General features: G+C 37.8%; 1 protein-coding gene across 16 annotated transcripts; it reads right to left on the reverse strand.

Moving 5' to 3' along the window:
• Positions 1-11,694: 11,694 nt before the first annotated feature.
• Positions 11,695-189,243, reverse strand: ELAVL2 (ELAV like RNA binding protein 2). 16 transcript variants are annotated; one of them, XM_056117051.1, is made up of 9 exons: positions 189,169-189,243; positions 188,673-189,015; positions 188,290-188,387; positions 94,707-94,950; positions 56,232-56,335; positions 27,128-27,281; positions 23,608-23,833; positions 14,975-15,013; positions 11,695-14,456 (listed from the first exon to the last, which is right to left on the reverse strand). In XM_056117051.1, exons 3-9 carry the CDS (start codon positions 188,314-188,316, stop codon positions 14,126-14,128), a joined length of 1,125 nt encoding a protein of 374 aa, XP_055973026.1. In that variant the 5' UTR covers positions 188,317-188,387; positions 188,673-189,015; positions 189,169-189,243; the 3' UTR covers positions 11,695-14,125. The 16 variants fall into 16 exon arrangements, with proteins under 16 accessions (XP_055973026.1, XP_055973024.1, XP_055973025.1 ...); XM_056117049.1 differs by lacking the exons at positions 188,673-189,015; positions 189,169-189,243 and adding an exon at positions 97,692-97,782 and having other exon boundaries at positions 188,290-188,310; XM_056117050.1 differs by lacking the exons at positions 188,290-188,387; positions 188,673-189,015; positions 189,169-189,243 and adding exons at positions 97,692-97,782; positions 162,207-162,857 and having other exon boundaries at positions 94,707-94,947.
• Between the last annotated feature and the right edge of the window lie 99,115 nt (positions 189,244-288,358).

Below are 288,358 nucleotides of genomic sequence, written 5' to 3' on the forward strand. Positions count from 1 at the left end.
TGAAAGTACAGACGATCATTTTTGTCTTCCTTCGTTGTGGCAGCCTAGGTCGGCCTTGAGATTTTGTCGGCCTCTCCTTTCTCATCCTTCTCAGTGCAGCCATGTCGGTGAAGCCTTCAGGGTCAGGTGAATGAGACCAGTTGTAGTTACTGGTTTTGGCATATCGAATACACAGCGGATAGCTTGCCAGGCTCTTCCGGACCACCGTCTCCTTCGTGCAAAATTCTACTTCACAGAGCGGGGAGAAAGGGCTGCAAAGTTCAAAAAGAGAACTCCCAGAACGACCACCAACTGGGAACTCTTTGGTACTATTGCGGCAACATGGGAAGATGCCATTGTTGACAACATTGACGAGGAATACGATCGACTGGTTCAGCACCTCCATGAATGTGCGAGGAACGCCAAGAGAGAGATAGCCACAAAAAGTCGCCTATCTTCGAAAACTCTTGAGCTAATTCGCCAGCGTGGTTTGGCGCATGCCTCAGGCAACCGCAAGCTAATGTCCGAGCTCGCAAAGCAGTGCAGAGATGCGATCAAGGAAGACCTCAAAGAGAGAAGAGCAGAAGTACTGGTAGATGCGGCAGAAGCCGGGAAAAGTATTCGTAACGCCCGCCTGTCCTTCGCCAACTATAAGACCAAGATGACTGCCCTCCGACGTCCTGATGGATCCATCACATCCTCCAGAACGGCAATGGAGAAGATTATCCATGACTTCTACTCAAATCTCTTCGATAGCCATGTCCACTTGCCGACATACCAAATTCCACAGGATGGGTATGTCGTTCCCAACGTTCTCCCTTCCGAAATCCGACACGCCATTTCATCAGTAAAGAAGCAAACAGCACCCGGCCCAGACAAGGTCAGACCTGAACACCTGAAGAACCTGCCGTCAGTACTCATCAATACACTGGCTCGGCTCTTCACTCGCTACCTGTCTGAATGCAAGGTTCCATCTCAATGGAAAACCAGCAGGACCGTACTACTGTTCAAGAAGGGAGACATCCATGACATTGGCAACTATCGCCCGATCTGCCTATTGTCTGTCATCTACAAGTTGTTCACTCGAGTCATCCTGAATAGGATTGGCAGAACACTAGATGAAGGACAACCATGTGAGCAAGCAGGGTTCCGCAAAGGATTCAGCACCATCGACCATATCCACACGATAACCAAACTCATTGAGGTTTCTCGGGAGTTCAAGATGCCGCTCTGCTTAACGTTCATTGATTTAAAGAAGGCCTTTGATTCTGTTGAGACGGAAGCGGTCATTGAAGCCCTAGCCAATCAGGGCATTCAAGCCCAATACATCAGGATCCTCCGTGAGCTGTATTGCGGATTCACTACCAGGATCTCACCATTCTACAAAGAAGTGATCGTTGATGTCAAGAGAGGGGTGCGGCAGGGTGATACCATTTCACCAAAACTCTTCAGTGCCACCCTCGAGAACATCATGCGACGACTGGAATGGGAAGGAATGGGAGTGAAGATAGATGGTCGGCAACTACACCACCTCCGCTTTGCTGATGACATTGTTTTAATAACACCAAACATCAGCCAAGCGGCACAAATGCTGGCCGACTTTGACCGTGAGTGTGGAAAGGTAGGACTACAGCTGAATCTTACGAAGACAATGTTTATGAGAAACAGCCTTGTTCCTGACGCCCCATTCGCTCTCAATGGAACGACCGTCTCCGAATGCAACAGCTATGTGTACCTAGGTCGAGAGGTCAACATGACAAATGACCTGGCACCCGAGCTGCGCAGGAGGAAGAGAGCGGCTTGGAACGCCTTCAAGAACGTCGAAGAAATAGCTAAGAGGACGAAGAACCTCCGGCTCCGGGCACATCTCTTTGATTCCACTGTTCTTCCTGCATTAACATATGCCTCAGAGACCTGGGCCCTACGCAAACAAGATGAGAACGCCATTCAGGTCTCCCAAAGAAGAATAGAAAGAGCTATGCTTGGAATATCACGTTTCACTCAAATGAGAGAACGAATCCGGAGTTCTGACATCCGTCGACAATCAAGGATCAGGGACGCTGTCTCATATGCCAAGGTGTCGAAAATCAGATGGGCTGGTCACGTAATGAGATTTAAAGACGACCGTTGGACTAGAGCTGTTACTGATTGGATTCCACGGGATGTCAAGAGACCGCGTGGCCGCCCACCTACCAGATGGTCAGACTTCTTTGTCAAGATCATGAACGATCGGTTTGAGGCCCTCCATGTTCCCGGAGCAAAGAGATGCCATTGGGCTACACTAGCACGCGACAGGGACAAATGGAGACGTTACTGGCGCCCGCTCGAGCAAATCGACGACTAACGGGAAGTTAAGTGACTACTATAGAAGGGCTGGGAGATGGCTCAAAGGGTTGGAGCACATGCCTTGCACAGAGAGGGTCCTTTGCTGAACCCTTGTATCACTTGACCTCCCAAAGCACTGAGGGTTCCTGGTACTCCTGGCACTGCCAGGAAGAGTTTCCCGAGAAAGGAAATTTATCAATATCAGGCTGGGGAGATGGCTCAGAGGATCAGAGTACATGTTCTACAAATACAAAGCTGAGTCTGCTTATGGACATTACCCTGCCAAACAACCACCTCTATCCCCACCCCAGCACCGAGCTGGGAGTAGCCACTGAATACCACACAAGAAGAGTCACTCCAGTGAAGAACACTTCACATTCAAACCTACAATGAAATAAAGGAAGCCCATTGACCTACTCAGCTCAAGATGCAAATCCACAAAAGAAATGTATTTTTATGTTCGCATTAAAAAGCTGCATTCCAGAGAAGGAAGCGGATGGGCTGAGATTCATCAACTCTGAGACTCCTCTGTAAAATAAGGACAATACAGAATTCCCTGGCTTTTAGATTTAATGATATATGAAATATGTAAATGAAACAGCCTATTATAAACCTGGGACTGGAGTGATTGCACAGCGGATAGGGTGTTTGCCTTGCACACGGCTGACCTGGGTTTGATTTCTCTGTCCCTCTTAGGGAGCCCGGCAAGCTACTGGGAGTATCCTGCCCACACAGCAGAGCCTGGCAAGCTCCCCATGGTGTATTCAATATGCCAAAAACAGTAACATCAAATCTCACTTCATGTTCCTGGAGAGAGCAGATGCCATTGGGCTACACTAGCATGCAACAGGGACGGATGAAGACATTATTGGTGACCACTCGAGCAAATCGATGAACAATGGGACAACAGTGTTACAGTGCTACATTATAAACACTATAGTTTGAGCACTAAAAATGTGTGGTCTGTGTGTGCATATATATGTATATATATATATATATACATGTAGTGCATATACTCTATCAAAGACTAAGATCCAGATACTATAAAACTAGGGCAATAAACTCATGTTGGGAGCTGTTGCTTAGAGTCAGGACACAAGTCCCTTTAAGAAGCCAGTCTTTCCTAGAGAAAAAATTCAACCAGCACCAAGTAGGACCTTTATATATTTTTCTCACATTTACAGATGCAGTCTTGTCCCTTTTGATTTGTCACTCAAAAGCCCAGTAAATCAAGAAGAAATAAGGAGTAAACATAGAAGAGCCAATTTCTGAGAATACAATGTAGTGTACTGAGATGAGCCCCATTTTGGAGTGCACGGGGTGGACTGAGAGGGAAAGGAACGGTGCAGGTTTTGGGGGCACACAGCAGTATCATGGTTTCTACAATGTAAGGTATTTAAGTGACTGTGATCAACACAGCATGCTGATAGTCCCACTGTACATTTGATTTGGCTCAGGATCACCCAATCGAATTTGCTCACAGAGTAGACTTCAGAAGAATTACCCATTAAAAACAATCCAAATACAGACTCTAAATGTGCATAAGGCCTTTGTGATCTCCACTGGAGCTTATAGTAGCTAACAGCTGCAACTGTGACTGTTCTAGCTAATTGCTCTCAGCAACAAAAATAAACAATCACTCCAGGAAGAAAACTATATCCACCAAATATTAATGAATTTTTTAACAGTCAGTCTTACTACTCATAAAAAAAAACTTGAAAAATAAGAAAAACAAAAAACAAGACCAAAAAAACTAGGGTTGAGGAGGCCCTTAAAGAAAGTCCTTTTTTAAAATTTAATTATTCCCCACCCCCTTCTACTCCCTCCAACAAAAAGTGAAAAAGGAAAGTGCCTTGTGTCTGGAAGAATTAAAGCAATCGGAGATATTTTAACTCATGTATAACTTTTTAACATATGGGGGAAAAGAGTAGCACTGATTGGAGCTATTTTTAAAGTGCAGCTCCACCGTAAAAATAGACATTTACTCATAAGGATGCTTGAATAGAGAACAAGTCCAATCTACGTCTCATTGTTAAGAAAGGGATGGGAAAAAAAGGCTGTCGTGCTTTCTGGAGAGCCGTTTATGGTCCGCCTGAGAAGTCATGGCAGGATCCAGGTGCATTCTAACAAGCATCTTTCAGCCTCCTCAATCCTTCTAAAAGTGCTCTTCTACCATCAGTTGCTTCTCTGAGCACATGCAATAAGGAGACAGTATTTACCTGGACCCTTGCCGAAGAGGATTACTGCAATCAGACCCAAAGAAGGAGGAGAAAAAATTACTCACCCACAATTGGGTTCATCCTCATCCTCTCCTCCTCGCCCTTATCAGAGAAGGGAGCATTTTCTTTTGCTAAAGAAAAAAAAAGAATAAAAGCGGTTGATTTATCAGTATTCTGACACATATAGGTGTCCTCTATCCCTAAGGAGAAAAAGTTGTTTCAATCTTCTCCCCATTGAGGCTCTTGCTACTCAGGTGATGCTTGTAACTAAATGACTCCCTCACCATCCCCCAACACACTCCTGCCCCCCACCCCCACTACACACACACAAACACACACACACACACACACACACACACACACACACACACACACACACACACACACACACACACACACACACACACACACACACACACACACACACACACACACACACACACACACACACACACACACACACACACACACACCCCCCCCCCCCCCCCCCCCCCAACAGCAGAGAATGAGCTCTCAGACAACTCCCCAACCTGAGGTTTAACACATTCACACTCCAGTTTCTGGACTTCAATGGATAAATTGAAAATCTTTTTTTCTTAATCAAGTCTAGGTTTTACAACAGTTTTAATAAACAGTTATAACGAAGAACCAAAGAGAATTCCTGAATTTCACATCTCTTTGACTCAATAACAGGAAGAATCAATACAACAAAAGCCAGACCAGATATCTCATGTATCATGTCTTAATACCAGAGAGGCATTATTTTAGGTCTATTAAAAAATTCCTCCTCATAAGCTCATGGAACAAAAAAAAACCGGGAAGTAAATCTAAAGGGAAAAATGGGGCCAGAGAGATAGCTGAACCAGCTGAGTATATGATTCGCATAAGGGAGGTTTGATCTCTGACACCCCATGGTCCCGGAGTATCCTGGGAGTAACTTCCAGGCACTGAGCTGGGAAAAGCTCCAGAACACAGCCAGGTGTGATTCCAAAACAACAAGAGAAGTATACTGAAGTTAAAAATGTTTATGAAAAAAATATGCATATAATCACAACTTGAAAAAAAAGTAAGAGGAGAAAAAAAGAATGCTCAATTACCTTTCTAGGAGGAGGGCATTTTTAGACCACACTCATTTTCTGTAGGGTCTACCTTGTTATTGATGAAAATTACCTATGAGGATAATAACCCATACTGTCTACATCATAATTAAAAGAGTACATACACTTCTCTTAAGTTCAAATTCTAGACCCCTTACATGTCCTATAGAATTTAAGAAATCTGATCCCAGAAAATAAAGCCAGTTTATAAAAAAAAAAAGTTAATTCAGCATGTGTTTTAGTAAAGGGAACAGTTCTCAGGTTTATAAGAGCTGGGTTCAAGTGCACATTCTCAGGCTAGGTAAAGAATCTTGGGGAACCTAAACTTATCTGGGCCTGCCTTACATTTCAGCAAAATTAGACACTGAACAATATTCCTGAAGTGACTTCCAGTTCAAAACTAGAGTGAAAATAGAAATAAAATAAATCTTCAACCCCAAAACATAGCACAGCAACTGGTTAGAGCAGGTGTACAATGCACATTTAATAAAAGAATTACCAGAAGGGAAGTTTCAAAATATACTTAAACCAGAGTCTCCTGGCCTGTGTGCAAGAGTAACAGCATTCTGCAACACCATAAAGGAGTTACAAAGCATCTATAAAAGGTGATGAGACATTTATCTCCTCAGGACTGAAGTCCAGGAAATGAACAAAATAAAGCTTGGCACAGTTTTTTAAGTATACCTACTATCTTCACACCAAAAGTAAATCTTATTCAGAAAAGTTTCAGATAATAAATATAAAAAGACCACACTACGGTTCTACATAGGGGGGGAAAAACAGAATATCTGTTTATCATCTTATACCAGACCATTTAGTATTAAAACAAAATACAGGGACAGGGTGATGATTCCAGGGGCAGGAGTATGCTTTGCATGAAGAACAGGTTCAACCCCTGACACTCCATGGTCCCCCAAGCACTGCTGAGAGTAGAGCCTGAACACTACAGAACGGGGGTACTCAACACTCTCTCTCCCTTCCCTCCCACAAAAATTTGAGTGAGAATTTAAAGAGCCAAAACAGATGCTTTTCACACATAAGTGGATGTTAAATAGCTATTTTTTGGGTGGGGGAGGGTGGGAAGTAACTCCTGAAAGCCAGAACATACACAGAGAACATAGAGCAGCAACCATTATCAAAAGATGAAATTCTGATTAAGAATACTAAGAAAAACCCGAGAAAACAAACTGGCAAAGCGTAACAAAAATAACCCCAATTTTGAAAACTAAGGTGATTACCAGAGGAAAAGCACAAAGGGGACTGGGGACGAATGGGGAGAAGAGGAGGGCAAGTCATCATTTTAGAAGTGTGATGACAGGGAAGTTGGTGCTGGTGGTGCCATAAGGTGCAAACAAATAGAGGTGTGAAGCTGTACTCCAGAATTTTTTATAGTATTGTAAATCAATGCTAAGTAACATTTAAAAATGAAATATATTTATTAAAATAATATTTAAGAAGAGCTCAAAAGGGAATATTTAAATAAAATAGATCTATCATTCTGAAGCAACATTTATAGCCACAGCTACTTACCCTTTTTGATAGTAACCTCAAGACTTTAGTGCAAACATGAACTTTTTTGAAATTATTACACTGAACTTCACAAAAACACTTTTTTGAGGGAAACGAGACATACCATGCCTGTAAATATTTAGTAGCTTACTCTTAACATGGTGCTACTTACTTCCCAATAGTATGCATTTTTTTTCAGGGTTCAAGAAATAAAAACTACCTTTTGGATGCCTGACAAGCCATATTTAGGTACTGAAGCATCCTACATCCATTCTCACTGCAATTCTTGTATCTTTTGCCACAACTGCAGAGCATTCCCGGTAACAAAGGTACCTCACCAATTGGGCTTCGTTCCAAAGGCTGGGTCCCTAAAGATGGTTGTTGCTTTCGGCACATCTATGAGCAGGTCCACAGAGAGCCTGGTTTCTTCTGAAACTGTGCAAGGGAGGATTCTTGGAAGAAGGGCACAACGAAACCAGAATTAGAGACAGTAAATGACTACCAACAACCTTTGGAATAAAAAGAGTCCTTTCTACTGAAGGCTATTCAAAGAGTCTGCTTTCTTCCCTGGAGCTCTTCATTAAAAGACAAACCGTGGCTATTAGCTACACTCCAAATTAGCAAAAAGAAGTTATCCAACTAAAATGTTATTTTGGAAGTACCTGAGGAACATTTGGATTTTATAATTTTCCTTCTCTTTTGCAATGAAGGTGCTACTTGAGTAGTCTGGAAAAGAAAAATATAGATACCCGATGTAAGACTGGACTAGAAATGACATAAATGCCAAAGAACTTTATTAACTAAAAAAATCAGTCCATGCAAAGGGTATGTGAGCAACAAATCGGGCCAGTAATATTAGTGGGTAGATTTTGCCTTGCCTTTTTGTATACACTCAACAACATACTCCAAATATGTTGTTTATATTACAAATAACAAACATATATATTTTCCAAATAAATACCTCTTTTATTTTTTAATTTGGAGGTAAGGACGGAGGGTGAACATACTCAGGGGTGCTCAGGGATTACTCCTACGTAGGTTTGTAGGACACCCCCTGGGGTGTCATAGGTCAATCTCAAGGCATTTTTGTGCAAGTCAAGTGCCTTACCTACTGCACTATCTTTTCAGATGTAAAAGTCTCTTTTGTTTTGGGGCCATACCTGGTGGTACTCAGAGCTTATTTCTGGTTCTGCACTCACAGGTCACTCCTGGTGGGGCTCAGGACCATACGGGGTGTTGGGGACTGAATCTGCACTATCACTTCAGGCCCACTACAGCTCTTTTCAAAGAAGGGATCATCCATACTAGCATGTCCTATAGGATTCTTAAAATTGTGTATATATATCATAGCAAATATTTTCTGTACTGGCAAGCTACCCATGGCATATTCGATAAGCCAAAAACAACAGTAACAAGTCTCACAATGGAGACATAATTGGTGCCTGCTCCAGCAAATCGCTGAACAACGGGATGACAGTGCTACAGTGCTACTATAAAAACCAACAAGGGAGCAAGAACAAAGTTCTTTCATTTCTTTAAACCCAAATTTCTGACTAATCTGAAATTTACCTCGTTTGTCACACAAACTTGTTTATTGACCTGTTAGTCCATGTTGACCTTAACTGCAGAGAAAATATTACAAGTGGACAGGAGCTTACCGACTTGTCCTTGACCAGTGTTTTCTTCTTCAATTTTCTCTCTTCAACATGTTTTAAGTGGTGGTGCTTGAGGCTTACTCCTGGCTCTAAGCTCAGATATTGCTATTGGAGGTCCTCTAGGGGCTATGTGTGGTGCTGGGATAGAAATGGGATTGGCCACGTGTAAAACAAGTACCTTACCTACGGTACTACCTCTCCTGCACCTGGATCCCATCTACTCTTACTCAGCTAAATTGCTACTACTTCTTTATGGCCTCCCATGACCATTAAGTCTCCTCCAAACACACCTGCACACAGACATATATACACTCAAAGGTGACTTCCTTACTCCATTTCCTCTTAAACTCTGTGCTCAGCTATCGACGTTTTCAGTTACTTGAGGATTTGGAAAAAATCTTTTGGGTGCAAGGCAGACTTACAAGAGAGAGCCTCAAGTCTTTCATGCAATTGTGTGTGCTCCTCTGAAATACTATACCCAGTAGGGGTTCATGCTTGGTTATTACAGGTATTTTAAAAAATAACACCCATGAGTATTTCTGGGAATTAGTAAACATCCACTACTTCTAAATTATTAAAACTAAAAATAAAGCTTGAGGCCCCAAGTGATATGTTTTATTTTAAAGTAGAAGAAAGCCAGTCAGCATATTGTTAATATTCAGGTTATTTTGAACATATTGGTGCTTAGCAAATTGTCACCTCATATATTATGTTTAGAGCACAAGAATATCCAGGCAAATACTTTCTTCAACTATTCAGATAGTGTCATATTGTGAATAACAATTTTTACACTGCTTTAGAAAAAATATTAACAGCTTAATGAGTATTGAGAGCATCTGAAGCTTTACCTAATTAAATGATATTGATGTCAGATTGAATTTTACATAAATGAGTTCATAATCAAAAAAAGCAAAAAAAAATCTATTTGAAGAGCAGAGCAGGTTCACTTTTGCGAACTGTAATGTGGCTGATAAAAGTGGCCCAAGTTAGGTTGGTGTCTGCTTCTGGACACTTGCCAATGTTGGGACATTATAGGGTCTGGTACATAGCTCTCCTTTTTAGTTGACAGTTTTCCACAAAGTAAAAGTCATTTCTTGCTATTCTGACAGACTCTGGATATAATATATACATAACCAATACATCTGTATTAAACTACCAAATAAATTAATAAATTACAAAACAGAATCCTGGAAAGGTTAATTTTAATATCCCAATATGAAAAGGCTATCTGTATAAAAATACAGTTATCTAAAACTACCAATTTGAAGAAACTTGAGCCTACTTTTAGAATTTTTACAAGAGTGCAAAGCATACTCTGAGAGAAAAAGGAGCCGATCACTATAACAACTAAGGCTCTAAGTGCTCTTCAAATAATAATTTTGCATTATTTTTGTTTTTTCCCCTATTTATTCCAGTGTGGTAACAGAGGCACACAGGACAAAACTGTACATTTTGGAGGGTAAAGCATAGGATATTGCTTATGCAGTTAAAGTATGCATTCTTCTGAAAGCGTGTTAACATGTCAATGCATTTATTGTTAAAATATGTGCATTTTCATACTCCCCGTAAATCTTGGAGCAGGGAAGTCATAAGTTTCTAGTACAATTCATTTTGGATGCTCTTAATAAGGAATCTGGCAATGTTCACTTTTAAAAATGAAAGTTACAGTACTTCTCCTGTGGTTAAAATAACATTAAGTGATTTTATGCTTACATTTTTAGGTTGGTCACTCTCACACTCAATTGTGATATGGTTTAGATTATTTGCAAGCATAAAGTGAGAAAATATCAGAAGGAAAAAAGCTGAGCAGCAGTTTCACATCTCTTTTTCTGAAATTTTTCCCACCAAGTGCTCAAATATAAAAGAACTGCTGACAAGCAAGCCAGTCAAAATACTGATAAGCATGCAAGAGGAGAGAGGTAGTGGGGAGGATGTTCCAACACCAGAAATTAGAGTATTAAATTCATATAATAAAGAAGGGAGCATGGAGATCTGAGATTAATTGCATGTTGGAAGAAAGGAATTGTCTTTCACTCAGTTAAGCTCTTGACTACTAAGCTGTGAATTCAGGAAAATTGCTTTTGAAATGGCTTTTTAGCAAAAAAATAAAAAAGTTGACAGATAAAATCAAATTAAAAGAAGCCACTTAGTATACTTTGTTTAAAAAGAAAAAAGTAACTTCATCATTATATCAAATTTTCTTAAGTTCATAGAAATAGAAAAAGATTAGCAAGAAATATTTTTCTCCCACCACAGAGCTGTCTTATGTTATACAAGAATTGAACAAGTATGTGAAAGGAACTCCACAGGAAAGTAAAACATAAGACTGGTACAATGTATGATTTATACATATGTACTACTACTATATGTATAACTCGAACCAAAGAAAAAAAATGTACTTTCCAGTTTTAAAGAAGAGTTCTGATACGTGGCAGCTGGGCAAAAAAAAAAAAAAAATCAGTCTCACATACAAACAATCCAGTAAGTGAATTAAATCGTGCAAAAACGGGAAGCAGATAAGTTATCTTCCATTTTTTCTTCAGCTCAAATAAATGTGTAAGAAAAATTCGTGCTTGAAAAAAGGGTCAAAGCTTATTAAATCAAGACTAAAGAATGATTTCAATATCCAATTATGCAAATACCAAAAGTGCAGATAAAAGCAAGTATTCCTATAAAATTTACTCATCAAAAAAGAGTAATATTTGAAAGCTAACTAATCAAAGTTGTCATCCAAAAATTTTCTGTGCACATTCTACTTGAATTAACACTGCTTTTGGGTAATTTTTACTTAAGATAACATGGCTTTCAACTGAAAGCTCTGAGGGAACTTCTTAGCTCAAGAAATCAAGTTTTTACTAGACTTGGTACAGGAGCCCCCAAAAGGTGTATAAAGACCTACTCACCACACTGTTCTTTCCCTTCAACTTTGTTTATTGATGTACTGAACATGAAAAAGTACAAAGAATCCAAACACAAAAGAAAACATGTACAGCCTCTTAAATACTCAACAGAATATATTTTCTATTCCAACAGATGTGAATTAAGTCTTACTGTACAACTTCAAATAAATACCAGCCTTACATTTTATTAAGTGCTCTGATAAACACTGTAAAGTGAAGCACAATTTGCATGCCCTCTCATCAATGCCTTGGTTTGCTACAGTAGTATAGGAAAGAAGCATGTAGCTGCTGTTTTCCCATGAGGGAAACCTTATTTTTTTTAAGTATATACATGTATTTTGTTTTTTAGCTTTTTTTTTAAACGCAGAAGGTTAACTGACAATCTAAATGCACCTAAGGATATGAGAAAGTGCTAAGCCAATTGATTTCTGAATAGCATTGAGTGGGTCAGCATGAAAACTCGCTTATTCACTTTAGCACGCGCCTCACAGTATATGTACTGTACTATACTGAAAATTTTTATAACTACAATTTTAAATAATAAAAAATAAACTCAACGCAACCGCAAAGATAATGTACAACTATGTTATGCATAGCACATTGCCTGTTCTAAGGGGAAGCATGTGAGCATCTCAGTTTATACAAAAAGCAGGACGTAACTATATAGTTCTCAGTGCATCCTGATGAAGGTATTCTTACCTTCAGCTTTTTTGAAAATTTAATATAAGCTAGATGCTAATCAGAAAATATTTTGTATTTTTTAAAATTTCTTTCATACATGGTAAAGACTTATTTTATTATTTCCCCAAATAGTGGTTTAAGCATCATACAAAGTTAAATTTCAATAGCATACAGATATTTATGATTTTTGTATGAAAAATGTAAGGAAATTTGTTCAAAACCTATGGTTATACTCATTTTTTTACCACAAACATATTTATAAATGAAAATGTAGCATCACCATAAACAGCTGAAGCTAGACTATCTACAGACAAAATTAGCAACAAATCTGATGCACTGTAAATTCAAGTCCTCAGGACAACGAAAGTGATTAAGCAAGACCTCAAGTAACAATGTTAATGCCATTTACAAAGGAAAAAACTGATACAAAAACATTCAAAACCTGAACATCACTTGGCATGTAAGGGAAAAAAAATCAAATTAGCTGAAAGGTTCATAAACACAAGGTCTTATTTACATTACACAAAGCTCAGGTGTTAGCCTTGAACATAACTTTCAAAAAACCTTCAAATATATCCAACTCAGATCATTTTTTGCCGATTTGCTGCAGTACAAATCATGTGCAACATCTTTTTATCCTTAAGACAAAACAATTCTTCAAACAATACTGCAAGTACATCACTAAACACCATGAGCTCTATCTGAAGGGATTTCTTTAGGAAGAACAGATTTTTTCCCCCATCTCTTGGTAATTTAAATTTCTTGCCTGCTCTTATATATTCTTTTGTAAATTTTTTTTGTTTCAAAATCACAAATCAATGTGAGCCGCCTATCACATAATAACCAGGATGATCAGACACTCCACTGGTGATTACAAAAATGAAACCAGCAGTGTTTCCCCATTGATTCTATTCCTTTCATACAAAGATCTCAAAAGCATTTCTACATCATAAATCTTTCTAAATTTTCCAACCGCTGCAAATTTCCTGGTAAATTTTAAAAGCTCACTAGGTGTCATATGAAGAGATTTCTCAAAGTATTCAAGTCAAAATATTTGTTCCAGGACCAGTAAAAAGTTTCTCCAAATTTTCTTTTTTATAAAAATAGATGCTTTTTTTAAACCCACATCAAAGAGGCTCTTATCTCTTTGGCAAGGTACTGCTTTACGAAAAGTTCTCCAGTATTCTTACAATAAGCGTTTATAATGTAGCCCCCCCTGCCCCAAACCCAAATCATAATTACAAAATAAATATTGTTTTTAACTTCATAAATAAAAATGTAAACTTCAAAATACTTTTCTTATACATAACAACAATGTTTAAATGTAAACCAAACACAAAGCTAATCAGAAAAAGAAAAAAAGGGGGTGGGGGGGAAAGACACAACCAACTGAAGAATTACAACACAAAGCCTCAATATTTACTCACAGGTTCAAGGCAGTTATGTAAAAAGAAAAGAAATGTCTTCCCTTAGCTGAAACACTTTAAAAGGTCCACCTTCTTCAAAGAAGGCAATAGAATGCAATGTGACAGGTAAAAACCCTGTACCTCTTGTCCATATTCAAACATAAAAGATATTTAAGAAGTTTTAATTCAAATACTAGCAATAAAAAATCTCACATATTTCTTAGGATGCTAAGTAGTCGTTTTATCCCCATCTCAACACTGACTTACAAAGACATTTACTAATGTATAAAGTTTCTCTTAACTTGCCTTTGTTGTATAGTTTTCATATAGAAATGGACTGAGGACAAGAGCTCATTAGGCTTTGTGCGTTTTGTTTGTCTTAAAGGAGACCTGCAGTACTCTGTCCCCCAGACGGTATCCATTGAGGCTAGCTATCGCCATAGCTGCCTCATCATAGTTTGTCATAGTCACAAATCCAAAACCTTTGCATTTATTGGTGTTAAAGTCACGGATGACCTTCACGTTGGTGACAGCTCCAAAAGGCCCAAACATTTGCCACAGGATACTCTCATCTGCATCAGGCGCCAGGTTGTACACAAAAATACACCACCCTGTTCCAGGGTGTCCGGGGATATTAATTCCAGCCAAACTGGTCATTCCATCAATGGTCATTGGAGAAAACCTACTAAACAAAATAGGAAAAACATAGACACACACACACAACAGAAATAGAGGCTGGTTATAGCAATGGATTATCTCTTTTTCTCATCCCTAGGATTTTATCAACTGTTCCACCCACCACTGATAATCTATTTAATGTTTCAACCCGTCTGTGTTTTGCAGTCACATGCTATGCTATCATAGTATTAATGTTATGAAATGATCATACTGTGCTATATCAGAACTATATTGAGGGCTGGCTTCATAAATTAAGCAGAATTTGGGGTGGGGAGACCAACACATACATAAACATGCTATAAATGTCTCAATATGATATAAAACAAAAATAAAGCTTTTTAAGACCAGGTGGCATCCAGTGGTATAAAATACTTCTCAAATAAATCGTGCTTCAAAAAGCAGTTTTCCATTAGGTCTGTACATGCAAAAGAAAACCCAACAAAAACTTAAGAGGGATGTACTCCCCCAAATCAAAGAAACTAATTATGGGAAGGGATTATGAGTATTATGAACCTCTATCATTACCTCTTTACTCCATAAGCCATATTGAGCAGATTGTCCAACCTGCAAAACACACATTTAGCAAACTTCAGTTCTTAATTTTCCCCTTTATGTTCAAGAAAGTTGGGCTTGTTATTGCCATCTTCCAAGGGGATATCTGTATATTCATTGTAGAGAAAGTCTCAAAACATCAAGTCTTTTCTCATATTACTGCGAGAGTCGGTATCCATCATAAGAAGGCACTAACTCTTTGATGGTACCATGGAGCTCTCTAAGACTTGGTGTCAATGCAGGTGAAACACTGGTGGCTATCAGAGAAAAAATGTTCAGAGATGCCATCAGAGAGTCTTTGGAATATTTGTACAAATCCTGGGTCCTATGTACGAGTCCTGGGTCCTTACCTTCTGCCAGGCTGATTTCTAAGTGTGCCTGTATCTACATGTATTTCATTACAACTTTGAACTTTCTTAACTCTACTGGTTCCGAAATATACTTTAATTTAGCACACGGATTACATTTACTAAATTGTGACAGCAATAGTCAAACTATGCAAAAGTTTTCATCTATTTTCATTTAACCTTCCTGACTTTTCGAACTTTCATTTCTTAAAATCATGATGATCTATTACAGATAGAAATTTGCAGACTACCTATTTCAGCTAAACCTCTCAACATACTTGAGGAAGGGCCACAGACATCCTCACTGCTATGCAGTGCAACAAAGTGAGGTCAGATCCCCAAACAGCTGATGTATTTGGGTAATACTATAAGAAGCGTATCCCTGCTCAAAGTGGACAAAAACTGATAGTAGTTGAGCTTCTCTTTTAAAGTTTTGAAAGGAAAAAATAGTTTTCAAAGTCCTAAGGGGCTAGAGACACAGATTAACTGGCTGAGCACCTGTTTTGCATATGAGAGGCCTGAATTCAATTCTGTTATATGGTCCCCCAGCATGACTCAGAACAACTCTTGAGGTCAAAACTGGTAGCAGCTTCTAAGCATTGGAAAGTGTGTCTCCCAAACAAAATAACAATAATAAAGTAATTGGAGCCAGGAGCATCGGTCATGGTCCTCCCATTGTTCATCGATTTGCTTGAGCGGGCCCAGTAACGTCTCTATCATGAGACTTACTGTGTTACTGTGTTTGGCATATCGAATACGTCACGGGTAGCTTGCCAGGCTCTGCCGTGCAGGCGTGATACTCTCGGTAGCTTGCCGGGCTCTCCGAGAGGGGCAGAGGAATCGAACTTCGGTCGGCCATGTTGGCCGCTTGTAAGGCAGATGCCCTACCGCTGTGCTATATCCCTTAAAATTCTCCACCCCTTTCTTTCAAAAGCTTAAATGATTTGATGACAGCCTATTCTTCCTGCTCTATGTGTCTCACAGAGGTTACTCAGAAGTCATACACAGTGCATACCAATTACATTTGTTTAGAGGAGGGGCACAATTTAATACAACTGCCTCATAACTATATACACATCAATCTCTGAGCCAGAGAGGAACCATTTTTTCTTTTCACCAGGCACCTCTGAAAAGTATGTTTGAAAACTAACTCAACCAGGTGGTCTCATCTGTGGCAACATGTAAGACTCTTGAGTACACAGGAAAAAGCAACACCTGGTTTTATACAAGCTAAGAACCAACTCTTCCTGGTCTTCTTGGAATCTGAATAACAATCTCCCTGCTTCCAACCATTTCTGGGCTTACTGTATGTTTTTTGAAAAAATTTTGAAATAAAATGAAGAACTGAGCTAATAGCATGCAAAATGTAAGGAAAATAAGAAATCAGAATGACAAAAATTTCTCAAACTTCCACTGCGCTGTCAGGATGGCAACTCTGAAAGCACATGGGTGAAAAGAGGACGGGGGAGGATTTTCTTTTCTGCAGAGATGAGAAGTATAGCCATAGATGATGTGATGGTTAAAAAATAAAGGCTATAACGTAAACCTTTACACTATCAGTATCACTAACCATTATATAATGTGATAGAGAATATTTCATACAATTTCTGGAAAGATCAATACAGAAAGTATATGGGAAGACCCATAGTACTCTCACACTCCAACACCAGCAGTGTAGGAAAACTAAAAAATTTTCCACAGAAAGAATCACATTTTTTGCACCATTTTCAAGGTAAGATGGAAAACCACCCCTGTTCCAGAAGTGAATTGCACTCTTCATTAGAGCATTATGGGAGACACATCTCATTCCTCTCTTTCATCCTAGAATAGCCATAGAACTTGCACTTTTATACTATATTTGAGGACCTTCCAATGGGCTTTATGTCTGTTGTACTTGTGAAATCCCTTATGAGTCCATGGATTTCTCACCAATTTCACCATCAATTTCTTATTTTAGTGAAAATCAAAACATTTGGAAATTAAGCCAAATGATCCCTCCTTCAACTGTAAAGAGAGGAAGGAGAAGAATTAGACTCAAGAAACAGGGTCCAGGAAATGCTAAAAACCCTTAGCTTGCAGGCAGGTGATCTGAGAAGATTGCCCTGCTTTCAGGGCCACATAACCATGTGTTCCACTCAAGAACCAGGGCTAGGCAGAAGGTGCTAATGGAAACTATGTGCTTCAAGTGTCTATTTGTTTTTTGGGCCACACCAGAAGTGCACAGGGCTTACTTCTGGCTCTTTACTGAGATAACTCCTAATGGTGCTTGGGGGATGATTTGGAGTACTTGGGGGACTAACTCGGGTTAGCTATGTATGTGGAAGGCAAGAGTTTTAACCTGCTGTACTATCTCTCTGGTCCCCATGCACCTTATAGCAGTTGAAAACTATGAACTAGGGGAAAGTTATAAAAGAAAACTGAAGTATTTTGCTTTAGCTGACATTAGTGGTTAGTCTGTGAGCTCAGGCCGGAGGACCATTACTTTCCAGAATGACACATCCTTACTAGGTCGACCCAGAGTTAAAGACAGTCATCTTTTACGTGTAGTCATATAAAAATGCATGCCAATTTTTACAGGTGACCAAGTTAATAACCTTCAGAATGACTCAGGAGCAAGGGTACATAAGGATGTACTACAGTACAGCAAATCTCAAATATATTTTAAAATTAAAGAACTTTACTGAAGGCCTGGTCTGGAGTGATAGCAAAGCAGGTAGGGCATTTGTATTGCACGTGGCCGACCTGGGTTTGATTCCTCCGTCCCTCAGAGCCCGGCAAGCTACCGAGAATATCCCGCCCATACAGCAGAGCCTGGCAAGCTCCCCATGGCATATTCAATATGCCAAACACAGTAACAAGTCTCACAATGGAGAAGTTACTGATGACCACTCAAGCAGATCGATGAACAATGGGAGGACAGTGCTAAATTGCTACAGTGCTACTGAAGGCTTGCTCTTCAAGCTGACGTTCTCTCTTGAATATATATCTTGCTTGCATGTCGCTGTTTCTTTGCTTATTTCCACTCTAGAGAGGCCTGTGTTCTCTCTGGAACATGTACCTCCCCCTCTCTCCCCTCATATCTTCCTAAATGAGTTTCAATAAAACACAAAACAACAAAAATCATTTACTATGATTTAATCTATGCATCACACCCATTTCTTCATCACTCAGTGTCTTTGCATCGTATACTCTGTTGAAGAAAGACTGAGCAGTTCTCTTTTGGGGATGAGGATGCTTTCCTCAAGGAAAATTTTATTTAATATAAAAATAAAATGGATGGGTCCTTGAAGCACACAGGAACCACCTGTACTTTTCCATGAGCACTTGGCAGTTTATGAGACAGCAGCATTCACTGCTATACAGGTACAGGTAGCCACATTGGCAGCTTGTTAGGCATGCACCCATAACCCCTGGACTACCTCTCTGCTCCCAAAACTGAGCAGTTCTCAAAAGAATAGTGCCTCTGTCACCTCTGCTTTAGGTTAGAAAAGATCCATTTTCATAAGAGACACAGGAAGCGGATTTGGAGAATTAAATTGGGAAATCTAGATTTTATTAAAATGATCTTCAAAGAAGTGCTAGTTTCAAAATGATTCCTGCAAAAATGATGAGTTCATCACAAATACTATTATCTTCATCAAAGTGAAGCTAGCACTAGTAAAAGACCAGGTAAAGGAAGGAGAGGGAATTATTAGTATAAGACACAAAACAATCCATAGGTCTCACATGAATCAGACAAATTAAAACTATCAAAATACATTTCTAAATCTTGACTTAGAGGGACATACTAAGAGGGGGTGTGTCTAGGCCACACCCTGCGGTGCTCACTGCTCAAGGGTCATTCCTGGAAGTGATGAGGGAACTATGCAATGATGGGGATAGAACTGGGGTGGGCTGTAGGCAAAGCAAGTGCCTTAACTCTTGTACTATGTCTCTGGCCCTTTTAAGGTATATGAGCTCTTAAGAATCTTTCTGGCTAAATAAAATATCAAGCCAATCAGCATCATAATTAACAGGATGATTAACATGCTGATTTCAACTTAGATGTTAACATTTATTTTATCTTTATTCATTTTTTAAATTTTCTACATTTGATTATGGTTTTTTAGTATAATAATACAACTCTAATGCATAAAATTTATTAAAATACATGTGCAATATTTTACTATTATGAGAAATACAACTCATACTATTAACTTTGATATCTGGAGTAGGAGCATATATTAAATAAAATTTTCTCATTTTATTCTCATAGCTGTTTATGAGAATAAAAAGAAGAAACTTGTCTGATTTCCACAAAATCTAGCTGACAATAATATAGAAATGCCCATATATAGATATGTGAGGTAAATTAAGTTTTAAAAAGGATTAATTGATATCAAAATAAAGTTCTGAAGGCTAAAAATAACTATCCTCAAAACACCTGAAGCACTATTCAAAATATGCTTTGAAGTTAAACCATAATATACATACTCCCCAACTTATCCAATTAGATTTTATCATCTACCCTCTGAGAGAAAAAGTACTTACTATCCAGGAGTAATTATTACTAGTTTCTTCCAGAAGGAATTGTGAACGTGAAACCAGTATCAGTTTAAATGCAATAAACAAGTGCTGACTTAAAAATCTCCTTTAAAAATGAATAAAAACTTACAGAAGCAGACATGCAAGACATTAGACTTGATCACAGTAAAATTAAAGCTGCTTCCCCGAAAGAAAATACACCAAAAAATCTGGTTGTAATGTAATCCAGATACTACATCCCAAGAATATACATAAAGGGTTTCAAGTACACTATCCATCCAAATAAATAAAATTGACCTCCTTTTTTGAAAACTGTAGTCTATTAAATAAGTATTTTAAGATCAGCAGCACTTATATTTAAATAACTCTAATTATTCACATGGTTTGACTGAGTCATAAGCCTCAAGCCTACTTTTGAATTTAACCCTTATAATACGTTACTTTTTAAATCCTGAAAGGTTTGGTGGATGTCATGATTATTAAAAGTATCCTTCACTAGCATTATATTCTTCGATATCTGTCAAATCCTAAGATACTAATATAAAAATGTAGAGTTAAAAGTTTTAGCGCTGGAAAGTAATCACCTCAAAGTTGAAAGCATTAGAACAAAATCATTAGACAAAATATTTGTGTAGCACTTTAGACCTAAAATAATGGTCTAAAAAAATAATGAAAGCCCAGGTTTTGTTTGTTTGATTTAGGGTCTCACCCAGGAATGCTCAGAGGTCACTCTGGCCAACTCATAGGTTCACTCCCAGAGGTGCTCTGAGATCTATGCAGTGCTGGGGACCGATCCCAGGCTGCCCACATGCCGAGCATGGACACAAGGCCTTTGATTTCCCCTCTACCCCCACCACTACCCTGGGCTTACTAAAGTCAACATTTTCAAGATATTAAAGAAAATCAATCAAATAGACATCAAATTTTACTTAATAAGGCTAGAGAACCTTAAGCATTAAGGTTCTCAATTTCTTCTAAAATTCAAATCTAGATCAACTACCCTCTTCACAAAGTTCAATACTTCTGTAGTATTGAACTGTAGGTGGGTGGTGAGGTGCTAAGACCAGTTATGAATCTGAAGGAAAAACAAATTAAAATCTTCCCCCAGTTTCTGAAACCAGAATTTTCTTATAAAATACAACTCACTTCTTTCTGGTTGTTTATTTGGGGGGGCCACACCCAGTGGTGCTCAGGGCTTACTCCTGGCTCTAGACTCAGTGATCACTCCTGGTAGGATGACTGCGGGGTTCAGGGGATGAGACTGTGTGGAAGACAAGCACCTTATCCACTGAACTATCACTGGCCCAGACAATTTATTTCTTTTATCCAGAATTTCTTTCTGGAGCAGTGAAGGAGGAATTCTGAAGTTAATGATAAGATGAAGGCAGTAGATATTTTTAAATTACATTTGACCATGACATTCTATAAATCTGTACACACCACCACCACCAATAAAAAGAGCTAGAAGGAATTTAAAGACAATACAAGTTATCAAAGACTCTAATATTTGAGTCACCTACATTCCTTGCCATTTCAATAATAGGGTATTCTGAAGATCCCTCCAGTTTAGTCCTCTTGCCCAATCTTCCTTTGAATTCAATCTTGATTCTAAGAATAGAAGTTTCCTTAATAACTACCATAAAAGACAGAGCTTACATCAGAAAACAAAAAAAGTCTAACAGCTAGCTACCTACTAACTTTAAAATATTTTAATAGTTTTACACTGTTTAAATTGGTACTCCTTAGCTTCCTTCTATCTAAGCTCAATCTCTTTCCTATTTCAAAAAGCCCTAAAGTTATTAGTATATACATTTAAATAAATTAATATATTTTTGCTAGGCTTCAAAAGGTTCTAAAGTTACTAAGTGTGTGTGCATGCAAGTGTGTTTATGTAATTTACTTAAGAATATGCCATACAGGAAACCTGACATATAGGTGTACTAAGTATAGAGTTGCAAGCCCTATTTTTTACTCCACCAGGGCCAGTAAACAAGCAGACTGAAGCATTTCTCCCCTCCAGTTCAAACACCATAACCACTCAACAGAGTGAAAAGTGATGGGGTTTCTTTTCTGCCAATACTTTTCCTGGCTAAGATAAAGCAGTGGTGAAGTAGACACAAGATCCATCAGCTAGGTACCTAGACAAGTACTTCCAAATTTAGTTTCAAGGCCAGAGAAACCGTGCAGGGATTAGGGTGCTTTGCCTTGCATGCAACCAACCCTGGCTCATCACTCTGCACTGCACAGTGCCCCAAGCACCACTTCGAGTGACCGCTGAATACTTCTGGGGGCAGTCCCCAAACAAAACAAAATATCTAACTTCAAATGGCGTCTACTGACAGTGCCATGTTTTCTTTTTCTAGGACTAAGTCCTTCTAAATAAGAAATGAATGTTGTGTCAGTAGTAGAAATGTTTTTCTCATACCTCAAGTAATGTAATTAATATTTTTAAAGTAAGTATTTGGCTATTCCTACCTATACTCTTTTCAGAACTCTAACTTCCTGATTTAAAAAAATGCATGTGGCTTAAGGTAGAAAGCATTTCACTCCTTACTAATTTTTCCCCTGTGATTATATTTCTGGTATTGAACTAGCTGCTCTAGCAAAAGAATAAAACTAATAAGCATACATTTGTTAAAAAAAAAGTAAAGGAGTTAGACAGCATTATGACTGCTGCATATACCATATGGCAAGAAAAGAATACAAAAGTGCTCTGGAAAATAAAAACTGAGTGACTGCTTATAAAACCAAAAGCTCTACTGTACTTTAACAAAGTCACTATTCTCACATGAAAATTGGGATCATTTTTTAAATCATTCTTGGTCTGGTTACTAACTCAGGATTAGAATGAAATTTCAAAAATTGGGATTCACTTCTCTATGAGATAGAATGCTTCTGAGCTAAAGATATAAGGCTACTCTTTGGAACTATACAGAAATCAGAAAATACCACCCACAGCCAAATCTAAACTATCTGAATAGCCAGAAGCTAAGAATGGTTTTGCCATTTTTAAGATCTTTCATTAATTTTAAAGGCATCTCTATGCAACAGACTGTGTCATACGAAGCCTAAAGTTGTTACTATCTGGCTTTTTCTTCTCTACTCTAAATTATAAAGAAAAAGAATTTTTTCTTCAGGGAAAAGGACCCATTTACAGAAACAATGTTATTGCTGAGATTATATATGCCCTTAATGGTCCACATATTATAAAAATAAAGTAACCAAAGATATTTGACCCCAAAAGTGGGGGGAAAAATCCTATCATGAAAAAAAAAAAACAGGAAGGGGAAATCAGAAGCACTGGAGACATGTAAGATCTTGAGTCTATCCGAGTTTCTCAATGTCAGGGCTTTTATGCCTGAGGCTGGCTGCTGCTGGGAGCTATGTTGTATACTTCAGGATATTTAGTGGTATTGCTGAACTCTAGCCACTGAAAGCTAGTAGTACCTTCCACCCAAGTAATACCTTCATAAATGCCTGCAGACAAAGTGACCTAATGTCCCCAGGGGCAAAATGACCCCAGTTGGACACCTAGTGCTGCAGGGCTTTATCCTTTTGGTCCCACTTTCAATAGCAGCAAAAGACATCATTCCCCAAGTGGTTTTTCTCTGCTCATATGAAAAAATAACAGTAATGATAAACAGCAAACCGAAGAGTCTTTCAATAAGAGTGCTGGATAGGGAAACTAACAATTCTGAAGTCAGTAGCTGGGCATAAGAATCAGATCAGACTTACCTAAAACGCTGTGCCTGCTGAGCTAGAGGTCCTGGATACCTTCTGTTTGGAGACTGGTACAGCTGGGAAAGGATGGCCTGATTTGTTTTTTGGCTTGGATTATTAGCAAACTTTACAGTGATTGGCTCGGTGGCACCAGGAGGTTTCTGGCCATTTAGGCCTTTGATAGCTTCTTCTGCCTCAATCCGCTTGTCAAATCGAATAAACCCTACACCCCTTGATATGCCTGGAGTAGGATTGGGAAAGAGGAAGTGAAAAGGAAGAGAAGAAAAGAAAATAATTTTTTCCCTTTGCAGGAACACATTTTCATCCATATAAAACATCTGCTGCAAATTTATACAGAAAGATTCATCTTAACTTAGCATCATTTAGGTTAGAATTTCAATTTTTAATCTTTTTAATGTATTAAGTCAGCTATACAAAGTTAAATGCTTATTATCACATGCTAACCAGGAAGTTAAGAAGAGAAAGTACATAAGAACGTCCATATTTTCTCTCTTGCTTTTATTTCTTCCTACCATACACTCTCTTTAGTAACGTCTACATCTGAGTTCTATTTTTCAAATTAGGCGGTTGAACAAGAAATAGAAATGAAGGGTACTTTTTTTGTAAAAAGGAGAACTGAGTTAGGAATTTGATAAAAGGCTATATTAAAATACATGAAACAATGGTAGAAAGATATATTTCAGCTAAGTTTTAAAATGGTCAGACTTCTTCGTGAAGATCATGAACGATCGGTTTGAGGCTCTTCATGTTCCCAGAGTCAACAGATGCCATTGGGCTACACTAGCACGCGACAGGGACAAATGGAGACGTTACTGGCGCCCGCTCGAGCAAATCGATGACTAACGGGAAGTTAAGTGATTAAGTGATAAGTTTTTAAATAATAAATTCAACTTAAAAATATGCAGTAAACTATTCCTTATTCAAGTTTAAAATATTACGCAAAATAGTAGCCCTTTTAAGAATATGTCCTTTCTCTCAGAATATTCAGGGAACCAGAAAAAGAGGCCTTCTGGTTCCGAATATTCTTTACTACATCTCATTGCCTATACTTTAATACAGAAATAACATTATATGGGAGGGAAATGAGGTAAAAAAGAACCCATGTTTAAAACAATCAACAAAACGAGAGTAAATCCTCAAAGCTTTTCAGCTTAAGCAGCGCTGCTCCTGACTATGGAATGCCACTCTTTTTCTCAAGCCTTATACTCTGAGGGACAAGAATGGGAAAACATGAAGATGGCCAAATAACTGTGCAACTTTTGAAAAAAAGGAGAGGGTAACCCAACTAGTAATTGCATGTAAATGTTCTCTTGCAAACTGGTACTTGAAGTAGCAGCTTAGAGCTAGTAGCTAGAAAAGTCTAGGTGATTCCAAGAATGTAATTTGGAAATAAAGAATGAGAGATTACTGAGAAAGATATGCTGAGGAAATACACCAACCCATAATGATTTTTATGAATCTTCAAAGAAAGGATGGACTACTTGAATACTGGTGTAAATTCTGTGAACCTTATCATACCAAATGAACCATATCATCTGTAATGGTCATCTTGAAACACACCCATCTCTGTATCTTTCTATTTAAATATATCTGTTGCACATTATTACCACCTGATGGATGAATAACAGAATTACAGGGCCTTGATTTTCATTTAAGGAAAGTTTATGACTTTTATCTGGATATCCCTAAGTATACATGTGCAATGGTGATATAATAGCAAACATAGCCTTTTAGTTATCTACTAACTCCAATAAAGAATAACTACTGGGATTTTAATTGTTCCATGAGAAAGCATTACCAAAACTAGTGGTCTTCAAACTTGAGCATGCATTAGAACAACTGGAAACACTTAACAAAATGTTCACCCTCAGCATTTTTATTCATTAGGTTTTGGATGGAATCTAAGAATTAGCATATTTAGCCAGATTCCGGAATGATGCTGACGCGCAGGTATAGGAACACACTGAGATCACTGATTAAACCAGGAGTAGGTAAGACGTACAAATTAGAGATGGATTTTTCAGGGCAGGAGAAAGAACTCTACAAGGAAAAAACAAAACAAAAAGAGAGCCAGGGAGATGACTTAAAGGGCTGGAGAACATGCTGAAGGCCTCAGCACTGCATGGCCCCTAAGTACCCACCAGGAGGAACTTCCATTCCCTTAAGGAACCAGGAATAGATATTACCAAGTATGGACCCAACACAATTTAAAAAAAAACACCTGCCCTCCTTAAGAATGACTCCGTTAATAAAAAGCATGAATGTTATAAATAAAATATATGTTCTGATCGCAACAAAAATACCTATTCCATCTGACTGCTAGCCCTAGCCCTAGATTTCTATTTAATCCCATGAAAGTGTAATGTGAAACTACACATACATAGAGAATGTATAGGGAACATTATGAATGCTGCTAAGTGAAAAACCTTATTTTTGTCTATGTATTTTCTCCACAGAGCAGAATCTGCAGGCCATTATCACAAGCATGGATATAATAGCAGATCTCTCTTCTCTGGAACTCAAAGGCTAGAGCTTCCTAGAAAGCCAATTATCATTTGAAAAATTAAAAACCAAAATTCAGCCCGAGTTCATTCCATGTTTAATACACCACATTCCTGGTGGGAGAGGGGAATGATACACAATGTATCTGTGAGGTATTAGGTATTACCATTATACATGGGGGGGGGGGGCTTGCAGGATGGGAGGAAACACAAGAACAGGAATAAGGGAAAGAGAAGAAAGAATTAAAAACAATAGCCTATTTTAATCAGAAGAATCCTAATTAGACTACCCGAATATATGTCACTGACGTGAATTTCCCTTCTTGCCATGTTTCTCTTTTGTTCAGTAATTTAAAAAAAACGTATTGCTTTCATAATAGAAATGTATGCCTTTTAAAAAAATCCATAATTAAATCAATATTAGCCTTTCTTCATAGTGTTTGGCAAAAGAGTTACCTTACACAAAAAGTTTTAATAATGATCATAGTGGTCTTTATTTCAGTTCTGTTAAAAGTTATATTAGGCAGAAAATGCATCTTTAACATTTAAAATCTCAAAATCCTTTCTTATACAACACAGCATGGAACTGGAAAACAGCCTTAACAGCAATTATCAGCGTCTATGTAATGTAATTCTTCCTGGGAAGATGAGCTGCATACTACTGCATTAAACTATGCTTTTACAAAAATAAGATTGTTTATTAATACTTTATAAGCAGGATGGTTTTTTTTAATCACACAGCAGCTTGGAAATGAAGATTATAGCATCTGTAAATTTATTATAAGCCATGAAACAGGCTTCGAACCTGCACCTTCAGGGTAGAAATGACGCAAATTTGCTCTCTACACTCCAAAATCTATTTTTATCCATGCATATTTATGAACAATTCCAGCAGAAAATTGCATTTTCTGGCCCACATATACCTTAGCTGTGTTCTAGAATTGAAGGGAGAATCATTTCACAATCTGCCAGTCAGAAAGCATAAAGACTGTCCAGGGCAGTTGTCTACTTACCAGTGACCTGGTCAACAAGAATACGAGAAGTAATGATGCGTCCATACTGTGAAAAAAGCTGCTCCAATTCCTTCTGGGTCATTGTTTTAGGAAGCCCACTCACATACAAATTTGCATCTCTGATAGAAGCTGAACTTGGGCGAGCATAGGAAACCTGTGTGGGGTAGGGTTGAGGGGAGGGGAGGGGAGGAAGAAACATATTTACAGACTTAGTTACCTCCCTTTAGAAATGCAAAGATAGCCTAAAGTGATTGAGTAGCTTTTCTATAAGGAACATAGAACACTGGTGTTGATGCAAGCCCAGTTTTAGCTGTTTTATACCTGTAAAAATTCTGAACAATTACGAATTACTGTATCTCTGGGATGAGAGTGTTTAACCATAGGAGGTCAGTCACTTTTTAAAACAAGATGCTTCAAAAGTCTTGAGCTTGATCGTATGTTTTGCGTACTGGTGTCAAGAGTCTAGTCCGTTCCTTAAGTAACATGAGCACTGGGTGGGGGATTACCCACCAAGTACTACCATGTGTGGCACAAAAACTAGTTTTCAAGGCAGAGCAGTGATCTACTACTACTCTCAATAATAAACTGTTCTCATAAGTCAAACCCCATATAGGCTCAACCTAATGACTATAAACTTGGTGACTTGAAATTCATCTCACACACTTCTGTGACCTTTTTCAGACCACAACTATCTCTAGGGATGATGATACGTTTTTTTAAAATATCCTATCATCCATCAATATGAGCTGCTTTGATTTGTTCCAAAATAATTTTCTCCCATCCCCGAATTCTAAACATTTAAATGTAAACAAACTATTAAGTGCTGTAATTTCTTGTGACTTTTTCACAAATCTTTTTTTTTTATGTAAAGAAAAAATTTTTACTGAAAGAAATTTAGAGATAGGTCGGGAGGAGGGAGATAGAGGGGGCGAAATGTGTTCAAGAGAGAATCTGGGTTGGGAAGAAACAGCAGAGGAAAGAGAGAATGTTCAAGAAAGAACATGGGCTTAAAAATAAGCAAGCTTCCCGAATCTTCTTAACTTTAGTTTTCCAAGGCTTTAAGTCCTTTTATTGACTTTACCTATATCTTTGAGACACAGTATTCAAAATTCTGTAAAAATGATGGACAACATAGGTCTGAGTGAATTTTTTATCAACAGCCTTCACATACACTTCATGAAGAACAGAATTTCTGTTCTCTTTTGTCACGATATCCTCAATATTTTGGCAAGATTTAGATGCCAGAATACTACTGAATAAAACCAACCTAACACTATGTCTTGTTGCTCTTCTTCATATTCCCAACAGTTTCGCAGACCACAGGATTTAAAGGATGGTTCATCAAGTCGTTTGCATCAGCAGTTTTCAACCTGGTCCATAGACCAGTAATATTTTCAAGTGTGAAAAAAAGTTGAAAACCAAAGATCCAAATATTTTTCAAGTCACGATAGATCTTTGTCAATAATCTAATTTACAGCTGGTTATAATTTTCAGATTATCTGAGATTCACACACTAGTTCTCACCACATTCCTTCTGGCTAAATTCTAAGTTCTTTTGAGCTAACTCAGCGTATGAAAACATCACAATATATCCCTTTCTCTGAGGTAATCATAAAAAAACTGAAAATTTTATTCATTAGCACCCATCTTTAATCAAGTTCACCTCAATTGCAAAAAAACAGGTTTTACAAGAACATCAAATTCTCCCCATGGTTGAATTATGCTCTCTTATCACAAGTTTAATGGCCGAGCTTTATACTACTTTATAAAGGTCATTCACTCCTGCCCTAGTAGCATTAGCACTTAATACTAACATACTTTAATATACAAATTTGCTCATTAGCAAGTAAACTCTGCCTGCTTTTCCAAAGGCTATTATTTGGAAGTCACATTTCCATTGTACTGTCTACAGATATAGAGATTTGGAATATTGATGGGGGAAAGAGAGATTATGCCTACATCTTTAAGACTGAGACTGGTGAGTTGAAATATAAGTGAAAATTAAGGAATAAAGGGAAATTTGAAGGCAAAGTAGTTGAAACAGAACCTTGTTGGGCTGGAGAGCTAGCTGAAAGAAATGGAATCCTGTGCCTGGTATGCAGAGGGCCCAGGGTTGAATCCCTGACACTGCATTAGCTTCCAAGTACTCTTAAGTATAAACCTTTGTGGCCCCAGCAATGCTGGGAAAGCACCAAACAAACAAAACATTACACAGCACCTATTTTGGGGACAGCTCTCAACTGAAAAAGCAGTCACTTGCTCTCTCTCTCTCTCTCTCTCTCTACACACACACATATATATATATATATATATATATATATATATATGCATTCAGTAATACAAACAAATGAAGGTGCAATTTCTTTTCTCTAGTACAATACTCAATTATCTGGGCAAGCTATAAATCCCATCACTTGGATTCCCTTGGTATCTAGGACTCCAGGGCTTTATTTCTGTGACAGGAAGCTCTGAGCCAGTCAGTTGTTTAGTCTGCTCCAAAATGTGTGACTGAAGAGTTTCCTTTATTAAGTATCACTGCCCATGGGCAATAGACTAAGTATCTATACATTCTCAAGGTTAACTACCAGTGACTGATAGAGTAGGCAGCAAGTGCAGGGAGCTTCTCCATGAGATCAAGCAAGGTGTAAGGCAAGCCAACAGTGGCTAAAAGGTGGGTTCAAAATTAGATTCAGTTCATTAAAGTCTCTTTGAAGTTGGATAGATTCTTTAAGTCTATTGCCACATAATTGCACCTTGTTTTATACGGTTATTAGGAATAATTAATCCCTATTCCAACCAAAATGCTTAATTAGCAGTCTAGGCAACTATGTAATAAACACTATTTACTTCTATGTGCATCTGACAATGTAGGTAAAAACACAAACCATTAAAGTTAAGAGTAACCCCAGTCCATTGCTGTGATCCAGAATAATTTACTCATGCAGTGACATTCAATGCTTTGTGCATTTCAGAGGAGTGTGGGTGGAGTGTTTTAGAAGTCATCCTAAAATATATTTAGGAAAATGGGTTTATATTTAGTGCTTATATAAAAGGTTTGAAAACATACTTAGGTCAGTTATGTTATGTGCCTCTACGTCACCCCCACCCCTGCACGCCCCCACAATGCCCCACCCACCCACCACTTTTCTTCAATGTCTATTCATCAGTGTTAGGTCATAGTCTGTAAAGGCTACATGTCCTTATTTTCTGGATTCTTGAATGTTCTCCAACATTTAGGACCTTGATCCAGAAAAGACTCTCTCTCCCAGAGGTAATTCCTAGAAGCAGTAAATGACTTCTTTAAAAGCTTGCATTTGATATTCAAGCCAATCAAAGCAGAGCACACTCCCTACCAATAACACTCACACACCAAACCTGTATTCCCCTTACCCTAAATAACCAGGAGCAGATCATCAGGGACCATTCCTACAGCCCACAGCTCACAAAAATTATTCGTACTATTCAGCAGACTTACATACTTTCACCCTTTCCTTGCTACTAGGACCCCAATATTAACCCTGAGGCATGTCCTACCCTCTCCCATTGGCTTAATGACTACCGCTGAGGGTTCTCCATGTGGGCCTACATGACAGGTTTGCCCAGATTTCTACCTATGACTATCAACGCCTTTGTCTGTAAAAGTTATTTCCATGTCATAATATCATATCCTACCTGATTAAAACAAATTCTGGAATGTCTTATGAATAAAGCCCTGTACTGTAACCATGATACCTAAAATTAAAAAAAAAAATTCAATGGTATTTTCCAGAGTTGGGCAGAGAGCTCAATGGGCTGAGCACATTTCACGTATGGGACATTCATAGTCAACACCTACACTGCCAGGAGCTGCATATTACCCCATTCACCCACTCCCACTACTCACCCCGACAGCACCAACAGAACCAGATGTGCCAGTCCCTCCAAAAAAAATCAGTATTAAAAAAAAAAACTTTTTTTTTAAGGGAATAAAAGAGAACTAAAAAAAAGTCTTTTTTAAAAAGAAATTTGAGAAAATATTACATCTATAAAGTGAGAAAAGTGAGCTTTTTTTAAATTTAATTATATTTTATTTTTAATTTTTATTAGTGAGACACCAAAGAACTGGTTCACATCACCACAGGCAGAAAGAGGTGACTAGGTGGAATATGGAATATGAACTCATGTTGAAAACAAAACAGTATTTCCTAAATTTACATTCAGGAATTTATATCACCATTTTCTAAGCACTTTCTAATACAGTATTTTGTTTGTACTTCACAGCAACCCTGAAAGTAGACAGTATATTGATATTTTTTATAAATAGGTAAAGAGAGAGAATGTGCTTAGACTCATGCACAATAAGTGTGAATTCTGGATCTTCTGACCCCATTTCTTTGTATTCATGCCCACTTTTTCGTTCTAAGCACTACAGTGCAGTAACTGCTCACTGGTTCACTGGCTCTAAAGATTTGGAAAAGTTATTCTTGGTTGTTTCTTAGACATACTAATTTTTGAGCACAGAGAGCAGAAAGAATAATGCCATTAGAAATCATCATTAAGTGAAAAATTATTTAATTTTATTTTCCATATTTTGTTTTTTTATAGTAACTCTATCTCACCTCTCCGTAAATAAAAAAGATGAGTGTTCTCTAGTTCAGATTAACTGTAGAAACTGTACATTGTCACATGTATGCACCAATAAATGACTTTACTTTCTAATTCTTAGAATATAATTAAGAGATACAAGTAGCACCCTACCACCAACTTCTGGAAAACACAGCTACAAGGGCAACTGACCTACTCCCATACTAGTAAAAATAATTTTGTATCACCTTAATCCATTATTGTCATGGAACTGGAGTAGTCCTTCTCACCTCCCCCCATTCCCTTACTCTGTTAGTAATACAATTGTCAATAAGCTATTTGCAGGAAAAAGAAAACATTACTTCTTTTTTCAATCTCAAAATACTATAAACAACAAAATGCACATTCAGACAAAATGAGGAAGAAAACTAGTAGTGTGTAACAATTTATACTTTGGAGGTTCAAATTCATTTCCACTGCCCAATTTTGTATCTAGTGATCAGTGACCTTCTCCATTCTGATATTTTAATGCTTCTAAAGTTTGTGTAAATACTATGTTTAAACTCCCATGAGAGAACCACTCAAAAATTTCCTAAACACCAAAGTGTAAGTCTTTGTAGTTTTTCAAGACTAAAATCCCTTGGAGGAGCCCTAAGAAACAGTCGTATTTTATAAAACACTCTGTATTAGGAATACTTTATTTTACAAAAAACCTTTAGCATATGCCCTCTGTAGCACTGTCGCACTGTCCTCCCGTTGTTCATTGATTTGCTCGAGCAGGCCCAGTAACATCTCCACCAGGCCAGCGGCTGGGCAGGCATGCAAGGCAAGTTGCCCTACCACTGTGCTATCGCTCCAGCCCTTTGAGGTCAAAATAGCTTCTTAACCAAGCCAAAGCTGTTCTCCAATATATATTCACTGAAATAATATATAGATTCAGATTTTGAATTTTTACTGCCATTTAAACAGGTGAATATTTAATGCCTCAAAAGCAAGGTTATGCCATGTCAAAACTACTAAGTGAAGGTTCTAATTTAAGAGGCAGCCAGAGAGTCTGCAATTTAAATATTTAAAGATGATACAAGGGAGTACAACACTGAACACCAATCTGCTCCAAAGATAGCAATTTAAAACTCAGGTTTATTCTGGAACTTCTCACAACCCTGAAAATGATATAATAAACAAAGACAAGCAATACTTAGATTACTTTATGGAAAAAGAAAAGAGGCGGTAAGAATTATCAGTCAAATAAATGCTCTAGTCAATAGTTTCTCAAAATGTTCTAAAACTAGAATTAAAAAATAGAATTATCAATGTAATTAGGTCTCAAAAACAGAATAGTTTGAAAGACAGTATATTCTTCATAATTAAAAACTCATTTCTTCATCAGTAACTAAAACTAATTAAACATTAAATATTCAATAACAAGTAATAATAAACTAAAAACAGGCTATTAAAACTTAATCAAAATAAAAGGGCTTAAAAATATCTGTGTGTAAGAATTTATTACACACAATGAAGTTTTGATTACCAATACTGTATTTTCAATACTATTCTATGCTCTTAAAAAATTCAACTGTTCTCATTTCTGATACATCAGTGACAGGAAACATTAAATAACAACAGGTTAAAGTTTTAAGTTATATAAATGAACATAGATATTCCTTCTTCACATAACAATGGACATTTGAAAAATCTCGCATTGGAAAAATCACCCATGAACAACTTTTATCCCTTGTCAATTACTGATTTAGAAGTTAAAACATTAAACTTAAAAAATTAGGCACTAAAAACTTCATAGTTTTTAAAAGCTCCATTCAATCTTCCTGTCTGAAAGGATTGGACAAGGTCATAGTTCTGTCTATTCAAACTGAGCATTACTGTTCATATTTTAAAAATGAGTTTTGATGGGATTAACTGAAAATGACACTCTTACAAAATGAAAGTGCTAACTGTGGAAGCAGTTGTGAAGGTCTTATGGCAGCACCTATCTTTACAAACTTGTGGCAACAATGACCCTCCAAAAGAGCTCAGAAGACCATAGAAGGTCATGATCTCTAAATATATTTCAGGAGCAAATCTCAAAATTCACTGGAAAAGAAAAAATGTATTTTGATTCAATTGTAAATGCAAAACTGGAGCCAGGAAAAGGTCACAAACAGGCATTTACATACATATCACAGTCCAAGATTAAGTCTTGTGTAGGGACAAAGGCATTTCACAAATATGTAAACTGGAGAGAACAAAGCTGACAGAAATAAATCTTTTATTAAAAATTAAAGATTAGCTTGAGCAAGATTAGTGCTTGCGAAGGTGTTAAAGCTAAAGGAATAATCACACCTAACCAGGAGGGTTAGAAAAGGTATTAGAGATTAGTGCAGTTGTCTTTAATAGGTATTCCCAAGCCCAAGAATTTAGATTACTTCATCAATGGAAAATACATGAAGAACCTCAAATTTTACTGACACCAGATTTGCTGAATGTTTTGTCCATATAAACACCGTTCTAATAAGAGAGAAGTTGAATCATGCCATGGGAAACATTGATGGTACTATTCTCTGCTTAAAATTCTCCAGGGCTCTCTAGTCTTTTAAGATTGATTTTAAATGTCTTAGTCTCATGTCTGGCACTTGTCTGCCTTTGCTACATAAGCACATGGGTCCAGAGAAATCAAAGAGCTGGTAATGTGCATGCTTTGCAAGCAGCCATCCCCTAGGTTCTATTACCTAGATTACATATGGTCCCCCTCCCGCCCCTACACCCCACCCCCACCACCCTGACAGTGATCCCTCCAGCACAGTCTGGTGTGGCTCCCAAACCAAAAAAAAACACAAATATACACAACTTCCAGTAGTTCTGAAAGCTTTCTGCCCTCCTAATTCCTTTGCTACTCTAAGTGTTTCCTTCTGTCCATCTATACTTCAGTCACTTCAAACTGCATGGTAACCTAGTCCAGTGGTTTTTTTCAACTGTGAGTTCCTGGACTGGTGTTCTTATTCTCTTAAATGCCAAGATATACTCACTTTATACACTGTCCTGTTACTGGTTTAACCCCTAAGAATTAGAACTTTATCTTCATCCTACTTTGTAAATCAAGGTGCCTACCATATATTTTCTATAATGAAGATGATTTGGAGTGTGTGTGTGTGTGTGTGTGTGTGTGTGTGTGTGTGTGTGTGTGTTCTTAGTGGGGGTTGGGGTGAAGAGAGGGAGAGAATTACAGGTCATAGGAGTCAGGGTTGACCCCTACAGGCCCAAGTGCTAAGGCCTGTATTAGCATTTCAAATTTAAGAATAAAAAAACTCAAATATAGTTTTTCTACTTTTGTGTCTGCTCTATATTTTATATTCACATTTATTTTTGAAGAAGAGGAGATTGTACAGAGGTTGAGGCACACTCCTGCTATGTACCTGACTTGTGTTACCTGAACACTGCCGGATGTGGCCTTTGGCTCGACCCACCAATACCATCAAGTGGCCCAAGTATCGACATCACTGCAGGCTCCAAGCAGCATCTCATTCTTGGGCGCTTGCACAGAACCTCTGCCTGTTTGGTCAACAAGTACTGATGTGGCCCCTGGACACTTCTTCAGAGCTCTCCTACCTCCAAATATTTTGGTTTTGGATCACATATGGTGATGATGATGAGGGGAACCAGGAGGCATATGGGGATCGCTGTTCTTTCCAAAACCCAAGCATCTTTAACTTAGTTGACACAAAATGTATCCTATAATCAAACACATTGAATCCTCCCATTACCTCAATTCTCTTTTGCTCTACTATGAGACTAAAATGATGTGCACAATAAATAGCACAAGATATTTCTTTTGTAAGGCAGTGATAGAATGATAAATGAACTTCATGAAATTACATCTAATTTTAGATTAGGGACACATGTATGTTTATGAATATGGGGTGGGTGCGAATCATGCATGAAAGGAGCACTTAAGAATCCAATGTGATTTCCCAGCATTTAAAGAAAAAAAAAACTAAGGAAGCTCCACTAACAGAGAGCACTAAGTTTTTAGTTTTATACAGTGTTATAGAGGGACTGATATAAAGCTCCATGGAGAGCACATGGCTTACATGCATTAAGTCCTGGGTTCAATTAAATACATTCAAGAAGATATTCAAACCTGAATACTATCATTATGTATACTAGGAGGATGCTATAGTAAGAGAGATTCCAGGATTTAGTACTCAATACTCAAGATGTCTGGGCTTCTTCAATACTGTCAAAGTAGAAGAATGCTTCAAAGCCTTCTTAAAGGGCAACAGTACTCGAATTTGCCTACAGTCTTCTATATTATTAGGCTACAAGCTCCTAGAGGGTTGAAGTGTGTGTTTCTGTGTATGTGCATGCACATATGTACACACACACATCTCTACAATAGAGTTGCAACTGCCAAGGAGATACTTCAATATGTACTGAGTGAGTATATTCAATGGCCTCCACAGGGAAATACATCTCAGGCAAGAGGATTAGGAGGTGTGCTGCATGCTCCAACAACCTGTTGTTTTTTCATGCTTCACTGGAAACGTTACAAAGTAAATTGGCATACAGATGTACTACTCATCCATTTCTGAGAAAGCCATTTTCCCTTGAAATGACTCTCTAAGGTTTGCTTTCAAGATTTTGGAACTTTATTAGATAACATCAACAGACGTCATATGATCAAAATATATGCCCTAACTTTATGTTCAAAAAATATATGTGGGACCAGAAAGACAGCAGAGGAGTTAAGGTCCTTGTCTTGCACATGGCCAACTTCAGTATGCTCACCAGCACTGCATGGTTCCAGTTCTGAGCCCCTGGGAGCAGCCCCCACAGTACAGTACAGGAAGTAGCTCCCAAACAGCCATGGGTATGCCCAACCCTGCCCCTCCCCCATTCCCCAACACACACACACAAACACACATACACACAATTCATCTGATGACCTAGTAAGATTTAATGTTGTGTTAAAAGGTTAAATCTGGTGTAAGTAAATCAGGGTTGTTAAGGAACTAACGCCAACTACCACTCATTAACAATATATGGGAAAATGAAGACTCTCATAAAGCTAATACTGATGGCTTATATTTTCTGGGGATTTCATATTCTCCAAAGGGGGGAAGAGAAAGAGAGAGAGAGAGATTATCAAAAGATAACCATACAAAAAAAACACAGGCTAATGGATATTAGAGAGAAAATTTTACATAAAAAGCTAACAATAGTTACAGTTTCATTTTTTTAGGAAAGAAACAGAAGCAAGTAAATCATTTACACATCATTTAACTGTATCTTTAATGAAAGTATCACCTGCTGGGAAGTCACAACTAAAATTGCTGATTTTCAATTTTCAGAACAAAGAAAAGGCTTTTTATTACTTCTCATAAGCAAGACATATCAATCTCTTCATTCAGAAATAAAATAACAAGTACTCGTTCAGGTGCTCTATAGAAAAATATCACTACCTTCATAAAGCAGAACACCTAATAGAATAGGAATGTAATATGCAGTGACAAATAAGTGTCTTAGTAGCTCAAGTTTCTGAAATGCAGCCTATAAAGCAACATAAACTTAAAATGAATTATACTTGAATATCCAAGACAAGATATAAGTATTATTTGCATATTCTAGAATGAAGAACCCAGCTGAACCAAAATAAAGATTTCTTTTGGACACTAAAAACACTAGATGCAGAGGATTCTAGTGTCCAGAGTGTAGTTTTTATAAGCAAGGAGCAGAGATTTGCAGAAATGTGTTTGTGCTGGTCACAAACATATGCTTTCCTATAAGCTAGGTGAAGAAAACAGTTAAAATCAGTGTGCAGCAATTAAAAAGCTAATTTAAATATGATCTGTAAGTTTTCTTCTGTTCTATAAAAGACAAGACTCTTTTCCAAAAGTTTAGGTCAAATATTTCAGTTGTCTTTAACTTATACATAAAAAAATAAAAATATAATGATTCCATCTGTGTATACACTATACATACCACAGAAATTTAAACTTGCTAGTACTTGTAAATATGTCAAATTAGACTTAGGGATCACCTTTGATCTTTGTGTAGTAAGACGAATAGTGTGTCCATGAACAAATGAATTAATCTTTCTAGAATTCAGCCATATGGTATCTTTTATAACTTAAATCTTCATTTAAAAGAGTATAAATGTAAAACATAGAACAAGATTTTAAGAAAAGTTACCGAAAAAAACACTATTTTTATTGTTGTATGTATAAGTAAGTCAAAGACAACTGCAATATATGACCTAAACTTTTGGAAAAGCGTCTGTCTTTTATAGAATAGAAGAAAACTTACAAGATCATATTTAAATTAGCTTTTTAAAATGTACCAACCATTTCTATAGAAGGTTATTATTTGATAAAACAAATATATTTTCTAGTCTTCAACTACAAGTTTCTTCCCCCAAACTACATTGTGCATAAAGACCTAGGTGACTTTGGATGATACTCCTTCACATATAATAATCTTTATATCTGATAAAACACTATTTTGTGATAATCTATCATCACTGAAAATCATTCCAGAGGCTTCTCCACAGCCAACGACATATCCAATTCCATGGTACTTTGCAGTCACATTTCAAATAACAACTCTCTGAAATAAATGTCACCTCTCATACTAGACAGTGACATTAAGAACAAGACTAACTTTTGTCATATTTTAACATTTTTCAATATACAATATTCAGTACACACTTTTCCATAAAATGTAGACAATGCAAAATGTTTACAGAATTAAATACTGATTTAATTATAAATATTTCCTATTTGATATTGTTTTAAGAGTGATAACATTATTTTTTAATATTACATCTAATGGTACTGTTAAGCATTTTGCTGTTGTTGGAAGAAGAGAATGGATGAAATAAAGCACATCTGTGAATAGACATAAGTCACCTTTTTAGCAAGTCTTGGTGTGTGTTTTTTAAATTATTTCATTAAATCACCAGGAGATCAACAGTTACAATGTTGTCCATGATTGGGTTTCAGTCACACAATTTTCCAATACCTGACCCTTTACCAGTGTAACCAAGGACCCTGCCAACAAGCTTGGGGAAAAGACCACAGGTCTCTTATCATTTAATTCCAATTGTATAATGTAATAAAGCCCTAAGAGAATAAAAAGATGAGATGAAATAATGACAGAGAGTGGGTGAGAGAGAGTGAGAGAGCGAGAGAGAATGGAAAATGTGAATCCTGCAGTGCTTGGGGGCCCATGCAAAGGCCTAACACATGCAAGGCAAGTGTTCTATACCACTGAGCCACATTCTGAACTAAGATAAAATAATCACTACCTAAACTCTGAATTTACTCTTAAAACATGATATTCCAACTTCTAAAGAAAGATATCTAACACAAAAATTTCTCCTTTAAAAAAATATTTTAGTTCAACAATCCACTTGCAAACACCCATTTTGACTGTGAAATAGTCTGCAACGTATTTCTATTAAAAAAAATAAACAACAATAGCCAATATTTCATGTTTTTGGGTCTGATTGGATCCAAGCATGAAACCCTAATTAGAATCTAGTACATGTATGTGCACATACAAATATTAAATAATTTAGGAAACCACCTCTCAAGGCACTCTTTGGCAAATCTTAATCCATACAAACTATGTATTAGTTTTGTCACTACTTTGTTTTCTACGGTAGTAATGGGAAACACTTTGGATTGTCTATAGCATTTATCTTTCAAACAGGCCTAGATGAAAATTTGTGTGTGAAAACATATATAGAGATACACACACAGGATAAAGAAAAAAATAAAAATAAAAAGGATAATACAAATGCTATAATTCTCATCAGAGCCTAAGAGTCTGTGCCATCTCTATATCATTCATAATTGATAGTTTTAAGGGGCTATCCCCTGAAATACTATTGAATATTTCAGAATTTGAAACCTATCAAGATATTTTCTCTGAACACGATTAGTCATTACAGAATAATCACCAGGAAAGGTTTTTGAAGTCAACTGATTTGCAGGACTTACAGTCTCATTCAAAGCAATCCCTCATTCTCCAAATATCTATTAAACACCTGAGCTATATATTCACCCAAACAGCATTAACAAAAAGTAATTAATGTGTTCTTAAAGTCTTTGGCATGACAGTTGTGACAATTTTATAAGAATGCTTATAAAAAGAAAAACACTGACAAATTAACTATATACAATTAAGAGAAAATATTATTGTCTCTTACATCACTCTTCCAGGAATTTAAAGAAAGACAGTAAGAAGGGGATAGATAACCCCTTTATCTTTGTTGCAAGATGAAGCGTTCTGCTTCAGATGTTCAGAAGTACCTCACTTTACACACACCTTAAGAACCTAGTCCTACAGCATTTAATTACACTGTCGGGAGCATGGAATGATCTGGCACTGTGCCCTTTCCCTCAGTCTAGCTGATTGATAGCATCAATAACATTCACTGGCTGTAATTAAACCATCAAACAGTATCCTTTGCCACTTGGCAGATCAATGTTCTTTAATACTCAAAGAACGAAGTACAAAGGTGAGATGGTGTTTTTAGCCTTCACCTTCACAGTTCATTTGACTTTGTAAGCCAGAATAGTCTGCAGACAATGCATTATTTCACAGTTCCCTCAAGACACCGGTTAATAAAGAACACCATAATTCGCAAACTCCTGCAAGTTGGTGATTACTTATTAATCCATTTTTGCAAATCTGGGCAAGATAGAAACCTTCCAAACTCTTTGGTTTGGATTATGCACAGAGTTTTGTGTCGAAAAATGATGTATAGGTATCAAAACAGTATAGAGTTTTGGGGGTAAGTCACATGTGGCAGTGATTGGGGATGGCTTCTGGTGATACGGAATTATGCAGTGCCAGGCATTAGACCAGGATGGACCACATGACCAACAAGGCAAACGCCTAAACTCCTGTAAACTCCTAAACTCCTGTAAATGTCTAAACCTCTCAACCCCCAGATATCATCTATTTTAAAAAGTAACTGAACAAGCTATATGAAAGAGTTCTTATACTGAGGTGCAAAATTCCTATTTATTCAGGCTCTAAAACATCCTGATACTGGGAAGGTGGAAGCAAGGTGTGGTTAAGAACCTATAAACGAGACATTTTTTTATTGCATTGTAAAAATAATGCAATTTTTGCAACCATCTTAATTCGCATAACACCCAATTTCAGAAGTATTTTAAATACCCATTTAAAATTAAGGGGCCCCAAAAGTCCATGGCTTTCCTATATGCAAATAGTGAAAGAGAAGTAAAGGACCTGTACAAAGAAAACCACAAAACTCTACTTCAGGAAATAAAAGAGGATACGAGGAAATGGAAAAATATCCCCTGTTCATGGATCGGGAGAACTAAACTTGTCAAAATGGCAATACTTCCCAAAGCACTTTATAAATTCAACGCAATCCCTATTAGGATACCCATGACATTCTTCAAAGAATTGGAGCAAATACTCCTGAAATTCATATGGAACAATAAGCCCCCACGAATAGCTAAAGCAATTCTTGGGAAAAAGAAAATGGGAGGAATCAACGTCCCTAATTTCAAATTCTACTACAAGGCAGTAATAATTAAAACAGCATGGTACTGGAACAAAGGCAGAGCTGTAGACCAATGGAACAGGGTTGAATATACTGACGTTCCCCCCCCCCCCCAAGCATACGAGCATCTAATCTTTGATAAGGGGGCAAGAAAAGTGAAATGGAGTAGGGAAAGCCTCTTTAACAAATTATGCTGGCAAAACTGGATGGCTATATGCAAAAAAATGGGCTCAGATCTCTGCCTAACTCCATGTACAAAAGTAAGATCTAAGTGGATTAAAGACCTAAACATCAGACTGGAATCTATAAGATACACTGAGGAAAATGTTGGCAAAACCCTTCATGACATAGAAGCTAATAGTCTCTTCAAAGATGTCACACCGCTGGCCAAGCAAGTGAAAACAGAGATAGATAAATGGGACTATCTTAAACTAAGAAGCTTCTGCACCTCAAAAGAAACAGTGACCAAAATACAAAGACAGTCTACAGAATGGGAAAGGATATTCACCAACTACACATCTGAAAAGGGGTTAATTTCAAGGATATACAAAATACTGGTTCAACTCCACAAAAAAAAAAACGTTCAACCCCATCAAAAAATGGAGAGATGAAATGAATAGAAACTTTGACAAAGAAGAAATCCGAATGGCTAAAAGACACACGAGAAAATGTTCCACATCATTAATCATCAGGGAGATGCAGATCAAAACCACAATGAGGTATCACCTCACACCACAGAGACTGGCCCATATCCACAAAAACAAAAGCAACCGGTGCTGGCGCGGATGTGGTGAGAAAGGGACACTCCTTCACTGTTGGTGGGAATGCCAACTGGTTCAGCCCTTCTAGAAAACAGTATGGATGATTCTCAAAAAACTAGAAATTGAGCTCCCATTTGACCCAGCAATAATCACTCCTGGGAATATATCCCAGAGAGGCAAAAAAGTATAGCCGAAGTGACATCTGCAATTGTCTGTTTATTGCAGCACTCTTTACAATAGCTAGAATCTGGAAAAAACCTGAGTGCCCAAGAACAGATGACTGGTTGAAGAAACTATGGCACATTTACACAATGGAGTACTATGTAGTTGTTAGAAAAGACGAAGTCATGAAGTTTACATACAAGTGGTACTACATGGAAAGTATCATGTTAAGCGAAATGACTCAGAAAGAAAGGGATAGACATAGAAAGATTGCATTCATCTGGGGAACATAAAGTAACAAAATAGGAAACTAACACCCAAGTATGGCAGAGATTAGTACCAGGAATTTTACTCAATGACCCGGAGGACAACCACACATGTTAGGGGAAGGGGGAGCTCAGAAAGAGAAGGGAACACCAAATAAATGGTGTTGGGAGGATCCGCCCACGATGGGAGAGCATGCTGAGGGTAGACTGTCGACCAAGCATGATTGCCACTCAATGCCTCTTTTGCAGACCATGGTACTCAAAAGGAGAGAGAGGGAAATGCCCTGCCACAGAGGCAGGGTGGGATGGGGGCTGGGGGGGGGGGGGAGGAGATGCTGGGATCCGTCGTGGTGGGAAATGCGCATTGGTGGAGGAATGGGTGTTTGATCATTGTATAATTGAAACCCAAGAACAAAAATGTGTAAGTCTACAAGTGTACCTCATGGTGCCTCACTATTAAAAAATAAATATAAAAAAATAAAAATAAATAAAATTAAGGGGCCCAAGAAAAATCTGACCAAAAATACACTATCCTCAGAAACTAATGTATCCATAATACTAAAAGCATGTAAAAATATTCAAATGTTCTGAAATAAGTAGCAGGTATCAGAAAGTCCAGCATTATAATTATTAAATTAAAAATTACATTATTAAAATTCAAAACACTGAGTTTTAAACAAAAACATGGATGTTTCTTGAGCATAGAAAGAAAGCGTATATACTGATCACAAGTATTCCAGATAGGTGAGGAAATAACACACATATGAAAATATTATTTGCATGCAGCTTTGTTTTGGAAACAAGCACCACAGACCTACTTGAATGCAAATCAGTAAATGCCAATAAATAATTGCTCTGCAGTCAAATAACCACCTATTAAAAATCACCTGTGGTAGCCCTGAGAGTAAAATTCCTTGATTTTCTACAAATAGCCAGATTCAACAAGAGTTGACTGAGATACAAAATGATTTTGATAAACTTCAGGGTCTTGAAATCTCATCTATAATGGGGTCTTTTAATAGGTAGTCCTCAATCTACAGGACAGTGTTTATCCAAGTGGCTGAGAATCTTGGAGGAAGGGAGAAACTTGGATGACTTGGGGCCAATAGGAGCTGAGCTCAGGTGCCACTGGTGGTTGCTAGCTTTCTTTCTGTTTGATCAACTAAGAAGAGAGTCAGTGGGTGCTCAGTGGGTTTTTTTGTGTTTTCTGAAAAGAGGGTATTACACACACACACACACAGGTCTGAGAACCTTTACTATAGGATATAATGAGTCTCTTGGAGAACATACAAAAATGTGAGATGTCAATCTCTCCTCTCTACCATTTATCAGTGTTTTCTTTTTGGTTTGGGGGCCATACTCAAAGGTGCTCAAGGGGCCATCAGAGTGCTGGGGATCTAAGCCAGGTTGTCTGAGTGCAAGGATAGTGCTTTGACTGCTGTACTCTCTCCAGCCTCCACCATTCATCTTACTTATGTTTCTAAAAAAGATGAATTCCTAGGTAGCAACAAAGACAAAAATTTGAAAAAAAGCAAAGTCCATAAAATTCATTTCAAAGGTACTAAGAGCTGAATAGTCAGATAAGGTTAGTATCAGTGAAAGGACGACATGCTTCAGTCTGTAAAATCAGAGCTTCTCTAAGTGAGACAAGAATCTTTGAAGAATTATAAACAGCGTTTTTGAGCTTGAAAATGAAAAATCAAGATCTGGGTAAGTAACTCAAAGAGCACCCAAGGTGTGCTCTCCAGAGGCATGGGTTCCATTGGTTCCATCTCTTGGCACTGAATAGTCTCCCAGTAAATCTGGGAGACCCTGAGTACTGAGTTGGGAATAGCCCCTGAGAACTTTGGGGTGTGACCCAAGCACACCTTGGGTGTGCTCTCGAGGCATGGGTTCCATCTCTGGCACTGAATGGTTTCACAGTAAATCTGGGAGAAACCCTTGAGTACTGAGTTAGGAATGGCCCCTGAGCACTTAGGGGTGTGGACCAAAAAACAAGTGAGTGAATGGCGAAGTAATCAAATTTATCCCCCCCTTTTTTTTCTCCTCCTTTTTGGGCCACACCTGATGATACTAAGGGGTTGCTATTAGCTTTGTACTGGCGGTGCTCAGGGGACCATATGGGATGCCAGGAATTGGGATCAAAATGGGTCAGCTGCATGCAAGACCAAGGCCCAACCCACTGTACTATCATTCCAACCCAGAAATAACCAAATTTCTAAGCATAAAAAAAAAAACAACTTGCAGATAGCTTTTCTTGAATGATCTGTTTCTAAAGCGATGCTAGTACTCTGGTTTTCTTTGCCAGTCCTGCCTAACAGAGGTCCCGGGGTCCTTGTTAAGAATCATTAACAGGAAGAATTAAGCTTCTCTTTCCTAGGGGAAGAAGTAACCTTATACTAATGGCAGAAAAAAAAAAAGGTTTATTAACAGGATTCATTTGTTTTCTGGCCACACCAGGCTGTGCTCAGGCTTACTTTCACAGGGCTCAGGAGACCATATGAGGTACCCAGGATAAACCCTGGCTCAGCCACATGCAAATCACGTGCATTACCCACTACCTCTCTGACCCTGATTTATTAATCTCCCCCAAAGTCCACTACTCCATAACAATGTAACTGCATTTAGGGAGTGGGTGGAGAAGTGACAAGGTCTTCCAGGCAAGTGCTCAGGAGACTCAGGGACCCTCCTGAGGATTCTCTGCTAACTGAGCCAGGAGGGCCCAGAAGCAGTGCTACTTGGGAAGTACTGGTGAATACTCGAGACATTCTGACAGTGCTTAGGAGACCCTGTGATGCTGGTGACTAAACTAGACTGCAGCATAGCTGGCATATATCTTAACCCCTGTACTATTTTTCTGGCCCTAATTTTATTTTTTTATATCCAACAAAACTGATTTTTAAAAATCTGAGCACTGTGACTTTTACCTTTAAAATGAAAGTAACTTTTGAAACTCCACAACACTGGGACTTCTTAAAAATAAAATTATCACAGAATATTGGAAAATTGAACATTCCTGATGCTTTCACTACATGCTTTCCCTAAGTAACACACTAGCCAAAATGGTATCTACCTTAGAAATTAAGCAAAAAACTTTCAAAAATCTATTGTTCACTATCTTCTTCACCATTTTAAAAATTAGAAAACTAGAGTAAGATAGCAGGAAAAGAAGAAAAAAAACAGGACTATGACTTAAAATCCTACTACGACCTTCAGCTGAGTGCTTGATCATAGGGGTTTAGGGAGAAAAAGTAGATTTCCCATAGCAGGGGTTCCTGTTGTTTTTGTTGTTGTTGTTGTTGCTGGAGGGACAGTAGGGTGGTTCTCCCAAGCAATAAGCAAGAGTTTCCGGAGCCCCAACCAGTCAAGGGGTTCAATGCAAGAATCGGAGGATGCAATTCTGTTTAGACCCTATGATACGGAAAGTATACCACTGTACTCTCCACTGCCCCTCCCATAAAATTTTCAAAATAAGCCCTTGCTACACTTTTCCATATATAGGGTTTTCAAGAAACTTCCAGAAGCAAAACCTACACAAACAGTTCTGATAGAGTGCTTGAGGAAAAAGCAAATTAAAATAACAGTATAACCAATATAAAAGGTTACACTTCTAATTCCAATAGCACTATCAGTGGTATAGTTTTTGAACAAGACCTTTAACCTGAGGTTCGTTTCATTCAACAAAAGTAATATTTGCTTATTAGACATTACTGTCCAGAAAAAAAAATCAGGAAAATCCCATGAGAATACTGTAAACAGCAGATACTACAAGAAATTAAGAGCGTCTTCAGAAGTAATATGCATACCCACCTTGCCTCTCAAATTAGTTTGATGCAACAGCCTGAAACCAAATGACCGTGGCACTACTTTCCCCCTGAAGAACCCAGCCCTACTCTACTCCCAAATGCTTCCTAAACAGTGTGTCCTAACCGTACAAAAGATCTTGAATAAATTTACAATTTGCAGTCAATAAATGTTGGCTTTTTATGTCTTTTCATGTGTTAGAAGCCACAAACAAGTTTCTTGTGAGAAAGAGGTGATGAGCATAAAAGTTTAACAAGCACTGTTCTAATCTACCCTTAAATTTCCAAGATTAAGAATTCTAAGCTAATAATGACTATAGTCTTGAAGAGATGCCTCTGGTTTATGAAACAGATATGAGAAGTGCAAGTGCGGCAGTGAGATGTTTAGTTAAAGGTCTCTTCTCATTCAGATCAATTACAATTTATTTCATCTGACTGTTAGTTTACAAACTAAGCATGTCATAAATATAGCTTCACTTAATCACTTAATCCCCGTTATTCATCGATTTACTCGAGTGGGTGCCAGTAACGTCTCCATTCATCCCAGTTGCGTGCTAGCGTAGCCCAATGGTATCTGTTTGTTCTAGGAATATGCAGAGCCTCAAACCGATCATTCAGGGTCTTGACGAAGAAGTCTGACCATCTTGTAGGTGGGCGTCCACGTGATCTTTTGATGTCCCGTGGAATCCAATCAGTAATGGCTCTAGTCCAGCGCTTGTCTGTAAACCTCATTATGTATCCAGCCCATTTGATTTTTGATGTCTTGGCAAATGAGACAGCGTCCCTGATTCTTGAGCGTTGACGAAGATCAGAACTCTGGATTCTATCTCTCATTTGAGTGAATCGTGATATTCCAAGCATAGCTCTTTCGATTCCTCTTTGAGAGACCCGAATAGCAGATTAATATATATATTATTGTATAATATATATTATATATTATATTATATAATAAAATATAGCAGAATAATAAAAATAGCAGAAAACATGATTCTGCTATTTTTATTATCTCCTATGCCAAGATACAATTCACTGGCTCTAATCTTTTCCTTAGCCTCATTACTATTAAAAACTAATTTTATACTTAATACTCTAGACCTGCAAAGATTTTCTCTAATCAAGCTATTATAAGGGTCCAGGATGAAGGATTCAAGGTTCTGGTTAATAGTAAATGATTACCTTGCAAATAAAAAACCTCTAACAAAAACCAAACAAACAAAAACTGCAACCATTTCCTAAATACATACAAGTACAATTTTCATGATCTTCCAGTTTTCACACAAGTACACTCCCAACAAAGGAATTATTTTTCTAAGAACAATCCAGTTGCGTATGAAACTTAAAATTCTGGTTGTAGAAATCAAACACAGTCTCTCATACAGATCTCTCTTCATATAATGTAGACGTCTGCATGGCCATGAACCCCTTCCCATGCAGCATGACTGGATAACACAATGGTGCATAAATTACCTCCTACGGAAGCTGGGTTGAGTCAACTGATGTCTCCTGCTGCTACAACCACTGCCACCGTAACGACCATAGTGGTCCAGAGGGTAGAACCAAAATGGCAGGAAGGATGCTGGGTCCCTGTGACCCAAAGCCTTTCTACCCTTCTCAGCCCTTCTCTCTGTGCTCCAACAACCGTGGAAAATGTCTAGAGAAAAGATGCTCACAGAAACTTGTATGAAACCATAAATTCCCCCCAACATCTAAACAATTGTAAGAAAAAGAAAAATAAGAGGCACTGCATTTTCAAACTATACTATAAAGCTATAGTTATCAAAACAGTAAGAAGCTGGACTAAATGAAAAAAGGAGAGCACAGAAGTACCAAGTCAAGTGCAAGGACAATTAATTAATGACAAAGGCGCTAAATGCATTATGTAGAAAAAAGGAGGTGGGAAGACTGGATAGTCAATTTAAAAAAAAAAATCTGGATTCGTATCTCAGACCATCCAGAAAAGTTAATTTAAAATGGATTAAAGGGTATCTTTAGATCAGTATCATAAAAAGGTAAAGGCCCTCCCGTTGATCGTCGATTTGCTCGAGCAGGCCCAGTAACATCTCCATTGGAGACTTTGTTGTTACTGTGTCTGGCATATCGAATACTCTCGGTAGCTTGCCGGGCTCTCCGAGAGGGGTGGAGGAATCAAACTCGGGTCGGCCATGTTGGCCGCTTGTAAGGCAAACGCCCTACCCGCTGTGCTATCGCTCCAGCCAGTATCATAAAATACAGATCAAATCCATAGGATACAGACCTCAGAGGTGTCTTCAATGATCCCACTCCACTGACACAGAGATCAAAGACAAAATTAGGAATGTATGAAACGAACAAGTTTTGAAGAGAAAAAGAAACCAGGGCTAAAATTAACAGACATCCGAGGAAGAAAGCACTCATGCTATATACACCCAATAAAGGGCTAGTATTAAAAAATACATATATAAAGCACTAACAAAGCTCAACAACAAAATAAACAACTCCTCCAAAAACAAGGAGGGAAGATGAACAGACTATCCCTCACAGATGACATATGGATGACCAATTGAAATATTTAAAGGTGCTATTCATCCCTTAGGAGAAAAATACAAATAAAAAATAAAATATCAGGGGCTTTAGCGACAGCACAGCTGGTAGGGAATTTGCCTTGCATGTGGCCAACCCAGGTTCGATTCCCAGCATCCCATATGGCCCCCGAAGCACTGTCAGGAGTAATTCCTAAGTGGAGAACCAGGAGTAACCCCTGCATCGCCTGGTGTGACAAAAAGCAAAAAATAAAATAAAATAAAATATCAGCCCACACAAGTGAGAATGGTCTTTATCAATAAAGACCAGAAATAGTGTTGCAGAGATGTGTGAAAAAGGAACTCTCATTCACTTTTAGTGGGAATGTAAACAGATCCAGACCCTATGGATCATAATATGGATATATCTCCAAGAACTTAAAATGAAACTTCTTTATAACCCAATTTTAATCCTTAATATTTTTCCTAAGACATAAAAACATTTTTCACTTGAACAAAAACTACTATAAGCATGTTATTACAACTACAATATATAACTTATTTTTTGAAGTGCACTTTACTAATTTGTGTTCAAAATGGGGTCAGAGAGTGCAGAAGTAAACTGCCTTCAATCCTGCTAACTCGGATATGAATTCCTGGTACCACATAAGGTCCCCTGAGCATGCCAATTGTCACCTGTGAACACAGAATAAGAAGACTCCCTGATCACCACTAAATATGGCAAAAAACACCACCACCACCACCACCCCACAAGAAAAGTTTGTCCCAAAAGTAAACAAAAGAACAACAAAAATAGCATGCATACAATCTAATTGAGAAAATTACTAACTTACTAATTGAGGGCGTTCGCCTTACAAGCGGCCAACATGGCCGACCCGAGTTCGATTCCTGCGCCCCTCTCGGAGAGCCCAGCAAGCTACTGAGAGTATTCGATATGCCAAACACAGTAACAACAAAGTCTCCAATGGAGACGTTACTGGGCCCACTCGAGCAAATCGACGATCAACGGGAGGGCCTTTACCTTTACCTTTACTAATTGAGAAAAGGATCCTCAGGTTATAAGGTATTCATTGATAAAAAATTAAAAGCAGTACAGAGTTAAAGGTTTATTAGATTTAATTGTTCTCTAACAAACTGGATAGAGCGATAGCACAGCGGTAGGGCATTTGCCTTGCACGCAGCCAGCCTGACTGAGCCGGGTTCAATTCCTCTACCCCTCTCGGAGAGCCCGGCAAGCTACTGAGAGTATTCAATATGCCAAACACAGTAACAACAAGTCTCAAAATGGAGATGTTACTGGGTCCGCTCGAGCAAATCGATGAACAACGGGAGGACAGTGTTCATGTAGCAAACTGAACACTTTATGGAACAGATATTACTATTTATAATTACATTAAAATTTTTATTATAAAACTTCTCCAAATGTGCTTAAGTGATGGCTTAATTCTCTTAATGTAAGAAATTTCAAATTAATGTATATCTATAATTTTTAAATAAAGGTAAATTATACTGGTCTTTGGAAGATTGATGAATAAATTCAACTTAGGGGGTCAGCTACATTTACAGACAGCTGAACAGGGTGGAGCACATGCTTTGCTTGAAGAGGCTTGAGTTTGATCCTGACAATCCATGATTGTCACATGAACAACCACGGAACAACCTAGCTTAGAGAAGTCCCTGAAAACTGCAGGGTTTCATCCACCTCCAAAATTTAAAAAAAAAAACCTTAGAAAAAAAAGTTCAATATTATCAAAATCAAACTTAGAAATTTGTGGGGGATGCTGTTTTCCCAGATATATTATTTTCCTCTTAGAAAGTGGGGAAGACAAATTTCTGGGAGTTGAAACTTATCAGTGAAAATTTAAAGTTTTATAGTTTGAGATGATGGTGCCTACCTTTAAGATAAAACAAGCCTATCTTTAAGAATAATGAAACTTAGAGAGAGAACACAGGGGATTGCCCTGCCATAGAGACAGGGGGGATGGGAGGATAGGGGTGGGAGGGATATTATTCATGGTGGTGGAAAATGGGCACTGGTGGAGGGATGGGTATCTGATCATTGTATAATTGAAACCAAAGCACAAAAAATTGTAAATCTACAACTGTAAAAAAAAATAAAATAAAATAAAGGGAAAGAAAAAGAATAATGAAACTTCTATTATGATGCCAGAATCATAATATGAGATGCCAGGCATCAAATCATTCTGTAGATGTAATAATCACTATAATAGTCGTTGTAGATGTAATATTCTACTCATCATATTTGAAAGAGCAAAGTCTTCTCTGTGTTTAAAGATGAGTAAAAAGATGAGTAGGATTTCAGAGGTCAGAGAGATAGTACAGTGGGTAAACTGCTTGCCTTGCACACTGCTGACCCTAGTTGGTGCTTCAATTCCCTGCACCCTGTATGGTCCCCCAAGAATAACCAGAAAAGACCCCTGAGCACAAAGATAGGAGTAAGCCCTGAGCACAACCAGTGTGGCCCCAAAAGCAAAACAAAAATTAAATCAATGTACTCATTTCATGAATTTACATATGTATCGTTAATCTAGACATTTAAAAAATTCCCTTAAAGAACGTTTGGTATTAGCTTAACGTCATGTAGCATTGCACTGTAGCACTGTGCTCCCCTTGCACTGAACTGCTCGAACGGGCACCAGTAATGTCTCCATTGTGAGACTTATTGTTACTGTTTTTGGCATACCGAATATGCCACAGGGAGCTTGCCAGGCTCTGACGTGCGGGCAGTATACTCTCAGTAGCTTGAGGGACTCTCTGAGTGGGACAGAGGAATCAAACCCAGGTCGGCCATGTGCAAGGCAGTAGTGTGTGCAAGGCAGCTGCGCGCAAGGCAACACGCTAAAAGCTGTGCCATTGCTCCAGTCCAATGCCATGTAAATTTTCTTAACGTGATTTTTTTTCTCTTATGAATCTGTTGTTGTCAATATATTTCTGTCAGAAAAAGAATCTGAAAAAAATCCAAAGGAGTAGGAAAATGTCCCCTGGTTGCAATCAATGAAAACCCTCACCACCGGTGTATACTTGACACTGCCGTAAGGCGTCTCTCCTCAGGATTCCTGATTCATACAAATACTACCTTTTAAATTCTCTAATATCAGAAGTTCTTAAAAATCTTATAAAAGTTACACTTCATTTACCATCTCAATATTAGAAATAATGTCATCACAACTCTCAGCTCTTTGATCCCTTCCCTGCTCCTACCTCTATATCTGGGGAATCACCAGCTGCTAGGAACTCACCCTCATTACAGCAAAAAGTGATTCTTAAAAGAATAACCACCTCAAGTCTATTAATTTATATATGTTACTAGTTTTTAAAATATAGAACATAAAATGAATTATGTTTTTTCTAATTTATAACACTTCTAAAAGTGAATATTGGATGACTCTTTATTTGAGTCATCATTTGTTAGACTCAAGAAAAAGCATGATTAATCTTTTGATGAACAGAATTATTCGTAAGAAGAGAAATCTACAGGTCAGAGATGAAATGACTTAACATTGCACACCAAAATGTCTAGTATTTAGAGAGCCAACGTACTCAAAAACGACCTGTTTTGGTGATCACTAAGTACTATGTCCTATATTACTTTCACAAGTTGACTATGAAGAGTTTTAGTTAAAACACACATCCTCAAGTTGCACATTTGAATTCTAATCAAACGGTTCTGAAATAGTCCCCAAAATCTTTATTTATTAACTTTTGTCCTATCTATTTTTGGTCTCGGGATCACACACTAAAGTGCTAAGGGCTTACTCCTGGCTCTCTGCTCAGCAATCACTCCTGGAGGTGCTAGGGGCACCAGAGACCAAACCAGGGTCTGACCCATGCAAATAAGTGCATTAGCCCTCTTACTATATCTCTGGCCTCAGAACTTTTTTGTTTTAAGCCACTCTTCTACGGATTCCTATGCAAACAGTTTGGAGATAATTGCTCCTGTTTCTCAGAGTCTGAAAGACTTTGCTTTATTTACTTCAAAAAACACTGTATATCTGCCATTTATTCAGCAAACCATTCATCTATTGCACAAAACCTTAATAATAAAGTACCAAGCCTCAGGAAAAAAGTGTTAAATAAACTACCTTTCACAGCACTAAATTCATTGCTTCAATTTTTCAATAAATAGGAATTCCATTAAACCTATCCTACGTGGCTTGGATAACATAATAGAAACTTAGTGCATACATTTTTACAATATATTTATTCATCTACTGCAGTGTTCTAAAGTAAAACACATCGTCATGGTAATTTTAGCACAGGTATCAGACTTAAAAATACTGACATCACAGCACTGTCTTTAATGGCTTGACCTTAGCTAAGCTATGTAACCACTAAAGTCTCAACTCTTTGGGATCTGAGGACAGTTTTGAGGCCTAACTTACATATACATCTGTGGTTCCTTGTGTTAAGGTATTCCTGAAACTCTTTCATGAACAACTTTTTTAATTAAAGGGGCTTAATTTAAAATCTGTTTTAAGGAAAGAATGTATTTCAAGAATGGGAAAACCAACCCAATGTGGAACAATCCAGAAAGCCAGTGGCTGAAGAAAGGGCCTCAGATGGGCTGACCACTATTTAACTAAGAGAGAAAGGGTACATCATATGCTCATGGAGCATATGTATAGTGCCTAGGACTAAACATTGACTTTCAAGTTCAAGGCTAGTTTGACTACTATGTAGAATACTAATACTCTGTAGCACTGTCCTCCTGTTGTTCATTGATTTGCTCGAGCGGGTACCAGTAATGTCTCTATTGTGAGATTTGTTGTCACTCTTTTTGGCATATTGAATACACCAAGGGGAGCTTACCAGACTCTGCCATGTGGGCGGGATACTCTTGGTAGCTTGCCAGGCTCTCCAAGAGGGATGGAGGAATCAAACCTGGATCGGCCGTGTGCAAGGGAAACGCCCTACCCACTGTGCTATAGCTCCAGCCCACTTATACCACTAATACTGCCACTAATACTCTCCAGTTCTAAATTAAGCCCAGCAACATACAGAAAGACAAGGAAGGTACAAGAGAATTGTGAATGAGAATTAATGCAAGAGGAAATGTTTTTTGAAAGATCAGTCCAACAGTCTCCATCACAGGTTGAACTAAAGGATGGACAAAAGCAAAGAATGTATGGAATAATATCCCAGGGAGCAGAAAAGTTTACATGTAGCTTCCAAAAGTCTCGTGATGCAGTGAACTCTAAAAAAATTCCAGGTCAAGATCTGTATATGAACATAAATATGCCTAACTGAAATATAGTTAGCAAGCATACATATACAGGACAGATAGACAAAAATGGTGCTATGTGATTTTTTGGGTGTTGTTCAGAGAAATCTGGGGCAAAATAAGGGTACCGGCTGGTATCTGCTACCTTTACAGTAACAAAGAGGGAGAGAGAAGAGGAGTAATCTGCTGTTTACCTATTCCCCTTTCTCCCATTTCAGAAAATCAGCTGAGAAGTAGCATACGCCACAGTATAAAAGTCATGAGGCTTTACCCTTTCTTCCATGTATTCTGTTGACATCTGGTCCCCAAAGAGAAGACCAAGCAATGGACAGTGAGCAAGCACTTGCCATCAACACGCCATAAGCCACTAGTTCTATGGTTTCCCCGGCATTTCTTGTGTACCTAACTGAAAGAAAGGACTTAAAAAAAGAACTGATTCAAAACAAAGAGAATAGTTCTTTCAGGAATGAAGAAAAACAGCACATTCTGGAACAAACCTTCATAACCATCTATTCCATTTTCTGAAATTTAACTTGGGACATAAAAAATTAGAGATGTTAGCAGCAGTCCTGAGAATCCCACAAAAATCTGTGGTGGGATCCAGAGAACACAAAATTTAAATGTCTTTTAAAGAGCACTTGATTACTACTTAATAGCTTAATAGTCCTATTAACAGCTTAAAACTCTGTGACACCAAGCCATGTATACAGAGAAATATGGATTGTTTGAAAAATTCTGTCGAAAAGCCAATGTCAAAGCAAACTTTTGTCTTTGTGATCTTATCATGGACTAGTAAGTTAACATTTTCCCTTAAATTTTTTTTCAACATTTTCTGATTCAGAGGTGATTCTTTTACAGGACATTTTCTTGATCAGGAAACAAGTCTAATCTTATAACTAAGTACATTTGGGAATTACTGAGTACAGTTTCCTTTAGATGAGCCATAAGAATCATTTTTCCTGTGGGCCAATAAAAATAAAGAATGAGATGTCAAAACTATCCAGAGCTAACAAATTACCTTATCTGACAATTCTAAGAGAAGTAAGTTTTAAGCACAGAGATGACACTGCATTACCAGATACTTGGAAAAATGAGCTGAAATCTTATAGACAAGTCTCTAAGCAAGATGGATGCAACAGTCAGCTTGACTAACTTCCCCTCACCTCTTCAGGCTACATTCTCAGCTGACTTCTTAAATCAAGGGTAGAAAAGTAGTTCCAACTTGAGTCGATTGATAGAGGTTGTCTGGAGCACTATTTTGAAAAATATTTGGGAACTACATCTAGACTCAGTAAGAATGACGGGTATGATTGACTGGCAATGTTTGCACTGGGCAGGAGAGAAAATTGATGACACACGTGCTAAGAGTTTGCCAGAAGCAACATCTCTTTTATTTTCTACAGGAAAAGAAGCCTAGACAGCAAATTGGGTTAACTTCATGTTCAGGGAAAATAAAAATAATTTTAAAATTTCACCAAAGTGAAAAAATATGCACAAAATCATTTAGTACTTGTCCTGAAAGTACATATAATAGTGAAAAATAATTTGTGGCTTGTACATTCTCATCAGTACTTCCAAGTAAACTGAATAATCTAGCCAAGCCTGCCACTTAGTTTTGTATAATCTATTAGGTAATAATGAGTTTTTTTATATTTTCAAACTGAGACAAATATTAAAGTTTTTTTGTGACACACAAATATAAAAATCCAAGTCTCAGTGTCCATAAATGAAGTTGTATTGGATTATAGTCACTCTTGTTCCAGGAGTGATAATGGCTATTTTCAAGATACCAGGAGAGAGGAAAAAATATTGATAAAATCCAACATCTTTATTCACGGTATCACAGTCCTCCCATTGTTCATCGATTTGCTCGAGCGGGCCCAGTAATGTCTCCATCATGAGACTTGTTGTTACTGTGTTTGGCATATCGAATACGTCATGGGTTTATTATCTGGCCCTTTATAGGCCCATACATCTGTGCTAGAAATAATAGTCAAACAATTCCTCAACTTACTGGGCAAGTAATTCTACAAAGGAAGTAGTTTTAATTAAGCTGGTTTCATAAAGCATTTAAGGAATGTTGCTGATGTCCCTTTGTTAATACAGAAGTGTTATATAAAGTACTCACAAATTAAGCTTATGCCATCTCGGAAAGTATCACTCCGAGCATCATATGCATAAGATAATTCTCAGTAGATCATATTATTTTTAAATTCTGTTGAAGAAGACAAAAAAAATGTGTGAACATACTTTTATTGTTTTGGTTTGAAGTCTCAATCCATTCAGAGTGTTGATAGCTTTCTCTGCGTCCTTAGGGTCAATGTAGTTCACAAAGCCATATCCCAAGCTCTGCCCTAATGAAAGGGAAGGGGAAAAAAGGCAGAAATTAGTTCTACTCTGGTGACAACAGATCCACTTTCACTTTGGCATATATGGTCTTATTAACTCCAGCATATTTTCAATAATAACAAGAATCCTACATTTATTCTTCTACAAATCACATGTAATCTTTTTTCATCTCCTGTTCATTACATTTGAAAGTGTAAACATGAGAACTCAGCAAGATATTAAGAAAACAATACATATCCAAAATGTTCCATCATATATGTCCTGCCTGAGCCAGAGCACTCAGCAGCAAGGCAGCAATCGTCTTCAGAAACTGTGGGTGCAAGTCTCTGCCGAGCAGCTGAGTGGGTTTTATGACACGACTTTGTCAGCTTTTGTTTCCTTATCCACGAAATGGAAAGGCGTTAAGCATCAACCAAGAATCTGTCAGTGTTTTGTACCTTATACAGAGAAATTTACAGTCTTTCCCAATACAATTGTTAAGATTCTTAAAGTGAAGAATCAAGTGATATATATATACATATAATATATGCAGGTATATGAATTTATGCATTTATTTTGGAGGAGAGCCTTTTCAAACTGAACCTAATTTCAAAGTGGGTCCTGATAAAACAGGTAAGAGATGCTGGAAAATATAAACACAATACTTTATGGTAAAGTTGTCTATGTCAGTGGGAATACAAGAAAAACAAATAGAATTCTGGAGTAAGAACTGCTTCGAAATTAATCTTGTGTTATTATTCCTTATCTGAGTCCTCTCGTTTCTAGTTCAATGATGCCTTGACTTGCAAAGAAAGGATGTATCAAGGTGTTATAATCAATGGAATGTATGAACTAAGTAAAACCAATACTAAAGGTCTCAATTTTTAAATCCAGAGACAGCTCAGTTTAAAAAGTTGAGGAACAATATAGACTAGATGATAAATGGATACAAGACAGTTACTCATAAAAATCAAACCAAACTAACTGAAGTTTTCCTACAACATTTCCTATAGAAGTTCAAATTCTTTTTCCTAAATGATAGATTTTTAAATCTATTTCATATAAAAATGAAGAATTTTTTGGATGGGACAGTATACATTAGGTTCAAATGATTATACATGAATTTTGTACAACTACTGTTTATCGTGAGGTTCTAATGTAGTTCCTTATATCTATAAACCACTTACAATTTTTTATGAGAAAAAGCAGTAAGGTGGCTAAATATTGTCCCTTCTAACTATGTTAACATTCTGCCTATATTTGGGAGCAGTATCATATTTGAGCTTATCAGTGCTAACATATGCTCTCATATTATATTTTTATCTCTTTCTACTCAAAAGGAAGCAAAAACAATCATTTTTTCTTACACCTGTCAAAAAGGATAGTTTTATGTCCCTATGTTATAAAACTGCATATGAAACCACTGTTGTTGGTTTTTTTTTTAAACATTTAGCGTTTTCCTAATTAAACATTTATCCTGTGTGTACTACATATACATTGTGCCCTCTCACTGGGCAAATGAGTTACAGTTCTATGTTACAGAGTAATATTAAAACTGGCTAGACATTCTGCTTGAGCAGAAAGCAATTTAAGAAGAAAAGGATATGGGATTTGGGCAAAGACATATTTAAGTCTCAACCTTGCCTCTGCTATTTATCGACAATGTGACTCAGAAGACACTATTTAACCTGACTCTTAACTTCCTTATTTCTAAAGTGAGGGTAATAATTCCTACCTAACAAATTTGCTGGGGAAGTCATGAGAACATTCACTACCAAGAAAAGCACATCATTCTGGTAAAAAGATACAGTCAAGAAAAAATACTATAAATCTACTACATGTTAAGCATTTATGTATTTATGTGTATTCATTTAAAATTATGTCAGAATTATGCTAAAATATATAATAGGAAAAGAAAAGGCAAGCTGAATAATGTTTTGTCAAACTGCTATTTTATGACAAAATCAAATTATCAATGGTACTACCAATTTAGAAATACTTCTCCTATCTACTGGCAATACCTTACATTTTTGTAGTTTTTAATCAAAGTGTTTCTCAAACTCAACTCTACATTCATTCTTTAAAATCACCTAAAGCTAATTTTTACAAAGTAGAACTAATTCAAGGACTTTTATTTAGTAGTCATTATAAAACACTGCTCTATTTTTTCCCCTGGTGATTATAATAATATGCAAGTCAAGGTTTGAGAGTCAAATTTATAGTAAGACAATCCAGTAAACCACTGAGGCTTCTGGAAGCTGTGAGAAGGCCCAAGGGCTGACAGTCTAGGCTCTTTAAAGTGCACCTGCAGGAAAGAGTGCCTTTACAAATACATTTCTGAGATTATCAGTGGGTTATCTATCACTTCAGAGCAAAGTTTATTAGCTTCATGAGGTCACATACCAGGCAAAGCAGTGCCTGGTGGAACTGATTTAGAAAGACAAAGTGAACAGATATCCTACACCAATTTCTTCTTTTGGCTTGTGCCTAACACAACGTAGGGACATAAAAGTGTGCTGAAGAAATGATAAGCATGGGGCTAGAGCAACAGTACAGCAGGTAAGGCACTTGCCTTGCACAAGGCCGATCTGGATTCAATTCCGGACATCCCACATGATCGCCCAAGCCCACAATGAGTGATACCCGAGTACAGAGCCAGAAGTAACCCCTGAGCACTGCCAGATGCATCCCAAAAATAATAACGTAAAAGAGAGGGAGAGAGAACAAGGGAGAAGCATAATAGTGTACTAGTATTATGTGTTTAAATTATAAACATTCTCAGAGAGCTTGCCCTCCAGTGATCAGGACTTTGACATGACCCTCTTCAATCATGGTTAATTAGAATATTGAGGAGTCAGCCAAATTTCTACTACCTGTAAGCAGAGTGTACTTGGACAATGTTTATCCCCAAATGACCTCTCCTCCCAAAACTAAGTTTCTAATCTGCTTATTGGCATTATCAGAAGCAGCATCACCCATAATTAGAATGTGTATGAGATAGGCACATTTTCTATCTTGCTTAGCAAAATGATATGAAAATATATATCTCCTGAAAGACTGCATTCCAAATCCTGTTACAGATGTACTAAAATGTTGGTACTAGAATATAAACAAGAAATTCACAGATTTTCATTTTAAAATGAGTCAAGTCAGCAAATATTTAAGCATTTGTGATCTTAAGCTTTCAATAGATGACAGATTATAAAAGACATTATGTGAGCTGTCAAGAGCATCATGATCATTCATAACTCAAGGTTTGTTGTATGGTGTTTTAATATTTAATTGTAGCCTCCTATTAATGATGTGAGACACAGATATTTTCCTGTAAGGTAGAAACAATATCTATTGTTGCGAAAGATACAATTTTATAGCTTTTTCAAATTAGAAAAACAAGATGGAAGTATTAATCGGGACTTAAATCCTGAACTGGTAAAAGGGATGCTTTTTCTTCAACGAATACAAAACTAAGTTATAAAACTTAAGTCTAAACCTAAATCATAGTCAATATACTTTAGTGTAAAGTAACCAGGTACTTTCTAAAACAACTTTACCGTATTTTGAGACAGTTACTCATCTTATAAAAATGCAGATTAATTCTTGCTTATGTAATACCTTGTTTCTTTTTTTTTAAAAAAAGGTTATAATAAATGAGAGCTAAGCATTAGGAAAAAATATTTTGACTAGTTCCACACTTTTCCACTCTTACATTAACCAGTCACTGTCACTGTCCTCCCATTGTTCATCAATTTGCTCGAGTGGGTCCAGTAACATTGTGAGACTTGTTACTGTGTTTGGCATATCGAATACGTCACAGGGAGCTTGTCAGGCTTCACCGTGCGGGCGAGATACTCTCGGTAGCTTGCCGGGCTCTCTGAGAGGGGCAGAGGAATCGAACTCCAGTTGGTTGTGTTGACTGCATACAAGGCAAACGCCCTACCCACTGTGCTATCGCTCCAGCCCACATTAATCAGTAACAGTCATAAAACATCAGGGAAGGCTTCAAAACAACACACCCTTTATCTATATTATCCAGATCTATTTTTTTAAACATTCTGAATTTAGAATGTGCATAATGACAATCTCAAAGCCAAGAACCACTTCTTCAATAAACATATAAAGCTCTAGAGATTTAAATTTAACGTATAATAACCATTATGGAAATCAACATGATTAAAAGAAAATTCATAACGAAATGAGAGTATTAGGATTTCTCCAGGAAGCATTCAAGATAAATTCTTTAGAAGCCAAAACACCCATGGTAAATGAATATTAGAAACAAATCACACCAATTGTCCAAACTCTTCTTACAAGCTACCCATGGCTCCTTGCTCTGAAGGATTTGAGAACATTTTTAAGCTATTAATCTAAGTCTTGGACCTAATAGCCACACAGGGGATTCTAGAACTTCACTATGAGGGAAGCTACCTGAACAGTAACTTATGACCAAAGACCTTCATGCAGGAACTGAAAACTCCAAACTAATACTACAGTTCTGTATACCATGTATGTGAATGTCTTTGGTTTTGCTCTTTCTTTATTATTTTGTTTTTACTGACTGAGATTCTGTGATTTCCAATACTGCTAATGATGGTTTCCCATACACATAATTACAAAACCACACAACTCATCTGTGTACATCTCTCCCTCCACCAAAGACCCCAAAACTCTCCTTTCAGTCCCTTCCCCCACCAACTCACTTTGGTAAATCAGATCTCTTTGTGCCTTTGGGCCTTTGTTGCTATCTTGTTGTATATCTCTAATTCTACATATGAAAGAGATCATTCTGTATCTACCCCTTTCTTTCTGATTTACTTCACTAACCATCATGTTCTATTCCATCCATGCTTTTGCAATTGCATGGCTTTGTTCTTAGAGCTGCATAGCATTCCACGGAGTATATTTAACAAACTTCTTGATCCATTCATCATAGTTGGGCATTTAGGCAGTTTCCTGCATCTTGGCTATTGAACTAAGTGCGACAATGGATATGTGTGTGTGTGCATATATATCCTTTTGAATTAGTGTGTTTGTGTTTTGGGGATAGATACCAAGAACTGATATTGCTAGGTCATATTGTAGCTTTATTCCTATTTTATTAATAGGTCTCCACAGAGGCTGAACAGTGGATGAGGGTTCCTTTCTCACTACAACCCTGACAAAACTGGCTATTTCCAGACTTTTTGATATGGCAATTTTCACTGGCATAAGATGATAATGCATTGTTGTTTTTGTCTGTTTCCCTAATCATGAGTAACAATAATCACTTTTTCATACACCTGCTGGCCATATGCATGTCTTTTTCAGCAAAGTGTCTGTTCATCTCCTCATCCCACTTGTAGATGAAGTTGTTGAATTTTTTGTTGTTGAGTTTTGTGAGGGATTTATAGATCCTGTATATCAGCCACTTATCTGATATACTGTGCACACTCCTTTTTAATTTACTGTGTACACAGAGAAAAGAATCTCTTCTTCACATTAAATAGAAAAAAAAACCACCACAAACTGCTTCTGGCATAAGAACAGGCTGCTTAGAATTATGGTAAGGTGACATAAAGCACAGAACTGAAACACTCCATAAGCTGCTAAATGGGAACAAGCAGCACAGGAAGGAGAGAGGGAGAGAAAGAAACAGGAAGAAGAAAACAGGAAGAGAATCTCTTCAGTGACAAAGAGCTAGTGGGAAACACAGTAAACTCCAATTAAACCCAAACTGTGAGTAATTCAAAGCAGCAGTCATACCCTTGCCACCTACTTTGCTTTTAATAGCATACTTTAATTAAAATTTTAATTGCATATTTTAATTAAAAATACACAATCTTCTGGACCCATTTAATTCAAAGGTCACTTTATTTAGTCTTTTCTATTTCAAATTACTACCAATGTTCAGAATATCAAATTACCCCCTCAGGTTTAGAGGTAAAGGCAATAGACAATCATAATTCTTTATTATAAACCAAGTACATTAATCTAATTTTATCCTTACCAACATTAAGTGAAACCCTCAACATGGAATGGTGCAAAGTAAAACCTTTGAAAAATAAGTTATGCTACAGATTTTTCACCAACATTTAGCCTGCATTTCTCAACAAGTCGACTTTTTTTTTTTGCTAAACCCTGAGGATACAGCAAAAGACAAAGTTCTTCTCCCCAAACTCCAGGTAGAAGCAAATAAATAAGTTCTACATGTATAAAAAGAAAAGTACAGATAAAAAGTAAATGATAAATGAGCATACATTTTGAAGAATAAAGGCTGCTGAATTAATACTGTGGTCAGAGTGAGTCTTCCCCTAAGACGGTATTTTATATAGAACTAGGAGGAAACAACTCACAATTTAATAAAGAAGCTTTAAAAGTAGCCTTATTTCTGGGCTGGAGCAATAGTGCAGCAGGTAGGGTTATTGCCTTGTACGCGGTCAATCCAGAGTTGGTCCCCTGCTCCCACTTGGTCCCCCAAGTACCACCAGAAGGAATTTCTGAGTGCAGGGCCGGGAGTAAGCCCTGAGCATCACTGGGTATGGCCCAACATTCCCCACCCAATTTTTAAAACTAAATAAATAAAAGCAGTCTTATATCAGTACAAATACATCCTGCCAGTTCTACCAGCTAAATATACCAACTAAATCTGTTCTTCTTTTCTGCTCCCTCTCTGAATAATGACAGATCTTCATGAACTCTTATTTGAATTACTCCAATATTCCAAATAATTCAACTTCTTCCTAGTCTTCTGTGAAATCCAAAATGAGTCATCCCTCATCATAATATTCGCCAAATAATCTACCTGAAAGACAAATCTGACAAAACGCTGTTTTCCAAGGTCATCATCAGTTTCTTTCTTCCATTCCATACTCCTACCAAATATACCTAAAATGTACATTATTCCCCATGCCAGAAATATATCTATTCAAGTGGTCATCCCCAAAGGCTCAAACTTTCTCTGGGATCATTTTCTACCACAATGTGTCCTACTCCCATTGCACATAAGGACATTGTACACTGATGTCATACCTTTCAGATGTAACATTATACCTAATATCATACCTTTATTAAATACCTAATATTATACCTTTCATAACTAGAGTATTGAGTCAATTTACACTGTCACCTTTAGACTGCTAAGCAAGGACAAGTTGAGTATACTTCCTAACAAAGAAGAACCCCTGACAGAGATTATTAATTACACATTTATTTACTAAATAAACAAATGAGCTAATGAACAAACTGAACAAATAAAAAAATAGCCATTTGTTTTCAAGAGCTTATGGTTTTGAAGGGAGATGTCCTTATAACCATACTTTCCATGTCCCTACAATGTAACAGATGGATTACAGAACAAATGGAGACAAAGATGCTCAAATGTTACAATAATCTGGCTGTATAAGGAAGTGCTAGAAGATATATTTTAAATAGTTTTGAGTAAAATTTTTCCTAAAAATTTTCTACAAATATCATTTAAGTGAAATCTCAATTTTAAAAATAATGTCATCTAGAGTAATTTGATAGATTTACATAAATCTGTTTTACAAATCTCTAAGTATAAATTATGGGATGTCAGCATATAATTTTGTTGAAAGTGCTTTTTTCACTAATATAATTAAGTCTGCCGAGACTATTCATGTGCAAGTCAAATAAAATGCAGAATGAATTCTGTAAAAACCTGGTAGTTGAATCAACAATAAAAGGTGACTACGCTGATTGATGTGTATCTATTATTTCATTTACAGCAGTAGAAATATTTTATGAAATAAAAAAGATAAAGTGGCATGAATCGTTTTTGAATCCCAGTTAGCAGAAACAGGTCACTATGGTCCTCCATGACAGGACTACTTGAAATCTGAGGTCTAATAATTTACTGATGTGGGTGAGTTCGGGAGTTGGTTAAGGCGAACTGTCAGGATTTAGTCTCCAAACATACCCCTATATAAAATTGTGTCTCAACAATAAAAGTAAAAAATTCAAAATTATAAATGAGGGCGGGTGAGTAATTTTTATTTCTAAGACCGATCCAACAATTTCCCTCACTTCAACAACCTCTTGCCTCCTCCCCAAATATGAGTTGCCAGTGTGCTTTATTTTTCAAGATGGACTTTCTGTTCTTGGGTATTCATTATGTGTCTGTTCAGACAGGCTGTGTACTACAACCCTGGCACCAAACAACATGCACCAGACTTTACAAAGGAGCTTAACATCACAGATCTGATATGTAACAAAACCATGCAAACAACACACATATGGGAAAAGGTTTAAGAAAATCTTATAACAGAAGTATACTATATCCCATTTATCTCCAAATATCGATTTCATTTTTAGCTTCAGTCTCCTGATAGACAGCAAATCAGATATAACAGATTCTTTCATTTAAAATGCTCAACTCATTCAGGTCGAATTAAACCTGATCTCATCACCACCTTCTAATGAGTTAAGACCAAATTATGAGGCAGATACACTGGTAAACATACTACTACAGACCAATTCAGTTTCTCTGAAAGCTGGAGTATTTTTACTGGCTTCCCAAAGGACATTACTAGGGGTTATCACAAGGATGAGGAATTCAACCTAGACACTCACATAATACAGATAACAGATGGCTCACGCAAGGACTCATCTTCCACCCGAATGTTAATAAAGCTGGCCCCAAACTAACATGTCCTAATACTTTAAAATGATTTTCAAGATTTCAAAGAGTTTGAACTGTAATACTTCTGTCAAAAGCAAAGTCGCAAATATTGATCATTTAGTAAAGATTACCTAAGCAGCCTAATTCTAGAGAGAACAGTTAATGTTCTCAGCAGTAGGGCATTTTCTTTTCAAGTTAATTTTAATGGCCATATCTATCTCTGATTATGCAACTGGTAGAGCTCTATTTTCCTATAGTTTCAATCCCAGCAATTCTGAATCTGCTGGCAATGCAGCGTGACCTTGCTTAAGTTGGCGAAACTGTGGGTTCTTAATACATCACATTTTCAGACAACATTAAGAACTCCCACACAATTCAGTCTTAGGCAATCGAGAACAGCAACAGCATATTAAATCCTCTAAATTCTCAAGTACTGTCCAAGAGTAAGAACATTAGGAAAAATGACCTTTATCTACGGCGGGAAAATAAACCAATTCATCTAGTATAGACATCGCAGGATAAGACATTAACATCAAGCAGGTTCTCCAGCTTCAGATAAGCATGTGGCATTTCAGCATCTCAAAACCAGTTTAACCAAAAGCCTTACTCATTACTTATTTAGTTAGTTGTTTTAAAAGAGAAATCAGCAATTCTGCCTTCTAACACTGGAGATGCCCTAGTAATATGAGCAGAAGTCTTAATGGCCCAAACTCTCAGTTGGCCAGAAAATTAAATAAAGCACCTTCTGGGGTGCTTTGTTTGGTGTTAGAAAACCAGAGAGAGAGTGCAACGGAGCACTTGTCTTGTATGTGCTCGATCTGGGTTGGATCCTGGGCACCCCAAATTGCCCCCTGAACACAGTAGGAGTCACCCCTAAGCACAGAGTCAGGAGTATGCCCTGATTACAGTTGGGCCCTGATTACAGTTGAGCAATATACACAAACCTGATTACAGTGTGTGTATATTGTAGTGAAAAAAGGAACTGATAACAATTGTAGTAGTAAAAAGTGCAACTGCTGTTGCTTGTGCTACCAGCTGGTGTCCATCTACACACACAGTAAGATGTCCAGTTAAAAAACTGATGTTGGGACTAGAATGATAGTACAGCAAGTAAGGCGTTTGCCTTGCATGCAGCCGACCTGGGTTTGATCCCCAGCATCCCATATGGTCCCCCAAGCACTGCTAGGAGTAATTCCTGAGCGCATAGCCAAGAGTAACCCCTGAGCACAACCGGATGTGACACCCCCCTAAAAAAAAAGCAAAGACAAAAACAACTGATGTCAACGCACACACACAGAAGTCCTGTTACAAAGCTGTAGAGCTTATGGACAAGAGAGATGGAATAGTGGTAAGGTGGTTTCCCTGCATGCAGCTGATCCCAGTTCCATCCAGGGTACCTTATATCCTGCCAGGAGTAATCTCTGAGCAGAGAGCCAGGAATAAGCCCTGAGCACTGCCAGGTTTGCCCCAAATACCAAAAGGAAAAAAAAAAAGACAAAGAGGAAAAAGCATTACAGCATTTAGTGAGTTTTTTTCCTCTTCATAATAACAAACTTTTTACTCGTATTTTTTTTAAAAAAATAAAACTTCAAGCACCACAATTAGCACCATGCCCTTTTTGTTAGTTGTATCAGAGAATCTTGCAATCACTGTACAGAGATCCTTGTTTTGTCCAAAAGAATGCAAAGCATTAGTCAGATTATGATTATCTCACCAATTCACCCAATTCAAAGAAAAAAAGTTAAACTATCTTATTAAATACACAGTGGAATTTTAAGAAAAATCTCTTCAACAGTTAAAAGTTCACTAGCCCAAACTTTCTAATATGAAAATTCTGTTAAATCTATGTGAAAAATCTGTCCCCACAGCCCCATAAATGCTGATTTCTAGGTTTCTAGAAGCAAACATTACCACTCCCTAATCATGAACACTGAATATAACAATTCTATGAGTCTTATATAACACACAGCCATCAAACTTAATTCTTACAAGGAAACCATGCGGATATATCTGTACCATTTTACAGATCCAAATTTGAAGGTCCAGAGATGCTAATTAACTTCCTTAAAGACATACAACCAAGGAATTAAATAATACACTTTCAAAGCCAAAATTTAATTTTCTAACTTGTATTTCACTGCTCCTGGTCAAGTTTGGAAATTATTTTGAAGCAAAGGCCTAACATTACATGGCAATGCTTAAATCCCTGGCTCAGTGCTCAAGGATGGGTGGGTTCAGGGGACCACAGAAAGTGCCAGGGACTGAACCCGGTGTGCTGGGTACAAGGCAAGCACGTTACCAGCTGTATTAGCTCTCTGACCCTGGACATCTCTTTAAAAGGGTCATCATTTCCAAACACACCCCATTATTTTTCTTTTTCATTGTCTTGCAGTCAAGTGAGTTTCTTCACTTTTTTTCAGAGCCATGAAGATACTAGTAAGCAAGCAAACAAACAAAGAAAACCACAGAAAACCAAAGAGAAGAAACAGATTCCTGTAGGGGAATAAACCACTTAAAACTTCAAAACAAATCTATCAATATGAAACATAAAGATTAAAGATACCCAGAAAAGATTCTTTAAAACAGAACATGATTTGCATACTCCTTTCCCAAAAACTCAGCAATTCTATGGCCAAAGTCAAACATCTTTGCTATTGCCAAAATTGTCTCCCACTAAAGACACTTCTCTTGTCAGCAGATCTCATTAAATGCTTTCATACTCAAGGCATGATTTCCTAACTTTAGAAATGCAGGTGGGATCAATACTTCATAGTACCTCACAAATTAAAAGTTTAATGATAAACAAAGAGATGCAGGCACTTCATGAAAAGAGAAGGCCTATAATCACTCACTGGGGTGTCATGCTTAACTGGTGAAAACTGAAAAAAAAAAGTCTTCTGTTGGTTGATATAGTGATAAAATCTAGGAGTTTCCTGACAGATAAATTAAGGAAACAGACACATGGGAAATAGTTCATTTGTAGAGAAGTATAGAGGTGAAATATCGGAGGTATGCTGAACAACAAATGATCTCCATAGGTATAAGGATAGGGACATCCCTCATGAAGATTAGGAGAAGCCACACTGCACCAAGTAGTGAGGAAAAGTGAAGACAAAAAACTGAAAGAGGTTAACTGTGGTAAACTGAGGACATGAAAATTTTGAACATAGGTAGTAAAGCTATGATAGCCCAAGAAGGGAATCTAACCTAAATCCATTTGAATAAAGCTAGATTGCCTTTTAAAAATTAAAAACAAAACCCCACAATCTCTTTTAAGTTTAAGTTTTAAAGAGTTCTCTACTAAATTCCCCAATCATAAATGGCTAAATTCTCATCTCAACAAACCTGTGCATAAATATTCTATTCCTTAGTCTTTAATCTCCAGTTCCACAAAACCTTTCTGGCACTTTTGGCTTAGAAGGAGTTAGATTAATTCAGTCCTGACGCCTTTTTCCCACAAAACTAAACGTGCAGATCAGGTCCTCTTTTCCTTTGATGGGCCTTGAAGGTAAAGGTCAAATTGGAATCAAAGACAGCCCCACTAAAAGAATCAAAGAAATCTGTATTTCGTTTGCATGATAACTTTTCACCTTTATGAGTAACAAAAGGCAGGGAACCTTCTGAACACAGAGATGACAACCTCAACTTAACTTGTACATCCATTCACCAATGGTTATGGATAATCTCAGTCATTATGAAATAATACAGGGCTGGAATAATAGTGTAGTGGGTAAAGCACTTTTTCTGCATGTGTCTCACATGGGTTCAATCTCGGAGAATTCCTATGGTCCCCCAAACCCTGCCAGAAGTGATCGCTGTGTACAGAGCAAGGCAAAAGCAGTATGTACTATATCTGGTATCTTTTATTTAAAATTAAGCTGCTATTGAGTGGAAAATGTATTTTTTATTAAAAAGCACTACTGTAAGTGGGCATATCAACAAAGTCTCCAATGGAGACATTACTGGGCCCGCTCGAGCAAATCGACAATCAACGGGAGGGCCTTTACCTTTACCTTTACTGTAAGTGGGCACAAATTGTTAACAAAACTTATTTTAACATTTTGTGCAGGAGTCACAAGGCCATACATGACTTCTGAATGAGCACACATACTTTAGTCTTATGTGTATAATGTGTATAATAGCTAACTCTAAAGAAGAGGCAAGGATTAAGGGTGGGCAATGGCTCCTTCATGAAAGTGACAGCGGAATGCTGTCAAATCAGGAAAAAAATTCAAGTAAAAATACACATATCAATTAATCTTTTAATTTATTTGGGGGCAGTACCCCAGCAGTGCTCAGGGACCCAGGGGTCATAATCAGAGAAACTCAGTCTGCCTATGTCAGTCTGAAGATCCAGAGCTTGAGCACGGAGAGGCAATGCTGCTGTTCAGGCTCTGTGATTGTGGGGTCCACTAGGGATATCTTGATGGTGCTAGCATTCCTGCAGGCCAAAATGGGGAAGGGAATCAAACTGAGCACATACTCCATCACTTTGTGTTCTCTCTCTAACCTCTTGTTTCATCTATAATCATTTATAAACTATAAACTATAAACCAAATATATATTTCTTCCACCAATGTGACAAAAACCCAAAATTAGTGTTTTAAGCAAAGATAAAGTGAAGAACACTTGAAGAACATTTATTATTCCCAAATGATACCAAAATTTAGGTATAAATAACATGTGACTTTTCTCCTCTTAGTACAGTACAATTTCTCTAGTTTATATTAAAGAAAGGTCGTTACATTTTCCAAAGAATGCATGAAAGTTGTTTTACCCCTCTCCTAAAATTTAAAATAGTTGTACAAAAGCACTGATTAAACTTAAGAGAAATACCCACATGGACCAATTGTGTTCAGGCAGGTTAGAGCACAAATGCTGACTATGAAAGAAATCTATTTAAATACTGCAGACACAGCTTCAAGGACATAAAGAAAGCCTCTGAAGAAATAGAGAAAGAATCCCAATGGAACACAATCTACAAAAGAAGTCAAGGTATATACATGCTAAAATTTAAAAACTATGGGTCAAATGGGAACCCTGGCTACAAATTACATCAAAGTGGCAGCCAGACAGAATAAATAACCATTGTTTTTGCTAAGGGAAAGCTACGTTATAGCAAATCACTCTGAACCACAAGACTGTATTTGCCCACTAATTAACAGATGTCTTATAACAAAAAATACAGAATTGTCTAGCTCCAGCATTATCACATTCATATCACATTTGAGCTTTTCTTCCAAAATAATCCAGTTGAAAAGTTGAAGATATGAGCCACTGTAATTATCCAAATCTAAAATTCACATATAAACCTTGATTAAGAGACAAATCCTCAAGATTCTGACTAGACAATATTTCATTAGAGTACACCAGTTGTCTACAGAAGCATTGAATGAATGCAGAATCAGAATTTACCAGAAAAGCACTGAGGCTTATCTTACTACAGACTAGAAAGTACCTCAAAAAATAAATATTCAAATCATATACTCCACAAGGGAGTATATCTTGGCTACTATTGCTAACTCTGGGCGCTTTTCCCCAAGAGTTAAGAACAGAAAAAGAAATACACAAGAATCTTTTATATTTATCATTTTACCATCTCAAATACCTAATGATCATACAGCATGATGAAAATAAAATAATGTTATTCAAGAAAAGCATCCTAAACTTTATTTCATTTTTAAAACTTTTTAAATGACTTTTTTATCTGCAGCTCCAGAAGCAACTTGATAATTTATATATCCAACTATCACTCACCAAATACAATTAAAGAACATCATCTGACTTCGGGAACTAAATTCTATTGATGAGTCTCTATCGAATGAAAACCATGTTACAACTTTGACAACACTTCAAGATTAGGGAAAGGACAAATGAAGTAGATCTCTCATTCAGAAAAAATTCATCTTTTTACCACAGTGTTGCCTACAGAAAAGGAGATTAGGAGCTTAAGGCTTCCTGTGAAGCAGCCTTATGACTCTAAGACCTAGATCTGTTCAAAGACAACTCATGTGTGAAAAAAGCTGGGGGAAAGACACTCTATAATACTTGGCCCTATGACTCCACCATCTATCCACTTTGCCCTTGTCATTTTCACAAATAAATGCAGACCTGTGCACTAGAATAAATCATATTAAAGAGCCTCCTAAAATGTGGGGTGTTATATAAAATGCTACTGAATTTTAAACACACCATATAAAGGAAGATTTCACTAAACAATAGTCTTTCTTCTTATTCCTATAGCCTTTAGGGTCATAAAATTATATATTTTGTTGCTAGCAATTTCTTGCCACATATAAAGTAGCAGGGGAATAAACAGCTATATATTACAAATAAATATCCTTCATTTTGGAGAAAACTACCTTAAGGAGACTTAGGAATACTTCCAGATCACCTACTGGTCAAACCCTATTCCCACAAATATGAAACAATCTATAAATCAGCTGCTTCTCTGGTTTTCCTAATAAATAACAGCATGGTATTCCACTTATACCTAGATCACCCATCTTATTTTCCTCTAGCAAGAGTATTTCACAGCAAGGAAACAATTATATACAGAAATGCATCTTCTTAACCCAGGAGCCTAATCTTCTATATTTGGACTCTTGAATTCCCTGTGGGAATAATTAGACCTAAGACTAAAGGAAGTAGAACCTTTCATATGTATAAAAAACTTAAAATCAATTTCATTGGTTAAATATTAGTTGGAAATACCATATAAATTTCAGGAAAATAGTCTCGCACTTCACTAAACCTACCATCAAAGTATGACTGCCACTCTAAACTTTCAGAAAATACAGAGATTTTCTAAAGAAAGTGTTATTTTTATTTTGATCTATTTGCTTAATTTATATTTTACTTGAGGAACTGTATTCTCACTTTTTAACAATATTACTTCACTCAGCAAAATCAGATATATGAACTTATTTAACTATATGAACTGATATCTAATTCTATTCATTTAAGATTTTATATGTATAGACAGGTACACACACAAACATAGGTACAAATTTTAAAACTCTTTTTCTTCTCCACAAAACAAATTTAGCTATGATTCTATCTGTGATTTGGTTAGGAATAAAAGTACTATAAAGATAGAACTGAATTTTTCTCTTTTCAAAGATAAAATGAAGACTGATAAAATGAAGAATACAAGGGGCTGGAGCGATAGCACATGGTCCCCTGAGCACAGCCAACACCGCCAAGAGTAATTCCTGAGTACATGAGCCAGGAGTAACCCTGTAGTAGCCAGGTGTGACCCAAAGAGTGAGAAAAAAGAAAGAAGAACACAAACAAAATAAGTCACTGAAATATACTGTATATAAGTATACCTATGGTTCCCACAGAGCTGGACACCAAAAGATTTTAATTAAATGATGATGACTAAGCAGGGAGAGAGTATAAAGTTCATTCACAAGCAAGTCCTTTTCTACAACATTTAAGGCTCTTATCAACTGCTGTAAGCATCAGAGTGATTTGATTTATTGACCTCTGAGAATTAAAAACTAGAAATGAAAATATCTAGAAAAGACAAAAAGAGTCGCTGCTAGAGCACAGACCATGCCACATTTGCTGATCATCTCAACCTTTCTTCCAGTTGTTTTTGGATTGAGAAGAAAAAACAAAACTTACTCAGAGAGAAAAGCAGTGTCAGGAAAACAGAGAAATGGGGAATATTTTCTAAGATGTTACTCTCAGAAAGGAATACTGAAATCTTCATAGCATCTGTATTTGCATAACTGCATCCAATTGTTGATCCCTCCCAAATACACTGACAATGAGAATCAAATATGAGTCTGTTATTTAGAAGAAACAAATGACTATCACACACTGGCACATACATAAAGGAGACAAACTCTTTTACCACTAGCTCAGTTTTTCTCAAAGCTAAAATTCTCAGGGCAAGTGAGTAACCTGCTCAGACAGTTATTCTATTACAGCTATGACAAACATAGCAGGTTCGAAAGAGAGAAGTCTATGACCCTAAAGACTCTGGGAAAATGGCCATAATTATTCCCATCTTGGAGACTTGAACTGAAAAGTACAATAGAGATGAGAGTTTTGTGAGAAATGTTGGATCCTTAAACACCCTCAGATTACATCGGTAGAGGTTAAAGACTATTCCAAACAAAAAGCACACCTTTCCTTAACATGCAGTTATGCATCTAATAATCTGATGATTTGAGATTGCACTTTACCTTCTTTCATAAGATAGATACTGTAGAGCAGTGAATTTCAACCTTCCTACAATTGCTGACTTGACCAGCACTGAAAACCACTGTTAGTTAAGTGGTAAAAACTTTTTTGAGAAATAGGAGGCAATTTCTGCAGACTAATACCAATTTGTGGACCACTGGCTGAAAACCATTGTTTTAATCTGTATTAGTGGGAATGTGGTGAAAAAAGGAACTCTCGTCAACTGCCAGTGGGAATGTTGTCTGGTGCAGCCCCTGCAGAAAATATTATCAGTAAATTTAAAACTGAACTGCCATAGGAACCAGCAGTTCCACTTTGGTGTAACTATCCGCAGGACATAAAAAAAAAAAGCACCTCTCTCAAAAGGCCATATGCACATCAGTTTTCATTGCTGAACTCAGTACAACAGCTAAGATATGAAATCAATCTAGGTGTCCAATAACAGATGAATGGATTATGAAGATGTGATATATATACATATGTGTGTGTATATATATACACATATATATATATATATACACACACACACAATAGAATACTATGCAGCTGCAAGAAACAATGAAATCATCCAATCTGCAGCAACACTGGTTGTAATTGGAAGATATCCTGTTGAGTAAGATAAGTCAGAAGAAGAATAACAATCATAGGATGATCTCAATTGTCTGTGGAATATATAAAACTGGATGAAGAAATGTCTTCTCCTAAAATACACACAAAGGGGATGCCTGGATCACCCTTGACCCCAGTGTTTAGAAATGAGATGGACAAAAAGAAATCAATGTGAAGTAATGGGTGACCAGGCATGAGGACTTCAATTTTACCAGTGATATGAGTAAGGGGTATTGCCCATATATCCAAAACACAGATTCAATAGAGCTGAAAAATGAGACCTAAGCAGCAACTCCTGGAACTGTGATGTGGTTGACAGGCAGGGGTAGAGTCTGGGCTGGGTGGAGAGGGAATCTGGGTACACTGGTGTTAGGAAATTGACACTGGTTGGAGGGATTGGTGTGGGATTATTGTATGCCTAAAACTATCTATGTAAATCATTGTAAAACATGGATATCTTTGTAAATCATGGCTCTTTAATAAACATTTAAAGAAAAAGAAAACCACTGTTATAGAGAATCCAGTTAAGTATACAAAATAAATTTTAAGCATCTAGAAGTTGAGATTAGAAAGATAAATATGTGGAAGAAAAAGAGTATCCACAAAGCAATAAATAAAACTGATGTGCATATGGCCTTTTGACAGAGGGTTTTTTTTTTTAATGTCCTGTGGATAGATGCCCCAAAGTGGAACTGCTGGTTCCTATGGCAGTTCAGTTTTAAATTTACTGATAACATTTTCTGCAGGGGTTGCACCAGACAACATTCCACTGGCAGTTGATAAGAGTTCCTTTTTCACCACATCTCCACTAATACAGATTAAAACAATGGTTTTCAGCCAGTGGTCCACAAATTGGCGCTAGTCTGCAGAAATTGTCTGCTATTTCTCAAAAAATATCCTGATTCAAGTAACCATCCTAATGGAAAACTCTAAACCAGAGGTTGACAACTCTAGTCTTGATATTTCAAAGGTATCCAGTTAATTCTTAAAACTGAAACTTTTTTGACAACTCTTGCTAGAAAAAAGGCAATCTAAGAACACTTCTAAACAATTACAAAAGTCACTCTTTTCTAGATCAAAATATTGTTCTAAAATCAGTAGGTTTATTTTTGAGTATAGTAAAAGTTTCGACACAAAGAGAAAAATGTGACTCCTACAGGAACTGTTTCACTGTAATTCCAAACTATAACTCATACAAATTGACTCTGCAGGTCCAAAGTAATAGTATAGCAGGTAGGGTGCTTTCTTTCCACATGTGGCTCTTGCAGATTTGATCCCGGCACTCCATGTGATCGCTCAAATCTGCCAGGTGTGATCACTGAGTGCAGAGATAGGAGTAAGACTGGAGCATGGCTGGATGTGACCCAAACAAACAAATCTCCAGACGACTCTATGAAGGGAATTTGATGACAGTGGCAAAAAAATTATAAAAAAAATCAATAAACTGAGCTAGGAACCTGGGTTCAATGGCCGAGAAAGTAGGAAGAACTGCCGCCATCATAGAACCAGCAGATAGAGCTAGATGAAATGGGCTACCATCTCACGTTTCCATCATGTTTTGAAAATGAAAGAGACAATTTTCTCTTGGATTCCTGAAGGGCCTTGTAATTTCTCATACAAACTGAAAAATACCTCTCGCATTTTTGTTCAAATGAAACATGGCATAAAAGATTAACTATCAAATGGAATTAATGGGCCTATATTTTTTTTAAATTTTTATTAGTGAAACACCATGAGGTACAGTTGTAGACTTACAACTTTTGTGCTTGGGTATCAATTATACAATGATCAAATACCCATCCCTCCACCAGTGCCCATTTTCCACCACCATGGATCCCAGTATCCCTCCCATCCCACCCTGCCTCTGTGGCAAGGCATTCCCTTTTGTTCTCTCTCTCCTTTTGGGTGTTGTTGTCTGCAAAAGAGGCACTGAGTGGCAATCGTGTTCGGTCTATAGTCTACTTTCAACATGCATCTCCCATCCTGGGAGGATCCTCCAAACACCCTTTATTTGGTGCTCCCTTCTCTATCTTAGCTGCCCTTTCCCCTAGCATGCTAATGGGCATATCTTAATAGGCTAAACCGATCCTACATATGTCAAACATTGCTTCTTCATCCTCGACCAATGAAAGGTCTTCTGCTTAGATAAATCTGCATCCTTCACCCCTCCAAAATATGACCACTCTCTTCCACCTCTACTCCCCTCAACAAAAAAATGCCACTATAGGAAGTCAACATTATTAGAGTACTTCAAGACTTAGGATCTCTTTTAAGAGATGTTTATCACCTTGAAATCAAGTTTCAGCATCTGGGTGATGATGTTATCCAGCATATCTAAAACTGAAAAACAACTGGTTTGAGCTTATGTCACATCCACTTTACCACCAAAGAAAACTACGACTTCTGAGAGAAATCTTCCTTACCCCAATAAGAAGCCTTCTGAAGGTCTTCACAAAGAAAAGTGCAAAGTAGGAAGAAGAGAGCAAGAAAAACTATTATAGAAGGCTTGAATTAATATCTTAAATCATTAGCAGCATGTTTTTATTTCCACAATCTGGGAGAGACTTTTATACTAAGTCTCAACTCACAGAATTGCTCTTCACATGTTAATAGGCATTTGAGAATAAATAAAGTCACTACATTTGAAATGATGCTCCTGCAGCCAGCAGACATTCAGCTGATGCCAAAAAAGAAAGAACCAAGATATAAGACCTAACATTTAAAAGTCCTCTGGACTAACACAGAGTCTGAAATAACATAAAGGCAGAAATAAGTCAGAGACCACCTCCCTTTAAATTCAACCTACATGAGCATCAGAATCCCAATGCATGATTTTAGTTTCCCTTTGTCTCCTGCTTCCACAACACTCCTTCCACCTTCCACCACAAGTAACTAGCCAGCTAATGACAAAACCCACTGGCGAAAAAGCAATTTATTTTTCACACCACAAAAATAATTGTAGTGAAGGATATACAAACTTATTGAGAGTTAAGTTTTAGGCACAGAATAATTCCACACTAACCCCTCCACCAGTGTCAACTCCCTTCCATCACTATTCCCAGATTCCCTCTCCATTCTCAGCCCCCACTTGACCCCAGCCTGTCAAGGTCTCCCAAAGCACCTTTACTGCAAACCCATAATGCTCAGAAGCAAGGCAGGAGGGAGGTGGGACAGGAGTGGGGGAGAGAGGGAGGAAAGAGAGGGAAAGGGAGGAGTAGGGAGGGGGAGGGGGAGAGAGAGAGGGAGGGAAAAGGAAGGGAAAGAGGTGCCTGCCAAAGAATCTGGTGGGGCAGGGGTGTGGTGGGAGGGAAATGGGCACATTGGTGGTAGGAAATTATACTGGTGAAGGGAATAGTGTTAGAACAGTGCATGACTGAAACCCAAACATGAACAACTTTGTAACCCTCAAAATGACTGAATGAAAATAAATTCTAGAAGTCAATAGAGAGCACAGGTATTAAGGCAATTGCCTTGCAAGCAAGCAACCTCAGTTCAATCCCTGGCACCATCTACAGTTCCCTAAAGTATCACCAAGAGTGACCCCTGAAGCACAGAACAAGTGCTCATAGACAGATCTAAGCAGCATGCATATTAACTGGTTCTCATTGTCCATCACTGTCACTATCCTCCCGTTGTTCATCGATTTGCTCGAGCAGGGCCAGTACCATTTCTGTTGTGACACTTGTTACTGTGTTTGGCATATCATCAGGAGTAGCTTGCCAGGCTTTGCTGTGTGGGCAAGATACTCTCAGTAGCTTGCCGGGCTCTCAGAGAGGGGTGGAGGAACGAACTCAGGTCAGTCATGTCAGCCTCATGCAAGGCAAATGCCCGCTGTACTATTGCTCCAGCCCACAGAGCAAGTGGTAAGCCCTAAACAACACCTGGTGTGGCTAAGAAAACTTTAAGAAAAAATTGACAAAATTCCTAAATATGAAATGGTCTTAGATTCCAAGCATTGATATATACATATTTTTTTTAACAAGATGCCGAGGGTATAGATTTCCGGCCTCTAGAATGCTGTGAGCTTCATGTGAACCTTTCACATCAGGAATGTTTGAAGCTTTATACAAAGAGTATCGTTAGGATTCACTTTGGACCTACTTCTAAATGTACAAATACACAATATAGTCTTGAAAAGCAGCTAACAATTGTAAGAAACTAAACACGCGGAAGGTTGTGTGTTCACGGGTTCTCTGGACGGCTCTGTCTCACCGGCCAAGTTCTGTGCTCTTGAGCTGCTGTGTGTGGCCTGGATCTGGACGGCTGTTGGCCGAGGGCAGACGAAAGAAGAGACGAGGGCCAGGCTGGTTGGTCTTAGTAGCAGTTTATTACAAGGAAGTTTATCCCATAGAAGAAATTTATGTTATGGAAGGCCCAGGTTCTCTCAAGCACATGTTCCCCTTGCTAGTCTCTCCATGGTCCATCTTACAGCCCTGTTCTCTCTCTCTAGCTCCCTTGTCTCTCCAACTCCCTTGTAGTCTAGGGCTGACATTCCACCCAGTCAAAGAAAGCCCTTCCAGAGGATCCAACCTAAAAGGTATTCTAAAGCCCTTCCTGACTGCCAAAGGGCAAAATGCCTCCTAAGGTGTTTTTCTCTTTTCCTCAGTCGTATCAATAAACTATCAACTATCAACTATTCCTGAGGCTATGCAGGAAGGACAGAACAGTGTTATCTTATAAACTATCGCTCCTCCCTCTTTAGTGTCTACTCTCATCTATTCAAAATTATCTTAGGAACAATATGTTCTAAATATATATCTATATATCTAAATATATATCTATATATCTATATTTAGTACATAGTATCTATGTACTAAAATATATACATATACCATTTGCAGTAGCTCATATTACAACAAACAGGGGATGGGGGGATAGTACAGTGAATAAGCAGTGACTTAGACTCGGCTGACCCAGGTACAACATATCATCATCCAAACCTGCCAGGAGTAACACACACACACACACACACACACACACACACACACACACACACACACACACACCCCACCACCACCATCCCCCTCTAGAAACCAGCAAAGAGTACACACACACCCCACAACTACCACCCACCTCCCACAGAAACCGGGAAAGAGTATTAGTTTTCACACATTGATGATAACCTCTGTGTTTTTTCTTATACACTCTGATATGAAATTTCCAATAACACAGAGAAGGTGATGATACAATGCACAAGAAATTATCCTATGCCCCTTAGACTCTTGAATGTCTGGAGATATAATCCAACAAGCATCAGGTATATTGTTAAGACACAAAAAGTAAAAAGAATATTAATATCATGCATACATAAAAGAGACCCATGAAAGCTGAGTGTCTCACCTCTTGACTATCTTTAAATAAGTTCAGCTAGAATAGGGGTTACTAAAAAAGAAAAAAAAAAGGAAGATCAGTTCAAAGGGTTGTCAGGGTAGGGCTGGGAAATATAAAAATAAAAATTTTAACGCAATCTTCTCCACTAAAAAGTCTTTCCCATAAGAGAGATGTCCTTAAATACAGACAGTTCGCAAATAACTTTCTCATTAACAACTTTCATCCTGCTCTCAGAATCCCCTCCATGAAATTATTTTTTTTGCCAAAGACTATTTTGGGGTGGCAGATCTTTGCTCCCCTAAATTTGCAAAGAGCAATTCCAGATTTTTGCTTTTAGATAACACAGCATTTAAAGTGTCACATGGGTCTTATTTTTAAAGCTTTAAATTTTGAAACTTGGAGATATCATACCTCAATTTTTGCAAAGATTTCTGATTTCTGGCACTTAAAATGAAATCAAATGATAAAAGACAGAGTAACAAATCATTGCCATGTGTAGATTAGACCCATGCCATGGTTCTATTTTCCTAAGTTTGATTACCAGCAGACAGCCACAGTCCAAAAATACAGTGTAGGGTGTAGAGTGATAGCTCAATGCGCTGAGCACCAGGTTTGACTCCAAGTGCCACATGGTCCACAAGAACTGCCAAGGCAACTCTTTATGCTTCTCAGCACTGACTTAAGTACCCCATACCCAGCACCACCTGGAGTAGCCCCAAAACAAGTATTACATATGATACTAAGAGGCTATATTCATATAATTTGTGTTATTTTTGCTCATTTCTTAATTTATAAATTAAAATTTAACTTTAGGAATTAGCAGTATATAAAGGGTTTGGCATTATCTGTGATTTGAAGCATCCACTCGGGATGTTGGAACATAGCTCGTCTGGATCAAGCAGGACTACTGCATTTTAATCCAATTGGAGCATGATTTTAATCCAATTGGAGCATGGATGGAAGGATTTACCCCTGAAATAAGGGGTCCAAGAATTGATGAGAAAAATACAGTCCTGGTTTAATATTTGCAGTAAAAGGAAGATTTCAAATAATTCTTCTTGAGAAATTAATGTTCTGTATACATCATTAAACTAGAATCTCCCGGCACATTATGAAGTGATAACTTAGCAGTGAGGTTCACAAAAGAAAGGAATTGCAGAATTCTAGAGGTAAATAAGTCTTTGGCGATTACTTAGGAAATCATCTTTTAGAAAGAGAGATATCAAATGATTTGCTATCCCATTACCAGTCTATTGAGACACACTGTAAAGTGGGCAAGGAATAAACTATACTTCATTTCAGTGATATGATGAAAGCTCTCAGCATGAGGCTTGGTCATACCCTGAAGACAGTCCCTGACAGGCCACTGTGCATTAATGATCCCTTGACTCCTGAAGCCTGGATTTAAAGCATCAAACTGAAATCACAGAACTGTTTTTTCAGATTCCAATGACTAGGAATACAATGAAGTAATTCTGATTTACCTGAAGACATGAAGTCTTTCTTTAAAGGGAGAATTTGACTTTCTCAGAATAAAGTCCGAAGGTCAAACAGGTTTTGATGAGTCAAGGACATCACCACATCTACTCTGCAAGCTGATCCAATATATCACCTCAGAAAGAAAGAAAGAAAGAAAGAAAGAAAGAAAGAAAGAAAGAAAGAAAGAAAGAAGAAAACTAAACTAATTTTCAGGGAGCTAGAGATGTAGGGGAAAGGAGAGTACAGCAATACAATGATTTGTGAGCCTTATACACTCCCCCTTCAAACTCAAAGCATTATGTAGAAAACAAAATTCCAACAAGAAGTACAATGATTAGAAAAGAACTCATTACAAGATAAAAATAAATTCCAATTCACAATATGTGTGCGGATTTCACAAAATAAAAGGAAAACAAGATGTAAAACTGCATCTGCTAAGTTAACCATACCCTTATGGAAATTGCCAACCCCCCCTACACAAACTGAAATCTGTAAAGTCTGTGATGACTGAACAAAGCAGTGCTTTAAATGTTTTCAATGAATATTTCAACAGAGAGAAAACAAAAGGATAGCACTTTTTCCACCCCTAAATCCTCTGATCTGCTAACACTGCAGGAATATTGGATTTCTTAGCAACCAAACACAAAGATTTTGTATTTCTCAACTTGAAACTTTTGTATGATGAAATCAAAATATTTAGTAATAGTATTTACGATTTGTAAAAGTGCTATTAATCTTACAGAAGATGGCAATAAAGGGGAAAATAAGTCTCAGATACTTTTTATCTTAACCTATGCCTATGGTTCAATTTAACAACTCTCAGACATTCCAGCCCAATTGTCTATTGAGGAAGCACAGCTTCAGAGTCCTTTTATCTTTTAAATCAAGCTAATTCACTCTGGATAGCTTTCATACAATACCACAAAGCAGTAGCTCCACACACCAAATGCTCTAGTTCACAGAGACTTGAGACTTGTAGTATTATTAAACATTTTTCTGGGATTCTGAGTCCTGCCTTGTATTTCCACTTTGTCCCTCACTCCTAGAAAATCAATTATGTTGATCTATCACCTTAGAGTAAAGGAAAATAGATTTAAAGGCCAGAGTGATAGTAGTGGGGCTAAGAAGATTGACTTGCATACAGCCTTGCTTCTGTTCCTGGCACTGCATATGCCAAACACAGCCAGTAGTTGGTGATCCCTGAACACAGAGCCAAAAGGAAACTCTGAGCACTGCTGGAACAAAGGAGTTTTCCTTCTTCCAACATCATGAGATATTACAAGAAATCTAAGGTAACAGGTCTATGTAAACTTTTTTTTTTTTCAAAAGTTGGCTTGCCTATGGGGAATAAGACATCTGCAACTGTTTCTGAAAATGTACATGTACTTAGGTGGTAAGAAGTAAACAGAAGAGGAACTTTATTGAAGAAACTGAAGTTTGGAGTCAAATATCTCATGTAATATATTGCACATAAGTGGCTCAGTCGAGATTTTTATTGAAGTATAATGTTTTCTAGGCTTTGACTCTCTATTACTTGTATTCATTAGGTTACCTCCCTGGTAGGGAGTAGAAGGTAGCAGATACTGTGTTTCAGTGATAATCCAAATACTTGATTCCAAGGTAAGCAAATTACTCTTATCAATTTTGGGGTTTTACAATTCTATTTCAACTGTATATTTAACATGCAGAGTTGTGAAGAAATGCTCAAACACGATTTCAATTAAATATCGCCATCTTGCATTTTCTGTTCATAGAAGGAGGCAGAGTGAGAAGCTTTAATCTACTTTAGAACTGTGTGAAACAATCACCCTTCAAAGAGCTAAAGGTGATGTGTGATGTTTGAAATTACAAAGCTTTTTGATCTCAAAAAGATACTTTCAACTGAGGATCCGTTTCTTCACAATAAATGGAAGAACTGCCAATGCTGCTTTACAGCTTAAAGTCCCTCAAAAAATATTTGAGGACTGATACCATCACCAATAAAACGGACACCCGCTGGTGTCAAAATATTGACATTCTGAAACTTTAAAAAGTGAAACCAAATACATTTAAGGAGCTAAATGTGCAAAATAAGCTACCGAAGATAGGTCTGACAAATAAAATGACACTCACACGTGAAATGCCAGAAAATATTTTTAAAAGTTGACCTTTTATAGTTGGAAAGGCATGCTCTGAGGATTTCTACAACTCTCAAACTTCAGCAGCACCAGCAGTACTTACTACACTGAAAGTCAATTAACTTAGAAGAAGCTCAAAAGAAAATGGTAAATTCTGAAGCACAGCTTTAGCTTCAATGATCAATTCTGTTCAAAAGAATCTAAAAGAAAATGTTCCAAGGGTGTAAGGTAAACCGGTTTTCTCTATTTATTCGTTTTGAAAGAACATTTAAATACAAAAGTAAGGACTGTGAAGGTGGCTTGAGTGCCAGTTTTGTATGCAGGAGACCTTTCTCAATCCCTTACACTATATGGAAATTTGAGAAATACCTGAAACAAATCCCAAGTAACAAGTTAGGAGTAGGTCCTGAGCACTGTCGAGTGTAGCCCCCAAAGCAAACAAAATACAGACTGATCAAAGGTGATGAAATAGAATTAAAAACTACGAAAGAAAATCAGGTTGTGCCAGAGACAGACAGCATAAGCAGGAAGGGCCATGCACTGCACTCTAATTCAATCCATATGAACTAGGGTAAAACATATGCCCCCCAAGCACCATCAGGAGTAATCCCTAAGCACAGAGCCAGCAGTAAGCCTTGAGCACCATTGGGTTAGCTAGTTTGTACTACTTCATGAAAAGGGAGAATTTTCATACTGAGGACATCAAGTTCACACTTAAGAAAAACTAGGAATTAACATTTATTAATCATAAAATAATCAGATCTTAATTGTTCAATATGTTTCCCACTCAGTTTATCACTTTTTTCAATCTACATATTTCATTATTACATGACAACCACTAGATAATTTTTCCATAATCACATGACAACAACTAGATAATAAATGACTTACTTTCTAAAGTATTTTAGAAACCATTTCTATAAATCTTCTGATACGAGATACAGAAAAGTCTGGAATGGCCCAAAGGTCTGGAATAACAAAAGCAGTCAAGAACTCGTATCTTACTATCTAGATTTTAAGGGAAGAAATCTTTCAGTAGAATATTAATGTATCTTAATATGAATTTGAATGTAGTAACAAAATTTATTGGTGATAAACTTTGATACAAAATTTAACATTTTTTGTATCAAACTAATAGTAAACACTTTTAAAAGCACTAAACAGTATGTTCCTAATTGAGTCAAAAGTTATGGCCCCTGGGGTCCGCAGCATGGCTGGGCCTGAGCACCACATAGTACATCCCACGCATTAGCACTGAACTGCCAGTTCAGTTGGTTGAAACTCATGCTGGACCCAAAAATCCCCAGGACTTGAGTACCACTTGCACAAAAGAGAATACCTGAACAAACCAATTACTATAGAAGATATCAAAATGGTAATTAAAAGTCTCCCCCAAAACAGAAGCCGAGGTCCAGATGGATTCAACAGTGAGTTCTTCCAAATCTTTATTAAAGAAAACATGGTCAATTCTTTTTGGTATCTTTGGGAAAGTTGTAGAAACAGAAATACTCCCGTATAGTTTCTATAAGGCAAACATCCTGACACCAAAATCAGAGAGGATATCCTCAAATGGAAAACTATAGACCTATATTCCTGACAAACACAGATGCAAAATTCCTCAACCAAATACTGGTGAACTGAATCCAACAACATATTAAAAAGGATCATACTTATAATCTCACACTGGTGAGAATAGCACATACCAAAATGTCTGGAAATAGCCAGTGTGGGCAGGGTTGTGGTGAGAAACAAACACTCATCCACTGTTTGCGGGAATGTCACCTGGTCTAGTCTTTATGTAAAGCAATCTGGATCTATCCAAATTTCGGGAATGTAACTACCATCCAACCTGCCCATACCACTTCTAGGCATCTAACCCGAATGCAACCCTGTGTTCATTACCACACTTAGAACAATAGCTAAGATATAGAAACAACCCAAGCACCCAACTATAGATGAATGGATCAAGATGTTGTATTATATACACGCAATGGAATACTAGGCAGCTCTAAGAATAAAACTCATGCAATACGCAGCAACATATATGAAACCAGGGGATATCATGTGAGCGAAGTCAGTCAGAAGGAAATAGATAGCAAATGATCTCTCTCCTATGTGGGACATAAAGGTACATAGCAAAGGAGCAACAAAAGTCCAAAGACAATATAATGAAAGCGCTGATCCACACAAAAACAGCAGAAACATCACCTGCACTTCTATGTTCATTGCAGGACTATTTACAATAGGCAGAATCTGGAAACAACTGAGTGCCCAAGAACAAGACAGACAGACAAGTACATCTACACAATGGAATACTCTGTAGCCACCAGGAAAAACAAAGTAATGAAATTTGCTTATAAATGGATGAACATGGAGAGTATCATGTTGAGTGAAATGAGTCAAAGGAGAGATAGAAATAGAATGATTGCACCGTTTGTGGAATAGAAGAAAGCAGAAGAGACTATGAGACTAATACCCACAAATAGTAAAAAAAAAAAAAAAAAAAAAAAAAAAAGGTCAGGAGGACTGGCCCATGGATGGGCAGGGAGAAGGCAGTAAGGATATAGAAGGGACCAGTAAGACAATGAGAGTTGGAAATTATCTGGAGAAGAATTGAGTGTGGAAAGTCAGTAAATAGATACACATAATAATAATCTCTCAGTACCCATATTGCAAACCATAATACCCAGTAGGAAAGAGAGAGAGAAAGAGAAGAGAGTGAGAAGAGAGAGAGAGACAGAGACAGAGAGAGAGAGAGGGAGAGAGAGAGAGAGAGAAGTGCCTGCCAGAGAGGCAGGCTGGGAGGAGGATGGAGCTGTAGGGCAAGAAGTGGGAAGGATGGCAGGATGGAAACTGTGACACTTGGTGGTGGGATATGTGCACTGGTGAAGGGATGGGTATTAGAACACTGTATGAAATCTTTTAACTATGTATCCCATGGAAATTCAATTCTAAAAATAATTTTTAAAATGTTACTACCCCTTCCAAATGCTCACAATAAGAGCAAGCTAAAATTAAACATCTAGGTGAAGGGGTTACATTTAGAAGTCTTTAATCCAGAGGGAATTGCCCATGGGAGTAAGGGGAGTTCTAAAGACAAAAAACTGGAAGATACACAGATGTTTCTGTTTCTAAAACTGATAGCTATATGTTTGGGCAAAAATTTTTAATGAACAAATAAATTTCTGCCAGAAGTTTTTTATTAAAAAAAAAAGAAAAGATGGGAAGCATTGCTTTCCCCAACTTCAAACTGTACTATAAAGCTGTACAGAATAAAAGAGCATGGAACTGGAGGAAGGGCAGACTCTCAGACCAATAAAATAGAATTGAGAATCTAGAGAAGTATCCTTAGGTATACAGACAGCTAACACTATCCGCCAAACTCTCAATGACACTGAAGCTAGAGGCATCATTAAGGGATCGACACTGCTGGCAAAGCAAGTAAAAATAAAGACAAATAAATGGACTACATTAAATTAAGAAGCATCTGCACTCCAAAGTAAATGATGCCCAGAATATAGTAGTAACACCTCACAAACTGGGAGAAAATATTTTCAAACCACTTATCTGATAAATGGTTAATATCCAAGATACATAACGCACAGGTAAAAATTTATAAGAAAAAAAATCCAACCCCATCAAAAAATGGGGAGAAGAAATGAACAGAATTTTCCTCAAATAAGACATACAAATGATCAAGAGTCATGTAAAAAATGCTCTGCATTACTAAGCCATCAGGGAAATGCAATTCAAAACAATAGGATATCATCTCACACCAGACAGACTAGCACATATCAAAAAGAAAAAAAGTGTTAGTGTGGATGTGGGGGCTAAGAGGTATGGCGGGGGGGGGGGGGGGGGCTCACTTTCACTGCTGGTGAAAATATCAACGAGTCCAGCCTTTGGAAAAACAATGTAATCATTTCTCAAAAAACTAGTACTTCACTTTCCTTTGATCCAGTAATTCAATAACAGTCCTGTCCAAAACTGAGGAGAGATGACAAACATGCACTTCCCAGAAGAGGCTAGTCCGCATATAAAACTATTTATCATCATTTATTATTAAGCAAAAGCAAGTCAAAATAATGAGAAATCATACAATGAGAATGACATATCAAAAATAACTGGAAATAACCAGTGTAGACAAGCATGTAGTGAAAAAGGAACCTTCTTTTACCCCTAATGGGAATGTTTACCAATTCAGCCTCTTATGGAAAAATATTGGAGACTACATTGAAAAACTTAAGAGGTTCCATAGGATCCAGGAATCCCAATTCTCCACTTCTCAGAACAAAGCCCAAGAATACAAAAATATTAATTCAAAAACAGAACACACCTATGTTCATGCAGTACAAAGCACAATAACCATGATATGGAAACAACCCAAATGTCCAATGTAATGAATATAGAATTGTGTGTGTATACACATAAATCATAAGTGAATATTGCATAGCCATAAGAGAAGATTAAATCTTGCAGTTTGCTGGAAATTATACAAAACCAGAGGTCACCTGTTAAATGAAGTCAGAGGGAGAACACTATTTAGATGATGTCACTCATCTTTGCTACAAAGAGAAACAAAACCACAAAACAAGGGAATAGACTAAATAAAATGATGACAAACCCAAATGATGACAAAACCAAGTTTACCAAGGGACGGGAGTGTTTGGGGAGAGGGATGAAATAGAGTAGAGTGACAGAAAGTAATGGAGGGCCTTGGGTACGTCAGTGGTGGTAGAGGTGCAGTAACTCTGTACATCAAACCATAAAGGTTAATATTATTGCAATCATGTTATCCAAAGTACAAAAGGAGAGACTACTATACTATTGAAATTGCTTGGTAAGCATTATATTTTTTAATTTGATTTAAATATCATGATTTGCATGGCTGTTGACGAAAGGTATTCAGGCAAATATTTTCCTCACTTTCAATCCCACAACCCTGGGTCCCTATTCTTCCAATGTTTACTCCAGATTCCACCCCCACCCCCACACAACCCACAACTTGACTCCTTTACTGTTACTCTCTGAAGTCTAACTCTTACGGTCTTGGTCTTATAAATGCAGTAGTAAGTTGTGTATAATAGTTTAGATATTTCACCTCTATTCCATAAAGGATTCATGTATTGCCTGACCTTTGCTTCAAATATGTTACTTCCAAAAGTCTTGCTTTCCTCTTACCTTCCATTTCTCTTTCCTTTGCACTATTTCTGAGATCTACAGTGTTCTGTCCACCTTCGTGACCTACCATTTCCCTAGACATGTCATTTTACACACCACAGATTAATAAAAACAGAACTGTATTCTAATAAAATATATCAGTATCAAAATTGACTTCAAAATTCAGGAAACAACAGGCTTAAGTGAAATCTAAAATTTTCATATAAAATGATTTTACCGTATACATTGTGTTTTTAGAGAGAGGTAGGAGGTTATGTTGTCATCCAAGGTACTACCCGTGTACAACTAATCAACATTTACAAAGTCCATCCACCAGTCTCCTGTAATTTGTGTATTTTCTTTTGGTCTGCAAGTGTCTAGTTGCAGCTGATGGTATGAGCATAGGAAACACCTCAAAAAAATTCCTAGAAATAGGGAAACTGACACACAGCATAAAAGAGTAATAAACTACCTGTGATCTTTAAGTATAATTCTCTGGTCCTTTTAAAAGAAAGAGTATCACTATCAGAACAAGCGATTCTAGAGTTCAAAAAGCTAATTACACAGTTACACATACACACATTTTTCAGAGACAGGCAGGGCCCTTAATAAATAGAAACAATCTCGTGAACTTTTTAACCTGTTATCTCTAGCCCTGAAACCCAAGGATTAACTCATCAGAGACCAATGCCAGGAGATAAACACTTTGAAGTAAAGAATTAGACACTCAGTTTGCCACAGAATGAGGTACTATATAGTTATTGATACCTCTTTCTCCCCTTTCCAGACATAATTCAGGCCAAGGTGTAAATGCCAGGGTCTTTTTCCTGCAAAATGTGCAGGAAAAGAATGGACAATTCATATATACTAGGAAATTCTGGGTTCTATCTGCAGAAACTGTGATTCAATGTTCTGTTCAAGAAGCTTAGAAACCTGCACTTCTGGCAGTTACCCCAAGTGGTCCAACATAGGTACCTTAGCACTGTAGCACTGTCCTCCCTTTATTCATCGATTTGCTCGAGCAGGCACCAGTAACATCTCACAACAAACTGCGAGACTTCTTGTTACTGTTTTTGGCATACTGAATATGCCACGGGGAGCTTACCAGGCTATGCTGTGTGGGCGGGATACTCTTGGTAGCTTCCCTGGCTCTCCGAGAGGGGCAGAGGAATCGAACCTGGGTTGGCCTCATGCAAGGCAAATGCCCTACCCACTGTGCTATGGCTCCAGCCCTTGTAGGTATCTTACTGATCACATTTCAAAATATAATGAATCCAAAATTGCTTGCTATGGTTTAAGATAACATTGGTTTGACCTTCCTGCCTTGAGGCAGGGAGCTTAGATTTATTGGGTTGCTCCCATCACAGTGCTCCCATTCCTCTGTGCTTATTTGTAACTTTTACCTTTGTGCTCTGTTGACTTGTAAATATTGTTTTTGTCTTCTCCTTAAGCCTTCTGCATAGCTAATTCAGAGCAATGTCCTTTTTGTATGGACACAAGAAGACGGTAAATGCTATGCTTTGGTACCATGAGAGTTAATTGACTCTGAATGATATTTACCTCCTTGGATATCTGTTCTTTCGACCTATGCCTCAGTTGCCCTTACCTCCTAGCTCAGCAAAAGCAGGGTCCTACTGAGGGACTGGATGGACCCAGGGCAAGCAGTGAGCTACGTGCTACCCTGGCATCAAAATGGGCCTGGGGGCCTGGCCAAAGTGCCATAATGCTTAACTATAAGAGCTCGGTCATGGACAAACGCTGTCATGATCCAAAAAGCAAGGACTAGATTCAGACCCTGCTAGGATTAGGAATGATTAATCTGGCTTGAGCACTGTAGTCTGAGTCTGTGGCAAGATGTTCCCAGGAGAGCTGCCCTACAAGCCTCAATGTATCTCTTACTGTGTCCATACAAAAATAACTAATATTGAGATGTTAATTAAGTTACAGGACTAAGGAGAAGAGGACTACTCCTAGGTGGTGTTCCCCTCCCCCCGAGCCTCAAGTGCAGTCAGGAAAGGCTTTCTTATATTGATTTTGCTACCAGACTGGGTGTAGCCCTGAGTATGGGGAATAGAGAGAGATGAGAGAGTTGGAGGAGTTGGGAGAAAGAGCAGGGCAGCGAGATGGAGCACTGAGAGATGAACTTGAGAGACTAGAGGAGACGGGAATGAGTGGCAGTGTGAGATTAGAATGGGGAGCTTAGTGAGACTGGAACAAGCGTATGGGGAGAACGAAATAAATGGCAACTGAACAATCAACCAGCTTAGCCCTCATTTTCTCCTCCATCCGCCACATGGCACAGGCTGTCCTGGCTGGGCGAGCAGCCCGAGCCCACCAAACATGGGCAGCAAGAGGGCGAGCCACCGGGGCTCTCCCTAACAACCCCGGAGGTAATACTATGGCTTCAAAATCACCTCACAAATAGCCTAACAACATACTAATAAGGACTTCAGACTAAATTTTGTAAAAGTTCTTTGGAAAGGATATGCAAATACGGGTACAAGAAGAATAGACTAGCCATAACTGTAAACATAAACTGTAAAGTGTCTAGAGAAGCATAGATGTTCTGATACATATTAAGAATAGCTCAATGACCCTAAATTATTTGTCTCATAAATGTATCACTTGGTCCTGTTCTATTATTTATTCCTTGCATTATAAAATTCATTTCTCTCCTCTTAAGATATGGCATCAGCATGTGTCAAGGATTCCGAAGTCCATATAAGAATTTCAAGGTATTAATTTATGTTGGGCTGGAGTGATAGCACAGCGGTAGGGCGTTTGCCTTGCAAGCAGCCAACATGGCCGACCCAAGTTCGATTCCTCCGCCCCTCTCGGAGAGCCCAGCAAGCTACCGAGAGTATCTTGCCCACACGGCAGAGCCTGGCAAGCTGCCCGGGACGTATTCGATACGCCAAACACAGTAACAACCAAGTCTCCAATGGAGACGTTACTGGGCCCGCTCGAGCAAATCAATGAACAAGGGGAGGACAGTGAAAGTGAATTTATGTTAGTTAAATTGTACAGGCAGCAACAGCTTCTTACATTGAATGGGTTTAGATAGAAAACAGGGTGAAGCACAAAGAACCCTTTGCATGGTCACCAGTTCAAAAACGGGCCTGACAAATGTAAACAGATTTCTGGCTAGAGAGATTATCATGTTTGTTACCTGAAGAAATTTACTGATGCATTTCCCTAGTCATCATTCAAACAAAATCATGGCAACTATTCACTAATGCTGATACAACCAGAAATTCCTATCTCTTAGAATTTTAAAAGAAGCACTTTGCTAACTGGATCATCTATCTAGTACCTGAAATCTGATTTCCTATTCAACATTATTTAAGGTGTTTGATGTTTGAAGCTAAAAGATTAAAAGCATTTTGAACGTCATTTTCACCCATACTAAGATTGCAGAAGATCAAATCAGAACAGAGCTATGCAGAACAGTCCTTAGTATTAAAATTTATTCAGATTTTAATGTATAGGTCACTATCATGTATTTTCATTTTATAAAATTTCAAGTATTTTATTGATATGAACAATTTACAGAAGAATATCAGATCACCCAGTAATCTGTATGACTTCAGAAGTATTTACAGCAACATGTTCAGTAGTGCTGAGGAAATATCTCATAAGACCTGTAATCAAAGAAAGCTAGGGAATTATAACTCAACTGGTTTCTTTACAAAGACTTTTATTAGAGGTTTTTTAGATCTTAAACAGAAACTATGGGATGCAACATTCCTTAATTTTTTTTAATCAGGGCCATAGCAATAGTGCTTGCCTTACAAGTAGGCTTGATCACCAGCACCCAATATCGTTGCCCAAGTCCTGTCAGGAATGTCCCCTGAGCAGAGACAGGAATAAGCAATAAGCACAGCAAAGGTATGGCACCCAAACAAACAAAAATTAATATCAACAGAAGAGCTGTTTTGAGGAATAGTTGAGACTGTATCACAGGAAACAAAGATTAGAAAACGTCTTATAACCCCCATACTCACCATGGATTTTCTTGGTTACTTTACTTGCTTATTTCTCCTCACTGAAAAGACAATGGCATGGGGCTAGTAACTAGGGGCATATATTATTATTAATGTTTGCTAGTATCTAGCCATGTATTTCAGATTACTCAGTCCCTGAGGTTCTCTGACCATTGTGCACACTAAAGCCAGTAGCGCTATTACTGCGAATATATAAACAAACCAAGCTCAATAGTTTAATCTCTCCCAGAAAAACTTAATTTTTCATGCTTCATTCACATTATTTTCTTTTCGAATGGTAGGAATAGCTTTAATTAAACAAGACACATATTACCACAGTAATTTATAATGAAGAGGCTACAAACTTCACATATAAAAGATTCTGTTTAATTAATAATTCAAAATCAAGACAGATACATTTAGGAGATATCTGCACACTTCTTTCCATCTTTTCAAAAACTCTTTCTTTATAAATTTCACAAATGCTTATGACACTGAGTTTAGGGGAAAAAATGGAAAATTCTCATCATTTGTAGGCTGTGGAGATGTTACAGTGGGTAGGACACTTGCCTTGCATGCAACCAACATGCAGCTTCAATGCAGTTCAATCCCTGGCACCCCATATGGTCTCCCAGAGAACACCAGGACTGATTTCTGAACACAGAGCTAGTAGCAAGTTCCGAGCATTGCCAGCTGTGGCTCAAAAACCAAAAAACAAACCAAAACTCATCCTTTCACCATTATTCCAAAACAACAGAAAAATCTCCCTGATCTCATTATGAACATATAGCACTGTAGCACTGTCCTCCCGTTGTTCATCAATTTGCTCAAGTGGGCACCAGTAACGTCTCCATTGTGAGACTTGTTGTTACTGTGTTTGGCATATCAAATATGTCACAAGTAGTTTGCCAGGCTTTGCTGTGTAGGCAAGATACTCTCGGTAGCTTGCTGGGCTCTCCAAGAGGGGCGGAGCAATCAATCCCGGGTCAGCAGGGTCGGCCATGTGCAAGGCAAATGCCCTACCTGCTGTGCTATTTATGAACATATATGTAACAAAATTAAAATGCAAATATTCACTATGGATTGGTAACCATTGGTAATCAAACCAGGTTTTGTTTCTAGGTCTATAAACCTCAATCCATAGCTAAAGAGGCCAGTGATGTCAGGGACCACACCAAGTAATAGCTCAAAACACTCATCTTAAAGATAAGAGTCCTGTTTTCTTGAGAAAAGGACAGGTACAGGTCAGGAAAAGAAAAAAAAGTGATTTAGTGTGACCTCTTCCCCCTGGCATGCTACTTCATTTCACCAAGGAAAATCTGGAACAAAGAATTTACTTGGCCAAGGCCACATGACTACTACTGGTCCTGGTTCTGCACAGTACCTCACTGCAGCTTTAACCCACAGTATCTTTAAACCACATTCACCATGTAGTTTTGTATTTCTCATTATGACCATTTAATAAAGCCACTTTTAATAAATGCCATCACTCAACTTGAATGCTAACATAAAAACACAACAGAGTTTTGTCTACACTTTATAAATTTTAGTACCTGAGAACAATTCCTGCAGGAAGCATTACCCTTTCTGTAAATCCCAAATTAGGTTTGACTTGCTGTAAAAATTTACTTAACTCTAACAAACTCATGAGAGTTTTCCACTATCTAGTATGCAAAACATATCATCATTAAAGCCCAAATTACCATTCTTCTATTCTTATCTTTCTTATAGAGAATACACTTGCAGGAGTTGGAGGGGATATATATGTTATCAGCTATAAATCACGGACTCCCACATATCCGATATGTAGTATACCAACTAACTCAAATACCTGTCCTTTTTTAAGTAGTGAAAACAACTCATACTCAAAATTCGGTTGTATGTTCTTTGAACAAAAACATCACAAACCCAAACCACTCTTCCCTTTCCTTGTTAACAAAACTTAAGATTTTGCAATGCTTAAATTATATTATAGATATATTTAGACACTAACAATGTGACTATAACCATTTACCCTGTCACATGTACTGTGTGCACAGAGGACTATATAGATATAGGAAAAGGGCATTGTAAGTTTTTTCCCCCTCTTCCAAACTCAAAATATTTCTGATATTTCATTGTTTAAATAAAAGTCATGTAATAAGCTCAGGCAACTAAAAACTAAGTTTAACATGACACTTATGTCCCTGAAATAAACACACACTTAAAACATTTTCAAACACTTTATCATGGGCTGGAGCAATAGCACAGAGGCAGGGCGTTTGCCTTGCATGCAGCCAGGCTGGCAGAGCCAGGTTCGATTCCTCCACCCCTCTTGGAGAGCCTGGCAAGCTACCGAGAGTATCTCGCCCGCGCAGCAAAGCCTGGCAAGCTACCCGTGATGTATTCAATATGCCAAACACAGTAACAACAAGTCTCAAAAATGGAGATGTTACTGGGCCCACTCAAGCAAATCGATGAATGAGAGGACAGTGTTTGTTTTTATCACACAGTTCAGAGTATCTAAGGTAAAGGTAAAGGCCCTCCCGTTGATCGGCGATTTGCTCGAGCGGGCCCAGTAACGTCTCCATTGGAGACTTTGCTGTTACTGTGTCTGGCATATCGAATACTCTCGGTAGCTTGCCGGGCTCTCCGAGAGGGGCGGAGGAATCAAACTCGGGTCGGCCATGTTGGCCGCTTGTAAGGCAAACGCCCTACCGCTGTGATAACATATATATATACACACATATATATAGTCCATAAAATATTTTATATATCAAAACAAAAAAATTACCTTCATACTACTTAGGTAGTAGGAAATATGTATGTGAAAAGCTAGCAGATTAAATAATTTACTAGCGACAAACTAATTTTCTCACAATTTGAACATAACCACTGAAATATCAGCAACCTATATAAAACTGCATACCTGTGATTTTGTCTCTTACAAGCTTACAGGACTCTATCTCACCAATGCTTCCAAAAAGACTCTTTAGTTCTTCCTGTGTCATGTTCTGAGGAAGGTAATTGACTATTAAGTTGGTCTTGCTATCTTCTGTGTTTCCAGAGTCAACTGGTGATGAGCAGTTGTTGTTTATGGTGGTTGGACCATTGGCTGTGTTATTGCAAGTTGGCCCATTAGACAGTTGTGTTTCCATGGCAGCAATTACCTGCTAAAAACAGAGAAAATAAGAAATGTCAGAATTCATATTTCATAAACTATTATATCTATCCAAGAATTTAAACACTTGTCACTAAATACAAGTCTAGTGAAATTTCTGCTGAAATTACAATAAAGCTTCAATAAGAAGTACAATGCCAACACTATTTTTTTTTACTTCACTTTAAATTCTCCAGTTTAAGATAATAATTACACTTTCATAGACATTTTCCATACATGCATGTATATACAATTTAAATTTTAAACACTGTATTTTGGGTCTGCTCACACCCTACTCACCTGCAATGTCCACAACTGAGCAAATTTAGTACCAAAAGGCACAGAATTAAACCCCAACTGAAAATTTAACTAAAAAATAAAAGTGCTTAACATGCTACCAAAAGCAAACAAACAAACAAACAAAAAGACCTAACTCTAAAGAGATTTTCAGGTAATCTAACATGTTCAATATTCTAAAACTGACAAACATCCATTAATTTAAAATCAAGGAGCAAGAGTACTTTTAAAAATATAAATTTGTCAACATGTACTGTTTTGGTTACATATTGAAAATGGTTTTGATTGACAGTATCTTATACTTCGACCATTGAAAAGAAGAAAATTATCAGATTGTATGTTAGGGAGTAAAAAGATTTTATAGATAACTTGGAAAAGGAAGCTAGTAGTACCTTGTAAATTCTAATAAGCCATTCTTGTCAACCTTGGCAAATGAAAATCACCAACAAAGCAACTGATCTACACCATCAAAATAAAATTCCCAAATAATTCAATATGATATTTGATCCTGATTCAAATTTTAAGGAAAAAATACTCTATCCAGTTCATCAAAGCAAAAAATATAAATATAAGAACTTTTGCAAACAGACCAGAGCAAGATTTCATTTGAGCACATAAGCCTGCATATCTAAATTCAGAATAAATAGTTGGGGGAAAGAGTCTCAAACTGTTAGACTACCCTAAAAATCATGTTGTTTAAGCAAATTTGGGTCTAGTTTCCTAAAAATTAATACTATAACTCTCTGTGATCAAGAAAGTCACAAACCACAGCCCCAAATTTTCTAATACCATCTTATAATAGTCGTTATTTTGAACAGCAAATATTGTGGAAAAGCCCAAAAATCAAAGCACCACTAAAGGATTATCCTTCCGATTTCATCCAATACATCTCTCATATTCACAAAGAACCAAATCTCAAAACTGACAAATCTGAATTGATGGGATGCTAGACTTAGGGAAGTTTTAACATATAAAAAGTAAAGAACTGAGGTAAAATAAAGATTTTTAAAAACAAAGCAGATGGAAAGAATGTTGCAAGAGGGAAAAAAGTCTTTTATACAGCATCCTGTCTAAGAAAAATAAAAGGGCACACAGTGGATAAGTGTACTGAAAGAAATTTCTGCTGCCAAGAGATATTCATAAAGGTGGCAGCACAGGACAGTCTGTGATTGATCTATTAGCCAGATTGAGAGTGGTCAGCCTGAAGAATCCACGCTAACATGATAAAAAAAAATAGGAGACAAAACCCAGACTCCTATGAAATGTTGACTTGTAACCCCCTCCAAGACTCCACTTCCTTTAAAACAAGTCAGTATTTATTCTACAAACTACCTCTCTTAGGTAAATGTTCTCAGGATATACTCAAGGGGATTAAGAAGAAGAAAAAAAAAACCTTTCAAAAATTATGAAAAAATCTGAAACTCAAGATATGCATTTAATATCACAATTAACAAATTTATCTGGAACTGAGAAAGGTGGTTTCAGATTTCTAATAAGGCATAACCGTTCCAGTTTGCAGAACATTAGCTGTTGGTCACTCTGTCCACAGCAAGATTCTTGTCAGATTAACCTTTGCCCAGAAGTTAGGAAGATAATGAGCAACAAGAAGATAATAGTCAAAGGCAATTAAACCAAACTGCTGCTCAAAAGTTAGGGTATGTGGTGAAGTTTTATAGGCCCCAAATATAAAAGATTTGGACTAAGGCTCATTGGGACGGCATTTGAAATATAAAATGTTCACTGACTGAAATTAGCAGAATTTAGCAAGGACAACAAACACTCCTCACTTAATTGCACATTTATTTTCATGTTCAGGTGGCAAGAATGAGTTCCTAAGCCAACATTCAAGTGAACAGCTGCAGTAGGCTGTGTGTGCTGAAAATTACAGCATCTCTCAGCTATAGGACCATCTGCTCAGAATAAAATGATACTAATGTGCTATATTTTACAAATAATGCATATTTCATTGATAGGCTCAACACAACTGTTCACAGAATGCAAACTCTTTCAACAGTTACTGGGCAAATAATTTTCAGCCAGATTTAAAATTTCAACAATTTTTTGGAGTATCAAGAAATGTAAATAACATCAAAATTTAGTAACCAAAAAAATACATAGTAAACAGAATGTAAAGAATTATGGAAACTTAATATTCAGACCATACCAAAACTTTTGTTTTTTCAAAAAAAAAGTGTGTCACTCTTTTCTTTGAGACTGCACTAAATCCTAATTTAGGTTATAAAAAATTACAAACAAAAGCATGGTTCTGATGCTAATATACCACTATCGTTAAAATTGCAATGTGCTTTATGTCCTAATGATGGCCATACCTCATGAGGCTAAATGAAAGAATAATTAGTTTGCCAAATTAAAAGTTCAAGTGTTTGGTATGGCCTCAGCACTCCTGCAACATGCTAAAAAAGGTAGCCTACAGAATTTAATAAAAATCCCACAGACCCCAGTCCAAGGCTCTGCTGCCCACGAACCACTTCTAAGCAGAGAAGCCACATCACACAGTCTGACTGCCATGTTAGTTTGGAGTTGCCGTCTGCAATATGGACACAAAAAGTATCGTATGTTAGATGAGCAAGATAATGCAACAAATCAGTTTGTACAAAATTTACAGTGATTGTATTGATATTCCCAGCACGTCCATGCAGTGTGGCTTAATTGAATTTGAGGCAATTCCAATCTAATCTTTCCAAATTCATTTTAACATGTAGTTTTCTTGCACAAATTAAGCATTTTTAATTAAGAGTCTGATTTTAAAACAGTATAAGCTAGTTACCTTCGCATCTATCCTAAAGAACTACTTTAAATCACATCTAAAAAAAAAGTAATAATAAAATAAAGCAAAACTGCATGCTGTCCTGTCTATTAAGAATGTGGGAGAAGGGAGGAAATGTGAATGAAACAATAGTGAGAGAAGGCAATCAAGTAATTCATAAGTTAATACTTTGCATAAAAGTATACTTTCCCCAAAATATCAGAGGACATTAAGAGAAGTTGTATTTGCCCACTCTGTTAACTGATACTAGAATGTTCCTTAATTCTGGGACTTAAAATTAAAAGTGAATTGAAACCCTATGAGGCTATTCTGCCACTATAGTCAAACTGATCTCTAACAGTTTCACTGAGAATTGTTCACATATACTAAGAGGCAGTAAACCAGCATCTTTCAATTGAAATAATTGGACCAATAAATAGGATTGTTTGGAGGATTGCTTATATAGAATGTCAGCTTTGTCCCTGAACAAGTCAAGTGAACATTTTTTAATATGTAAATTGTAAACCCAGCACGATTTGAAATTAGTGCTGCTATGAGGCCTCCAATACAGTTAAATGGCCCATTTACCACTTATTACCACTGCCTGAATAATAAACAGAGCTGATATTGGCAAAAGCCAAAGTTTACTCCCAGCCATATATATGCAGATGCCTTAAATGGTCAACAACTTTTTTTAATCTGAAAATAATTATTAACAAAAGATGGCTGTAAGCATCTTTTGTGTACTTATGAAAGTCTTTCCTTTTGATTTAAACTTTAGATGTGAGTGATGGCATTAACACATGGATTTCATTTTCTGGCATCTATCAAAAATGTTTAACATACTCTTTACAGGATGCCATGAACATGCTTAATTCTTCTTCCCTTCTCCCACTATAACCAGATAATTCCATCTGAGTATATGTTCTTCATTTAAACAAGAAACCTGATAGTTGATCTGAATCTGTAAAAAAGTAAAATGATTTTAATACCCAAAAGTTATCTAGACAAAAATCTAATTGTGATTAGACTAAATGGGAACAATAGTAAGAAGAACACACCCAACAGGATAAACCCAGTTTAAATCTGTGTCCTAAAAACCCTCAGAAGTTCAATTATTTTCACTACATGATTTGATAGATTAAATTTAATGGACTCAGTTCCATATATAGGAGGCAGGCAATAATGAACTAATCTATTGACACCCCTCTTCAAAAAGCCCCCAGGGATTCAAATAATCATTTTATTGCACCAACTAACTAGGAAAGACTCTATACAGAAAATGATTCCAGTGCACTTTTACATTTTAAGCACCCCAGACAGTTTCTCTGCTTGAAGCAGACACATACCTTTATGGAAGTTAAAAATAAGTTGCTCACAAGGCCCTTACCTTTATGCTGGCCAACAATTCAGTTACTAAAAATGTAGAGCTACTTCCCCTTCACTTAAGGACAGGAGATTCTGCTCTACTCAATCTACCAGACAACAGGACTGTGAACTATTTATAGATTCCACTGGCTCTAAAACTCTTTGGAAGGAAAAAGGACCACATTTCAACTATTCAGAACCATACATTTTAAGGCCTAAAAACTGTTTAAATGTATATCCATCTCAATTACAGATCAACTGCCTTTTCTCACGTTACTCTGCATATGAATAATTTATAAAAAGGAACCTTTACATAGAGCTGTAATATTCCAAACTTTCGCTGGGCTTCAAGAGATAAGATGATCTTTTGAAGAACATATGGAGATTCCTGAGGATAGGATGGGCCTCTACATTTCCTCAGTGTATTTCCAGACTTGTCTTCCCTTATCATTTACATGGTCCTCTATACTTAATAAAGTTGTTAATTAAGAATGTATCTTAGGAAATCATTGCTACTACCTGATTTGTCACGACTGGGACAAGCAGTTTTTTGGTGACATGTAAAAGGAAAAAGTCCATATTTTCCAAACGTCCTAAAAATAAAATTCTAAAAACAAAGATCATCTTCCCAATTTTCAAATTCTTGCAGACAGCCACCACACAAGATGGACTACTAAACCAGTTTAAGTATATTCGGAAAGTGTTCATTATGTACAATACCTAAAAAGTTCAGGGGAACCCATTTCTAAGACTTAAAAACCCACCTGGCATGGATACCATACCTCTGTAAGGTTAACGTCATAGCAAGACTTAACCCTTGATGAAATTCACCTGACTGCACCAGCCTTTTCACTGCAACAGCCACCATCCAGGCCTGGGTTTTCACTGTTCATCTAGATCACTAGATTACAACCTCCCAAAAAGTTCCTCCTCACTCTGATCCACATTAACACTAACTCCAGACAAACTTCTCAGTACTCAGTATGCCCCTGCTTCCTATAAAATTAAGTACAAACAACTCAGTATAAACACTAACAAATTGTTTCACCACCCTACTTATTCAAACACCTAAAAATTTGTACCATATTTTCTAATTCAGTCACAGTACAGTCAAAGCTATATAATCTTCTGGTATTTTACATGCGATTTCATCTGCCTGAAAGATTCCCTGTTGAATCTACCCCATACTTCCATTTTAGGACCATTAATAAGTATCTAAAAATGAAAGCAAGCACAAGAAAAGTTCCTTTTTTAAACTGCAACAAGAAAGGGCAATCATTTCTGTTTAAAGCATGCAGAATTTGGTAGCTTGTTTTTCCTATCCCACTTTATATATTTCAAACCAGAATTTAAAAAAAACAAATTCTCAATTTTGTGTATTGCTATTCTCACTTATATTCAAAAATTATTTTGTATGATCAGTTGTGTATTTTTATTTTAAGAGCCTAAGATGCCAGCCTGACACTACAAAAAAAAGCTCGAAGACATGGTACAGATGAATTCAACAACATGGTACAGATGCATTCCAAATCTCTGACAAGGTTATAAAGAGGCGGAATTTGTAATCTGGGTCTAACCTTCAGGGGGTAAAAAAAGGCAGAAGCAAAGGTAAACTGTGCTCATATGCAGGTGGGACTGGGAAGAAGATGTGCGGGAACAGACTTCTCATTTGATAACCTGAAGATTTAGCAAGCATTAAAAGGTATAATTTCTAAAAAGAAATTGTGGCTAGGGGAAGACAGTATTTATCAAAAGATAGTGACAAAACTACCTTCTGAATAAAAAGGAATTTAGTCTGGACACTACACTTGAAGTTAGAGGGTTCTCAAATACCTGAAGTAGCACAATGTCAGAAGAATAATGTAAGTGTAAACCTGTCCTCTGCCCACATCAAGCCTAGTCTCTAAGTACTGAGTTACAGAGGTGAACAGAAGCCACTTGCCACTAAAGCCTACAAGCACGACCTACCAAAATAAAGACTGCAATCTTGGCCAAAGCATCTTACACCTCGCTGGAACACTGGTCAAAAAGCTAAAACACTCAATATAATCTGTGAAGGGAGTAGTCAGATCTTACATAGATAAAATCTGGGCAAGCAAATAAAGGGTCATCTGTCCAGCAGACACCATTCATAAAGAATGTTTCATGGGCCCCATTCAAATCACTAAAATGGCAGTTCCAGGATACTTTGCAGCATTACTAAATGTAGCAATAACTGTTATCGGAGTACTAAAATGACGGGCTAATGTGTAAGCTACAAAGAGCCGTTATTTTTTTAAAACCTCTTTTCTCTGCATTGTTGCTTCTAAAATAATGCTTTTCAACTTCATGCAATTTCCTCAATCCAAAAATCCAATCTCTGTCAACCCTCACTCCACAGCACTGCAGCTACTTCATTCTAAAGACTCTATAGCCTAGCCCAGCTCTGGGATAGCCTTGAGACTAACAAAGGTCCAAATGCTGCCACAGACAGGTCATGCAACAACAGAAGACACAATGAGACATATTTTTGACAACAGAAACAAATATTTCTGTGACTCTTCGCCCTTCAATGGCTCCTACAAAAAACAGTGCTTCCTTCTCCATTCTTCCTGAGATTTTGCAGTTGTAAAACTGGTAGAATTAAAAACTTGTGAGGTCATGAAGTTAGTGAGCTTAAGAGTTCTAAATTCTTCTCTACACTCTAGGTCTATTTCTGGCATCCATGTGGGCAAGAAGACAGTAAAAAGCTGGTGATAAAGATATGCTTTAGTTAACATACACTGTTCATTCATCCATTCATTCATAAATATTTCCAACTAACATGAGCTAAACTGTTCTAGGTGCCTGAGATAATAGCAACAAAGAAATATCCTTAGCGTAAACTTCCCATGGGTGGGACATACAGCAGACCAAGGATGAATATAGAAAATAAGTAAAATCTAACTTTGGAAATAAAAGGTGCCATAGAATTAAAAAAAAAATCAGGGCACAATTAAAAAGTTAGGAATATGCAAATGGATAGTTTCCATTATTCAACAGTAAGCTTCATTAACAGGTGAGCCAAGGAGAAATGAGTTAGCTACTAAGTAGAATAATAGCCTACTGCCTTACATAGCCATATCATAATCCTGACATCTGAACATGATATTACATACAAAGGCAATTTAAAATTATAGATGGGATTATAAATTGCCAATAAACTGTTGAGACTAAATGATTCTGGATTACCCAGGTGAGCCTATGAATTTTATTGTTAAAAGAGTGAGACTACTTTGGTACATTTACACAATGGAGTACTATGTAGCTGTTAGAAAAGATGAAGTCATGAAATTTACATACAAGTGGTACTACATGGAAAGGCCCTCCCGTTGATCACTGATTTGCTCAAGCGGGCCCAGTAACATCTCCATTGGAGACTTTGTTGTTACTGTGTCTGGCATATCGAATACGTCACGGGGAGCTTGCCAGGCTCTGTTGTGCGGGCGAGATACTCTCGGTAGCTTGCCAGGCTCTCCGAGAGGGGCAGAGGAATCGAACTCGGGTCGGCCATGTTGGCTGCACACAAGGCAAACGCCCTACCACTGTGCTATGGAAAGTATCATGTTAAGCGAAATGAGTCAAAAAGAGAGGGATAGACATAGAAAGATTGCATTCATCTGGGGAACATAAAGTAACAAAATAGGAGACTACCACCCAAGAATGGCCGAGATTGGTACCAGGAATTTTGCTCCATGGTTTGGAGGCCAGTCACATATGCTAAGGGAAAAGGCAGCTCAGATAGAGAAGGGAGCACCAAATAAAGGGTGTTGGGAGGATCCTCACAGGATGGGAGAAGCATGCTGAAAGTAGACTATAGACCAAACATGATTGCCACTCAATGCCTCTTTTGCAAACCATAACACCCCAAAGGAGATAGAACAAAAGAGAATGCCCTGCCACAGAGGCAGGGTAGGATGGGGGTGGATAGAGGGTGGGAGGGATACTGGAATTCGTGGTGGTGGGAAACAGGCACTGATGAAGGGATGGGTATTTGATCATTGTATCATTTAAACCCACGCACAAAAATTTTTAAGTCTACAATTGTACCTCATGGTGTCTCACTAATAAAAATTTAAAAAAATAAATAAAAATTTAAAAAATAAAATGTAAAAAAAAAGAATGAGACTAAAGAGTCTCTGTCAATGTAATGTGCACATTCCACCATCATTGATTTTGAAGAAAAGGAGGAGGCACAAGTCAAGGGAATGTTGACAGACTACAGAAACTGGAAATGTCAAGGAAACAGATTCTGCTCTAGAGGCCCGAAAGGAATGCAGCTTTGCCAATACCTAGAATCAGAGACACGTGAGACGCACTTTAGGGCACTCTAGCCCTCAGAACTCTAACTTCTGAAAGGTGTTCTTTTAAGACAGAGCTAGTTTATAGTAAATTTGTTATAGGTTATAAACAAATACACCCCAGGATATTGTCCTAGAAGAGGAATATTCCAGACAAAGCAGCCGGGACAGAGCTGTACAATTAAGTGGGAGGTTCAAGAAAACAAGACCACATAAGAGGCTTGTTGGTGTAATGGTAGGAAAAGTAACTCTGAGGGTCCCTAGCTAAGTCTGAAAAGCTAAACAGTAAAAATTGAGAAAAGCTTAGAAATATCACTGTAGTTTCACACGAAACTGGACGTCTTCACAAGATAACAAAAACAAAATGTGGTGCAAGGGGCCAGAAAGATAATGAAAAGAGAAAATAAAAGGATAGCATCAAGCTCCACTTGGTTCCTGGAGAGTCACAGGAGCAGTTTTGGAGGCTCCCTCAGCACCACAGGGTGAACTCCATAATCCCCAGCATTGCAGCACCCTCGTCTACTGCATCCTCAGGACCTTGCAATGAACTGCCAGTTTGGGTAATAACGAATAACAAGGAGGGGATAACACTGGGCCTTCTGAGCCAGCTTGGGAAGCATCCTTCACCCCAGAAACACATGCATAAAGCAGGCAACTTAGACAAAGTTGCCATTTAACAAGTCAGACAAAGAAATGGTATGTTTATGATAATTATACAAGATAAAGGTGCTCTACCCTAAAGTAAGTGAAGAAATAACTAAGAGGATAAAGACAGTTTCATGGGGTTGGTTTGTTCAGTAAGAAGGATTTCCTCCTAGTAGGAAGAGAGCTTTCAAATGGGAGTTTTATGGTCTGTTTCAGTGAAGCGGCAGGAAAGAGATGAAAGTGATCTTCCTGTTTCAAAAGGAACCTTTTACCCAGACTTCTCTGGCTTCAGACAGTCAATATGGCAAAAGTACCGTTTGTCCTAATGCCCATCAGAGCCTACCTAAAAAGAAAAACATAAGCCAAAAACATAAGCCATGAATCTGGATAGCATGAAGATAAATCACATGTGGTTTAATGTAGGGCACTCCACAACTCTGGAAACAGGAAGACCATTTAAGAGACCACTGCAATAACCAAGGTCTAGGAGTAACAGTGACTCTAACCTAGTTGCTATCAGAAGATAAACTCAAAAGAAAACACGCTACTAATATACAGGTTTAATTACTTCAACAAACTCCTTGGAATTCATTATTTAAAAAATGGGTTTATGTTCTAACTCCTCACATTCTAACAAATCACCAATTCATTTAAGTTCCAAGTACTAAAAATACAAGATGAAAAAGAATTGGAATATCTTCTAGACAAAGCTGTTTTACAAAGGACAAAAAAAAATACCTCCTGAAGGAATTCCAACACGTAAAAATCGGAACTTCTAATATTGTTGTTCATTTTATGTATGGATTCTTTATAGAAGAATCAAAATGTGTCAATTGGAAGGAAAGGATAGCAGCTACTCAATGGAGTGCAGTATGTCAGAAATTGATTGGTAACCTATGAAAACCCTCTTTAGAGTGTCAGAATTCAAAATCACAAGTTCAGAATTCAAGTTCACAAGTTCCCAGAAAAAGTTTAAAAACAAAGTATTTGAGAAGACAAAATAAAATCTATATTTGTCAAGGGAGGGGGGTGTTTATACACCCCCACAGTAAAGACATAGGTTAACTCAATCTGAGTTATAGGCTGGAATACACTGCCTTCTATTTATGAATCATCCCAACCTCATCCTTTCACTTCAACCTCAGTGGGCCTAATTAATTTCCATACTATTATTTTGTTATAGAAAAGAGATACGAGTATAATAAGAATAAAATAAAATACTTCCACAGTATTTTAAGGCAAGTTCTCATTTGGTATAGAAAGATAAATCTGAACGGCTAAATTAAGACAGTCAACACAGTAATCAACCTAGAAATCGGATTAACTGCACATTCTTCAACAGAAGTCACAGCTAACCAGAACCCCCTCAGGGTAGAACAAATTGTGAAAGGCTGATTGGAAATCCTCAAATTAATCCCAGTAGTAGTGTGTTTTCCGTAAGTAGGTTAAAAACACTGTTCCTCTGTAGGATACAGACACTAAAATACTGTCATATTCAAGATCCATAACAAAGTATGTCTAGTCTTAAAGGAAATATAAAAGACAAGAAAAATTTACAGTTACAAATACCATTTTTAATTCACAAGTGTTATAAAGGGACAGAATACTCCAGCTGCCCTCTAAGGCTAACATTTTATTCTTCGCTGTCATTCAGCAGGATTTACACATGGAAAACCAAAAATTATACTTGATAACAAGTTATACAAAATAAAGGTATCTAAAATATCCATAAAACAATGTGTACTTCCTTAATATTAAGTGCTACTATGAATATTTCCATTAAACTTCAGAGAAACTGTAAACAGGTTTGTTTAGCCTGAAGCACTTATAATTTTAGAATTTATCATTGTATTGTGGATATTAATGATAGACTCTACTTTTTGACTCTAAGAGTATACATAGAGTTTGATCAATACATATGGTCATCTTCACTTTGAAATGCACATCATCTCACTGGTATACACCAATAAAACATATTTTAGTTTTTGGTTAATTTTAAGGTACTATGAGTCCCAGAAGACTTTTGATTTAGAAACATGATTATGAGTTATTTAATATGGAAAATGAGTTATTTAATATGGAAAGTTGAAGCAACTTAGAAAACAAGAGTTACACTAACAAATACATCTGAGATTCTTTAGTCTGCCTCTTCCTCTTCCTCCCCTAAATATAACCTCTGAAAGCTATATCCCATCCAGGTAAAACAAAACAAAAAAGCCACTAGGTTTAATAGTGAGGTCTTATAATATTTAAACTCCAAGTTATTTGGTATATTTCAAAGAGGGAAATAGATGAAATGTGGGAGCAAGAACTGGTATTTAAGAAAAGAGTTACTTTTAGTACCAGAACTCCTGACTGAGTGAGGCGAGTTCGAAAAACACTAGAAAATTTCTGGTTAACTGCCTGCCTAAATAATGCATTGAGTTAATGATTAAAAAAAAAATTGACAGTGAGAGAAGCAGAGATGGCTAGAGAGAGTGAATTACTGATATGCTCGATAAGACCAGTAGGCCTTTCTTAGCCTCATATATTTCTGTTTAAAAAATATTTATGGGGGCTGGAACAGGTAGGGTATTCCCCTTGCATGTGGCTGACCCAGGTTTGATTCCCAGCATCCCATATGGTCCCCTGAGCATCCCTTAGTGCATGAGTCACAAGTAACCCCTGTGCATTGCCGGGTGTTATCCAGAAAAATAAATAAAAAATAAATATTTATGTATGTGCCTATGTATTTCCAAGAGTTGATGAGAAGCAGCATTGATCTGACCAGGTTTCTACCTAACTGCTCCATGAGCATGTCCAGCAACACTGCAAACAATATTCTAAGCAAAGTCCAATGGCTCTTCCCACATTCCAGCTACTTTCATATTCTACACTTCTTTCTCTAGCTGCAACAAAATAGCTGCCTTTCCATCCTTGTAACAGAAACATTGCCAGTACACCAGAAGGAAAAATGCTGCCTCCAGGGATATTCTGATAACTTCAGGGCTGGACTAGCTACTCTTCTCCTAGATGTTCCTCCTTTAAGTCCACATACTTATCTTTGTATCCTAGCAATAAGCAGAAACATAGAGCATCAAAGCTGTTAGTGCAATTCAAGGTGATGTGGGGTGTGTGGGGGGGGGAACCCTACTTATCAACAGGATTTCCCGTATGGTTTTTATGCCCTGTCAAGTAGAAAATGTTCCATTGCAACATTATAAACAAGGAGGAACCTGAAAAAGTCACCTTACATTGGGAATAAAGAGGAAGGTAGATTTACAATAAGCAGTCACATGCCACCACCAACACACAAACATGGTCCTTTCCACATACACTTACTAATTCATATAAACTGAAGCTTCAAACTGAATTAACTTGACCCCAAACTCCCAACACCTAGTTGAGGTGCCTTGATTTATTTTAATTTCTAGCTTCAAACCTTCGTTAAAGCAATGAAAGTCTCCAGGAGAGGAGAAAGAAAAAGTTTTTCTTGTCTTTACAGGAGCTTCCTCTGAACAGCTCCAAAACAGCAGTCTTTAATAACTCAGCCAAAAACAGAAGGGTAATATATCTGGATGACCTATGCTAAGTGTTGTACTATCCAAGAAAAAGAAAAAGGTACAGAGTTGTTGCTGCTATGGAAACTGCCAGAACTAACTTAAATATCTGAGCTTAGACATATACTGGGGCAGAAATAAAACATTTTTCCCCTAATGTTTAAAATGCTAAAGAATAACAGCACCAAGTGCACAGTCTCTATTGTTTAAACTGAATTTTGCCTCATTATAAAGACTGAAATCTCCCCCACCCTCATCTCTCTCCTCTCCTCCCCCTCCCCCTCTCTCTCTCTCTCTCTCTCTCTCTCTCTCTCACACACACACACACACACACACACACACACACACACACCAGACTGGGTTTTGTTTTCTTTTAAGGCTTGCTAAAAGTTTTTTGGTACCCATTTTCTACTATACTTTCATCCCAGATAATAAAAGCCAATCTGACAAAGAGAGGGGTGGAAGAAGTAATGGGGGAGGGGGGGACCTGAGAACACTGGTGGTGGGAAACATACACTGGTGAAGAAGTGGGTGTTAGAACATTATATGACTGAAACCCAATCATGAACAATGTGGTAACTTTAATTTTAAAAGAAAAAGAAAAAAGGAATAAAAAGCCAACTTCTTTAAAAAAACAAAATAACCCTCAGTATACTTCAACAAATTTCTTGGCAGTAAATACTCAGGAGTTTACCCTTGACAAAACATTCAAGAAGTACCTACTATGACCTACTCCTAGGTAAAGCAGTTATGACCACAACCTCTCTTAGGCAGTCTAAAAGGACAACAGTACCATCTATTAATTTAATCTCAGGATATTTGTGTTTTGTTTTTTTGGCCCACATCTGGCAGTGCTCAGGATTTACCCCATCTCTTCACTCAGGGCAGTAACTCCCAGAAGGCTCAGGATGCTGAGGACCTCGGTCAACTGCATGCAAGACAAGCACCTTACCCAATGCATCTCTCTCCAGCCCCTAACCCGGTTTCAAATGGGGAAAAAGGGATTCTCAAGCTACTCTTGAGTGCATGGCCACAACTGAAGTTTTTCATTCTTTTTCTGTAAAGAAAATGAAGATCTGCTAAAGTACAATTATTTTTCAGATGTATTTTAAAACATCCTTGACTTGATTTTGACTGCCAATCTTTTTGAAAGTGACCAGTATTAGGGAAGTAAAATCATTTATGATTTTTTATAACCTAAGCCCAACTGAGCATGCCTTTCTAGCCCTTGTATCAGATAAAATCAGAAGTCTCAACAAAGATACGGGGTTTAGAGGTTCAGGAACTGTATCAGGCTCTATTTTGAGAAGGACAATCAATGAAGTAGAAGAATAGATAGTAAATTAAGACTAAAGAAAATTTCTACCGCACTGGAGGCAAAATTTCACTGGCACCAGACCAAGAAAAGACAATGACTACGTGTCATTGGCCAAAACATAGTGGAAATCTCCAAACTTCTTTTCTAACTGGAAATAGCCCACATTCTGACGTACTAAAACTAAAGAGAGTTGATCTCATCTACTGAGATATGAACAAAAATACAAAGAAATCCCCTTATTAGCCATGAAGGTTGGCTACACACAAGCAGTGTGTTATTAGATCAAGGAGGTAGCATAAAGGCTGGAATTCATGCTTTGCATGTGAAGTCCTAGGTTTGTTCCCCAATGCAGCAATCCCCCAAGTACTTAACTCAGAGTAACACCTGGGTACTGCAGGGTATGACACCCAAATAAAAGACACAAGATAAAATAAAATCCCTACTAAATATTGCTAGTAGTAAAGATCAATCAAGTAGCCACATTTTACATCTTTCATGGTATTCTTGAAATTTATGCTTGGTAAACAAGGCCTATCAGCAGCTCTAATTAGCAAGAAGAAAAGCCAAGGGGAGGGAAGGACACGGGCTATAATGAAGGAAGGGAATCAAAAGTCATCCGAATTCCAATATTATGCATTCAAATAAACGTGAATAGCAAAGTCCAAGACCATAGTTAGGGTCTGAGAAGTGGGGGAATACAACAGACTCTTTAAAAATAATTAATGGACAACGTTAAGAAGATGAAGGAAAGTGCCCCCCACACACACACACAGAAGGCATCACTAACCATATATGAGCATGTATGTGCATCCTGAAAGAAGCCAACAGGAGGAAAAGCAAGCAGTGTGTGGCAATGCTTCTCCAAATCTCCAGAACTATCCCAACTGGAAGCTACAGAGTAGATTTAGTGGTCTGTCACTCTTTTTAAATCCTAGAGTTCAACTGTTAAAAGACTACCTTTTCATACTTTTCTCATTTATTAAAAAAAAATTCAGGTGTCGGGGGAAAAGGAGAGAGAAACAAGAGCAAGAGAGAATTTGACAATAAAAGGTCACATCCCCACAGGCGTCAGGCTGACCTTTATATGTAGAGTGTTGTCTGCAGTTCTCCCAGTATCTGCACTGCTCCTTTACAGAAATATCTTGGTCCCGTCGAGAAAAAGCTGTTCTACATAGTGGTAGAGAAGGCTGGCATATGGACAGGGGATAGAAACAAATGTCCCTAACGCAAAATGCTAGAACACTTCATAATAGATGTAGCATAGAGGTCTGTATAATGCTACCTGGAGTAGCAGTGAATTCAATAGTAACTACTTTTGGCACATTACGTTCATGCAAAACTCAGGATCTTTAATTTTTGACCTAATCCTCTATGAAATATGCCAATGAATAAGAGTAAGAATGAAGAAAAAAAGGCATTAATGTAGGGCGTTTGCCTTGCACGCAGCCGACCCAGTTTTGATTGCTCCATCCCTCTCGGAGAGCCCGGCAAGCTACTGAGAGAATCCTGCCCACAGGACAAAGCCTGACAAGCTACCAGTGGTGTATTCAATATGCCAAAAACAGTAGCGACAAGTCTCACAATGGAGACGTTACTGGTGTCTGCTCAAGCAAATCGATGAACTATGGGAGGACAGTGCTATAGTGCTACTCTTCTGTTAATATAACATTCATACATTCCAAGCACTATGAACATCCACTTGGGCAAGTTAGATTACTCTGGGCTGGGACTAAGTTGAAAGTCATTTTGGCCACAAAAGATGAAATTATCCAACTCAGAGATAAAACCCAAAGGGGTAAAGTAAATACAGTACAAGTTCAAGGCCTGAATTTGGTGTACAGTACTCCCTGCCTCCCCGCAGCACTTCCAGGTTTGGCTTTGGTGGCCTCCAGCTACATGTTCTGTTCTGAGCAATTAAATATCAGGCCTGCACACCTGATCAGAGTTCTGCAGGGAGTAGGCCCCAAGCACTGCATGCGAAACTCATAATTTAAAAAAATAACAAAGCTTTAAGAACCGCCTCTCCTTTTGGGGGGGTGGGAGGGGGTGGGGAGGATGTCATAAGTCCTTGAATGTAAAATTTCAAAGACAAAAATCTAAAGATTGCCTTGTGACAGAAAAACAACAAATTACATCTTGGAAGCAAAGAGGTAAGGTGGGACTGAAATGTAAAGAAGAGGTCTTAGTTTTCCTGTGTCTTCAGCTTACACACAGATTCCAGTGAAAATTTCTTTTAAATTTACACACTGGGAAAAGATGTGGCCATGGTCTATAAACAAAGTCTTTAAAAGTAGAAAGGATGGAAAGCATAGCCCTACTTGAGATGTGCCTGACAGGATAAGTGGGAACTGGGAGGCAGGTGATGAATGTTTAGGGTTCTGGGCATGCCCTCAATGATGCTATTTTATTATGTTTAAGTAAATACAAGTGTAAGTTTTCTAAGTTATGCAATACCATTAGTTGGTCCATTTGGCAATATCAGAGCAATTATAATTAACTCAAATTCTGAGATAATTAAACCAGCATACTTCCCAATTCTCTAGGAAAATAAAATTGTCTAGAAATAGAAGTATGAGCAAAGAGCAAGGGACACTTCCACTCACTGCATAAAAATAGTTTCTCAAGAATATCCTGAAAGTAATCTTTCAGCTTTTAAAGCAGTCAGGCTGAATAAGAGAAAACAATAGTTTTTACCTCTTCTCATTAACTAATACAAATAAAAAGCTAGAGGACTTAAAAGGTAGGGTTCTACAGGCCACATTAAATTCTTCTCTATCAAATACAAATCTTTAAAGTTCCAGAAGATTACCTTAATGCTATTGACTTCCATTCCAAAATACATGGCACATTTTTCTTTATAAAATTCTCATTAACTTACAGGCCAATATCTAATATTTTGTCAAAGAGATCTAGGTTCCGAAATGTACAATGAGTGTACTAGTCTGCAAAACTTCAGCTGTAACCTAGGCTAGTTTTCTTTTGTTTCAGGGCTATACTACAAAAAATAATCAAAAACTAACATTTGGCATTAAATAGCAATCTGTTACCATTTTATGTTTACTAACGCAATGTATGAAATTTTTTTTAAAAAGTGGTCCCAAAATACAGAACTTAGGGGCCAGAGGTATATTATAGCAGCTGAGGTGCTTGCCATGTATGCAGCCAACCCAGGTCAATCCCAGGCATCCATATGTCCCCCTAAGCGCCACCAGGAGTAATTACTGAGTGACAGGAGCCAGGAAAAAAAAAAACCCTTAGCATCACTGGGTGTGGCCAAAAACAACAAAACTTTAAATACAGAAACAAAAATTCTCATTTTACTTAAATACAAATATTTACATATACCCCTGGACAACTAAATGTTATTAACCCCTTAAATTAGGTTTCCAGACAAATAAACTTGTTAAAAGTCTTCCCATGCATTAAATACCTCCAAGTTGACTGAAATAAGTATATATAATCAATTACTCTTTCATTCTGCTGATTTACTATGCCCTTAAATAAGTCAAACAATTTATGTAGAATGAATAAAAATCAGAGAAGAGATATGACCTTAGCTCAACTCAGTAATTACACTGGTTCTTTTAAATGAGTTTTTAAGTTCTTCATGGTTACATAGAAATAGAAACAGGTCTGGACTGATAGCACAGCGGTAGGGTGTTTGCCTTGCGCACAGCCAGGTTCAATTCCTCCGTCCCTCTCGGAGAGCCCGGCAAGCTACCGAGAGTATCTCGCCCACACTGCAGAGCCTGGCAAGCTACCCATGTTGTATTAAATATGCCAAACACAGCAACAAGTCTCACGATGGAGACATTACTGGGCCCACTCGAGCAAATCGATGAACAACAGGAGGACAGTGCAGGGCTACACAGAAATAAGTGGACTGGATTGGTCTAAACTCAAACTTGTCATACATTAACTATATATCCCAAGTCTCAATTTTTCCCTTATCAAAAATATCAGAACAAAACGAATCTCTTTACGTGAAAACAGAGGCTTCAGCAGAAGATATAGAAATAGGCTGGGGTGGAGAGATAATTCAGAGTTTGATGCTCTTGCTTGCATGTGGATAACCTAAGATCTCTGGTACCACAGTCTCGGAAAACCAGTTAGGAAGGAGGATCGATACCAGTAACACCAAATAACAGGTAGAAGGGATCCTTTGAGTATGTGTATCTAAATGAGACTTAAGTCACAACTGAAGAAACAATTTTTAAAAGGATAGGCTGGAGCACTATGATAATACAGCAGGTAGGGCATCTGCTTTGCATGTGGCTGACCCAGGTTCAATTCCTAGCATCCTGTATGGTTCCCAAGTAACATCAGGAGTTAATTCATGAGCACAAAGTCAGGAGTACTCTGAGCATCACAGTGTCAAAGGGCGGGGCCCAAACAACAACAACAGCAACAACAACAAAACAGAAAACAAAGAAAAAAAGAGATGTGCTCCAATATCAACAATTTGCGAACAAAGACATCCACAATCATTCAAATAAGCAAATCCTGTAACAAGCAGGGAATTATGCTGTATTCCACACAATGTATATTCAAGATAACTCAGATAAAGAGTTCCACTGAAAATCTTGCAAAAAATGTAACATACACAAAGCACAGTGAGTGCTGTGTAAGAAGAGCTTATTTATACCTAGATGATGAGAGGAGCTGGGGGGGGGGGGGGAAGTAGAGAGACTCAAAGGCGAGACTAAAGGCATATATTGCCACACTTAATGGGTGATGAAGTAGGCAGGGTATCAACCATCAATAAATGCGTACTATGAATTGATAAAACAGGAACTCGGGGAACTTGAAGAGAGAAATTAAAGAAAAAGGATAAAAATACTGCTTACAATTACACGCTGTGCCACTCATAAAAGAGAATCTAGAAAAATAAAAGAGGGAAAATAATCAGAAAATGCTTCTCTAGAGTCTAGCTTATTAAACTGAACATAAGGTTAGTTTAAAATATGCCCTCCAACGTCCTGATGGATCCATCACATCCTCCAGAATGGCTTATCCATGACTTCTACTCAAATCTCTTCGAAAGCCATGTCCACTTGCCGACATACCAAATTCCACAGGATGGATATGTCGTTCCCAACGTTATCCCTTCCGAAATCCGACATGCCATTTCATCAGTAAAGAAACGAACAGCACCCGGCCCAGACAAGGTCAGACCTGAACACCTGAAGAACCTGCTGTCAGTACTCATCAATACACTGGCTCGGCTCTTCACTCGCTACCTGTCTGAATGCAAGGTTCCATCTCAATGGAAAACCAGCAGGACCGTACTACTGTTCAAGAAGGGAGACATCCATGACATTGGCAACTATCGCCCGATCTGCCTATTGTCTGTCATCTACAAGTTGTTCACTCGAGTCATCCTAAATAGGATTGGCAGAACACTAGAAGAAGGACAACCATGCGAGCAAGCCGGGTTCCGCAAAGGATTCAGCAGCATCGACCATATCCACACGATAACCAAGCTCATTGAGGTTTCTCGGGAGTTCAAGATGCCGCTCTGCTTAACGTTCATTGATTTAAAGAAGGCCTTTGATTCTGTTGAGACGGAAGCGGTCATTGAAGCCCTAGCCAATCAGAGCATTCAAGCCCAATACATCAAGATCCTCCGTGAGCTGTATTGCGGATTCACTACCAGGATCTCACCATTCTACAAAGAAGTGATCGTTGATGTCAAGAGAGGGGTTCGGCAGGGTGATACCATTTCACCAAAACTCTTCAGTGCCACCCTCGAGAACATCATGCAACGACTGGAATGGGAAGGAATGGCAGTGAAGATAGATGGTCGGCAATTACACCACCTCCGCTTTGCTGATGACATTGTTTTAATAACACCAAACATCAGCCAAGCGGCACAAATGCTGGCCGACTCTGACTGTGAGTGTGGAAAGATAGGACTACAGCTGAATCTTACGAAGACAATGTTTATGAGAAACAGCCTCGTTCCTGATGCCCCATTTACTCTCAATGGAACGACCATCTCCGAATGCAACAGCTATGTGTACCTAGGTCGAGAAGTCAACATGACAAATGACCTGGCACCCGAGCTGCGCAGGAAGAAGAGAGCGGCTTGGAACGCCTTCAAGAACGTCGAAGCAATAGCTAAGAGGACGAAGAACCTCCGGCTCCAGGCACATCTCTTTGATTCCACTGTTCTTCCTGCATTAACATATGCCTCAGAGACCTGGGCCCTACGCAAACAAGATGAGAACGCTATTCAGGTCTCCCAAAGAAGAATAGAAAGAGCTATGCTTGGAATATCACGTTTCACTCAAATGAGAGAAAGAATCTGGAGTTCTGACATCCGTCGATGATCAAGAATCAGGGACGCTGTCTCATTTGCCAAGGTGTCAAAAATCAGATGGGCTGGTCACGTAATGAGATTTAAAGACGACCGCTGGACTAGAGCTGTTACTGACTGGATTCCATGGGATGTCAAAAGACCGCATGGCCGCCCACCTACCAGATGGTCAGACTTCTTCGTGAAGATCATGAACGATCGGTTTGAGGCTCTTCATGTTTCCAGAGCGAACAGATGCCATTGGGCTACACTAGCACGCGACAGGGACAAATGGAGACGTTACTGGAGCCCGCTTGAGCAAATCGACGACTAACGGGAAGTTAAGTGATTAAGTGATTAAGTATTTGTATTCGATATGCCAAAAACAGTAACAAATCTCACAATAGAGATGTTACTGGTGCCTGCTCGAGCAAATCGATGAACAACAGGGAGGACAGTGCTACAGTGCTAATATGGTCTTTGGAGGGATATGGTGCCATGGAACATGATAGTGGAATGGGGTGAGGAGGTAAAATACACCCCAAGATAGTTAATTCTTTAAAAGCAATCACATGCAAAATGTAGAAACACAATAATCAAAATACAGCCATTATCTCTAAGATTCTTGAATCCTATCTAGCTCAAACACTCCTTTTTATATACAAAAGAACTGAAGTCCACGAGATTGGTTCAGGGTCATTGAACTAGGTGGGGCATGGGGTGGGACCTTGAGTCTTTTAATTTCCATTATTCTGTATTGTCCATTTATGACTTTTCAATCATAAAATTTGGAAAAATCTGAACTCGATAAATAATGTACAAAGAACATCTAATATCTGTAGAGAAAATAAGCAGACTTGGGCTTAAGTGCCAAGTACTTCACTAGATATTGTGGAATAATCTTTTCTGGTTTAGCACAAAATGAAAAGTGTAGTGCATCTTTCATAAAGTGAAATACATTCAATTTCTCTTCAAAATTATGTGCAGCCTATTTCTGGGTGTCTATGCATCCTGGAAATGATGGTGATAATAGACTGTCAGATTTTTGTAAATGCCTTTCCTTGGCAAAACAGAGTTGGCAAACCTTTCAGTCCCCTCCCAGCCAAATACACTTTGTTATCCTACTTGCCTGAGAAATACAAACATCAAGAAATAACTGTTACAGAGAGGATGGGAAGGATGCAGAGAAGCACTGTGAGGAAGCAGCACTGTTATGACTAATGTTTATCAAGAAATATGAATTTAAAATATATGGGGATAATCAGACAGTCACAAAACAGTATTTTTCAGTAGCACAGTGGGCCCAGAATTATCCTAAGAATATCATAAAATGATAAGTTTGACCAATTTCTGTGAGTGCTAAAAAGGATTTATAATCTTCTAGATCACTGCAGTGGCTCTTACAAACCAGAAAAAAATTAAGTAACATATTTTCTACATTGTGCATTACACCTCTTTAAGAAAATATGTGGAAACATACAGTGGGTACAGTGGGTAGGGCTCTTACCTTGCATATGGCCAACCCAGGTTCGATCCCTGGGACCACAAGCACCACCAGGAGTGATCTCTGAGCACAGAGCCAGGAATAAGCTCTGAGTACTGCCAGATGTGGCCCCCCAAAACCAAAAATTATAAATATTACTATGTAAATATAAGTAAATGTTAAAAATTATATGCACATATACACACATATGTATATATGCGTGTATATATATATACATATATATATATAGGTTAAAACTAGAAAAGGCACACCAAGGGGAAAGTGGACCATCAGTTTATGGAATTCTACACAGAATTGGCAAGACACTGGGAATCATCTTTTCACTTAATTACAGTACCTGAAAAGAAACAGTGAATTACAGACCTTTTGTTGTGAAGGTCACCAGATGAGGAAACCCTGATGAGGATTCTCCCAAGGACACAGACTGATTTACTGAAGAATGGCCTAGCCTAGCTGCTCCACAGTGGTGCTTCACTCTATTTTGGACACTGTCTCAAGGTAGCTGACTTAAGAGATTTCTAAATCTTTCCAAGGACATCAGAAATATTTTTGTCTATACCAAAGCATTTATCTCTGTTACTGAAAAGTCACCTTTCAGAAGAACTGCCATGAAAGTCCACAGCATGCGCACTATTAATGAAACAGACAAAATGTGGTTTTAAAACATGATTCTGTTGTACACCAGGAAAATCAAGGGGATACTTCATAAAAACCCTAATACCTTATATCACCAAAATTATAAAATAAACACTTAACACATTTAAACAATCTATATTTTAGGAAAAGTACTTAAGAGTTTTACTTCATACAGAGAACTGAAAGAAAACATTTCTAGAAATATACATATAGCAACCCTATTAAATTATAAAATGCCAAAGGATATTATCAGAGGTGCAATAATGAAAATTTTAAGAGAAAGAGTCTCTCCCCAAAAATATTCAACTCCATAAAAGCTCATATTTTAAAAATAAAAAAAATATTATCCTTCTCAACTGGTGTTAGCCTGCCCTTTCTCATAGAATACAGAATATACTCCTCAAAGAATCATCCTGAAACTACAGGAAGCTACAGGATGGGGGCAAGACAGAATTAGGAGCTTCTTCAAGCAAAAAATAAGTCATAAATGTGAAGAAAGTAAAATAGCAAAAAACTTTCAGTGCTTTCAGTAAGTATCTAGTGAAAGAAAAAAATTAAAATATTTAAGCCATTGTAATTTTTAAAGGACATCGACATGCCCCAGTTTACTTTTCTATTCTAAGAATTTTGATGCTTTTCATAGTCATTTTTCTTTGGAAGTTTCTTTTCATGTATAATACATTTTAAGAAGCAAACGGTATGCTTTTAAACTTAAGCACACACAGACAAAACATCACAAAACTTGGACCTTTAAAAAATTTCAACTGGAAATGTAAGTTAGAAAATGAGAAAAAGATAATATTTAATTTTTTTGTTTGGGGGCTATATCCAGCAGTGCTCAAGGATCAGTCCTTTAGGGCTAGGGAGACCACATGTGGGTTGAACCCAGACAGTCAGGGTGCCAGGCAAATGCCCTACGCTTGATACTATCACTCTAGTCGAAAGCAATATTTTAACAGTCAATGTGACAAAGAAACAGGCATCGGGAAAAGAACGACACTGTGTGATGGGACTAGAAAGACAATAGCAATTATTAGTTTAACTCTGGGTATCTGAAGCACTGCTCTAAACCAGTGTTTCCCAAAGAGGACAATAGAACTCCCACCACCACCAGCACCACAAATACAACTGGGGGCCACTTTCCTCACTTAAAGGTAGATTTACAAGAATCAAATAAGTTTGGGAACCACTGCTCTGAAACTTTGGTAAGGCTCTATTCGCATACAATCCTTATTACAAATGGATCATTTTACCTGTTTTTCCAATGAAGATATGGACATAGAAGAGATTAACTGTCCCAGAATCTCAAAACTTGCAACTCCCTAGATCTAACAGGCTTTAAAGAACATGCTCCTTGTACCACCTCAGTAAAGCAGTTAAAACATTCAATGCTTGACTTCACCCACACCAATTTGAGTAACCTCTCTCATAAGGGCCCCTGCATTGGTAATTTTAAAGATAGCCCACATGATTCTAAGCTCAGCCAAACCTTAAAGTCATTAGTAAGACCTTTACAACACAAGTAGAATATCAAGTGGGACATATAGACCAGGCAACAGACAAAGTTGAGGGATGTCTTTTGGGGTTAAAAAGTCTGTGTTTATGAGGGGATATTGAAGAGACAGAGGCAATCAAGAGCCTATATGGGGAAAAAAAACTTCAATAAAAAGTGACCAGAAAAGCAGTGAAAGAAAATTATGTTCAAAGTACAAAGGACAAGTCAGGAAACTTGTACTTTAAAGCTCTTTTTAAAAGGGACTAGAAATACTCTCCATATAAACCGACTTATAAGCAAACTTCATAACTTCATTTTTTTTTCTAACAGCTAAAGAGTATTCCATTGCGTAAATGTACCAAAATTTCTTTAACCAGTTGTCTGTTCTCGGGCACTCAGGTTGTTTTCAGATTTGGCTATTGTGAATAGTTCTGCAATAAACATACAAATGCGGTTGTTATTTCTGCTGTATGTTTTTGCATCGTAGGAGTATATTCCCAGAAATGGTATTGCTGAGTCATAGAGTGGTTCAATTCCTATTTTTTTGAGGAATGTCTACATTGTTTTTTGAAAAGTATGATCCAGTCGGCTTTCCCACCAACAATGATTAAGAGTCCCTTTCTGGTTGTTCTTGTTCTTTTTTTTTGATGTGTGCCATTCTCTGTGATGTGAAGTGATATCTCATTGTTCTTTTGATTTGCATCTCCGATGATCACCCATGTAGAGCATTTTTTTTTCAGACGGAGGGAGACAGACACAAAATGACTACACTTATTTGTGGGATATTAACAAAACATAGTATGAGACGAACATCCAAGAACAGTAGAAACAAAGGCCAGGAGGATTGGTTCATGGTTGCACCCTGCCTCAAGGACTGGGGGTGATGGCTTTTAAGATAGAGAAGGGAATTATGACAATAATAGTTGGAAAAGATCGCTCTGGATGGGAGATGTGTGCTGAAAGTGGGTAAAGGACCAAGCCTCTTGGTATCTGTATTGGAAACCATAATGTGAAAGAGGGGAATGAAAGAGGGGGAGGGGGAGAGAGAGAATGAGAGAGAGAGAAGAGAGAGAAAGAGAGAGAGAAAGAGAGAGAGAGAGAAGAAGAAAAATACCTGTGATAGAGGCAGGCAGGAATGGCAGGAGGGATATGGGGACATTGACATTGGTGGTGGGAAATTTACACTGGTGGAGGGATGGGTGTTGGAATATTGTATGACTGATATCCAATCATAAAAGCTCTGTAACTATCTCATGGTGATTCAAATTAAAAAAAAAGGTCAGGGGAGAGCTAGAGAGTATAGCAGGCAGGGTTCTTACATTTCATGTAGCCTACCCATCTTCAACCCCCAACACCCCTATGTTCCCCGAGCCCTGTCAGAAGCAATCCCTAAGCATAGTGCCAGGAGTAAATCCTGAGCACTGCCAAGTGTGGCCTCAAATCAAAACAAACAAAAAAAAATAACTAAAATTTGTTTTTTAAAAAATGGGGGCATAAAAGACTTTTTATGATGAATGTGACTAAAAGAATATGTTTTTAGGAAAATAAAAAGGAATAATGGTTGACTAAAGCCAAGCAGCAGAAGAAACAAAGAGCAGGGTTAAACAATCAAATGAAACAGTGTTTATAACTAGGAGCTCTGCGTTTTCCTCCCCAGTTTTCAGTATTCTAAGCTTTGATTTCTACATCAAGAAAATGAACTGAGGTGACAAAAGTACAGTAGTGTGGCATCTAGGGTACTTTGGTAGTTGTGGGGTACAGTAATTTTTATATCAATATCATAGATGTTATAGCCCTGTTATGGAAATTATAATTAATTATAGTAAAATGGAGAAATCACATCATTGATTTATTCTAAGGAATAAGAAAAAAATGTCAAAGAGACTCAGAACTTTGGTATTCTAAAAGAGAAGCACTATAGCACTGTTCTCCCATTGTTCATTGATTTGCTCGAGCGGGCACCAGTAATGTCTCACAACAAATTGTGAGACTTGTTGTTACTGTTTTTGGCATATTGATTACGTAATGGGTAGCTTGCCAGGCTTTGCCGTGCGGATGTGATACTCTCGGTAGGTTACCAGGCTCTCTGAGAGGGGCAGAGGAATCGAACCTGGGTTGATCATGTGCAAGGTAAATGCCCTTCCTGCTGTGCTATCACTCCAGCCCTAACAGAGTTTAAGAAAATAGTATTCTGTTTTAAGGGCCAGGAAGATTGCTCCATAGTTGAAAGCCTGCTTCATGAACTGGTGAGAAGGCAGCTGGAATAGAGAAGGGATCACTAAGTCAATAACAGTTGGAGGGATTGTTCAGGATGGGCGATGTGTGTTGAAAGTAGAAAAAGGACCAAATGCGATAGCCCCTCAGTATCTGTACTGCAAACCATAAAGTCCCAAAGCAGAGAGTATGGGGGAAATTGTCTGCCATAGAGGCAGGGGGAGGGGTGGGGTGGGGAATACTGGGAACAGGAGTGGTGGAAAATGTGCACTGGTGGAGGGATGGGTATTCAATCATTGTATGACTGAAACTCAAACATGAAAGCTTTGTCACTGTATCTCATGGTGATTCAATCAAAAATAAATAAAAGAAAAAAAGAAAAGAAAATAGTATCCTGTTTTGTTCCCATTATAGCATTAGATATCCTTGTTTAAGAAGATCTCGTAAAAGTAGAATGAAGCTTGGCCTTCGTGTTCAGTTGTTCAGTCTCTTTTCAATTGCTCTCTGTATCAATTGCAGTTAGTACCCTTTTGTAGATGGGGCCATGAAAAAAATAGAAATTTCTGCTAAACTACAGATGAACTGTACACCTCCCACCAAGTGTGTTGTTTCACACTGGTTGACATTATATTAAAATAATGTTACAAAAAATCATACATTAGTTATGCATAACTGAATTACTGAAATCAAGTATTACTGAGGAAACAAATTTAACAACAGAATTCACTGAACTTTTATTAGTACAAAATAACCTACAAAACTTAAAATCTGACAGCTCTCAAATGACAAGCATCATAGCATGATTTGAAAGCATAATTTGTGATTTAACTTTAATTTCCATATAAATTAAAGATGTCTTAAGATGATTTCCCACATTTTTAGCAAATAATCCTTTTAGTGATCTCTAAACCCACATCATAAATGGCAAAAGAGTGTTTCCAAAAATCTGCCATATTATTCAACCTATTGTTTAAAGTCATCATGATAGAATCCTTGGGATCCTGAGTTGATGACTAAGGTTCATTCTCCCTCCACAAAACAAATGAACGATCAAACAAACAAACAAACAAAAAAACACCATATTTCATACTGGTGCAAGAGAAAACGGGGCAACACAAGATAAAAAGTTACACAGTCTCAGTTCCAAAAAGGGTTAATTAACCTTAAGTTTTTAAATATTTACTAAACCTTTCAAATGAGTACAGTATTTAAATTGCTGAAAGAATTGTGTTTTTTTAACCCTTTGGGTATCAGAGGTAAGTTTCTAGATTGAAATAATTCTATTAATTCCTAGTACATGAAAGTTTTCAACAGGAAAGTGCTATCATATTTTGATTACCCATTAAGACACAAAAATGACAACTGCTATAAAAAGCCTTTCAAAAACTGAGAGATGATTCTTTTGCTAAGGCTACAGAAACACTCCTAAAAGAAGTGAAAGGTCCTACTGGTATTCTCTCGTTTTATACCAGAAACAAAAATAGATCTAAAATGATAATGAGTATATGGGAGAGGTCAGAGGAGAAATCCTGAAACTGAAGAAAGTACAAAAACATACTGAAGTGCTTGTTCACATGAAAAGATAGACAGTGGACATTTTTCATCAAATCATTTGAATCCACATTCTCAGTTTCACCCATCTTCTTCCCCATTCTGTCTACACAGGTAAATCAAAAATGAATTTTTGGCTGTGGAATACATTTTCTACTTAGGATTAATTACAGGCATATCAGCTGCCCTGGGAGTTCAGTTTCAGACAAAATGAGGCCACATCAAACACTTGATGAAAGGAAATAGAATAATATTCATCTAAGGCACTATCCCATTCTCACAACCACCTATAAACCTCAGCACAAAGAAAGATTTAAAAAAAAATCCCCTGCATTTCCCCAAAAGCACAAAGTTAAATGCTTGTATCTCCCTTAGGGTTTCTCTGGAGAGAAAAAAAAAAAACAAGAGTTAATCTAGGTTCAGGGCCAGTAACTACAAACTGAGTACCTAATATGACCGGGCGTTATATATGTCAGAGTGTGAATTTTTACTTCATGTATTTGAGACTCACTGCTTATTTTCTCTTAAAAACCAGGACCTCATTAAGAAACTGTGACTTGCAGGTGTGTGTTCTGGGTTGGCACATGAAGCAAATAACATTAAAAAATAACCCAAACCTCACATCTCTTAACACTTCCAACACAAAAATCAAGAGTTCCATAATTAACTCTTGGCTTCTTATTCTTCTTTCCAAGGTAAAGGAGCCTAGAAGGTCTGAGAGCAGGAACTCTTCAACAGACATTTGAGGAAAAGACTGTGAAGACCCTCTTGACAACTGGGGCAGAAGTATGGTGTATTCTAAATATATGTTCTTTAAAGTGGCTTTTAAAGCATAAGCACAGCTGCCTTTAAAAGCTGTTTGTAACAAAAGGTCAAAATATAAAATTGAAGTGGTAAGAGAAGAAATCAATTCCATAATTTGATTTCCACGACTGTCATAAACCAACTTTAAAAGGTGGAGTTGAAAAAATGAATAAAAGGTAGAGTTGGTCAGAAGCCATTGTACGGGATGAAAAGAGGGAAAATCTCCACGTTGAAAATGTCCAATACACCTGGAGCGGGAGCAAGGAGAGTGGACAAGTTGTAAAGATCAAAAAACATCTCCCTTTTACACTGAGAAAAGAAAACATATATATATAAGACATACAGGAAAAAGAAGCTAATTTCTGTTCTACCCCGGAGGAATTAAATATCTCTATCTCTGCTATAAACTGAGCGTGTTTCTTCAAATTCATGTTGAAGCCCTGACCCCAATGTGACAGTATTTGGAGCTAGGTCCTATAAAGAGATAATTAACATTAATGAGATCGTAATGAGATCATAATGGTTACTAATCAACAAGGCAATAATAAAGAAAGAGACACAGGAGCACACACACAGAGGAAAGGGTACATGAGGACATAGTGAGAAGACAATCTTCACGCCCAAAGGAGGCCTGTCCAGAGAAACTGAACTATCAGCAACTTGATTTTGACTTCAAGCCCCCAAAAAAGTGAGAAAATAAATTTCTTTTGTTTAAACAATTCATAGCAGCTTGAGCAGGCTAATCCAAGCCCAAACCAATTCTTTCTCTCAGTATTCCTTTTCTTTCTAATGCTGTAATCAACTTTCAGACACCTGGGATCTGAATCTGGGATATCATTCTTCCAACTCCTGTGCCTCATCACTAGGAATCCATAACTGTTCACTTTTCCTTCACTATCACTAGAATCCACCCTCCTTTCTTCAATTCCCCTCTCACAGCAGCAAACCCATATCCACTGCCTTCTGCTGTCTTTCCAAATAACTACATACACTTCAATCTTATCTTACTAGCTTCAAATTCTCAAGAACATTTACTGTTACTGAGATACCATAAACTGCATATACACACACACACACACCTGCATCCAAGGACCTTTTCAATTTTTCCCAACTTCTTAGGCAAAAATTGTCCCCAAATAAAATAACCCATGTCCATCGTGTAAATCTCTTAGATTTTTCCTGTTCCCCTTAATTTTCAGTGTATTCAAAAATGTGCAGCATCCTTTCTGCTGCATTTCCTCTTTCCAATTTGGCAGCTGACAGAAATTACTGAAGAAGCTACACAATTACAAGGAGCTACAGCAAATCCTTCTACTTCAAAATGCCATTGCCACACTATTTAACTCAAGCTTTCAGCATCATCAAAGAATCATACCAGGCTCTTACAGAATTCAAAAGATTATTTCACCTGCTAAAAGGAAAAAAAAACGAAAAACAAAAAAATCACAAATTTCAAACATGTTCAGAGTATCTGTTCTGATAGTCTGAAAGGCTTTTTTTTTTTACTAGTGTTAAAGGTAGACAACAGTTTCAATAAGTCAAAGAGAGGATCTGGAGAAAGAATACAGCAGGTAGGTCACATGACTTGCACATGGCCAATCCAGATTCAATCTCAAGTACCCCAGATGGTCTCCCAACACCTGGACAAGGTAATTGCTGACCACAACCAGAAGTAATCCCTGAGCATAGCCAAGTATGGCTAAAAACCAAAAAATAAATATAAAAAATACTGACATTTTCAGAACAGAAATTCTTCAGTCCCCCACAAACAGGAAGCAGAGGGCATAAATACATAAATGAAAATCAGAATGCTTTCAGTCTCTTACCCCCCTCCCCGTATCTTAGCTTCAGGTACCGTCTAGAGGTCAGGGGTTCAGTTTGTCTCAGAGATATCTACTCCTTTATTTCCAAAGCCACAACTCAGACACTAGTAACTAGCTTCTTAAAACTCTGGGTCCTGACCCCATTAAGTGATCATAAAACAATATGGAAGGAATTCTAAAACATTTGTGATTTATTATAAGTAATGATTTGATTACTAATCTATTTTACAATTTTTTACTGCTGTTGTTTTTGTTTTGATTTTGAGCCACATGGCTGTGCTTAGGATTTACTTACTGCTCTGCACTCAGGTATCACTCCTGGCAGGGCTTGGGGGAATAGAGGCAGTACCAGGAATCAAACCCAGGGTTGTATGCAAGGCAAGCACTTTATCCATTATAGTATCTGTCCAACCCTCTATTTTACATACTTTATACCCAGAATCACACAAAAATTTCTCAGGCAAATTGAAAGAGATGATGAGTGGAAAATGTTTATGTAGACGGCTCCTAGAGTAAAATTTCTAACCCTAACAATCTCCCAATTTTCCCCCTAGCAGCCCTCCGAAGAACTTCATCACCTCCTCAACTTTGTTTCTGTGAGGATACAGCTATGTTTCATAATCTACACATGATCGTAATTGATTTTATCACTAATGTGACCAAAAAGTAACAGAAAAGGATTCCACAAATTGGCTCTAAATTTTACATGCCTCCAAAAGAGACTCCATCCCACTTGCTGGCCTTTCCAATCTCCACCCTTTCATAACTGCTATTTTCTTCTCCATTTGGCATCTTCCTTTCCTAGTTCCAATTCACGCACATGCTCACCACTAGAAAAACCTTCTCTTTTAAATATAGTACTCTAAGGACCACACAAATAGTGCAGCAGGTGAGGTGCTCATTTTGTTTAAGGCCAACCCTTGTTTGATCTACAGTATTACATATTGTACCCTGAGCACCACCAACATAACCCAGAGCACCAAATCAAGAGGAAGTGAGGGATACTTCAGGTTGTGGTCCAAACTCTCTCCCCCCACCACTCCAAATAGTCCTCTCAAACATTTTCCTGAAAACTTGGCATCACTATGTCATAAGAAATCCCATTAGACCCCATCAACAGTGATTTTACCTTACTGGAATAGCGATTAAAATTACAAAACTAGAAGAAGGGCTGGAGGGAGAGTCAGCAGGTAGTTCAACCTTGAAGACAGCTGACCTGGGTTTGATTCCCAGCATCCATTTTGGTCCACAGTGCACCACACAATAATTGCAGTGATTTCTGAGTACAGAGCCACTAAATCCTGAGGATCGGCCAGGTGTGGTCCAAAACCCAAAAACTTTAACAAAACAATTACAAAACTAAAAGAATCAACTCTAATGCTCCAACCCAAATCAAAGTACACTATAACCAGTAATTTCTAAAACATTCATCGTCACTGACTAGCACACTAAGAATACTCAAATTGCAAAATGTGCTTATCTTTCTCATCCTAACTAAGCAGAGTGAAAGAAAAAAAATTATTACAAGTAATTTATTACAAGTAAATCTATAATCAAGGCAAAAATCAAAAACAAACTGATAGTATTGTATTTAAGCCCCTCAGTGACTGTTCCATTTTTTTTTATTTTCATATGCTGGAACACCAAGTACCCAAAAGGGCTGGTCCATCAGTTTCCCATTGAAAGGGGTAAAGAACCACCCACTTCTAAGACAGATTGACTGTTAAACACATGTACAGCAGGTCTCTTGCAAGAAAAAAAAGCAAGCTGTCCTTCCAGAGTTTTTAAAAACTTCTGTGGACATTTTTTTTTTTGAGGTAAAGATACATCCTAATCCATTCTGAATATTCTCCTTTCTTAAATTGAAAACTTAAGATAGATACCTTTCAGGGTTTGGGTTTTTTTGGTAATTCCAAAAATTGGAGAATTACAATATAAGAACGTTTTTTCGGATCAAGTATTATTTAAAAATACACAATGCTTATATCATTAATCCCTAATGTTCACAAAATTTTTTTTTTAAATTCAAGTGACTAAACAACAACCTGATCATTTCAGAGCCAGTATATCAACCACTTTGCTGTGCCCTCTAAAACTGGGGAAGATTTCTTGATTAATGGATACAGGAAAAAAAAAAAAAAATATATATATATATATATATATATATAACCGAGTAAGCAATGTTTCCACCCTCTACAATGGCAGGCAAGAAGCCAAGACCATGTATAATACAGTATATAGAAAAAAGAGACCTAAAAAATCCCCAAAAGCTAAAAACCAGAGAGATAGTATATGGGTTAAGGTGCCTGTCTTGCATGCAGCAGACCCCAGTTCAACCCCTGGCACCACATATGTTTTCACAAACACCACCAGAAATGATGCCTGTGCAGAGCCAGGAATAAGTCCTGAGGACAGCTGGAAATGCACCAACTCCCCCTCCAAAAAACATCCCCCCAAAATTAATATTTCTCTTTAAATTTTCCTTCTCTTATCTTACATATACATAGAAAAGACACATATGAATACAAATCAACAGACTTCAAAATAAATTACAGAAATAATAACATTGCTCTCTCTACATTAAAACATATAATTAAGCAGTATTTTCAAAAACAACCACTTTGAAAACAAATTAAGGTCCTACCTCCATAACTCAGGAGGGACATACTTGTGGTTACACACATAATTTGTATTTAATAAAGTGGACTCTAACAGTTCAATATTCTACCAGTGACCAATAAGGCACAAAGACAGCATTTTCAATACTGTTTTCAATAATGTTTTCAATAATTTTCAATAATGTTTCAATACAATGTTTCAATAATTTTCAGTACTGTTTTCAATACTGTTTTCAATAATTTTCAATAATGTCCACTGAATTTATAGCATATCAATTCAAAGAAAGCAAGACTCATAAAATACAGAATATCATAAATAGAAGAAAAATTTTAAATTGCTAGTATGCTAAAATCGAGTATCTCCAGATTCTATGTGTTTGTGAAAGAATAGTGCTTCATTCATCACAAAGATGACAAAAAAGTGAGACACTTAATGGCAATGCATCTCCTCCCTGAAAGCTGATATTTTGCTGTTTAATGTTTCCAGGAAAGTATTCCCAAGAGTTAAGCCAGAGCTTTAATATGAACCGCTCTGCACAACCTGCTCTGTGGCACTACCACCTCCCTACAAAACGCAAGAAACACTAAAATGGATGCTTCAATGACTTACTTGATCTGGGTATTGTTTCCTCAACCAGGCAGTAGAACATCAGACCCAAAAAAAAAGTGTCTGTTTGTCCTTAGATTTCTACTGATTTTACATTTTAAATAAACAAAAGTTATTTAAGAATTAAATATAAGACTTCTACAATCCATAAAAATAATGATGAACTTAATATTTCTACTAAAAAGGAGTACCTACTACATAAGGAGAATGTTAGAAGACTGATAAAAGTGAAACATAATTCTGGTTCAGGTCTTGGTTGAGGGGATTTCACTGGGTTATTGAAGTTCCAGTTATTTACAAATGTGAAAACTTATTACATATAAAAGCTCTTAGTTTCAATAAGATCTGGATAACTTGCTATCCCCATTTTAAAAGCCTCTTCCACACAATTACCATCCATTTGAAGAGTGATTTGACCCATACTTTGTCCTTTGAGACATTACATAAAAGGACTCTCACCTACTCAAAAAAATCAATCTTTTCAATTAGATGAAAACTTAATGAAAGCTGAGATCATCTTGATGAAAGCAAAATACTGCTAAAAGGCAGAAACAACTTCACTCTCCAGTGGTAAACCCACAAAGTTGCTAGATTATAATTCTGCTTGTATAGCCATTACAGTCCAAGACCTGTGATTTCCCTCACTAGGGCAATGATTTTCTATATGTTAGCTATTCAGGATCTATCATCCGTACAGAAAGCCCTGACATTTTATCACTGTAACTCTATATACAGATGTGGTTCCCTATGCAAGGAGGTGTTCAATCAGTTATATCATTAAATTTCTTCAAAACAAAGATTAATGTTCCAGATATGCAATTGGTATTCTGAAAACAACTGCACTTGATTGTGTCTTTGTATAGGTTGTCCTACTAAAACAGTTAGTATGATGAAATACAAAAGAGAAGTGAATTTAGGTTTGCATATAACCACTCACTTTATTCCCGGTCTCCTTATTGCAGATAGTAAAAATGCATCTGCAATCCATTAAAGAATGAGGAATGCAATCACAGAAAGCAAAGGAAGTTGATGTAGAGTCCAGCCCACAAGCATGACAGTAGTCAATTTAGCTAAGTGGACACAAGTTAAATTAACCTGATCTTTATGCTTCAGTGTCCTGATTTATAAAAAGGACACTGTCTGCCCAGCTGAGTCCTGAAGCTGTTAATAATAAGGTATGAACAGCCTGAGATTTTGAGACAAAATATGAACCAAAATCCAAAATGAATCCTACATTTTGTTTAAACTTCAATGTGAATCCCTGGCATCAGCAAAAAGGACAAACGTATTTTCCAAAAATGCAACCAACAAAAGTACTCTGAAACTGTTTTCTAGAAGTCATGGTCACTGTCACTGTCCTGCCGTTGTTCATGAATTTGCTCGAACGGGCCCAGTAACATTGTGAGACTTAGCATATTGAATAAACTGATTTTTAAAAACACAAGCAGCCCAAAATCAAATACATGATCTTGAAGCCCTTTATTTATATATAGTTTCAATATGAAAACAAAGTAATGTGGAAATAATTTCCATGATATAAGACAAACTGCTCATGTAATACAGACTTGAGTGTGGCTCCCCAACAGAAGGTACTAGGAATTGAAAACAAAATTAACGTATAGGGATGAAGGGAGTTAATTATATAACAAAAGAAGGGCAGAGACTTTTTAAGGGTTGATTTAGGGTTGCCATAATGAGATATGAGGGAATAAAAAATTCATAATATGTTCAAAGGAAAAAACTATTCAACTAGTTCATAAAGCAAGCATTACATCTGAGACTGAGTAGACAAGTGTAGAATACCTGGAAGTGCTGGGAACTAGTAGGCCACAGGAAGTCTCCAAAGTTTCAGAGGCAGAAGAGACAACTGTTCTGTAACGGTCTCCTATATACACTTCTAAATTAAGTGTTTAAATTCAAAACAGTTATTTTTAATCTAAGAAGATGGTTAAAAATCCATGTTAAGCAAAGGTTGCAAAAGCAAAATAATACCCTAATTGAGCCATAATTTAAGTATAATCTGGACACAGAGACGTCTCAGATGTAAAAACCATGAACTCTGATACCAGATTGCATTAATACAAATTATAGTTCAATCACTGACTGAAACATTGAGTGATGTGCATAAGTCTATCTCCCTTGCAGTTTCTCATCTGTGAAATGAGGGTGGGGGGGGGAGGGGGCGGGGGTTGGAGATTTAGATTGCTTAGAACATGCCTGGAACAAAGGAAGCTTCCATGTGATGCTTGACACAGCCACTTCTATGCCATAATCCTTTGCCATATGATCAAGGTTATAAAATGAAGGACTGCTGACTCTGGAGCCTAAGAAGAGGTAGACGCCTGTATGTGGAAAGGGAGATGGGAAAGGGGTCAGACTTTTCTATTTCTCTTTCCAAGCTAAAAGCTATCTATCAAGAAAAATTCTTCTTTTTCAATATGCTTTGTCCATCTCACCACCACTACCACTAACAAGCAACCAACACACATGCACGCGCACACACACACACACACACACACTTCTCAGTGGCTTAAAATGGCTCCCAAGCACATGTATGCAATTAAAATTCATTATCTTAAAAGACTGCTTTAGGAAACTCGGCAATCAAAATTGCTATCATCCTTTTTTATGGATAGATATAATTACACTCTAATAGGCACCATTTAATCAAGACTTAACAATTAGGTTCTTAAATCCAAAACTTGATCATTTTTTTCCTTGATAGGTGCACAAGATTTTCTCCCAGGTGGTGGCCATGTAAAGTGAAGGGCGGAAGAACTATTAAAACCCTATCGTTATAACCTTCTAAAGTGCTAATTATTACCCAATTATGACAGACATAATCAGAGCAGAGAGCCTAACACAACCCAACACAATCTCACAGCAGCTTTTAAAATTTTTTTCACCTCAATCTCCAAATAACTGCCCACAAAAAAAAGCACAGAATAGAAGGCAGCATTTAACTCTCACCTGCTACTTCTAAACAAAAACACAAAGTCAGAGGTAATAGCACTCAGCCTTTCTATTGCCTTTTTCTAACAGTAGCAAATCATATCACTGAAGAGAAAAGTAACCCGATAATTTTTGTGAATCCCACATTATAATTATTAGAGAGTCCCCGAGAAGTGACACTCATGAGTTAAACTGCCACTTGAACTCAGATTTTTTTTTTTTTGTTAGAAAAGAAATGTTCTACTATACCACGTCATGCATGCGGAAAAGGGAAAAATAATTTTGAGGACCTACATTTTCGAGTCTGAACACTGCCTCTCACATCTAATTACAATATCTATCCCCATTTCCAGCTAAGTAAGATTAATTCTTAGTCACTGATGCTTAATAGTAACTCTTGCTACTCTCAGCAGCCAACACCCTAGTTGAGAGGGATGCAGATCACTAATTAGTGGATCATCTATAGAGAGTCTGTAACTGCCTTGCCACACCCAAGTCCCTCTGGCTAGACTAAGCTTCTTTATAGACCTAATGCACCAAACAAGAGATACAGAGTTTGGGCAAGAAATCTATTAAGAATTAGAGACCTCTGAAAGCATTCTATTTACCACTAAAAAGAGAAATCTAAGCTCTTTAGTCCTTTCTTTTTCAAAAAAAATAATAATAAATAACAATAAAACCATGAAAGGATGAAAGGTTTCCCAACAAATTCAAAACAAGTCCTTCTTGCCTTTTTTGTTTTGAAATTTAGTAATGTGAGGGTTCCATGGTGCAGATCTGGTCTGTATGCAAGATTTAAAGAATTCCAAATACTGTAGAAAAACACTCTTGGAATCAAGTAATTTATCGAAATTAACATTATCAAATAGAACCAACAGTGAGAGTTCAGGTTTCAACAAATTTCAGCTCAGGAATAAGAAAATAGTTGCCATTTTTGACGGCTTTATTGTAACAGCCCACTCAGCTTTTCAATAAAGATAACAACTTTTCTAATTTCATATATCAGAAACTTTTAGGCTTGGACAGACAGGTTAACTAAAGAATCCTGGGCTTTTAACTTCATGAGTTACAAGTTTGAAAGCACTTTTTCTATTTCTAACTATCAGTTTACTAAACACTGCTGGGTGTCACCAAGTTGTCTGCTAGATTACAGCACCGTGAGTGAGCCATTTCAGAACCTAAAACAGCACAGCCAATAAGCAAGCAAGAAGTCTGGCTCATCTGGGAAAAGCAAATAAAGACTGGATTCATTCAGTGCCTAAGATGACTGCGCAGCTCTTTTGGACTCACACGTGGTGGTGTTCGGCAACCACTCCAGATATGTTAAGGGGACAGTGAAATAGCAGGAAAGGAACTTGAGAGTCCAGCCTGGAAAGTACACTCTAACTTGAGTTTTCCTAAAATTTGTGGATAAATTTGCTGTATCTGTTATACTGACTATATTAGCACATGAATATGTTCTAAACTGATATTGATAGAAATACACCAAGACTTTGGGTAAATAAGTTGGGCCAACATTAAAAAAAAAAGTTTTTTGAAGACACTCCTTTTCTAAAAATCTGTTTCCAAGAACCTATAGACAGAACTGATAGTGAGAATTTACCGTAATATCTAAAGTAGCTTTTCTTTACTGTAAGAACATCAGTAAGACTAGGGCAATTACCTACACACTTGCTGGGTTTGATCACCACACTACGTATACCACACTACGTATAATGCCCTGACCATCAAACCAGGAGTAAAATCCAAGCAGTGAGCCAAGGGCAGCCTCTGAGCATAACATGCCAGGTAAGCCTCCCTGCCCACCCCCCAAAATATGCTAATTAAAAATTAAAACTCAACTTGAAGATAAAATGAAAGTTAAAAACTAAAATTATTATTTAGATATTGTTCTACAACAATAGACACTTTAAATCTCATCCCACTATCACTAAAAGAAGTCACTAAAAAGAGTAGCAATCTTCCTGCTCTTCCTATCCAAGAGTGATTCATTTGGGTTTATCAGATCAAGAACACATTGTGCATAAATAAAACTTAAATCTGGGCCTATTTTCAAGATAAAATAGTGTGAACTTCTTTATATTCTTCCTTTTCATCTCACTGTGGAGCCATGTACCACAGACCGAGCTGCCCGCAAATCAGTTTCTCAAATCTGCCCCTTACACCTATTAGATATAGACTGACCTGGACACACCTGAAAGTTCAAATATAAAATGCCAGAAGACATATAAAAACACAATTACAAGCAGTCTTAAATACAGACTTTTTTTAAACTGCTACCTTATTTCTTATAAACACGGGAGAAATTCTCTCAAGTTGAATACATCATTGTTACAACAAGTTATTTCCAAAATAAAAATTATTATTCCTTTTTCTGTTACTCTTCTGAGGGTGGGGGTAGGCATACTCAGCTGTGCACCTGGCTCTGTTCTCAGGGATCATAACTGATGGTTCTCCAAGGACCATCCGTGGTACGGGCATAGAACTTGGGCCAGCCACCTGCAAGGCAGACCCTGAATAATGTTTCTTAAAATCTGTATTTGAAAAAGTACGAATGTCTTACCAATGATACTTAAGAATGTTTTACTAATACATTAAACTGTGTATAGAGGAGCTATCAGAACTATTAAACTACAGACACATCATTTTGCCCTCAAGGATTTCAGAATGAGAAGTTTCTTATAACCCGAAATACCAAAATATCAATGATCTTCATAATCATGGATTAGTGGAATTCTAGTGAAAAAAAAAAACAACCTTAGTTTTTGATAGAAATCAATGTTAAAAATGCTAAATGCAGCAGTATGAATATTTTTGTGATCAGGCTAGATCATACAAAGGCCTCAGTATATGGCAAGAATCTGTTAGAAAATTATACTGCAGGAAACTTCTAGTGAGCTAATGAATTATGAGAATATTAAATGTGGAATCATACCCAGAAAAATAGAGGCAACCCTCCTCACCACTGACAATCAAATTTGCATTTAAAGAAGGACACCTGAGAACTACCTTCTAACAAACTCAGCAACCTGGACTGACAAGCATTGCTATCTGAAAAGGTGGTTTGAATATCTCACCTTTCTCTTTATTCAACTAAATCCTATGACTAATATTGAGAGTTGGGGGGCGGGGGAGGCAAAAGTTGAGGATGATATTTTTATTGTTTTTTTTTTAAGTGCAGATGTGTTCAACAGCTGACAAAAGAGGTTAAGATTCTAGATACACCCACAATACCATTTAGTCAATTTCTATTTAAAATAATACTGGAACAGGAAAAAAATGCTTAGGTGAACTACTCCAAGGTACATTTTTAGCTCATGTGACTTTCCAAAGTGCTCCAAATATGCGGATGTAGATGTGTGGGCATGTGTTTATTTATAGAAAGTGTTGAGAGCACTGTAAAAAATACATGAATAAATCATTTAATGTTAGTGCTAGAAGAGACTTTTGAGAACTAACCCACATTCTCAATAATAGATAAGGAAAATAAGATAGAAGCTTAGATCATGGTAATGAATGCTAGTGAGAGAACTCGGAACACAGTGCTGGAATCTTCACTGTTATTTGATTTTCAATTAATCTTAACTTTTAATGCCTTCTTATATGTATAACTTCCCATAAAAGATTACTATGCACTACTGTCTATAATACAAAATTCTGAGTTTCCTTTAAGGTTCAAATGATCAAATGGAGCTACTCTGTTTCTCCAGGAAATCACTGGGTCAACCAAACACTGGGGGTGGAAGGAGGAGTTATGTGAGAAGGCCTGATGATTCCTGATAAATTTTCAGATGTCAGAGGTCAAAATCAAAGCTTTCCAACTCTTATTCTCTCATATAAGTACTGCAGAGCTTCCAAAGTTTATGAGATATTTATCTGCGTCTCATTTAACTGCAATATAAGAATAGTCAACTCCTATTAAGGCAGAAATAAAACATAAAAATATATCATATTTTTCTAAAACAAAGTGATACCTTTTTAAAAATATTATTTTGCTAGTGTGTATCTTTTAAATCACCTCATTTTTACTTTTCCATCTTAATTTTCAATGTGATAAATATCAATAAGCAAAATACAAAAGATCTAAGGAGTTCTCAATAATTTCAGATTATTTTTAAAAAGTGTCAAATATTAAAGGTCAAGAAACATTTCAGAATGGCAAGCCCAACTACTACTAAAAAAGTTTTGTTTTATGGTTAATTCCTTTGGCACATATGTATAAGCCTTAGGATGGCTTGCCATTAACTCTTATTTACCTTCAAAAAGTAATATACTTATGTCCTAGTAATTATTTGAAGTGCTTCAAAGTAGAATCATAAACGTAACTTTATTATTCTGATTTTCAGAAAAAAACACTCTGTAAAGAATCCTATTACTTGTATTTTGTGCTGCCTACATATTTGGCTTCAAAAATTCTTGAGAATCTTATGAGCTTCTGAAAAAAAAATAGATGGAAAGCCAAGCAGTCTTTTTTTTTTTCATTTTATGAATTCTACAGTGAGGAACGAAAATTGTGTTCCATTTTCCTCTTGAAGCCTTTCTCTTTCCTTCCTAGAGCTGTTTTTGCCGTATCAATCTGTATCTTTTACTTCAGTTTTCCTCACACCAAGCCAGCCTACCAAAAAAAACTCTAGTCTGCATCCAATCTGTTTCTCTCCAGTTTTCATCCTACAACACATATTTGCAAGGCTTTACAAATCCTATCATGCAGAAATGGAAATACTCCTGGGTTTCAAAGCTCCCAAAGACTAATAACCTTTTACTAATAAAAACTATTTCCTCAAGGCCAGAGTGACAGTATTGTAGGTATATTGTTTGCCTCGTGCAAGGCCAACCAGCACCCTGTATGTCCCCCCACCCTCCCCTTAATATCCCACCAGGAGTGATCCCTGGGTGCAGAGTCAGAAGACCTGAATGCTGCTGGATGTAACCCAAAAAACATCTAGGACATTTTCTTAACATGTGGGGTTCAGCATGCTTAATTCCCCTCTTCTAGGGAAAAAAACTCCTCCCTACCTATATTAAATATCACCCAAAGTTCCACTCACATCTAGTTTCATATATCTTCCCACAACTATTACAGTATCCTTCACTAAATCAACTCATCCCATTTCCTAGTCATGGATTTTAAATTGGACTGATGTTTTCAGGGCTGGAGCAATAGCACAGCAGTAGGGCATTTGCCTTGCACACAGCCAGCCCGGCCGAGCCAGGTTCGATTCCTCCGCCCCTCTCAGAGAGCCCAGCAAGCTATCGAGAGTATCTCGCATGCATGGCAAAGCCTGGCAAGCTACCCGTGACGTATACCCATGACATATTGAATATATATATGTGTATATATATATATTCTCTCTATATATATAAATACATTCTCAATATGCTAAACACAGTAATAACAAGTCTCAAAATGGAGGCATTACTGGGCCCGTGTGAGCAAATCGATGAACAATGGGAGGACAGGTTTGTTTGTTTTGTTTTCAGGATAGAATCTATAGTCCACAGACCTGGCACAAATCTCAAGCCAATATAGACATGTTATCCTTAGAAGCCTATAATCCTTTAAACATAGATTAATACAGAAACTGTATTTTAATGCTCTGAAAAATTAATGGTGTATTACCATTTTTTCAACATACCCAAGATCTTTTGGTAATGTTTCTGCAAATAAACATAGTGATGCAAAAAAGATCATAACTGTTAAAACTGTACAAAATGAAAACTTTTTAATCCTTCCACCCCACACCCCAGATCAACAATTTCATTAGCAATATTACTACTTTTTTGGTGAAGAAGGCACACCCACGGCACTCCGGGGCTGCTTCAGACTCTGTGCTCAGAAGTCACTCCCAGAAGTGCTTAAGGTGGGGTCATATGGTGCAAGGAATAGACTCTAGCTGTTCCACATACAAAACATGTGCTTAGACAATTGAATTATCTCTCAAGCCCTAATATGACACTTTTGTATGTTTGGGGGTCACACCTGGTGGTGCTCAGGGCTTACTCCAGGCTCTGAGCTCACAGATCACTCTGGTAGTGCTCAGGGGACCACTTGGGGTGCTGGGAATAGAGCCCAGGTTGCCACACGCAAGACAGGTAGGTATCCTGCCCACTGTGCTATCATTCCAGCTCCCAATCTGACATTTTTAATTGAATAAAACCTATACAAGCACCAGTGACAAGGGAAAATACTTTAATACATGGAGATCTTTTTATAATTCTTCTTAAACCTTGCTTTTTATGTTCAAATACTAGTATGTAGTGAATTCTTCACAGATGTCAAAACGATCGAGGTACTTCCAAATTAATTTAACCAATTTCTACTCATACACATTCTAGGACTTTGATATTTCAAGTAATGCTCACAAAAATCATTCACACAAAAAAGCCAAAATAAAAATTTAAAGTAGAAAATTCTGGTTTACAGTTTATTGGCCCTTTTTATGTCAGTGATTGCTAAACAGTTATCTAAAATCTTAGCAATTTACAGTACCACCAAGGGCTCCCCACACATTAACAAAATAGTGCAGTTAATGTGGTAGGAGAAGGGTTGGAAGAAAGAAAGGCAAGTCTAGAATCACCACTGCTGTCACTATTCTTAGACAACAGGAAACAAATCTTTAGCATCTATTGCATGTGTATAAAAATAAAATATTGGGCCAAAGAAATAGTACAGCAGGGAAGTCTCTGGCCCTGCAATAAACTGACACTGGGTTTAATTCCCAGCATTACATACTGCCCCAAGGCGCTGCGAGGAGTGATTCCTGATCAGAGTTAGGTGTAAGCCCTGAACACCACCAGGTGTGGCTTCAAAACAAAGCAAAAATGGAAATCAACTCCCCCTCCCCAACCACCACCACCACCAAAAACGGAGATTACTGATCAATACTCTCAAGGACTCTACAAGCTCTAACATTTGCCAATAAATCCAACATATACAAAAAAACACATTAAATAGGAAGACAAATATTTAATTATCTTTGACTGCCCAGAAATAGAATGTTGGTAACTCAAATGCTACATTGGAAAAGTAAACACTCTAATACCTTGTAAAAATGTAAGTGAAACTGAGACACAAAAACTACTACCTACATGGATTATTAAATCACTTAGGGTCTCTTTCTCCTAGGACAATAAAAAAATGTAGCTCAAACATATATAATTAAAATGGCTATCACAAGCAAGGACCAAAGCACCCTGATGACTATTAATTAATAAAAAGTCAAATATCTTTTTCAAGTTTACCACTAGCAGGAATGGATGTTAACAGGAGATATGATTTGCTAAGCTAAATAAAAGCCTTCATTAACAAGAAGTGACAGGATCACAACCCTGTTGCTGATAAACTGCCAACATACCCAAGGCCTTCAATGGAGAAATGCCCATTTAACGTACTGCCACTTTAAAATGAGTTGCCTTAGAATAAAGAGCTTTATATCATCATAGGTCTTCTACGTATCAATGGAGCTGCTGCTAAACTCTGAAAAGAAAAAGAGAGAGGAGGAAGGAAGGAAGGGAGGCAGACTGCAGGAATCCTTAGCTCAACAACCCTTCCACCACAGAACTCAACCTCTCCATCTGATCCCAGAAAGACTGTAGAGCAGAAAGCGGTCACTTCTGATAGTCAAAGAGACTTCACACTGCTACTAAATGACTGGCCCAAGTGCCATTGCTGGAGCCAGCCTGCTTCCTCAATCCTAGCAGTCACTTCAACTTCAGTTTAGTCCTGAAGCAGCAATTTTTTAAAAAAATATATGCTCCAAAACTGTAGAAACAAGCGATGAACACATGTAAAAGGAACAGCTACTCGATAAGTTAAGTTACTCGATATTGTTGAACTATGACATCAGGTATTTTCCAATACTGATATAATCACCAAAAAAGGAGATGTTGAATATGTGTAATAAATCTCTGGGGGCTGAGGGTACTCCTAAAAAGTGCTCAGGCTTCCCCACAGACACTTCAGCAATACTCAATCAGGTTAAATGGCTCAATTCTGGACTTGGCACCAGGTTCCATTTGGGCCTTGCAGTGCCACACTCCACCAAGGCTGTACCAAAGTTGGGGAAACAGAGTGGTAAAACAAGAATGGCACAGAGAGAAAATAGCACTAACAGAGAAGTTATTTTGAGATGTAGGAAAATTACAGTTCTACTCTAAACTTTACCATAGGCTTGGGACATCGCTATCAGGAAAGCAATGAAGCAAGACACAATCATCACTTTCTATTAGACTGCCACTCATCCTTAAATTCATATAGGGTTGTCATTGTAAAAAAAAGAAAAAAGAAAACAACCCTGAAGGGGGAGGCAATTGAAGAAGGGAAGGGGAAAAAATCTTGAAATATTAAATTTCCTTGCTCAAGTAATTACTATGTAGTTCTCTATTAATGTTCAAAAGAAATGGCAAGAAGTTCATTTAAAGCATCAAGAATTTTAACTCCACTTTGTTAAACATCTTCCCCCTCACAGCTTTACTGACCAGATTACCAAAGCTGAGTGCCCATTTTTTAATTACATGCAGTAGCACTACACTGTAGCACTGTCCTTCCGTTGTTCATCAATTTGTTTGAGTGGGCACCAGTAACATCTCCATTGTGAGACTTGTTACTGTTTTTGGCACATTGAATACGCCATAGGGAGCTTGCCAGGCTCTGCCGTGTGAGCAGGATACTTTCAGTAGCTTGCCGGGCTCTCCGAGAGGCACGAAGGAACTGAACCTGGGTCGGCCACGTGCAAAGCAAACACCCTACCCACTATGCTATCGCTATGGTTACATGCAGTAACCTATGGTTACATGCAATTTGGTTACCTTAATTATCAAAATGCATGCATTTGCCAAAATGATATTTATTTTAAAGAAATGAATCTGATGATTTTTAAAGAAGATAAATGTGTTAAAGTGAAAAAAAAATTCACTTCCTTTATCAGTCTGTTACTCGTATCCCTGTTGATGCAGCAAGTAACACTGCTGAATTAAGGGAAAGAACGAAAACTTGCTTTACTTCTCCCCCTCACATCCCATTTTAATGGCAATTTTGAAGACAAAAAAAATTTTAAAAACAATCTCAAAATAACTTAATGTTTGCTTTTAGCTTAAATTTAAATGAAAACTGCGATGTACATAATATTATAAACCCGTAGCACGATCTGGCAAAGAGGGGCTAAATAAAAGGTTATTCATAAGCTAACCAACTAATTCACTCAAAACACAATTACAGTTTTGGCCAAGTTGGTGAAGTCCTTTATAACAAGTGAAATGCATAACAAACATTTCTCTAGTTTTTACCACCACAATCAATGCACTGAAACAGTGCTATGACAGAGGGAAAAGGTGTTGTTAAAAATGGGAAAATTATACTTCAGATAGAGACAACACAATTTCAAAGACATAAGTAAAGAAAATAAAAGATGTAGATAATACAGATCTCTGATGAATTTTGCATTCATTGTATAGTTTCTGGCATAGAAGCCATTTATTATTGTTCTTAGAACACACACACAAAAAAGTTTCTTAGTTAAAAGAAAAAAACAAAAGGTCTATGCTGGGATAAACAAAGTGGCAGGAATCTGATCCAGAATTCAAAGATTACCATGAACATATCAGGGAAATAAAGTTTATTTTTTAAACTCTAATGTGCTAAAGCTATAAAATTAGAAACTAAAAAGGCTAAATTTGTGTAAGTAAGGCAGGAAGCAGGTTAGATGGGAATGAAGGAAGATATAGTTAAGAAAGAACTACCCTGACCATACCACATTAAATTAGGAGCCTGCTAAAGTCTTCCTTTCATAGCACAAACCACAATGAAAAATTCTAAGTTTCTAGAAGGTGAGCATATATGTCTCTTATTCAATGGACTTTAATTCTGTCAGCAAGAAGTATATCACATTCATACCATTTCAATATTTAACCTTCCAAGATTAACAGGATGAACACAAATACTAAGTTAAAAAAAAAGATACAAAATACCATTAAGGTCAGGGACCAGCGCAACAAATAATCATAAAATTTTAAATTCTATAAAGGTTCTAGTAGAGTTAGATAAAAATTTGGTGTTTTAAGCAAACCACCAATTAAAAAGGGGTTGGAAAGACAGTATAGTGGGTAAGGTGCTTGCCTTGCACACAGCTGACCTGAATTCAATCCCCCATCCCTAGATAGTCTCTGGAGCCCAGCAAGACTGATCCCAAAGTACTGAGCCAGGAGTAAATTCTGAGCATTGTCCGTTGCGGCCCTAAAACTAAAAACTAAAAAATTGAATAAAAAAAATAAATAAAAATAAAAGAACAAAAACTAAAGATTTTGCCCAAAAGGTTAAGTTTTGTTGTTTTTGCTGCACTGAGGATGAAATTCTGGTTTTCTGTTTACAAGAACCTCATGCACCTTATCACTAAGCCACATCCAGGTCCCTTTGCAAAGAAGGGACAGCAAACATTTCCTTCACTTGTTACTAACTCTGCCCCCATTTTTCAGTAACGAGAAATACTCCTTTGGGATGAGGAAAACAAAGAAATGCCATTCATAAATAAAAAGTGCTTGGGGCTAGAGAGATAGCATAGCGGGTAGGGCGTTTGCCTTGCACGCGGCCGACCCGGGTTCGATTCCCAGCATCCCATATGGACCCCTGAGCACCGCCAGGAGTAACTCCTGAGTGCAGAGCCAGGAGTAACCACTGTGCATCGCCGGGTGTGACCCAAAAAGAAAAAAAACGTGCTTGAAGTTTTAAAGATAAAGTTCTATGTGACTTCTTAAGAATACGTTGAAGTAATGTAAGGACACCTAAGTCTCCACTAGTCTCTAGATCTCTATATTTTGCTAAAATTTTGGAGAAAATATTTTATTCAAAATCTTTGATAGTCGAGCAACTAGGAAAAATATAAAGAAATTAAAGTTGTGCATATCCATTTAAGTCTAAGATAGTCGCATCTTACAGGGTGAAATAATGAAAAAGGAAATGTGTTCGTAATTGAAAGGTCAACACCTAAACCTGGCTTCATTCAGTCAATCATGGCTGAACACTACTGAACATCTCTGAGAGCCCACTGAACTGCCCAGCTGTTTACCTGTGTGCATGAGCTGTTGGGACAATTTTACATGAGATAACCCGCATGAAGTACATATGTAGACAATTTGCTGATTTTTTTTTAGGTTTACACACAAGCTTCACAGAGCACAATTATTTATAGTCTACAAGCAATAATTTATACACATAGAGAGAACATGTTAATACGCAACAATTTCAGTTTCACATTTTAAAACAGCAGAGACTGAAAGATGCACCACTAACATTAAAGTTTGGGGGAAAATAAAATCACTATGTTAATTGATCAGATTTATCAAATTCAAAAACTAAAAATCTCACATCTAAAATTTGACTAAATATGTTGCTGAAGCAGTATCTTTGCTAAACTTCCCTAGACTGATTAAATTGTAGTATACTCACTAATTACTCATGGTATATCGATAGATGAAAATAACATCTCTCAATAAATAGTACTTTGTTTACTTTTCCTCAGTATTATCTCATTCCAAACTTTGAGTTCAAGTGAATCAAAGGAATATTTTCTGTATTTCAACTACCAAAAACAAAACCCACTAGATGTAAGAGATAAAGCAATTAAGACAGAGATTCTCTTTCGACGGAATTTAAAAAATAATCATCTTGAATCTCCATTCTTTCCCAGATCAACCTTTAATTTTTCTGATAGTAAAGTAAGAAAATAAGAACATTTACTTGAATATTTTGTTGATTCAGGTTTGGGTGTCATATTTCCATACTATACCTGAACTGCAACTGTTTTCTTGAGAATAACTAATAGTGTTTTCTAAAGACCCAAAGAATCACAACATCTTAGTATCATAAACTTAACAAGCTTAAAGAAGTCACCCTACAGACAGCCTATTACAATGACTTAAGGTTATCTGAACGTCACTTTCTACCGGAAATCAATCAGAAAGTATTTCATTATTTTTTTATCTTAATAGCATCCAAAAATAGATCTGAAGACAGTCCCTTCATTCTCTCGCTTAAAGAAAATACCAATTCATATTTCATATGGTTCCAAAAAAGCAATTCTCATTTCAAGACTGCCAGCTGGCATTAGGAAGACACGAGCCAGTGATGGAATCCTTCCAAAAGTTACCTAGTCTCAGACCTCAGAATTCATGTCCTGAGAAACAAGTGGGGACATCCTGCTGAGAGGGCCACAGGACCCAGAGTGCAGCTTTTAAAAGAACTTCCCCACCAGAGAGGGGTCAAACAGTAAGGTCTGGTGATGAGATGCATTTACTGAGCTACTTTTTAAGATGTGTCTCTAGCCTTAGCTACCTTAAATTACACCTGGTAGAACTGGAGGTCAGGAAGTAAAAAAGTTACATACCTAGCTACATCCTACAACTCCACACAGTAAGCTGAATCCTTAAGGCATACCACCTGACCTCTGAGTCTCATTTTGCTGATCTATAAAATGATTGCACCAAGGAGCTATGGTGAGGTTCTAGAAGAACAGAAACTCCAATCTCCTAGATCCATCATTTTGGGTAGTTTAAATTCTTTAACTACTGGTGGCTATCCTTTTGTCTAATTCATTGGGTTTGTCAGCAACTGAAATCAAGAAGCTACTTGGTGGCTCCTTTCAATGCATTACATCATCAGTTTGCTCAATATAAAATTTCTTACTCTTTATTGCGTAACAGGGCAATAATTTGGGCTCAATATTAGTGGTTTATGAAAGGTGAGAAGGACTAACTTTCTTCTTGGACTAAAAACTATGTTTTTTTACCATAAATTCAAAGCTTGTCCCTTACGGAAAATAGTATCTACAGAGTAGCCAAACTTTTTTTTTAATGCAGGAAGACTACATATTGTTCTCTAGCAAACAGTTCCAATTGAAAGGGTGGAGGAAGAAACATTTCTAGCCGACAAAGGAGATGAAGCAGCACAAAAAATGTTCATCTTCCGGAAGAAGAAAAAAGTGCTGTAATGACATCAATGCAAAAAAGCAACAGTGGGTAGGAGGGAATACTCCGATAACACCAAGAGCCGTCATGAAAAAGCTGAGAGCCCATATTCTGGCAGACATGGTCTAAGAGAAGATACTGAGGAGAAGGCATGGATCAACTCTCTTTAAAAGCATTCCAGTTTCTGGTCTGTAATTTGCTTGCTGCTATTTGAGCTATATTAAGAGGAAAGAAGTCCAGAAATATTTTATGTTTTCTGACTTTTTCTTAGGTGTTTGGAAAAAGAAATGTCATATGCAGAGAAGGTTGCTGGCACAACATGACAAGCTACAGAGAAGAAAAGGCTACAAGGAGAGACTGGGGGGTTCTGTACGTACACACAATTGATTCTTCCTAAGGAAACAGCAGGATTAAGACAGTCGCAGTTGTATCTCTCTCCAGCCACAACTGAAAACTTGGCAGGTTCTGCTTTTCATAAATATTCTTCACCTGTGACTAGACTCTTGGCAAACCAAAAAAGTTACTCATACCACAAAAAAAGGGAAAAAAGATATCCCTTATGCAAGTAAATATATACACAAACTGACCAAGAAAACCCATACACCTGTATCCCCAAGCAGTACGCAGCTATCTGGCCTTATCCCTAAAGACTAAGGGAGAGGAGAGGGTGAAATATTTTAAACTACCGTTTTCTGCCTCATTTCCTTATGCTGACCCAGACCAAGGTATATGAGGGCATGGATGCTTTATAAAACTGTCTAAAGTTCCTCAAGACCTAGCACTTACTTATACAATCTTCCTGAATTACGAGTGTAGTCGCAACACACACACACACACTTCAGTGTTTAAGGCTGTTTTCAATAAAACGAAAAAGAAAAACCTTTAAGATAAATAGTGAAATGTACCAGATTCAAGGCCTGCCCTTTTTGGAGAGAATTAAGTTTGAGGCCACACCCAGAGGTGCTCAGAGGTCACTGCTGTCAGTGCTAAGAGATGATACACAAAATCCAGATTAAACCCATTCAGCGACACGCAAGGCAGACACCTTTACCTCTGTACTATGCCAGTAAACACGAAAAGCCTTTAGTACCACAAAATAGAAGCTCAAAGACAATTCTAACTTATTTGAGAGAGAAAACACACTTTAAAAAAAAATTCTTCATATGATCATCTAATCTTTGATAAAGGTGCAAGAAATGTGAAGTGGAGTAAGGAAAGCCTCTTTAACAAATTGTGCTGGCATCACTGGACGGCTACATGCAAAGAAATGGGCTCAGAACTCTGCCTAACACCATGTACAAAAATAAGATCAAAATGGATTAAAGACTTCAACATCAGACCAGACACCATAAGGTACATTGAAGACAAAGTTGGCAAAACCCTCCATGATATATGGTACTTTCAAAGATGCCACGCCACTGGCCGAGCAAGTGAAAACAGAGATAGATAAATGGGACTATCTTAAACTAAGAAGCTTCTGCACCTCCAAAGAAACAGTGACCAAAATACAAAGACAGCCTACAGAATGGGAAAAGAATGGGAAAGGATATTCACCAAGTACACATCCGACAAGGGGTTGATAACAAGGATATACAAAATACTGGTGGAACTCCACAGGAAGAAAACATCCAACCCCATTCAAAAATGGGGCAATGAAATGAACAGAAACTTTCTCAAAGAAGAAATCCGAATGGCAAAAAAGCACATGAGAAAATGCTCTACATCATTAATCATCAGGGAGATGCAGATCAAAACCACAATGAGATACCATCTCACACCTCAGAGACTGGCCCACATTCAAAAGAACAAAAGCAACCGATGCTGGCGCAGATGTGGCGAGAAAGGGACACTCCTTCACTGTTGGTGGGAATGCCGACTAGTTCAGACCTAATGGAAAACAGTATGGACGTTTCTCAAAAAATTAGAAATTGAGCTCCCATTTGACCCAGCGATACCACTCCTGGGAATATACCCCAGAGAGGCAAAAATGTGTAGTCGAAGTGACATCTGCACTTGTTTGTTCATTGCAGCACTCTTTACAATAGCCAGAAACTGGAAGAAACTTGAGTGCCCAAGAACAGATGACTGGTCAAAGAAACTTTGGTACATCTACACAATGGAGTACTATGTAGCTCTTAGAAAAGATGAAGTCATGAAATTTACATACAAGTGGTACAATATGGAAAGTATCCTGCTAAGCGAAATGAGTCAGAAAGAGAGGGATAGACATAGAAAAATTGCATTCATCTGGGGGATATAAAGCAACAAAATATGAGATCAATACCTAAGAATATCTGAGATCAACACCAGGAGGATTACTCCATAGTTTAGAGGCCAGCTGGGTATTCTAGGGGAAAGGGCAGTTCAGATAGAGAAGGGAACACCAAATAAAGGGTGTTTGGAGGATCCTCCCAGGAGGGGAAATGCATGTTGAAAGTAGACTATGGACTGAACATGATTGCCACTCAATGCCTCTTTTGCAGACCACAACACCCAAAAGGAGAGAGAGAACAAAGGGGAATGCCTTGCCACAGAGGCAGCGTGGGAGGGGGGGTGGGGGGAAATGGGCACTGGTGGAGGGATGGGTATTTGATCATTGTATGACCGAAACCCAACCACAAAGATTTGTAAATCTACAACTGTACCTCATGGTGCTTCACTAAAAAAAAAAATTCTCAGTTCTCCAACATCAACCCAACAAAAAAGTCCTAGAACCCCCTCAACAAAACACTCCAAAGCAAAACAAAATAAGCAAAATATGTATCTAAAAGAATCATAATCAGGGAACATCTTTAGTACCATGTTTTGTTTAAGTGCCTCTCAAAATTACTTTCCAAATATACCTTATAATAATTATTTAGTACAGCTATTTCAAAAACAGTTTTTCAATTGCATACACTTTTATTCACCCCAAATACGAAAAAAAAAACCCTCAGAGATTGTGCCAATTTTTTAAAACTGCAAGCATTAAGCTCCTATTATTCTGAAGGGGTTTTGCTAAGATAAGATGTTCAATACAGGGACACATTCTAATTCCTCGTTATGACTGTCCTAGCTCAAGTGGCTGCCAGGAGAGCAGGGCTTTATAGGCATTGTTCCATCCTCAGAAGCTACATTAATTCAGGTTTGATAAAATAGATCTTCCTATCTGTTTGCCAGGGTGAACAAAAAGTTAACTAGAAATATAAGTGCTTAAAGTCACCAAAAGGAAGTCTCTACACTGATATTTCCTACCTACTTAGCATTCATCTGTATTCATCTCACTAGACATTAACACACACCAAAGTTGCTCTCTGCTATTCAAATTGTGCTATTATTCTCAGGAGTAGATTAATAATATCCACCTTCCTTATTGTGAAATAAAATTACAGCATTGGTCCAAACATGACATGTGGAGCCTATTTCTACTTCTTGCTGGCACATCAGCTTGCTCCACTGCACATGCGGGAGAGAGCGTTGCTGAAGTTTCCCTGCTGATTCTATAGATGGGGGGAAAAGGCTGGAGATTGAAAAAAAACAAGGACAGAGGTGAAAATCCACACATATAAACCTCACACCTGGTAACGTCTCGTATGGGTTCTTTATAACAATCTGAGTGGCAAATGTCTTTTCTAAGCTGACACCACGAACAATGAGGGTGGCAGGTGGGACACAGTCCTCTTTGAGACAGAGAGCTTACAGCCGCCTAGCAGTTTTCACAGCACCAAGTAACTTCTGCTGGTCTCAAATCATCTGAATGAATAGAAGAGACAACCAAGAGAAAGAGTATCCCTCTCCGGCAAAATGAAAAGGGAGAAATCTCCCTCCCAACTAGGAGATAGAGAAGAACAGGGCTAAAGTCGGGGGCAGTGAGGGGAAAATAGGAAAGGGGGATGAAACATTCTCACAAGCAGGGGCTTCACGAAGAAGTCAAAGAGATGACGTTTCTAACTGAAGTAAAGCAAATTACAAGATCTAAATGTATAAGAAGTGATCTAACACAACTAAACATTATTTTCTAACACAAAGGGGAAAAACAAAGAATGTGAAGTCTTTAGAGTACTGCTTTTTTGTATTTGAGTATTTTTTTCATTCCCATTATTTTACAAATTCAGTAACATTAAATTCACTAATTCAGATATGCACAAAGTCCACCCAATAATGTATCCTGTTCTTGAATTTGGGGGGAGGAAAAGAAGGTAGTCTCCAACCATGCTCAGGGATCAATCCTGACGATGCTCCAGATACCATACTTGGTGTGGCAATAAAAACAGGACAACTATGTATCTCTGTAATCTCCCTGCTCCCCTAACAGTAATATTTATTTTAGCTTTTTGGGTTATCCCCGGTGATAGTCAGGGGTAAGTTACTCCTGGTTCTGCACTCAGGAATTATTCCCAGCAGTGCTCAGGGGATAATTATGAGAGGCCAGGGTTAGAATCCAAGTTGGCTACATGCAAGGCAAATGCCCTACCAGCTGTACTGCCACTTCACCCCCCAGTAATTTGTTTTTAAAGGGAAAAAACACAATCCATGTAATGGGCTGAAGTAATAGTACAATGGGAAAGGTGCTTGCCTTGCATATGGCTGACCTGGACTCAATCTCTAACATCCCATAAGGTCCCACAAGCACTGCCAGGAGTGATTTCTGAGAGAAGATTCAGGAATAACCACTTAGCACTTACAGGTGTAGCCAAACCAAAAAATGAATTTAAATAAAAGGACAGGTAGAGCTCAATATTGTCCCACCCTTCTAACTTTCAAGATATTTTAAATATGGCTCCTAATCCTAGCTTCTTAAATTATGCATTTTGACCACATTTGGAGGACAACAAATTTTGTAAAAGTTTTTTTAATAAATTTCTTTATGACCTGTTGCCAGCATAAGTTTCATTTATATTTTGTGTATCTACCTATATACATATATGCTACCCGTGGGCATGCAAAACTTTCTTGGACAAAAGGGGTCATAAATGAAATAAGCTTAAGACCTGCTCAAGAAATCTTTATACATTTCCAATACCTACATCAATAATTCACTATAGTTTGTTTGACTTGGGGTCACAGCCAGCTATGGTCTCGGTTTACTCCTGGCTCTGCATAGAGGTGATCGTATGTGGTGTCAATGTTCAAATCCAGGTTGTTGTTTGTGTACAAGGCAAGGCCTTACCCACAGCACTATCGTGTGGGACCTAATTCACCATTTTTTAAAAGAATAGTGAAAGCTAAAAAAAAAACCTACAAAACAAAGAACCAGAAGGCCATCATTTGGAAGCTACACATTGTTTTGTTCAGTGGCACCATTTTCCCCTTCCTTTCTCTAATAGCAATTTGCTTGGATTACAAAAGACGTTCTTCTGTGAGTTAAAAATATAATGCTTCAGAGTCAACACAAATATGCCAACAGAGTAAGATAAAGGAACAAATAAGTAGACTACATTTGACCCAGAATTGCCAGACCAGAAGCAGAACCACCATTCAGGCAGATGACAGTGGGCTAGACAGGTGGTATCACCAAGAGGAAAGAAAGGCTGTGGGTAGTTCAAGTTCCTTGAAGAATTAAAATGTACTGATGACCTGGTTATTTGGAAGAAGTGCATGACTCATTCACAGCCATAAGCTAGAAAGGACCCCAAGGACTTCAACAAAATAAGCAAGCAACTAGGAAGTGGCACTATAGGAGAGTGCAGGACTGAGGATACTCATACAGAAATAGGCCTTACCTGGAAATGGGTTGTAAAAACTTGCTCACTCTATAATAATCTGGGTATATTTAAAAAATTCTGAATAGCTGTGCAATAAAGGTGAGACCCTTGTTACTCCTGGAGAAATGCAGCCTAGGTGAAGCAGAAAAATCTTACTTTTCAAAAGTAACTTTAGAGAGAATGCAAGATCAAATACAATCAGCTCCAGAAATTGTTTTCCTCACCTTACTCAAGTCACTGAGTTTTTAAACATACAGTGATTTATTTGCTTTGAGAAATACTTTTGGTACTTCTGATAAACACAAATTATGCCTCAAGAATAAAAAAAAGGCATTACACATCCTTTAAAAACTGAACAAGTGAGCAATTTCCGATACCTTACTTGACAGAGCATCCATCAAAGACTTCTGACTTGGAGTGGTGCGAGGGTGGTTATTTTAATATTAAAATGCTTAAGTTAGATATTTTCTTTCTCATTGAAAAAATAGAAAAATTAAGACATCGTACTCATGGAAGTTGAATAGGTAAATTATAAAACTCTCACAAGTAATCATTTACTACTATTTTTAAGAAAAAATACATCTTTGAGATTTCCATCATAAATATTTGTATCTAAGCATACATAAATGCAAATATATGTTACAGAGACAATACGTGTTTCCTTATTAAAATGTTCAAGGACACAATTCTCCCAAAATCTTGCATTTGGAAGTTTTCACTTATTCAATGGTAGGAATATACACTATTTGACAATATGTTAAAAAGAATTACTAAAATAACCGTTTATAAAAACACACTGAAGGCCAGATAGGTCTATGGGGGAACAGCTAATAATACCTTTCCAATTCAATAAACATCAACTTCACTATCAAAAATCCCATACTTTTACATATTGATTTTCAACCTGGTTCTTCAGAAGGGAGGTTGAGATTTTATACTCAACGGTAAAGGAACCAAGGACATTATATAATTGAGTCAAAATCATACAAAGGAAACTTCAGCTTTCCAGCCTAATATTTTCCACCTGCTTCTGCTTAAATTAAGAATTTCAACCTAAATGACAAAACCTACTGAGGCAAGACAACTCAGCAGCTAAAGTGGCAGCATTGTGCTCATAAGATGACCTTGCATGTGTAATATTTGTTTACAAAAACAAAATGGATTTTAAAAAAAACTACGAGGAGACAAGGATGCCTAGAATCTGCTGCTTATGAACGCTAACGACTCATATCACTATCACTACAGCAAATGAGTCCTCATAGAAACCTGAGATTCTCAACCAGGGTCCAAATGGCCCCTTGGGGCTGCAAGATGCTCCAAGGGAGCCGCAGGTATATATCACTTCAACGGGGGACCAGGTCCTGAGGCTAGGGAGACAACCAGTAGAACAGGGGGCCCCCCAGACATAAAAAAGGTAGAGAAATACTTTACTCTCCTTTCACCAATGCAACCAGACAGGTCTGATTTTCCAAGTCCTACTTCCCAAATAGAATCTATTTCTCGATAGAACCTAAATAGAACCTCAGTAGTACAGAGGGCAAGATAACAAAAACTGTATACAAATTTCTGTGTATGTGCATTTCTCTAGGGAGAGATGGTCCACAAATCTCTTCAAAAGAGAATCAAACTCTCAATTTTAATAAGAAATTTCTATTTTCATACTGACTCCATCATAACAAAATACAGTACAGCTAAGAATTCTAAAGCAACCACTGCCTTTCTTAAAGAGATAAAATTAAACAAGTTTCCACTGAAGCCTAAAGTGAGTGTGGTGACTGCTAACAAAAAAAGCAAAATAAAATAAAATGAAAACTTTCATTTCTTAAAAAAATTCTTATTTATGAAAATACAAAAATTTTGTCATAGTATATCAACATATTCTTTAAAACTTCAGAAATAATCCCCAGTGACGAGATAAAAATTGAAATTAAAAAACAAATTTCTGGAGATGAAGGGAAACCAAAATAAATTCCTGAGAAGAAAAATCTGATCACACAAAATTTCCTTTTTATGGAAATTTTTAAAGTCAAAGAGGAGGAAAGATTGATATGAACCTATCAAAAGAAAATAAGACAAAGGAAAAACATACAGAAACCTTAACCTAGGGTTTAAAAATTATCTGACCCTAAAATCTTCTAACATGCTGGAAAATTTTAAAATATACCTTTAACTCCAACGGTCTGGTGGACTGAGAGAAAAATAATTTTTTCAAATAAATAAGTCCTGTAAAAGGAATGGAATTTTTGAGGGGATGGGAGTCTGTCAGATCTTATTTGCCATTCACTTTTAGTCAGAAATGAACATAGTAGAAATGAGTAATATAGAGATGCAGGAGGAAACTGCAAGGTCTTTTTAGTTACTTTCAAATAATAGAGAAACTCCAAATTGATTTCATTTTAATCACAGACAATCTATTCCTATGACCTTGTCAGTGACGTGTTCCATGTTTCTGTTTCCCAAAGTAATGATCTTTCTCTGCATGAAAATTTCTTACAAGAAAAACTAGGATTTGGGAATCTGGAGTGATAGCACTGCGGGTAGGGCATTTGCCTTACACGCAGCCAACCCAAGTTCGATTTCCAGCATCCCATAAGGTCCCCTGAGCACCGCCCGGGGTAATTCCTGAGTGCAGAGTCAGGAGTGACCCCTGTGCATTGCTGAGTATGACCCAAAAAGCCAAAAAAGAAAACCTGGGACCTGTCATCACACAAAACTGTTAAAAAGGAGAACACAGAGTATCAATGAGGTTTCAGGAGAAGGTATAGTAGCTAAGGCTCTTGATTGGCATGCAAATGACTGGGTTCAATCCCAGGATCCCAGATGGTCCCCTCCAGGAGTGATTCCAGAGTGCAAGTCAAGAGTAACATCAGGTGTGGCTCAAAAACTTAAAAAAAAAACACACAGTGGGGGGTGTGTGTGTGTGTGTGTACGTGTGGGCACGCTCAAAAGTATTCAATTCTTTCAAAGGCTACATTAAGCATTCTTAGCTCTAAGAAAAGACATAATACCTTTACCAAAAATAAATTACTTATGTAGGCCTATCTCTGGAAAGCACATATAGATATTATAGGGAGGATGCCTCTGAAATCACATGAAGCACAGTGTTATGCAAGAGTCCCCTTATTTTGTTTCATACCATTGATTACAAAGTTCATCATCTTCCCTGAAAAAAATTGTTACCTTACCATCATGAAAGTTATGCTATGTATGTTATGATACATAGTATAAGATATCATAAATGCTAAAAGTCAAATATTATTTCATGCTGATGAAAGTTTTTCTCAAATACTCCATAAAACCTCTATCATATTTTACTCTTGATTCCTACTCCAAAAGTTAGGAATCCAATTTAAAAGCTACCAAACCTGGTTATCTTTGAACATGCAAAAGCCTAAAGGCAAATTATTGCCTTTCAAGCTAAAGCCTGATCTGTTGGTACTTAGTAAATGTCTTACTTGAAATCAAGAAAAAAAAAAATCATCTTCCCTAGCAAAATATCTTTTAGAATCAAAGAGACAACAAACATTCATGCCAAAATAAGAAACATATAAAATAATGAGGTTTGGCAGTATAGTGCTTTCTGAAAGTAACAGTAATATTGAAGGCTTACATATTTAAAATAAAACTATTCAAAGCAAGTAGATTATTTCCACATATTTTATGTCCATAGAGCTAACTTGGAGTTGGGTGTGGCATCTTTGTAAAACCTTACATTTTAAATAATTCAAAAATATTGTGGCATAAAGCAGAAATACTGGCAGATAAATATAAACAACCAAGAAAGCCTCTAAGCAGAATGAACTACATAATCTGTGGCTTTTGGCTCAAAAGCATTTTTAATATGGGATTATCTTTTTAGGTGAGAGGTTATTGCGACACAAATCACATGCCCATAAAAGGAACCTAACACATAACTACAACATAAAAGCAAATATGCCTTAAAGGTTGCAACTGACTATGATTATTGGCATGGTCAGCAGAATACCATGGGGTGAGAAAGAGCCAGGGTGAACTGCTATGGGCAGGTTTTCCACAGGGTGGCACACCATCCAGACTCCATACCACCTCATCTATACAATCCATCGAAAATGCCATCTAGAATAACCCAATCAGGCTAAAATTCCACCGCTCTCAAGACTTCTTCACTTGCATATAAAAATTCTTGTTGTTGGGCCAGACTTTGAACAGCAAGAGTAAGGCACTGACAACTGACCCGGGTTCAATCCCAGCATCCCATATGGTTGGTTCCCTTGAGCACAAACAGGAATGCCTGCTGAGGGTAGTAGGGCCAGGAGCAACCCCTGAGCATCACTAGGTGGGCCCCCCGCTAAAAACAAACAAAAATTACTGTTGATAGAGTCAGCAATAAGAATGTGAAGATGTGGTCGAGTTAACAAGATTTTAGTCAACAGCAAAAGAACAAACACTATCAAGCAGATCAAATGATTTAAAAATTGAATGGTAAAGTCAGTCTCAAGCAGATGCTATTTCGGAGTATCCGATTCTCTGGAGAAAAAGAACATGAAGGGTAATATGCCACTGCGGTGCTCTTGAGCTGTGCTAACATAAGAAAAACAGCACCATAACAGTTTTGAGGTTTGTTTTTTCAAAGAAAGAAAAGGTTGCTCTCATCTTAGAAGGTATTCTGGGGCTGGAGAGATTAAGACAGGCCTTCAAGTGCTTGACTTCCTGCTGCAGACTCTGGTTTGATCCAGCACCCCCCTGTGATCTCACCCCCCCAGCTTCAAAGCACAGAGCCAGCAGTCAGCCCTAAGCACTGCTGGAGTGCCCCTCCCTCCTAAACCCCCCAAAAGTAGTACAGTATTCTGAATGATTTTGTTGTGTCCTTAAAGAGAACTTGGGGCACACTTGTAGTAGTAGAAAAGGGATCAACAACAATATTTTAAAAATTCTAATTTTTTTTTAAGTCTGGACGGCAGAAGAGGGAGAAAGTGGTAACACTGATTCAACCTCCTATGTATAAAGAACCAAAGGACTAGATTCAGGAATGGGAGTGTAGGAATGACACTTGGAGGACTAGTCTGCAACCCACTGGGAGATGAGTCTAAACTAAAAGGACAAAAACCCTGCAGAAGAGAACCTTGTTTCTTTGAAGAAGCTTTAAGGGGACCCAACTAAAAACAAAAACAAATAAGGAACTGTAACAAAATGCATCCTGAGTCCAGAGACAGGCACAGCCCTAACCAACAACTGAGAAATACTTGCTCTTTTCTAGGAGCGTTTCCTAAAATAGTCCTCTGAATTCTGGGGAGAGAACATAGGTAGCTTATAACAGCTGACCTGGCATTCCTAAGAGCAAAGGCTACACAATGAGGGAAACACATCAAGTCAAGGAAAGAGGTGTGTATTAAAAGGTCTGTGATTCTGGTTTTGAAGGGGAAATTTACAAACTAATTTTTAGAAGGCAGTGGCAGTCCAAAGTTACCCAAACAGACAATATGAGGTGAGTCTGAATCACAGACATAAATATATATTTCCCTATGGAGAGATAAAAATCGGAAGAATCATTGAAATCTGATTTTTCTTTCTCACCCTAGCCATCATCTTCCAGATGTTCTCCAGCCACCTCTTCTCTCTCCTCCCCAATTTCCAAGGGAACTTTAACTATGCCACCCCCAACCTGGGACGCATCAACATTTCTGTAGACCTTTTAAAATCAGCCCACATACATAAAGCATCTCAGTCACCTAGCACAACAGTCACAGATCTGAACCTAAAGGCCAAGATGAGAGTGTATATCGAAAAAAGACGCTTTTCCACCTGTTCACCAAAACCCCGGGTCATCTTCTACTGCAAGTAGAGGCTTTAGCACAAATAAAAAATTCGAACCACTCTGGGAGAAAAAAAATAAGATCCTTGAGAAAACTATCTTCAAGGGCAAGCGAACAAAATTTCAAAGAAGACGACGTTATTTAAGAGGATGGGAAAATTATACCCCCAAGTGGTATTCGACCGATTTTTTAATTTACTTGCCCTAAGTCGGGGGTCCGAATTTACTCTCAAAAACAAATTTTTAAATAGAATCACCTCCCCCAAATAAGTTTTTAAAACCTTTTTGTCCCTGCTAGAGGCATTTCATTTAGAACTGCTAAGCATCGTTCTCTGGGGGAGAGGAAACAGAAGCGCGGTGACAAATCCTGGTCTCACATGCTTTCAGGAAATGTACGGGAAACACAGATGAAATGTTCCTGATAACTATCAGGTAGGTATGGGCCCCTGCCATCTTCAATGACCCTCTGGACCTACAACTGCATGCTCCTAGGTCACCTCTAGAGAGCTCCCAACCTGGCCCTCTTCAACAGCAAGAAGGCTTTGAAGGAAGGCGGCTTGCTGGTCACTGTCACCACCACTGGAGGAGCACCTTCTGGTGACCAGTGTGCCAGAGACTCCGCCGGTGTCCCCGGGCATCAATCAACGCCCCATCCATGGCACGGGGGGCCGCAGGTAGCAGCCCTGGGGGGGGGGGGGGGTGCGTCTTCCCGAGCCCCAGCAGGCGGGCAGGCGAGTCCAGTCTAGCGCCAGCCTCGCCCACTGAGCAGCCCAGCCCGGCCCCTGATTCCCGCCCGCCCTGCGCGCCCCTCGCCGCGCCATCCCCGGGCTGGGAGCGCAAGCTGCGACCCCGCGCGGCTGCGCCCGGCCTCACCTAACTAGCGCCGCTATCCTCGCCCGGGGCTCAGCCCCGAAGCCTTCCCTCCAAGCCACTAGAACCCGGACGCCCCAGAAGCGCCTCCCACCCCCCCCCCCCGGCTCCCCTCCAGCAGGGGAGACAGACCCCGGGGCCGAGGTGAGTCGGGAGCTCCCAGGATCGCACAGGGGAAGGGGGGGGGCACTCCTCCAAGCAGCCACCATCCATCCCAGCTCGGGAGGCGGAACCGGCGCACACATGGGGGGGCGGCACCCCAAGAATGCTGCCCTTCGAACAGTCCACCCCCCCCACACACACAGACACACACACACTCCCGCAGCTTTCCCTCCAATCCACTCACCTGCGGCTCGGCGCGGTTCTTCTCGCGCTACACGGGGCCGGAGCCGGGCACGTCCACGCCCGTGCACGCTGTCTGGCCAGCGCCACCGGCCGCGCTCGGCTCCCGCCGCCCCCCGCCAGCCGGTGCCCACGCCAGGGGCGGTGCCGCCCGCCGAGGCACCCAATTCCCTCGACGCCCGCCGCCAGGGGCCGAGCTCTAGGAACTTGGCGTGCACAGCCTCCGCGCCGCCCCCCCCCCCCAACCCCCAGCCCGCGTTCCTTCCCGCACGCAGAGAGCAACGCCGGGCGCCCCCCGAGCCGCAGCCGGAGCCCGAGCCGCGGCGGCGCGCACAGCCCCGAGAGCCGCGAGTCCGGGGCGGCCCAAACAGACCAGGGGGGCGAGGCGCGGCCGCCCGCCTTTCCCCTCCCCCGCGCCCCGCCACCACCACCACCACTCCCGCGCCCCCCGCACTTGCCTGCTACGACTCGTGGGTGCAGCTACCGTGGCTCGCGCCGCCGGCCGTCAGCACAGCCGCGCGGAGTCGTCGCTCCGAACGGGCTCCGCGGAGAGGCGGTGACGACGGCGGCGGCGGCGGCGGCGTCCCCGGTCCGGGCGGTGGCGGGAAGGCGGACTGGAACCCGGCGCAACCCCCCCGCCCCAGCCGCGCCGCGCCGGCGAGCGGCCTCGTCCCCCGGCCGGCAGCTGCCTCAGTGACGCCCCGGCGCCGCGGTCCCGCCGTTTGTAGCGGGGCGGGGAGGAGGGGCTGCGCTGGAAGAGCGCCAGGAGGCGGGGCCGGCGGCGAGTTCGCGGCGCCGCGGCTGCTGCGGCCGGCGCGTGCCCCGAGCGGGCCGCCCCGCGGCTCCGTACCTGCCCGAAGACGGCGCGGGGCAGCGGCCGCCGGCTGCGCGCCTCTCGGCTCCCGCTTCCCGCCCCGCTCACAAACCAGGCTGCCCCCCCCCCCCCCCCAACACACACACACACACGACCCCAGCCCCGCCCGGGCTGGCCGCCTCAAGGACGTCGTGCGCCCGGGGCCGACGGATTCCAGGTGCAAGTTTGCAAATCCCGAGGCTCGGGGCGCAGGCGCTAACGGGAAGCCGGCGCGATTCGCGTCGGGCTACTTGGATAAATCTGGGTCTCACGCATCTCTCCCTCTCGACAGACGTACAGAAACGGACACAGAGACTGCAAACGGGAGAAGGTTCTTCTTCTGTCCCCCTTCCCCCCACCCCCCGAACTCCCACTTCCCTACTTCACGCCCGGAGAATCTTGACCCCGAGCGGAAAAACTAAAGACTTTAGTTGCTGCTACCCTTCTCTGCCTCCGGCTGGAATCTGACGGTCAAATAAGCCCCAAGTACCTGTGCGAGGTGCTAGACTCGGCTTCAAAGGCAAAGTAGGAAATCCTGCACTCGAGTAGGCAAGTGCCTGCCGCTCGCCGCATCCTTCCAGCGTCCCCACACAGACCCCAGGGAAAGGCCAACTCTTCACGGAGGGGGCGTCCCGTGTGCCGCCAGGCCCTGGCCCGCCCCTTCTCCCGGCTCAATCACTTTCTCCCAGAAAAACCTGTGCCGAGCCTCAAATCCTGCCCCACGACCGAGAGTCAAAAACGACCCCGAGCCACGCGGCGGGAGCACGTTTTTACACCTGCTGAGTCGCTTAATTAGAAGGAGAGCACCTGTCGTGTTGGGTTGCTTTTTTTTTTAATTGCAAAGGCTTCCATTTTAACCCTCCCCCATAAAAAAAAAAAAAGAACTACGGGGGGAGGGGGAAATAACACCTGCCATACCTACCTGAAATCGCAAGAGGTGAGAGAAAGGAACTGAGCAGCGGGCGACGGAATCGCCGCAAGAACGTGACCGAGGTTACAGCTTCAAGGGCATGATGCGGGTTTGATGCAGCAAGGTCCGCTAAGGGCGCCGGGCGCTCCCCGCCCCCATGCGACGGGCGGGGCGGAGAGAGGCACGAGGCCTCCTCACCCAGGGCGGGGCTGGGGGAGGCCTGTGTGCCCTCGAGGTCTGGTCCTAGCGTCGGGGAAAGCTAAGTGGGGGGCTGGGGGGCTCAGTTCCCAGCGACAGGGAGACACTTTAGCCCTCACTTTAGAGGCCCCAGGCACTAAATCGCTAAGAGATTCTATAGCGGCATTTTCTGCTGTCACCCTCAATGTAGTTGCGATTAAATGACCTTAATTGACTTTGTACGGATTCCAGGGGAAACCGGTCAAAGCGCTTGTGCCTCTGCGACTTCTCTCACCCAGTTCACTATCCTTGTCCCATCCCTAGCGTGCAGGACTGCTTTAGGGGGCCCGTTTCCAGACGTTAGGTGAAAATGGGCCTACCAAATTTGCCAAGCCAAGCCTAGGACTCTTGGAATGTCCTAGATCCTACTTCTGCAGCTGAGTTCTTGAAGTTGTGGGAGAGATCTCTCCCAACAGATTTCCCCAAGTCGTGCGAACCACTTCTGCCTGCGAACCTGGTGCTTTTGGTGAACTCGAGGACAGTTTAACTTCGTGAAGAGCGGTGCCCCAGAATCGGGTTAAAGTAAAGGAAGGGGAATTCAGAGGTTCCTGGTGTAAGACAGACTCAAGGAATGACAGCAAGTAACAGATACATATGTATATATATTTTTAATCCCCCAAAAAGCACTTTGAAACATTCAACGTTTCTCCTCTTCAGCAGTCTTATTTATTCAGATTCTGACAACTCTTTCAGAGGTCCCGTTGAAGAAGCCATTATACCAGAGAAATCAATCGCAGGGGCCTAAATTAATGTCCTATCATTTAGTCCCTGAAATATGCACGCCTTTCCCCTGACCTTTAAGAACTGACTTTCAGCGGGGAAAAATAATGTCTTTGGCTACTACTGTCCGCTCTGTACCCTCGCACACCTTTTATAGGCTATGGTGTAGGCCGAAGAAGTAAACCATTTCGATCTCCCGCCCACTCCCATCATCCAGAGGATGGGTATAATCAATAGGGTGTGGGGGAGGGCTGAAGGGTTAAAACCTTAAAGGGAGTGTTTGTAGGAGTGGGGGAAGGTGGAGAGCGGCTCATTTCCGGAAGAAAGTACAGAAACACCCATCCCTGTCCAGCATTGTTAGGAGTCAATACTAAATGGTTGACTACTTCTCTCCCCCTCCCACAATAAAGCCAGTTCTGCAGCTGGTAATTACCAAAGAAAAGACCTGGTCTCAACAGCAGTTTCACTAACCGGTACTTGAAAAATGGAAAACCGGGGAACGTCTCCAACCCCCAATTTGCCACAGTTGTATAGCTCTCATATTAATTCTTTACAGACGTGGAAATAGGTGGGTACGTAGCAACGTGCTGGGCATAAATTAAGCAACAATGGCCACGCGAGGTCGTGTTCGCTGCGGAGCTTCCGTGGTGGGCACTGCCACCTTGTCCTTCCCAGCCCCCACCAGCCGAGAGAAAACCAGGGTCCTCCGTCCGGGAAAGGGTGGCCATGCCATGCCTTGTGTGCCAACCCGGAGGATGGGTGGCGTGGCCAGCCTGGAGAAATTAACAAGCCCAGGCGGCTTTGTACCTTTCCCCACCCTCTCTGGTTCTCACGCACACACTTACCCACACTGCCTGGTGCCAATAATTTAAACTTCTCTAGGCAAAGACTGCACCTCCTTCACTTACCACCACCATCGCCCCTCGCACTCCCCCTCTCTCGACCCCCGCCCTCTCCACACACACGCACACCCGGTGCTCCCCGCCCCAGGAACATCCTAACCCCCTTTCCCATATCTACCCTGGACTCTCTTTCCCAGTCGAAAACCAGCTGGTTTCTCCTGAGCCGTGAGAAATCACAAAAGTTAAAATGAAGCATGTGTCTCCCCGCGTCTCATCCCCAACCATCTTTCTCCCGGCGTCAGTTTAACAATAGCTATTCGAGAAAGGGGGATAGGGGGAGGGAGGGCGGTAAGGAGGGAGTGCGGGCTCTGTAGCCGAGTTGTTTCCCGGGGTGCTTGCGAAGCCTCGCGGCTCTGAGGGGGGCTCCCCGTCGCCCCGAAGGCGAAATCAGCCGCGTAGGACCAAGGACAGGGCTAGGAATCCACTTCCCAGCACCCAGGCACTGAGAGGCTTCCAGGCAGCCGCCACTCCAGACACAGCTCCAAGATCTTATTTACGCTTTTCCGAACAAAGGGAATCTCATATCCAGCACAAGCTTAAGAATTTGACTTCACATTAACTATCTTTCTTAAAAAACAAAATCACAGTGATTGGCACCCGTGGATGAGAGCCCGCACACCTAGCTAGGATGAGTTTTGACAGCTTCTACCCACCCCAGCCCAGCCCCAGCCCTCAGGCGGCATGTACTTTTTTTCAGTAAACTATAACTCGCTGCCTGGTGGTGCAGCATCTAAATTCCATCTGGCAATCCCATCTCCCCAACACATGTTATCTGGTTAATGCAATTAAGTCTGGGGTTTTTGCTGGTCTAGTCTGGAAGTCCAAGCTTTGATTTCCCTTAATGGTACTAAAGCCTCTCTGGTCCTTCGTGGCTTTAATAAAGTAGAGGCATGCATACCTTCGCCCCCCCCCCCAACCAAGTTATCCTTCTCGTCCCACAAAATGAACTTCTAACCTCAATCCCGAAGCTCACTCAACATCTAGATTTCTATTGTACCCCTGGCTCTATCCTGGCTACATTACCACTTAAGTTTCTGCCATTGACATTTGCGAATATTCAGTACGTCAAGCATGCGTCCACTGTCTTTTAGTCTAGCTCTCTAGAATTAAAAAGCAGAGCAGTAGCTTTGAAATGAGACAAACATGTGCAATTAACTTCATATTCTGTATTCCGCTCACTTACAGGTTTTCTGGGTTTGCCAGCGCATCGCTGCAACTAATGATTAAAGAAACCAAATCGAAACTTACCTTTCTCCCTTAAGGTTTTTGTGTATGTATGTTTTTAAAGTAACGGTGCAGTTCTCCCAATAAGGATGAGCAAAAAGCTGCTGGATAGTTCTCTTAAGACAGCACGAAACCTAAACTGTGCTCGGCTTAAAAGAAGCAAATAAAAATAAATGCTTTCGACCCCAAAGTCCAACGCTAAAAGAAATGGCAAAAAAAAAAATGTATCTATACGAAAGGGGAGGGGAAACTTAAAAAAAAAACAGTTTAAAAAGACGGAGAGACTACCCTCCTATTGCCGTTCAACTAAACAAAAAGGGGCAAGAAAAACAAACGAAGGAACAAAGAAAAGAGACGAAAGAACGTTTTTTCAAAAAGACGATGTCTTTCTCCTTGTTGCTTTTTAGTAGGTCGCTACAGAAGTAAGCTGCTGCATCTCTAACTGAGAACAGAAATAAGGGGGGAGGACGTCTTAAAAGGGAGGTGGACTGGACCACAGATTTATAGCACCGTATCACCAACCCCTTCTCTGCCTCCGCACTGCCGTGTGTGCAGCTGCTCTGCCAGGCTCCTATCCCGGGCAGCACGCGCGGAAGTATACGCCGAATCGTGCCACAACGCAACTTGCTCATCTCCCCAGGATTTTGATTGGTCAATCCGTTTCCATTGGGGTCGCCCCGGAGAAACCACGCAATGTGATTGGTTAGGGGCTTGTGTCACTCTAGAGCGCTCAATGGAGTCCCGTTTCAAGGTAAGTTGTGCGGGGAAGTACACACTTAACACTGGCGGCGAAGGGAAATGCAAGAAGCAAAAAGAGATGGGGAGAGAGCAACGTGGGAGGGTTGGAACTGTACTATCAGAGTTTGCGGAAAGGCACGATCTCCTCTCCTCTTAAATCTTTCTGCTTCCGAAAGACTCCTTTCTTTTGCCATCACTGCCGCTTCTAAGGCACGTTTCTTAGTAACATTTAACTCAGTCCGGTATGTATGTATGAGTCATTGAGAGCTCCCTCTCTTTGATCTGAGTGAAAGGGATGAATGTACATCCATTACTTCCCGCATGCCTTTTTCGATTTGTGTTCCAGTATTCTGTATTATATATTAGACAATTTTATGTCTTTATCTAATTTTAATATATGCATATTGTGTTCTCTTGTTTATTTTTTAAAGCATCTTTAAAAGAAAAAATGAAGTCAGAAATGCTGTCAAATAGAGTCTTGAGGTTTGAATTAGCTTCTAATTCATATTAAAAATTAAAAAGTGTTAGGTCTTGTACAGGAAAAAAAGATACTGAGTAGAACAGAGATAAGGTCCTTCACTTTGAGGCATATGACGACTCTTGAAAAGAACATCTGTATAAATAATTAGAACAACCCGCTCCTATATGCTTACTGGTAGCACAGTTCTTGGGCCACACATGTATAGCTAACAGTAAATAGTCTTTATCAATGTTCTTTTTCTTGAGAATTTAGAAAGTCTAATCAGAAAATCAACTGCAATGATTCTGCTTTATATACAATTGAAGACCATTTGGGGGAAACACCATATTTAAATAACACTGAGAAAATTGAAATAGTTTAATTCATAGTATTTATTTTTTCTGCACCTGAAAGGACCAACTTAACATACAAGGATAGACATATTCCTTTGATATAGTTTCTTTTCCAGCTTAAATTTCTTCTTTTCATCTTGATAAAGAACTACAACTTTTTAGACTTTTCTAACACAATATTGCATCCCTTCTCTGGAGTTCCAGGCCTTTCTTTAAAAGGAAAAATCTTTTACCTGTTTATTTACTACTAGTCACGATCTTGGAGAATACCAAAAAAGAAAAGCACATGTAGGAGTTAAAGATTGCAGAGGGTGGAGTAGAGGAAGGAGGAAAAAGGAATCACAAAGTAAAATTACTAAAAAGTGAGCGGGAAGTTCCTCAGAGTTCCTTGAGAGTGTCCTTGAATATTGATAAATGATTAATGGAATAAAACAGAAAACTTGTTTATCTCCCATATAGCCAGTGTAATATGCCTGAATTTTGTTATTTTGCACAACAATAAGTCACTTTGGAAAAGAAGGCCCTAATCCATGTTACCTTATAATTAACATTTATAGGAAGTATGTCTTAATCCCTACTCTTGCTTTTTTATATAACAAGCTTGTGGGTACTGATTCTGACTTAAAATTGTTCCCTAGACCTGAGTGCCATGGATGGGAAGAAAAAAAGGCAGTTTGAAGAGAGAGTCAAGGTTCTGAGGAAAGAAAATAGATAGACTCCAACTCATTTAGACTAATCACTGTATGAATAAACAGAGGATTGGATTGGATTTGATATCATTTTCCTTCAACCCCTCCCTTCACCACCAGCTCATCACAGAAAAATAACTCTTAAAGTAATATATACAATTTGGGTAAAAGTATAATACTTTTAATCAGACATATATAAAGCAAATTATTTTTAATTCTTGTGTACATGCTCTTAAATTCCAATTGAATTAATTGCACATGTAGAGTATCTTTACCATAAATCTATGATTGCTTAAGTGAAAATATTTTGCTTTACATTTTGTGTCTGTTTATATCCACAATAACTATTTTATTAATTACAATGATTTTGTTTTCCCAAAGTGTTGTGGAGACATAAATATTAAAAGCTGGGTGTAGTGTGGAGTGATACAAATACAGTACATGTGTTACATATTTAATTAAATTACATAGAAAATATAAAATTTATATTATACATTCAAGTGCAAAATGTTATATTCTGTGGCTTTGTTATATTTTCTTTTCTCAGTTTGGGAAGAGGAGTAAATATGTTTCAAAATGTTACCATCTCCAGCATGTCCTTTTTCAATGTAGTTCACATAAGTGTGTTAAATTATTTTAATTGAAAATATCTTAAAATACTGATTTGTTTCTTCATTAGATGTTTTTACCTAAGAACTTTAAAATAGTAACGTGATTTTCCAGCTTTTTAAAACATAAAAAATAAAGCTATTTTAAAACAAATGATATCTGGATAAAGATTTCACGTTGAATCTTGTTTCCATGGCCTGAAATAGTAATTTATTCCATCTCACACTTGATACAGAGTATGTGTAATATCACATTCCACACATAAAGCAACTGTAAAGAATTTCTCTTCACTGATAGTTAGGTAAAGAATTATCCACAGCAACAGAACTTGCATTAGTGAAGCTTTTTTAACTTTCAGCTACGATTGTTGTCTGAACTCTGATATACTTAAAAGTCCTTAGCACTGTAAATTGCAACAGGGATGGGAAAGATCTGTATCTTAACTTGGATAAAAAGTTTGAGGTGGAGACAAATGCAAAAGGAATGATTCTCAAAGTCAAAAATGCCATTATTTCAACTGATTATTTTACTAAAGTTTTATAAGGAAATAGTCATTCACAAGAGTACTGAAAACTTTTTGTAAGCAAGGTGTTTAAGGGTGAGGTACCCCTTTACACTAATTTTAGGAACAAGATTGATTTTTATCAGTTTTGATGAATGTTTGACCATTATTTCAAATATTATAATCCTTCATGTGATTTGTTTTCTCAATTATAGTCTTCTGGTAGTGCTGTTTGGAGAGGTCTGGGGTTCATAGTGTAAGAAATGTGGCAAGCTAAAGCCTGCATAAGAAATGTTGGTAGTAGAAAACTTGATGATGGTTACACCTTTATTTTCACTTTTGAAATAAGTGTACAAACTTTCATTCCACAGTTTAAAAAACCAAAGTTCCGGGTGTGGTGTTGGGGAGGAGGCGGAAAGTTCTTAAGGAAATTGACAGCAACTTCAGTTTAACACAAGACAACCCGGCAGGAGAGTGAAGCACGAGTTAGCACCATGGACAGAGACTACCCGACCCTGACAGGAGGCTTTACAAAGCAGAGGAGTGTTTTCTCCCTTCCCTTTGATAAACGGAAACTGCAATTCCTGGAGAAGCGTTCTGTTTCACAGACTAAAAAAGAGGCTGACCTAGTCTATGGACAAACGTTTGTTTTGGTGAATTACGCTTAGTTATTGCTAGGACTTGGCTATCGTCACAAACTGCCTAGAGGTTAGACCTGAATTCACCGCGCACACTCCACTTTCCTCCTTTTCTCTTATACTCTCAGGGCAAGGGAGTCAGGCAAAATGCATGCAAATCCAGGTAGTCATCGAACCTCTAACCTTCTTCTGAGTTTTTAATCCTCTAAATTCCCAGCGGGAATCGCAACTACAACAAAAAACCCACTGGCTCAACCTTGATCCCCGCCCCCAATTCCCTGAACTCCCTCCATCTCCAGGCAAAGGGGCAAGGCTTTTTTGTAAAGATGAGTGACCTCAGACACTATTTTGCAAAGGACCTTTTATATTGCAAACACTTTCTATTAGAGACTCTGCCCAGAGCGGCAAAGAGTTGGATCACAAACATCCTTTACTTTCTCTTTATATTTTGTCTTTAAACTCCTGTTCCAGCGTAAATACTGTAAAGGGAGTAGACTCAGCGAGAATTCCCCCTAAATATTAAGGTTATACTATTTACACTCAGAGACGCATTTATTTTTTTAAATATTTTAATGTGTGTGTAATTGACTGCCTCAGCAGAGAATCCTAGGTTGTCCTCATTCTCACCACCACCACCTTTTTCTGTCTGGGATGAAATTTGTATGAGGTTCCTTCTCCTGTAGGTGATTTGCCCGGTGAGATCTGTTGCATGTGCGCCAGACTGTCTCAGAAAATATATTTGCAGCTTCGGGTTGACGATCAACATTTAAGTAAACACTCCCACAAACGTCCTCGAATTTCTTTTCGGTTCTTCTTTTACTCAGTAACAACTTTTTTTCAGGATAAACTCACATCTGTCCTGAGTATGCAAAGGGAGATTTGGGCGAGCAGGTGAGAGGATGGGATTGTTAGAGAAACTGGAGGTGAGAAAGGACAAATCAGAGCTTTGTGCCCGTTTCTTTCAGTGATGCTAACAGCTTTCCCTAAGCTTCCTCCTGGAGTCGATATGTCTCATGCAAAATTAATACAAGTAATTAAAAATAGCAGTTTCCAAAGTTAAAGGAAACCATCTGTCTCAGCTGGTGGCAGTCTTGTCGCCGGCCCCTTTACCCGGACTTGGGAAGAAACGGTATTTCTGTTTCCGACGCTCGGAGGCTCTTTCTCTTACTGAAGATTTATGTTTCCACTTGTGTGCGATGCACGTTTAATTTGAAATAATAAAGCCGGGCTGAGCAACCAGTCAATCAGAGCTATCAACCGCGCTCGGAGCCAGCCCTGCCCCCCACCTCCCTCCAGTCTCTAACCCTTTCCCCCTTCTCCCCGCCTCCCCGTCCTTCTTCCTCCCTTGCTCTCTCCCACACTCACACTCCCCCCACCCACATGTGTTCAGATCAAACCCTTGCCGGGTAGAGCAAGTGACCGCACCGGGGGCCCGGTGACAAAGGCGGAGTTTGTATCTGAAGAAGACTGAGGCCCGGAGAGACACAGCGGCTAGAGAAACAGCTGTCTTATCAGCCCGCTGCAGAGATGGAGATGGCTCGAGAGGTCCTCAACAGATAATCACTTGAATAGGTTTGCAATGCGCCAAACTTCACGCTTGATAAGGCCAACCCAATGTAGAGAGCAGTCCAGATCCCGCTCCATTCTGTTTTATCTGGGCTGTAAATTAAGAAATTGAAATTCAGGTGGCAGAGGCAGCAGTCTGCTGATAGACCGCTAAAGTAAACTGTCATTAAAATGCATTCCGCAGGCAAGCAGGGGAGGGGGGGTGTCCCCGCTGGAATGAGATATTGTTGCTGTTATTGGGGTGGGGGAGACCAATAAGGGAAAAAGTCCACCGGTTTCAAAGAAATAATTAGGGGGACTGGGGGAAGCTGTGATGAGGATTAGCAAAAGGATACGGCTTCTTAGGATTCCTAGTCATAGCTATGATGCCAAAACAATTTGAAAAGTATAAAGTTGTGCAAAGTTTGGTGTAATAGAGATTAAGGAACAATATCAGACCAATCTGATATAAAATAGAGTTCTGCCTTTTATAGAGCAAGGGGCAGAGGAAGCTCTCTAATTACAGTATTATAAACAGATTCCAATTGGATTCTTACCTTCTTTTATTTTAAGAAGAGCAGGCCAACCAGATACAAAGGAGTCACCAAAAACTGAGGTTAACTTGACATTTTTGTTGTAGTGATAGAGCCACCTTAAGGATCCCAAGATGATTTTTCTTTTCTTTTCTTTTACTTTACAATAGACTCAGAAGTTATCTACTACAAAAAAGAATCTACTAAGTTATTTAAAGAAATGGGTGTTATATATCACCTCTCCAACTTTCACCAGATCATTTGTATGAAGTAATTCAAGAAACTTCAAAAACTCCACTTTATTCTTGCATTTTCACAATACCTGGTCCCAACAGCACAATTTCTATCTGAATATCTATCATGTAATTCTACATACTATTTAAGTAAATGTTTCGCAAAAATTTTAAATGTACAATGGCCCTAATATAGCCAGTGACTTTTTTTTTGATTCAGTAATGATTTTTGCATTGTGCTTTGTTCTTTATGTTATTGAGTGGGCTGTAAATTCACTGATATGCATTTGTGAAAGTGAACAAGTATAAGAAGATGCATTGAACTTTCCACAACAGCATTAATAATTTAAATTTTAGCAACATTTCTAAAATGATACCTTCTGCTAATAAAAAAATTATTAAAGTTTTATAAAACCAGATTTTGCTTTCTCTAACCCCAAAATTTTGATCCATACTTAAATTACAGTAAGGTAAAGATGTATTTAATATAAATTTATGAGGAATAGTGACAAGAAAATATCAAGGTACAATTATATATTTCAGTAGTTATTATACCACTTAGATATATTAAAATAATTCCTTTACACTTTGAAATTATCTGGCTGCATACAGAGTAATAACAAGTAAATATTAAGCATAGAAACCCAAATACTTTTAAGTTGAATAGTCTATGCCTAATAAATAATATCTGAATATTTTATTTAATAATAGATAAATTTATGTTTATGTATATTAATAATGGCTTCTAATAACCATTTTATAAAGTATTGGTTCAGTGAATTCTGGTCTTATAGACATTAGTACACTATCTTCAGACAATCAAATAATAAGACATTTTTCTACTTGTTTCAAATTCTCAGGTTTAAGTTGACAGCTTTAATGGGCCTATTAAGCTATGGTTTTATTTTTAATTGCCTTAATTCAATTTAATATTTGCATACAATGGGATGTTTATTCATTATTATTATAAATATGACTTTTTAATGACAAAATTTTCCACAATTATTGCAAGACACACTCTCATTAAGTTTGATAGAGGAGGGGAGATTCATAAATTTCATTCACAGCATTTCAAAAGTAAAATAATTTTAAGAAAAAAATTCTATAAACAGAAAAAGTTTGCAGCATGAAATTACTGTAATTTATCATAAATAAACAGCACACATCATTTTGAAAGCACTGGTATTCATCTGAATTGATGAGAAATAATAAAAATTGAGAAAATGCACCAAAAAGTCAACTAAGGTATTTTTCCATGATCAACTTTCTCACTGTGAAAAATAGTAGTAGTAGATGTTTAAGGTAGTCACTTAATTATATTTAAAGGTAAAAATATTAGAAGCTCTGAAATGCCTAAAAGTCGAAATGTCTCAAAAGCATTAAAATTCTATTTCCCCCAAAAAATCAAATGACAAATCGTATCCTTCAAGATATAATTGGAAAATACATATTCTCAATTGAGGCTCAAATGACTGATACATAATCAGTTCCTTTTTGCTAAGTATTTATTCTTGATCTTTGAGAGAAATAAAAAACACATTTTAGTTTAATTCAAGCATCTTTCAAGTACCCATCATCTGCCAGAGTAACAGAATTACAGACAATAAATGGTAAAAGGAAATGAGATTACTTTTTAGGGAATTCTAGTGAAAAAGAAATTTGGGTGATTAAAATAACTCAATGTGTTGCATAAAACATTGTATAAAATCTTATAATAAGCTTCCATTTTATGTATCCTTAAACTGTTATAGTATTCATTTATGTTTTTGATAGTATGGCTCATCAACAATTATTTCTTTCAGTAGAAATTGTAATATTATTGCAATTTTTCAAATTTTTAAGAGCTTGTATTTTCACTTCAGAAACAAGAGGATTGGAAAGGGACTACAGCACTGGGGGATCTTGAACAGATTAGTCTTTCTAATCCACCATTTCCTGATCTTTAAAACAGCAACAAAAATATCCAGTACTAGATACCTGTAAGGTCAGGTAATTATAAATTATTTCAACTTCCTGGCAGAGAATAAGCAGTCTTATAGGGTAAACATAACTATCTAAAAGAAATGGTGATTTACCAGATCTTTAGTAAAGCCAGAACTAAAATGTTTTTATACACTGTCTGCTTTTATCCACTGTCTTTTAAGGTTTTTTTTTTTTTAATTTGAGGAGGTGGAAAGACAGCACAGGGATTCAGGTCCCAGTTCTATGCCTGGCATTGAGTGAACTCTCAAGCACAGTGGGTATGACTTTGGTGGTCCCTGGGACTGCTGGGGTTACAGTGCTGTTCCCTGGCACTGTGCAGTCCAAGCTGCATTGGAGAATCTTGCACTGAACCGTCTGACCCAGTTGGCAAAGTATCCCTGGGAGTGGCCACAGGTTCCCTGAGCTCTACTTGAGAGGTCTCCCCAATACTTTATTTACTTTCATTAATGCCAGGACTCAGACAACACATGTTATATTCCCACATTTCTAACTGTAACCAGGCTAAAAAGACCCCCATCTGCATAAACTCTTCTGTCTGCCCTGTGATGCGACTTCAGTATATTTCCAAATACAATTTCATGATTCATCCATTAAAAAGTTGTAGGTGTTCAAAAATAACTTAGTCGGAGTTTGCATTTAATTGATATAATATCAAAAATCCTTATTTTTTATAGAACCTGTTAATCCTTATTTTTTATAGAACCTGTTAATAAAAAGCTAAATGCACTTTTACATATTTATCATTGTAACCTAGGAGGTAATCAGAGACATAAATTATTTCTCACTTTCAGGGCCATAATGGAAGCATTAGGAATTTAAGTAATGTTTTTAAAATTAATAGGAAGAGAGCAGTTTTCCTGAATGTCACTCTTTCAACAATGCAGTACTCTCTTTAGCATTAATTATGACCATTGTTACTTTAGTTGAGCTCTAAATGTTAGTGTTTGACATTAAGTATAGGTTATAATTCAGTTAATTACTCACTGAAATCAAGTTGAATCAAGTATATACCACTATAGTCTAATCAAATGGAAATATTTTGATTTTATGAGGCGATATTTTCACTATTCAATTATATACAGAATTACATACATTACCCATTCTTATGTACTATATTATTTCTTAACTCAAAGCAAGATTGTAAAGGTAACAATTTTAAAAGTAGTCACTTATGGCCTTGAAATAAAGCAGCATCCATTTCTTTATCACTTGCCTCTCCTCATACTAATTCACTCTCACCACATATATTTTTATAGGCTATTAGATTGTTCCATTTATGTAGGCTAACAGTACTTTCTGATCTAATTTCCTATTTCTTATATTATGCTTGAAAAACATCTAGGGGTCTGGAGGAATACTGAAGGGACTTAGAGCACTTGCTTTGCAAGTGTATGGTTACAAGTTCAAAACCCCAGCTTCTCATGTGTAGCAATCAATGTGTTTGAGCCTGGAAGCTCTGGCATGTATGATACTTAGCACCACATGCCATTTCTGGCCACATCACAAACATCACAGAGTGGTGCAACCTCCAGCAAGAATTGCAACTAAAAATATATGTAAGCACCATGGTTACAAAGAAGTATGACTCCTGGCAAACATATATGTAAGCATTGCAGCAACTTCTGGTGTACATTACAACAATTACTCAAATACTTAAGTTATGGGCCCCAGTGAGGATATGAAAGTATTGCAGCTGAAGATATACAAATCTCAATGAGCACTGTGGCTGAGTATGAAAGTACTGCCACCTAATGTGTGAGCCCTGGTGAGCATCACAGCTAAAGATGTGTGAGCACTACAATTAAGTAAGCATATGTGCAACTCCTGGTCATTACAACAACAATAACAGGAATGGGAAGCAGGATGTTTTAAAAATGAAAATGATGAAAAAAATCTTTCAAAAGAAACATCCAAAAATATATAGAGTTAGATAACAGATGTATGCAAGAAAATCCACTTTTAATAATCATTTTGCTTTTTTTGAACAGAACAGAATGCAGAAATGTCCATGTGACACCATAAAGTACATCAAAGCTATTAAAATGTGCTTATAGAATATAGTTTCGGAGCTTTCTCCAGGACTTACTTTCTGTGTACTAATACAGACAAAGTTACAGATGTGAACTTTCAGTAGAGCAAAATAAATGGAATGAATGCTTTTACAGCCTAATGAATTCATTGCCAATTTTTGTATGTCTAAATTCACAGTTACAGTGGAGTGATAATCTTTAATTCTAAATTTCTATAGGCATCTATCTTCATTTTAAATGTATCTTATAATTTAAAAAGATCAACCCAGTTTAAGTCAAACACAGTCATGTGACTGCCAGACCTCCCTGAGGAAGTATAGTTCATTAGTACTAAGAATAAAAAAACATCGAAGAGCCGGACATCTAGTACAATGATTGAGGCATTTGCCTTACATGCAGCTGACCTGGACTCAAATCCACGACTCCACATACGGTCCCTGAAGCACAACCAGAGTGATTCTTAAACACAGAACTAAGTTTTGAGTAATTCCAGGTATGGTCCAAAATCCAAAGAAAGAGGGGAGTGGGAAACCCCTGATAGAACAGCTAACCTGCTCAAGTTATATTTATAACGGTGTTTTTTAACCCTTCATGTTGGTCTGACCAAATGAAACATCTATTTCTCTGACTGACATTATGTATGGATATTTGAAGACTGAGAATACTACTGTAATAGAAATATTGTTCCCTTCTTTGGTCATTGTCATTCTGGTATGTAAAATTAGAGAACATGGTTGTTTAAAATGTCAGTTTTTTGTAAACATGAGTTGGAAGAGTAACATAAATGAATGTTATTACAGACTGTTTAAGCTGTTTGAGTAACAAATAGACATTTCCTCGAATTATTTTGACACAATTTACTGTGAAATATATTTTTTACTGATATTTCTAGATTCCTTGTATAGACAATAAAATGAAAAGCCTTTCTTTAATGTCAGTGCTCATTATTTAACACATAGAACATTGATGTTTTATACAGTACTACTATTTCCCAGAAGTAAAATGAATACTAAAAGAGAGATGTGTTTCCACATTAGTCATATAAAAAGGATACATGAAAATTTGAACCTCTTGCTTAGGATTTTATTTAAAAAAATAAAAATATGATGATGTCAATCGTTATTCTTAACAGATATTAATGTACATCTGATTTAACTGGTGTGAGTGAGCGTGTGTGTGTGTGTGTGTGTGTGTGTGTTCAAAGTTAGTGAGGTTCAGGGATTAGAGAGACAGTACAGGGGTGAAGGCCTTACATGCACATGTTTGATCTGTATAAACTGCATATGGTTTATGCAGATCACCAGGAGTGATCCCTTGAGCACTACAAATTGAGCCCCCCCCCCAAAAAAAAAATCCAAAACAGTAAATGAGGTTCAGAAGAGATAACTGCAAGATTTTTGTGGAGACAAGGCTGATTACAGGAAAAAAAGAGGGCTGGTAACAATATGAAGGTTGGTTAGATATTATGAGTTACATAATAGGGGTGAAGCCAGGGACAAGGGAGTACTCTGAAAAACAACTGAGGAAAGTGCAGATAGAAAGTTTTTTGTTCTACAAATCTAAGATTCCTTGCCATGTGGTGACAGAGTGAGAGGACTGACAGAAAAAGAACTTAGATGAAAATAATGAATTTGTTTGGTGGACAAAGTACAACAGTCACTGCAAAAGTTCACAGCGGGTTTTGAACAAATAGTGTGTTTGAGCCAAAAAAACCCCAAGAAAGCTGTGAGACCAAGAAAGCAGGAGTCAGAGTCAGTCAGGTCGCACCCTGCCTGCATCCATGAAATGCATTTAAGACCCCTTTGTCCATAAAAAGGGGTTTTAGGAACACTTCTAGGAAAGGATAAGTTGTCCTACTGAGGTAAGATTCTTAGATGTGGATAATCCTTTATGGGTCCTCATATGATTTCTTCCTCTAACAAGCTGATTCCCTCAGCAAACCATTCTGACTAAACCTTCATGAGCTCCACAAAATGATTGGATTAGAATATACAAGATGATGGCAACCTATTGAGAACATAATATGTGCTAGCTAATTTCCTATTTTGCATGCATTTAATCATTCTGTCTTCACAAGTAACTTAACATTTTAAAAGACAAGGAAGCTGAGAATGTCAAATAAGTTTACACAATGCTATACAGAATTAGAGTTTGACTTTAAGAAATCTGATTCTAGGAATCAAGTCTTTAACTACTATTTTGTTTTTGTTTTATTTTGCTTTGTTGCTTATTGTGGAGTGGGGGAGCATACTCAATAGTGCTCAGAGTTTATTCCTGGCTCTAAGCTCAGGGGTCACTCCTGGCAATATTGACCATATGGGGTGTGGGATTGTACCCAGATTGTCTGCATGTAAAACAAGCACTCTACTCACTGTACTATCTTGCTATCCCCTTTAACCATTGTTTAGTAAAGGCACTTTAAGTTACTTTCTAGATATTAAATCTGGTAATAGTAAAGAAATATAGCAAAAGTTGTAAATGACTAGCAAGAGAAAAAAGTATAAGGAAAATATTAATAATTATAATAAATGAACAAATGCCAATTTTAAAATTAAAATAATTGTGATCATGCTTACATGCTATTTTCACATGCATAAAATATTAAGATTTAGTTTTGGACATAAATTATTTTGTTTTTAAACTACAGAGCTCCAGTGATATTAGTCTGACTCCCACCTAAGTCTACTATCTTTTAGAAGGTCACTGGGTCTTCACAAATTGAAGGGAGAAAAAATGATGGCTCAATGATGTTTCTTTTAAACTATTAAAATAGAATAGAATATGATTTTGAGATTCTACCAGGTATAACATTTTGATATTTGAGGAAATCTTAATTTTCAGAAACATATAGTCAACACTTATAAAACTATTAAAAGGGGGATAGGTGATATAGTTCAGTGGTTGAAATCATCATGCATGCATGAAGTCTTGGGTCCACTCCTTGATAACACACACACATACACAAATAAAATGGATAATATATGTTTTATTTAATGGTATATGAAAATTCTCATGAACTGTTGTTGAGAGTATTAAATGTCATATAAGAACAGTACTAACCAGTAGTTATACTGAGGACACAGAACTTGACCTTAGAGTTTTTATGTGTTGTGCAAAATTCTAAGCAGCTCTTCTTTTTATAAATCAGAAAAACAAATAGATTTAGGTTTGAGGAAAAACAACTCTACAGCTGCTAGAGCTTCAGCCAAGTAGACACTAACCAGGTAGGAGCATGTGGTTGATACTTCATGGTGAGAACCAGTGACCTCCTAAAAGATAGCAGACTCGGATGGGAGTCAGATTAATAGCTCTAGAGCTCTGTAGTTTATAAACAAAATCATTTTCATACAAAATAACCTTAATATTGTATACATATGAAAATAAACACAATAGAGCATAATGACAAAAAATGTCAAAACTGCCCCATTTATTTCTTTGAAAACTGCAATATCAAGTGTAACTAGTGTTAATTATAAGCAAGAACATCATGTTCTATTCAATTAATTAATCATTTCTTTCTTCCTATTACACCCATTCTTATGGTTTTGAGAGAATGTCATAAAACAAATCTTTATTTATAACTAGCAAAGTGTTTAAAGTGAGTTGCTTATATTTCTGTGGAATATAAATAAATAAATACCACAGTACAGTAAATAATTATAATGAGATTGAATAAAAATTGGCTTCCTGACAGGTACCACTTAGTGAATTGCTATTTCAATGCCCTAAACGGTCACCTGAGTTAATTCAATTTTTATACTATTTAATTTTGTCTTTAAAAATCACTATTCAGAGAATGGGAAATTGCAGACTGTTTCAATACTATAATCTGAACATCCTCACTTATTTAATTTTACCATTTAGAAAGATGATACAAGTATGATCAATAATCAGAGCTACGTACAAGCATTGCTTATTTCTAATGAAAAACCATGATTCAATGAATGTGTGGTATGAACAGACCTAAAGAAGTTAGTAGAAAACATCACCAAAATAAGAGAAAGTTACATTGTAATACGATGTATTAATGTGACTCAGGTACCATCTTTTAAGTTTTATAAGTCGAATACATATGCTAACTTTTAGATATGAATTATGACCATTTTGAAACAAAGTTGTTACAAATCGTATAAAGCACTCCTGTCCTTGTGCCTGAGCTCCTTTGACTCATGGCGCAATCTTGAATAATTTTAAAGCAAACATGACTGCAGCAATCAATTTTTGTCCAATTTATTGGGCATGAGTTAAGGCCAATTAAAAAACCATTTTTGGTGCAATTCAAGGGGAAAATGTATAAACCCATGGAAAACAGATCTTAGTCCTAGACATGAATCATCACTATTCTAAATCATGGTGTCAACCTCAAATCAGAAAGAACAAACCCGAAAATCATATAATACACACCTGAAACTGCACCTATCTGCAGCAATTCTGTACAATTGCTAAATTCTTATAATAAATTGACCTGAGGGGAGCATCATAATTTTCTAACATTACTCATTTCTGAAAAATTTAGTGATGAAATTAAAAATAGTTTATGGGCAACACCTGAGTTTTTTGATTTAAGAACTAAAAAAGATAGTCATCCATGATATTTGTACAAAAAAAAGCTAAAAATTTCACCTTTAATTTTAGAGTATCTTTTACCTATTAGATTGTATCTTCTTTCACATGAACATAGTGGTTTTCCTTTAAGGCCATAAAAATGAAACAATCCCTGTACGCTCCAGATAATCTTAGGGTAATCAAAACAGCAAAATGGAAGCTTTTAAGCTGGAAATTACAGCTATAAAGTACAACTGTACATTTTCAATCTCTGTGTTAAAAGGGTTTTTTTAAGTTCAGGGTTTTAGTGATTCAAAGTTTTCAACTAGAGTGGGATTCTGGTTCAGTTTCTCCTGTGACCTTCGTATATGATTTTAGAGTCATTGATAGTTCCAAGTCTCAGTTTCCTCATTAGTAAAATGAATATAAAAATAATAGTTACTTTTTAAAGAAACTGTGAGCATTGAGAGGAAAAGGTTTTTTTTTTTTTTTGAGTGCTTAGAGAATGCATGACACAGAGTGAATCTTCAGTAAATGATAGAATTGGTCAGAAGAAAGCCTAGTGCTGCTCATAGAGCACCAAAGACCTCCCAGCTTTGCAGGTTTTTGTCTTTAAAGTAAGAATGCCTGGTGTCTACCCAGAAAAACCTCCTAAAAATTCTGAAGGAATTCTGAAGGAATATATGTAAACACCTCCATTTGGGCTAGGTATGTGTCTCAGACAATAGCAAAGCAAATACCTAGTTTTTGTGAGGTTATGGGTTCAATCCCCTGTATGCAGGTTCGAGCACACACACACACACAACACATGAGAGAGAGACAGAGAGAGAGAGAGAGAGAGAGAGAAAGGAGATAGATGAGGATAGACAGATAGGCTGGAGCAAGAGATCAGTATCAGTAATAGGGTTCTTGCCTTGCATGGGGCTGACTTGGATTGCATCACTGGCATCCCAAATGGTCACTCAGCAGTGCCAGCAATGATACCTGAATGCAAAGCTAGGAGTAAGCCTTTGGTTTGGCCCCAAAACAACAAAACAAAACAAAAATTCAGAGAGATCAGAGAAAGAGACAGATAAAAACCTATATAGATGAATCTGAGAAATCACTGGTTTAAAGAGAGAAAATAGTATTTTCAGTTTCTCAGTTAACCTGGAGTTAAACTCTGACTTCAACTATTTTGGTTGGGGTTTCTCTGTTGAGCAGATTAATTGGAATAATTGTCAAGTTTGTACTGTATGTTATGCTGAAAGAGATTTAACTGGGAGAATTAAAAGATTTTGTTTACATTTATTTGTTTTTGAGGTCACAGAATAATCATGATTTTCTACAGTTTCCTGTTAGTGAAATGAAAGAACGGACATATAAGATATAACCCTGAGAAATTATGGAGTCATTCTATTGGCAGAAATATATTTTACTATTTACGGTTACTTATGGTTTATAATTCTATTTAATAAACATTGACAGGTAAGTCAATACTACCAAATCAGTTTCTTCTTTTTCTCTTATGTTTTCCTGTTGAGCTAGTTTATTTCTAAGTAACCTAATCTATTTTAAGATAAGTATGCAATCAGCTCAATGATAAATATCTAAGCATGCTACCAGTAAAGAAAGCAACACATTCAAGAAAAGCAACTTCCAGAAAAAATATTTTTTTACCTAAAAAAAGTATTTTTTTACCTAATATACAAGTCACATTATAATGTTCATGAAAACAAAAATGAAATGTTTTTTTTTCTTTTTTGCATCACACCTGGCGATGCATAGGAGTTACTCCTGGTTCATGCACTCAGGAATCACTCCTGGTGGTGTTCGGAGGACCATGTGGGATGCTGGGAATCTAACCTGGGTTGGCCGCATGCAAGGCAAACACCCTACCCGCTGTGCTATTGCTCCAGTCCCAAAAATGAAGTCATTTTTTAAAGCAACTTTTACATATGAACTGAAACAAGTACTTCCTTATATCTTGCCATTAGTGAAGATTAATTTATTAGATTAGCAATTGTCTGTCATCTTGGAAGGAAAAGCAATACTGTCCTAGTAGACCTAGGGGTTTAGCATTTCATTAAAGGGGACAACACAAGCCTGGGGGAAGAAAGAACAGCCAGGCCCTACAGATAGAAGATGGGGATTAAGAAAACTAACCATGTAGTTTCTACAATTGCTAAGATACCTATGTACAGGTGGGTAGTTTCAGACTTAGAAATTTCATAGGTTTGTTGGTAGGAAAGCTGAATTAATTATACTTTGGCATTTATCTACATAATAATTCCAAGACTACCATGCCACCTGACAGAAATTTTAGAGAACTTTTGCACGGGAAGAACTGTTAGGCCAGACCAAATGGTTCCCAAGGGCTATTTCAAATTCTGTGCTCAGAAAGGACCCCTGGCAGTGCTCTGAGAACATGTATAGTTCAGGGAATTCAAAACAGTCTCTGCTGCATGCAAGAAAAATGCCTTACCTTCTCCACTCACCTCCTTAATTTTGAGAATTTTAAAATAATAATTAATTGACACACCCTCTCTAAAAATCCACAAATGATATTGGTTGGGAAAATAATCTGAGACTATTTTACCTCTTGGGGTTTAAAATGGCTCTGCAGTATAGATATGTTCAACATTTGCAATCTGCAAATATTGGGAAGCTATTAGTAGATCAAATGTTGTGTAAGATATTGATGAAGTGGGTATGCCTAGTTCAAGTTTTAAAAATTTGACTTTTTCCATTTTTATAAATAAAAATGGTAACTGCATTTTTTACTCATGAGGTAAAAAGGTGAAGCAAAAAGCAAGTTTGTATATATATATTATATATAAAAACAAGAAAATTGTTTAATTGTGGTTTATGAAATGTAGGGGAATTCTTTATTAGTTAAAAATACAACTACCTTGCAATTTATTCAAAAGCCTCTCAGAAGCATGTCTCACTTTTTTTTTGCACTTAAATATTTAAAAATTCTTTTCTCAGTATGATTCATCAAAATTTCAAAATCAAATTACAAGCATTTTATGTCAAAACTACAAAAAGTGAAACTGCCCAAAGTTGCTGAGCTATCATAGAACATGAAAATGAAGATCTGTAGAAAATGAGAACATCTATTGTCTTTGTTTATAAATGTCATGTTTTATTTAAGTCTAGCCTTAGACAACTGGTTTCTAAAACCTGGCTCTTTAGATATGTTAGAGATCCCTTTCAAAATTGTTCACTTAACCATCAGAGAATTGCTTTCCCACAGCTGGAAACTTGAACAGCTGTTGATTTTGGAACTTTTCTATTCTCATGGGTAAGAGTCCAAGGCCCTTAAAGTGTTCTAATACTAAAGACAACAATCTATAAGAAACATAGGTCTGATATATCTCAATTCCAAGGCCACTCATCCACAACCACCCCTTGGACCAGGAATGGGTAACTCAGAAAGATTCTGCGTCACCTGAATGGAAGAGAAAGTTTTTTGTTGAGGAAACCTAATCACCATAAAAATCTGCTTTCTGATCCAGTCACATGACAAAATTCATTTGTAATCAAAAAGGATTCCCTCAACGACTTTGGATGTCAGTTAGTCTCATGTCTTAGCATCCTTTTAGAATTTATCAATACTTTCTTTCACCTTTAAACTCTACCCCTTTTAAATTCAGCCCATTTTTTTTTTTTGCTTTTTGGGTCATACCTGGCGATGCACAGGGGTTACTCCTGGCTCTGAACTCAGGAGTTACTCCTGGCAGTGCTCAAGGGACCATATGGGATGCTGGGAATCGAACCGGGGTTGACCGGGTGCAAAGCAAGCGCCCTACCCACTGTGCTATCTCTCCAGCCCCTCAGCCCATTTTTTTAAAAAAAATATTTTATTATTGAATCACTGTGAGATAGATCTTTACAGAGCTGTTCATAATTTGGTTTCAGTCATACAATGCTTCAACACCCATGCCTCCACTAGTATACATGTTAGTTCCATTTTTGAGCTTACTGGAAGAACAAGCAAAAAGGACTGTTTCAAAAAACCTGCCATTGCAGTACTATTTATTGTATCCACTAGAGGACTCCTCTTAGACTAGCTGAAAAATCTCTCCACTCCAATTCCCTGTGGCCTCTGGCGTTTGATGCTCAACTAACTCTTGAGTTGGGCCACTGGCTACATATCACTGTTAGAATGAAAACATTCCCCCTACTTTAACACCTCCTGCTAGTTCAATAAAGCGATGTTTAAATAACTGAACTGGCTTCAATGAACTGTACTTGCCATTTTTTCCTGCTTCTTAGCTAGATAAAATGGAGATAATTATGAAGTGGATGAGCAGGTTTAATGAAAGCCAGTTTCTTTTGGTATACTCCTGAAGCAGCAATCATCATCTGTTTGGCTTTTGAAGAGCAACAATTATAATCACTTAAACCCCCAAGGGGAACAAAAATAGAATTTACATTAGCATATAAAATATACAGCTGGATTGGGCAAGCCTATAAAATTCTGGGAAAATCATTCTAATCTGAATGCTATTCAAACTCACAAGTAAAATGAGTTCAAGAGTATTTTACATGCTTCCTTCCTATAAAATAATACATATAACAATATTGAGAGGATTTTCCTAAAAATGAACACGAGGAAATAAAAAATTGTTGCCAGGAGAGAATCCCAGCGGGTATGGGGCTAAACTGCATTGTCAAGGTATCAGAGAACAAAATGCATAATGATATTCACATGAAGTACTAATCACTCTGCAGTGAAGATTTTTCATGCATTTGGAAATTTAAAAAGAAAATAGGGTGGTTTTAACCTGATCTATGATGAAACTTAAAAAAAATGGGGAAAATTTTAGATTAATAGGACTTTCCCTCCCCTTTTCCGTTGTAAATGTGAAAGCAATACAAAGGAAATTGAAATTGCTGAAGTTGATACCCCATTGTTATGAAGCAGAAACTGGTTTCCTATTTTAAAACATTTTCATATCATTTTCTTTCAAATACCTCCCTTTTTACACCTCCTTTTTTAATTCTAGTTCAGATCATAGGGAATCTCCCTAACCATTTATGTTATTTAATTACTTTTGCTTTTGTGTGTCTTTCATGGTTTATAAGACACTTTTTTTTGTAGAGCATAGAAGAATAAAAATGAAGCCTTTGCTTTATCCATTATGCTACAAGCAAGAAAACACTAACACAATCAATATATTAAAGGCTTTCCTGGCTGTGCACATTTGTCAAAGGCAGTGTATCTGAGAAATTACATTAATGAATCTCAAAAAATTTGGCATTCTACACAGAAAACTTGCTCTCCCTCATCACAGGGACATATCAATGTATAAATATAGAAATAAGTATATAGTTCTCTTTCTTTATGTTAATTGCATGCCCATTTTTAATGGAAAAAATGTCAATGTGTAAAACTTTCCTACATTGAAAAGCCTGCCTGAATATCCCTATTAAAAGTAACTTTAGCTTTTATAGGTTATAGTTTCCTCATGCTCCTAAAAGCACTTTACACATACCTCTGATAGCAATTATCCCAACGTATTATAACCATTTTTTTTGACATATCTACCTTCTACACAGACTGTGCAGTGCTTGACAGTAGCGTTATCGTTTCCATGGCTAGTAAGCAGGCAACAGTGTTTGTTGAGTGAAGTATATCGTTAATTTGTATTCTATGACATATCAAAATGTTATGGTGTCTATGATAAGAATGAGACATATTAAATACCTTCTCTGCCATAATATCAAACTTTATGGAGGTAAATTTAGCACTTATAAATTAAAATTCAAAATGTTGATTTTTATAACAATTTTTATTCTCATTATCTTCAATAAAGGACATTCACATGAAGGGTAATGGTAATTTTCAAAATTTTATTAAATACTTATATTGTGTCCCATGGTTAACTATTTTTACTGGAAACATTTTTTAAAAGCTGAACTCTTAATGATAGTGACCTCATGTTTCATTAGTTAGACATTTCTATTTTTGAAAAATTGAAGTCTATAACACTGCCTTCTCAGTCCTTTTCAGTGTGAAGTGTGGTGATGTATAAGGACTTTCCTGTAAACCTTTCAAGCTCAGAGAGGCAACAGAAATCTATAATACAGAACTTTGTATGTAGTATGTAAGGATTTCATATTTTAAGGGATGTAAAGGGTTAATTGAAGTGAATGGTTTAAGGGAATCCAGAGCCTCTAAGAAAGTTAATTATGATTCTTTCATTTTCCTCCTAATTTAAACATAGTAAAAATTTTTACATGAATTTTTCATATCACAATATAATTTTGTATGAAGTTAGAGGAAAGCAATAGTGGAGAGGTGGAGGAAAACAGATTCTACAGACCTAACCAAAAATATTGAAAAATTTTTAGGTAATAATAAAAACAGCAATATTTATCATTAGAAAAAATAATTTGTGGCACTAATTATACCTTAACTTTATAACAAAATGTAGCTTTAATAATTTTTTGTTCATAGTATTGTGATCATAACTTTTTATATGTATATTTGTACATGTTTATTGTTTATATATACAGACATGAGAACTGATAAATTTGATGGGAAAGAAAATTGAGTACACTTCTGTGATTTTAACATATACTATAAAAATGTGCATTTCTAAAGGATGAAAGAGAAAATTATACAAATTATTAGAAAATTATACAAATTTGTTACTAATCATGACAAATACTAGGGCAGAATTTTATTTAAAATTAAGCAAATTACAAAAATTACTTTTTGAAGGATAAAACTCCAAATGTCTTACAAGGTCTCACTCCAAGGTCAAAGTGAGGATGAATGCTAGGGCACTGTGGGGGTGGAAAGTTTTTGCCTCACAAGGCTTACAAGTCTCAGACCTTTTAGGACATGATTCCTAAATACAGAAAATTATCATATTTTTTAAAATGAATGGGAACTGTCATAGTAAGTGGATTTAAACATAATAGGTTTGGGTGATTTTACTTTATTAAACTCTGACATTTATGTAACAAATGAAACAAATTTTAAAAAGTTCCTTATTTCACAAGCACATGCATTCAAATACTGTTCTTCACCCAACATATGAGCTCTCTGCATCTCAAAAAAGGTAACCTAATTCTTTAAAAGAAGGTTTTCACAAAACAACTTAGTAGTACATCTATTACAAAGAATACAGATAGAAATATTTTGTAAACTTTCCTTCCTTCTCAAGGCAAAGTACAAAACTGAGCAGTTTCTGTTGAATGTACATAAATGATACCTCTAACATTTTCCTCTTGGTATTTAGGAGACTTAAATGGATTATTTTGATAAAGTCATAACATCTCCATTTTGCAAATCCAAGTTTCAATAAATAAATAAAATAAACCTCAGTAGATATAATATCTAGCACCCAATCTCTCCACTCAAAAATTGTATAAACCAAAGGTAGCAAAATTAGTTTTAACCAGCTAATTTTTTTATTCAGTATTTGAGTACCTTTTTAATGGAATAATAAAAGAAGGCCCTTGAAATTTTGTTTTATTTTCTGTTTCTCTATATGGCTTTATGTTCACTAAATTAATCATTTAGTGAACAAAAGGCAGATTATTAAAAAGTGCCTGCAATCACTAAAAATTTTTAGTAGAAATTGAGTCTAAGTTTTCCCTAATAGTTTCTATAACATGAAAAGTAAACGCATGACAAAAATATCATCAAATAACTTAATACATTTTTATAACCTTCAATATTTTAGAAAATGCTCTGAACTTTTAAAGCATGTAAAATAAAAACTTAGATTGTTAAAGTTAAAAAAAAAAACACCGTATTTGATTTTGCGTTCCTCCCTTTTTAAGGAAAACTGGCTTTACAGTTTGGTTTTCCTTTTATTATGTGGGCATTGTTGCTATTTACTTTAAAATTCCTTTGTCATAATAACTGATTTAATCTCAAACTCCTTGTGTTATTGGGGTGAGATGCACAAAGCAGTTATTCTTCATAACTACTGCTTCCAAAGAAAACCAACCAAACCAGTGCCATAGATCTAGATCAAATTTGAGGATACAGTTTGGAATATCCATCAAAAATGTTTTATCAGAGGCTGGAGCAATAGTACAATAGGTAGGGCTTTTGCCTTGCACAGAGCTAGCCAAGGTTTGGTCCCTGGCACCCTATATGGTCTCCTGAGCCCTGACAGGTGTGATCCCTAACCACAGCCAGAAGCAAGCTCTACAGGTATGGCCCCAAAACAAAAATTAAACAACACAACTCATTTTATCAAAGAAAGTTATTAAGATAATTATTCCTTTTATTCCTTTCTCTGGAATTTGTGATGATTATGTGGCTATTATGTGAAATGGCTCTTTAAATTTAGTAAATTAGCTCAGATTTTCTATTGATTCTCATTTTGTATTTTTATTTTTATTTTTGTCAGTTAATCAAATATTAGTCAAGTTCTCACTAAGCTACTTGATGTTATCTACTTCATTACTAGACAGAATGAAACCTTCCACTTAGAGTGTTTTGAAGATCAACTGAGGTAATATACGTAAAGCAGTTACATATTTAACTTGATTCACTACCGGTTCATTGCAAGTAGACCACAAATGCTAACTATTAAAATGAGCATCTTGGCTGCTTTAGATCATTTGCTAGATATAAGATATATTAAGTTCATTACTAATTATAAGTAGCAAATAAAGGGTTTTTTCCCTAAATCTAGTATCATTATTATTTCTAGTATCATTTCAGCCATTCCTCTTTGCTCACAGACACATCTCACGTCCTATATAAGGTACAAATGATCAAACTACGACATAGCATTAGATGAATCTGGCTACAAACTGTCTATCCTCTCTCTTCCTACAGCACATTCATTTTGTTCCTATATCTATGATATCAATTTACTTAAAGTTAGTCTATGCTAAGTGAAACAATAAATATTTTTATGAAAAATTGCTTAATTGAAAACTTAAGCTTATGAACATTAGAAGATTCCTGTTATTTATAATATTTATTGTCATATCTATTCTAATGGAATGACATTTAGGAAACAAGAAAAACTTGGTTACCATATTTTAATGTGTTAATAACATTATTAGAACGACGAGGAAAGATGAATTATTACAATATTACATTCTGTCATCATGAAATTTCCACAGAGAGAACATTTAGCAAATCTAAACATGCCTGTGAGTTTTAATAAGGAAAAGAATCAGGAATATAAAGCATTAATTGTATAAGTATTTTTTCTAGGAAATTCAACTATATCCAATATTATTATCATTATTTATGAGACAATATTAAATTTTCTAACTTATTTTTAAAATATCTCCAGTTGAAACAGTATTTTCAGTATGTATATAGACACTTACAGTAGAATTGAGGGCTTGCTTGAGATTATGAATGCGATAAAACCATTTCAATTAAGCTTAATTTCATCCAAGTGTAAAAGTAACTTAATTATATATGACACAGTCTATACATTTATTTGCAAATATCTGTACAGCAAAGAAGACAGTGAATTCTTACTTCATTATATTGTATGCTTAAATATAACAAGATACTTATTAAAAAATAACCCATAAAGTATTCAAGATTAGCTAAAAATATATATAGCTACAAATGTTGGTTTAAAATAAATTATAAAGTTAAAAACACTTTTGTTATCATTAGAATATCTATAGTACATAAATATCAATTTAGAAGAAAGACAACTTTCTCAAATGAAATTCTTGCTACTACTACGAGTGTATAAAATACTATATTGAAGCTAAATTCTTCTGATATATATCTTTAAAATGTATCTGTATTGATTAGTCTCATACCAATAGACTGGTAGTTCAGTTAGCCAGTTGATGTTTAATTTCTCAAAGAAATTGTCCTTTAGGGATGGTGGTTACAGATAGGAAGACTGAAAGAAATAGTGATGACTTTGTAAGCCACAGGCAAAAAGTATCAATGTCCAATGGCAGTTAGTAATCAATTATAATCATTTCAAATAAAACAGACTAAAAATGTCAATTGTTATAGTGCCAGAATATCTGCCCGATAAAATACACTCATCTTTGTTGCAATACAGTCAATTAAAAGTTATTTTCTGTGTTTCCTATAGAAGTTTAGAAATTTAGGAATTCTTCAGCATAGATATTTAAAACATGTAATAGTACCTGCACAAATATAAATGAAAGTTATGAATGGGTTGAACAAATCAAGGCACCAGTTTCTTTTATGGGGAGTTGGAGCTGTTTCCATACTATCATTCACATGAGAAAAAAACTTAAGAGGGCCTTGCCTCATGAGTAAATGGTGCAGGACCAATTCTAGGGCAACCTAGTCATCTCCATGGAAACAGCTCTAGCAATTAGATCCACAAGCAAAAAAAGTTAGGACGACTGAGCATTTATACATTTTAAGTGCAGGACTGTCTAAACAATTTGGAAATCTTCAGAAGAGTGATTCCTACCAAACTCGGGAGGAACTTTATCAAAATATTAAGCTGGACAACTATTTTCAGAAAGTGAACGGGATTAAGGGCCAAAACACAAAAATACTGTCCTGAAACCTGCCTCCTATTTTATAAGGGAAAGAGAAAAAGTTGGGGGAAGGACTTTTTTAATGAGTTTGTACACTTTATTTTAATTAGGATGGAGGAGGAGGAGAGAAAGGAGAGGAGGGAAGGAGAGTAGTAAGCAATTCCTTCTCCAGCCTCCAGGCTTTTAAAAGGACACATTTCCAAATGTGTCCTTTGATCACCATTTAACATAAAAAGATTGTCTAAGAAGGATGGTTTCCAATATTGCTACCTGAGAGAGGTCGGAGATAGAGACAGAGGTCCTCAGGACAGGTAAGCGATTTGACATGGTTGGAATGAATGAGGGTGACCCCAGTTGCTTTTCTCCGGAAGGATTTTGTTGAGGGATAGCCCAACCACAGTGCCGACTTCCTGAGTTCAGAAAGTCAGTGCAGCTCGGTTCTTTAGAAACCAAACAATAACCTAGTTCTCTTCATCTCCCTCCCCTCCACCTCGACCCTGCTGACTGCGAACTCGCATCACTTTTAAATGAATGCATCATGCCCATCCTAAGAGCATCGAACAGAGACAGGGAGCTCGTCCACCGACCAAACTAAGGAAAAGAAATAAAATTAGAATTCCCGTGTTTCTTATTTTTATTCTTGGTTTTGTTTTGCTTTAGGTTTTTGGTTTCACCACCCCCTCCCCCCAGCCCCCAGTCCTTTGTGTGTGACGATTCCCCTTCAAACCACCCAAAGACGAGCATACGAGAAGAAATGGTAATTTTTGCTTTAAAAGTTCACTTACCACGGCAACCTCATATTGCTTTGTCATGCTTTTTGCACTTAATTTTTCAAAACTGCTTGTGCAGGGCGCAGAACTGGTAAGGCAGGACTAAAGTATCTCTGGTATTCACAACAAAAAAAGGAAAGAACATTCACCCATCAGAATTACATTTAAATGCACAAACCCCAAGAGCAAGATGCAGGGGAGGGAGGGGAAGGGGTGGGGAATGGAAAAAAACCGAGCTAACAAAACAAAAGGTTAATAAAGGGAGAGTTGAGTGGTTGGAGGGGAAATTGATCCAAGCCACCTTTTGACTGAGGTCTGGCCTAAAACCACCACCACCATCACTCGCCACCCCCCGCCGCCCCCAGCACCCCCGCGATTACCCGAGTAACTGCACTTGCCTCCAGCCAGCTCAACTGCAGGAGAGGAATGCCCCGTCTAAGTTGACTAGCCCCGCCACAGTCTTCCACTGCCTGACGGGATCGTTCAGGAAAACGCTTCCAGAGGCATCCGTCCACTTGCGGTCTGGGCTGGGCTGCTGCTGCGGGGCTGCTCCGAGCAACTGCTAGGATCGTTACCGTCTCGCTCCTGCCTGGTTCGCGCGGCACAATAGCCCCGGCTGAGTGCACCTCATTAAACCAGCCCGAGAGCCCCGGGAGCAGGGCTAGCAGTGTGACAGCGGAGCCCCTTTGTAATGACTGTGTGATGGATGCAACCGAAGGGTGGGGTCTGGGTGGGTCAAAACTGTTAATGACAATATGTATCATTCTGTCTGTCCTCCAAAGAGAGGGGAGCCCCCTGCCCTGCCCTCCCCACTCCCGCTGCGCTCTCTCTCTCTCTCTCTCTCTCTCTCTCTCACACACACACACACACACTCATGCAACCACCTACACTTACACTTTTCTTCCTCTTTCACCACCTCCCTAAGGCGTTCTCTGCTGTCAGCGTTCAAAAATAGCCTGAGAACCATCGGTCACTTGCAACGGATAGGCGATGGATAGATAGAGAATTTAGCCATATACTTAAGAGAAGCTCCTACCATCAAAACGTACACGGGGAAAGGACAGAGGAGAGTGCGGGTGGGGAAGCGAGGGGCACGTGGACGGGACAAGAGTTTGCAACTGTGCGGCCCCCCCGCCCTCCCCCCCCCACCCGCAACTTCCACCTCGTCGGGCAGCGCGCGCGTCGCCTGACGGCGTTGCCACGAGCGCGACCGCGTTTCTGCAGGGGTCCCGGGCCGTCAGCGGGGCTGCGGCGGCGACGGCGGCAGCACGGGAAGGCGGGAATGCAACTCACGCAAGAAGCGTGCCGGCGAGGAGAATGCGGGAGGGTGTGGGGGGAGGAATCCAAATCCTACCCCTAAGCCTCACCCGGGAGAGGGCGGAGGAGGGAAGGCGGCTACCGGGGAGTTGGCGGAATTGCTGGACCAGTGAGAGCAGGGACGCGAGAGTGGCGCCTCTGGTGCCAACATCCCCGGCACATTCAGTTCAGGACTGCCCCGATCCCGGGGAGCCGAGCCCACGCAGGTGCGCAGTCGGGTCCTCCCTTTCGGGACGGGCGCGTGCCTCCTCCACGGTCCAGCCTGCAAACCGCGCACCGTCTTCCCGTCTCGCTCGCTCCCTCCCTCCACTCCGTCCTGCTCTGTTAGTCCCGGCTTGCACCCCGAGAATGAAAGCACGTGAAGACTCTCCCCATCTCCTCTACAGAGTCCAGCGTCGTCCCATCCCGGATCCCCATGGTCCCGCGGAAATCCTGGAGTACTCCCTGCCCCCGCCCCCGCCCATCAGCTCGCAGCTTTTTTTTTTTTTTTTCTGTTAATGGTTGGGAGAACCGAACTCCACAGACACTGGTTTTTCAAGTATAGGAAAGCCGTACAGTATACTTTATTTCCCTACGTGGACACATCCACTTAGCTTCTATTCAACTTTCCACTTCCCACTAACTTACTAAGATGCTGGGCACTGATGTTATGGCTACTGAGCACCTGTTTCAAACTCCCGAACCGCGTGGGTGAAATTTACTTAAGTCTATTGCAATTTATGGAGCAACACACTTCCCCAATACTATGTAATCAAACTTCTATATTTTCATCATTGATGCCATAGAACAGCTAAGAGAGAGCAAGGAGCAGAGTGAAAACAGGACATTGATGTGTAATGAAGCATCTCTTTCTTTTTATGTTAGCTACTTATTTATTAATGAAATGTCTTGAAATGTCTGTATATATGCAGCCTGTTTTAGGCCAAGGGAGAACACTAAAGATTTTCAATCTATGACTCAAAGGACTTCTGATCCTATGGAAAAGGAATAAAACTCCAAAGTTTAATTGCTTCTAATAAGTTACCACTTTCTATGTGGATAGAAGGAATCTTGTCAGAAGACTCTCCTCATAAGGACAACAGGGAGTGTTGAACCGATATGAACTTGATATGTTCCTTCAATTTTATAATCCTTCCAGAACAAGTTACTTTTAAAAACTTTTTTCCTTGAAGCCAGCACTGGACTTATTTTCTGTAATTAAATAGAAGGAGGTTAGAGAGGAGGGAAGACAAGTTGGAATTAGTGAAAAATATAAACTAATTTACTGATTAATTTACTGACTATAGTGACAGCAACTTAATAAAGCATGTGTAAAAGAAAACCTTAGAGACATACTGTAATGAGTAAAATAATAAAATAATTGTTTCTATGTAAATATCTTTTTAAAGAGCATATGAAACTGTATTTTAAATGCTTAAGAACATATTTTATTATTTTATAATAGTTTTACATAGTGTAAAATATTTGTGAAATAGTGAAAACGGAGTGAATGGCTTTTTAGTAGGTCATTAACTGTAAGAAAATAATAATAAAAGTTTGTCTTGTTACTGCAGCTCTCCATTGACTCAAGGCTTAGATAAACAAGACACTAAAGTTTTGTTCTTAGCATGCTCACCTAGCTAAAGAAAATCATAACAAAACATAAAAACAAAATTAGCTGACAGAGCATTTTTTTGTTCCTAAATCCCCTATCGATTTTCCAACAGTTGTGAGGTATTCTAGAAAATAAACATTTTATTAAGATGACTTTTCTCTGATCACCTGTCCTGTTGCTAGAAACCAGAACTACATCTATTAGGAGAGGAAAAATAAAAGGAGGAGGAAAGACAACTAATGGGATAAAGGTGTTTTACCTGACACTGTGAAAAACAGACTAAAAAAATAAATTAAAATTTGGAAACTGGGTGTTTTAACAAATCAAACTTTCAAGATGTGATAAAAACAACTCCACTAAGTGTGTGTATTAAATGTATTAACCTCATGGAACAAGATTGCACCTGGGAGAAGTTAACACAGTTGGAGATTATTAAGACACATCAACTCACTCAGCATTAAAGAGGAGAACTTGAACCTCGTGTGGAACACAGTTGTACTGAATAGGCAAGAATTATATTCCTAAATGCAAATTAAAATTTTACAGGGAGGAGCCTGGAGAGAAAGCTCAATAACTGAGTTCATGCCTTACATGCAGGAAAACCAGATTTCAGGCCCTAGCTCTGCATGATCTTCAGAGTATTGCCACGAGCTACCTATTAGCCCCTAGCAGGGCAGGGAATAGCTCCTGAGTCTAAGCAGGGGATGGCCTAAAACCTAAATAAAAGGATATTTTTCCTTTGAGGGAAGGATATGTTAAGCCTAAAACAAATCTATAGGTACATTTTTTAAAATTAAATATATATTAAGCCACCATGGTTCACAAAGTTATTTAGAGTTGAGTTTCAGGCATACAGTGCTCCAGCACCAACCCCTCTGTGAAAGTTAACTTCCCTCCACTAAATTCCCCACTTTCCACCCACCCCCGACCTGCCTTTTTGACAGAAAAATTGTCAAATTTTGTTGTTGTACTTTGGATCTCCTGCTTTGAGGCTCTGTTGTATATATATATATATATATATATATATATATATATACACAATTATACCCCCCTTGACCCTCATCCCATCCCTTTACTTTCTATTTGGATCTTCTTACCTCCCCCTGCTACCTCCCCCTACCTCTTTCCTTCCATGCCCTCCTTATTTCTATGATCTAGGGTCAATGGTAATCTAAGTACCTCCACCTAGATACCTTACATTACTCGTCCTGTTATTCTCTATAGGTCTGTTTTTAAAACAATCTACCATACTGAAATCACAGTTTATTTTACAAAAATTTCAAATAATCTTTATGACAGTTATTTGCTTTAAAAAGAGGGTGCTTCCCAATAAGAGAGAGAGAACAAAAGGGAATGCCCTGCCACAGAGGCAGGGTAGGTTGGGGGGAGGATGGGGGGTGGGAGGGATACTGGGATCCATGGTGGTAGGAAATGGGCACCGGTGGAGGGATGTGTATTTGATCATTGTATAATTGAAACCCAAGCACAAAAATTTGTAAGTCTACAACTGTACCTCATGATGTCTCACTAATAAAAAAATAATAAAAATTAAAAAAAATAAAAAGAGGGTACTTATTTAACATCTCAAGAAGATATTATATTCTTTTTTTATCAATTTGACTGTAGGCTTGACTTGATTCAGGCTGTGTTCTATGTAGCAGGGAAAACCAGAGGACAAAATAGTGACTTTGTAATGGAATACTACACAGCTGTTAGGAAGAATGAAGTCATGAAATTTGTTTATAAATGGATTGACACGGAGAGTATCATGATGAGTGAAATGAGGCAGTAGGAGAGGGACAGGTCTATAGAATGACTGCATTCATTTGTGGGATGAGACTAATATACAAGGTGAGGGTAAACAGGGACCAGGAGAAAGGGTCAATGATTGGAAGCTTGTCACTGAGTATGTGGTGCTGAAGGGCACAGGCATACTATGTTGCAAACCATAAGGCCCAAAATGAAAGAGGGGAAGGTGGGGGGTGACGAGAGACACAGACAGACAGAGAAGGAAGGTGTCTGCCACAGTGGTGGAGGGGGGTGTGTGCGCAGAAAGGAAACAGGGACCATTGGGAAAAGTATACTAGTGAAGGGACGGGTGTTGAAACATTACGTGACTGAAATTCAATCTTGTACAACTTTGTAAATGTGTATCTCACAGTGATTGAATTTTTAAAAATGGGAAAAAATGGTGTCTTTGACATACAAAAATGACTATATTATAATCAAGAAAAGCAAATCAAATATTTAATATTGGAAAATGCATATGGTATTCAATATTAAAAAGATAATTTACCTATCTTCTGTCAACCCACTTGAGAGTGAATGTTGAGAGTCATGGTAAGGCTTCATTCACTAGTGGAACATAGTGGTTAATCCCAAATGATCTTCGTTCTCTCTTTTTTAGGAACTTCTCAGCAAGTTTCGTTACATGGTAAGAACAGAATCATTGTGGAAAAATTCCAAAATGGAGCACGACATTACTTGCACACAGGATCCTGGGTTTGATCTCTGTCACCAGCATCACATAGCTCCCCAAGCAATGCTATGAATTCCCCCACCCCTCCATTACCCAGCTCTGCCACCAGGCACTCAGCACTTAGGAGAGAGAGAGAGAGGAGAGAAAGAGAGAGAGAGAGAGAGAGAGAAGAAAAGAGAAAAGTGTCTGCCACAGGGGTGGAGGGGGCACGCAGGAGAGAAATTGGGACCTTTGGTGGTGGGAAAAATACACAGGTGAAGGAACGGGTGTTGGAACATCACATGACTGAAATCCAAATCCAATCATGAACAACTTTGTAAATGTGTATCTCACTGTGATTCAATTTTTAAAAATGGAAAAAGTAGCATCTTTGACATATAAAAATGACGATATTGTAATCAAGAAAAGCAAATTAAATACGTAATATTGGAAATGCATAAGCTATGCAATTTTAAAAGATAATTTACCTATCTTCAACCTATTTGAGAGTGAATGTTGAGAGTCATGGTGAGGCTTCATTCACTAGTGGAACATAGTGGTTAATCCCAAATGATCTTCGTTCTCTCTTTTTTAGGAACTTCTCAGCAAGTTTTGTTACATGGTAAGAACAGAATCATTGTGGAAAAATTCCAAAATGGAGCACGACATTTTTTGCATGCAGGATTCTGGGTTTGATTCCTGTCACCAACACCACATAGCTCCCATAGTAATGCTATTAATTCCTAACCCTCCATTCCTCAGCTCTGCCACCAGGCACTTAGGGGGGAGAGAGAGAGAGAGAGAGAGAGAGAGAGAGAGAGAGAGAGAGAGAGAGAATTTTTTGTGTTTTTATGCTTTCTTCTTTCATGGCGCATAGCAGGGTATGAAGAGTCATATAAAATTTCATTCCAATGCTTAAAAATATGATAGCCCAGATAATTTTCTTGCCCTTTGACTTTATGAGAATTTAAAGAACAAAGAACTACTTCTACTGGGTTGCAGTGATTTCATGATATAAAGTGGAAAAAACTGAAAAGAGTAAACTACCACATTGAGATGGATATTGTAATTTGGACTCCTCCCTCCTTGTATCGCTCTGATTTAAATAATAAAAAGTTGCATGCATTATTTCTCAATTTTCCTTGCAGTTTGTATTGGCATAATTCTGGCAAATGCTTGCAAATATGTATATTTGCTGAGAGGTTCCTGGAAAAATTCGCTTTTTTGATGCATAATGAAGAGATAAAGCTGCCACAGTATCTCCCCACCTCAGATACTGCATGTAATATATGGGAATGGAACAACCATCTTGTAATTATAAAGAAATAAAGTAGAAGGCTAATCCTGGAAAGATGGTGAAGACAAAAGCAAGGAAAAACCTGGATTACCCATGGAATCCTTGTGTTATTCAAGAATTCCTGGTTTTATTGCCATTAAATTATTTTAAATGCCAGTAAATGAGAGGGCCAGAGTAATAGTACAGTGGGAAGGGTATTTGCTTTTCACGCATCTGATCTAGGTTCGATCCCTGGCACCCTATATATTCCCCCAAGTCAGCTAGGAATAGTCCCTGAGTGCAGAGAGAGGTGTGATACAAAAACAATAACAAAAATATAAATAATTAAACTGTTCTGTATTTAAACTATACTTAGCTGAATAGACTAGAGCGATAGGATAGTGGGTAGGGCATTTGCCTTGCACATAGCTGACCTGTGTTCGATTCCTCTGCCCCTCTTGGAGAGCCCAGCAAGCTACCGAGAGTATTCCACCCGCGCCGCAAAGCCTGGCAAGCTACCCAGGAGGTATTCGATATGCCAAAAACAGTAACAACAAGTCTCACAATAGAGATGTTACTGGTGCCCCCTTGAGCAAATCGATGAAAGACAGGAGGATAGTGCTACAGTGCTACTTAGTTGAACATTCTGTAATAAAGCTTTCCTAACTGACACAATTTTTATACAGTTGTGATTTCCTAGTTGTAAATAAAATCTGCCTTGATTATTCACATGACCTTGGATATCATCTAACAGAATTATAGGGAAAAGATTTTGTTGAGACTACATCCATAACCAGATTACTGGTATTGCCGTAGATAATCGGCTCAAATCATTGAACTAGGAGTTGGTTTGCAAAGGACCATGCATTTAAGGAATTTTCTCAGCTAGCAATTTTTCTGAGGAAGTTCCACAATTGTCCAATAGAAGATTAAACTTAAAGTTTATCTTTCCCTTTTCTTTCATAGTATATTTTCTCTGCTTTTGTTTCAAATGGGCTGGAGTGATATAGCACAGCGGGTAGGGCATTTGCCTTGCATGTGAACGACCCGGGTTCGATTCCTCTGCCCCTCTCAGAGAGCCCAGAAAGCTACCTAGAGTAGCTTGCCCACATGACAAAGCCTGGCAAGCTCCCCATAGCATATTCGATATGCCAAACGCAGTAACAACAAGTCTCACAATTTGTTGTGAGACGTTACTGGTGCCCACTCAAGCAAATCGTTGAGCTATTGGAAGACAGTGGACAGACTGCTTTGTTTCAAACAAACATATGAGCATAGTTATCTAGGAATGCAGCTATACTGAAGTAATATAATTAAAACGTATAGTGCGATGATACCTCAATTACAAAGCAAAAGTAAAACCAGTTGAAACCAAATGCCATTGTTGATCATGTTTATATTGGGCAGACTTTGTCTTTGTCTGTGTATAAGGACATACTTTTTTTGAGCAAATTCTAACAAGAATGTAATTTGTAAAACTTTTTGATTCGGAAAGATAGGGAAAACTTAGTGATGGCCATGTACCTTTTACTTTTAATCTATTAAAAGTTTAAAAATAATAAATATATTTCAGAATATTTGCTTCAGAGAACTATGAACCATCATCAATTGGTGAGCCTAGACACATTTAATCACTGCCATAGCCAAAACAATTAAATATGTTCTTTTTAGCAGTTACACTCAGACTCTGAATTATAGTGCTAGGAAATTCCAATGTCAACAAATTTGTTCTTTCAAGATTTGATGTTATTTTGGACAATATCCAAAAAGATTTTCAGTCAATTATACAATCATTTACAAACTGCATAATAGATATATATTTTTATTGTTGTTAAAATAATACAATTGGATGTGCATCCAAAAATGCATCAAGGGGGCGGAGCGATAGTACAGCTGCTAGGGCATTTGCCTTGCACATGGCTGGCCTGGGTTCAATCCCCAGCAGCACCTCATGTGGTCCCCTGAGCATTGCCAGTAGTGATCCCTGAGCACAGAGCCAATAGCACTCCCTGAGCACCTCTGCGTGTGGCCCCCAAACAAAACCAACCAATAAAAGACAAGTGCTCCACAGGTCCAGTATTTGGTCTCATGGGTTAGCTAAACTTGTCAAATTCCATGGATAAGCTCAGTTACAATTTCTTTGAATGAGTCAGATGCTTCTTTTTTCACTCTTTTCCCCATTCTTTCATAAATTTCCTATTCAGAAACAGACTCAGTATTTAATTCATTCATTTTTTTGTAGTACAATCACTTCACTGTACTTGATTCAATAGAAAAAAATTAAAGTAGCAAAATAAAGCAATGTCACAGAGAGTAGATTTGGAATCAAATTCAATTTGAACTTCAGCCTTATAATAACTAGCTGCTTGATTCAAGCGATTATTTACTAATTTAACTCTATTTTTACCTGAAAATGAAGGTTAAAATAGAATTTGAATAGAGTCAAAGAGAAATTATGAGTATTAAATAGGATAATAAACATAGGCTGTCTGTATTATATTTAACATATAGTCAGTGATCAAGAAACTTTACTTAGGATAACACTATGTTAGCCAACTAGAGAAACATTTGAAGTACTTAAAATGTAAAGAAATTGACTGTAGAATCTGCTGTCAAGAACCACTATTTTCTATTCTGCTTTTTAAAGTTTTAAATGCATTTTGAAAAAAATTTACACTTTCTGTGAATCTTTTCTCAGATTTCTGTTTTTAATGTGCCTATCCAAAATAACATCTTTTAGAAGAGGAAAAAATGGAAGAATAAATGGATATATAAACAATGAAATCCAGGGTTTTTATTCTCTTGGCACTTTGAAAAACAGAAAAAAGAAGTGAACAATAGCTGTATTATGAGTTAATCATGGATAATTAATAAAGGTAATCTAAATAATTACCTATTATTTTGTTTGATGCAGCAGACAGAAATTTGGTCCTAGATAAACCAATCCTGGCTCCAATATATGTTCCTAGATAACTCATTATCTATCTGTCTTGTTTTCTTAATTTATAATATAGTATGATTTAGCTAATGCCTATTTCCCAGGAAGAAGTTCAAAAATAGGTTATTATCTCTTATCTACTTCTTTCTCTCAGGTGAATAAAGAATAGAAAATGGCATACGTTTTTCCAGAACCAGGAAGACACAACTTGGAGTTCACAACAGATCTCCAGCAGTATTTCACTACTTAGAGAACTAAAATGAAGATAGGAGATAGATGATTTTTGATTAGACCAGGCTCACTTATGATATTTCAAACGGAGGTGATTAAATAAAATTCTGTGTTTGGATATAAGTTGCACAACTTCTTTGTACCTGTGTCTTCTCCAATCCAATGAGGAATTGTAGTATGAATACACTTTGCAGATTTTCAATTATTTGCGTCTAGTTAATTTAAATAGAAGCTAATAGAAAAAAAGAATAGAAATAGAAATAGAAACTAAACTTCCTTCATTTGACAACAAGACCTTCCCTTTGCTGCCCTAATTGTATTAGTCCTGGAGGAAAACAAGAACACAAAGGAAATAAAGTATTTCAGTAGTTTTTGATTCATTAGTAATGTGTTTTATGGATGTTCTCAAAAACCTTCTATTTTTAGAAAAAAGGGAAATAATACTCTTCTAAAATTAATTATACTTTAAAATTTATATTATTTCACCAGAAGAGAAATATATCATGAATCATATATTATAACAAAATCTAATGTAAAATATATTAATAAAATATAATAAACTTATATATCAATATAATTTATAGTTCATAAATATACTTCCTATATTTGTATGTTTATAATTTATTAATGTATTGCAACACTGTAGCACTTTCCTCCCCTTATTCATCGATTTGCTGCAGCAGGTACCAGTAACGTCTCCATTGTGAGACTTGTTTTTACTGTTTTTGGCATATTGAATATGCCATGGGGAGCTTGCCAGGCTCTGCCATGTCGACGGGGCACTCTCGGTAGCTTGCCGGCTCTTCGAGAAGGATGGAGGAATTGAACCCCAGTTGGCTGCATAAAAGGCAAACGCCCTATCTGCTGTGGTATGGCTCCAGCCCAAGCTCAGGGCAAGTAATAAAAATAACTGCAACCAGATACTGAGATTTCCTCATGTCTGGGACAAGATCTCTTGATGTTCTACATGCATGTTCTACATGTTTTATAATTTATAATTTATAATATAATGCATTATAATTATTATATGATATAATAATATACTAACAGTGATATTATATGCAACATATTAATATATCATATATAATATACTATAATATATAGATTATATTGCAATAAATATAAAATATACAGTTATGTTAATAAAATAAATAAAATGAATAAATTATTTTAGGAATAAATATTTAATTTAGAAATAAAAAGTAAGTACTTATATATTTGAGAAATATAATTTTTTAAATAGAAAACATTACACTATAAATCAATGCCTCTCAGAGTATGTTAAGCAGACAGCATTGTCACATGGGGAATTATTAGAATTTCAAATTATTGGGTTCTTATCAGAAGAGAATCCAGTTCATTATTAGACCAGAAATGCAGATCGACCCTGTACTAATTTTTTTAAACATGTCTCCCTAAAGATTCTGATTTAGCATGCACTAAAATTTAAACACCATGACTGTAGGCCTTCACAAGGGAATATGTCCTTTATAATGTGACTTTTTTTCAGTACCTTCACCAAGAGAAGATGGCTCTATTCAAATCCTTGAAATCTGGAGTGTTTCTGTGAATTTGTGACCAGCATAATGTGGGAGTGGTGACAGTGATCCTTTTCTCTTCCTTGGCTTCAAGATTGTACTTTTCCTCTCTTGGTACCCTTGCACTGACAGGTAAATTGCCACATAACAGCTTAATAAAACATGAGTGATCACATGGCAGAGAGCCCAGTTGTCCAGCTGAAGCCATCCAAACTAATACCTTACCACATAAGATCACTTAATCACTTAATCCCCGTTATTCATTGATTTATTCGAGCGGGTGCCAGTAACGTCTCCATTCATCCCGGTTGTGTGCTAGCGTGTTTGTTCTAGGAACATGCAGAGCCTCAAACCGATCATTTAGGGTCTTGACGAAGAAGTCTGACCATCTTATAGGTGGGCGTCCATGTGATCTTTTGATGTCCCGTGGAATCCAATCAGTAATGGCTCTAGTCCAGCGGTTGTCTGTAAACCTCATTACGTGTCCAGCCCATCTGATTTTTGATGTCTTGGCAAATGAGACAGCGTCCCTGATTCTTGAGCGTTGACGAAGATCAGAACTCTGGATTCTATCTCTCATTTGAGTGAATCGAGATATTCCAAGCATAGTTCTTTCGCTTCCTCTTTGAGAGACCCGAATAGCATTCTCATCCTGTTTTCGTAGGGTCCAGGTCTCTGAGGCATATGTTAATGCAGGAAGAATAGTGGAATCAAAGAGATGTGCTCATAGCTGGAGGTTCTTTGTCCTTTTAGTTATTTCTTCAATGCTCTTGAAGGCATTCCAAGCCACTCTCTTCCTCCTGCGCAACTCAGGTGCCAGGTCATTCATCATGTTGATTTCTCGACCTAGGTATATATAACTGTTGCATTCGGAGATGGTGGTTCTGTTGAGAGCGAATGGAGCGTCAGGAACAAGGCTGTTTCTCATAAACATTGTCTTCGTAAGATTCAGCTGTAGTCCGACCTTTCCACACTCATGGTCAAAGTCGGCCAGCATTTGTGCCGCTTGGCTGATGTTTGGTGTTATTAGAACGATGTCATCAGCAAAGCAGAGGTGGTGTAGTTGCCGACCATCTATCTTCACTCCCATGTTTTCCCATTCTAGTCGTCGCATGATGTTCTCGAGGGTGGCACTGAAGAGTTTTGGTGAAATGGTATCACCCTGCCGAACCCCTCTCTTGATATGGATGATTACTTCTTTGTAGAATGGTGAGATCTTGGTAGTGAATCCGCAATAGAGCTCACGAAGGATCCTGATGTATTGAGTTTGTACGCCCTGATTGGCTAGGGCTTCCATGACCGCTTCCATCTCAACAGAATCAAAGGCCTTCTTTAAATCAATGAACATTAGACAGAGTGGCATCTTGAACTCCCGATAAGATAGCCTAGCCAAAATCAGTACTGCCTACAGGACCCACAGTTGTTGCATTAATAAGGTCATCTAAGAGTTTGAACTATATCAGCAGATGCATAGCTACAAATGCACTGTAGCACTGTAGCACTGTTGTCCCATTGTTCATCGATTTGCTCGAGCAGGCACCAGTAATGTCTCCATTGTGAGACTTGTTACTGGTTTTGGCATATCGGATACGCCATGGGGAGCTTGCCAGACTCTGCTGTGCGGGCGGGATACTCTCGGGTAGCTTGCTGGGCTCTCTGAGTGCAATAATAAATATTTACTTTTTCAAGCCATTGGGTGGTCAATGATTTTCTGTGTAGCAGTATGTAGATAGCACATCCCACTCAGTGTGTGGAATGCGTATTATTGTAATTTCTTGTTTAGCACCTTACATGGATGAAATTTTTACGAGGTATCAAATTCTTTGAAAGGTGATAATATTCACCTTATAAGGATCACTTTTAGAAACAAAGAATAATTGTACTCTTTGTGGTACTACATGGAAAGTATCATGCTAAGCGAAATGAGTCAGAAAGAAAGGGACAGACATAGAAAAATCACATTCATCTGGGGAACATAAAGTAACAAAATAGGAGACTAGCACCCAAGAATAGCCGAGATATGTACCAGGAGGATAACTCCATGGCTTTGAGGCCAGCTGCACATGCTAGGGGAAAAGGCAGCTCAGATAGAGAAGGGAGCACCAAATAAAGGGTGTTGGGAGGTTCCTCTCAGGATGGGAGATGCATGATGAGACTAGACTATAGAACGAACAAGATTGCCACTCAATGTCTCTTTTGCAAACCACAGCACTCAAAAGGAGAGAGATAACAAAAGGGAATGCCCTGCCACAGAGGTAGGGTAGGATGGGGGGATGGGGGGTGGGAGGGATACTGGGACTGGTGGTGGTAGAGAATGGGCACTGGTAGAGGGATGGGTATTCGATCATTGTATAACTGAAATCCAAGCACAGAAATTTGTAAGTCTACAACTGTACCTTATGGTGTTTCACTAATAAAAATTTAAGGAAAAAAAATAATTGTACTCTTTGCAGGAAGTTAAAAAAAAACTCAAAACATAGTAGCACTGTATCACTCTCCTCCTGTTGTTCATCAATTTGCTCCAGCGGGCACCAGTAATGTCTCCATTGTGAGACTTGTTACTGTTTTTGGCATATCAATAAGCCACAGGGAGCTTATGTGAATAATATCCAAAGGCAGTAGAAACAAGAACAGAAAGGATTGTTCCATCTAAGAAAGCTTGTCACAGGGGGCTGGAGTGATAGCACGGCGGGTAGGGCATTTGCCTTGCACGCGGCCAACCTGGGTTCGATTTCCAGCATCCCATATGGTCCCCCAAGCACAGCCAGGAGTAATTCCTGAGTGCATAAGTCAGGAGTAACCCCTGTGCATGGCCGGGTGTGATCCAAAAACAAACAAACAAACAAACAAAGCTTGCCACAAAGGGAGAGGAGGTAGTGCAGTTAGGACAGAGAAGGGGTCACTGTGACAATGGCAGTTGGAAAGGATTTCAATGGACACAAACTGAGGCTGAAAGGAGTTTAAATGAAATAAATGATACCCTTTCAGTAACAGTACTGCAAATCATAATGCCTATAAGGAAAACAAGAGCGAGAAAGAGAAGAAGAGGAAGGAGAAGGAGGAGGAGGAGTATGAGGAAGAAGAAAAAGGAGGAGGGAGGAGGAGGAAGGGGGTATGTGAGAGGGAAAAGACCTTAGTGGCTGCATATGTGCACTGAGAAGGAATGTTATAACACTGTACCACTGAAGTCGAATCATCAACAACTTTGTAACTGTATATCTCAAATTCCTTCAATTAAAATTTAGCACTGTAGCACTGTCCTCCCATTGTTCATGGATTTGCGAGAGAGGGCCTAGTAACATCTCCATTGTGAGACTTGTTACTGTGTTTGGCATATCCAATGCCTCAAGGGTAGTTTGCTAGGCTTTGCTGTGCAGGCGAGATACTCTCATTTGCTTCACCGGCCCTCTGAGAGTGGTGGAGAAACCAAACCTGGGTGGGCTGGGTCAGCTGTTTGTAGGGCAAACACCCTACCTGCTAGACTATTACCCTAGCCCAAATTTACCCTAACCCACTGAAATGTAATGAATGAAGGACTCTAAAAGTGGGACTCAGAAATTATTTATCTTGATGCAAGAAAGCATAAAATGATGACCTTAGGTCCTGTCACAGAGCTGTAGACCATTTCCTGATGGGATATTTAACTCCAACCTACAATCAGATGACATCTACCTGGGAATAATAGCAATATATTGTCTTCTATGTTTAAAGTTTTTAGCTTAGTATTAAGTCAAATTGATTTCCTACTTTGAGCCTAGTAAGAAATTGCCTGGTTTGTTCCACTGCCTCCTTCTTTTCCTTGCAAGAAGGTATTGTATACCCGCAGAGAAATATTGTTCAACACCTGTCCTAGTGCTTAATATGTGATTTTAAATTTCCCTAATCTTAAAAAATAAAGTCTGAGCATCTGCTATCATTTTTGCTATAGAATTTACTTGCTTATGTACATGTGGCCATATTTCATTCCCTCACTCCCCTTAAGTCTCCCCAGAAAGAATAAAATCAGATGGAAACCTTTACTTGGGATGTCTACATTCTGGATATAGAGACTCTTGCCTTGCTTTTGTGTTGACACCTATTTTCTATTTTTGTATGCTATAGGTGGTATAATTGTGTCGTCTATCTTAGAGGTGTTGGAAATGAATGGGATGGAGAAAAAAATGACTAAAAAATAACTTAATTCATGTTAAGCCTACTCCCAGACGAAGAGTACCACAGGTATCTGGAAAGAGAAGTCTTTCATTTAATATTTTTTCTTGTTTCTATGAGGCAAAGATAAACAGAAGGATCAGTAAAATATCGAGAGAGAATGTTTTGCAAGATAGCTACTGTGTATTTTGTCCAAATTCCGTTTTGTCAACAGATACATTCCAGACATATGGTTAAAGGAGCAGTTGTGTCACACTTTATCTTTGCTGTTTTGTCTAAAGATGCTGTAACAAATAATTATAAATTTTGTGACTTAAATCAAGTTCACATGGGTCTTGGGACACAGTCTCAAAGTGGGACTGTGCTAAAATGAAGGTTTGGTGAGAGTTTTTTTCTGGGGAAGAATCTGTTTGCTTTCCTTTTAGTTTCTCTTAGCAGTGACATGACTTCATTGGCTCATGACCCCGTTGTATCTTCAAAGTTTGTGATGATGACTCAGGTCTTTCACTGTGTCTTTCTGAAGCTCACTTTACTTTCTCTTTTACATGTACAGACTCATTACATTGGGTCCGTTTGTTTTTGTTTTAGTTTTATTGAAAGAAATTTACTCAGAGAAGTGTGAAGGGAGAGAAAGAGATAGATATGAGTTCAGGAGAGAAAAAAGGTCCACCTGAGTATTCTAGATTATGCTGCCTATCTCAAGGTCATTTCAGAAGCTATTTTAAATTCCATTTAAAATTTAATTTCTGTTTGTTATTTGAGGTAGTTAAAAATTCTGGGAATTAGAACATGAGCATCTTTGATAAGGTGGGAGAGCGCAGGGGGCATAATTTTGCTTAACATTTATGTAATGGATAAATTTCTCATGACAAAAAAAGGATCTGTAATGAATTCTGTATCTGGATCCACAAAAACAAAAGATATAAAATATGTGTCAGACTTTTTCGTTTTAATTTTATTTTTTATTTTTGTAGTGAATCACCATTAGGTACAATTACAGACTTACAAACTTTTGAGCTTATGTTTTAGTCATACAATAATTTAGTACCCATCCTTCCACCACTGCCCAATTTCAATCACCAATGATCCCAGTATCCCTCCTCCCACCCCCCTGGCCTCTGTTGCATGCGTAGTCCTTTTTACTCTTTCTCCTTTGGGGTGTTGTGTTTATTTTATTTATTTTTTTGCTCGATTTGCTCGAGCGGGCCCAGTAACGTCTCCATTGGAGACTTTGTTGTTACTGTGTCTGGCATATCGAATACTCTCGGTAGCTTGCCAGGCTCTCCGAGAGGGGTGGAGGAATCGAACTCGGGTCGGCCATGTTGGCCGCTTGTAAGGCAAACGCCCTACCCGCTGTGCTATCGCTCCAGCCCTATTTATTTTTTTAATAAATAAATAAACCAGACTTTTTGACTTTAGGGAATTGATGTATATATTTTTTTAATTTTATTGAATCACTGCGAGATAGTTACAAGTTTTCATGTTTGGGTTACAGTCACACAATAATCAAACACCCATCCTCCACCAGCACATTCCCCACCACCAATATCTCTGGTATATCCCCCCTTTCCCACCCTCCCCCTGCCTCCACAGAAGACATGATTCCCCATAATCTCTCTCTACTTTGGGGCATTATGGTTTTCAATACAGACCCTGAGAGGTTATCATGTTTGGTCCTTTATCCACTTTCTGCACACATCTTCCATCCCAACCGATTCCTCCAGCCATCTTTTTCTTAGCGATCCCTTCTCTATTCCAGCTGCCTTCTCCCCTTTGCTCATGAAGCAGGCTTCCAGCTATAGAGCAATCTATCTGTCCCATGTATCTACTAACCTTAGGTGTCAGCCTCATGTTATGTTGTTTTATACTCCACAAATGAGTGCAGTCCCTCTATGTCTGTTCCTCTCTTTCTGACTCATTTCAGTTAGCATGATACTCTCCATGTCTATCCATTTATAAGCAAAGTTCATGACTTCATCTCTCCTGACAGCTGAATAGTATTCCATTGTGTAGATGTACCAAAGTTTCTTTAACCAATCATCTGTTCTAGGGCACTTGGGTTTTTTCCTGAGTTTGGCTATTGTGAACAGTTCTGCAATGAACATATAGGTACAGATGACATTTTTACTGTGCTTTTTTGCATCCTCGTGAGATATATGGAAGCTCAATTTCTAGTTTTTGAAGGACTGTCGATATTGTTTTCCAGAAAGGCTGGACTAGTGGACATTCCCACCAACAGTGAAAGAGCATCCCTTTTTCCCCCCACATCCACGCCAGCACTGGTTGCTTTTGTTCTTTTGAATGTGTGCCAGTCTCTGTGGTGTGAGATGATATTGGATTTGCATCTCCCTGATGGCTAGCAATGTGCAGCATTTTTTCATGTGCCTTTTGACCATTTGTATTTCTTTTTTGAGAAAACTTCTGTTCACTGCTTTTCCCCATTTTTTGATGGGGTTAGAGGTTTATTATTTGTACAATTCTACTACTGTCTTGCATATCCTAGATATTAATTCCTTATCAGATGGGTATTGGATAAATATTCTTTCCCATTCTGTGGTCTCTTTCTGTATTTTGGTCACTGTTTCTTTTGAGGTGCAGAAGCTTCTTAGTTTGATGTAGTCCCATTTGTTTGTTTGCTTCCACTTGCATGGTCAGTGCTGTTTCATCCTTAAAGATGTTTTTAGCTTCAGTGTCGTGGAGTGTTCTGCCTACATTTTCCTCTATGTATCTTATGGATTCATGTCTGATATTGAGGTCTTTAATCCATAATAAGCGACTTCTTATTGTCTAGTTCTCACTCTTGGAGAACCTGACAGGCTACCGAGAGTATCCTGCCCACATGGCAGAGTCTGTCAAGCTCCCCGTGGCGTATTCAATATGCCAAAACCCAGTAACATTAATGGGTCTCATTCCCCTGACCCTGAAGGAGCCTCCAAATGGCACTTGCTAAAATCTCAGGGCTAGAACGAATGGAGATGTTACTGGCACCTGCTCGAGGAACTCAGTGAACAATAGGATGACAGTGATATAGTTACACAGTGATCCCACTTTGATCTGAATTTTGTGCCTGGCATTAGACAGAGGTCAGAATTCATTTTTTTTTTTGCAGGTAGCTATCCAGTTTTCCCAGCACCACTTGTTGAAGAGGTTTTCCTTGTTCCACTTCACATTTCTTGCTCCTTTATCAAAGATTAAGTGGTCATATATTTGGGGGAATTGATGTAAATTTTAAGGAGATGAAAAAGAAATTGCAAGGCAGTTGCCACAATTAATGTACATATTTAAATATATATAGATATTTCTGTAGTTTTGTAATTTCTTCCTGTATTTGTTTTTGGTCCAATCTTGGTGATATCCAGTATGACCAGTATGACCAAGTATGACCAGTATGACTAAGCTCACTGAGGTTTCACAAGATTTCAAGATGCCACTCTGTCTAATGTTTAGACAGAGAAGGCTTTGATTCTGCTGAGACTGAAGCAGTCATCAAAGCCCTAGCCAAACAGGGCATTCAAACTCAGGATTCTCCATGACCTATATTACAGATTCACCACCAGGATCTCACCATTCTACAAGGAAGTGCTCATCGACGTAAAGAGAGAGGTTCAGAAGGGTGAAACCATTTCACCAAAACTCTTCAGTGACACTCTCGAGAAGGTCATGCGACAACTGAAATGGGAAGGAATGGGAGTGAAGATAGACAGTCGGCAACTACACCACCTCTGCTTTGCTGATGACATTGTTCTAATAACACCAAACATTAGCCAAGTGGCAAATGCTGGCCGACTTAAACCGTGAGTGTGGAAAGGTCGAACTGCAGCTGAATTTCATGAAGACAATGTTCATAAAAAACGAACTAGTCCTCGATGTTCCTTTTTCTCTGAAAGGGATGAACATCTCTGAATGTAGCAGTTATGTGTACCTAGGTCGAGAACTCAACATGAGGAATGACTTGGCGCCAGAACTGTGCAGGAGGAAGAGAGCGGTTTGGAATGACTTCAAGAGCATTTAAGGAGTTGTTAAGAGGATGAAGAACCTCTGGCTTTGGGCACATCTTTTCAACTCCACCGTTCTTCCTGCACTAACATACACCTCAGAGACCTGGGTCCTACAAAAGCAGGATGAGAATGCAATTCGGGTCTCCCAAAGAGGAATCAATAGAGCTATGCTTGGAGTACCACACTTCACTCAAGTGGGAGAAGGAATCTGGAATTCAGACCTCCATCGATTTTCTAGGATCAGGGAAGCTGCCTTGTTTGCCAAGGTGTCAAAAATCAGATTCGTAGACAGCGCTGGACTAGAGCCATTACTTACTGGATTCCACGGGACTTCAAATGAATGCCTGGCTGCCCACCTATGAGATGGTCGGACTTCTTCATTAAGATCCTGAAAAGTTTGATGTTCTTCATGCTCCTAGAGTGAGCAGATGCCATTGGGCTATACTAGCATGTGACAGGGATGAATGGAGACGTTACTGGTGCCCACTTGAGCAAATTGATGAACAATGGGATGACAAGTGACAAGTGTATTTTCTTCCTTTGTTTGTTTTTTGTCCATACTTGGTGATATCCAGTGACTACTTCTGGCTCTACATACAGTAATTACTTCTGCTGGTGCTCAGTGGATCATACGAGATGCCAGGGATTAAACCCAGAGCAGCTGTGTGCAAGGCAAACACCCTACCAGCAGTATTGTCACTCAAGCCCCTGTAGTTTGTATTTTTAACCTGAAAACATATCTATCTTAATAAGTAAACCATTTATACCTCCTTTAAAAAATTGAGGGTAAGCTAAACTGAGTGTGGTGATAAACATAAAGAAAGCACTGTAGCACTGTCCTCACATTGTTCATCAATTTGCTCAAGCAGGCTCAGTAACATCTCCATTGTGAGACTTCCTGTTACTGTGTTTGGCATATCCAATATGTCACGGGTAGCTTGCCAGGCTTTGCTGTGCGGGCTCAATATTCTCGGTAGCTTGCCGGGCTCTCTGAGAGGGGTGGAGAAATCGAACTCGGGTCAGCCATGTTGACTGCGTGCACGGCAAAAGCCCTACCCGCTGTGCTATCGCTCCAGCCCAACATAAAGAAAAATATATAAATATGTAACTTAAAAATGTAGAAACTTTTTTTCTCTTATCAAGATGCAATAATCCTGATCTTAAATCATCATCATTTCCTCTGGTACCAACCCTGTATACCACCTATGAATTTGATTTGGCATCTAAATCAGTAATTTAAGTGCCAAGATTTATTCTGCATCCTAAATTCAGTTTATAGAATCAAAAGATTTTCCGAAGAAAAAAATTTATCTGGAATTTGGTGATGAGATTTATCCAAGTACAGAAAAAAAACCTTTAAGTCGAACAAATAATTAAATTTTAATATTGTTTTTATTGAGCTCAACATGTTTCTTAAAAAAAAATAAATGTCTCCATGGTTTTTATCTTTCTTGCTCATTTCTTAAAGAAAAATTATATAATTGATCTAGCAAATATAACCCTTGCTTGCTGTAATAAATTCAAGTCATGGAAAAAATAAGAGATCTTATAAAAATATTAGGCAGGAGGAGGAGAGGTGAAGAGATAGTGTAGTGGATAGGGCCCCTGCCTTCATGTAGCTAACCCAGGTTTGCTACCTGGAACCCCATATGGTTCCCTAAGCCTCCCCAGATGTGATCTCCAACCACAGAGACAGAACAACCTGAGTACTGTGCAGTCTGGCCTAAAACAAACAAACGAAAAAAAAGAAAGCCCAAACCAAACCTTAACAGGCTGAATGGATACTTTGCCTGTGGAAGGTCTGAATTTGATTCCTTGTTGACAGAACACCATTTTGTATGATGCCTTGGGCTTAGAACTAGGGATCCTCCTGCAACTATAGAATTCAGTGATTTACAATAAGGGTTGGTCGGGGTCAGAGCTGGACATATAGGTCAACGTGTAAGCTACATGCCTTGCATGGAGTGTACCAGGTTTAAGTCCCATTACTACATAATCTCTGAAGTATTGTATATGTAGCTCTGGAGTTTTCAAGTACTACTTGAGGTGGCCTGGATTTTTCCCTTTACCACAAGGCCTGAACAGAATACATCTTTCAGCTTGTTTAAATATATATATATATATATATATATATATATATATATATATATAGGCTGGAGCGATAGCACAGCGGGTAGGACATTTGACTTGCATGCAGCCAACATGGCCGACCCGAGTTCGATTCCTCCGCCCCTCTCGGAGAGCCTGGCAAGCTACCGAGAGTATCTCGCCCGCACGGCAGAGCCTGGCAAGCTCCCCGTGACGTATTCGATATGCCAAACACAGTAACAACAAAGTCTCCAATGAAGACCGTTACTGGGCCTGCTCGAGCAAATCGATGATCAACGGGAGGGTCTTTACTTTTTTTACTCGAGCAGCCAACGTGACTGACCCGAGTTCGATTCCTCCGCCCCCCTCAGATAGCCCAGCAAGCTACCAAGAGTGTCCCACCTGCATGGCAAAGCCTGGCAAGCTACCAGTGATGTATTCGATATGCCAAACACAATAACAATTGTCACAATGGAGACATTACTGGGCCTGCTCGAGCAAATCGATGAACAATGGGAGGACAGTGACAGTGATGATATATATATGTGTATATATATATTTGTTTATATATATATATATTTGTTTTTGGAGACCATCTGACAGTGCTCATAGCTTACTCCTGGCTCTGCACTCAGGGATCACTCCTGACAGACTTGGGGCACCATATGAGATGCTGGGAATCAACCTATGTTAGCTGCATGCAAGGTGAGTGATCTACCTACAGTACTATTGCTCCAGCCCTCTCCTTATAGCATTTCTTTAAATGTGATGCCCTCAGTTCCCCTCTTATGGTAGCAAAGGCAAGCTTTCATCTTTTATCATAGCTGAGAAGCATTTATTGTGGCTATTTATAATCCTATTTATTAGGAATACCTCTCTCTTTAATTATAATCTGAGGTCACGGTCACAGTCCTCCCATTGCTCATCAATTTCCTGGAGTGGGCCCAGTAACATCTCCATCGTGAGACTTGTTGTTACTGTGTTTAGCATATCGAATACGTCATGGGTAACTTGCCAGGCTCTGCCGTGCGGGCGAGATACTCTCAGTAGCTTGCCGGGCTCTCCGAGAGGGGCGGAGGAATCAAACTCGGGTCAGCCATGTTGGCTGCATGTAAGGCAAATGCCCTACCGCTGTGCTATCGCTCCAGTGCATAATCTGAGGTAAGGCTCGTAAATCATGTTTATTCTTTCAACTAATCAGCTAGTGATCTTTCGTATATTTTTATTTCTAGTTCACTTATTTCCATTCCGATTTTTATTATTTCCTCCTTTCTTCTGACTTGGGTGGCATTTGTTACTGTTGCAATTTTGTTTCCTTAAAATATAAGTTACTTTGTTTGTTTGAGCTCCCCTTCTCCCTTTATTGGTATGTTTCTACTGCTATGAACTTCCCTCTTGTTACTGCTTTTACTGTACTCCGTGGCTGGAACAATAGCACAGTGGGTAGGGCATTTTCCTTGCACGTGGCCGGCTCGGGATTGATTCCTTCGTCCCTCTCGGAGAGTCCGGCAAGATACCAAGAGTATCACACCCGCACAGCAGAGCATAGCAAGCTACTCATGGCATATTTTATATGCCAACAACAATAACAACAAGTCTCACAATGGAGAGGTTACTGGTGCCCGCTCAAGCAAATTGATAAACAGTGGGAGGACAGTGCTACAGTGCTACTGTATCCCATATGTTCTGGATTTTATTTTTTGGGGTTTTGGGTCACACCCAGAGGTGCTCAGGACTTATCCTGGCTTTTTGCTCAGGGTGCGACTTGGGGGACCATAGATGGTACCAAGCTCCACACCTAGGTGGGTTATGAGCAAGGCAGCACCTTATCCTCTGTATTCTTTCTTCAGTCCTATGCTATATGTTATGGTAGACTGTGTATTCATTTATTTTTGTTTTCAAAAATCATTATATTTTTTCTTCGATTTCCCTATTAATGTCTCAGTTATTCATCAGAACATTGATTAGTCTCCTCTTACTTGTTTTTTTACAATTTTTTTAACAGCTATTGTTTTTTTTTCTTTGAAAATTTTGTGATCTGAAAAGATACTGGAAATAGTTTAAATCTCATGAGTTTACTGACACTAGTTTGTGTCTGAGCATATATATGATACCAGAGAATGTAATATATGCACTGGAGAAGAAATTTTTTTTGGCTTTTTAGGTGTGGAGAACTCTGTGAATGTCTATTTAGCCCAGTTATTCCAAGTCCTTTTGGCTGTCTCAGAAGATACATGTGATGCTGGGGATTAAATTAAGTTTGGTCTTGCCTAAGACCACTGTATTATCTCTCAGACACCCGAAATTGTACATATCCTTTAAAAAGAAATAATTTGTTTCACACGCTCTACCTTGCTTGGACTGCTAGAATATTATGTTAACTTAAATAAATCAGTCTCAAAATGACATGTAACAAGTTTCAAGTACTCAAATTTATAGATATCAGACTGGTATTTTATTTCTATAGTCTGTATCTCAAAATGCAAACCAAACTATTACTTACTCAGTGAAAGTTTCGAGACTAATGGATATAAAATAATATAGTAGTAATTCAAAATAGGGAAAAATAATTTTGTAATTATCTTGAAGAAAGTGAAAGGGAAAGAATGAGGATTTTTTTTGCTCAGGAAGGAGCAGGGTCAAATGCAAAATTTCAAAGCAGTCCTTTGGTTATAAAAAAACATAGTAATAAAATTTTTTGTGCCAACATATTTTTTATGTTACATATATCAATAGAAACATTGGTTATCTAGGGCTGAAGTATAAGATGGGTAACTGCTAATGTATTGGATTTTAGGTGATTAAATTGTTCTAAAATTGTGGTGGTTGAAAACTAAAAATTTATTAAAATAATATATTTTAAATATAAAATTCTATGAACTGTGATTATAGAGCAATAGAACTAATATTAAAAATATAACAGAATAGTCAAGATAAATAATACTGAAGATTTTAAAATAGAAATTTATGCAAATATAATACAATGTAATATAATATACTGAAAAAATGTTAATTTTAAAAATTACTATAAACCATGCTGCTGGAGCTAATTGGGGAAATTGCTTGCCTTGCATGTGACCCACATGGGTTCAACCTCCAGTATCCCATAAGGTCCTCCAAGTACCGCCAGGAGTGATTCCTTGAGTGTACAGCCAGGAGTAACCTCTGAGCATTAGCTGGGTTTGACTTCCAAATTAAAAAAAATTACTATAGGTTGTTATGGCTTGTTTTATGACCTTGAAATATTGTGAAACAGAAGAGATATTCCAAACAAAATATTCCTAATTTAGAGATATTTCTAATTTTAGGAGAGCAGTCATTGTACACACTGGATATATTTATGTGGGTTTACAAAGGTGTGAGAACATATTGAACAAAATGAGACTTTAGGTACAGTCAACTGGTGGGATGAGAGTTGTTTTTTTTTTTAATTGAATGACCCTGAAAAACACAGTTACAGAGCTATTCATGTTTGGGTTTCTGTCATACAATGTTTGAACATCTTTCCCTTTAGTGTACGTTTCCCACACCACCAATGTCCCCAGTTTTGAAGGAGAGATTTTTAACTCTTTTCCACTTGTTTTAAAGTATGTATAGAAATCTTTTTTTTTCCAAGCAAAGTATAGGAAGGACGCTTTCATTGGGTCAGTACGAAAGCCTGAGGTGTCGTTTCTGCAGGGGGCACCAGGGAGCTGAGAATTTCCGAGGGTAGGAAAAAAGATTCATTGAAACCGCTTATAATGAAACCAGTTCTGCTGTTCTAAGAGCAACCTCAGTCCCAGGTTTATCTGATGGGACCCACATTTATTTTCTTTTGTGAGGACTTCTGAAACTGTTGAAAGATAAGGGATTCATTACTGATAAAATATGTAGGTTGGACAGTCAGAGAAATTTAAAATTCTCTGGCAGGACAAGAAGGAACTTTCCGAAGAAAAAGTTCACCCTTCACAAAGGTCACATTTGGTAGAACCCAATAGAATATAGATAAAGAAAGTATGTACACTATATGCATTCTAGTTAAAACTCCAGAGAATAAGTCATGAGATTTCTCTAATGACAATTATAGAGATGAAAAACTTGAAGACTTCCACATTAAAACTATGGCTAACAAATGAAAGATAACATTCATCAGGACAGTTTGAAAAGGAAATGCCTTTTTTTAATGTAACAATTGCTAGTCTGTTCAATTTGAATTTTAGTTATCTGTGAGATTAAGGTATAAGCATTATTTTTGGAATAACTTACAAGTGCAAACAACCTGAAAAACTAAAATAAGCAAAAAAAAATAGTTTTAGAAAAACTAAAATTCTTAATGGTTATCTTTATGATAATAGCAATAAAAATAAAATTTAACCAAATTTTGGATATTTGCAAGCTTTATCATCTCATCTGTTATAGAAACATCAGAATTTTATAATTATTTACAATAAAAAATAGTCCTTAATTAGCACATAACTTTCGTAGGTGCTTGAAATGTGTTGTTTAATTAGCCTGCTCCAAAGTTTTCAAATGTTAGGAGCAAATGTTGGCATTTTAACTTTAGGGAAAACTTGAAAGCAAAATATAAGAAAAAAATGACTAATTTCAATTAGCTTGAAAGCTGGCTGAGGAGGTTTTTCTTTAGTCATCTACACTAAGATTTGAATCCTGAATTTGCCATCTTCTGACTGTATAATTGTTAGCAAAATGTATGGGTATTTTCAGTTTGTTTCTTTCCTTGTAAAATAGAAAATTTTGAATGGGAAATAGAATTTACTATGAGACTACTGTGCGTAGTGGTGAAACTAAGCATTATCCTTAAATGTTTAATAATTGTTGACTATTAATTTTAGAAAGATGCTAGATTAGCTTTGTAGACTATTGCTCCCAGACAAAACAAATGTCACCTCTTATAATTCCTATGACACGGCATAATAAATTCAAGAGCTAAGACTAATCTCACGGTAAACCTCACTTGGTAAACATTCCATGGCATTTGGTGAAGGATAAGGCTAACAATCAATTTCTCACTCATTCCATAAAAATACTAAGTTGAACATATACACGTAATGATCACTATTTTGACATTGTTCTAGAGATGCAAGATAAGAGGCAGCATCTGGGCTAGAAAATTTGGTCTCTTCTATTCATTTGGTTATATAAGTAGCTATTGTTAGGTTCCATCTCTGTGTAGGGGTTCAGCTGGCATAACAAGATGTTGAAGTGTTTTAAATGTATGAGCCTAGTATTCCTGTGTGACTAAATGCATTGTTTACTAATGACATTAAGTGTAGGGTAGCTCATTTAAAAAATTGGTCTATTGTGCAAAATGAGCCTGCTTTAAAATAAGACCATGCATTTTATTTAATCTGAAAATTAATGTTCTTCAAGAAAATGCAAGCCCATTTTAATGGTTACCATGCAATTCTAATAAAAATTTCTGGCAAAATGATCAGCAATTACTTACTGTTAAGCCTATTTTACTTATATTGAATGAAAAGAAAATTTTAAAAATTAATTTAAGAAATGCATAATACTAACCAGAATAATAATGTTCACAGAGTAATAGTGTATTAACTACCATTCATATACCCCTTGACTAGGTGTGAATTCCTTTTGAGCTTTAACATAAAAATGCAACAAGCAGTGCTAGTATCCTTTAAAGGAAACTGACTTCTATTGTAACTAGTTGCTGTTAAACATTTTATCAAATTAGCACAAAAAAAAAGAGAGAAAAGAAATAAAGGCATAATGTAGCAAATGGTTATAAAAAGAAAACAAATATTCAGAAATTTTAATTTCCAGCAATACCTTAGTCAAAAAATTTATGGTTATATATAATGTAAAAAGCATATTATAGAAGTAAACAAAGAAGGAGAAAATAAATCATTTCATCACAAACCGTATGGGTTTGGGTTTGCAAAGTTTAACAAGCAATGCTCAGAACAGAATACCATTTATTGCAAATCTAGAAGTGGCCTAATTTGAAAGACAATGAGTTTGCCCTCCAGGCCCCTAGGTTGCAGTTCAGCAAACAAGTTTTGTTTTGTCTTATTTTGTTTTGAGGTCACACCTGTTGGTGCTCAGGATTTACTCCTGGCTCTGTGCTCAGGAATCACTCTTGGTGGGTATTTGGGGACCATATGGGGTGCTGAAGATTGAATCCAGTGGATCTTGTGCAAGGCAAGTGTCTTACCACTATACTATCTCTCCATTCTCTGTTTAACAAACTTCTGTGGTTTTCTGTTAATGTAATGAAATGTTATACTATTTTTGAGTTTACATTAAAAAAAAAACTCAAGTAAAGTAGCTTAACAGCATTTCTGCATCTGATTTTGAAATTGTTTTGCTATAAATCATAGGCAGACTGCTCTTAAGGTATTTTATTTTTGTGGGGGGGAGGGTGAGTAGGGAGGAGAGTAGTTTGGGCTATACCTGGTCACCCAGTGACATAGGGGCTTACTCCTGACTGAACTCTGCGACCACTCCTGGAGAGCTCAGGGGGTTGTGCCAGAGATAGAATTTTGACAGCCATGTGCAAGACAAGAGTCCTACCCTTTGTACTATTTCTCAGGCCCTACTCTTAAAGTATTTACTTTATCCTTCTATTTCCCTCATTGGAATCCTTTAGAACCAGTTCTCAAAATGCAAATAATAAGCAATAATAATCACTTGGGCAAAGCCTTCCTCTTCAGATGTTAGGGAAGACTAGGCTGAAACAATAGCATAAAGATGGCTATCATAGTATTGGCAGTTATCTTCATTACTTCAGACTTTCAAATAAGTAAGCATTGTAATCTACTGTGGATAGACTTACATTAAGCAGGTAATTTTGGGGTGATGGGGCATGTGGTATTAATTAAAGTTAAGAATAAACTCTTATGTATTTTTTTGAAGAACATTTTTAGCAGAGTCTTGACTCCTCACAAGATTTAATACACTATATATTTATAAATATACATCTTAAATTCGCTGAAGTGTTCATAAAATTTAAACTCTCAGGTTGCCACCTGATACAGTATTCTTAAAATTACATTTAAATTTTCAATGCAAAATTTTCTAGCCATAAAAATGTAAAAAAACCAAAATGAATCCTTGTAGTCTCATCACCAAGTTCAACAGTTATCAAAAAAATTGCCATGATTAATATCATAATTTTACATTGCTAGAGTGGTTTATATAAACTTTTTTGAGTTATAGCAAATCACAGAAAAGTATGCAAATTCTAAGAGTATACTTTAAGCATTCATAACAAGAAAACATAACCAACAAAATCTAAACAGTCTCCTCAAACTCTCATCATAATTTCCAACTTCAAGTATTGCCAGTAATTATCATCTTTAATCATCATAGATAAGTTTTGTTTGGTTTTAAAATTATATATTAGTGAAATAATAATGTGTGGACTTTTCTTTGCATGTCTCTCTTTACTCAATATTATACTTGTAATATTTGAGATTAGGACTTCTCAAGATGTTCAGGTTAGGCCTGCCAATGAATAATTGCCTGTAGATTACTTTAAATCATAAGGCAAAATGACATTAAAGAGGAATCATGATAAACTTTGGTGGGGGGTGTAGTTTGGGCCACAACCCATGGTGGTCAGGGCTATTCCCACCTCTCAGTTTAGGAGTGATCTTTTGCAGTGTACAAGAGACCATATGTGACACAGGGGATTTGAACCGGGTCACTGTGTGCAAAGAAAGTACCTTACCTCTTGCATTATCTATATGGTCACTTATGAGAAACTTTTAATACTTCCTTTATAAAAGAATGAAAACTGCATAAATCACCCAGAACATCTGGGTTTTTACCAGAAAAAGACAACAACCAGGTAACTTTCCTATTTGGTTAATCTCTCTGTAGCACTGTGGCACTGTCCTCCCATTGTTCATGGATTTGCTCAAGTGGGCCCAGTAATGTCTCCATTGTGAAACTTGTTGTTACTGTGTTTGGCATATCGAATACATCACGGGTAGCTTCCCAGGCTTTGCTGTGCGGGCAAGATACTCTTGGTAGCTTGCCGGGCTCTCCAAGAGGGGCAGGGGAATCAAACCCTGGTCAGTATGACAGAGAAAATATGTACTTACATAACACCTAGCTTTGGTCATACCAGTTATTTTCTCTTTATGTGAGTACTCCTTTTCTCGCCTTAAAGCCCCAGACCCCATCCCATCCTTATCTCAGGTATGTTTCTCATTTTGCCTTATGGTTTGGAATCCATTTATATTATATTTGTACTGTATAATATGTTCATTATAAATGTATTCTAAACTCAATACACGATTGCCATGAATAATCAATTATTTCTCATGGGAATCAGAACGATTTCCTATGTACAGTTGTGTTTCTGAGGCATGGTCAGTATTTTTACTATCTTAAAGGACTCTTGGAGAGGGAGAGAGAGAAGCAGGAAGTAGGGCAGATGGAGGAGAGAGAGAGAAGAGAGAGAGAGAGAAGATGTGTAGGTGAGAAGAAAAAAGAGAGAAAGAGGAGGAGATTATTTGTGGGAAATTAAGGGACAGAATGTGGATGGGGTAATGGACGCTGTGCCAAAGTAGAGAGAGATGAAAACAAAATATATCAAGGAGTATATTTTAAATTAATGTTGCTAAGTATACAGGCATTTTACAATACTTCTTAGGTAATGCTTTCTTATTATCCTAAATTTTAAAGAGAATCTGGAGGATCTTCGGCTAATCTATTGTGTAGGGAATTTGGATATTTGGTTTTAATATCAAGCTCACTTGCATATGGAAGGTTCTAGAAATCTATGATTCCTAAATATTGGGAAATTGGCTAGAGGTCCTTGGATGACAATTATGACTAGACAAGTTCAAAGGGGGAGAGGTTTTTATTTTTTCTACTTCCATGGTTAAGAGCACAATTTCAAACACATGATAATAACACTTCATCTTCTAAGATGAAAGTTTAGTTCCACTTTTATTTTTCTATTACCAACATTAGTTTAATTAAAATTTTATTTCAAGTTCATGGTAGAAGCTTTGTTTTTGGTATGTTTGCATTCTAATATACCCTATGTAAGTCATTCAAACTCGTGAGCATTTTATCTGGCAAAAAGAATGCAGTTTTTTTTCATAAACAGCACTTTGAAAAACTGAGTACAGAGAACAAACTGTTCACTTAGCATTGCAGTTACTTTGTTCTATTTCTCAGTGATATGGTCTAATTTTATTACCACAGACAAAAAGAAAGACATAAGGATAGGAAATAGGGTACAGGCCATAACCCAAATTGGCTTTCAATTGTGACTTGTTCTGATTCCATGTGTATATTCAAAAATGGCCATTCTGAAATTAAATTTGCTTGGCATTTCTAAGCTATTATTTCCTTTTGTTTTATGGAGCTTATTTCATTCCATGGGATGATAGGATTCATGTTTAGCTGATCATTTTATCATTTTAGTGAATAAAGATTGTCCTCACTGAGGTTTTATTATGTTTAGGAATTCACTTTCTTTTTTGTCCTGATGAATGTTGTTATTAAATTATAGTTTTTCCTCAAGTGTGTTCGGAGAGCCCGGCAAGCTACCAAGAGTATTCGATATGCCAAACACAGTAACAACAAAGTCTCCAATGGAGACGTTACTGGGCCCGCTTGAGTAAATCGACGATCAACGGGAGGGTCTTTACCTTTTACCTCAAGTGTGTGAATTAGAATGATTAATAATATTTACCTGGGATGTTTTTAAAATTTAGAGTTCAGAAAATATGTATAGAATGAAAACGCAGGAAATAAATTTTTAGCAGCTTTCTCAGGTGATTCTTCTTATTTACCTAATAATCAAAAACGATATTGCTCTAAGTTATTCTGTATTGCTTCTCATTTCAGTAGCTTATTGAAAATACATTCCTTACAACAACATTCTGTTTTCCTTCTTCTTTATCCTGAGTCTTTCTTGACTCAGGCAAGCCCCTTTTGTTTATCCAATATTATTCCTACTAACTAGATGTGAAAATCTAAGGACTTTAAAGTGTACTGTGATAGGTAAATTTATGTGTTAATTAGCAAAACTTAGCAAGACTATTGTAATCTTTTGTTTAAATATTTCTGCAGTTGTTGATTTGTTATTTTATTTTAAGGCCATGTTATTTTTTAAGATGTGCTTAATTTACAATCAGTTGGTTTTAAGTAAAGGAGATTGCCCTACATAAAGTTGGACTTCGCCCAATTAGATTTTTAAAAACAAAAACTGACACTTCCCAGGAAAGAAGACATTTTCTCTGTATTGTGTTTGTAGAAATCTTACCCGAGTTTTTCCTGGTAACTTAAATCTACAGATTTTCACTGTCTGCCCCACAATTGCATAAGACAATTTCTTGCAATGTGTAAATGAGCAAGAATAATATAAATTTTATAACTAGCATTTCTATTATATATCTATTATTATTACCCATCATCTACATATCTAATTTCCTATTGGTTGCTGAGGTATGTTTGTATTATATGTGTATGAATGTCTGTATAAACATAATTGTTATGTGTTCTTATATTGATTTTTATTACATATTTGTCTCTTGCTATCTTTTATAGTTGTAAGTCTTAAAATTTTAGAGCTTCCTGCTTTTAATTTTTTTCCATTGGCATTGAGTTCCAGTTCCTATTGTTGTACCTCAAGTTGATGTCTTTAAGTCTAAATGAATCCTGAAAAGAATAAATATTTGTATTTTTCATTTTGTTCTGTGTGACCATTCTTATCTTTTTATTTCGGACATTTATTCATAGTATTTATTCAATTTTCTTACATCTTGTTTCTGTCTTGTCTTCCTCCTGCATCATTTGAATATTACTGTCTTCAGGCTCACTGATTCAGTTCTCAGTTTGTTCTATACCACTTCTCAAGTTTTATTACTTAAAAATTAATTTATAAGATCTTTATATCATATGCCTTCTTTATTTCCTTATTTAAGATTTCAATTTATACATTCTGATTGCTGATTTTATTTCTGAGGTTATTAATTTATTTTTTCTTACTTGAGTCCTTTAAACTCTTATTCTGAGTTTTCTCCTATCACCTTGAATTTCTTTCTTTTTAAAAACTTTGGGTTACACCCAGTGGTTCTCAGGGTCTACTCTTGGCTCTGCACTTTGTAATCATTCTTGGTGGAATCATTCTTGGTAGTGCTTACAGGACCATGTGGAGTGCCAGGGATTGAAGCTGGCTCAGCCATGTAGGCAAACACCCTACCAGCTGGACTACCGCTCCAGCCCCTGAATTTCTTTAATATTTAGATTCTTGATTTGAAAGGAATATTAACTGGCCCTATCTTTAAGGATTCTGGAGTTGTTTTCTCCTCTTTTTCTCTCTACCATAGGAGTCGGAACTTGGGGCCACAATGGAGATGCTCAGGAATTATTCCTAGTTCTGTGCTCAGGAGTAAAGCCTGTGAGAACATATGTGGTGAAGGAGATTTAAGTCAATGATTTAAGCTGGTGTAGGCAAGATGTAAGGCAAATACCTTACCATTGTACCATCTCCTGGTCCTGTTTTCTTCCGAAGGTTTATGCTTTCATTTGGTTTATATTTTTGTATGGTTGTTTGATATTTTAAATTCCATGTTGTTTTTCACTTAAATTTATATCTAGATGAGTGACTGATAGAGCTGAACTACTCTTAGTTTTCTTGTAGATAGATCTATATTGATTAGATTTTGTTTCATTTGTTTTGATTTTTACTTATTTTTGCATTTTCTGGTTACTATAGGAACTATGTCCTGTTGTCTCACAGAAATATGAAATATATAGATAAACATATACTTAGACATCTAAGAACAGAATTTTGTATGTAAATTAATTAAGTATAAGAGAAATGAGCAAATTTATCGCAATTCTGTGAAAAAATTACTGAAATGTTAATTGAAAAAACTACATTCTGTGCAAATGACCAATAACTACATTCTGTGAAAATATTAACCAATTTACACTATACTTAAAAACACAATGCTAAAAGTTAATGCATGAAAATCTAATATGGATATAATAACTATAATAAAGTGAACTCTCCTTCACTGTTTGTGGGAATGTTTTCTGGTTCAGCCTTTATAGAAAACAGTATGGTAATTTCTCAAAAATGTAAGACTTGAGCTCCCATATGACCCAGCAAATCTATTTCTTAGTCATGACGATCACGATTGACTAAGTTGTTGTTCATCGATTGTCTCAAGCAGGCACCAGTAATGTGTCCTTCGTGCTAGCCCTGAGATGTTTAAAAAAGTGCCATATTCAAGGCTCTTTCAGAGTTAGGAGAATGAGACCCATCATTGTTACTGGTATTTGGCATATTGGGTACGCCACGGGGAGTTTGCCAGACTCTGCCGTGTGGGCAGGACACATTCGGTAGCCTGCCAGTTTGTCCAAAGTAGGAATGAGATAATAAGATGTCGCATGGCCACAAATGCTATAGTCTCTGAGTCTTGGCCGTTGATGGGATTACATGGCACCAGGGGGCCAGTTGGTGGGTGTGACCCCTGCCTACTGGAATTTGGAGGGTCTGGGTGGAGGATGCTCAGCCCCGGTCCGAGCAGGCTTGGAGATCTCAGCCCTGGGACCCACATGCCTTTGTTTCTCTGCTGGTACCTTCATGCGTGTACTATTTCTTAGTATTTGCCCAAAATTACAGAAACATTAATTTGAAAAGATATATGCATACTTATGTTCATTGCACCACTGAGTACAGTAGCCAGCATGTGGAAACAACCTAGGTGTCCAATGACAGCAGAAGGACAAAAACCAGCATGTGACCCAAACTATAATGATTAAATAAAAAAGCTAAATTTGTTAAGGGGATAGGTAAGAGAGTGGGAAGCAACCTTGCAGCATTGGTAGATGGATACTGACACTGGTGGTGAGCATGAAGTTAGAAACCTGAAACTCTATGAGTATCCATTGTAAATAATTATGCTTAAATAAAAATTGAAAAAAATATAAATAAAAACACCTAAAAGGCTGGAGATATGGCTCAAGAGGAAGATGACTTGTATCTCACATGCACAAGACTGAATCCAACCCCTATCTTAGTACCTTCTTCTTGTACAGACAGGTGTGGCATTGGTTGTCCTGTACTGCTGAACCTGAACATCAATGGAAGTGGACCCCAGAGCAAGAAAATAAAAAAAGAAAACCCCTCTAATCATATAAACAAAGAAAAAAGCAGGTAAGTGGAGCCCAAGCTACTAAAATTTATTTTCCTAACATATACTTCCTGAATATGTACATTATCACAAATAAATCATGCTGTGTGAATTTACATTTTTTAAAAGATAAGTATAAAAGGATCAAACTCCAATTGCTTCATCTGAAAGAAATGAAGAAAGTATTTCATTTTATTCCTACTTATGTTGGGAAGAAAATAATTCATTGAATTTAGAAGAAGTCTAATGTCTATTATCAAGCTGGAACAATAATGACAAATAGTGGATTTCTCCCCTAAATTGAAATTTTGTTATTTTCAACATTTTTATTTGCATATAAGCTTACACATGAAAAAAGATACTTTTTTTTTCTCCCAACAGCATTGCTATAGAACCTAGATAAAATTAGCATTTATTTTATGTCCACTTTTTTTATGCTAGGGCTGGAGCGATAACACAGTGATGGGGCGTTTGTCTTGTGCACAGGCAGCCCGGCCAAGCTGGGTTCAATTCCTCCGCCCCTCTCGGAGAGCCCAGCAAGCTACTGAGAGTATCTTGCCCACAGGGCAAAGCCTGGCAAGCTACCCGTGACATGTTCAATATGCCAAACACAGTAACAAGTCTCAAAAAAAATGGAGACGTTACTGGGCCCGCTCGAGCAAATCGATAAACAATGGGAGGACAGCATGTTACAGTGTGTTTATTATGCTTCCTTGGCAAAGTGAAAACTCTTTCTTCAATATTCCTGTATTTCAGTCGATCTTATTCAGTCAATTGGGAATGCTATTAATGACTACCACTTAAAAGGAGTAAATAAATAGAAAATTAAAGAATTCTGATTGTTTCAACAACATCAAGTATGTGTGACTACTTATTTTTTGCCTTATGAACTAGTGTTTTCAATTTCCTTTTTGTGAGAAGGTTTGAGACACACCTGGCAGCTCCAGGTTCTTTGGGGTTTCTCCCAAAGGTTCTCAGGGAACTATTTGGTGTTGAAAATTGAATCAGAGTCAATCTCATGCAAGACAGGCACCTTTAGCCTTGTAATCTCTCTCTTACCCTTTTATTTTCATTTCTTTTGTAATTTTATGACTTTTCCTTATGATCTAATAAAAATGTTCATTCATCAATACGTTCATTCAGAAAACATTAGTATGCTAGTTTCTAAAACTAGATGAATTTTATTGTTACTTGTCATGGGAACATAGAATTGCAAGTGCATGTGTGTATTATAGCAATACAGTGTGAGAAATTCCATAGTAGCAAAATGGTACAAAAGATATTTCTGGTTGATTGGTAGAGTTAGGTGAAGAAAGTGCTTAAGCTTGAAGGTACTATTTTATGTTCCCAGGTTAATATTTTTTTCTTTTTGCTGGAATCGAACCTGTGTTGGCAATGTTGGCTGCGTGCAAGGCAAATGCCCTACCTGCTGTGCTATCGCTCCAGCCCCTTCATGTTAATATTTTGGAAGCTGTATTGGAGGAAATATGTCAAAACAGTATTTAAAATGGTCTGTAGCACTGTAGCACTGTCTTTAGCACTGTCCTCCCGTTGGTCATCGATTTGCTCGAGTGGACACCAGTAACGTCTCACAACAAATTGTGAGACTTGTTGTTACTGTTTTTGGCATATTGAATACGTCACGGGTAGCTTGCCAGGCTTTGCCGTGTGGGCGAGATACTCTGGGTAGCTTGCTGGGCTCTCCGAGAGTGGAAGGGGAATCGAACCCGGATCAGCCATATCGGCCGCACACAAGGCAAACACCTTACCTGCTGTGCTAAAGGCACAGAAATGTAGAAACAACAAAGAAATATGGAACCATACAGGCTACAAAGTATAATAATTTTGTGAAGGTTAGGGATAGTACAAAATGGAACTGGTAGTAAAGAGAATAAATGACCATCAAGAATATCTCGTATCCATCAATGTAATTTGGGGAATAAATTGAATTTAAGATCACCTTCCACCTAATACTAATATTAGATTGCATTAATTTATTTTTGCTTTGTGAACCCCATCTGGTAGCATTCTGGACTTACTCCTGGTTCTGCACTCAGGGATTATTTCTGGTGGTGCTCCAGGGACCATGCAAGGTGCTGGGTTCAAACCTGCTATACTATCACTCCAGTCCCTAGTCTATATTTTACTGTCAATTACCTATGTGATCTAATAGATTCTTGCCCCAGTGAGCTATTTGTAAAGTGAACAGTGGCTTCTAATTTACTTGTTAGCAGTTCACTAGTTCATATAATGGGTTTGTTACTAATTTAACTACTCCTGTATTCACAATAATAATTGAAAACCTGATACTTTCTATTGATGAATCATTCTTGTAAACTTTTGAAAGCTAATTTGTTTTATAAATGTTTTTAGAAGTATGAGAACATATCTTGATTATCTTGAGGGTCTCTCAAGAAAATGGGTTGAAAATGTTTATAATGCTATACTAAAGAGACAAAATGATTGCTTTTGTTGTTACATTCAAATCAGTGACAATATAATATTAAAAGCACACTCAGGAAAATATTATAGTTATGATAAGAAGCCCAAATATTTTTAGGACTTTGAATTTACATTTACTTTATATACAAATGCATAAAAATTAAATTTATGACATTATTTAAATCATTAGCAATTTGAGTAGTTTAGCATTTGATCCTTATACTTTAGGAAAAGAAAAACTTTGTAAGTACTGTGGTCCTGCCAGAATTTTTCTAGGATAGCCAGATTGCCAAGACTTGCCATGTTCTAAGTGTAGGGGAATAAACACAGACACACTTTCAAGGCAACTGTGCCAGTTTCTAATCATCCCTTTAATCACCTCCAACATCTGCCAGCTTTTCTCTTTCTGAAAGTGCTGCCACTTTTAGCATGACCCCCAAGAGGCAGGTGCAATATATAAAAAGCATGGTATGGTGCTTTCCAATTGAGATCCTCTTGGCTTTCAATTGAAAGATGTCCCTGCTTGGTTTGGCTGAGATCACATGGGTAGCTACCCTCCCCCTCCATTCAATATGACAACACCACAGGAGCGCAGGAGTCCTGGGGGGGCTTTCTAACAGTTCCTATAATAAAATAACATAAAGGAGAAACTTCTGAAGAGGAGGTTCAGAATTCAAAAGGACAAAAAGTGTGGGTTAAGTAGACACAAACGTATATGAGCAAAAATAAACAAATCACAAGAACTATATAAAATTCATCAGTAAACCAGATGCCTCATTTAAAACAGCAATTCTGAATGCAAATGAACTGAATGGGATAAAGTATTGGAGACAGTTTACAAATCAGATAGATTCAAAGAGTGCTCCTACTGGGGCTTGGCTTAGAATAAATCCTGCCTGAGTACCCTGAAATTCTGAGTTTAAGTAATCAATTGCTATTGATTTTTCACTTTTGTTCTGCCAACATTTGGTTATTCCCTGGGTCATGTAGCTTTGCCATTTGAGCCAAAGTCAATAAAGAATTTATTCTTTTATTAGAATCTGCAGAGGTAGAATGTAATGCTGAAAAATTACATTTAAGATTTTCTACAGTAAATACCAAATATTGTGTGTGGAGTTTTGATACCTATGACAAATGTGTATTAAGCACGCCAGCAAAATAAACATATGCCTTGTGAGAAATTAGTTTTGGTGACTAGATTACATTGATGCAAGAGAATAGTAACTTAAAAAGAACCCAAAGCTATTTATTTTACTTTCCTTATAGAAATATTGTGAATATTAATTTATTTAACAATTATGAAGTATAGTTACTGCTCTTTAGAAGTATAGAAAGATGATATTTGTACAAAAATTGGTCAAGATATTTGATAAGATTCCATTTCATCACATGATTTTGTTATTACTTTCTAAGGAATTATAACATTTCTTGTGAGAGCCATTTGTTGATTTTTATCTGGAACCCTCTTTGAGGAATTATTATTAAAACACAATGTTTCAAAACCTTTTCCCAACCTTGGTCCCCTTCTGAATTTTCTTCCTTTATGTGGCTCCTGTATCCTACCAGTTAGTCTCATGTTGTGGCCCCTTATTTATTCACCTGTAGTCCCCTTGGAACATCCTGGGTGTTCACAGTGGGGCACATGACCCTGGCTTGAGAAATACAGGTGAAGAATTTTGACCTTATTTTGACTATTTCCTATGAGTTAATATGTGATACTCCCAAATTTATTTATTTATTTATTTATTTATTGCTTTTTGGGTCACACCCGGCAATGCTCAGGGGTTACTCCTGGCTCATGCACTCAGGAATTGCTCCTGGCGGTGCTCGGGGGACCATATGGGGTGCTGGGAATCGAACCTGTGATGGTCATGTTGGCTGCGTGCAAGGTAAACGCCCTACCCGCTGTGCTATCGTTCCAGCCCCTCCCAAATTTATGATTATAAAAATATTCTTGGTTCTCCCATATTTTTTCCTGCTATTATGTAGCATTTGTGAAGGACTTTTGCATTTGTAGGAAAATTTCATTATTTTTCCACTTTCCTTTACACCAGACATTTTCTGTTTAATTCTTTGGATTAGCAGTCCATCGCCTTAACCACTTGGCCACCTACCAAGAGTATCTCGCTCGCACAGCAGAGCCTGGCAAGCTACCTGTGATGTATTCGATATGCCAAACACAGTAACAACAAAGTCTCCAATGGAGACATTACTGGGCCCGCTTGAGCAAATCAATGAGCAATGGGAGGACAGTGACAGTATTCTTTGGAAAACAGATACACAAAGATTAATTAAACCAAGACTTTAAATGCTACTTGTAGAATCCAGATCCGAAACCATCATTTTCTAAACTAGACTCAGTAGTTTCTCACATTATGATCCATGAATTCAGTAAAATGTCATCTGTACATTCTCAATCTGAGACATAGATAAGTGCCAGTATATGTATCTTTGAAAAATTATCTTAAGAACAAAAATTTGTTAAATTAAAAAAAAAGTTTGGCTATGCAAATAATATTTTCTTCTCCAAAGAAATTAATGATGTAAAATTGGATTTTTAATGACTGTATTATATTTTCATAAAATTTTTAAGTATTTTGAGACATAACAGTATAGCACATGATTTAAGTTTTGGAAACCCTGAGTTCCATTTCTAGCACTAAAGACACAAAGAGAAGTTAAGTTTGTGGCCGATAAGGCTAAGATTTGAAGAAAATGGTTTAAAACAAGTATTGCCTTGTTTCTCTTCATTAGCAAACATTAGAATCCACATGTGGATTTTCCAAATTCATAACCCATCAACTGCATATTTAAATGGTATTTTAGATTCATGAATTTTTTTCTTTTTCAGATCAAATCATTCCTATATTAAGACTGACATTTTCAATTATCAGATATTTTTCAAATAAAAAATTAAATGATTAATTATCTCAACATTTTTATTTTACAAACACAAAATGCAGATTTCAAAGATAACTTAACAGTTTTGGGGGTGTTTTTGGTGATTAAATGTTATTTTCTTTCTGCTATTTTCTTTCTGCTTTTTCAAAACAGGGGAAAAAATTAAGTGAGGGTTTGTATGGCACACAAGCGAACACAATTAAGGAAACCCTCATTGTTGTCTTCTGAATAGACTTGTCACATTACTATTCACAGCTTTGTCTAGTGACAGTAGAATATCAAAAAGATACTGAATAATATAGCAAAAATCTATTGTGCCACTGAGATCTAATCTTTGTGTGAATGTAATTGCCTTATTAAAAGATTTGCAAGCTTACTCTTTCTGTGATTCTAAAATAAGCCAAGAAAAACCATGCTGTAATACTGCGACTGTAGTCTCTATGATATGACAACAGCATGTAAGTCAAACTGAAAATTAAAACCCCATTACATGGTTCCCAGCAATGGCGCGGATGCTCCCACTTACGTAATTTTCCCCAATGATATGAATGGCATTTGAAACTTTTTTCCCAAGAATTTAACTTAGAGTGCCTGAGGAACTACTTATGTAAATATGAATATCTCATTTAGATTGCAATTTATGTTTGTGGAAATTTCTGTTTCTTAGTAGCTATTCATTATAGATAATAGATTCAGGATAAGCTACTTTGTCTCCCCTCACCCCCCCTTTCCTCTTACACCTTGCTTCAAGCCTTCCTAAAGGGCCAACAGTTTTACTGCTCAATGGAAGTAATGAGGTAATTGCAAAAACTGGTACCAATTCCCATTACAAATCGTCAAGTGATTATTATAAATGCATGACTTTTCCTCCTCCTCCCTTTCCTTTTTTCCCCTTCCCCTCTTCCTAATCCTCCATTTCTGTTTTTCCCTTTAGTCTTTTCAGGGTGTTGTAATGTTTCACCTTTATGATTTTGTGAAAGGCATTGCTTTCTGCTTCCTACACTCAGATATAATTACAACACAATACAAACTCCACAGTAATAACGAGATCAATTCAATTCAATTGTAGTTTAAAGGCTCCATTCTTTTTTATTGAATCACTGTGAAATACAATTACAAACTTTTATGGTTAAGTTTCAGTCATACAACGATCAAGCATCCATCCCTCTACTAGTGCGCATTTTCCACCACCAATGTTCCCAGTATCTCTCCCACCATTCCCATCCCATCCCACCCCCTGCCTCAACTGCAGGCACCTTCCTTCTTACTCTTTCTTTAGTTTGGGTCATTAGGGTTTGCAAGGCATATACCAAGAGGCCATCACCTTTGGTCCTTAGTCTACTTCCAGCACGCATCTCCCATTCTGAGCCATCCCTACAACCATCATTTACTTAGTGATCCCTTCTGCATCCCAACTGCCTTTTCCCCCAGCACATGAGCAGGCTTCCAACATGGAGCCATCCTCCTGGCCCTTGTCTCTACTGTCCTTGGATGTTAGTCTCATATTAATGTTATTTTATATTCCACAAGGGCTGGAGCGATAGCACAGCAGTAGGGCGTTTGCCTTGCACGCAGCCAACATGGACGACCCGAGTTCGATTCCTCCGCCCCTCTCGCAGAGCCCGGCAAGCTACCGAGAGTATCTCGCCCGCACGGCAGAGCCTGGCAAGCTCCCCGTGACGTATTCGATATGCCAAACACAGTAACAACAAAGTCTCCAATGGAGACGTTATTGGGCCCGCTCGAGCAAATCAATGATCAACGGGAGGGCCTTTACTTTTACTTTATATTCCACAAATGAATGAAGTCATTCTATGTCTGTCCTTCTCTTTCTGACTCATTTCACTTAGCATGATACTCTCCATGACAATCCACTTATAAGCAAATTTCATGATTTCATCTTTTCTAAAGTCTCCATTCTTGATATGAAAATGAAAAATACTTTTAATTTTCTATAATACTACTGTTGGGTCAGTCTTCGGGACTCAGGATAGAAGGGACCTAAATACTTCTGGTGAGAACCTGCAGGGAGGACTCATGAAAACGCCTAGAGATTTTTTCATCCCATTAGAATTCCTGAACTTGTACAGCACAGCTCCTATCTGGGAACAACTTGCACATATTTATTACTTCCTCATTTCATTCCACCGCTTTCCCACAGCAAATTGCTCTGTAAGATGCCCATGCAGCCCCACACTGGGTGTGACTTCACTGAACTCATATTTTTTCTTTTTTTACTTACAATGGCTTAACTGAGTCTCTTTGATAGATAGGACAATTGATTGTCAGTTCAAGAATCTTCTTCAAGGTCACACAGGTAGTGCAGCACTATCACTTTAAGTCTAGTCTTCCACCTATTCTTCCATGCTTCTCTCTTGAAGGGTTTATGTCCCTAGAACCATGACTTTTTACCATTGTGCTTTATTTTTAATTATTTATTTTTATTGCATCACTGTGAGATACAGTTACAAAGATTTCATGTTTGAGTTTCGAGTGAATGATTGAACACACACCCCTACACCAGTGCACATTTTCCACCACCAATATCCCTAGTATGCCCCTCTTATCCCATCCCTCCCCCTGCCTCCATGGCAGAAAATTTCCCCCATACTCTCTCTGCTTTTGGACATCATGGGCACCATGATTTGCTATCACGTTCGGTCCTTTATCTACTTTCAGCATGCATCTCCCATCCCGAACAATCCCTCTGAATTCACTGGCCTCATGAACCTCGCCTGGAAAGGCTCTTTCCTTCTTAAAGGAAAGCTTAACTGTCACCAGCTTAAAGCAACCCAAACAAGAAGGAAGGTGATGAGGTTCGTTGACAACTTCATGTGTAAGATGAGTTTTTTTTTTTTGCTGTATATCATTGCTGATAGTTATTGGTGCATATTAGAAATGTTTAAAATATTGCATATACATATTTGACAATATTTTTCTTGACATTTTGTAGGATAATTTGGTTTACCCTTCCTCTCTGGTCTCTGGGAGCTTGGTTTGTGATTGCCCCTCAATCTGTTAATTACCTTTGTCTCCTGATCAGACTGACTTATAAATATTGTCTTTCTCTTCTTCATGTCCTTTTCATGGTTAGCTATTTCAGAGCAATTGCTTTTTGTATGGATACAGGAAGACAGTTAAAAAGACAAGCCCGTGGCTTGGGAGTTGATTGACTCCAGATAATGTTGCCTCCTGGACATCTGCTCTTTCGACTTAAGCCTCAGTTATTCTTACTTCCTAGATCTCCAAAAGCAGGGTCCTGATGAGGAACTGGATGGACCCAGGGCAAGCGGTGAGCTATGTGCTACCCTGGCATCAAAATGGGCCTGTCCAAAGTGCCATAATGCTTAGCTATAAGTTGAGAGCTTGGTAATGTACAAATTCTGTCATGATCTAAAAAGGTAATAAATAGATTTGGACCCTGCTGGGGTTAGAAAATATTAATTTGACCTGAGCACTGTAGTCTGAGTCTGTGGTGAGATGTCCCCAGGAGAGTCACCCTACAAGCCTAAAAATGTCTATTACTGTAAATATTAGGTAAATATTAGAAAGAAGCATTAAAGATGTTAATCAAATCACAGGTCTAAGGAGAAAAGAAACACATCTTAAGGGTGGTTTTGCCCTGTGGGCTTCAGATGGTCAGGAAGACTGGAAAAAGATTTTGATTGCGCTTCCCATGGGAAGTGTGGTTGGGGAGGCGTGGTGAGAGAAGATAAAAAGAGCAGCTGCAAGGAGGAGGAAGCAGATTGAAGAGAGAGAGGGAAGGAGTGAGTGAGACAGAGACAGAGATAGAGAAGACAAATACAGTGTGAAGAAAAAATTATGGGGTTACAGAGAGATGGACAGACAATTACAGAGAGGGGCAGAGATAGAGACACACAGAGAGATACATAAGAAGTAGATTGAGGGAGACAGAGTTTAAGGAAGATTGAGAAAGAGACAGAGAGACAGAGAGAAGAGACACAGAGTAAGAGGAAAAGGTTTAGAGTTAGTGATAAGGCTGAGAGCTGGTAGTAAGAGTGGCTGGGGAGATTGGAGAGGAATCACAGAGAGAGTTGTAGAGCAAGTTAATGAGAGGGTTGGAGAGAGCTGGGAGAGATGAGAGATGGAATAAATGGCAAGTAATCAGCAACCAACTTAGCCCTCATTCTTTCTTTGTTTGCCCAAGGCAACAGCCATCCTGAGTGAGGACGAGGTCCCAGAGCACCGAACGTGGGTGGCAAGAGAGAGCCACCCAGAGAGCCCGAGAACATCCTTTAATGTGTAATCCCCAAGCGGAAAAGTTTACACAGCTCCTCGAGAGGGGGTTTTTACAGCCAGAGAGTGAAAATTTCACAGCTGGCTGTGGGCCCGAACTACCAACTAAAGGAAAAAAAATTTCACAACATTTCAAAAGGATTTAATATATTTACATGATTATATAGTTTGACTTCTTGTTGCTAAAATGAGAGTAAAAAGTTTAGTTTACTCAGAGACTGTGACTCGCCACTGTGATCATAATGAAACATCACTTTGACATTAAAAGAAATTATGTTTGCTCCCATCTTCAAAACTCAAGTATTTGGCATGGAATGTGGATAAATGGAAGAGTTCATGCGTCACATGTATGAGGCCCTGGAATCAATATCTAACAGCAAACCAAACCAAATCCATAAAAATATCAGTTACATGAGATGCTAATTGTTGGGGTCAGGGAGATATAGAACAAACCCCTGCTTGACCCCAACACCAGTTTACAAGAGATATGGAAAGTTAAAATATAGAAGCAGAAGATTAAAATACTAATAAACTCACTAAGTTAAAATTCTATCACTCAAAGACTATATTAAGGTATTTGAATAAGAATGAGGTAAATACTGACTCATAATTTACCCAGTATGTTATGTATAAGTAAAATTAATGTATTAAAACATGGAGACTATAACTTTACATAATTCTAACAAAGCCATTCAATCATTCTCTTTTCAAAATCTCTTGATTGGTGGAAAAAATGTAAATAAAGGATTATTTCACTCCAATTTATTCCACAGTTTGCTCCATCTTAATCTACCAGCCTGTTTCAATCAAATTGAATAATCAGTGTCTTGAGGAATCCCAACTTAGATGAACAATTCTTGCTGTAACAGATGGAGCTTTTAATAATGATGCCAAAGCAAAGTGTAAGTAATGTGTGTGTCTCATGAACAAACCCTTAGATGAGATCAGGCATGTTCAGGGTGATATGGCCATAGACAAACAAACCTTTAGAAAGTATGGGTACTATAACTTTGCTATACTCTTTCTCCTTAATCTTTACATTTCCTGGGCAGAATATACTCATACTCTTCTCTTAGGAAAGATAGTAGGACTAGAGAGATAGTACAGGATAAGGCACTTGCTTTGTACACAGCAGGTCAGGGTACTATCCTGCACCTCATGAGTCTATATCTCTGCCAGAATGGATCCCTGAGTGCAGAGTCAGGAGCCTGGGTATGGCCAAGCCAAAATCTGGAAAAATCCCGAGCGCCCGAAAACAGATGACTGGTTAAAGACATAGAAAGATTGCCTTCATCTGGGGAATATAAAGAACAAAATAGGAGACTAACACCCAAGAATAGCCATGATAAATACAAGGAGGTTCACTCCGTGACTTGGAGGCCAGCTGCACATGCTAGGGGAAAAGGGAGCTCAGATAGAGAAGGGAGCACCAAGTAAAGGGTGTTGGGAGAATCCTGCCAGGAAGGGAGGGAGATGTGTGCTGAAAGTAGACTATAGACCGAATATGATTGCCACTCAATGCCTCTTTTGCAAACCACAACACCCAAATGGAGAGAGAGAACAAAAGGGAATGCCCTGCCACAGAGGTGAGGTGGGATTGTGGGATGGGGATGGGAGGGCTACTGGGATCATTGGTGGTGGAGAATGGGCGCTGGTGGAGGGATGGGTACTAGATCATTGTATAACTGAAACCCAAGCACAAAAATTTGTAAGTCTACAAAAAATAAAAATAAAAATAAAAGTGAAGGGGATCCTTCAGCACCACCAAGTGTAAATTTGAACACAGAGCCAGAAGTAATCCAGAGCATTGCTGGGTATGGCCAGAAAAACAAACAAACAAATAAATAAATAAATGTTGTCACGAACTTAAAATATTTTTATTTCTATACAATATATGTAATATTTTGTCTTTTATTTGCCTTTCCAAATTATGCTAATAACTTTTCTATTTCTTTGTACTTCTTCAATGAATAATAGTTTACTTCTCCTGTTTCTGAACACATTAATTCACCTTTGTGATATTAAATTCACATTTATTGCTCACCAGTCAGGAATTTTCCTAAATTTCAAAGGTTTTATTTTCAGTTTTTAATTTTTTTGCTTCTTTGGTCATACCCAATGATCTTCCGGAGTTACTCCTGGCTCAGCACTCAGGAATTACTCCTGGCAGTGCTGGGGGTTGGGGGGGTTGGGGGGACCATATGGGACGTTGGTTATCAAACATTAGTCAGCTTGTGCAAGGCAAATGCCCTACCCGGTGAACTATTGCTCTGGCTCCAAAGATTTTTTAAAAGATTTGGTTGCAAAAAACCCCATTTATTTGAATCTAACTACTGAAGTAACATTTTAGTACATTTTCATGGATATCTGTTATAACTTTTCTACTTATTTATATCAATTCTTGATTTAATTGTTTTCTCCATTCTTCAAATTTTCTTTCACTTTACATACTGTTAGCCTAGATGTCCATAGAACAGATATTTGTGCAGAAAATATAAATACCTGATATCGCTTTATAATATTTAGACTATTTTAAAAACCATTTTCTATATCAAATCATGATTCTTGGCTATAAAGATTGGAAAATGTATTCAATTTGTGGTTATTATTTTAATGTAAATATTTTTAGGAAATGGTATTTTCATCTGTGTGATAAAATTTAATGCTCTCAGGCTCAATTTAAAATTGGAAGATAATTCGCTGAACATTTCGTTATCATTACAGACAATATGATGTTAGGTATGTTATTGAAAACCCCCATTTCTTTTTAATGTATTTATACCAATTGAGCTATTTTTCCAAATTGATAACAATTTAAATGTAAACTATTAATTTATAATTATATAATTATATTCTTTAAAATTATATTCTTTAAAATTCGTGGAAGATAATTTTGACACTACATTTTCACAATACTCTATGTTATATTTATTTTGTTTTGTGTTTTCAGAAGCAAGTCATTTGAATTTTATTCTTCTATTGTCTACAATACAATGCAGATGCTATAAGAGAATATATACCATTTCAGTTCATCATAGGCATTAAGTAGTATCTGACAAATCTTATAATGTTTGTTTCTGTTGTCATAAAAAATCTAGTTTTGTCTTAAGAAGTAAGTTTGAATTTTGCATGAAAACTGCATATGCATCTGTTAATTAATCTACTGATTCTTTCAACAAAATGTTCAATCTTATGGCACTTTATTTTACTTTTTTCCTGTTTAATGCTTTTTTTTCTTTCTTTATTATTAATTTTTTTTATTAGTGGAACACCATGAGGTACAGTTGTAGACTTACATATTTTTGGGTTTGGGTTTCAGTTATACATTGATCAAGTACCCATTTCTCCACCAGTGCCCATTCTCCACCACCAATGAACTCAGTAGCCCTCCCAACCCTGCTAACCCCCCAACCCAGCCCACCCCACCCCACCTCTATGGCAGGGCATTCCCTTTTGCTCTCTCTTTCCTTTAGGGTTCTTATAGCACTTTAAATGAAAGGGAGGTATAAAATTTTACTACAACTATTTTTGCTATATTTTTTGTTTGAACATTTATTTTGCCATAATTCTTTCTTAAATGAGTATGCAACTATTATATTTGAAAAATAAGAAAAACCACAATAAAATATTAATTTTTGTTTATATTTGGATAAAACGTCTTTTAAAGATACAAAGGCAGTCTTTATTACCCTTTTTGTGACATTCTTTTTAGTCTTTATTTCACAGATTAACTTTTAAAAACTTGATTGTGCAACCTTGTGCAAAAATGTGTGTCATACAGAGACAGGGGGGATGGGGGGATGGGGGTGGGAGGGATATTATCCATGGTGGTGGAAAATGGGTACTGGTGGAGGGATGGGTATCTGATCATTGTATAATTGAAATCAAAGCACAAAAAATTGTAAATCTACAACATTAAAAAAAATAAAATAAAATAAAGGGGAAAAAAATGTGTGTCATGAAATGCATATCTAATCATGTAATGTTTCTATAAATTGTTCATGGATGTCAATTTGAAAGATGTTATGAGGATTACATGAGAAAGGCATAGAAGGATTTAGCATTGTTCATCCTGTATAACTTTATGTTAGTTGCCATCTTCGATATTACATTTATTACATTAGTATTATATAATAGTCACTATATAAAATGATCTCTTAAAATATGTTACCTTTTAAAGATTATAATAATAAATATTTTTCATATTTTTGTTATTTAATAAAATGAGGTACTGTTTGTTATATGCTTTTAATATCAGCATATTTAGTATTTGGCAAAGATTTATTTCAAATTATATTCCCACTCATGCTTTATGAGATTGGCCCTATTGTGGTAACAAATTAACATATTTAATGTTTCCACTTTTTTGTGGTATATATTTACTTACTTTAATTATGCTCTTAGTTATACATCTCTAACACAACATAATGTTTTAAATTTTTGAAAAAAGGGCTTATTAAGAGTAACACAAAAGAGACTAATACAAGAATTCTCTAATTCTCTTTACCAGGCTCTCTAAACATTATCAGTTTATTACATAATTTTTATTATTTTATTTCTCTCTTTTATTAAATATAGACAAATTTTTCTTGAAATGTGTAAAAGAAACACAATCAAATTCCTTTACTGTTACATGAGCTCAGTACAATTATTACTATTAGTAGATTAACATTAACACAATAATATCATTGCTACCGAGAGTATTTGATATGCCAGACACAGTAACAACAAAGTCTCCAATAGAGACGTTACTGGGCCCGCTCGAGCAAATCGACGATCAACGGGAGGGCCTTGACCTTTACCTTAATAGATCTTTTAGAAATGTGACCAATGATACTTATAATCTTTATACTAAGAGAAAGTCCAAGTTAAAGTATTACGTTTACTTGTCATCTGTGTTTAATGTCCCTATATCTATAAATTTTCGTGATTTAATCTTTTTATTTTATCAAATTGAGATTTTGCAGTTCTCTTTATTCTGAATCTCTGCTAATTTGGTGCAGTACAAAATGTATCTTGTTTTAATTTGGGTTACTTGGTTAACAGATGTCAAGCATATCTTCATATTCTAACAAATTAGTTTTTGTTACTCATATACTGAAAATATTAACATTATTGTATTGTGTTTATTTACATATTTATTATCAATATGAGAAAAATATATTAGAAACAAAGGTACTCAAGAGAAACAAAACAGAAAGTTTATTCTACACTAAATTTATCATTTCTTGATATGATATGACCTAACATAAAAAGCTTTACAATTTTTCAAGCCATAAAAACTGTCTTCAAATAAATTTTTTTTTCATATTTCTTGAGATTTATTTGTATATATTTAGGTTTTGGGACGCCAACTAAATTACATTATTTTATTGTTGACAAAATACTTTTATGCTTAAAGACTTTTTTTTTAAATTAATTTTTTTTTATTTTTAGTGAAACACCATGAGGTACAGTTGTAGATTTACAACTTTTTGTGCTTGGGTTTCGATTATAAAATGATCAACCCCTCCACCAGTGCCCATTTTCCACGACCATGGATAATATCCCTCTCACCCCCATCCCTCCCATCTCACCCTGCCTCTGTGGCAGGGCAATCCCTTGTGTTCTCTCTCTCCTTTTGAATGTCATGGTCTGCAAAAGAGGCCTTGAGTGGCAAACATGTTCAGTCCATAGTCTGCTTTCAACATGCATCTCCCCTCCTGGGAGGATCCTCCAAACACCCTTTATTTGGTGCTCCCTTCTCTATCTGAGCTGCCCCTTTCCCCTAGAATGCCTGGCTGGCCTCTGAGCTATGGAGTAATCCTCCTGGTGTTGATCTCAGCTATTCTTGGGTATTAATCTCATATTTTGTTTCGTTATATTCCCCAGATGAATGCAATCTTTCTATGTCTATCCCTCTCTTTCTGACTCATTTCGCTTAGCATGATACTTTCCGTGTTGTACCACTTGTATATAAATTTCATGACTTCATCTTTTCTAACAGCTACATAGTACTCCATTGTGTAGATGTACCAAAGTTTCTTTAACCAGTCATCTGTTCTTGGGCATTCAGGTTTCTTCCAGGTTCTGGCTATTGTAAAGAGTTCAAATAAAATTTTAATGAGAGATAATGTTAAAGAAACAACAAGCTATACAGTTAAAGTTAAAATGGAAAACTGGACCCATCATCCCTGAGCCCCTTCCTGTCTGTCCCCAACGCTGCGCCCAGTCTTCTCCCTCTCCCAGGTGAGTCAATATTCAACCTGGGACTCAGCATCACCAGCACCACTGCCCCTCCAACACACACGCCCCAGGCATCCTCTGGGACCCTGGGCCACCCACCATCTCTGAGTTCCTTCTCGTTTGTCACCAACGATGGCCCAGTCTTCTCCCTCTCCCAGGTCTGTACCCCCCACACAAACCAGGGGGCAGGGGGGCATGGTCTCTGCAGAGGTGGGCGTGGCCTCTGCAGAAGTGGACGTGGCCTATTTTTGGAGCTGGCATCTGCTCACCCAGCCACAGGAAAATTACTCACACCCAACAATCTCGTGTAACATCTCAGTCTCCATACCACTACACCACTATGAAGAAACAACGCAAATCCCCAACATGAGGAGAGCACGATGAAAACAGTCCAGAAATCTCAATAGGTGTTACTCACATAAGGAAACTCTCTGATAAAGAATTCAGATATAAAGTAATGAAGATGTTCAATGAACTCAATGAAACAGTGAGACGGATATCCAGTAAATTAAAGGAGGACATAAAAAAACAATTGAGAAAATACAGGAAGAAATGAGAGCAGAAATTGGAAAGCTACACACAGAAATATCAAGAATAAAGGATTCGGTAGATGGAATAAAAAATAAAACCTCAGTGTGTGCCCTCTACAGTAGAATGGCTACAGCTGAAGACAGAATCGTGAGCTCGAAGATGAGCTGCAGGAAGTCAACAAGCAACTACAAACATTGGCAAGAGAATGCAAAATAGCTCTAGAGCGAATCAGATTCCTAGGGAATGACTCCAAGAGAAACAACATTAGAATCATTGGAGTACCAGAAGGGCAGGGAAACAATCCAATGAAAAAGCCACGGTTAAACAAATCATTGCTGAAAACTTCCCAGAGCTGGACAATGCAGGCATCGTTTCAAGGAGCCCGAAGGACCCCAGATAAAAGAAACCCTAACAAAAACAGTCCAAGACATATCATAGTTAGAATGATGGATGGCACAGATAGAGACACAATACTGCAAGCAGCAAGGTCAAAGAAGGAAATCACATACAAAGGAACACCCCTTAGATTCACAGCAGATCTATTAGAGGAAACCCTCCAAGCCTGAAGGCAATGGTAGGACATGTGAAAAAAAACTCATGAAAATGAATGTTTCACCAAGAATACTTTATCCAGCTAAACTCTTACTCAAACTTGAAGGAATGGTACACTATTTTTCTGGATAAACAACAGCTTAGGAACTTCATAGACACAAAACCAAACCTAAAAGAAGGGCTAACGGGGCTACTGTAAGACAAGAAAATCCCCTACAAGCACAACAAACCCTTACAGAAAGATGACACAAAACCCTATAACAATAATTTCTTTCAACGTCAATGGCCTACATTCATCAATTAAGAGATTCAGAGTGGCAAAATGGATTCAGAGACAGAACCCAACATTCTGCTGCCTACAAGAACAATTAGGAAAAACACAGACTCAAAGTCAAAGGATGGAAAATAACCCTACCAGCAAACAACCACCTCAAAGAAGCTGGAGTGCCCTTACTAGTATTGGACAACATCGATTTCAGGTTGAAAAAGATTAGAAGGGACAATGAAGGCCATTTTCTATTAATCAAGGGATATGTACAGCAGGATGAAATCACATTCCTAAACATATACACACCCAATGAGGGACCAGCCAAATACCTACAACAACTGCTAACAGACCTTAAGAAGGACATTGCAAGCAACACAATAGTAGTTGGAGACTTTAACACTGCCTTATCACTCCTGGTTAGATCAAGAAGATTAAAACTCAGCAAGGAAATACTGGCTCTGAAGGAAGAAATAGAAGGGAGAGGGCTAATAGATCTATACTGGACTTTATATCTCCCCCAAAAGAATACACATTCTTTTCCAGTGCACATGGAACATTTTCCATAATAGACCATGCACTGAGCCACAAAGCATACCTCAACAGAATCAAGAAGACAGACATTGTATCAACTATCTTCTCCAACCACAATGCACTGAAGATAGAAGTTAATCATGAAAAGATACAGAAAAACAAATCAAAAATCTAGAAATTAAACAACTCAATGTTAAACAAAGAGTGGGTCAGGAAAGAAATCAAGGAAGAAATCAAAAGATCCGTGGAAACAAATGAAAATGAAGACACGAACTACCAGAACCTATGGGATGCAGCTAAAACTGTGTTAAGGAGAAAATTTATAGCTCTGCAAGCATTTCTCAGAAAGGAAGAAAGGGCCCACATAAACAACTTGACTTCAAAGCTCAAGATCTTAGAAAAGGACCAACAAAAGGAGACCAAACCAGGCATAAAAAAAGAGATCATAAAACTTAGAGTAGAAATCAACGACATGAAAACCCAAAAAACAATCTGAAAGATCAATGAAACCAGGAGCTGGTTCTTTGAGAAAATAAACAAGATACATAAACCACTAGCAACACTCACAAAGAAACACAGAGAGAGAACCTTAATAAATCAAATCAGAAATGAGAAGGGTATACCACAACAGAAAACAAAGAAATTCAGAAGATCATCAGAAACTACTTTAAAAGTCTGTATGCCACGAAACAAGAAAACCTAGAAGAAATGGATAAATTCCTGGATTCCTATAATCTCCCAAGGCTGAACCAAAAATATCTAGAATACCTGAATAGTTCTATTAATATCAAGAAAATTGAAACTGTAATCAAAAGTCTTCCTCCAAACAAAATCCCATGTCCAGATGGATTCACTAGCGAATTTTTCCAAACATTTAAAGAGGAGCTATTGCCAGTTCTTCTCAAGTTTTTCCAGGAAATTGAAGAAACAGAAACTCTCCCAAACAGTTTCTATGAAACTCATATCTCTCTCATACCAAAAGTAAACAAAGACACCGCAAGAAAAGAAAACTACAGGCCAATATCCCTGATGAACACAGATGCGAAGATTCTCAAAAAATACTAGCAAATAGAATTCAACAACTCATCAAAAAGATCATACACCATGACCAATGGGATTCATCCCAGGGATGCAAGGATAGTTTAGACTTCCCTCTAAGATCAGAGACAAGACAAGGATGCCCACTCTATCCACTGCTGTTCAATATAGTACTGGAAGTACTCGCAATAGCAGTTAGGCAAGAAAAAGATATTAAGGGCATTTAGCTAGGAAAAGAAGAAATCAAGCTCTACCTATTCACAGCTGATATGATACTACCCTTAGAGAACCCCGAAACCTCTACCAAGAAACTCCTAGAAACAATAGACTTGTATAGTAAAGTTGCAGGCTATAAAATCAATACCCAAAAGTCCATGGCTTTCCTATATGCAAATAACGAGAGAGAAGAAAGTGACATGAAAAAAATCCTGTTCACAATTGTGCCCCAGAAAATCAAGTACCTAGGAATCAGCTTAACTAAGGACATAAAAAGAATTGTGCAAAGAAAACTACAAAACACTACTTCAGGAAATAAAAGAGGACACAAGAAAATGGAAAGATATCCCCTGCTCATGGATCAGGAGAACGAACATTGTCAAAATGACAATGCTGCCCAAAGCATCGTACAAATTCAATGTGATCCCTATAATGATACCCATGACATTCTTCAAAGAAATGAAGCAAACCCTCCTGAAATTCATATGGAACAATAAGCACCCAAAATACCTAAAGCAATTTTGGGGAAAAAGAAAATAGGAGAAATCAACCTCTCCAATCTCAAACTACTACGAAGCAGTAATAATTAAAACAAAATGGTGCTGGAACAAAGGCAGAGCTGCAGACCAATGGAATAGGGTTGAGTATACTAATACCTCCCCCCAAATATATTATCATCTAATATTTGATAAGGGAGCAAGAAATGTAAAGTGGAGCAAAGAAATCCTCCTTAACAAATTGTGCTGGCAAAACTGGCACGGATGTGGCGAGAAAGGGACCGTCCTTCAACTGCTTGTGTGAATGCTGACTGGTTCAGACCTTTTGGAGAACAGTATGGATGATTCTCAAAAAATTAGAAATTGAGTTCCCATTTGACCCAGCAATACCACTCCTTGGAAGATATCCTGTAGAGGCAAAAATGTACAGTCGAAATGACATCTGCATTTCTAAATTCATTGCTGCACTGTTCACAATAGCCAAAATTTGGAAAAAAACCAAGTGCCTGAGAACAGATGACTGGTTAAAGAAACTCTGGTATTTGTACACAATGTAATACTATGCAGCTGTTGGAAAAGATGAAGTCATGAAATCTGCATACAAATGGTTCTACATAGAAAGTTTCATGCTGCGTGAAATGAGTAAGAAAGAGAGGGACAGATAGAGAAGGGAACACCAAGTAAAGGGTGTTTGGAGAACTTGCTCCGGATGTGAGATGCGTGCTGATAGTAGACTATAGACCCCAACATGATGGCTACTCAATACCTCTATTGCAAACTACAACAGCCTAAAGAAAAGAGAGAGTAAAAGGGAATGCCCTGCCAAAGAGGCGGGGTGGGGGGGTGGGGGGATGAGTGGTGGGGGTGGGAGGGCTACTGGGATCATTGGTGGTGGAGAATGGACACTGTTACTTGATCATTTTATAACTGAAACCCAGACACAAAAGTTTGTAAGTCTACAACTGTAACTCATGGTTTTCACTAATTAAAAAAAAAGAAAAGAAAAGAAAAAAGAAAGATGGAAAACTGATCTCACTAGGTATTTCTCTTCCTCTCCACCCAACAAAATAATTCCAGTGCTCTTCGGAAACATCTTCAAAGCAGTCAATAGGGGCAGATTTCTTCTTTCCAAGACAGGTTCTTCAAAAAAATTATTTATTTGTGTCTAAATCACCATAGATTTTTGTTTTGAACATATTTTTATAACTTCTTTTTTTTTCTTTTTTGGGGTCATGTCCGGCGATGCTCAGGGGTTACTGCTGGCTCCACTTTCAGGAGTTACTCTTGGTGGTGCTCAGGGGACCATATGGGTTGTCGGAGTTGGAATCTGATCAGCCGCGTGCAGGGCAAATGCCCTATCTGCTGTACTATTGCTCTGGTCCCTATTTTTTTTTATAAATTCTTATAATATTTTTGTACTGAACATACTTTTCTAACTCCCTTTTCGTACAATTTTCTATTTAACATATTTTTATAACTTCTTTTATAGTTTCTTATCAAAGAACATACTTTGATAACTCAAAATGCATACCTGAGCACTTTCTTTTGGGGAACTGGGAATGAAGTTCAGAGGTGAAGTACTTTGCATGTATGAGACCAAGAAATCTATCATTCTCACCAACAAAATTAAAAGCAGAGAAAATGTTTTTCTGTTTTGAAACCTTTCATTCCCACAATTTTAATGGATGAAGTTTGTTTAATATTAAAATTATTTCATAGCTTCTTTTGTGACTTTGTGAGCATGTAAAGAATTTTTTATTTGTCATGTTCTTGCAGGCATAAATACTTATTATGGGTTTGCTTGAAATAAATTAATAAGTATGTAAATTTCCACAGAAAACTATTCCACCCTATATTCTTCTAAACTTAAGAAACACAAGTATATTTGAATAAATAATACATCCTTTTCGCCAAGGATGTTGAACACTGGTGTTGAACTCTGTAGGTTTTGGATGCAAATTGCCTGAAGCAAATACAGACCAAGTAAAAATATAATTTATTGATATGCAAAACAGTCAGATTTTTGATCCCCTTTTGGGTTTTCTATATCTCCAAATTTATGCCTTCGTTTTACCATTTCATTCTTACTCTTTCCTAAAATGATTTTACATTTATTTATTTATTTATAATTTTGAGTCATATCCTGCGGTACTCAGGTTGCTTTTTCTGGCCTGTATGCAAGAAGCTAGAATATATATATATATATATATATATATATATATATATATTTACAAACTCACACATATTTCTTATACTCAGGCGGGGTACTCAGGAGCCTTGGACTCAGGAGGCCAAAATTGTACATATATGTATATTATATCCTCCCCTCTGGCAGGCTCAGAGGACTATATTGGGTGCTGGTACTAGGTGCTAGTGTTAGAACCTGGGTAAGTGCCTTCCTAGATGTATGGTCTTTTCAGCTCCAAGGGCAAACATTTTTTAATATGAGTGCTCTCTGTTTTATTTTCTTTATCCATATCACTATTAAAATTTTGTTACTGCCCATTTGTACATTTATAACTCTGACTTCCTTTACTTTTATAGAATTGCTTTTCTGGACCTGTTCTTTTGTGATGAAACATGTAAGAATGGAGAAGGAAGGAGAGATTACCCAGCCATACCTCCTACGTCTATTTGTGTAACGTGGAATTTAAAATAAAACAATTTCTAAGTTTGCAGCTAAAGCAACTATAAAATGAAAAAGAAAAGAAAAAGGAAACAGATGGAATGAAATAATAAAAAGTAGATAGGATTAAAGTTAACAAAAGAGAGATGAAAAGATAACCCAAAAGATCAAGGAAACGAAGAGTTGGTTCTTTACTCAGTTGTAATCTTTTCATTACTGATTTTAAATGTCAATGCTATCTGTACCCAATATTTATGATCATTTATTAATTTTGATATTTTCTGTCTGAAGCAAAATTGAAGCTCATAAGTTATTCAAAATAAAAAGGATATATTAAAAAGTGCACAAACCATAAGTAAACAGCTTGATGATTTCTGCAAAGCATACACAGCATATGTAACCGTCACTTATGCCAAGAAATAATATCAATAAAATCATCACGATTTCAGAAACCTCTGTTTTCCAGATAGTCAATCATATCTTCAAATATTGACAGCTCTGTCTTTTAAAAATACATTCCTATTTTACTTCTACTATATTAGGAAGATCCTCAGAAACATTAGAAGCAAGGACCCTCTTGTCCCTACTTCAAATAGGGAATGCTGTTAATTTTATTAATTTAATCAAGGCTTGGTGCAGGCTCTTGGTATATTTTCTCAGTAATATTCAGAACTTGTTTTCGATTTTAAATTTATAAAAAATTGAAAAGACATGTCTGTTCTACCTTTGGGAGAGCAAGTGAAAGAAACATGTCTACTTCCCCAAGGTCTTGCATAATTAAACTTCCATGTAATTCCTGAAAACTGCTTTCACTCCAATACACAAAGTCCATGCTAAGCAAGCTGAGCTCTCTCCATCCATCAATTTGGCTCTCACTCTTGAAGTACAGTTATGTGTCACTTAAAGATGGGTAAATGTTCCAAGATATGTGTTGTAGTTTATATAGTATAGCTTGTTGAGTTCTCATGAGTGTCTGACTTTTACTAAAGTGTTATTAAACAACACATGACTGTTAACGGAAGAGAGATGAGAATGCAAAGATGGTTATAGGATAGAGGTAAGTTGCTTCTATTGGAATGGTGCAGAAACTCTCTGGGTCTGCAGTATCCTAGCTTGGCAGGCCTTCTGCCACATGAGAGGAGAAGTCGGTATCATCTTTGCACCTTTCTCTTACTAACAGGAGTAATTGTGCTGCCTTTCTTCCCCAAGTGCATTCCTTAACCTATACTTGTGATATTGTGAAATTCATACTGAATTTTGGGAGTACATTGTTTTATCTCAGTACAGGTCTACCAGGTGAAGAAAACATATAAAATGTTTTAGGATTATTCAAGATTTTTATATATTTTAAGTCAATCTGTTAATGATTTGAATTTTTAATAGCTTAATAATAACATTTTTTCTTGTGATAACTTAACATGAAACCATCTTGAACTTGATTTGAGGATTTTTTAGCATAAAATCTATTTTGATGAATAGATGTACTGTTTAAATAATGACTTTGGTACAGCATTTGATAAACTTTTTACCTTTCCCTCTGTATTCTGAATAAATTTAAATAACATAGGAGGTGTTATCTGTTCTTTCTGGTGGAACTTACCAGTAAAACTGGATTTTTGCAGTTTGGTGAAAGGGAAGGTGTTGATTATGCTTCAACACAGTTTTTTACTACTGTTTAAATTTCCTATCCTTTTAAAATACAACTTATAAGGCTTTTTTTTTTCTTTTGGGATCACATCCAGCAATGCACAGGGATTACTCCTGGCTCTGCACTCAGGAACTACCTGGCAGTGCTCAGGAGACCATGTGGGATGCTGAGACCCGAACCTGGGTCAACCTGGTGCAAGGCAAATGCCCTACCTGCTGTGCTATCTCTCTGACCCCATAAGGCTTTCTTAAGAAAGACTTTCTGTATGGTAAGATTTCTTGTTATTTTAATCTAATTCCCCCTAGATCAATCTGTTAGAATTCCTTATTACTAATTTGCTTCATCATCACCTTTCTTTCTAAAAAATGTCTTCAAAGAACTGGAGATATAGTACAGGGACAGGGCATTTTCCTTGAATGTTGCTGGACAGGGTTCAATCCCCAGTGCTACAGATTCCCAAGCCCTTCCTTGAGTATAGAGCTAAAAACCCCGAGAATAGTTGGGTGTGCATCCCTCAATTTTCTTCTAGGATTTTACTTCCAAAGAACTATTTTCAAGCTTCTATTTTTTCCTACTTGTTCTCTATCATTAGTCATTTTTTTTATTATCACTATAAATCCAGCTATTTATAAATTCATTTTGCTGTTATAATTTGGTTTCTTGTATTAAATGCTCAGTTCATTTATTTTCAATTCTCTCTTGTCAGATGATACATAAATTTAATCTATGAATTTTTTTGCATTTTTATCAAATAAATTTTTAAAACATATTTCAATAGTCTAATTTTATTTCATTTACTTCTTAGTGTATGTATTTTAGAGGATTTTTAAAATTTTAAATGGATAGATTTCATTTTAACCGATTTTTAGTATACATATTGAACAACCTAGTTTTTTATTCATAATATATTTCTGCTTTTCTCAGTATATTAAAATACTTTTGCCTCATTCTCCTAAAAGTTTCATTGAGTTTTATATATGCTTCATAGTTTATTTAACTATTACCATGTAAGCAAAAATTTAGATTCTTTAGAATTTTTCTTTTACAAAGAATGGCACAAAAATTCCTTTGTTCTGTGTATAATGCAATTAGTTTTTCGAGTGCATACTAGAATTGACATCACAGACCCAATACTTACATTTAAAATTATACAGATACAATATAATTAGGCTGTAAATAACTTTACATCTATATCTGTATTTCTCTAGTTGCAGAAATTTCCCTTCATCTTTATCATTAGTAATTGTTAAATTGTGTGTGTTTGTATGTGCATGTGGGGGTCAATCTGATTGTGATGGGCAATAATGATCTCTCAATAATGTCCATATTCTAACTCTGGGAACCTTCCAAATTGTACTTTATAATTTGAGATAGGAATATTGTCTTCATTATCTTATCCAGGTGACCCAATATTATTACTAAATCTCTTAAATCAAAGACATGGGGGCAATAGATGGTATTGGTGGTAAGGTGTTTGCCATTCATTTGGTTGACCTGGATTCAATCTCTGACACAATTTATGATATCTTGAGCACGACCAGGAGTGACCCCTGAGCGCAGATGGAGAAATAACCCTTGAGAACTGCTGGGTGTAGCCCAAAAACAAAAGAAAGAGAGAAAAGGAGAGAAAGAGAGAAAAAAGAGAGAAAGAACAGGAGGAAAAAAGAGAAAGGAAGGAAGGAAAAGAAAGGAGAAATGAAGGAAGGTAGAAAGGGAGGAAGGAAGGAAGGGAGGAAGGAAGGAAGGGAGGAAGGAAGGAAGGAAGGAAGGAAGGAAGGAAGGAAGGAAGGAAGGAAGGAAGGAAGGGAACCTAAATAGAAAGAGGAGAGGATTCATCAAAATACAACTATTGCTGTTTTAAATGTTGGAGTAGGAAACCATACGCTGGGGAATGCGATAGTTTCTCAGAGCTTGAAATGACTCCCTTTATACTGCTAACAAATTAACCAGGACCGTTGATTGACAATCTCTAGAAATTAAAAATTTTCAAGAATTTGTGTAAATAGGAAATACACTTCCCTAAGACCCAAGGAAAGAAGGTAATCTATCACATTGATTTAACTAATTTCTATCCATGTTAGACTTTTAACGTAAAGAACTTTAAGAAAATAAAGTTGTTTTAAAGTACTAAGTTATTATAGTTTTTACAGCGGGTAGGGCGTTCGCCTTACAAGCGGCCAACATGGCCGACCCGAGTTCGATTCCTCCGCCCCTCTCGGAGAGCCCAGCAAGCTACCGAGAGTATTCGATATGCCAGACACAGTAATAACAAAGTCTCCAATGGAGACGTTACTGGGCCCGCTCGAGCAAATCGACGATCAACGGGAGGGCCTTTACCTTTACCTTTACCTATAAATATATATAAGATTGTATAAAATTTACTGTTTTCCAGTAAATACAATGGGTCTCATTCTCCTGACCCTAAAGGAGCCACCGATATGGCAGCATTGAGAAGGATGCGGAAGGAGAGGATGAAAAACTCTCAAGGCCAAACGAGGCTGCCAAAACGAAGAAAGACAAAAATGACTGTCTGTACCTTCAATGCACATACGCTGGTATCAGATGCATCCATCGAGGATCCATCAGTGGTGTCGATGTCCTTGTCAACACGAACTTAGCCCTAAACATTGATTCATTCAAATGCCTAACAACCAGAATCAGACGATTACACTTGAATAGATGTGGCTCACTGCCGGCAGTTTCTATCTTCCTTGTCTATGCACCAACATCCAGTTATGATGAAGGAGAAATGGAGAGGTTCTACATGGAGCTGGAGAAGTTCTATAAAGAAGACTACACCTTCTACAAGATCATTGTAGGGTGATTTTAATGCCAAGATAGGACTGAGAAGATGAGCTGAAGAACTCCACATCGTGACCCATTACCTAGAATCGAACGAACAGGGTAACAGACTGTCTGAGTTCATCATGTTGTCCAAGACCATCCATGGTAACTCTCAGTTCCAGAAGGCCGAATCTAAACGTTGGACATAGGAGTCTCCTGGTGGATGGTTCCACAACTAAATTGACCACATCATATTCAATCAACGGTTTTGCCTGACTGATATCGCTGTTGTCCCAAAATTCCTAATGAAATCAGACCACGGTCTCCTTCATGCAAAATTCTACTTCACAGAGCAGGGAGAAAGGACTGCAAAGTTTAAGAAGAGAAGTCCCAGAACAACCACCAACTGGGAGCTCTTTAGCTCTGTTGCAGCAACATGGGAAGATGCTGTCGTTGAAAACACTGACGAGGAATCTGATCCACTGGTTCAGCACCTCCATGATTGTGAGAGGAATGCCAAGAGTGAGATAACTACAAAAAAACACCTGTCTTCGAAAATTCTTGAGCTTATTCGCCAAAGTGGCTTGGTGCATGCTGCAGGCAACCGCAAGCGAATGTCTGAGCTCACAAAGCAGTGTAGACAAGTAATCAAGGAAGACCTCAAAGACAGAAGAGCAGCAGTGCTTGTAAATGTGGCAGGATCCAGGAAAAGCATTTGTAACTCCAGCCTGTCCTTCACCAACTACAAGACCAAGATAACTGCCCTCCGACATCCTGATGGATCTATCACATCTTCCAGAAGGGCAATGGAGAAGATTATTCATGACTTCTACTCAGATCTCTTTGATAGCTACATCCACCTGCCCACATACCAAATTCCGCAGGATGGATATGTCATTCCCAATATTCTCCCTTCCGAAATACAACATGCCATCTCATCGATAAAGAAACGAAGAGCACCTGGAGCAGACAATGTCAGACCTGAACACCTGAAGAACCTACCATCAGTATTCATCAATACCCTGGCTCAGCTCTTCACACGCTACCTGTCTGAAAGCAAGGTTCTGTCCTAATGGAAAATCAGCAGGACTGTACTACTGTACAAGAAGGGAGACATCCATGACATTGGCAACTATCGCCCAATCTGCCTATTGTCTGTCATCTACAAGCTGTTCACTCAAGTCATCCTGAATAGGATTGGCAGAACACTAGATGAAGGACAACCATGTGAACAAGCCAGGTTCTGAAAAGCATTCAGCACCATTGACCATATCCACACGATAACCAAGCTCATTGAGGTTTCTCGGAAGTTCAAGAAGTTCTTTAGTACCACACTTGAGAATGTCATGTGATGACTGGAATAGGAAGGAATGGGAGTGAAGGTAGATGGTCGGCAACTACACCACCTCCGCTTTACTGATGACATAATTCTAATAACACCAAACATCAGCCAACCGGCACAAATGCTGACCAACTTCGACTGTGAGTGTGGAAAGGTCAGATTACAGCTGAATCTCACAAAGACAATGTTCATGAGAAACGGTCTTGTTCCTGATGCCCCATTCACTCTCAATGGAACGACCATCTCCGAATGCAACAGTTATGTGTACCTAGGTCGAGAAGTGAATATGTTGAATGACCTGGCACCTGAGTTGCACAGGAGGAAGAGAGTGCCTTGGAACGCCTGAAGGCATAGAAGAAATAGCTAAGAGGACGAAGAAACTCTGACTCGGGGCACATCTCTTCGATTCCACTGTTCTACCTGCATTAACATACGCCTCAGAGATCTGGGCCCTGCGAAAACAGGATGAGAAAGCTATTCAGGTCTCTCAAAGAGGAATCGAAAGAGCTATGCTTGGAATATCTTGCTTCAATCAAATGAGAGAAAGAATCCGGAGTTCCGACCTCCGTTGACGGTCAAGAATCAGGGACGCTGTCTCTTTTGCCAAGGCATCAAAAATTAGATGGGCTGGACACGTAATGAGATTTAGAAACAACCGCTGGACTAGAGCCACTACCGACTGGATTCCATGGGATGTCAAAAGACCACGTGGCCGCCCATCTACAAGATGGTCAGACTTCTTTGTCAAGACCCTGAATGATCTATTTGAGGCTCTTTGTGTAGCTATAACGAGCAGACACCATTGGGCTACACTAGCACGTGACAAGGATGAATGGGGACATTACTGGTGCCCACTCAAGCAAATTAATGAGTAATGGGATATCAAGTGATCAAGTGATTAGAAACTGTGTTCTGTTAAACATTTTTTTTTAAAGTTTTCAGTATTTCTTTTGAGACCAAAGTGTTTTTGTCTCTGGATTAGGCCCTGATAGAAAGCTTAGTGTATTCAAGTGTTTGCTTGAAAAACAATCCATATTCATTATTGGATCTGAATGCAATATTGCTATTATATCAATTATACCATACTTAAAGCTATTTTATATGCTTCATTTATTCAGCCAGTCAATATCTTGCCTAAATATATCCCAAATTATTCTATCATGATTGCTAATTGAAAGTTTATCATTGCATTGTTTTCTAATTTGAATGATTAAATATTTGATACTAATAAATTATGAATAATAAAAATGAGCATTTGTGAACTGTTCATTGATATTGTGAAATATAACATTACTAAAACTTTGTAATATTTTAATCTCTTTTTAATTAATATTTTAAATCTCTTCCATATGAATAATCCATTTTGCCAAAACCATTTATTGAAAAATTAGTCTAGAAAGGTAATGACTCTTTCATCTAATATTCTTGATTCCATTTTTATGTCTCACTATTTCTTTATTATATATTCTATTTCATTATCAATAGTAATGAAAATAAAGGAGTAATAGAAGATATAGGAGTAATTTCCAAAGATAAAAATTAACAGAACATTTTTGAAATGTTTTTGAAATATCGGGCTGGAGCGATAGCACAGCGGGTAGGGCGTTCGCCTTACAAGCGGCCAACATGGCCGACCCGAGTTCGAGTCCTCCGCCCCTCTCGGAGAGCCCGGCAAGCTACCGAGAGTATTCAATATGCCAGACACAGTAACAACAAAGTCTCCAATGGAGACGTTACTGGGCCTGCTCGAGCAAATCGACGATCAACGGGAGGGCCTTTACCTTTTACCTTTACCTTGAAATATCAGAAATTTTGAGATGTATTTAACATTTTTTTCTTTCTTTCACTATCTTAGTTTCTAATGATTTTTTTTATTGCCCATGTGTATTTATAAATTAGAGTTTACCATAGTCTTCTTGGTAGCTATTTTTACATTCTGTCACTGAGGATATCTATTCTGGGCACAGTGTTTACAGGTTTCTATTATAGATATTAAAGATTTTATGGCTTTGTGGAAGTAAATGTTGAGCATATGATTGGGTGGCATTTTATTTTTGTTGGATGAAATTACCCCCTGAATTTTATCACTTCCAAATTTGAGCCCAAATATTAACATTTATTTTTCATTCTTACATATTATATATTCTTCCAACAATATTCTTTCTATCTTGATGAATTTTCTGGTTTTGGAGATATTACATAAAAATCATCATGCAAAAATAAAAATACTTTTATGCCCCTCTTATTTTTAGCATATGTTCAAAGTTCATCTATTTATCTGTGCTTAATTCTTTCTGATGGTTGAATGATATTTCAAATAAATGAGTGCACCATATTTGTTTATATATAATTCGATATACATTTGGGTTGTTTCTACCTTTTGGCTACTAATAATGGTGCTATTATTAATATCTGAGTGCTTGTGTACATTTGCATTGTTTCTACCTTTTGACTGCTATAAATGGTGCTGTAATAAATATTCATATATGAGTGCATAAACTTACGTTTCAGTTTTCTTGGGAGTATGACAAACCTTGGAGAGAAGTTATTTCCTATGACAATTTTGTGTTTAACTTTTTAATTGTGGGTTTGGGCCATACCTGATGGTCCTGGGGGTTACTCCCCATTCAGTGCTTGGGGTATCAGGTAATGCTAGGGATACAAAGTAGGGTTCCTGATAGAACTGAGTGAGCCTGGCAACATGCAAGGCAAGCATCTTAATCCTGTATTTGCCCTAAGTTTAACATTTATGAGGAATGTCAAAATGTTTTATAATATAACTACATCATTTTGCATTTACACTAAATATGTTAAGGTTTCAATTTTGTTGTTTTTGTTCTTTTGTTTTGGGTTACATCCGGCTATGCTCAGGGGTTATTCCTGGTTTTTCACTCAGGATTTACTCCTGGCGGTGCTTGAGGGACCATATGGGGTGCTGGAGATTGAAACTGGGTCACCTGCATGCATGGTAAACACCCTATCCACTGTACTATCACTCTAACCTCAAGGTTTCACTTTCTACACAAGCTTGCAACACTTGTTAATATACTTCATTTTTTATTACAGTGTTTCAAGTGGTATCTAATGTGGTTTTACTTTATGCTCATCAGGAAAACATTATTTTCAATTCATCACTGCATAGTTGACCCTGTTACCCATCTCTCTTCAATTCTGGTTAACACTATTATAGTTCAAGATTTTGTTATTTTTTTCCAATTCCTTCTTCCTGTATCCACCACACATGAGTAAATCATAGGATGCTTGTCTTTCTCCATCTAACTTTTGTCCCACTACACATATCTATCTATCCACATTGATGCTAATGGCAGGATTTCTTCTCTATTTTTTATAGCTGAGTAATATTCCATTGTGTGTGTCTATGCACACACATATCTTTTTTTTTTCATTTCTTCTCTTAATTTTAACCTGAGGTTCATGGTTTTCTTTTAATCTTTGAGTTTATTGTAAAGCCCTCACTTATTTTACCATCCTCCTTATTTACTATCACCTTTACTCTAAGCCCTCACTTATTTTCCTGTCATTTATATCTTCATTGTTTGTATTGAGAGATTTTTCTTTTGGTCTTATTCTATAAGTCCCTGATTTTTTATGAACACTGCATTTTCTGTGAATCACACAGATTAAATATTACATGTTAATATAATGTTTTTGAAAATCTAGATTTTGTTGTTCATCTTTAAAAATGTTGGACTTCACACTGGAACGGGCAGTTCCATCCCAGCTCCCAGTTAGCCCCTGACCCCGGAAGTCATGCTCTCAACCCGCCCCCAAGTACCATCTTGCTATACACAGCAGTGAAGAAACTTGGCCGTCGGGCTGCACAACACCCAGAGAATTCTCGGGCCCCGTACCAAGCTGATATCGCCAGGAGGTTCCAGATAGGGCAGGTGCTGCCTCCCCGCCTTCTCCAGATAGAATCCCGGTGACCATGATCTTCTACAAGCAGCATACACATATCTTATACCTTCTCCACCTACTTTTCTTTCAACAGACAGTTTTCAATACTTCAATTACTGTGAACAATGCTGTGATCAACATAGTGTGATGAACATATAATATATATGTATTTTTGTATTAATGTTTTCACATTCTTTGAATAAATATTCTGCAGTGGCACAACTGGATCATATGGCATTTCTATTCTTAATTTTTTTCTATATCAATTTATATTCTCACCAACAATAAAAGGGCACCCTTTTTTTTGCATCCTTGCCAACACCTGCTATTTGTCTTTTGGAAAATAGCCAAGTTGTTTTGATTTGCATTTCTCAAACAATAACAGATGTTGAACATATTTTCATGTGTCTAGTGACTACATATATATTTTTTGCGGGGGTGAGCTGCATTTGGAGGTGCTCAGGGATTAATCCTGGCTCTGCATCCAGGGATCCTAGTAGACTCACGGATTATATGGGGTGCCAAGGGTAGAACTTGGGTTGGCTTCATGTAAGACTAGAAACCTGCTGTACTATCTCTCAAGCACCTATAAGCAATTTTGAAGAAGAATATATGTACTCAGAAATTCTGCCCATTTTTCAGATGGTGTTTGCTGTTGTTGCTCCTGATGATGTTGTGGTTAACTCCTTGTCAGATAAATTATTTGTAAATATCTTTTTATGAGTATGATTTCCTTGTGGTTTTAATATTTTTTAACTCTACAGAAGCTTTTAATTTAATGTAACCTTTTTACTTTTATTTTGTTTTCCTCGCTATTGGAGATGTACCCATGTAATCATCATAAAGATCACAAAGACATCACCAGTCTGATGTAGAAATAGTCATCACTTATGTTTTCTTCTATGTCTTTCATGGTATTTAGTCTTAAATTAAGCATTTAATTTAATCTCACTCATTTAAAAATAGGATATTTCTATTTTGTTTTTTGAGAGCTGTAACTGTTCTTTATGTTCTTAACTATTCTAGATTTAAGCTCCTTCTTACTTTACACATATATATGCTTTACAAATATTCTCTAATTAACTTTGGAGACTCACTTTCTCGAGATTTTCTTTTAACTGAAACTTTGTTTTTTGATGTGAAGCACAGATGGCTGTGCTCAGGGGCTAATTCTTGCTTGCTGTTCATGGGTCATTCCTGCTGGTGCACTGGAAATCTTGCTGGGGATTATATCTGGCCCTGTCTCTGATAAAACATCCCTTAAGCTCTTTATCTTGCTCAAGACAAAACATTTTTAGGAGTCAGAACAATAGTACAGCAGTTAAATTGCTTGCATTCCATGTTGCTAACCTTGTGTTCCATCCCTGGTCTGATCCCTAGCTCAGAGCCTGAAGTAAGCCCTCAGCACCATCAGGAGTGCCCCCCCCCCCCCCAATGAAAACAAAAAGAAAGAAAGAAAGAAAGAAAGAAAGAAAGAAAGAAAAAGCATCTTTAATGTACACAAAATCAAATTATATATCTTTTGTTGACTGCTTGTAATTTCAATATAGCTAAGGAAAAATCGCCTAATCCAATGTTGCAAAGTTTTACCTTTATATTTTCTTCTAAGAGTTTTATAGCATTAGTTAGTCTTTAAATTTGTGTCTGTACTTTATATTCATTTAAATTTCAAATGTTATTTGAAATATTAATTTGAAATAATTTTGAAATATTAATTTTGCTTAATTCTTTGGATCTTATTAAAATTTTTCTTCATGTAGAAAGATAGTACAGCTGGTAGGGAACTTACCTTGCACAGAGTAAACCTGGTATCAATTCCAGGCATCCCATATGATCTCTTGAGCCTTCCAGGAAGGAGTAGTCCCTGAGCACAGAGCCAGGTGTATACCCGAGCATAGCAGGGTGTGGTCCCCAAACAAAAGCAAAAAACTCTCTCAAAAACAACTGTAATGTAATTTATATTTAGTTAGTTTGTCATTTGGGTTTCTCAGGGACAGTGTCTATTGATAGTTTCTTCTTCCTATTGTGATTTTAACCATACTTTCCTGCTATATTCAATATCTTTTATTTTTGCATGGTAAAGTGAACATTTAAAATAACAGAAGTGGGCTCTACAGCAATAATCAGTAGATTTATCCAAGGAAACACACAGACAATAGAAGACAATTCTTCAGAAAAGGGCACTCAAATGGAGGGCAGCAGAGCCATGAAGTACAAGAAGGAGATGATTCTCCCACCTGTCTCGTACTTGGGTTTGTAAGGGCAATTGGCCTTTGGGATAGGTATAGGTACAATTGTTAGAGCTAAATTAGATGTATTTCTGTGCTTGTGGGTTCTTGAGAATTGTGTAAAAGATTTGCATACAAAGCTCAGAAGTGAAACTTTAGAGAAGTTAAAGTTAATTGTACAGTTCAAGTAAAAGAGTCTAGGTTCCTTACCAGCGTCCAAGGCTCTTATTTTTTTCTTTTTAAGGTTGTCCACAATAATTGATTACATTCAAAATTCCACCACCATTACATCTTCTCACCACAATATTTCAGATTTTTCCACTTCCTCCCTCCACCGCCAAGCCCGCCCCAAAATAAGACCTAAATAATTTATTTTGTATTGCTTATTATGAATAATTGAAAAAAAATAATTCAGTTTCCTTAGAGGAAAGTGTATGAAGATTGTTGTATCTCAGGCCTTTTCTTTTACCCGTATATGATGTCATTCATTCTGTCCCTAAATGTCCAGTCCTATGTATGACATCTGTCCTAAGTCCTATCTCACACTGTCTGTCCTCTTCTAGTGTATGTTTGAAGGGTTCAGAAGAGGTGTTGGACCCAAACCCTGCTGAATCCAAGCTGTGCGATCGAAAGGAATATAGCAGAAGAAAAATAATTTAGACAGAGCAAAGACAGTTTATTGAAAGAGAGCCCGCTGGTCAAACTGACACGGAGAAGGCCTCCAAAGAGAAAGACCAGTCTAGCTTATGTGGGGTACACTTTATCTGGGATACTTCGGAAGGGAAATTTCTGCTTTGTCAGCAGTACCCAATTTCAGGGGAAAAGCAAATGATATATACAATATTTTAAGTCAATAATATAGAAGAATTAAAAAGCAAATAGTAGTTTAAATCAACTATAAAATGTTTGGAGTCAACCATATTTAAATAAATACAATAATTTAAGTCTAACCTGGGAAGGATAGAGGGCAATTCTAGGACTTTGGGTACTGAAGGCATAGAACACTTGTCTTGTTGGGCTAAATAAATAAGAGGGACACCTAGGCCAGTTCTAGGGGAAGAATGGAGCAGTGCTGGGGTCTGCAGGGCCTCCTGGGTATAGCTGCTTATCTTTGCAAGAGAGGTTTCAGCCTCCCAAGCCTTTGAAACAGGGCCTTATGCTGGGCATCTTTATTTATTTAATTATATATTTATTGGGTTTGGGGGCCATACCTGACCATGCTGAGGTTACTTCTGGCCAGGAGACTCCTGGAAGATATTCCTGGCAGTGCCCAGGAGAACATAGGGGATGTTGGGGATTGAACTTGGGTGGGCTATGTGCATGGCAAGCAACTTAATGCTGTACTCTCTCTTGGGCTCCTGGGCATCTTTTGAAGGCCTTTTCTAGACCACTTCAATGATTACCTTGTCTTCTACCTAGGTCATTCTTTAGTGGTAAATTTTTCTAGTCTGAAATGTGAGCTGTGACATGTCACCTATGTCCCCTTGCTGGGGTCCCCTGCTCTGTAACCTGTCCCTGGGGCTCTCAAGGACTGTATCCCCGCAAGCTCCCAGTACAGTTGGTTTTCCTTAGTCTCTGGCCATGGTGCTGCATGCATGAAAGATAACTCTGCTGTCCTGCCAACTGTCTGAGCATTGGTGACAGGGCAAAGAGAGCACACTGCCTTGTCTAGCAGCTTCCTTTTATCTGAGGCTATGTCCCACCCCCAGCTTGTCCCCTTACCTATTTTGACTGGAAACTTTTTGGTGGCTGAAATTTAAAATGACAAATTATTAGTAATCATTTTTTGGTTTGTTTTTGGGCCACACCCAGCTGCGTTCAGGGATTGCTCCTGGCTCTGTAGGTCAGGGATCACTCCTGGTAGGCTTAGAAGACCATACATGGTGCAGGGGGGGGGGGGGGGGCGCCGGGGGGGAAGGGGGGATGTGTGGAGCCTGTGCCTTCACTGGCCGTGTGCAATGCAAACGTTCCACCCATCCCACTGTACAACTGCTCGGGGCCCTAAAGTGAACACTTAAATTAACCACTTCACCCGGCACTCCACCCTTCAATTCTGCTGTATCACAATCCACTCAAATGAGCCCATCTGTGGTTCATTCCTCCTACTACCTGCGGCCTTAGGGAAAAATGGATTCTGGCAGAGATTTCTGGGAGACTCATTGGACCTCTTATGGAATGTCAACTTCCCTTGCTGAAACCTCTCTCCCAGATGGTACCCTGAGCAATTTTGATAAGCAGTTAGCTCCAGGTTCAGCACCAGAGGCAGTCATAAGATTCAGGCAAAAGGGTGCCGGATAAGAGGGTAGTTTTGGACAGGGATCTCTCTCTCTTTTTTTTTTTTTACTTAAGAAAATCACAGTTTATTAAAGGAACAGAATTAAAGAGATACATCAGTATTTATGTTTCTAAGGCTGGGAGAGGGCATTTTGTACAAGAGACAGGACATACTATACAGAAAATTGACAAGGGTTTGGCATCTATTTATTCAACAGCTATTCAAAGATTATTCCAGACTGGAGATACAGCTATAAGAAAGATACAATTCCTACCTTCAAGAGGCTTATACAATTCTTAAAAATATATAGTTTTCATCAGCAGAACAGGGGAATTAAATTAGTCTTAGGGATTTGAATGGAATAAATATAGGAGTTAATATTATTACTATGTTAATTAGTGTGCTTTCCATTCCCACCTGCTGCTTTTTAAAAAAATGATCCCCAGATTTATTTGTTCTGTGATAAAGTTGTGGTAAAACGGACTGTAAATGTTACTTATTTCACACTATTTTATTTTATTTATTATATATATATATATATATATATATATATTTCTACTAAAGCACCCTCCCGTTGATCATCGATTTGCTCCAGCGGGCCCAGTAATGTCTCCTTTGGAGACTTTGTTGTTACTGTGTCTGGCATATCGAATACGTCTCAGGGAGCTTGCCAGGCTCTGCCATGCGGGCGAGATACTCTCGGTAGCTTGCCGGGCTCTCCGAGAGGGGCGGAGGAATCGAACTCGGGTCAGCCATGTTGGCTGCGTGCAAGGCAAACGCCCTACCGCTGTGCTATCGCTCCAGCCCTACACAGTAACAACAAAGTCTCCAATAGAGACGTTACTGGGCCCGCTTGAGCAAATCGACGATCAACGGGCGGGCCTTTACCTTTACCTTTACTAAAGCACCAGGGTTTACAAAGTTATTCATAGTTGAGTTTTAGACATACAATATTGCAGCACCGATACCACCACCAGTGTCAACTTCCCTGTACCATTGTTCCGAGGGTTCCTCCTCAGCCTGCCCTCTTGACGGGCACTTTTTCTAAGTGTAGTTGTTAAGATTTGGGTCTCTTTTTTTAAAAATTTTTTATTAGTGAAATACCATGAGGTACAGTTGTAGATTTACAAATTTTTGTTCTTGGGTTTCGGTTATACAATGATCAAGTACCCATCCCTCCACCAGTGTCCATTTTCCACCACCATGGATCCCAGTATCCCTCTCACCCCCATCCCCCCCATCCCACCCTGCCTCTGTGGCAGGGCATTCCCTTTTGATCTCTCTCTCCTTTTGAGTGTTGTGGTCTGCAAGAGAGGCATTGAGTGGCAATCATGTTCAGTCCATAGTCTACTTTCAACATGCATCTCCCCTCCTGGGAGGATCCTCCAAACACCCTTTATTTGGTGCTCCCTTCTCTATCTGAGCTGCTCTTTCCCCTAGAATGCCTGGCTAGTCTCTAAGCCATGGAGTAATCCTCCTGTTACTGATCTCGGCTATTCTTGGGTATTAATCTCTATTTTGTTACTTTATGTCCCCCAGATGAATGCAATCTTTTTATGTATATCCCTCTCTTTCTGACTCATTTCGCTTAGCATAATATTTTCCATGTAGTACCACTTGTATGTAAATTTCATGACTTCATTTTTTCTAACTGCTACATAGTACTCCATTGTGTAGATGTACCAAAGTTTCTTTAACTAGTCATCTGTTCTCAGACACTCAGGTTTTTTCCATATACTAGCTATTGTAAACAGTGCTGCAATGAACAAACAAGTGCAGATGTCACTTCGACTATACTTTTTAGCCTCTCCGGGGTATATTCCCAGGAATGGTATTGCTGGGTCAAATGGGAGCTCAATTTCTAATTTTTTGATAGTCGTCCATACTATTTTCCAAAAGGGTTGAACCAGTCGGCATTTACACCAACAGTGAAGGAGTGTCCCTTTCTCACCACATCCGCACCAGCATCGGTTGCTTTTGTTCTTTTGAATGTGGGCCAGTCTCTGAGATGTGAGATGGTATCTCACTGTGGTTTTGATCTGCATCTCCCTGATGATTAATGATGTAGAGCATTTTCTCATGTGCTTTTTTGCCATTCGTATTTCTTCTTTGAAAAAGTTTCTGTTCATTTCATTGCCCCATTTTTTGATGGGGTTGGATTTTTCTTCTTGTGGAGTTCCACCAGTACTTTATATATTCTTGATATCAACCCCTTGTCAGATGTGTGTTCAGGGAATATCCTTTCCCATTCTGTAGACTGTTTTTGTATTTTGGTCACTGGACAGGGATCTCTTAACAGCTTCCTTCAGATAATAGATTTCTCTCCAACCCCAGACCTTGCGAATATTCTCTTTATTGCCATTCATTCTGACCTTCCTGAAATAATTACATAGTTTTTTATTCGTTTTTTAATGACCATTGAAGGCTCTATTTAGTTACAAAGAATTCCACTGAAGATTATACTGAAATGAGCCTTTCTGGAGGATTGGTCTATAGCTGTAAGCTTGTTTCAAGTTCTGCAGGGAGAGGGCAGTTAGGATAGAGACGCGACCACTGTGACATTGGTGGTGGAAGGGATTGCTCTGGATGAAAGATGTGTGCTGAAGGTGGATAAAGGACCAGACATGATGGTCTCTTAGTATCTGTATTGCAAACCATAATACCCAAAATTAGAGGGAGAAAGATGAAAAGTTTCTCCCATAGAGGGTGACTGGGACAAGGTTTAGGGGGTGGGGAAGGGAAAGAAGGGGTGAGATGTTTAGGGGTGGGGTGGTGGTGGGAGGGATACTGGGGACATTGGTGTTGGGAAATGTATGCTGGTTGAGGGATGGTTGTTCCAATGTTATATGACTGAGACCTGGTCATGAAAGCTTTGTAACTATGTATCTCATGGTAGCACTGTAGCACTGTCCTCTGTTGTTCATCAGTTTGCTCCAGTAATCAGTAACCAGTAAGGTCTCCATTGTGAGACTTGTTATAGTAATTCAATTAAAAAAATTGAAAAAAGTTTAGATTCAAGATCTCCTTAAATGCCTTCCTTGGAGAAGACTTTGCTGGAGAGGCCCTATGGATGGATGCCTTGAGTGTCTTAAAGGCTTGCAACTTTTCTAACTCTGTTTAGCTTTAACTTTTGCTTTTGCAGAACCTCAAGGTTTTTCCAGAGAGGGAGATCAGTAAGTTCTTGTTCCTATCAGAATATGTGCACATTCTGTACTTGTCCTTAGTTTTCAGAGTCTGGTACAGATTTCGTTTTATTTTCTTGTTTTTTTCTTGCCTTTTTCTTTCTTTTTTTTTTTTTTGCCACACCAGTGACACCTGGGGGCTTGTTTTTCTTTTTTAAAATTTTTCCCCTTTCCCCATCCTCTTATTAGTCTTGTTAACACCCTCCCCAGGCAGCTGCTACTTGAAACAAATACCTCATTAAGGGACATTAAACTTTGTGTATTGTTTTTGACCAAAGCCCCAGGGAGAGTTCTACTTGCCCTAGGTGGTATAGCTGTCAGGTCAGATAAAGATAAACTTCTGGAGTTGTATTTTTTTTTTGAAGCTGCTGGACAGTCAAATAGTGATGTTTTTCTGGGCTAGTCTTGGCCCTCTCATTCAAGTGCTATGATGTACAGAATGCTGATAGACTGTCTACTTTGGTGGCTTTGTTATACACTTAATTTTTGTTGTTGCTTGACTATGCTCAGGGCTTCACCTGGCTCTGTGCTCAAGGCTCATTTCTGGCAGTGGTCTGGAGACCATATGTTTTGCCTGGAATCAAACCCAGGTCTGCTGAGTTCAAGGGAAACCTTAACTACTTGTCCTGTCTGGTCCATATCCTCTTAATTTTGAAGCAAATTTAAGATGCAGAGTAATAAGATCACTATGAATAAATGTCATTTACAATAATATGCCTAGGTCTCATAACCTATAGCACAGTTGGTAGGGCGTTTGCCTTGTACCTGGCCGATTTGGCCAAACCAGATTCTATTCCTCCGTCCCTCTCGGAGAGCCTGGCAAGCTACTGAGAGTATCTCGCCTGCACGGCAAAGCCTTGCAAGATACCCGTAACGTATTTGATATGACAAACACAGTAACAAGTATCACAATGGAGATGTTACTGGGCCCGCTCGAGCAAAATAGATGAACAATGGGAGGACAGTGACAGTGATAGTGTACTCTTTTGGAATCTATACATAATACTAAAATGAACATGATTACTTGTCTGTTTTTTTGTTTGTTTATTTCTCATTGATGTTGTTGTTGTTGGTTTTGCATGACACCTGGCGGTGCTCAGGGCTTACTTCTGACTCTGTTCAGGGATCACTTCTGGTGGTTTCAGGGGACTATATGGGATAACTTGTGGAAGGCAAGGGCCATACCTGCTGTGGCTCAGATCTCAATTATTTGTCTGTTTTTGTCCTAAGCAGTTATCTATTTTAAGATGCACCTGATGGACCAGAGGGACAGCGTCATGTGTTTTTGGGTCACCCCTGGCCCTGTGCTTAGAAATCATTCCTAGTGGGTTCTGGGGAGCGTATGGTGTGTTGGGGCATCAACTCCTGTGGGCTGTGCGCATGGTAAGCACGCTATCTATTGTACTATTACTCAGGTTCTCAGTATCTCAAAGGCCCAAGTGCATACTTTGCATGCAAGAGGCTGGTGCTCTGATGACTTCTGGAGCAACCTACAGATCTATGCCCCCCAAACCACCATTTAGGAAATAAGGGAAGCATCTGATGCTAAGAGAGCAAGCTTTATTGTATAGTAAAAGAATTTATTTTTTGTTTCCTATAGCATATGACTGAACATACTATTAATGTGGTGACTTTTAATTTTTTCATTTATAAAAGTTAAGGATTTGGAGGAGGTGTTAGAACACAGACCACGCTGGACCCAAGCCAAGGGTTAGTAAAATAATGTACCAAGGGAAGAAGAGTTTAGGCAAGATAAAAGCAAGTTTATTGAAGGATAATGGTACACTGTTTCCACTGACACAATGGAGACCTCTGGAGGAATAAGGAAGAAGTCTGTCTGCTGTTCTTAGAGTAAACTTTATTTTTCTGTTTAGTTTTGTTTGGGGTCCACATCTGGTGGTGTTCTTGGCTCATTCCTGGCTCTGTATTCCGGGATCCCTCTTGGCTGAGTTCAGAGGACCATATGGGGTGTTGGGATCCAGCCATGTCAGTACAGGCAAGGAAATCTCGTACCTCCTGAATTATCTCTCTCATCCAGGAAATACTTTATACAACCTAATTTTGGGATGCTTTTGTCAGGAGACTTCCTCATTTTATAGATGAGATAGATTTGAGTAGAGTGAGCAGGACATATGAACCCAATTTTAGAGAATAAGTGAATTGTACATAAAATATTCTAGTCACACTTAGGAAAAATTACATATAGTACTTTGGATCAACCATGGAATGTTCTAACTCAATCATATAAAGGTAGTAAAATAAATAGTTGGATCCTATCCCAGGATGAGATAGGTCAATTCTAGGTATTTCGGTGGCATAGGCATATACATGTGTTGCTGGGCCAAATTAATTAGGCAGGAGTGCCTAGGTCATTCATTACTAGAAAGTCTGGGGCAGAATGGAACAATGCTGGGGCCTCTAAAGACTCTTGGGCACAGTTGCTTATTTGGAAAGAAGAGTCTCAACTTGCCAGGCCTTTGCAATGGGGACTCAAAACTGGCATCTTTGTGGGGAGTCTTTACTAACTACTTCAGAAGCCACAATATATATCTCATAGGTTTATGTTGAATATTGAATAATATATTGTATGCAAGGTTCTTTCTACAATAAATAGTACTTATTAAAAATTAAAGGTGGTGATTTAGGTATAATTTGAATTGGGGTAACTAACAGGTATGATTGTTTATTGTCAAACTCTTAGGATCCTTCCATATCTTTCACTGGGTTTCTTTGAAAATTTCCATACTAATTTTTCTTTTGAGAACTTTTGGGTTTGATTTGTATAGTTCAGTTCCAAAGTAGTGTTAAAAAGTAATTTCATTAATAGAATTCCCATCACATACCACAATCTATTTTAAGTTTGACTTAAAATAGACCACAACCTATTTTAACTTAAAGTTCTTAAAGTTAATTTATTTACTCAAATGTAATTTTTTTACTTAAAATTGATTCTTTTATCTAGTGAGAGTAGTAGTTAAATGAATAACAGTAGGTTTGACAATTCATGTAAGTTATAGTTTTAAATATATATTGAATATGGCAGTGATAAACACATATATTTCACAGAATGGTTTCTATCTCTTCTAGTTGAATGTACACAGTCACATATGATATAATAGTATTTTGGTCAACAATTGACCACATAAGTCTCTTTAAGTCTTTTGATTAAGATCAAGTGTAATATTGATTTCTCTAAGTTTAATATTATACATGTCCTTTCTCTGTGGATAATATATTACATTGATTCTAGGAGCAGAACATTGGATAGGAACTTTCTTTGCTCATGGTATTGGATTTTATATTGCAGTACTTTTGGAAATGATAGAATTCCCTCACTCCCTTAGAAAAAAATGCAAAAACAATGAACCACTTACATGTTTGTGTCTCCAAATTTCTATTTCCCAGTGATGCTGCTGCTATAGAAATATTTTAGTAGTTTACAGTTTGTCACAGGCTGCAGCCTCATAGATCTATGTATATATGTGTTTAGATATATGATTTCCTCCTGTAAACAGCATAGCAATATGCTGTGTCAATTTGTAGATTTGAGTCAATTAACTGTACCAGAGTTTCTTAATTTAAACTTTTTCCGCTGGTAACCACTTTTGTGGAGAGAGGATCCTGTGTATATAGGCTAGGAGATAGGTATACATATAAACAATTCTTGATAATAAATGAAAAATTTACTTTAAAACCAATTTAAAAATAACACTGTCTTATATGGGAATGCCACCCACAGTTTAAGGAGCTGGGGTCTATAGCCATGTAGCCTGGGTACAGTAGGCCATGTCACGTAGGTCTGTGTTGTGTATACTCTATTGTTGTTATATAGTAATAAAACTAACAATTATTTATTAGATTACATCCCCATAGCCATTGACGCATGGTACATAATTCACTATGTACTGTTTGGAATCTGTCCTAAAGAGCAGCAGCATCCAAATGTCATTGATGACTTGCTTTTTGTATTTAAAAACAGGTTATACTACAACCTTGTAGTAGACACTAAGTTTATCTAAAAGCAAAAAATGTAAAAGTCATTACTTTGATTTCACACTCAAATAATGAATGCATAAGTGTAAATTAAATAAATGTAAGGCAAACATTTGTTTCAATAATTTTCACAGTTAAACAGAATAAAAGTAGTTTGCAGGATTTACTTTTGAACTCATACTGAACAAATATCTCAGTAATTTGTTTTTATTAATTAATTTTCTCCTTTGGAATTTGGGCAAGTTCAACCGTGGTCAGGGCTTACTTCTGGTCCTGTATTCAGGAATTACTTTTGGTAAGGTTCAAGGAATTGTAAGTTGTGCTGAAGATCTAACACAGGCTGGCTGTGTGAGAGGCAAGAACCCTACCTGCTCATCTATCTTCTGAAGCACTTTTTGGCTATACTTGAAATCCTATATGCTTGGTAAGAAAATATTTTTGACATAATCATCGTTTTGGAGGGTGTCCAAACAACACAAGGTCTATGTACTCAGTCAGTGTAAGCTTGTGGTTTAGTGCATGTGTTTATGAATGCCATGATACTTGGACTATTCTATGCCCCAGTTTACCTAAGCCATCCTGGTTGTGCTGGGGCCTCCGGGGACACATCTGGTGACACACAGGGACGTTCGGGGCTGTATCTAGCCATACTTGAGGACCATACCAAGTATAACATAACATACTAAACAAAACGTAGTGCCTTCCCCATAGATACTGAGAATCAAACTTGCATCTGATGAATGCCAGGCTTGTGCCCTAACTGCTTGCGATCTCTTGGCTCTATACTCATAAATCATTTTACTGATTAACTTTTTACTTGTCACATGAAAAGGTTTACTGATGGTAAAATACATACATCAAGACAATCAGTTATTTTAGAAAGTATGTGAATTTTTTTCAGTCCAGATGTGGTTTCTTTACCAAACGGTGAGAGCATCTCTTTCACTCAGTCCTGAATTTCTTATGGGACTTTGTTGGTTATTGTCTGTGCTATTCCATGTGTGATTACATGCTCCATTCAATGATTATTTTCAGAGATTTTTCATTTTTGTGTTGTCCTTTCTGTACCCACCTCCATCTAGTTAGAGATTTAAGAAAATATTTCTCTTCTAGCATATTGTACTTGAAGAGCTTGATGAGATCCAAACTGTTATTTTTTTTCAAAGTTGGAAAAAAATCAATGTGTGATCAGAGTATCTCTAGCAAAAAAGTCCTGATATGAAACATCATAAACTGGAGTGTTCCTTTAATCATCCAAACCATTTGGCTACTGTTTATAGGCAAAATGGGACAAGAATTACTTGACAAGTGTCATCTAGAGTGCTTTCCAGTATCTGAAGAGACTTCCACACAGGCAGTGATTGGAGGAAGGCTGAAAGTTACCAAGGGAATATAATAATTCAGATATAATAACAAGAAATTCACATATTAGTTCAATTTTATCCCATTCCTGAGAAATAGTCATAACAGTTTTTCTCTTCTTTCAGATGATGACATGTTTGCTTAGACAGTTTACATATTTTGTCATAGGTCATACAATTAGTAAAGGTGGAGACAAAATAATCTAGCTACTCAATACCTAATTACACACCATTTCCAAAATACTTTCCTGAAAGTAAATACTAGAATTAATATAACAGCTAAACATTTTTTATGAAATGAAAAATGTAAAAGAGAATATTTATATTACTTTAAGCATAGCAGCAATTCTTTCCAGAATGGCAGCACCAGTATCCTTTCCAGATGTAGCTAGTTAAGAAAATAATAATTAGACTGTTATTTTTCCTTCATTATTAGTTCACCATACTACCCATTTATGCATTTAATATTTCAGTTGGTTATAAACAAAACAAAAACCATATATACATCTTATTGCTAATCTTTTAAATATCTAATTGTCCAAATAAAGAGATTCAATATCTGACTTAATAAGAATAATTTATGGGGCTGGAAAGATAGAATGGAGGTTAAGGTGCATGCCTTACATGTAGCTGACCCTGTTCATTTCCTAGCTCCACATGGTCCCCAAGTTGTTGCTCTGGAAATCCCAAACCACTGCTGTGTAATTTCTGTGCACTGCAGGGTCCAAACAGAATGACATACTGGGACTTTTGCATTAAACTAGTGGCCTCCTTGGATCTCCTCTGGATCTCCTGAGGATTTCCTGAGCACTGCTTAGGAGATAAACACTCTGAAATAAGGATAATATATTTCTTCACATGGGCACATAATTTCCATATATTTGACTTTCTACTTGGAGCCTGAGTTCTGTGTGGTATAACTATTGAGTGATTAGGGCAAACTTAACCAACTTTTTATAAATTGTAAATTTCTGTGTTCCATCCAGGTTTGCTCATTACTTTCTTTCTTGTTTCCTGGGAGGCTGATTTTTTGTTTGTTTTCTACTTCTCGAGGTAAAGGTAAAGGCCCTCCCGTTGATCGTCGATTTGCTCGAGCGGGCCCAGTAACGTCTCCATTGGAGACTTTGTTGTTACTGTGTTTGGCATATCGAATACTCTCAGTAGCTTGCCGGGCTCTCCGAGAGGGGCGGAGGAATCGAACTCGGGTCAGCCATGTTGGCCGCTTGTAAGGCGAACGCCCTACCGCTGTGCTATTGCTCCAGCCAAACACAGTAACAACAAAGTCTCCAATGGAGACGTTACTGGGCCTGCTCGAGCAAATCGACGATCAACGGGAGGGCCTTTACCTTTACCTTTACCTTTTCTACTTCTCAAGTCTCTTAGTGTCATCTACTTCTCTTTGGCTTCCCATTGCACGCTTGCTGTGGCTGTTATAATCATGAGGCTAAAAGGCTAAAGGAGAATAAAATTTATCTATTTCTTCTTTCTGACATATTTCCCGGCAAAAATCTGGCAAATCTCCATTAGATTTCGGAAATCTACCTACACCAGATCACTGCTCCCCTAGCTCTAATTAGTGTCTTCAGTGTTGGGCAACTTAGTTCTTCATGTTTCTTCAGAGATAGGAGTAACAGCAACAGTGGTTTGTTGGTTTCCCTTACATATCTACAGTTTTGGAAATACTCCTTTGTGAAATATGTTTCCTCTGGCGACTTGACTGACACAGAGCTAAATACTAAACCATGTACTAACATCATGGACGGAACAGAAGGTAATTCTTAATATACGGGAGAGAAACATTTTTTGGGTGTGTGTTTTTCCCACTTATTTTAACATAGTGGTTTACAAAGTTGTTCATGATGATTTATTACAGGCATTCAGTATTCCAAAACCAATTCCAATACTATTGTCACTTTCCCTCTACCACTGTCTTTTTCCCAACCACCTTTCAAACCTGTCCCTATAGCAGGAACACAATAATTTATTTAATATAGCTTGTTACCAATAAATGGTTAATGGAATGATCAAAAATTATTTTGGTCTGATTGAAACTCAAACATGAAAGTTTTGTAATAGCTCATGATGACTCAAAAAAAAAAAGAAAATTATTTTGATAGAAAACAATTGTGAAAATTGTTGTAACTCTCAATGGGGTCATTAAGTCCTTGTAGAAGGTTTTATTAAGCTGTTGTTGCAAGTTAAGCTTTCTGTGTTAATGTTATTGTTTGTCTACACTGGTTGGCTTCTGCATTACATCCCATCCAATCTGGTATACTACTACTGAGATGTGAGTGTTGTAGAGTTTGGACATGCTGTGTTGCAATGCATGCTCCAGAAAATCCAGAATATTTAACTGGTCAGTTAAGTATTTAACTGAGCATGTCTGTCAGGTCTTCCAGAATTTCTAGGTGTTTGGTTTGTTTTTGAAGAGGCTAAATTTTCTATAAAGTTTTAATAATGAAAGTAGCAGCCTATGGAACCTGAGGAAGGGTAGTATAAATGGCGGCAAGCCCCCTCCCAATAGGCTTGTGTCTTACAAAGATTTATTAGCTACTTAGCTATACATGTACAGCTTCATCAATATATTTTTAACCATAAAGATACATCAGGTCCTCGATGGATGCATCTGATGCTAGCTAAGAGGACGAAGAACCTCCGGCTCCGGGCACATCTCTTTGATTCCACTGTTCTTCCTGCATTAACATATGCCTCAGAGACCTGGGCCCTACGCAAACAAGATGAGAACGCTATTCAGGTCTCCCAAAGAAGAATAGAAAGAGCTATGCTTGGAATATCATGTTTCACTCAGATGAGAGAAAGAATCCGGAGTTCTGACATCCTTCGACGATCAAGAATCAGGGACGCTGTCTCATTTGCCAAGGTGTCAAAAATCAGATGGGTTGGTCACGTAATGAGATTTAAAGACGACCGCTGGACTAGAGCTGTTACCGACTGGATTCCACGGGATGTCAAAAGACCGCGTGGCCGCCCACCTTCCAGATGGTCAGACTTCTTCGTCAAGATCATGAAAGATTGGTTTGAGGCTCTTCATGTTCCCGGAGCGAACAGATGCCATTGGGCTACACTAGCACGCGACAGGGACAAATGGAGACGTTACTGGCACCCGCTCGAGCAAATCGACGATTAACAGGAAGTTAAGTGATTAAGTGATTAAGTGATAAAGGTACATGAACGAGCAGCTTGTATTTTCTGAGAGATTCCAGATACCTTGTTTATTGTATATACTTTTCAATTTTTTTTAAGTTTTATTGAATCACTGTGAGATAGTTGCAAGTTTTCAAGTTTGGGTTACAATCACACAATGATCAAACACCCATCCCTCTACCAGTGCACATTTCCCACCACCAATATGCCCAGTATTCCCCCCCTTTCCCTCCCTCCCCCTGCCTCCGTGGCAGACATATGACCTTGCAATACCACTTCTGGGAATATATCCCGAGGATGCAAAAAAGCACAAGTACAAATGTCATCTGTACCTGTATGTTCATTACAGCACTGTTCACAATAGCCAAACTCTGGAAACAACCCAAGTGCCCTAGAACAGATGACTGGTTAAAGAAACTTTGGTTCATCTACACAATGGAATACCATGAAGCTGTCAGGAGAGAAGAAGTCATGAACTTTGCTTATTAATGGATAGACATGGAGAGTATCATCCTACGTGAAATGAGTCAGAAAGAAAGGGACAGACATAGAGAGACTGCACTCATTTGTGGAGTATAAAACAACATAACATGAGGCTGACACCCAAGGATAGTAGATACAAGGGACAGATAGATTTCTCCATAACTGGAAGCCTGCCTCATGAGCAAAGGGGAGAAGGCAGCTGGAATAGAGAAGGAACACTAAGAAAAAGATGGCTGAAGGAATCGGGCTGGAGGAATCAGTCAGGATGAGAGATGTGTGCAGAAAGTAGATAAAGGACCAAACATGATGACCTCTCCGTGTCTGTATTACAAACCATAATGCCCAAAAGTAGAGAGAGATTATGGGGATAATGTCTGCCATGGGAGAGAAACTTTTATTAAAAGAAACAGACACTAGATCATAGGTAAGGGAAAATAAAAATTTTAAAAAATCATCAAGGTAGACATGGAAAAGAGAAGTACTATTTATTTTATAACTTTGGACATGGAAAAAAGAAATGAGTTATGAAGTTTATTGAATTTTCATATCTATATATTATTTGTTACAGTAAATTTAATATTGAAAAAATTGTCATAAGTTTAAATTCTCGGTATTGTTGCTCTTAAGGTGCAAGGCTTGACCTGATATGAATAACAAAATAGACTCATCATTGACATACACAGAAAGATTGATTTTAGAATATGATAAATGGTAACTGTTTCCTAGCATTTAAATGGTGTAATACTATGAAATTTTAATTTATGAAGTTACTTTTTCCCTTTTGTCTAATTATTCTATATACTACCTATTGTGTTTGTCCTTTTTCTACCGGCTCACCCCATTTAACAAATTTTCCAGTTCCATCCATGTTGCAGCAAATTGCATGATTTCATTTTTTTCACAGCTGTGTTGTATTCCATTGCATATATATTATATATGTGTATATATATGTATGTACATATAGACACACATACACATACATACACACATTATACATTCATTTGCCAGGTCTTCATTATCTAGGTTGATTTCATATCTAGCTATTGAAAGTTCTGCAATGAATAATGGTGTGCATATGTCTTTTAGAATGAATATTTTTGTGTCCTTATGCAGTTTGATCACAGTCACGGTCCTCCCGTTGTTCATCGATTTGCTTGAGCGGGCCCAATAACGTCTCCATCATGAGACCTGTTGTTACTGTGTTTGGCATATTGAATACGTCACGGGTAGCTTGCCAGGCTTTGTCGTGCGGGTGAGATACTCTCGGTAGCTTGCCGGGTTCTCCGAGAGGGGCAAAAGAATAGAACTCGGGTTGGCCATGTTGGCTGCGTACAAGGCAAATGCCCTACCCACTGTGCTATCACTCCGGTCCGTGCTGTTTGATATTTTAAATTTTTCTTTGGAAGTTGATCACACTTTGACATAATCTTTTGCTGGTGCAATTCATAGGGAATTTGATTTTAGTGGTACAGTCCTTTTCTGATTTATAAAGTCATTGGATGGTCAAGGGAATAGGTACTATAGCACTTAGCAATTCATACTCCATATCTGATGTAGTACTTGACCCCAGGATGGTTTATGAAGAAGCATTATAATAACATGAAGATAAACAATTAAATCTAAAATATGGACAAAATATTTAAATAGATAATTTACCAAATAGGCACATGAGAAGATCAGTAGCTTGATATTATTATTTTAATGACTTGTTTACTTTCATTTTAATAATAGAACTAATATTACTGCTTTATACATGCAGTGGTATTCATTGGTTCATAAACTGGTACTGTTCAACAGGTGTGAAAAGGTATAAGAAGGTGGTGATTCTCCATGCCTTGAGTACATAGATTCCTCCACCTTTAACTCAGGGCCCCCTCTCCCACACCTTCTTCTACAGCACCCTTAGATCACAGTATTATTGACTGATTCTCAAGGTTGTTTGTATTGGGAATTGTCAGATCCCTTGTCTCCTTTGCTTCTATTCCATAAGTAAAATCTGGTGTTTGCATTTTTCGCCTGACTCATTTCACTTAGAGTTAAGCCCTCCAGTTTTATTCAGGTTGCAGTAAACCACGTGATTTCATCTTTCCTCGCATCTCAATAGTATTCCATTGTTTATATATACCACATTTCTCTTTAACCACTCATCTGTTGTTGGACACTTGGGCTATTTTCATATCTTGGCTATTATAAATAATGATCCAGTGAACATAGTGCATAAATTTTCTTTTATTAATGTTTTTGGGTTTTGTGGATAGAGCTCCCATCAATTCCTCTTCTGGGAGGGGGATTGAATTCCAGGAGGGGGATTGAAGGGAGAGCTAGTGTTAATTGCTTTTTTTGGGGTGGGGGCATATCCAGTTGTGCTCAGGACTTAAGAGTACTGGCTCTGTGCTCAGGGGTCAACTCCATGCAGGGCTCATCTGACCATATGTGCTGCCAGGGTCAAACCCAGTTCAGCTGGCTGTATGCAAGGCAAATGTTTTAACCCCTGTTCTATCTCTCCCACCCCATCTATTCTTAGCTTTTAAAGAAGTCCCCATAGTTCTTTTCAAAGAGGTTAAACTAAGAAACACTCTCAATAGCAGTGAATAGGTTTCTTTTTTGCCACATTTCTGCCACACTTTTTGGGGACTCTTTTTTGAGGTAAACCATTCTCACAGGTGTGAGTTAGTGCCTCCTTGTTGTTTTGATTTGTATCTCTGTGATGATCAGAATAATTGATAGTAACAAGTTATCTGCATCTGTAGTGCAGTTGAAAATATTATATATTGTTGGTAGGGATGCAAAATGATGTAACTACCGTGGAAATCAGCTTTGGCAGTTCTAAAGAGTGATTCATCACTAGTTATAAACCACTTCTAGTTATCCAAATGAAATACAAATGGGGTCATTGAGCATGAACACTATTGTCCATAGAAATTTCAATATTAAAACTAAAATGAAAATAAGTTTAATCTTGATTAATTGACACTGGACAGTGTTTTGTTTACAGTATGGGGTGCTATTTAGCAATAATAATGAATTAATTACCAATACATGAGTCAACATAAGTAAATCCCAAAGCGTTATGCTAAGTAAGTGAAATAAGACATGAAGATCATACCTATTGATATTCGTTTACATTATATTCTAGATAAAGTAGAACTGTTGAGATAGGAAACAAATTAGTGTTTGCGTAGGGCTGGAGGTTAGGGAGGGATTGATCTGAAAGAAATAATAAAGGAACATTTGTACATTATAAAATTTTTCTGATTCTTGTTTGTGATGGTGTTTATATGATTTTGTACATTTGTCAAGTTTATTAACCACATTTAATAGAGAGTTTTATTATATGTAATTACATATGAATAAAACTGATTTTAAGAAGAAAGTAAATGAGAATTCAGCCAAGCCTACTTCTTGATAATGGATGGATATTCAGTTATTCTCTGAAGTTGTTGACAGCATATTGCAGTGTAATTCGTCTTATTGAAATTTCCAGCTTTAAAGGATATAAGATTATTCATACTTCTGAATAGCATCTTATTAGAAAAGTAAACTAATAGAATTTATTTATTTTGCTAAAATTTCTCACATATTTTCTCTTATGAACAGAAATACTGTGTATGTTATGAATGATGGATAAGGATGAAGTATCTGAGAAATTTTGAGAGGAGGAAAAAACTAGAGTCAAGAGTTCTTGAAAATGATAATTTCCAATTAAGGAAAATAAGCAATTCAAAGAGTTACCACCAACAAGAACTGGTTTTGTGGAAATCAAAGCCAATCAGACTGAGATGTTTCCTTGGAGTTACCTGGGAGATCTCTGGAAGTACCTTCACACTTGCCAAATGAGATTTATACCTGCACTCAGTATATTTCAGAAGTAATTGTATGACAGTTTTTGGAGAGAAGGAAAGGAAGATTCATATTAAATTTCTAAATAAATCTTCCCAAAGCTGCTAAAGTAGTGGAGATTTGGGGGTGGGGGTGGGAGGCCTCAAATTATTTAAATATAGGTCAGTTTCCTCCTGAACTCATGAACTTAAAGCCATTAAGTCTTTATTACTATTTAAATATTCTACAAAGACTGGTATAGCTCAGTGACAGAGGACTTGCCTTGAAAGTTTGAGGATGATGAAAAAACAAGTTCAATCCCTAGATTAAAGGTTAAAGATACTCTGATACATCTACACTATGGAGCACTGTGTAGCTGTTAGAAAGGATGAAGTCATGAAATTTACATACAAGTGGTACTACATAGAAAGTATCATGCTAAGTGAAATGAGTCAGAAAGAGAGGGACAGATATAGAAAGATTGCATTCATCTGGGGAACATAAAGTAACAAAATAGGAGACTAAAACCCAAGAATAGCAGAGATAAGTACCAGGAGGTTTACTCCATGGCTAGGAGGCCAGCTGCACAGTCTAGGGGTAAAGGCAGCTCAGATAGAGAAGGGAGCACCGAGTAAAGGGTGTTGGGAGGATCATCCCAGGATGAGAGATGCATGCTGAAAGTAGACTATAGACCGAACATGATTGCCACTCAGTGCCTCTTTTGCAAACCACAGCACCCAAAGGGAGAGAGAGCACAAAAGGAGTGTCCTGCCACAGAGGCAGGGTGGGATGGGGAGAATGGGAGGTGGGAGGGATACTGGGATTAGAGGTGGTGGAGTATAAGCACTGGTGGAGGGATGGGTACTCCATCATTGTATAACTGAAACCCAAGCACAAAAATTTGTAAGTCTACAACTGTACCTCATGATATTTCACTAATAAAAATTAAAAACAACAACAACAACAACAACAAAACAAGTTCAATTCCAAACCTTCTGCACATACCCCAGTCTTTACTCCATCCAAAAGTGATTTCAGATTCCCTTGGCTGTGCCATTTGGAATTCCTGGCACACAATGATTGTGATCTCAGATGCTTTCCAAGTGTGTATGATGCACCTCCCTTGCTGCCATTCTCAGTTATCACAGAAATAGCAGTCAAAGCAAAGGTAATGGAAATGGAAAAGAGAGTTAACCTAAGCAGTTACTTTTAAATGTTTACTTCCACTTAAAGTGATCACTTTTGGGGTCAGAGCAATAGGACAGCAAGTAGGGTGCTTCCTTAGACCTGCCCACCTCGAGTTTGATCCCTGGCACCCCATGTAACATCCTGAGCCCCACCATAAGTGATCTCTTAGGCCCTGAGCACTGCTTGTTGTGGACCAAAAACAAAAACAGTCACTTTTTTTTCAATTTTTATTAGTGAAACACCATGAGGTACAGTTGTAGACTTACAAATATTTGTGCTTGGGTTTCAGTTATACAATTGTTCGAGTACCCATTCCTCCACCAGTGCCCATTCCCCACCTCCAATGCTCCCAGTTCCTCCCACCCCCCCGACCCCCCATCCCACTCCACCACTGTGGCAGGGCATTCCCCTTTGTTCTCTCTCTCCTTTTGGGTGCTGTGGTTTGCAAAAGAAGCATTGGGTGGCAGTCATGTTCGGTCTATAGTCTATTTTCAGCATGCATCTATCATCCTGGGATGATCCTCCCAACACCCTTTACTTGGTGCTCCCCTCTCTAACTGAGCTGCCTTCTCTCCCAGCATGTGTGGCTGGCCTCCAAGCCATGGAGTGAACCTCCTGGTACTTATCTCGGCTATTCTTGGGTGTTAGTCTCCCAATTTGTTACTCTATATTCCCCAGATGAATGCAGTCTTTCTATGTCTGTCTTTCTCCTTCTGATTCATTTCGCTTAGCATGATGCTTTCCATGTAGTACCACTTGTATGTAAATTTCATGACTTCATCTTTTCTAACAGCTGCATAGTACTCCATTGTGTAGATGTACCAAAGTTTCTTTAACTAGTCATCTGTTCTCGGGCATTCAGGTTTTTTCCAGATTTTGGCTATTGTGAATATTGCAGCAATGAACATAGAAGTGGAGATGTCATTTCGACTATACTTTTTTGCTTCTCCGGGATATATTCCCAGGAGTGGTATTGCTGGGTCAAATGGGAGTTCAATTTCTAATTTTTTGAGAATTGTCCATATTGAAAAAGTCACTTTTTTTTATCAATTCTCTTATTGAATATTTGTTGCATAAATTTATCACATGCATTTTATTGTCTTCAGGGCTATTTATTTTGTGCATAGAAAACAGTAGAATGTTTTAGTATTTATAGAAATTTATATTTATGAATATAAACCTATAAATATCAATCCATTATGAACATACATACTTGATTTCTATCTTGAAGTTTTAGACAAAATTAAATGTTCCATTTTAGTATCCCATGAACTGTATCTGAAAGCTTTCACTGTGATAGTATAAAATATGTATGTTCCTAATTTTTTTGTAATTTCTTCATGCTTAAGAAATGGATAGTATCCTCTTGAGTTTTCAAGGAGCCCATCTTCTTAGTTGAGAGTACTTGGTTGTCATCTGAAAAAAAAATCCCCTCAGTCAAGTGTGATAGTATTTTCAGCTTTCCAAATGCCAGAATTATTTTAGAAGTGCCAAGAATTTGCACTTATTATTAGTTTCATATGTAAATGAGGATCACATTTTATGAAAGAAAATGGGTAGAAGATTTAAACATGAAAATAAAACATAAAACTCTTAGAAGAAAGTATAAGGCAAAAGCCCTTTGATATTGATCTTGGCAATAATTTTTTGGATATGATACCAAGAACATAAGTATTTTAAGCAAAAATAAATCATGGGACTTAAACACATCTGAATAAAGAATCAAACATAAAGTGTAACTCCTTGAACTGGAAAGAATATTAGCAAACCACATATCAGGTAAAGTTTTGCTATTAGTAATATGTAAAGAATAACTCAGTGCAATAAATGATTTGATTTAAATGTACACAGGCACTGAATAAACAACTTTCTGATGATGCATAAAATAACAATAGGAATATGAAAATGTACTCAACATCAGTTATCCAAGGAGAAATGTAAAACTATGATAATCCAATTTGAAAATATGCCTGTAAATTGAGCAGGCTGGAGGTATGAGGGAACCTGGGACCTCGGTGAAGGAAAATTGACTCTATGGTGGGAACACTGTGAGCTTAAAACTGTTGAGAATATCTTTGTAAATTATGACTCCAATAATTATTTAAAAGAAAAAATACAATCAAATCACAATATCACTTCAAACCTGTTAAAATAACTTTCATATACAAAAAAAATGTAGCAACTGATGGCAAGGATGTGGAGAAAAGGAATCCTGGAATCCTGTTGGTTATAATATAAATTCGTTCTGCCACTATCAAAAATAGTATGAAATTATCTCAGCAAATTTAAAATATACTACAATATGATCCATAATTCCACTTCTGGGTCTATATCAAAAGATAATCAACTCACTGTTTTGAAGAGATATCTGAAACCCCATGTTAATTTCAGCATTAAATACTAATGTCAAAGCCAAACTATGTCCATAGGTGGATGAATAAAAGGTAAGGTAAAGGCCCTCCCGTTGTTCGTCAATTTGCTCGAGCGGGCCCAGTAACGTCTCCATTGGAGACTTTGTTGTTACTGTGTTTGGCATATCGAATATGTCACGGGTAGCTTGCCAGGCTCTGCCCTGCGGGCAAGATACTCTCGGCAGCTTGCCGGGCTCTCCGAGAGGGGTGGAGAAATCAAACTCGGGTCGGCCATGTTGGCTGCATGCAAGGCAAATGCCCTACCGCTGTGCTATCGCTCTAGCTTAAGAAAATAAAATGTGAGCAATTTATAAAATAAAAAGAAATCAATTTTTATTTTAATGTTGTTGGGAACTGAACCCAAGGCCTTATATTTGCAACAAGATTGAACTTAACCTTAAACACATTATGCTAAGAGAAAGACAAATGCCATATTGTATCACTTTACATGTGATATATATATTTTCTAAAGCAGAAAAAAATCCAGAGACATAGAGAGAGAGAATGGAAAGGTGACAGCTAGACCTGAGAGGTGGGGAGATGGGGAGATGTTGATCAGAGGATACAAATGTCCAGATATAAGATGAGTATGTTCTGGATATAAAGCACAGTGGTTATGGTTAACAAGAATAAATTATATATTAAAAATTACTAATAGAGTGTACATTTTTTGCCACACATCAAAAATTGTAATTCAGGTGATGGGTAAGTTAAGTAAATCTTGTTCACCAATATTTTTTATATCTTTTTAAAAAAAATTTATTAGTGAAACACCATGAGGCACAGTTGTAGATTTACAATTTTTTGTGCTTGGGTTCGATTATACAATGATCAAATACCCATCCCTCCACCAGTACCCATTTTCCACCACCATGGATAATATCCCTCCCACCCCCATCCCCCCCATCCCACCCTGCCTCTGTGGCAGGGCATTCCCTTTTGTTCTCTCTCTCCTTTTCACCAATATTTTTGTATATAGAATCATTATGTTTATGTATCATGAACTCATATATAATTGACATATGTCTGAGTTTATGATACATAAACATAATGATTCTATATACAAATATATTGGTGAACAAAGTTACTTAACTTACTGCATTAACATATGCCTCAGATGCCTGGGTCCTACAAAAACAGGATGAGAATGCTACTCGGGTCTCCCAAAGAGTAATCAAAAGAGCTATGCTTGGAGTATCACGCTTCACTCAAGTGAGAGAAAGAATCCAGAGTTCCAACATCTGTTGACGATCAAGAATCAGGGACGTTGTCTTGTTTGCCAAGGCATCGAAAATCAGATGGGCTGGACACGTAATGAGATTTAGAAACAACCGCTGGACTAGAGCCATTACCGACTGGATTCCATGGGACGTCAAAAAATCGTGTGGCCGCCCACCTATAAGAAGGTAAGACTTCTTCATAAAGACCCTAAACGATCAGTTTGAGGCTCTTTGTGTTCATAGAACGAGCAGATGCCACTGGGCTACACTAGCATGCGACAGGGATGAATGGAGACATTACTGGCGCCCGCTCGAGCAAATCGATGAGTAACGGGATGTCAAGTGATCAAGTGAAGTGATATTAGTATAGCAGGGTAAGCAAAGGTATTGAAATCTTAGACTTTAGACGTTATTTCTATACTATTTCATTAGCACTGTCCTCTGGTTGTTCATCTATTTGCTCGAGCGAGCACCAGTAAAGTCTCCATTGTGAGACTTGTTGCTACTGTTTTTTTGCATATTGAATATGCCACGGGGAGCTTGCCAGGCTCTGCCATGCGGGCAGAATACTCTCGGTATCTTGCCAGCTTCTCTGAGAGGGACCAAGGAATCAAACCCGGGTCGGCTGCGTGCAAAGGAAATGCCCTACCTGCTGTGCGTTCGCTCCAGCCCGTACTGTTTCATACTCACTTCAATAGACTGAGTAGAATAAGTTCTGTAGTTTTTTTTTCAGTGTTTAATTAGTTTCTAAAGTTCAGTCTGAATTAAAACAAGATTTTTCTCTTGACAATCTCTTTGATACAAAAGATGAGGTGGGTTATTTTTAATTTTGACATTCATGTTACTTTTAATATACCTCCAATCTTTTCTGAACCAATTAACATGTTTTTATGTTTGTGTATGACACAGACATACATAATACAATACTGCTCACAGACACCAGCTCAGTGTTTATTTTCCAGCAAGTGGAAGTTCTCAGAAGGATTTATAATGACTACTTCCTGAGTCTGGTTCTGCGCTTAAACCAAAGAAATAGATCTATAAAAATGAATTCACCAAACTTCTGTTTTGGTTATTTTGAGCATAAGAAACAGCTATTAATCAGTTAAGATTTTGACATTATCTGACACCATCAATTAACTTATATAAAGAAAAACTGAATTTCATATCTTTGAGAAGTGGGTGTATTAAATGCCATAGATTTTGGGGATGATTCATTTAAATTAAAATGGTTGAAAGCTTGCTGTCAGAATCCAAAAGGAACTTGGCAGTGAGTTTCTAGTACAGACTTTGAATAGATAGGATCTTTGAAGACTTTATAAAGGGTTTTTCCCTTCCTTTTTGGTTTTTCCAGTCAAAGAAACAATTGTTATGAGATCATGGAAACTGATTCATAGACTCCCTAAGTAGTTCTTTAGTTTTGTGTGTTCTTGATTATGTATAGGGTTAAATATGCTTGAAGAATAAAATTAAAACAAGTTTTATTAATGATATTTCTGGCTCTGGGGAGGAATTTTATTATATTTACTTTCTATTTCCATACTTACTAGCTATTTGCACAAATATTTTACCTTTCCTCAAAGAGTATATAATTCAATAGGGAAGGCATATTTTATATGTATATATTTGTATATGAAAATAAATTTAAGGAAAGAAACATATAGACATTTCTTAGGCAAACAAGAAAGAAACATACCTTATCATGGTAAAAGATCTAGAAGACATCCTGGAAAATGGCATTTGGACCAATCCTCATAAATGATGGTAGAACAGTGAAATGATGATTGAGAGGACAGAAGGGCTGAACAATGGGACAGTTTCTATATGTATGAAAATATGAACTTAATGTAATTTGACTTGAGGCTGAGTAATAAAATGGCGAGACAAAATGAGAAATTTAGGATGTGTTGAGATTCTATTTGAATGGCAGGCTAAGGAATTTGGATTTTATCCCACAGGCAGTTAAGAAATCAATTGGTGATAATGCATCTATCGGAGAATCCAATATTCCACTGAGAATTCCAGTTGTCTTGGAAGAGATGTAAAGCAGTCGTTCAGCAGAATTTATAATTTTTACCTGTTTCTTCCCTCTGATTTTCTGTGTATAAAAATTATTTCTCGGGGCTGGAGCGATAGCACAGTGGATAGGGCGTTTGCCTTGCACGCGGCTGACCCAGGTTCGATTCCCAGCATCCCTTATGGTCACCTGAGCACCACCAGGAGTAATTTCTGAGTGCAGAGCCTGGAGTAACCCTTATGCATCGCCAGGTGTGACCTAAAAAAGCAAAATAAATAAATAAATAAATAAATAAAATTACTTCTCCTAAATTTTCAAGTATTTATAATGGTAGCTTAAGTCAAATCAACACCAGTATTAATTGAATCCCTATTATGTGCAAGACTTGCAACTATGAGATTTTGCTTCTCAAATCTTTTTACCAATATGTCCTAAGTACAGGGTGTAAAATTTCTTAGCTTCAAAGTTTCAATACATCAGTCAAATTTCGTTTAAAATCAAAATAAAATAATTTACATACGTTTTGCATTTCATTTAAGAAAATGTAAGCATATTGAACATCTTTTACAACTCCTTATTTTTTACAAATAAAAAATGATTAAATAGTCCCCTCAAATTTCTGAATAAATGAACAGTGTGTACACATTATATACATTGGATAAGTTAAAGCAAAAGTGGATTTTTTCTTGTGCTAATGGGTTCTGAAGAATTTATGAAAGATTTGCATACAAACCTCAGATGTTGGACCAGAGAGATAGTACATGGCCTTGTACTACCTCCAGGGTGCTTGCTTTGCACAAACCAAATGGGATTTGTTATCTGGCACCTCTAAGGTCCCCTGAACATCACAAAGACTAATCCTGAGTGCAGAGCCATGAGTAAGTTCTGAGCATCGCCCCTTTTGACTTTGAAAAAATGTCAGAAGGATGGGGAAAAAAATAATTTTGGGGGAAAGTAGTATTGTCTCATGCTTTAAATTATACGGTTACTTAACTTTTATTAAAATTTCAATTTAGCCAGAGAAAAGCTATCATTTTCACAGAATTAAGTGAAAATTAGGACAGGAACGAGTCCAGAGGAGAGAAAGGATGTATCACTTTTACACTTAAATTTGATATCACAAAGCAAATGTGGCATTATTTTTTTATTTAAAGAGAAAATGATTTTATTAATATTCTCAGAAAATACCTTAAACGATCAATGAAATAAATAGTAAATGAACATACCTTAAATGGTTAAAGGGTTCAAAATTGTCATCAGATTATAAATAAACCAATCACATTAATGTTAAAACTTAAAATTTTAGTTTGTAGATAATAACACAAGAGTATTTTCATCACATTAAAATTGTTGTGGGAACCACAACAACTGACAGTGGTAGGGAGGAAGGCAGGCAGTGTCCGGGAACTAGGGCCTTGCCTGTCAGTGTCAAGGGCCTCATTACATACATTAACATGTAAGCCACATGCCCAGCCCATCATATTCTTTTCAAAATTTATCCTTGATTTTTGCTCTTTTTTTGCATTTCATATCATCATTTTTTTCTTTTACATTTTAAAAAATACTAGGGTACTGTTTTTTGGGGGGGCTATTCATGACTTTGTGCTCTGAGGTTGCTCTTGGTAGTGCTTGAGGGACCAAATGTGGTGCTCGGGTTTGAAACCTGCATGCTAATCTGAGCTATCTCTCTCGCCTTGCCGAGTATTTTTGAAGAATGCTTATGAACATATATCTACTGTTTATTTTAGTTTAAAATGATTCAGTGATTTCCAAATTTACATTTCGAGAGGGTTTCTTTTGCGTAAATTATGGCATATTTCTATAATTATTGACCTGGAAGTACAGTTGCAATATAGTTTTTCATAAGAAGACAATGTATAGGGCTGGGCATCAGGCTCAGAGACATGGCACACATGTCTGGTGTACCCCAGGAAGCCTGTGGCACTGTTGGACTATGAGCACTGCAGAGCTGAGCTAGAGCACCAAACAGTTGGGCTAGGACCTTTGCCCAAGCATCTCAGGAAGTGGCCCCACCTGCCCACCTCCACCAATTCTGGGGTGGCCCCATTTAAGAACAAAAGAAGAAATATATTGTTGGATACCTAGGAACATCTCATGAAATTTTATTAGAATATATTTCAACTATTCTGTAAGAGACTGCAATAAAATATTAACAGTAGTTATTTGTCTTTCTATCTCTATATGTATCCTTTTACTTATTCATCATACAGTTTCTATTTTAATGACCAAAACACTTTCAGTAATTGACAAAATGGAAGTATTTGTGAAAAGTTTGTAAAACATTCTGTGAGATTTTGCGATTAGCCTGTTTACTTATGAGGATTTTGCTTGTATTTGCTGCTGTCAGCTCCCAGTTACACACAAAGATGTATATTGTTAATTTTGTATTTGTAGGGCAAAGTTCTATTTAAAAGTAGTCTTTTTTTTATTTTACTCTTGTTTTCTAGAATGTCATCCATAGTACTAGAGCTGATATACGTTAACACATCTTAGTAGAAAAGTTCTGAAGGTCACTTTTTTCTTTTTAAAATTCCAGTTTATATAATAGGGTTATAATTGTATTTATGTTTATAGTACTGATGTACAAAATTGCTGTACACTACCACCACTGAAGTGCCCATTGCCCTTCGTTCTCGTGCCTTTATCACTTATGGTCTGACCTTCCTATTCTCCAGCCCATGCCCTGAATATTCGATGATTGACACGTTATCATCAATGATCACTTCTTTGTAGAATGGTGAGATCCTGGTAGTGAATCCGCAATACAGCTCACGGAGGATCCTGATGTATTGGGCTTGAATGCCCTGATTGGCTAGGGCTTCAATGACCGCTTCCATCCCAACAGAATCAAAGGCCTTCTTTAAATCAATGAACGTTAAACAGAGCGGCATCTTGAACTCCCGAGAAACCTCAATGAGCTTGGTTATCGTGTGGATATGGTCGATGGTGCTGAATCCTTTGCAGAACCCGGCTTGCTCACATGGTTGTCCTTCATCTAGTGTTCTGCCAATCCTATTTAGGATGACTCGAGTGAACAACTTGTAGATGACAGACAATAGGCAGATCGGGTGATAGTTGCCAATGTCATGGATGTCTCCCTTCTTGAACAGTAGTACGGTCCTGCTGGTTTTCATTGGGACGGAACCTTGCATTAAGACAGGTAGTGAATGAAGAGCCGAGCCAGTGTATTGATGAGTACTGACGGCAGGTTCTTCAGGTGTTCAGGTGTGGCCTTGTCTGGCCCGGGTGCTGTTCGTTTCTTTACTGATGGAATGGCGTCGGATTTCAGAAGGGAGAACGTTGGGAACGACATATCCATCCTGTGGAATTCGGTATGTCGGCAAGTGGACATGGCTATCGAAGAGATTTGAGTAGAAGTCATGGATAATCTTCTCCATTGCTGTTCTGGAGGATGTGATGGATCAATCAGGACGTCGGAGGGCAGTCATCTTGGTCTTATAGTTGGCGAAGGACAGGCGGGCGTTACGAATACTTTTCCCGGCTTCTGCCGCATCTACCAGTACTTCTGCTCTTCTCTCTTTGAGGTCTTCCTTGATCGCATTTCTGCACTGCTTTGCAAGCTCGGACGTTAGCTTATGGTTGCCTGAGGTATGTGCCAAACCACGTTGGCGAATTAGCTCAAGAGTTTTCGAAGATAGGCGATTTTTTGTGGCTATCTCTCTCTTGGCGTTCCTCGCACATTCATGGAGGTGCTGAACCAGTCGATTGTATTCCTCGTCAATGTTGTCAACAATGGCATCTTCCCATGTTGCCGCAATAGTACCAAAGAGTTCCCAGTTGGTGGTCATTCTGGGAGTTCTCTTTTTGAACTTTGCAGCCCTTTCTCCCCGCTCTGTGAAGTAGAATTTTGCACGAAGGAGACGGTGGTCCGATCCCATTCAAAATTTTGGGACAACAGCGACATCAGTCAGGCAAAACCGTCGATTGAATATGATGTGGTCTATTTCATTGTGGAATCATCCACCGGGAGACTCCCATGTCCATCGTTTAGATTCTGCCTTCTGGAACTGTGAGTTACCATGAATGGTCTTGGTCGACATGATGAACTCAGACAGAAGTGATCGTTGATGTCAAGAGAGGGATGCGGCAGGGTGATACCATTTCACTGAAACTCTTCAGTGCCACCCTCGAGAACATCATGCGACGACTGGAATGGGAAGGAATGGGAGTGAAGATAGATGATCGGCAACTACACCACCTCCGCTTTGCTGATGACATTGTTTTAATAACACCAAACATCAGCCAAGCGGCACAAATGCTGGCCGACTTTGACCGTGAGTGTGGAAAGGTAGGACTACAGCTGAATCTTACGAAGACAATGTTTATGAGAAACAGCCTTGTTCCTGACGCCCCATTTGCTCTCAATGGAACGACCATCTCCGAATGCAACAGCTATGTGTACCTAGGTCGAGAGGTCAACATGACAAATGACCTGGCACCCGAGCTGTGCAGGAGGAAGAGAGCGGCTTGGAACACCTTCAAGAACATCGAAGAAATAGCTAAGAGGACGAAGAACCTCCGGCTCCGGGCACATCTCTTTGATTCCACTGTTCTTCCTGCATTAACATATACCTCAGAGACCTGGGCCCTACGCAAACAAGATGAGAACGCTATTCAGGTCTCCCAAAGAAGAATAGAAAGAGCTATGCTTGGAATATCACGTTTCACTCAAATGAGAGAGAGAATCCGGAGTTCTGACATCTGTTGACGATCAAGAATCAGGGACGCTGTCTCATATGCCAAGGTGTCGAAAATCAGATGGGCTGGTCACGTAATGAGATTTAAAGACGACTGCTGGACTAGAGCTGTTACTGACTAGATTCCACGGGATGTCAAAAGACCACGTGGCCGCCCACCTTCCAGATGGTCAGACTTCTTCGTCAAGATCATGACCAGTCAGTTTGAGGCCCTTCATGTTCTTGGAGCGAACAGATGCCATTGGGCTACACTAGCACACGACAGGGACAAATGGGGACGTTACTGGCGCCCGCTCGAGCAAATCGACGACTAACGGGAAGTTAAGTGATTAAGTGATTAAGTTACACGTTATGGTTCTGGTGCATAATTTTTTTTCCCTTAGTCACCAAGCATATGCTCAAGATCTTTCACCTCTGCTCCTGGGTTACTTCTAGTCACCTTAGTGGCTTTCATCACAAGTTCCCTCCAACTGGAAATTTTGGATCTGGAAACTGGTGTCCAAGGTTTATTATCTACCAATATTGCCCATACCCTTGAATTTTTTTTCATACCACAGATGACTGAGGTCATCCTTCTGCTTCTGCTTTATATCTTATATCTTATCTCTGCACAACACTTTCCAATTACATCCAAGTTTATGAAGACTGCATGTGAATGTCTGTTTTCCTAAACAGTTAATTGTTGCCTTTCCCCATTGCTATAAATTGATAGGCTAGATAAGATAACCTAATAGATAAGCCTTTATTTTAGGTTATTTTCTTCCTCTGCCTTCTGTCTCCTAAGACAATGTTGTGCTTTGGAAAATGTAATGTGGATCTCCTCTATATTTGTCAAGCCTGCCTGCCTCCCCCCCTCCTCTCCCTCCCTCCCTCCCTCCCTCCCTCCCTCCCTCCCTCCCTCCCTCCCTCCCTCCCTTCCTTCCTTCCTTCCTTCCTTCCTTCCTTCCTTCCTTCCTTCCTTCCTTCCTTGCTTCCTCTGGAGCTAGGTGGAAGAAGAGCAATCATAAGCCACCATAAACATAAAATCATGTGTCCTTCATTGTTTCCAGAAGGTGTTCTGGGATTTCTGGGGAGAATCAATTCATTTTGGTGTCTTCATCATCCAGGAATGTGTATTCTGCCTTGGCAGCCTATGCATGAATTACAAAAATAGAATTTTTCCCCCTTTTTGTATGTGTGAACTTTTATTGAAGATGCTCCTTCCAGCTACTTACTTCTAAATAAATGACTTCTAAATATAAAGGTAAAATAAAATAGTGAGAAAAATCACAAAGTATTGAGAATACAGCATTTTTTAAAACAAGTTTTTTAAATTCCTGCAATATTGACTTCTAATGTTATAAAAGGTTCAGGTATAAAGAATTATACTTTAGCATCGCTGTATACTACATTATAATCCACTTTACCTGGTTTACCTAACTTCATTTTTTCCCTTTACCTAGAAACTATTTGTCCTCTTAATCTAAGAGATTTTTCTTACCTAGTTTTATCTTCACATAGAATAAAAATC

Source organism: Sorex fumeus, unplaced genomic scaffold, assembly GCF_029834395.1.
Source record: "Sorex fumeus unplaced genomic scaffold, SorFum_2.1 ptg000034l, whole genome shotgun sequence".
In the NCBI taxonomy this organism is placed as follows: Eukaryota; Metazoa; Chordata; class Mammalia; order Eulipotyphla; family Soricidae; genus Sorex; species Sorex fumeus.

What these genes read in the sequence shown, in the direction of transcription:
- ELAVL2 (XM_056117041.1), bottom strand. Translation starts at nt 158,762, where the DNA reads ATGCGGCGAGCGGCAGGCACTTGCCTACTCGAGTGCAGGATTTCCTAC. An exon ending in GAGTCTAGCACCTCGCACAG is followed by an intron (nt 97,783 to 158,679) that starts GTACTTGGGGCT and finishes TCCATATTGCAG; the next exon opens with ACGGCAACTCCAAACTAACA. An exon ending in TGTAAGAGACAAAATCACAG is followed by an intron (nt 56,336 to 94,706) that starts GTATGCAGTTTT and finishes CCCTTTCATTAG; the next exon opens with GGCAGAGCTTGGGATATGGC.